The sequence below is a fragment of the Halichoeres trimaculatus genome, unplaced genomic scaffold (genome assembly GCF_033239565.1).
Source record: "Halichoeres trimaculatus isolate MK-OKI-2021-1 unplaced genomic scaffold, fHalTri1.1 fHalTri1_scaffold_8, whole genome shotgun sequence".
Classification (NCBI taxonomy): domain Eukaryota; kingdom Metazoa; phylum Chordata; class Actinopteri; order Labriformes; family Labridae; genus Halichoeres; species Halichoeres trimaculatus.
In genome coordinates, this window is record NW_027437186.1 from 10,486,109 (window position 1) to 10,704,963 (window position 218,855).

Below are 218,855 nucleotides of genomic sequence, written 5' to 3' on the forward strand. Positions count from 1 at the left end.
GGATTACTTCCCCTTTCAATGACGTAGCACTAATCGGACGTCTAAGGAGATAGATGCATACTTAGGGTTTATCTGAGGAGCAGCAATCTGGAAGCTCAAAAACACAGAGGAGACTATTGGGGGGTCAGAAATAGGTGAGGGGTGCAAGAAAGGGTGACAGTCTCTGTTTCATAAAGACTGGTATGGACACAGTGAAAGAGACAAACATGGCTAACTAGAAGAATAAAGATTTAGAGAAGCTGATGGAGTCAGACAGGATGCAAGAAAAATCACAAACCAAAGAAAGAAAAGTTTAGATAAAAAAACACAGGAAATAATGTGAGGAAGACAGAACACTTTTCAGAAAGCTTAAAAAACACAAAGACTGAAGCTAAACACTTAGCAAAGCTAAAGCTGATGCACAGGCTAGAGCAACAGGGAGAAGCATTAAGTCTCACAGGACAGAAATAATGAACATACCCATTGTACTCTATGATTGGCAGATCGCCTTTCTTCACTATGTTGTCTTCTTGGTTTTTCATGCATTTTTTTATTGTATTATATTAGAGCTGATACATATTGTTGATCATACAGCATCTAGTAGGGTTGGGTTTTGGTTTTCACGCTAACATGACGTGAAAATGAGACGCATGAAAATTAGGAGGAGAAAACACTGTGACTTTTATATACAAGTTTACACTCCGTGCAGCGTCTGACTGCATCTGTTCCAAGCAGCAACCTCAAGTCTGAAAATATGAGGCAATGTCGAAGTGTTAAAATCTGCAGTTTCTTGAGTGTCCGCTTGAGGCGGGCTCTGGAAATACCAGGAGGGGAGTCACATACTCACCAAGCCAAAAAAGCAGTTTTTAAAGTAGAAATCAACCTATTTACAGCCTGGTTCAGAAAACGTCTCCTGTCTGAGTCGCTAACTTAACTATCAGCACCCACTGTACAGGGGGTGATTTTTTTCTAACTCTGCAGTTCAGAGGATATTTAGATAGAGAGCTTGCCCAATCAGAGGCACAGCTCAGGGTCACATGACTGACAGGCGCCCTATAGCTGTACGCAAAGCACTTGCCACTACCAATATGGATGGGATAGCCAATGGGCTTCATTTTCCGTTTCAGAAACAGACGAGTGGTGTCAGGGGAGACTACATCCATGTTTTATACAGTCTACGGGTGGAGACTTAAAGCCAGCCTCATTTCCAAAATGGCCGCACCAGCCCATTAGCTTCAAAACTCTGTTTCATAATCAGATTGGTGATGTCACAGAAACTACATCCATGAACTACATTGTCTATGGCAGGGCTCTCAAACTTGTGCTATGGAGGGCCAAGAGGCTGCAGGTTTTCTTTCCAACCAAAAACTCTACCAACTGATTTCACTGATTAGTCCCTGCTTTTTGCTTGAAGGTGATGTAATCAGAGAAATCAGCTGGTGGAGTTTTTAGTTGGAAAGAAAACATGCAGCCTCTTGGCCCTCCATGGCACGAGTATAAGATACCTGGTCTATGGTCTGTTCCCAAACTGCAATCACTGCAAAAACTGAAATCTTATCAAGTGTTTTTGTCTTATTTAAGTAAAAATTGTCTTGTTATACTTGACAAGAGCCACATTCAACCAGTCAGTCTAGAAAATGTCCTGTTCAAGTTATTTAAAGACTAAAATGAGGTCTGAATTGCTCAGAACAAGTAAAAAAAAAAAAAAAAGCAAATGAAACAAGAAAAATTTGCTTGAAAATTTGATTGAAACTAGAATAATTTCTTAATACAAGAAACTTTTTTTCTAGTTCCAATTGCAGACATTTTAACTGATTACAATCCATTCAGTCCCCATTTTTAATTAAATATCTCGAAATGATACATTTTTCAGGACCGGTCTGGTGAATGTGGCTCATATTAAGGCTTAAAAGATATTTTCTACTGAAAAAAAGATTATTTTCAATGCTGTTGACACGTTTTATTTTTTGTTTGTTTGTTTGTTTGTTTTTGGCCAGTTCTTCTTCTCTGCTGAGCTTGGCAGCAATTTTATACCAGGAATTGTTCATCACATAGTAATCAAAGGTAATCTCTTTTTTTTTTTTTCTTCCAAAGGTGATCTCTGTGTGATGAGTCACATAAACGCCAGTTTTTCTTTTAACTTCAGACACTTAAAGCTCATTTTGTCCATGTGTCTCTGTCCAGCAGTTCAAGATTTTCAGATGTGCATGATACAGAAACTTTCTGCTTGAAAAAGATGGTGTGAAAGGGGCAAGGCTGCTTAAATGACGTCACTCATTTGCACGTAGCTGTGTGGACCTTGGACACCTCAAGCATAATCCAAGGGGAAAGAGAGAAGAAGGTGAAATGTACATCAGAGGCACGGCTGATGGAGAGCGACCAAATCTGAGGCAAGGGTCGAGATTTTGAGTGCTGGAAATAATCTGGTTTCAATTTGATTCCAAATCTTTTATTTGATAACAACTTAGCTTCACATTTGCATTTATACTTCAGGATAGACTTTTTTTTTTTTTTTTAAGTAGACTTTGTTCCATTCTTGCACCCCAAGTTGAAGTGTGACAACAAGGAATGACCAGCAGGAAATAGAAAATCTTGGCCTGGCAGACTAAATAATTAAAATATCTGCAGACTATAGGAAGCCTGTGAAAGTATGATGTTGAAAATTGTTGCAAACCAAGGCAGCACTTATGTTAACCAAACTAACAGTTGTAACAAATGATTCAGAATACTCCAAAAATGAGCTGGGAGCTGAATTCAAGCAACTGATGCAGACAAAATTCCCTTCACTTCCATCGGCCTGATCACACCATCAGATGTAATGTCATGGTTTCCGTCTGTAAGAATACTGACACAGCTCTGTGGCTTCAGAGCAGTCCCCCTGCAGAAACTAACAGTGCATATAGTGTGACTGCAGAGAGAGACCGGCTGCCACACAGACAGATAACAGAGGCTCCCAGGGAGTGGAGGTGTGGTACATCGGCTGATGCCAGCGCCTGGCAGGACGTCTAGATCCTTTCAGCCCTGATGGGATGTCTAACCGCACGTCCCTACAACCTGAACCAAGGAGAGACTGTGATAACAGCATTCACAGGGTTCCAGATAACAAGTTTGCCCAAACTCACAACGGGAAAGGGTGTAATCAGAGATAATCCTTCCAGCAGACATGGCTCACACTGTATTCACAGGTAAATCTGAGCAAAGTAGATTGATAATAAGATGGGCAGAGCTTACAGTCTTGTTGGGACACACACAGTGTTAGTTACGAGAAGGGAAGCTCCCTGTGAGGTCTCAACACTCCATTAGTTATTGGTCTGTGTCATTAACAAACGACTACATGGACCAACAGTTAATCATGAAAAAGTTATCTGACTGGACAGGAGTTCATTGGATACTAATGTAGAGTCAAACACCAGAAGAACTTTCTCCTGTGACTAACTCAGCACGGTGCAGTCAACCTTTCAGCTGACTGTCTGAATCAAACTGAATCACACAGCAAAGGTAACCATCAGACACATGTCACAGTTTGATGATATATGAAAACACACAAATACAGGTCACAGCTTTTTGAAGCAGTCATACACTGAGTAGCCAGTTTACTTACAAATATTTTGTTTACTTGGTAAAACTTAAACTGTTTCTGTAGTTGAGGGATTAAATGAAGAAAAACTGCTAATCTGTTCAAGATTATTCTTTATCAACAGGCCCTTTTTTTTTTTTTCAAAGATGCTATGAAGAGGATCTGTTTTGATTGCACTCCCTCGCCACCTTGTGGCCCAGAGTCTCAGCACACTGTCGTAAATTATTTCTAGTGAGGGGTGTGTTTGTTTTGGAATTAAATGGAGATTGGATGGAAACAAATGTTCTTTGTTCAAGACAACTTTTTACTGGATACAACGCGCTGAGGTAAGGGGCTTATCAGTGCAGTTATGTAGTACCACGGTTTTAAACGTGACATCAAGCAAATGTTGTAATAGCCAGCTATATGTAGCGACATCGCCTGCTCAGTGCTCGGTGATGTATCTGTAGGCTATGTGACAACAAGTAAATACTGACAGTTTGTATGAAGTTTAGAAGCTGTTTATATTTAGCGCAGGTGGCAGCAGAATAACTACTGACTGTGGGTTGGAATGAACATTATCACAAACAGATTAGCCCCTGTTTAGCTTTTTCCTGCTCTTCTGTCCTTTTTTCTGTCTGACAGTTAGGCTCCGGTGTCCACCATCACTACAAAATTAATCACAGAAACCGTTTTCAGCAGAGAAAAAAACAGATCTCTGTGTTTTATCTCTTCTCATTACTAACCTTTGTCAGCCGGTGTGGTGTTTTCACCTGAACTGGAGGCTAAGAAGTAACAATTTAAAATAACCCACAAACCAATAATATTGGCACTGATAATCTCATTTTAAAGTGTAGATTACAATCAGGCATATATCTAGAAGGGATACTTTTTCAAGATCACTTTCACACTCCTCACAGCCCCTTTAACACTGGTTGGTAAAATAACTAGTTTGGCGGCTTTAAAACTGTGAACTTTTAAAAGTTGTGATTAATTGAATGATTGTGTGTAGTTTCCTTAGGATTGGATGTAAATGAATCACACATTTTTTAATCTCTTCTCAGAGTTCATTTCAGTTCAAGGCGTACTTCTCATGTTTTTAATATGCTCAACATGGAATTGCACAAATAGGCTTATTTGAATATTTGCTTTAAAAAATCTTGGCATAAGTCTTTTTTTACATGACGCACATTAAAGTTTGTTTAAGGAAGTGGTGTAAATTGTAAATTTTTGTGAAATATCTACTTTATATTACTAGAAACACAGAATTCCTTTAAAAAAAATAAATCAATCAGTCAAATTCAAGTTTCTTGCCAAAATGTGAAATTTTTATTTTCTTGACATAACATTTAGAACAATCATGTTAATGTGTTTTATTTACCTTCCTCTAACAGTCATCTGTCCAACTTGGCCTTGACATTATCCAAATAAAACCCCATGTTACCTCATTGAGTCAGCATCTACCCCGCTGATTCTCGACTGTACAATACATGTAAGTAGTCTCAGTGACATCATCCATCTGAAACAGAGTTTTGAAGGAAATTGTCTGCAAGAGCCATATTGGAAAGGTGTGGGCTTTGAGCCTCCATATCAACAGCTACAGGAAGCCCACTAAGCTGTGCCTCTGATCGTGCAAACTTGTGTTCTTAATATCGTCTAAAATGCAAAGTTAGGAGAAAACTGACCCCCTTCCAGTGAGTCCCGATTGAGAAATTAGTGATTTAGGCTTTAAAAAAATTGTAGCAGGCTGTAAACACCTTTATTTCTGCTGTGAAAAAGGCTTTATTTTAACTTGGTGTGCATGTGGTTTCCGGTGCTTCTGGAGCCATTTCAAGTTGACACTTACAGAACTGCAGATTTAATGCCTCATTATTAGGAGGTTGCAGCTTGATTTTAACACAGACATAATACTGATAAAACAGACAATCTACAGATTAACTGTTCAAAGGTACCTCTGTGAAAGTAGACTTTGAGGAGTGTTGATTGAGCTGATCTGGTTTCTTCAGGTGGAGTTTCACAGCTCAGGGCTCTCACAGAAAACACGCTGTCACCTTAAGGGATGAGACAGGCTGCTGTTACGAAGGCAGCAGCTGGGCTTATAGGGAGTAAGTAAGTCTGAGAGGTAGTGTTGGGTAAGTCCAGCGAAGAGATGTGTGAATGGAGATAATACTGTCTTGTCTTGTCTGTTAATAGTCAAGCTGGCGAGTTTCAGATAAGCTGGAGGGGAGAAATAGATTTTTGACTTAGACAAGAAAACAGGGGGCTGCTTTTTCTGTGAATAGCTTGAGCGTCTGGAGTTAATCGAAAGGCCTGAACTCCTGGAGCCTTATTTACTTTGATGGAGCCAAAACGGCACACCCACACACACACACACATAATGCCAGACCTCGTCCAATCAGGATAAAGCTTCTTAAAAAGAGTGAGGGTGGTGGTGTGTGGTGGGGCAGGGCTGAGCTTGTTGTTTTGACTGAGCAAGGTTTACTGAGCTCCATGTGAATCTTTCTTTACCCTTCAGGACTGTGGGGCATGATAAAGGCTGGTTGAACAAAATCAGACGGGTGCTGCAGACAGAAATAGACCTGAGAGGGTGACCCCGCCCCCACCTCAGGTCACAGTTATGTCATGTGATCTTACGCTCTGCTTATGTAGATGCACCACTGTCATTCACCATGACCTAAGGGCCACAACATGACCTCTGACATACAAACATCAAGTTTCTACAACAAAATCTGTTAGCCCTGACAAACCACTCAGAATAAAATTAAAAAAACAATAGGAAATAAATGAAAAATGTACCGCATACATTTTAACTGGTTCAAACCTGATCTGTTTTGCATAAACTCAAAAATGTAGTAATAGGCAAGGCAAGGCAAGTTTATTTGTAGAGCACAATTCATACACAAGGCAATTCAAAATGCTTTACAGCTAACATAAAATAAAATCACAATAGGCAGAATAAAATCATTGCATAAAATCACATCATAAAACATTAAAAATGATTAATTAAATTAAAAGAGGAGAGTGCAGGTACAATACTTTCAGTTGTCGTATGCAATGCTAAACAGAACTGTTTTCAGCTGGGCTTTGAACGTTGTCAGAGATGAGGCCTGTCTCACATCTTCTGGCAGACTGTTCCAGATTTTGCTTAAGTAGTTTTGCAGCATGTCAATGTCTTGAATGGTACTTTTACCACCTTGTAAAACACTTTAACTGTTAACATTTGTATCCTAAATGCTTTATTTTACTGTCTCTTTTAAGCACTGTAAAGCACTCAAGAATCCCCCTCCACTGTTGCCAACGTCATTGTCACAAATTAACCATTGTTTTTCAATTCAAAATGACAAAATATTAAATATGGTTATATATTTTCAACCTCAAATTTGACATGGAAATATGAAAAGAGACGAAGTTAAATTTGTTTGACAGGAGTAATTTTCAGTCCTTTCCAGTACTCACTGTTCATGATCAAGTGCTGATCTTGTACTTGTTTTTTTATGTAAATATTAATATTTTTCTACTTTTCCATATTTCTTCAAATATCTAATTTCACATTTTTCTTATTATTATCATTCTATTTTTTATTGTTATTGCATTTATTGCACTTTTTCTGGGAGCTGCTCTGGCAAAAAAAATTCTATGGGAGCTCAATAAAAGAATATTATAAATAATACTAGGCTCAAAGACTGCCATAATAAATAATCTGAATAAGTAAAATAAAACTGCTGAAGAATACTAGTTTCCCTTAGTTTTCAATTGAATATGTGAAATTAATTTATAACTTTTGGATTGCTCTCAGTAGAACAGAAATGATGTTAAGTGTTTGAAATTCATTTTGACAGTGTGAAATTAGTGTTCACTGAACCTTTTTTTCTTTTTGTCTGAAGATTTAATAAAACTGAGGAACAAATCAGCGGTAAAGTTTGAATCATTTCTTTAAGCCTCTCTTTTCTATTTAACTGTTTTGGGCAAGAACACAGTATCTGTGTCTCTATCTCTAAGTTGATCCCTTCACTCACTTTTCCTCCAGTTTGCTTTTTGCTGCTTAACCCTTAGATCTTCTTAAGAGGCCAGACAAGAGGCGAGCACGAGGCAGCAGACCGTCTGGCTTAATGAAGATCACCACGTTTACCACCAACAGTCTGAGCTCTGTGTTTGTGTGAGTGGGCAGGTCACACACACACACACACACACACACACACACACACACACACACACACACACACACACACACACACACACACACACACACACACACGCGCGCACACACACACACACACACATACACACACACACACACACACACACACACACACACACACACACACACACATACAGAGAGTCTATTTAGGGGGAATAACAGGAACCAATCAATGACTTTATAAAGGGCATTCTCTGCAGCGCGATTGATTTGATTTCTGACTTCCTGCTGAACGCAAACACCGACTGATTTAGTAACAAAGAGCACGGCAGCCTCAAGAGCTCATTACGGTTCAGTTCCATCAAAAATAAAGTTACAGACTTAATTCTCTGAACTGGTGTTTGGTGTGCCCTTTTTGAAAAATAAAAAAGAGGCAGGTACACTGCAAAAAAAAGTGAAATCTAATAAAAGCATTTATTTCTTATTTTCAGTGAAAGATGACTTTTACAGTTAATTTGAGCCACATTCACCTGATCAGTCCAGCAAACTGTCTTAGTTTCAAGTTTTTTAAAGATTTAAATGAAGTCTCAATTGCTAGTAAAAAAGTAAAAAAGTAAAACTCTAACAATGGGGTAAGAGAAAAGTTTCTTATAATAAGAAATTATTCTACGTTCACAAAATTTGACTAGAATGTTTTTCTTACCTCATTGTCTGAATATTTTTCACTTGTTACAACCAATTTAGACCTAGTTCTAAGGTCTAAATCTTCAAATGAAACATGTTTCTGAACATATCAGTTGAATGTGGCTAATATCCATAATAAGACAATTTTTACTAAAAATGTGACCGACACTATTAGTTTTCAGTTTTTGCAGTGTATGTACCAAATTTGTTGCTTGTAGAAAAAAATTACAATTAGGGTTAGAGTTTGAGTCATTTTTTTTTTCTTTGAGTTTGTTTCTTAGTTAGTAAAAAAACTTCTACAAGTACTGACACTGTTGCAGTCTTCCACTAGAACCCATTAGTAAAGTGCTATCCTTGTTAAAGGGCGTAGAGCCTATGGAAGCAGATTAGGACCATCATTGGTTGAGAAAATAATTTTGGGCAGGCCGAGATTGAAGTCTAAATGTCAAGAATATGTACAAAATGTTGGGAATAAAGTCAAAATACAATTTCAAGATTAATGTCGAAATGACAAAAAAAGTGAAAATACTGATGTTTACCAGTAGATCAGTCAGTTCCTCAACAGCCACAGGCGCAACTGACAGTATTAGCAGCTCACAGGGGCCTTGATGACAGTCTTCAGGGTCTGTGTATGTTTTGCTTATTGGATTTTTCATTCAGAATAGGATATTAAAAAACAAAAACTGCATTAATTTCTGAATATATAAAACTGACTTAAGATGCTGTGTGGGTCAGGTATTTTTCATACAATACTTTTTTTTTTTTTTTTTTCAAAAACAAGAGTTTACGTTGTCTGTGTATGAGTAACACACCTGCTGTCAGCCGTGTCTCTTTGTCCTTGGTTTGGCGCAGCGGATGTTGGCAGTTGGGAAAAAGAGGGTCCTGGTGTGTGTGGATGTCCTGCACATGGTTTAACATAGAGGTCCATTTTGCCACTCTCTCTGACCCAGTTTCTGACATGGCAGCAGTCCAGAAGATATGGTTTCTGAAAAACCTTTTCCACTTCTTTAGTTTGACACCATATTTCTTTTGGGCAATCTTATCCATCTCTTTAGAAATGCCTACAAAGAGATAGCACTAAGTTCTTGAGCACACAAAGTGCATCTTTTTAACATGAAAGCCAAAGTTGGCATTATAGAATCCATAATCTTTTAACTTTCAATCCATCGCACTGGATTACGATTGTCACATGTAACAGCTGCTCTGTGTGTGTTGACCCATACTTTCAAAACAAGCAGCTGTGGATTTCTTATTGATTGAAAAGGGGGAAGAAAAGGAAGTGGAACTTTCTCCAGGAGTCTTGCGTTAAAGAAGTGTGAGATGTTGTTTTCACTCAGATATTTTTGTATTTGTGGACGTCGGTCAGTGGCGATGCAGTCCAGAGCCACACCACTTGCCTTCAACAAGTCCAGACTCTGGTTGAGCCCTTCTTCTTTCATACTGGAGCTGCCACTGACCTTATTGCTCTAAACCAAGTAGATATCAACAACAGAGTTGGTCTTGAGGTTCATCATAGTAGCTACCATACTTTATTGAATTTCCTGTGAAAACATTGTAGTAATTTCTAAATTAATTTGAAATATCATTACTTGCATTATCTTCTAATTTTATGTATTGTACTGTGTGGCTGGGCTGTTACAGATTCATTTGAATGTGGTTAACTCTTTCTAGAAGCACAGACTGCAGTAGTTTGCCTCATTTCAGTCCAACCCATTAGTAAACCTCACATGATTGTATAACAGCAGCAACCACTAAAACTTCAAGACCAATATTTGCAAGTTATCTTTTAAGTGTTGTGTTAATACTAAGGTGCCCCTGCACAGTCCTTCTCATATGTTTTGGTGGTGGTGTTATTTTCATGTACATTTTTTTTTGTAAAACTTGACTTCAAGAAAAAAATATGACAGTCTTAATCTTTGTGTTTAATTCCCCCTCTCCCCATTCCCTTCACTCACAAAAGAAACAATAAAATTGGGTACAAAAATTTAGGGTTGGAAAGTGTTGAAATTCAGTCATGTTTAGTTAAAAAAAAAAAAAAAAAACTATTCAATGACAAAATTAAAAATATTTACTGGTAGGGTTTTATTTCCAGTGTAATCATGAAAATTCCTCTGTCCACACATGTAACCTAAAACTCACAACTTATATCAAACTAAGTGAAACCAGATTTTCTCATCCAGAGGCTCGTTGGTCTGAGTCCCCTCCCTGCTCCATGCCGCCCGCCCCTTCCTCTCACATACTGGGCTTTGTGTCTTGCATCTTATGTTTTCATTAGGAAACTGGGCACTACCACGTCAGAGAGAGGGATTTAAGAACGACAGACAGCAAACACAGCACAGAGAAGAAAGGAGAAGGAGTTTAAAGAAGGAGTCGTTTTATTCTTTGAGGATTCTTCTTTGACTTTTGTTTCTGTCTTTGTGTCGGACTCCAGGTCTCATCATGACCCGCCCTTCCTCATCCTCGGTTGGACTGATCTTTCTCCTGATTGGCTACACAATTGCAGGTAAGGGAGACAGCTGGGGGGTGGTAGAGAGGTCAAAGGTCAGTCAGAAGGTTTAGACAGGAGATGATTTTGAATCCGCACAGTGAAAAAACATATTCATATGCAGATCTCCTCCATTTGTCATTTCTTTGTTTCATGCTCTTCTACACTTCACTATTGTGTGTGGATGAACACACACAGAAAGCTGACATCATCAGTCTGTGTGTGTTCAGGGACTACAGCACATCTGTTTCTAATTATGTAGCAGGCCAGGCTTCACTTCATCTAATACTCAGTCAGCAGAGTTTCAGACGATAACTCTTTCCTTCATCCTTTATAGCCGTCAGCCTGCATCAAAACAGAGCATTTGTCTTTGTTTGACAGAGAAACTAAAATCTAATGCAGCATTTATAAAAATGTGGAAGAATTCTCCAGAGACAAAAAGTCAGTGATGGTCTCAAGTGTGTATTACACTGACTTCACTCTGCAGGAATGACCAGCTGCATGAACACAAGCAGGCACACAGTGTCACTGACAAACATAGAAAGCTCATATTTCAGCTAAACTCAGAAGTAAATCAGGAGAAAAGACTTTGTACAAGTGTTGTTTTTATGGTTTCCAAGATAAAGAGACACTTTCTCTAAACATAAGTGTTTAAAAACAATTATCTGAGAGTGAAATCTACAGAGCCCCCAAAGGAACATAAGCAGAAAAAATATGTTTCTTGTGCGTATGAGAAAGGTATATTTATATATTTTTTTTCTGCATATGTCCCTTTAGGGGTCCTGTAGAAAACAGAATAAGTTGTTTTCATTGAAAAAAATCCAGGGGAAAAAATACTCATTTCAATTTGTTTTGTTTTTTCTTTAAAAGCCTTAATAACTGCTCCAGCAATCTCATTTATTTGTAATTGGTTATTTATCATGTCTCATAGACATCTTAACATTAAATTAACGGATTCATTCCTTTCCATGAACCAGTCAATTTAGTTTAAGTACTTCAGTCAGGAAAATTTATTGTAAGCACAGCATCCAAGGGGACTCTGTAAAAAAAAAAGTCATTGTGTCAATTTACAGATTTTCAGGTTGTTCAATTTTGGACTAAGATGAAAACATATCTCCTGCTACACTGTCAGTAAATCATCAGTGTAAGGTCCCAAATTCCCACTAATTAAAGGTACCAGAGAATAATGCTGATTTTACACGGTAGGGGAGACTAGGTATGGTTGTAACCATAGACTGTATATAGAGTGGACAGTGTGGCTCCGCCATTTACCATTGTACGGTTTTGAAGCCGAAATTCCCCCGTCACAGGTGAAGCTATTGGCAGCAGTTGTGCAGCCAGAGTCTACGCAGTAGACTGTGAGGGATTCTGGGAGAATCTTAGTGGAGCTGGGTGACAAAAAAATATATATATATTTTTCTTTCAAGAGTCTAATCACTTCCTGGCTTGACCTCCTTTTATTCTACAATCCCCCCCCCCAAACAAATACACAAGAACAGCAGCTGTCAATCATCGTTAAACATAACGTAAAGCTTTGTTTTTAACCTCTTATAAATAATGGAAATGAAACTTTTCAGGAAAAAGAGGACTTGAATACAAGAATAGAATAGAATAGAAATAGAATAGAAAATACTTTATTTATCCCCGAGGGGAAATTCAGGAGTCACCGCAGCATTTAAGAAAACAAAAGTAAGAAAGAGTATAGAAAGTGCAAAAATGTCCATAAGAAATTAGATGATGACATCCTGTCCACCACTCGTCCACCACTCTCCAGCCCAGCCAGTCTCCACCTCCACAGGGTCCAGGACTGAGCCTCCCCAGCAGTCTGTTCAGTCTCTGTCTCCTGGATCCTGTCTGCTCACAGCAGGCGAAGCTCCTCCGATGTGGGGCCAGCGTCCGATGTCAGCTCCGTCAGCCACGTCCTTGAACAGCATGATGCCGCTGGATTAGCACAGCTAGCTCATCCATCCCCCGGAGCGAGATCCCACGTTCCCAACAACGATGGATGGAAGGACAGGTCCACATCATCACCGCCCAGCTCACACCCGAGAACCAGCACGTCGTCCTCACCTCCTCCTCCTCAGCTCGAGGGAAATCATCAAGCCCTACGCTAGTTAGCATTGACATGCTACAGGCTGCTAACAGCTAATTTCGTATGTAAACAATGCAGCCATGGTTACATGTAGGATCTCCAGACAAACACAGGAGAAAAGTAGTAAAAAATACCGCCGAAGCCACAAAAAGTTTGGTGTCCGTGACCGACAATGAACCATACAAAGTGATGATCCACTCCAGATACAAAGATTATGAAAAAGAGACGAAGAAATTACAAGAAACGGACAAAGACGAGAGAGCTGCTGCAACAGGCAGCTACTTGGGTAGCGCCTAGCGCTACAAGACAGTCAAATAATATTTTCCAATCACCACAGTAATCGGACGTGAGAAAAATTTCCACAAGGTGTATCAATTTTTTAAAGTTTGACCACAGCCCAACTGGAATAGCTGGAGAACTGGATTTTTTGACCTATACTGCAGCCAGCCACCAGGGGGAGCAGTTTTTGTGGTGACCTCACATCAGATGACATCTATTGTTATTTGCAGTCTGTGGTTGTAACATGGGGAGAGTTGTAACACCACCAATTCCACCAATCAGGAATAAGATAGGAGTTAAATGTTCATTTCAATGTTTACCCACTTCCACCCTGATCACACATGGTGATTGTCAGGGCTGGAAACAGCTGCATGCAGATTCTATGGAGAAAAAAAAAGATTTTGAGGTAAGAAAGTATTTTTCTGACCAAGACTAATTTTTTCTTTGGTACTTATACTATTCCAGATAAAACCATTTGGCTTATATCAGAATAAATTGTAGTTTCTCAGGCAAAATGTGATGCAATTTTACCATGCTAATGTAAATCCACTATGCTAATACAGCTAGCTTAACACTGGCTGACAGGGGTGGGGATGGTTGTAACACATCTTTAAAACTATCCCCTTATGTACAACTAAGAACATTTTCTTGGTTTTAAAAGTGTTACAGAACGCCTAGGCAATAGAAAAGAAAGACTGACAGAGGTGTGCCTGAAAATGTTTTTAAAAAGCATCTGATGAGGACAAAGTGAGCAGTCACAGAAACACACAGGATCTCTGATGTTCCTACAAATCACTGCAGAAGCTGAGGGTCCAGTGATGTCCCAGTGTAGGTTACTGGAGCAGAGAGACATTGTTCTGGTTTGTTTTGTTTCAATAAACCTCTTTTTGAGGGGTGTGACCTCTGTTTTTTCATTTTTTGTCTCACTTTTACAACCTACCCTGGTAGCTAATTGAAAACCTATCTTTAGATAAGTGTTACATCTTGTTTGAGAAATGTTTTCTTCTAGCATTAGCAGTCTTTAATGCTCATCACAATGTCAGTGCCTGAAGTGCAGAGAAAGCTGGCAGCTCATACGCAGATACGTAGTCAAGTTTAAATTACTGATAATCCGGATTAGAAATCTTTAAATTTGTGCCTGAATCCGGATTATCCAATCATACGTTGCCTTGAACAACTGGCACAAAAGTAAAATGGATTAGCTGATGCGGGATGTCAAATGATGAGACTAACGAATCTGCATCTGAATGAGAAAACTTTTTAATGAATGGTTCATAGGAGAGAGATCAATAGGGTTGAGATGACATCCATAAATTCTGGTTAAAACCATCACTTCAAGTGATGCTATAGATGTTTCTGTAGATGAATTACAGACAATTGTCAGAGAATTGGAAGACAGATAAAGACAGAAGAACGCAATGCAACAAAAGATCAGTTCAACCGTATGGACATCTTCTATGTTCACACATGAGCAGACTTTATACAGAGTGGTTGACAGGCTTTAGTCTGTTTCAAGTCTGAGTCACTGACTCTGATGTTTCCACTCTGCAGATAATATCCAGTATGTTCAGGTGAGATGATGAGTGAAGGGGCCTTAATAAACACACACAGACCTGGGTGAACAGCTCTGCCATCGAGCAGGAGGGAAACGCCTTGATCTTAATTTAAAGAGAAGGAGATTAAAGCAGCTGAAATGAAAGCCAGATACATTTGATTAGATTAGATTAGATAAATTTAATTGCCTCAGTTGTCGTTCAGATGTTTCAGTTAAAAATAACTGATACCCACAGGTTTTCTGTGCTTAGTGGTTAAAGCAAAAGCACCAAATACGCGTTCAGTGGACACAGGCCCTAAACTCGCTTCCCTCACTCCCTCACACAGGCTCCTTAACCCGTAACAGAAGGTGACAGTTTCATGTGTGAGGGCTCTTTTATGATTTTATGCTTCAGTCTTAGCATTAAGTTAGCATGTTAGCACCAGCAGCTGAAATGTGTGTTTACTGTAGAAGCTGATAGAAGACACGAGTGAAGGGAAAACTTAGTTGCTGTGTCAGTTTGTTTAGAAAGTAGCTGAACTTTTAGTGAAGTGGTTAAAGAAACACGGGGCCTGAAACATAATATTTTTATTTTTATTTATTTATATATATATATATATATTTATTATATTTAAATGCCAATATAAATATTCACATTTCTTATATTTACTTTGAATCAGACTGTTTATCTGTGCCCACACACATTTCTACAGGAGTTTACTCTTTCTTTACTGTGCATGCAGAGTGTAGTAGTGTTTCAATGAGTGTGTTGAGCTGAGCTGTGTGTGTTTGACTCTGACCTGCGCTGACTTTTCAATCCTTCACTCCACTGAACTCTCTCCCTCTCCTGTAAGAGCACAAACACACACAGAGTGAGCAGAAACTACACACACTCACACACACACACACTCAAACACACATGGTCATTCACCTCTGTCCTCGGGTGGAGTCAGTGAGTTAGATCATCATCATCTTTACGTGTGTGTGTGTGTGTGTGTGTGTGTGTGTGTGTGTGTGTGTGTGTGTGTGTGTGTGTGTGTGTGTGTGTGTGTGTGTGTGTGCTGAAGTGTTTTGGAGTTTCTTTCTGTGGTTTCTCAACTCGTTGGAACATTTCTAGTGGAGAAGAAATGATTGAACAAAAGCAGGATCCAACACAAACAGGAACAAACAGCCTGTTCCACTGAAACAAAATAAAGAAGATGGGATGAATTCAAATTGAACTGAAATCAGGAGAGTGTATGTTTGGTTAAAATGTAAAGAAGTCAGAGAGTCACTTCTGTCTCTGAATTCGTCTCTGAATCTGACTTCCAGGTCAGGCTAGTTAAGTCAGGATTACTTATTTTAATCAGTTGCAATTTTCTATGTGGACAGTTAAGATTATAGCCATATTTTAAGAAAAATACTTTAAGGGAAAAGTTATGCAGTGTTTTCTGCGAACAAGAAGAAAAACTGAGGACTTGTGGAAAGTGAGCGGATGGTTATGGAAACTGAAATCCTCACAGGGTGAGCTCAATTCACCCACCTGTTCACTATACTGTATATTATCTGCTGATTGCTTGGCCGCCAATCACAGACATGAACAACTAAATGGATTTTTATTGTATTATTATTAGTAGTATTTTAATTTTATCTTTATTATTATTATTATTATTATTATTATTATTATTATTATTATTATTATTAAGCTAAAAGTCTTTCTGGTTCCACATTCGGTGATACCTCTGATACAAATAACCATTTTAATTCATGTTCCAGATACCCTGAAGCAGCTTAGGATCTTCTACAGTTCTGGGATTTCATTTAGCAGAAACTTTTTTGATGTTTTGATGTTTTTTTTATTTTTTATTTTTTGTTGTCTTAATTAATTAATTAATTAATTAATTAATTAATTAATCTATTTATTTATTTTACATCTAAAATAATGTAGCCACAGCTAACCACGATTAAAAATCAGCGTCAACAATATCGTTCAACCTTCAACACCATTCAGTAATTCATGCTGAAAATTCACTAAGAGCTGGGTCTGAGACCTTCTGACTCATTCTGCTTCTGAGGACAAAGAGGAGAAGAGTCAGATTAACCCCTAATTCACACATAAAGCGTGAGCACCCAGCTCTGTGGTTTTGGTGTGTGCACCATTTCACACTGGATGTGTCTGAAGCACAACACAGGGCCCAAAGCAGCTGGATACCCGGGATCTCAAGATCACAGGAGAACTGTGATCTAGCATGTTTAACTCACCTGGCCCTCTCAAAATTTCAGCACCTTCAGTCCAAGCCTTCACCTTCCGGGAGCCAGATCATGGAGCTTTATTTTGAAATGACCGGATACTCAGGTCGTTTTTGTGTCTGATTTTCTGTTTGGTACGATCTGTTCAGCAGAGATTGGCACATTTCTGCAGCGCACTTGGGCCAAAATAGACTCACAGCGAAACAGCCAAGCTCAGCAGTTGGTGCTGGTGGACCCCAGCACGTGCTGTGTGAATGCAATGATTGACTAGAGTGGTTTCTAAGTATGGCATAGTGCGTGGTGTGGCGCAGCGCTCACACTTTTATGTGAATTGGAGGTAAGGGCCTTAGTGTTCCCTGATCAGATGAGTCTTCAAACAAATATAGAAAGACACTCTGTGGATCATATAGAGTTGGGTAATTCATTCCACCATTTGGGCACAACAGAGGAGAAGAGTCTGGCTAGAGATTTACAGCTGCGCTGTGCTGGAAGTACCAGGCGTCTTTCATAAGCAGAGCGTAGTAGGCGAGAAGGAGTGTAGACCTGGATGAGGGACCCCAGGTAGGAAGGAGCTGTTCTTGTCACAGGATCTTTCTCCACTTTTCTCTATCAGAGATGGTTGGGGTTCAGTGGCCCCTCGGCATGCTCTCACATCCGCTGTTGTGTCACACCAAGGGGGTTCCTGGTTCAGTTCCCTGACTGTGCAGGTGTCTTCATTCCCTGTGCATGCGTGGGTTCACTCCAACTTCCCACATTTCAAAAACATGCTCACCAAGTTGATCAGTCACTCTGAATTTGCCCATATTGTAGGTGTGTGAATGGTTGTCTGTCCCGTGATGGGCTGGCGACCAGTTCAGGATGTTCCCCACATTTTTCTGATGACAACTAAGATAGGCTCCAAAGACCTGAAAAAGTAAAGGGTTAAAGATAATGGATGGCTGGATTTGTGTGGTCCAGTTTCCTGTGGGGTCCTGACTCATCAAAATCTATCGAGTTTGTTGTCCAGATGAGAAAGCTGGGTAATCAGCTTAAACAGTTTGCATCACTTTCTCAATTTGAGCTGAACTGGAACTCACTTAAATTCCTAAAGTGAACAAGGCAGCCACTCAGGCCAGAAGGTTCAGGGTTTTACTTTGAAACTGAAAAACTGAAAAACCTGTGAAGCCACGGGCAGCTGGTGATGATGAGGAGGAAAGGTTAGCTGCATGGTTGAGGTTTGCTTCCACTGGGTTCACTATATGTATGTTTTCATCACAGAGCTCTGAGAGTGAAGCTCAGGTGTGACTTTAAAGTGGTGTGTATCCTGACCCGACTAAGCTGTAGTCGATCTGACCTGTTTCTGAATTTAGGACCACACGTGAAGGTAACCCAAATTTGACTGAACAATATCACATTTCACTCACTTGTGCTGTAAAAACTGTCATAAAAATACATCTGAGTCACATGTGAGCAAGAAGACATCAGATTTGGGTCACCTCTGCCTGCAGTGTAAACACAGTCTCAGAGTAGCTGCACTAGTTTCAGAGAGTCTGCGGCTTCTTTGTCACTACGCTTTCTCGTCGCTTGGTTTAAAAATGTAAGAGGTGGCATGTCCTTGTTCCTGAGGCAGAGAAAGTGCTTATTTATTTTTTTGAGAGCTGACTTTTGCAGTGTAGAACACAGGCTAATGATAAGAAAACTTCCCAGCTGTGCTGCGTCAGCATGTTGATGTGTCTGTAGTTTGTGCAAACAGCGTAGTCACGTATTCCTTTTCATGCAGCGTTCATGATGAAGAGCAGGCTGTGATGCGTTCACAGTTACCATATAAACAACACTGATGATGGGAACACAGCTGTGTATCTGTAACAGCTGTCGACTTCTTTTCTTTTCTTTTCCTTTTTATGAAAACTGAAGTCATGGTCCAGTCAGAAACCTTGAACAGGCTTCTGGTAACTCATGTAAAGATAGTGTTTCTGATCAGTGGTGGCTCCTGATGAACTCACTCTGCCTGTCTCCATTGCTCTGTCTCTCTGTCAGCTTGTTTCACGTTTGTTCTGAACTTGGCGTCCCTCGCTCCTCGCTGGCTGTAATGGAGCTTGTAAAATGTTTCCATGAGATATCTGCAATATCAGCTCAGTCTGATGCTGAGGCACGGCTGAACATGAGACAGCGCACAGAATAAGAGAGAAGAATCATTTCTGATCAGCTCTGCTGGAAAAAACTCAAAACTGAAGAAAGAAAGGGTTTAGAGAGATCTATCTATCTATCTATCTATCTATCTATCTATCTATCTATCTATCTATCTATCTATCTATCTATCTATCTATCTATCTATCTATCTATCTATCTATCTAAACGTGTCACCTAATCAGAATTAGATACTTTATTGATCCCCAAGGAAAAATTTCATTTCAGTTACATCCCTTTCAAGACGTATAAGAAAACAAACATGGGGAAACACAGAAATTAGATGAACCTAGGAGCTGCCAGCTACCCAGCGCCCCTTTTTCAATAGATATGAAAAAACAAGAGAGGGAAAAAAAAGTCGATTCCAGACTATTCCCAACAGGGGCGTAGTTTGAGATCGAGAAAAAAAAAAACCTCAGCATATAAGCACATGATAACAACAAACAGAAACTCGAAGACTTGCACAAATGTCACTGCTCAGCCACGGAGGGGCGCGCACGCAGCCTTACTCAGGCACGAGCACATCAACTCTCTGCCCCTCTCTAAGATCCATTCTCAGATTTCTGATTCTTTTTTATGCCTTTTTTCAATATTTATACAATTCTGTTTCAAGATTTTTTAATTTTTTGCAATGAGTCATAATTTTTACACTGACATTTTATGAGGTTTTCTTTTTTTTCAGAAATCTTTTAGTATAAAATTTCTGAATTTTTGTTCTGCAATGAATCTCAGGTTGTTGTTTTTTCTCTTTAAAAATAATCATTAGAATTCTTTTTTTTTCTGTCTTTCTTTCTTTCTTTCTTTCTTGAAAAAAAATTAGAATCTGTCTCCTTTTGTGAAGTCCTCAAATAATGTCAACTTCACTGACAGGGGGCGCCAGATCTTTGATTTGATTTTTTATTTTTTTTTTTGGTCATGTCAGCACACTTATACAGTATCACACATTGTCAATAGATGATCACATTGTACATGTCCGAAAGGAAGAGGGGAGAAGCAGAGCTTATCTAGTCCAGTCCCCATTTCCTCAATATTTAGTCTCCTCTTTTTCACATTTCATCAGATTATTATGAATTTTGATTCCATTTACAGATGTATGACATAATTCTTGATTGTCTTTTAGTGTCCATATTTGATCGTTACTGTCCATCACTTGTCAAGCAACATCACTTCATTCACTATCATTGTTTTGGAACATTTTGTCCTTCCTGCTGTCTTACAGACCAAACAAACCCACATATTTACGTTTCAGCATTCTTCAGGTCTTGACAATTTTTAGATGATACACACTTAGCTATTATCATTTTCATATCCGTTAAAGGTCATTTTGACAATTTTTTTTTCCTTATATATGTTCATGGAACCGCTGCATGGATCAAACACAAACTGAAAGGTCTCCAGAGCAGATTAAAGAAACAAAAACAATTTTGAATTAAATATCATATAATAGTTGAAAATATTTCTTTCTTTTTTTTTTTTCATTTGCTTCATCAAAGTAAAAATTCTTGGTTGAAGCCTAACACTAATTGATTCAACATGTGGCCCTGATCCTCCCCTGTACCGTCCAGATGTGAAGATGTGAAATCAACAACTGGTGCTGGACGAAAAAGATGGAAAACTAAACAGAAAGTTGGTCTGTGTTTGTCTGTGTGGAAGATATTTAGAAACTGAATGTCTTTGTTCTTGAGCATGATTTTTCCTAAAGTTTGCACATGTGGACCTCTGCTCTTCCAATGAAGAGAGGTAAACATTGCACTGAGGACAAAATGAGTAATAAGAGTTTAAATGTTTGCAAATAAAAGTTTTAAAGATAAACAGTCTTACTCAGAGTGCTCCAACAGCCAACATCCAGGATGACTCACACCAGACGACTCCAGAGAGAAGCAGTTTTAAAGCTCAGACTTAAAGTTTGTGCTGTTGGAGAGTTTGAGGTTTGGCTCACTGGAGGAAACTTTATGTTGGACCTAAAGTGTTATTTCTGGGACCTCATTTTTCCTGGAGAAAAGGAGAAACACGGCCTTGTTTGGTCGCTGGCAGGCAGCCACAGAATGAGAGGAATGATATTGACTAAACCTGGCCTGCGGAGGCTGAACCAACACTATCATTAATGTTGGATAACAACACAATCTGTCAGGCTGTAGCTGTCTGCAGACAGACTTAATGTTTCACCTGAGTAACAGTGACTGCTGCTCCGCCAGCGTTCAGAGAATGACTGAGAAGTTCTCCGCTCTGAGCTTCTATCAGCGTAACTCGGCCTACAGGCAGTCAGACGCTGTTAGAAGAAAGGAGCCGAGTCCTGTGAGAGGATGCAGCTTCTCCTCAAATATGTTCTCTTCAAAGACAAGCTGATAATTGGAAACATCACTGAGAGGAGAGATGTCTGGAACAATGCATGTGACCCCCCCATCGTTCCCACATCCTGCTCATGAACTCACACCCTGAGTTTAGAGAGCTCAGAGAGCTGACTGCTGCAAAAACCATCTTCTCCACCTTCTTCTATTCTTTGCTGGTATCTGGTCATCAGACAGTTATTAAACATTAATCTAATGTTTCTTGGTTTCTAAATTACCTGAAACTTTCCTCCATGCTGTCTACTGATCCTCACAGAAAGCAACGTTTCTTTCACATCATCACAAGATCAAGTCAATACCAGGATGAATACTGTTCACCTGTTTTTTTTTTTTTTTTTTTTTTTTTTTTTTTTTTTTTTTTTTAATTTTATCTAGCCTTTTTATTAACCAGGAAGAGGTTTCCTGGAATTCAATTTTTTTTCTTTTTTCTTCGTCCTAGCCAAAACAGGCAGCAACATAGCTACATGATTACAGATATCATGTAGCTGTTACAAAGTATCACACTCAAAACAAGTTTAAAGAACTAGAAATGCACCAATCGATCGGTCCTTAATTATGGGGGATCACTGATCGGTGACCAGGGATCAGTGATCAGTGATTGGTGATCAGCCCGTCCTTACATATGAAACTGATCTTATATACCTCTGGGAAGGCCTGACAGCCAGCCTTTGTTGCTTTTTGCTCTGAGAACTAAAACTCAGGACACTTTAGTGGTTGTTAAAGTAAAAACTTAAAGATTTTATAGTTTCACAGGTATTGTGATTAAGCACAGTTCACAAAGTGTGAAGACTCCTGCAGAGAGCACCAAACTTTAAAGTTTTATATCCAAGTCCAGACTCAAGCCTCCAAACAAGCAGTAGAATAAGATGAACAAATATAATGAGTAAGATACACTTATAAATGAAGAGATACCAGTATTTTTAGTTTGCGTGATGACAGGGAGTACCACCACAGAAGAGAACAAGAAGTGATACTTATTTACAATACTGTATTTACAATACTTTATCCTTGGTTTTGTGTTGAAAAATAACTACTTTAGAACATACAATTGTTACCCATGAAGTTGGGATAATTATTTTTACCTCTTCTCGTGAAATGATTGTGACAATATGATATTATACGTCTTCTCAAAACTTCAACATTTAATAAATCAAACCTCTTCCAAATGTATTATTTAGGAAGTTAAACTACAATTAACCTTTGGGGATCACAATCATTCCATGAGAGTAAAAGTTTTTCCAACTTTAGGGGTATGGCCTGGCTTTTAATGCCTTTATTTTGAAAGGACAGAAAAGTGGATGTGGATGGAACAGGAAACAGGGTGAGTGTGAGGAGTGACTGCAGGAAAGGTGATGCAGACTGGATTCAAACCTTGACCACATGGGACTGTGATCTAGACCTCTAGACTGGACACATCCACTTTTTATACAGGGTTTAGTTCAGATAGAGACTTTCTTCTTATACTTGTTCCAGTGAAGCTGCTCTAAACTGGCTTCTCGCTGTAAAGTGGTCTCAGTCTTCTCAACCAACAGCAATGAAAAGAGGAGATATAATTATTTAATGTACGCATTAGAGTCAATGTAGTTTCTATTGTTGTGAGCTGTTCAGTTTTAGTTTCTTCTTTTTTACTATTTCACACTGCCCAAAAGACTTACTGTGCTTCATTTTTGTTGGTTAACCTCTTCTAAACCCGTGTGTCTTGTAAGATCAGTGCACACTGATCTCATTGACAGCTTTTGTAAACTTTATCAGCATCACAATAATCTTTCCTATCGGTAAAGCTCACACCACATTGTGTAAATCCTCTCAGATTTGCATCTTTTCTGTTTTTCAAGGACCTGAACCAGATCTGCAGCCTCGAGCGGTGCGTTCTAGTACCTGTCAGGAGCATACAAGCCTTCACAGCCGCCTGGATGTTGTGGAGAAGGTGATGTAACCAACCTCACTTTCAGGCCTGAGGGTTTTAAAACCAGGAGCTGAGACGTTTTCAGCCCCAGTGTTGTTTATTATTAAACATCAGCTGAGAAAAATCCTCAGCTTTTCTTTATTTAAATTCATTTAATGTTTATTTTGTTTTATTCATGACTCTGTTATTCACCCTACAACTTATTAATGTTTCATTTCTGTGTCAACCACACAAACATGTCTGCAGCAGAAGGTGGAGGACACCGTGGACAAATTAGAAGTTGAGCTGGCTGCGCTGCTGGATGCCATTGAAGCTCCAAAGTGGCGCCCCCTGCTGGACAATGCAGGACAGACAGCTGTGGATATCCTTGAGGATCCAGCTGAGAGGGGGTCCTGAAAACAGCACATCCAATGAGGAGGGACTGAGACTGAAATGTGATGAATAAAATTTCACACAAAATTATGGGGATGGATTTTATAAAAAACAAGATTTACTCTTTTGAGCAGAGCGTGGAGGAGCAATTTCATAAATATTGCTCTGATTAATATCTGATTTAAAATTCTTAAAAATTTGCTAAAAATGTCTTATCTTGTCAGAAGTTTGATAAATCAGACAGCCCAGGGCTTAAATTTGATAGAGTCAACATACACATGATTGGTCTGAGACCTTGTTTGCACAGGATCAGATTTTCCTCCTTTCTTCAGGACTTTTCTTACAGCACTGACAGTCAGCTGTGATCAAAACCCACATGGGAATCTGTTTGATTCAACAAATATTATTCACAAAACACAGATGTATCATTTCAATCCATTGTTAATAAGCATCCTGGTGACTTTCATTGTTTTCATTTCCGAGTTATTTCCACAGTGCATCTTCTGTTCTCTCTTTTCTCCAGACTTAATTGAGCAGCTCAGAGTCACACTCACAGAAGGAGCTTAACTCCACCAGAAGGAGGAAAACTTCAAATTAAAAAGGATGGACTGCATGTGGCAGTTTGTGCTGAAGAACAAACTTATTTCTCAAAAGTTTAGGCAGAAATCCAGTTGTAGCTTCAGAGAGTGAGTGTTACCCATCAGCCCTCACATCTGCTGGGAGATTTCATGAGTAGTTTTCATTCAAATACAAACTGTCAAGCTCCTGTGAGGAACTTTCAGTGCGTGTTGATTCTGGCGCCCTGAGTGGACTAAGCTGTCCATTTCATTTCTTCAAACAGTGAAAACTGACGGAGAATCTGGAAACTGTAAAAAGGATGTTTTTGCAACCCTGTGCCAGTGGTTTCAGGCCAAAATGATAAGAATACAGAACTGGTCCAGCTCTACACAGGAGCTTTACTCTGTCCCAATGTGCAGAGCAACGGTTTGCTATCACATTACAATTCAGGTTTGATTAACTTCAGTGTAACATGACAAGATACAGGGATCAACTAAAGACACTGTGAGGGACTTTAACTGCACTGCAAAAAACTGAACTCTTATCAAGTGTTTTTTTCTTATTTTAAGTAAAATTTGTCTGGTTATTCATAACATGAGCCACATTCAACTGGTCAGTCCTGAAAAAGTATTGTTATAAGTTAATTTAAGACAAAAAATAAGGTCTGAATTTCTTGGAACAAATAAAAAAAAAAATCTGCCAATGGAACAAGAAAATCTTCTTGAATATTTTCTTGAAACTAGAATAATGATTTGATACAAGTAACTTTATCCTGGTCCTGTTGATTCCTTTTTTGTAGTACCAGGTCTCAGATGAATAACACTAAACCAGTACACCACCTTTTGACCTTTTGTAACTCTGCTAAAATAAAATGAAATAAAATAAAATAAAATAAAAAATGGTTTTCAACTTCTTTTGCTGTCTTTAGACTTTAAGAAGCTACAAATCAACACACAACCTCATCGCTAAAGAGTTTTCATGAAATTTAAAAAAAAGAAGGTGTGTAATCTGTCTGCTTCCACAACAAATGCATGCTTTGGTAAGGGGCACAGTTTAATGGGTAAATATTCTCATGGGAACCATTTATAAAATGTGTGAGACTTTTGTTGAACTTATTGTGTTCTGAAAATCTTAACAAAAGACCTTATTTGATTGAATAAGAATACTTTTGATAGCAAAACCCATCCTTGCATGAGGATCAATACATCTATTACGGGCATCATTTTATGTTTTTTTTGTTTTGTTTTGTTTTTTTTCTACAGAGGTAGTTTGTTATGTGACACCTGTTATCTTGACACAACTTTTCACCAACTCAAGGACAAAGCGTGGAACTGTTGCCAAAAGGCTGAATCTTCAGATATTAATGTGGTCTGGTCCTTTTGCTGGTGGTTGGAAGAAATAAAGTTTTATCAGTTAAACCCTAAAGTGTTGAACAGTTTCATGGCAAAAATATGTTGTACTTTAATCATCCTTCAGAGGTTGATGCGTGATTTCACGCATACTGTTGATATATATACATATATATATACACTAACCGGCCACTTTATTAGGCACACCTGTCCAACTGCTCATCAATGTAAATTTCTAATCAGCCGATCTCATGGCAGCAACTCAGTGCATTGAGGCATGTAGACATGGTCAAGACGATCTGCTGCAGTTCAAACCAAGCATCAGAACGGAGAAGAAAGGTGATTTAAGTGACTTTGAACGTGGCGTGGTTGTTGGTGCCAGACGGGCTGGTCTGAGTATTTCACAAACTGCTGATCTACTGGGATTTCAACCCACAACCATCTCTGGGGTTTACAGAGAATGGTCCCAAAAAGAGAAAATATCCAGTGAGCAGCAGTTCTGTGGGACAAAATGTCTTGTTGATGCCAGAGGTCAGAGGAGAATGGACAGACTGGTTGGAGCTGATAGAAAGACAACAGTAACTCAAATAACCACTGGTTACAACCGAGGTCTGCAGAAGAGCATCTCTGAACACACAACACGTCCAACCTTGAGGCAGATGGGCTACAGCAGCAGAAGACCACACCGGGTGACCCTGCTGTCAGCTAAGAACAGGAAACTGAGGCTTCAATTCACACAGCAACACCAAAACTGGACAATAGAAGATTGGAAAAACGTTGCCTGGTCTGATGAGTCTGGATTTCTGCTCCACATTCAGATGGTAGGGTCAGAATTTGGCGTGAACAACATGAAAGCATGGATCCATCCTGCCTTGTATCAACGGTTCAGGCTGCTGCTGGTGGTGTAATGGTGGGGGGGATATTTTCTTGGCTCACTTTGGGCCCCTTAGTACCAACTGAGCATGGTTTTAAGTCCACAGCCTACCTGAGTATTGTTGCTGACCATGTCCATCCCTTTATGAGCACAGTGTACCCATCTTCTGATGGCTACTTCCAGCAGGATAACGCTCCATGTCATAAAGCTGGAATCATCTCAGACTGGTTTCTTCAACATGACAATGAGTTCCCTGTACTCAAATGTCCTCCACAGTCCCCAGATCTCAATCCGCCTGCTCTCTGCAGCCTTCAGAGTGTGTTTTTGTGGAAAATGAAAGAGACTGACACTAAGTTACTGTAAGGAGATTTATTTCTTTATCAAAGCAGTTAAAGCAGCATGTTTTTGATCACACGGAGCAATTTCAGTTGGTACAGTAACAAGGCTTCACCGACTCCCCGTAAAAATATCCTGCAGCACGAGTACATTATGCAAAATAGGATCACAAGGAGGAAAAGAGTGGCATCATAAATCACATTTTTCTCCTGCTTGATCTGTTTTCTCACCAGGGCACTGAGATTCAGACTGTAATCCACGAGTTAAGACATCTACTGTAATGTGACGCCTCGAGAGCATCCAGCGGAGAATAGGAGACATGCTGCTGCTGATCAAACACGAGCACAATGCCGTTATTTTGAAACACCTAATGGCATCCAGAACAATAACACAGAAAGAAACATGACGGGGAGGTTTGCAAGCATGGTCTGGTCAAGAAAATGCAGATAAGTGATGTAACCTCCTGTGACTGTCAAAATCAGTGTTTTACAAATGGTTAGTATAAAGCAGACTGGTTTGATGAGTGTTAGAAATATCTGAGCTTTCTTTTCCACTATTGGAGACATTCAGCTTTTTAATACTGCAGCAAATTCTGTTTCAGGGTGAAGCTAAAAACCTGTCCCAGTTTAAGATATTCTTTCTTTGCTGCAGAGACAACAGAGAGACACTTAACTCACAACAGAGCATCACACACACCTCATTCCACTCCCCCAGCACGGGTACGAGCCTGAAGAATACGTAACCAAAGCGTTAAGACACTCACAGGATGCCAAAGGTTCTGCATATCATCTAAAAATATCATGCCATCCATAGAACACTGGATTTATACGGTTTTTGTACAGATTAAAGTTCACAAAACTCACTGTCCAGAAACATGAATGCAGGCCAGGTACAGTCTGAGTCTATAGTCAGGTGAGCACTGAGGTGTGCTGTCACCCGAAGCTTGTACATGCACAGATCAGCCAATCAGGCTCAAGCTCCAGGCTTTAGCAAAAACAAGCTTATACTGTAAAGGTTCATGCAGAAAAAGCACAGGGCTTCAGACTTCAGTCGTCATATAGGTTTAAATTTAGTGGACTTCACGATGCCGCTTTGTTTCCCTTTAAAGAAGCTTTTTACTCTAATTGTTCTGTTTAGACACATTTTGGGAAATACACCTTTTTCTTTTCTTACGTAGAGGGGTTGATAAGAGTGAAACCAGTTCCTAAGTCTCTGCGTTAGCTATCTGTGCAGCAGGTGGGAGGCAGTTAGCCTAGCTTAGCATGGAATGGAAATATCTACAAAGAAGTGACACTGGATCAGCTCATCTGGAAAAAGTGTGTCTGCTTTTGGGCACAAAGTCCAATCATTAATGTTATGGGGAAGAGTTCTAGCCTTGGACAAAATAATGTGTTAGTGTGTAGCAATCCTGAGTGTCAAAGTCAAGGGCTTATTTTTGGCAATTTCCCAAAAATGTTAAATCCTTTTGAATCTCATGGTTAACGTTCGAGGAGGGCTAAAATTTACATGAACGATCCAGGCTCAACACACCTGCACACAAACACGTGCCTAAAACCAAAGAGCCCTCTTCAAATTACAAGTTTCATTTACTCGTTGATGTATCGCTCATATTTTGTTGAACATAAAGAACCCATACGTGGTCAGCAAAGTCTTCATCCAGGAAGCATTAGTGTTGACACTGTGAGTATTCATTGAGGGCTGTGTTCCTGGCAGCATGTCAAACTCATAGACCACAGATCTCAAACTTGCGCCATGGAGGGCCACGAGGCTTCAGGTTTTCTTTCCAACAAAAAACTCCATCAGCTGATTTCACTGATTACCTCACCTTAAAGCAGAGAGCAGGGGCTAATCAGTGAAATCAGCTGGTGGAGTTTTTGATTGGAAAGAAAACCTGCAGCCTCTTGGCCATCCATGGCACAAGTTTGAGATCCCCGTCATGGACTGTATAAAACATGGACGTAGCCTCTCCGTCACCCGTCTGTTACTAAGATCGTAAAATGATGCCAATCCACGGACGCAGCCTTGTTCACTATGACGCCAGCTGTGAGTTTTTCTCCGAGCAGCTACAGGACGCCCATCAGTCATGTGACCTGAGCAGTGCCTCTGATTGGAAAATCAAATGATCCTAATAACTTCTAAACCTCCAAGTAAGAAAAAAATTCACTCGCCGTACAGTGTGTGCGAATTGTGAAATCAGTGTTTTAGACCCAAGCTGTTTTTTGAACCAGGCTGTAAATAGTTTTTTTTAATGCCGTAGAGGTCCATTTTTATAGCTGGATGTGTACGTGACTTCTGGTCTTTCTGCAGCCAGCCTCAAGCGGATTCTCAGCAAACAGCGACTTTTAGCACTTCCGCATAGGCTTTATTTTTACAAACCGGATGTTGCCCTTTGGTCAAACTTTGATGAAACAGGAAATTGTTTTAACTCCTGGATTGTTCATACACATGATCACAATCCACCTCTATATGCAGATTTTTCTTCTACTGCCATAGCGCCACCTCGTGGAAATAAATAGTACTTACTTTTACATACAATGTTCGATCTGCTACAAATTTCACAGGTTAGATGATGATTAAAGCCAAAACTCAAGTATGTTTTTAAAAAAACAGTGCTACATTTTTCTATGCTTCAGATTATACATGTATGCTTACAGTCTGGGCCTGATTAGATCCATACTAAGGTAAAATTAATAGTGAAGGCACCAACAATGGCATATAAATTTAACAAATGAATGTGTTCAGGGGTAAACTGTGATCATGTGTATGACATTTCAAATAGATCAATATTGTGTGAAGAAGGAACATGAAGGATTATAAGCTTCCCTGACCACGTATGAAGTCGAATTATGTTAGAAGAAGAGAGATACATCAGATTACAATATGCGCAAAGGTGTGAGGGTCATTTTAGGTGAATTTGAACCTACGTACAGACAAACTGCTTTTAGACTTTGTGTAAATTTTGACAAGTTGTCTCTCAGCTCTGACTTGACTGCTTCTCTTTAGTTCTTGTTAAGAAAGAAACAGAATGAATTTCCCAAAATGTGTAACTTTAACCTTAACACCACCCCCACCTGAAATAGATACTTTATACATAATCACAATATGATCATATAAATGATTTCACTTGCAGAAGGAACACTGACTTTATGTTATACTGGGAAAAAGACGTACATTCACACACTCAAAGTTCCTTAGAAATGGTTATGCAAATGGTAGAAAAGCTTTGGCATATTCTGCCCACAAGTTGTGCCTGCACACTTGGAAAGAAGAGCAGAACGAAGCAGCCCGAGCTTCACACCGCTCTTCTTTAACTTTGTATGTCGCAGTCCCACATAAAACTGTGGAGAGTTTAAGTACCTACACTGTTTGCTATTTACATGGTTTTAAATTGTATTAGGCCTTAGGGTTTAAAGGTGGACTTCTGCTACATGTTCCCAAGTGTTCACACTGGGATTAATGGTGCCACCTTAAATGTAGCACTATCACTATAACAGGAAGAGACTAGCTCATAAAGTACCAACAGCTACACGTGTAATACAGCCCCAAAACAAGCTTGGCAGGGAGATGATGAGTCTCAGCTACTAACGGAGCACTTAAAGAGAGGAGGAGTGAAGTTAAAGAGATTTCTAATGGATCCTTATCACATGTGACTGTCAGTGGTCAGAGGTACAGCAGAGTGTCTGAATCAAGCAGAGCATGGGGCTGAAATACTAATAATGAGGAAACAATAACAGACAACACAAAAGCTTTTCCCATTTCTGAACTATTCCCCTAAAAGTAAGATATCATCCTAAAAGAGGCAGATTGAAAAAAATTGGTTAGGCAACGTTTCTGAAAATGCATCCATGGCTACAGTGTGGCTGTAGAGAGGGATTGAGTCAGGGTCCCAGGGTTGTATGAGGGACCATTAAAACTTATCAGTTCTTGTGTTTCATGCAGGAGGAAACAGCTAACATGGCCCCCGTTTAGAGAAGCTAAGCTAAAGCGAAACTGCTGGAGTGCTGACCCTGAGGGAGGGCTCCAAACCATGGTGTTTTAAGCATTTGTGTTTTAACCATAGACTGTATAAAGAGTGGATAGCGTGGCTCTGCCTTTTACCATTGTACAGTTTTGAAGCCAAAATACCCCCATCACAGGCGCCACCATTGTGCAGCCAGAGTCTGCGCAGTAAAGGCTAAAAGGGACTCAAAGAGAATCTGAGTGAAACTGGGTGACAAAAACATCTGATTTTTTTTCTTTTAAGAGTCTAATCTCTTCTTGACTCTCCCTTTGGACAGAGAGCTTTGTTTTTACCTCTTAGAGCTAATAAAAAAGAACTTTTTAGGCAAAAGAGGACTTGAACACAAGGCAGCCAAATAATTTATTCAAATCACCACAACAGTTGGATGTGGGAAACATTTCTGTGAGGTGTTTTATTCTTTTTAAAGTTTGACCACAGCGCATCTGGAATGACTGGGGAGATGTTTTTTTTTTTTTAACCTATACTGCAGTCAGCCACCAGGGGGAGCAGTTTTGGGGCAACCTGATTTCAGGGGTCGGAGCAAGATGGTGTCCATCTTTTTTTTTTTTTTTTTTACAGTCCAAGGTCTGATGCTGCGTTCCATTTGTACTCGAAAGTTGGAATTTCCTAGTTCCTAGTGGGAACGCCCAGCTGGAACACCCCCTGAGGGCAGAATTTCCAACTTTTAAGTTGGAGCACCCACACCACCCCCAAATGGGATAAGGAAGAAGTGATTAAATTTTGGAGGTGATTTGGATCACCATCTGGATCCAGGATTTTTTAAAGGATTCTTTATCATTGTGAGATAGGGACATTTTCACCATATGTGTATATAACTCCACGATAAATGGTCAGATTGCTTTGCAAAACAATACAAGACAAGGTCACCATACATTCTGACACACGTAAAAGTACGAACCAGATTCTGGCAATATTCTGGATACTAAGATCTGGAATATGAAATATGTACTGGGTCATCATAATTTTCAACACTGTCAGGAAACAAACTATTGTACAAACCTGCAACTAACACCAAATTGTAGCAGACAGTCTGCTGAAAGGGAGTATAACATTAAAGTAGGACTAAAGTGTTGGTGATCATCACAATATGCTTGGTGGAGGTCTGTGCTCTCTGAGTGCTTTCCTAGTTCTGTTTAAACAATCTCACAAAACACTTAAAGGATGTTTAGATTTTAGGGATGTAATGTTTCTATACCCAGATTTTTTTTAAACTATGTTTTGTCAATATTCATATAATCAGACAAAAGTTTCATTCACACTGTGTGCGTAGTTTCCTTTTTCAGGGTCGCATAATTACTTATGTCAGTGTGACCCATGATTTCTTAGAGGTTATATATATTTGGCCATTTGCCCTTATTACTAAGACAGCTAAAGAAAGACAGGACCCCACTGAGAGGGAAAGGGGGTCGGGGAAGTCAAACCTCCAGTTTCCAGCTGATGTGTGAGGACTCTGCCCTGAGGCTCAGACTCTACCAGCTGAGCTAAACCAGCTCCACAGTATAAAACTTCTCCTCTGTGTTGTTGCTTAGGCCTGACTCTCCAAACAGGGGTCATGTTGATCACCATCTACTGCCAGTAACAGACTTGCGATTACTAAGACATCATACAACCCCACATAAAAGGAACCCTGAACAATCCCTCCAACTAACACTGATTATTATGAACAGATAACATGAAAGCAGCATCTGACGGTGTGTCTCCAAGCTGCAGGAACAGGAGGAGAAAACGAGGAACGACTGTGACATGAAAGAGTCTGAGAGGGGGAGTGAAGACACAAACACAGACTGAGTGCCTGCCTGCTCTGAATTATTCAGTCGTCCCCATCAGATTCAGAACAGGAAGGCTGAGAGGGTGTCCTCACAAAAACCAACAACCCCCCATCCCCTAAAGAAAAAGCTGCTATTGCTGAGGATGTCGTCATGCTTGTGGAGCATTCTGCTCGGGATCAACACCTCCTGTACCTTATTTCTCATGCTATATTCTGTAACATTGCATAGAAGTTAGAGCTTAGTCGATGGTGGACAGAAAAGAAGGCGGGGTGCTCTGCTTTATTCATGCCTTACTGGAAGGATGCTACTGAAAAATAAACAAAAACAAACGAAGGTTGCTAAATGATGGGGGCCATGTTGGGTCCTGCTGTGCGTTAAGTTTCCTCCTCCGGGCTACGACAGAGGAGAGAGGAGAAATCGGATCTGTTGGCGTGGCACAGAGAGGCCTGAGAGCGTCACTGTGAGGCGATGTGACGCTAGCTAGCAGCTGCCGGGGGAGGAGCAAACGGAGCCGCACATGCTCAGCTTAGACGAGGACTCTGGCTCTGGATCAGGTTCTGGTTCAGGAGCGTCATCATCTGTTGCTCCGGCTTCAGCCTCTCCGTCGCCATCTCCGCTGGCATCATCGCCCCCTGCCTCGGACTGACCTTCCTCCAGACGCCTTTTCAACCTGACACAGATGACAAACACACGTCTGTTCAGATTTCTCTCCGTTTCATCACATTTGGTTCTCAGAAGATTTGCAAAATGAAACACATAAGAAGCAGATTTAATCAGATTAAATGAGAGTGAAGTGTCCATCTCTGCTGTGCATAATTCTACACATTATGTCCTCCGTTATGAATAGAAGCATGAATTAGAGCAATAAGAATCATAAGGCATTTGCCAAACAGAAAGATCTCAGTCAATAATGAATGAGGCAATAATTTAGAGCAGCACTGATCTCACATTCCTCCTTTTGTACACCACAGATAACCACAGACATGTCTGTAGACCTCACAGTCAGTGATCATGCTGTAAATGTGTTACCCATATATGCAAAAGCTTCTTCTTCCTTGAATGGGATTTTCTTTCTGTTAAAGTACAAAATTGTGTCTGGCAGCATTTCAAGAAGGATAGACCTCGTCCAATCGTAAATGATTCATCACCATGAATTTTTTCACAGCCAAAAAAACGACTGTGACATCGTTCTCTTTAATACAAGGAGACAACATAAAGTCATTTATGTGCAAACTGCCTCAGTTAGTTTCAATATGTATCACAAAATATTGTGTTGTCTCTAAATCATGCAATTACGAAAAAAATAAATCTACTGAGGCAGAGTCAGACCAGCAACACTCATGTTTGGTATGGGGGTTGTTAACTAATCATTACATGTTTAACCTCTACCAGGCCAAGCAGGCGCCCCACTGGGATGCTTCTTATTTGGTTATTTTTTTGGTAAGGAGTGCTGTGTTTGTTGCGCAATTTAAAACAGGACACATATTTAAAGAGGAGGTATTGTGCTTTTTTAGGCTTTAATCTGCCCTTCTGGTACTCCTGTAGTTTTTTTTTAAATGAGCTCAACATTAAGCCTGTTTCAGAAAACCCATATTTCAGCCTCACTATTATCTACTCTCTCTTTAAAGGGGCTGTGAGGAGTTTCTAAGTAATCCTGAAAAGTCTCTCTTCTAGATATATACCTGATTGTAATCGACACTTTAAAATGAGATCGTCAGCGATAATATTGCTGGTTACAGGTTATTTTAAATAGCTACTTCTTAGCTTCCAGTTTGGGTCAACCAGGACCGGACTGATTTACAGCACCTCTTGGTCTCTGTGACAAAATCACGCTGGCTGATGAAGTTGAGAAGTGAGAAGAGATGCTGTGTTTTTCTCTGCTAAAAACGATTTCTATAACTAACTTTGTAGTGATGGTGGACACAGGAGCGTAACTGTCAGCCAGAAAAAGGACAGAAGAGCAGAAGAAAGATAAACAGAAGAGTGCTACAGCCCCAGCTAAATGCTAATTAGCCTTTAGCTCGGGCTGTAGCACTTTACAACACAGGGGCTAATCTGTTTGTGATAATGTTTATTCCAACCCACAGTCAGCAGTTATTCTGCAGTGGTCTGTTCAAACTTGAGAGTCTATCAATAAAATGAAGAGTGAGGTTACATTAGCTCTGATTGGTAGATGACATAGCTAACCAGAATTCACTAACGTAACACATTACAGATATGTCTTAGAGCACCACACTGCCAGCTGCGCTAAATATAAACAGCTACTAAACTCCTTACAAACCGACAGTGTTTACTCGTCGTCCCGTTAGCCTACAAATACGTTGGAGCACTGGGCTGCTGATGTCGCTAACATATAGCCGGCTTGATGTCACATTTCAAACCGTAGGGCTATGTACATGTACTGATTAATACCTTACCTCGGCGCGTTGTATCCAGTAAAAAGATTTCTTGCACAAAGAAAATTTGTTTAGATCTGATCTCCATTTATTTCCCAAACAAACACTGTCTCGCTAAAAGTAATTTACGTCAGTGTGCGGAGACTAAGGATCAGAAGGTGAAGAGGGCTCCCTGCTCCACAAGCCCCCCTTACCTCTGATTGGCCAGCCCGCTGGAGGCTAAGCAGACCTTGATGTTTGAGGTCACTGTGTCACAAAACAGTTAGGGAATCCTTTTGTGGTGATTTCATCATTTCAGCATGAAGGCCAGTTTTAGCTTTTAGTTTGTTTTTTAGCCTTAGATCAGTTCACAGACAGATTCTGGAAATTATAACACATGTGAATGTGTTGCGGTTTGGAAAGCTGCAAAAGTTTAGTATGAACGGTCAACTTTGCCACTTCATGTCTATGTTTTTGATGGGTAAGCGTGTCTGCGAGGTCCACCTGGCTTTGTGCGGATGAATGACGTCATTTTAGCAGCCTCATCCCCTAGCATGGTCCTTTTCACATGGAAAATCTCCAAAACTTTCTAACTTTCACATGTGAACACATTAGAGCCCCTGGTGTCCCAAGAGCAAAAGATACTGGCATTTATGGGATTCATCACACAAAGATAACTGTGTGATGAACGATTCCTGAAGTCAAACACAGCAGAGAAGAGGAATAGGCAAAAACATGTTGTAAGCAGTGTAAACAACTTCTCTATTTAGTACTGAGGTAGATGTGCAGTTGGGATACACTGCCCTCTGCAGTTTGGTAACACACGCCATGTGGAGTGTTTAAAAGTAAAAAAGCTGCACGTTTTCTCGCCTTAATACCCCCTCTTTGAGACTAAATATATTTAAAAGGTAATTTGTTTTAGTGACATGTTAAATAAAATGTTAGAAAAGCGAGTACATTTCAGAGGCAATTTGACAGTCAACAATTTTGTTGTTGGAAAAGCTGATGTGAAATATCAGTCAAAAAGGCTGCGCACCCATGGACAGTGCTTGGCTGTTAAATAGCTCAAACTCAATTTGACTGTTCTCTAAGCATTTTATTATCGCCCCACTAGTCAGTAAGTCAAAATCTAATTTCCAATTTATAAACTTGAAAATGAGGCAAAATATATTTTGTGTCAACAGTGTCTGGTGGCTTTGAGGAGAGCTATGTGACAGCTGCTTCTGGTTCAAAGATCATCCGAACAAAAAAAAATCCGTCTCTGTAGAGATCCTGTCTGTCGTGTTGATGTTTACTGAAACAGTCACTACACTGCAAAAAACTGAAATCTTATCAAGTGTTTTTGTCTTTTTTTTTTTTTTTAAAGTAAAAATGGTCTTATTATACTCGATATGAGCCACTTTCAACTTATCAATCCAGAAAGATGTCTTGTTTCAAGTTATCAGAGTACAAGAATGAGGTTTGATTGGCTTGTAACCAGTAAAAAAATCTGCCAATGGAACAAGAAAAAATTGCTTAAACATTTCCTTGAGACTAGAACAATGTCTTAATACAAGTAACTTTTCTCTTGTTCCATTGGCAGATTTTTTTTACTGGTTACGAGCAATTCAGACCTCATTTTTGTCCTTAAATAACTTAAAACAAGACATTTTTCTGGATTGGTCATGTGAATTTGGTTCATATTGAGTCTAAAAAGGAATTTTCTACTGAAAATAAGACAAAAACACTTGATAAGATTTCAGTTTTTGCAGTGTACTGCTGCAGTCATTACAGCCTGTTTCACTTCTGCAGCTGACACAGGTTCTTTGCATTTGTTACACTAGATCCAGTTAAAAAAGATCAGGCAAAATTTTCTGTAGATGAAATAAGCATTTATCAAAAAAAGGTTATATCATGAGTCTGATAAAATAGCATGGCCGCGTCAGTTATCTGTGACGCTGTGTGAGTATTAATCCTGTTATTTAACATTTGGACAAGCAGGATGTGGACTTTCCCCCTGCGTCACTATCAGACATAACAGAATCTTTGCTTTTAGTCGAGTTATCTCCGGTCTGCTGCTCCTGCGCTCTCTTACTTCTCTCGGTTGAAGATCATGAACTCCTGCTGCACCACTTCAAGGCACTCCTGTAGGTAGTCGTTCTCCTGCAGGCAGAGAACAGACAGACCATCATCAGCCCCGTTAGCATGATTAAGACCTTCACATATTTCTTTACATCAGCATGAATCTGTCAGCTGATCGACCTCTGAGGGAAAATGTCTTCTCCCTCATTTCCCCTTTTCCCTCCTTCGCTCTTTTTGAACTCATCATGAATTGTTTGTGAGTCTCCTCAAATTGGATGTTTGGCCTGAGACAAAAATAGAAGCTCATATTTCCGAAAGCACTCGAGGCCATGACAACAGCAGTGAAGGCTTCATAATTTAATAATCTTTGTAATAACGCAGTGTGAGCGCACGCACACACACACACACAGACACACACACACACACACACACACACACACACACAGACACACACACACACACACACAGACACACACACACACACACACACACACACACACACACACACACACACACACACACACACACACACACACACACACACACACACACACACACACACACAGTTACAGAGCTGGTGTTAATAACAGTGTCTGAAGTCATGATGACTGTCTGATGGGAACAGGCTGTTTCTCATAAATACAGAGAGGATTTCTTCTGTCTGCTGTAAGTAATGTCTCAATATAACATAACGAGGCAGAGGAGACAGACTCCAGCTCTGTGTGCACAGCATCATAATGGTTTGAAGGCAGGTTCTGGCTTTTAAATGGACACGCTGTGATCATACACTGTAAACCTGGATAAGTTGAGTTTACTTGAAAAATGCTTGTAAACTGGTTTCCGTAAAAAACTAAGTAATGAAATAAGTTCTTTTAACTCAACATCTTAAGTAGTTATGATTATTATGGAAAATCATTCTACTGAATGTCTTTAATCAAATAAACCTGATGCTAATTTGTTACAAATTGAAATATTCAGTAATGTTAAGAAATGTTTTATATCACTGTAAAACAAAATAAGTTGACCATACTCAAAAAAATACGGAAACTCATTGCCTCAAAAAAATTAAGTAATGGTGACCTAAAAATCACTAAAAATTGAAGCAGATCTGAACAACTAAATTAAATAACATTTTGAAGTACAGTGTTCCCTCCTCACTCATGGTTACAAACGCCGTCACAACAAAAATCCACCCTAGTTTCATAACTTTAGTAACCGTGAGTGAGGAGGGAAGGCAGTAGATATTAGACCCTGCTGTACATTGAAATATTGCTCTTGAGGGGGCACAAGTTGTCTATGCTCCACGGCACTGACTGGCGGTCTGTGCTCCATGGCACGGGGTCTTGTACCTGTTGATTTTGGAGTTTGCGCCTAATGGTTAATATATTAATAAATAACAGTTTTGACTGGACTCATTTTATTTAGGCCAATTTTGAAATTAAGTGTAAAAAGATATATTTTTTATGACTCAGACAGCCAGTCCACACCACGTAGAGCATAGACAGCTGATCGATGCTACAAGGAGCACAGACAGCTGGTCCACGCTGTGATGCACAAACAGTCCGTGTCATGTGGAGCACAGATAACCTGTGCCACTGCTGCACGTCTAGAAGTACAGCAGGGTTTCATATCGACTGTCTCCTCCTCATTCACGGTTACAAACACAGTCACAGAATCTAATGATTTTTAGTTGTGCTCACTTAAACAGTAACAAAAGTTAAATCTGCCCTGAAATCATCAGTTTCAACACTGAAAACTCAGACATTTGAGTAAATTGAACTTTCTAACAAATTTTAAGTTTTCATAGCTTAATCCATAGAGTAATTTGAACTTTAGGGTTTACAGTGTACAACAGATACTGTACGCACGAACACATAGACAGGTAGGTGGACAGATACCTAGATAATACACTCTTATTCTAAGTATTTCCCCACATTAACCAGAAATCAGGAGTGCATAACGCATACAGCAGGGGTAGGACATCATGAAGGCTACTGTGATGTCGTTCAGAGCGTTGACTCTGAACAAATACATCCAGAGTATCAAGTCCTTCTACCTGTGATTAGTTCAGTGCTGAAAACTTTAACCGTGGTTTCTTGTGATCTCTTATGGGTCAATGGGCATTTAGTTCATCGCCCTGCTATAAAGTCTTGATCCCTATGACCCGGTTCAGTAGGTTACCTGATGTCTGGTGTAATAAACAGTGTGTGAAAGTTTGTGTGCAAGCCCAGCCACACAGTGCTCATCATTCATTCACCAGGTTTACACAGTTTCCTTTCATCTTCAGACCACTCAAAGCACCTTTCCATTACAAGTAACAGTTTCCCATTCACACCACATTCATCCACTGATGGCAGTCCACTCTTGAAAACAAAGAGCCAATTTTGTTACATGTATTAAATGTTGTGCTTTTGGATCTTTCTTGCAGATCCTTGTCATACAGCTGACAACAGATCAGCTAGAAAAAGACTCTACAGCTTCACCAAGAACGTATATGTCATGCACAGTTATCTATTAATGACACGTCTGTTTTAGCATGGATGTTTACTCACTTTGTGGTGGGTAGATCTCTAATATGATCCTTTCCCATTTTGTTTCTGATCAAACTTTTAATATCAACTTTTTATTTTTTTATGTATTTTATTAATTTTTTATTTTGTTTTATTTCTTAATTTTTTTATTCAAAACGTTATAAAAATTAAATCTGAGCTGGCCAAGGAACTTTTGATTCTCCACTTAAGACCAAAATTTCTTAGCTCGTAATAAAGGAGAAAAAAGTTTACGTGTTATTTTCATTTCCTTCACCATGATGAATAAGCTTAAGGCACGTGGACTCTTCTCTTTCCTCATGTCATCTAACTCTCTGAGTTAAAAATAGCAGCACCCAGTGTGTAAGGTATTCCTTACATTTCAAATCCCCTTTCATTGTTGCGTAACATTCTGACATATTGGAATAGCATCCTGGGGGATTGAGTTTATTTCTCTCTCCTCTTTCTGTTTGGATCAGGAGCAGAAACCAGAGGATGACAGTGAAGGAAATACCTGTTTGATGTCTATAGAAACTACTGTAATCACTGTACGCTCTGGATGCCTGCAGCGACGAGAGTCGAGCACTAAGCCTCTCTTTATGTTCGTTGTGTCATTCATGTTGTCAGGTGAGATATTTCACAGCACAGCAGAATTCAAAGATGCTGGATTTGGCTCACCTCCAATCTAAATATACACACTTTTGACGGGGAGTGACAGAGCGAAGAGGAGGGTGAACCTGAGCTGCATTGTTATCTGCTGGTCCTGTCTCTTCATGTGTACACTATCTATGTGCTGCACTTCACTGTACGCAGCAGGTTATTATCTACAGGACGTGTGTGTGTGTGTGTGTGTGTGTGTGTGTGTGTGTGTGTGTGTGTGTGTGTGTGTGTGTGTGTGTGTGTGTCTGTGTGTGTCTGTGTGTGTCTGTGTGTCTGTGTGTCTGTGTGTGTGTGTGTGTGTGTGTGTGTGTGTGTGTGTGCTGGTGGAAATAACACTAATCTAGTGCATGCAGGGCTACTAGGATCACATTAACGGTGAAGCAGCAAATCATGGCCTTGCGTAATGGTAAACAAGCCTTTTAAATGGGACTAAAAATAACCCTCTCTACCATCAAAGAGAATAAAAGCCTTTTAACAGATGCAGTGACATCTTGAATTCCACCTTCATCGTCAGAGCTCCACAGAGTCTTCCTCCCTCTCCTCATCAGAGCACACAGCTTTTGACACTGGGGGTTATCTACGTTTCACAGTTTAATCTCATATCTGAAGAGAAAAAATGAAAGATGATGCAGATTACAAACTCATCTGAGTTTGCAGAGTGCAACAAACTCCCGTAGTGCTGGTCTGGAGGGTTCAGCTTTTGTGTTTCTGGGAAGTTTGTTTTTGATTTGTTTAGGGTTTTTATTCAAAGTTTGAACTCTGTATGTAATACTTATCAGGTCTGGAAGTGTAAGTTTTTTTTTTTTTTTTAAAGTTTTAACCTTCTTCACACCTTTGAGTTTTATCCTACTTTATAAAAAGTGTTATTTTTATTCTTTTTTTTTCTCATTATTCAATAACTCTTGGTCTCGGGACAGATTGTGGTGTTTTGTTAACTAAATCTTACTCACTTATGGAAATTAGCCAGAACTTTGTCTTTCTGTTGCTGAAGCTGTTTTTGAGATCCAACTGTGGAGTCCACCATTGAGCAACAGTTGTCATAAGTTTTTAAGCCCTAACCTGGTTTTTGTGTTTTGTGTCCAGCAGAGGTTGACTCCAAAAGAGAGGTGGCTACATCAAAGTCAAAGGCTTTTTTCCAAACTGCCTACTTCACTAGCAGTACCTACTTATTTGGTTAAAATGTAAAGAGCGAAATCTGCAGTATGCCAAAAGTTCCTAGATGTCCTACTGGAACAGAAAAATTTCTCAGTATGCAACGTGCCAGTATATCTTGCATACAGATTTCCCCAATCTACAGTGCTAATGCTGTTCCTCATCTTGTTTGTTGCTGTTGATCCTCAGGTTCAGCCAAGGAGCAACATCTGGTTTGGAAAAATGAAGCCTATACATAAGTGCTACAAATTGTTCATCGAGAATCCACTTGAGGCTGGCTGCAGAAAAGACCAGACACCACAAACACACCAAGCCAAAAAAATCCGACTTTTACAGCATTAAAAAGACAAATTTACAGCATGGGTCTGAAACGCTAATTTCGTTTTTGGCACACACTATGAGGGGGGTGATTTTTTTCTACAAGTTTAGAAGTTATTAGGATCATCTGATTGTCCAATCAGAGACACAGCTCAGCTCATGTGACTGAAAGGCACCCTATAGCTGTTAGAAAAGAAGATCAAAGCTTGCGTCATACGTCCGACGACTGGCTTCTTTTCACTTTATTAGAAACAGATGGGTGACGTCACGGAGACTATGTCCATATTTCAAATTGTCTGCGGCAGGGGTTCCCAAACTTTATTACGGCAAGGCCCCCCCAACAGTCTTTGCTTCTGGCTGGGGACCCCCTTTGGATCTTTCTTGCAGATCAGTGTCATACAGCTGACAACAGATTAGAGGGAGAAAGATTCCACGGCTACACCAAGAACGTATATGTCATGCACGGTTATCTATTAATGACACATCTGCTTACTAATTTTGTGGTGAGTATCATTTTCTTTTTGTTCAAACTTTTGATAACAACAACTTTTTTTTTTTTTTAATTTCTATTTTTTTCATTTTACATTTTTATTTTTATTTTTATTTTTTATTCAAAATGTTATAAAAATTAAATCTGAGCTGGCCAATGAACTTTTGATTCTCCACTTAAGACAAAAATTTCTTAGCTCGTAATAAAGGAGAAAAAAAGTTAACATGTTATTTTCATTTCCTTCATCGTGATGACTCGGCTTATGGCACGTGGACTCTTCTCTTTCCTCATGTCATCTAACTCTAGGAGTTAAAAATAGCAGCACCCAGTGTGTAACGTGTTCCTTACATTTCAAATCCCCTTTCATTGTTGCGTAACATTCTGACATATTGGAATAGCATCCTGGGGGATTGAGTTTATTCTCTAGAAGTGAAGTGATGTGAAAGAAATGCTGGTGGATCTTGTCACTTTCAGTCAGAAAAGAGGTAATACTATATCAAAACTGTTCATCTTTTCAAAATTCAAGTTCATGTTGAATACACTTGTTCAAACTTTAAGCTGATGCTTTAGAAAAGTCCTTTTTTTTCTATCAACTTTACTTCCACTTTCTAAAACTGAAAACCAGCAAAGCTAGAAACAGACCAAACAGAACAGTCATACCACAATCCCTACATCAGTGTTCATATATAGTGTGTAGACAATTTGGAAAACAGCCAATGGGCCTTCTCAGTTTCCTAATGAGTTCATAGTCTCAGTCTCAATTTCTTGTCAAGTCAAACAGATTGTCGATCAGGGGTTGATTTTCGGCAAAGCTACAAATGATTTAGGAAGTTGTATGTATTTTTGGAAGCTCACTATTTACCAACACTTCCTCAAACTCAACAAAACGGCAATGGTCAAAACTCCAACTAAGATGTTTACTTCATCATCTCTAAGTTTGTGTGACTAAAGGTTGATTATTACGGTTGTCATTAACACAAGCTCAGAGGTAAAACCAGCTGCCTCTATTTTCCAGAACATTTGGTAAAACCAGCTCCGTGCAGAGGATGGCGTCACTCACAGACTGTGAATCCTTGCTGTTGTCTCGAGACCTGTTCTTAGCCAGCCTCTTCTTCTTCTTGTGAAGGGGGCGTGACTCCAGGATCATCTCCTCCAGCTCAAAGGTGGGGTCGCAGTGAAGTCGACCTTTCTGTGGGAGGCAGGAGCGCACGAGATAATGAGAAACACTAGCGCTGAGATACAGAATCATAAATCAGCTGTGGTACACACAGAACCACAGAGTGTGCGACTGCAAAGTGCAGCACATGGATGTAGTCACACAGCTCTGGAGGCTAGTTAAGTTAATGTGCCCACACACACCATGAGGAGGCTGCATCCAGTCTCCTTTGCATTATTTAGTTGCTACACATGCTCATTACGATGAGCAAACACAAGGAGGGCCTGCATGTGCTTTTAAGTGTTTATAATGTGTGCGTGTGTGTGTGAGTGTGTGAGCTGAAGTTGTCACACTAACATTAGGAACAAATCCGGCCTCCATCTTCTTCTCGTACACGGCGTCCCAGTTGACGTCAGCGAGGTAGGGAGAAGCCTGCATGTCAGACAGGCTGGAGTAACGATGCTCAGGGTTCACTGTCAGGAGCTGGAGGGATGGGACACACACACACACACACACACACACAGAAACAGAAGTGTCACCAACGTCGCGGCACCTTTACCACTTCTCTCCTCACTTTCAGCCGGGCTCCTCTCTCTGGGAGGTGAAACAGACCCAATAAATTGAGGGTAAAAAATAGAAATCAATTTAATGGCTTCCCTTTTTTTTGTGCAGTTGGAGACAGCAGAAGTGCAGCCTGACTGTGTGTTGCCGTGTTAGGTGAAGCAAACATAACAAGGAGCCAAAAATACTCTCTTAAATTTGTAATTCTCCCCGGCTTCCCTGAAAGTATCTCCCTATAAAAACTTCCACATTTAATATTTAAGATTCCCATCTTGGCTATACACACCAGATAAATCCAGACTTCTTGCTGTTACTGCCGCGCTGTTTCTTTTTCATCTTGAATTGAAGACTTCTCTCATTAATTTATCATCATTTAAAGCTAAAGTTTTGTTTGTGAGGTGGGCACATGATAGTGCTTCATATTAAATACACAATGACATAATCCCATAAATAAGTAATCAAAGTTTTATAACATATCTGCCCTTCTCTTATAAAGCTAGCTGAGCAGCTGCTGCAATATTTAACCACTTAGCTCACATTAGCTAAACATGTACTACAGGGCAGCTGTTGTTAATAATCACATGAATAACGCCTCATGTTCAAATATTATTAAAATTTGTGATTAAGCAGTCAAGCTAAGCAGTAAATTGGGTTTGTAAACCATGAAAAAGCTAATTGTTTTTAGCTACAGAGCAAAGCAGCTGTATGCAAATATTCACAATGTAAAAGAAACTGTACACATTTCAACAACAGAGATATGAACTATAACTATGCCAGCTAAACTGTGATAGATTATATGTGTAATGAAAGGTAGAGACTTGGTTTTCAATGTGGAGTCCAGCCACATTACAGGTAAACACTGGATGAAGCCTTTGTGTACTAAAGTAAACCTCATATCCATAAAAACAGATTATTCAGCTTCCTCAAAACATGATTTTGTTTTGTGTTGAGTTACGATCTTCGTATGATTGTACATGAAAAGTTTTAAAAAACAATAACAACAAAAAAGTTTGAAGGACTAAAACACTGTGAGCATTTTCTGCTGTGGTACTCATTTACTTGCTGTTTACCACTCTGTGCTGGCTCATATTCACCAAAACCACACACTAGCAACCTTTGCACTCGTGCTTTTGATCTTTTCTTTTTCTTTTTACAGAAACATCTTCAGCATAAATCTCCTTGCCAAGATAATCAGTTTTCAACACTATCCCCACTTTAATGTTAAGTAATTAGAATGGTTCACATCTCTGCACAGCTAATTAAAGGCTAGGTCTTTAGCACATGAACCTTTGTCAAGCTAAAACAAGAGTGTAACCATCATTATCGTGGTTGTGTTTTTTCCTGCTCATTAACAGAAGCAGTGTTGTTAACTCAAAGTTACCTGAAAATATGTTATCTTGTCAGTGAGCAGGGATAAATAAAAGCCGCTTGTATATTAAAGGCAACTAAAACTTAACAAAGAAGCCAAACAAGGTCACAACTAAAACCAGCTAAGTGCCTTTCGCATGTGTTGTTCGTTCTGTATGACCAAGTAGTTAGCTGTCAGGTCATTTTTATATATTACTGTAAAAATATTTTGATGTAACAAGATCATTGAACTACGTTTGTTTTACTATTTTTCTTTCTGTAATTTCAGTAAAAACTTATTTTCTAGGCTGTTGACTGGTACAATGGATGTTTGTTTAGCTTTTTAAGGACCTGACTGAAAATACACCATGTAAGTCAATATATTAGTATCCAGACTTATTTCAATGGCAACATTCAGTTTTATTCATAATGTGTTTAGCAATGTATTTTGGTAACCGGGGCCACGTTCACCAGCTTGGCAAAAACTTCCATAAGTTGGTCATATCTTAAAGGATAAGTTCAGTTTATTCAGCTTTTACATTGTTTATAGAATGATGTAGAACAAAATACTCACCCAGAAGGCTTTCCTGATCCAAGCAGTGTTTCTGGAGATATTTAGATCCAAAATCGTGCAGCGGACGTCCATATAATGGGATCCATCGGGGCATAGACAGCACCGCTCCTAAAACTGCATTAATCGTCCAAAAACTCGTGATTTTCACCAATATTCCATCATGGTCCGCTCCGGGTTAGTCCTCTGCTGCAGTCTGTGTCACTCCAGACAGCGCTGTGTGGCTGTAATGACCTCTGAACTGACGAAGACTTTGTTTACGCTTGCCCCTCTGCGCATGGGCAGTATTCTCTGGAGAGCTGACTCCTTTCTTTGAGGGGCAAAAGTAAACAAAGTCTTCGTCAGTTCAGAGGTCATTACAGCCACACAGCGCTGTCTGGAGTGACACAGACTGCAGCAGAGGACTAACGTGGACGATTTTTTGGACGATTAATGCAGTTTTAGGAGCGGCGCTGTCTATGCCCCGATGGATCCCATTATACGGACGTCCGCTGCACGATTTTGGATGTAAATATCTCCCGAAGGACTGCTTGGATCAGGAAAGCCTTCTGGGTGAGTATTTTGTTCTACTTCATTCTATAAACAATGTAAAAAGCTGTATAAACCAAACTTATCCTTTAAGTCAGACTTTGCTATGACGGTCGTATCATGCACACAAGAAAATTTTGGAATCAGCAAATGTTGCTACTCATCACACTTCTTTCTACTCTCCTCGCCTATCAAAATGTTTTCAGATGGTTTGGTAACACAAACCAAAAGAAATAAAAATACAGGTAGCAAAGAACTGAGCCAAGACTCTTTGGATAGGTTCTTACAACAAGACTAAGCACCCAATCCAACATCAGAAACTTGCAATAGGGACACTTGAGGGCTCTGTAACAAAAACCATCATTAGCTTGGAGATAATTTCTCAGGTTTCACAGGACTGGATGGTATTGACAACCCAGAGCCGACAGCCTCATTTAGCCTCCATAAGTCAGGTGCCGGGTTACACTTAAGCCCAAGGTGCTGAAACTGCTAGCTTGGTCTGGCATACTTGATATAAAAAGAAACTTTATGGAAAGTCATGTTGATAATAATATGAAGTTATAAACAGATTTTTTTTTTTAAGTAATCAAATGAAAGGGGAAAAAAACTCCTATGAAACATATTTTAAGGTAGAGTCTGAAGGATTTTCTTAAAAAGAAGAACGTCAACTTTTACAGGCATAATCCTGCTCAATCATCACTTCTGGGCCTCTATACATGAGTGTCCGTGTCTGTGTCTGCCTCAACCCCCTCCTCAGCCTGTATGTTGATGTTTTGGTTTTACTGAGACATTTCTGGGTAGAGAGTAAGCATGTTTACATCAACCAATCACAGAGTGCCCAGGGAGCAAGTGACTTTGTGTGCTGGCTAGTGAGTGGAGAAGCTACCCTGAGCTATGCTCTGTGCTATGATAGTGGACGCCGCACAGAGCATAATAAAACAATCCAAAGTGAAATGAAATGCCAAACAGATAAAGCTCTTTAGTGAATGAGGATGAAGCCTGGCTCGACTTTCACTGACGTTCAGGCACTTGGAGGGCAGCACGGGACGAGGAGCGCTGCAAGTTGGCTTTTTGCTAACCAGGTATGTGTCAAATGCCCAGGATTAGCTTGTGCTAACATGCCAAGTCTGGTGCACAGCTCTCAAGTCTCTCCCACTTATTAACGTAATGCTACAGGCGATTGCTAGTGAATGTGTTCATGTAGTGACAGTTGGAGGTTGTTGGTGTGTGCTGCCGCTGGCACTGAGCAAAGGAGGAACAGCCCCGTTAGAATATGTGTTTACTAACATGTAATAAAAACTCCTGTAGACACCACGTTTAATGTGGGATGAGAGGAACAAAAAGCATTTTATATCATTTGTATTACAAAATATTCAGTCCCTCATTTATTAGCATTTATTAGCATTTCTCCACTGTTGCTTGTTTTTCTTTAGTAATATAATGCCTCCACACCTGAACAGAAACACCAGTTAAATTAAACCAACAGGGGGCAGTGTTGAGCAAATCAGACACTTTGTTAAAAAATGTTGCACCAATCAAGAGGGATGAGTACCATACATGAAAAAAGCTACTTATTTCTTGATGCCATTACAGCTAAACCTGGTTCAGTCGAGTTTTAATGGATCCCCTCTATTCTGCCCACTCCCCTCAGGATAAACATGGAGAACGATAATGGGATCTGGCTTTGTTGTCATGTTAACTCTCTTCCGGTGCTTTATTTCCTTCTTAGGGTCACCGGTTGATTCAGTTTTCTCCTGCAAGGCCGGCACAGTCCAGACATGATAATCGATCAGCAGTGGAGCGGAAGAGACCGAAGCACCGTCCAGAACTCTCAGACGCTCTGCACATGCACGCACTCATGCTCGCTCTGACTCCCTGCCAGAAAATATTCTGCTTAACCAGCCAGGACTCCTCACGCTCATGCTCAAATCTTAAACAGCGAAAAAAAATGTCAAGGGAGACAAGATAATCTCTCCAGAACATTTTCTCTTGCTCAGATGACAACACAGGTCGACTTTTAGTGCAGTCATAATTATAGTCTGACTAAACGAGTGCTGATGGAAAAGGAGCAGGAAGATTTTCACTCATTAGAGAGGAAATTTTGATGTTAAACTGCTTGTTTGATGAATATTATCTGCAGAAATACTCTCTTCCTCTCTCATCCACTAGCTACTGTGTTTCTATCTCTCAGAATCCTTTCTGTCATTTCCCTTATCCTTTGCCCTGAGGGTCTCGGCTCTTCCTCCCCCTCCAGCGTCAGTCTCCAAAGAGTACCTGCATCTTCAGAGCCTTTTTTCCCCAGATAAGAATCCCAGTATCTCCCCTTTCCCTCCTGTTCAGATTCCCTCAGAGAAGACCATTTGTGTCCACTTGGGAAGTCAGAGGTCGGTTTCTTTAGATTGTAAAGACCCATTCATGCTCAACATTACGTACAGAAACGGATAAGGATATGGACGAGGCCTTATTGCATTCATTTTGTCTGTATTTCAGCATGTTTCCATGAAGCCTAAGGATATGGACTACATGGAGCAGTACCACTGAAAACCATGGGGGACAGTGTTGCTTTCACTACCCGATACAAAGCTTAAGTGAGACCAGAAGAAGAAATAACAATGGCGGAACTTTCATGATGTATTAAACTACCACACCGACCACCGCCTACTACAACGCTTCCTCTGCTTTTGTCTTTTTACGCAAGGGGTACATTATTAGGACCTCCTCCATAGTCTCCATGCTTGTTTTTGAGTTTTGTTGTCATAATCATCCTGAATTTCCCTTTGGGATAAATAAAGTATTTTTCATTTAATTTCATTTTTTATTTCATAAACTTTTGACTCTGGGCTGCCTGCCCCCTGGTGGATGTATTGGTTAACTGCAGTGCCAACATAAAGGAGGTATGGAAGTGTGTGAGCAGTAACGGTAACAACGTTTGAAATGGACGCACACGTTTTCGTACATACAGGGAGCATAAATGGGCCTTAACTTCTTTTCTGAACACACACCTTACAAACATATGATGATATGGAACTCCACTGTATTCTCATAACAGGCCATAAATGGTTTAGGTTGTAGTCCAGCTTACCTTCCTCATGAGGGAGACCAGATCCTTGGGCCAGGCCGGGCTGTACTGCACACTGACCGTGCTGAAGAGCTGGATCAGAGACTCCACTGAGTTGCTAGCATGGATGTCGTAAGGCCTCTGATCAGGATACAAAACAACACAGAGAGGGACAATAAAAACATGAGGGGGCGAGGCTGAGGAGCCAAGTCCAGTTTTAAAACTCACATCCAATCACTTCTTACCCAGCTACGCAGCACCTCGAAGACCGTCACCCCTAATGACCACCAGTCCACTTCAAAGGCGTATCCTGTCCCTCCGCTAACAAATGACTGGAAGATCTCTGGGGCTGAAAACCAAAAAGAGAAAACACTCAAGCTGACCCCTGTATGTGTAATGAAAGACAGAAGAGTTGTACAGAAATCAGAAGTAGTAGTACAAGAAACTAATTCTCTTCACTTCCTACAGGTGCAGTCCAGGGTGATAACACTCAAGGTCTGACCCCTTTATATGATGGTTTCCTTTTTAATGTTCTGGACTGAGATTAGATTGAGTTTTCGATGTGGGTCTTTCTAACTGTAGAATGATGGAAAACATTTGAAGAAAAGAACAAAAGATGACGTGCAAAAAACACCAGGGGCAGAGGTAGATTTGATACATGGCTGCAGGTTAGACATGTAGGAATGATGACATGTTGCTGCAATCAAAAGTTATGTCTATGAGCTAGGATTTGTTTTCATGTTCTGAATGATTCACCTGCATCGTCCTCTTGGTCTGAGGGCGTTTTGTCTGGAGGATGTCAGATCCAGTTTGTGAAAAAGAACAAAACACTTCCCCCTTAAAGCAGCCTGTCTGTAGGAAATCTGCTCTTGACTTGTTTGGTGGTAGGACTGAGGGTGATGTGTTACTGAAGCAAAGTGCAGCTGTATCTGTCACTTTAAAGCTCAGTAAAACTTTTTACCATGTAGAAAGCAGCTGCAGTTATAGATCAGTGTGTCTGTGTAGTCACTTCTGAATATCTGTGAGTGTCGTAAAGGGACTGACAGCACACTGCAGTCTATCAGTCCGTTTCTCTTTAAGACACTTCATTTAAAATGTCACACAACTGCATTTTTTAATACTAAAGACACAGAGGTTTTGTATTTTCAGAAGTCGTCTTTCGATCTTACATATTAATTTCCACAAGGATTCAGATGAAGAGATGAGATTGTCATTACCCATGTAGGGCTTTGTGCCTGCTAAAGCTGTGGCTCTCTCTCCGTCCTTTATTATCGTTGCGATGTTGAAGTCTGTCAGGTGAGCATGACCTGGGAAGGAGGATCACAGAAGTCATCAAATACACAACATCAATTATTTTATTTAATACATGTATCTGCTGATCGAAAAATGAATCAATGACAATAAAATCTGACTTCATTAATCTGAACGAGTGAGATATGACTCTTCTACTGTGTTCGCATTAGGACCATTGATTCTATGTGGAGGGACAGAATAACAGCTCTTCCCTGTGAAGCCATTATGTTTAGAGCTCCCCCTGGTGGCTGGCTGAAGTATAGGCCATGAAGCTTGTTGCCTCAACTATTAGAGATGGAACATTGGGCCAAGTAGAAGATTAGATATGTAGGAATGGGAATTGAAAACAGGTTCCTGTTGAGAATCGATAAGAAATGTTTCAATCCATGGATATCATTAGTCTTTGTGCTTGACGATTCCCTTATCAATTCTTTACATTGTGCTGGAGCCACCGAGCCTTAGGTCGACTAGTCTTCTGCAACTATCTTAGCCTAGCAGTTAGATAACGTTTCCCAAGAAAACTCTAATTCAGGATTTTCAGCTTGAAGTTTTACTGAAGAACTGACTTCATAAAGAAATGTACTCTCTCTAAGGAGATTCATATTCAATACATTCGAAATGGTATAAATCACCTTATTTACCAAAATAACAAAATAGCGCAAGCTTGATGCTAACGTATATGAGAAACTGCATTGATATGCGAGCAGTTAGCATACGTCAGTATAGCTTCAGCTTCAGAATAGAATTTCAACTTTCATCACAGAAACATATCACATCGACTCTTGATCAACAACTGAAAGGCTCATGGCTGACTTCATAACTATGGAAAGCTTCCAAACAGCTTAAACCATTGCTATGACCACTTTGAGACACTAGATGGCCTCCTTGAATTATTAATATATTACAACACAGTACATCAATGTCACATTGTGTGCAATTTTTACCTGTTTCTGTACAACTATACCCAGAAATATCCAGACTCAGGGTCCAATTACATTTTATTACATTTTATTCACTTACAGTATAAACTCAATTAAATGTTGACACAGAAAACTTGTAGAAACTACTACCAAGAAAATTTACAACAGGAATTGATAAGAGAATCGATAAAGAATCTGATCGATAAGCAGAATCAATAAGGGCATCGGTATTGCCAAAATCTTATCAATTCACATCCCTACAGATATGTCAAATATTTTTCCAAAGACTCTTTCTACTAATTCAATTGCCTTGATATCACGCTGAATACAGATGGGACTAAAACTAGATATCCCTGAAAACCAAACGTTGTTATTTCCATGTTCATAACAGTATCTTGCAATAAAGCTTGGTTTATTTCCTCACCATCTCCAGGAACAGTCTGTATTAACTCTACAGCTGCTTCAGCTCTTAACAGCCTGTTCAAAAAAATTGTCTAATACTTAAATTAGTTAAATTTCCTAACAAGTTTCTTTGGTCATAACCATTTGTTTAAAAAAAACTGTGTTTGCTGTGGGGTTTTGCAGTAATGTTTGAATAAATGCAAAGAAATGTATCATCTGCATAAAATGTGATGCTAGAAGTCTGTGTTGGAGAAATAATGCTGTTTATGTAGGCTGTAAAGATAATGACAGAGTAAGAGGCCACTGTCACAACCTTACACTGGTTTGCAAGGGGAGAACAAACAGACAATGAATATTTGTACAGCCAATGCAGAAAACTCGTTTGGAATTATCTTTTCATCTCATCCCCAAAAATATTGGGTGAAAAGAAAAGCTGGAAAACATTTCTATTCATACAAAAAGCAAACAGTCCACACTCTTACCTTGCTCATCCAGCAGGATGTTGTCTGGCTTGACGTCTCTAATAGGGACAAAAAGAGAAATGTGCATCAGTATTTTTAAAAGTGACTAATGCTGAATTTAGTCACAAGTATTGGAAACATTTAAGTGGTTTCTATATTTAAGTTCAATAAATGACAACAAAAGGTGTTTCTATTCCTTTCTGCTTCCAAAGTTGAACACTGAGGTCTGAGGTCATGTGTTATTATGCTGCTGAGACTGAGATTGAAGCAGGTCACATGATTGACAAAATACAGTTTTAAAAAAGTATAACTTTTTGGAGACGTCCAGACTTCTTGTTTTTTAATTTTTCACTTCATGATTTCTGAAGCTTGTTTTTTTTTCATTTTACATGTATGTAAAAAATGCTGGTACACATTCAGTCATTAATTATTAGAGTTCAGAGTGTTATTGATTATTATTTTTGTCACTAGTTTCTGTTTGTTCATTGTAAAGTTTAGAGGTTTGCATTACGTGTGGGTGTGACTGTCCATCGAAGAGGTTTGTAGACTGATGCATGTATGAATAACTTGAAGGTGCACGTGCTTGCATGCATATTTGTGTGTGTGTGTGTGTGTGTGTGTGTGTATGCGTGTGTGTGAAAATTGTCTTCTTCCATTTCAGACGTTGCCTGACAACTCGAGCATCAGAAATCTCCTCGGAGACTCCTGAAGGTTTGCCCGCACATGTACACTATTCCAGTTATGTGTGCAACACATACACACACACACACACACACACACACACACACACACACACACACACACACACACACACACACACACACACACAACTCAATTCACATCTCAGCAATTTCTCCAGGCAATTAACAGAGCCCACACAGCTGATTGAATTTTTGCCTCACATCAGGCTGGTGTGGAGAACACATGCAGTCCACAGAGAGCACCGTCTCTTCCCACAGGACGCGTTTGTTCACTGCAGCTATGCTATGCTCAGCTGATGCCGACGCTGTGTGTGCTACAGCTCTTGTAGTTGAACGCTGGGGTCAAAATGAAGCATCAGTATGACGCTGGAGGGAAATATATTCATACATGTTCTCACAGAAGGGACATGATTGCTTCTTGTGTTTTAAAATCAGTTCATTTCACTCTGCAGCAGAGACAAAGCAGAATACAAAGTTCAGCCTCTATCTTCACAGGTGTCCTGAGGTTTGTCAGCAGGTACCAGGTTTAACATATGAAGTGTATGAGGAATGAAGCAGCCCGGGTGCCCGTGCAAATACATAATACAAAAAGAGAAAGAAAAGGACTTTTTCTTCCCTCCTTCTCACAAGACTGTGCAGTTTTACCTCCTTGGGCATGGTGGCAGCTGACTGTTGCTAGGAGACCAGAGACCCTGTTTCCCTCCGTTGGTGCAACAAAATAATTGTATAGTATTCTGCTGTCAAAAACTTACAGGCTGGAACTAAATTGCAGAGCCGGGGACGGCCGTGGATCCCCGGGGGAGGAGCAACGCAGATACAACTGTGTCAACGGCAGAAAAGCTGATGTCAAGGACGGAGAGCGATGAAAAGAAAACGTCACTTTTTTTCTCACAGCAGGTCTGACGTTTACGACAGATGTCTTTGCTCAAAGACACTCACTACTTGACTTTGCATTCCAAGAACAATTCAGTGTGGATTAATCGCTATATTGTGAATAAAGGACGAGGTTTATGAGGTTACTGGAACATTACATCACAGGTTTGTTTCAGCTTTGACTTAGCGTAAGACATGTGTCTCCCTAACTTAGATCAGATTCCTGCTCAGTCTGTTCACACGGTGGTAAAGAAAAATAAAAAAGGATTGTTTCTGTCTCAGGAAGTTGCTGACATTATCCAGCTTTTTCAGACCTCTGCTGTATTGATTTATTACTCATTTTTGAGGCAACTTATGCCAAAAACAACACAATAGAGCCATCACTGTAAGAACAAGTTGGCTGCTATCGACATCAAGAGATCTGGTTCAAGGTAAAAAGTAGACATAAACCATCTTTATTTTTATTTTTCAATTTGTTCATTAGCACACTTACATTTAAGGTTTCATGTGCACACTAACCTGACTCATTTAAGTACAAAATTAGTGATGTTTGTTTCAGGACACTAAAACTTCATTGCTGTTGAAGAGAAGTGAGACTTAAAAAGTGTAGAAATGGAGCTTTGAAAGATTTGGAATGAGAATCAAAATTTACAAGCCAGTACATAATTCTTTTATGTGATTAAGCTGAGCTTACATTATGTTTTAGGTGTGAAATTTGATCTTAAAAGTTGTATAAAAGAAGAGCAAAATACTCCTCAATGCTTCATGGAAAAAAAATCTGACATAAAACTGAGCGTTTTGGACATTTTGTATAAAATCGATTCCCAGAGCTTTCTAAAAAAAAAAAAAGGGTTTTATAACTTGTAACAACGTGGTGACCTTGAAGCAATGTATTGTTCTTGAAGCTTGCTGTATCTGTGTGGTACAACGACTGGGAACCCTCAGGTTAGATTTACTTTACAGAAACTAAATCCTGAACTAAGATGACTTTTGTATTTAACGTATCAAGAATCAAATCTGTTGTAAGTTCTTCAGATTCTTCTGAAGCACAAAACTTTCTCTGTCACTAAATTCCTCCAATCAAGCTTTTTTTCTTCAGTCACATAAACGTTCAGAGGAAGCATTTAATAATGTTGGTTTACCCATATGGTATGTGCAAAGAAAAGAAAAGGGTATCTCTTGTGAATCCCTGAGGGAAAATGTAATGATTCCACTTAGTTTGTTAACATACAACAAACACAAAAGGCAGAAAGTCACAAATGCACAGACGTTATCTGAACAAGCTTATAAACAAGAACCTTTAGCAGTTAGGTGGTTTGCTCAGGGGCATCTTAAGCTCTGTTTCCACCAAGCAGTCCTGTTTGGATCAGTACTGTTTGGTACAGGTTGAATTGGTGAAGCCTGATCCTGTTTGCATTTCCACAGCCAACCATGCCCCCTCTTGGTAGGCGTGTAAGCTGGGTGCCGATAGTCACATCAGTTAGGTAACAGCATGACGCCATAGCAATGTGACACAGCGTACCCGTTAAAAAATCCAACAAAGAAGAAAAACGTGACTAAGTTAAAAAAGGGCAACAATGGAAGACATTCAGTAATTCGCCTTCTTTTTGATTGTCATATGGCTCTTTGTTAAAAAGCGCAATCAAGCTTTGTGACAATTCTTTCAACCAATCAAAGGACTGCAAAGTTCTAGCTCCACCTTCTGGGGTTGGATCGGTATGTCTGGCACTCCATCAGAAGGGTACCAAAAACTGGGACGGCTCGTCCTAAGCCGTGTTTCCACCAAGCAGTCCGGTTAGGTTCAATATGGTTTGGCACGGTTTGGTACAGTTAAGCCTGATCCCGTTTGCATTTCCACAGCAAACTGTGCCCTCCTGTGGTAGGCAGCGTGTAAGCCAGATGCTGAAAGCCACAGCTATTAAACAATAGTGTGACGCCGTAGTAGCGTGACACAGTTTACCCTGCTAATGAATCCAACAAAGAAGAAAAACAACAAACAGTCAACAAAGAGCACAGATGGAAGACATCCAGCATTTCGTCCTCTCTGTGATTGGCATGTAGCTCTTTGATACAAAGTGCAATCAAGCTTTGTTTCAGAGAAGTCTGTGTGCCGCCAGGAGAAATGCAGCCGCTGTCGTGGGGTGAGTGACGATTCTTTCAACCAATCAACTCTCTGCAGTGTGTAGCTCCACCTTCCGAGATCTGATCAGTTCAGTCTGGCACCCATACGGAAGGGTCCCAAAAAAGTAGGCCGGCTTGTCTCGGTTTTTAGGGATCCGTCCCGGGATAAGTCAGTGGAAACACCACAAAATGCACGCCGTACCGAGACGAACCGAACCGGTCTGCTTGGTGGAAACGCGGCTTTAGTTATTTGGTGATTAATCAGTGAGTACGCCACAGAAGGCTTGCCGCACCAAGACGAACTGAACGGGGCTTTATCAGTACCTCAGAGGTAAACTTTTCAGGCACAATTGCCCCCTTCAGGACCCCCTCCCCACCCCCAGCCAGCTATATATGCCTACAAAATATACCCATGTGCTAGATTTTCAACATACTGTTTATGAATCTTACATTTTTCAAAGTAATTCAACAAAGGTTTGTCCCTGGCATGGTAAAACACTATTTATCCACCTGCCATCAGGCTTGTACTTTACTTCCCATAATGTAAGGTATTTGGCCTCTGACTAAGCTGCAGTATTTCAGGCGTAAGGAGTAAAAATCTGCTTCTTCTGCAACACGTCTTCATTTATTTGAATCACCCAAGGTTTTTTTTATAGAGTAAAAACATTTTGATTTAATCGTTATAGAGAACATTTTCCTCCTGTTACTCTGCTTAATGTGCAGGTAAATCAGACACAGGTTTGCTTAACTGTCTACAGTCTACACACACACACACACACACACACTGTAACACACAGACACTCTAACACACACTCTGACACACACACACACCGTCTGTTGTTTGAAGAAGAAATGAAGCCCCTCTGAGGTTTTAAACAAGGTTCAAACAGTTTTTCAGCCATCTGTGGTTCTAAATCTGCAGTCTGCAGGGATCCAGCTCTTCCACTTACTGGACTGCACACACACACACACACACACACACACACACACACACACACACACACACACACACACACACACACGCACGCACGCACGCACGCACGCACGCACGCACGCACGCACACACACACACACACACACACACACACACACACACACACACACACACACACACACACACATCCTGCTGTGCTCAGCAGATCTGAACAAAAGGCTGTGGACAGCGGGTCCACCCCGGTTGAAGATGATGGATGGTCACAATTACAACAACACACATGAGACTACTTTTACATTTTATGTTGTAAAGTAACGTAAACAATGGCAGGGACTCTGGAAAAGCGAGGTAAGGAAACACCTTCAGCTTACACAACTTTGAACTTAAGCCGTGGGTTAAACTGGTGCATCATGGGGCAAATGCAGAGGGCAGACTCTCCAAAACAAAGCATGAAAACTCCTCAGCCTGTTTTATAGGGAGCTGTGCAGGAGCTACTGCTAACAGTGTATCTTCTAAAAGTTTGCTCTTTTTCCCACTGAGGTCCAACAGGAAGTGGGTTAGATAAGTCAACAGAATGTGATAAAGGTAGGCTTAAAATAAATACAGTACGATACAGTGACATTCGAGTCCTGCACATGAATCCTGTTAGAAAGACACTTTGACTTTGTGGCTCAGGTGCTGACACTAAGCTTTGTTCTCTCAATGACAGGAAGTAGACACTACACTTTCAATGTAGGAGCCACGATGTGCATCAAGCGTGTGGTGAATATTCTATTCTAGTTGAAGACGAGCAGATGTTCATTCATTAATTGAATAGTTCACACCCTGCTATAAATGTCCCTAGTCAGCATCATTTCCCCATCCTGAATTACAACATATCAAAATCAAAATCAAAACTGTAACCAGCAAGTGTTTAGTACAAATTCAGCTATGATGTATGTATGCTGCTAATTTTGCCGTGATAAATGCCAGTCAGTTAAGTCATGTATGGTTTCTTAAACATAATGAGTTCACTGTACTCAAATGGTGTCCACAGTCCCCAGATCTCAATCCAATAGAGCACCTTTGGGATGTGGAGGAACGGGAGATTCTCATCATGGATGTTCAGCCGACAAATCTGCAGCAACTGTGTGATGTTATCATGTCAATATGGACCAAACTCTCTGAGGAATGTTTCCAACACCAAGACAGAGCCACAGTGGTCCAACCTGGTACCAAGACGATATGCCTAATGAAGTGGTCCATGAGTGCATGGAGCGTAGTTTTCTATATCATCAGCTCATCAAAAATACATCAGAGCAAAAACAACAGTCAACAAAGAAAACATTTAACGATATTCAATCACTAACTGGGACCAAGCCTGGGTTTTAAACGGGACAACTCGGTTTGCAGGGGGTTGCTGGTTCAAGTCCCGGCATGGACCAAGAATTGAAAATTGGGTTGATAGCTGGAGAGGTGCCAGCATAGTTTCAATAGTTTATCAAGGTGCCTTTGAGCAAGGCATCATGCTCAATTTTTCAGGGTGTGCATTGATGGTGCAGCTCCTTTACTGCATGTTTCTGTGTACAAACAAGTTCTGTTTGTGTGTGTGTGTGTGTGTGTGTGTGCGTGCGTGCGTGCGTGCGTGCGTGCGTGCGTGTGTGTGTGTGTGTGTAAACACAGCATGATTTATTTAGAGTGGAAAACTGAATTTACCCCAAGAGGATTAATAAAGACTATCTTCTTCATCTTCTTCTGTTATCTTTGGGCTTTAGAACGCCTCTTCAGAAATAAATAGTTGATGTGACAGAATCTACGTCAGTAGATGAGTTTCCTGTTTTTATAGCTTTACATTGAGATGCTTTTAATACTGAAGATAAAAAAAACTAAAACTACTTTAAACAAGAATATCCTTTTGTGTCCTTGTATGATATATGAAGCCATATGTTGCTCATATTTTTACCTTTAATGATCTACATGATGGTTTATTCACTAAACATGATGAAACAACCAACACATCCTTTAAACATATTGCAGTGTAGTGTTGTTGAAGGATTTCACTGGCAGAGTCCTGAGAGATAGAGCAATAAAAAGGCTTTGCTTTAACATCAATTCTTTTTTTTCTGTTTGAGTTCCAGTCTACAGAATTAATCACTACACACATACATCAGCGATAATAACAAAGCTGTGAGTCACAGAAGAAGAAGAGAAAGAATAAAAAACACCTGAATACTGAGAGTCATGGACGTCACCTTCAGCTGATCTTCATTCTGAGTTTTCTCTCTCTGCAGAAGCTTTGAACTGAATCTGAGCTTTGGTATATTTGATAAAACAACATATATAATAAAGACATGAGCTGGCACTGGAGATTTGAGTCTTTTCTGATTGTGAGATTTTTATTAATAAAAATGTGGACGGTCGGGAATTGAATGTCTGTGTTTTGGTTTCATTTATCTACTTCTGAATTTTCTATGGAGATTGATTTAAAACCCAGAAAAAAAGGATGTCTGCTCCCTCAGAAAGTTTTCGTTTATTTAATGCAGTTTAATCTGTGCAAAACTTTAACGTTAAGGTCCTGAAGAAACCAGTGCACCATGACTTTTGTTTGGAAAAGGATCAATAAATCATGATTACAGAGGCGAGAGAAATAAAGAAGCATAATGGTCTGTGTCCACCAATAGCTCCATGTCTGTGACCTACATGTCAGCACACTTTACATCAGGCCGTACTGTTGCAGGTCATCTGAAGACCTAAACTTTGGACATAAAAGATGAGTGAGTACCTGTGAATGATGTGCTGACTCTGCAAGTAGTCGAGCGCCAGCGTCATCTCACAGACGTAGAGTTTGACGGCGTCCTCACTGAACTGGACGCTCTGCTGCAGGTGGTAACGCAGGTCTCCCCCCAGCAGGAGGTCCACCACCATAAACATGTCCTCCTCATCCTGGAAGGAGTACCTGGGTACCAGGGACGGGAGGACACAGTGCTCACTCAAAGTCCAACATACAAATACGAACAAAGACGGAGCTCACTGACAACATGAACACAACACGTGCTTTTGTGTGCTGAAAGGCTTGCACTGTAAACATCTGCAGACACACATGCATGTTTACAGAAACAACACAAGCTCAAACATGGTGGATATTAGAGCAACGACAGACAAGCATGCTCTACCTCGCCATGCCGGTGTCTTGTCCTAAAGTCCTGTACAAGACGACTTCTACACTTCTATGTCAGTCACTTGAGCTGAGCTGCGCCTCTGATTGGACAATCAGATGACAAAGCCTGGGTTATAAACGGGATGATCCCAATCTCTCTATACCCCAGAGTTAAAAAAAATAAAATAAAAAAACAGTCCCGTACAGCGTGTGCCGTTGGCAGAATTAGACATTTTTTGAACCAGGCTATAAATGATTATAATAACAGTAATTAATGTAATAAAATTCAGTTTTTTTTGGCTTGATTTGTGTGTGGTTTCTAGTCTTCCTGCAGCCAGCCTCATGTGGATTCTTGATGAACAACTTTTAGCACTTCTGCATAAACTTCATTTTTCTGAACCGGGTTAAAAACATTACCATTAGAACACTAACAATAACACACTCAAAAGTGACTGAATCACTGAATCCACAATGTTTGGTAAGTTAAGATTCAAAGCAACAGCGGCTGGGTTTTATGATAGACTCCAGAGGTCTTTCTGTATGAGAAGTTATACCAGGGATTCTTTGAATAATGCTGTTTTAGCAGAGAGTACAAAGATGCACCTCACATTATCGTGAACATGTTGACAAAGTGATGTAACCCAGCTGTTATAATTGACTTTGAGTGCATGAAAACAACAGGCAAGATGTGACTGGGAGCGGATCCCAGTATACAGCATTGTCATACATACTTGAGGACTGTTGTATTTTTGGCTTATTATTCATTTTTTACAAGTGAGTCTAAATACAACCGCACATATCAAATTACACCCAGGCTTCAGTCTGTCAGTAGTATGTGATGTTTGCTCACAGATCAGAGGTCAGATAAGTCATCTTTGGTGCATTTCAGGACTCTGGGAAATCTAAACAATGACAGACTTTTTCAAGAGGTTTTCAGGTCAAAGTTTTGATCTGAAATAGTTTGTTAGCAGCAGCCTCATGCAGAATCCTGTTTACAGAGATAAATGAGCCATCATCAGATTCTCACCAATACAATCACTGCAGGTTGTGTCACACCTGCTTTTGCTCTCCATAAAAGTTGTGTCTTCTGCATACTAAAAAGCCTGCTGACGTGCTGATATGTGATTGGTCAGAACTATGAAAGTACTACAGAGCACATCCCATGCTAAAATCCACCCCAGTACAAATTCTACAATTTATGTAACATCTGTAAATAAACCTTTGTGTTATAGTAACTGAGTAGAAAAACACTCTGGTATCCATTATCGCAGATTAAAGGGGCTGTGAGGAGTTTGAAGTGATCTTGAAAAAGTCTCCCTTCTAGATATATGCCTGATCGTAATCCACACTTTAAAATGAGAGTACTAGCACCAATATTTGTTATTTTGAAATGCTTCGTCGCTTATACTTTGTAGCCCCCTGATCAGGTTGAGCAGGACCACATTGATGTACATGTCGAGAGCTCTACGTCAACACCACGCCGGCTGACGAAGTATTGAAGTGAGAAGAGATATCTGTGTTTTTCTCTGCTTGACAATGATTTCTGGGATTAATTTTGTAGTGATGGTGGACACTGGAGCCTAACTGTCAGACAGAAAAAGGACAGAAGAGCAGAAGAAAGATAAACAGGAGAATAATATAGCCTGAGCTAAAGGCTAAAAGAGCTAATCTGTGTTAATGTTGATTCCAACCCACAGTCAGCAGTTATTCTGCAGTGGTCTGTTCAAACTTGAGAGTCTATCAATAAAATGAAGAGTGAGGTTACGTTAGCTCTGCTTGGTAGATGACTGGCAGGACATAACCAGGATTCACTAACGTTACACATTATAGACTCGTCTTAGAGCAATGGAATGTCAGTAGTGTTACATTGGGTCGGCTACTGAACTACTGTATGAACTGACAGTTAGCATGTTGACATGTTAGCCTATGGACACATTGTAGCACAGGGCCGTTTGTAGTGCTATAGCCGACTTATTGTCATGTTTCAAACAACAGCACTACATAACTGTTCTGATAAATTCTTGTCACATAGTATCCGGTAAAAAGTTGTTTCAAAAAAATAAATTTTGTTCAAAAATCAAACACACACCTGGTTAAAAGTCACATCTTTATGACAGTGCATGCCACTCCGGGCCAGAAGGTGGCGAGGTAGTCCATTTAAAACGGATCCTCCTCACAGCATCTTTAACGGTGTCTAACCCCCTCAATTATCTGTTACAACTCAGAGAAAGTGACAGAAAAACTGTTTCATGTTGGTTCCCATTCAATTCAGCAGTTTTTATGTTTATTTAATATCTACGCATGCGCGTTGTTTCTGGGTGAATGTGTATTTCCTGGCAGAATCTGCGCACACACAAAAGTTGCTTTTGACAAAAGTGATTCACATTCATCCCATTAAGATGCCATTAATGCAAAAGAATCCACATAAAGAGTCATTATCGGTGGAAATTGCTGTTTGAAGCAGCCCATTTTGTTGATGAGATTTTACTGAACGCTCCTCGTGGTCCTCTAAACATTTTCAGGCTCTTTAATCATGCACATCAAATTAAAATACAGCCTCTTGGTGATCTGGGAGGGGATTTGTAACACTCCACTCCACAATTTTGGCCCCAAACACAGCACAAAACATTAATTCACACGGGTGAGCAAACTGTTTTGGTGCAACAGAAGCTAATTTCTCATCTGAAGAGGGGGAAAAATGGAGGAATAATATCTTAATAGGCCCTGTACGTCGGCATGCTGCAAAGAGAGGAAACAAACAGAGCCACGGTGGTTTCCTCTTTCACACTTGGTTTAATGCTGTTTCTTCTGAGCCAAATCTTTATTTTTCCATTAAAGCTCTGACACTGTGCTGATATTACTTCTCTTCATAGCTGCAGGTTTCTCTGTATCTGGAGGCTCAGCTCTGAACACTCTGATTGGTTCCATTCAGGTGCAATTTCCTGCCTCTCAATATGAGAGAAGCAGGGCGAGTGTTTCTGCAGAGCAAAAATCATTCCATCTCATCCACAGATGAGAGGTCCTGAGGAAAATGAATACATCTGCAGGACTGTTGGGTCCCTCTCCCCTCCCATGAAGCAGCTTGGATTAATTTAAGAATAAGGTGGTCCTTCATGTGTTAGAATAGATGGAAGGCAAAGGGAGGCAGATACAAACAACAGTACAGTATTCCCTCCTCACACATTACAGATGGAGCGATAAAAGCAAGAAACATCGAGTCAAACTGAAGAAATGGGGAACATAAAATTCAAAGAAGACAGAATTCCAAAAACTGAACCATACCTATCAACTCTGCAATTTTCATCCCCTCATTCTGGTTAAACATTCATCATTTCAATTTTGGCATCAGTATTTAAAAAGTCTTTGTAGGGCTGATTCTACTTCTAGCACTTTAAAGCCTTTTGCACACCAGACACATATTTTTTGCGTAAATATTCCACACGTTATTCCTTTTTTTTTTTTCGAGCCTACTGTTTTTCAATGCAAGCATTCACACCAGCAACGTTCTTAATTTTTTGGGCTGAGATTGATTTTCCCAAAGTTTTTCTTATGAGTACACATCCAACCAATCAAAACGCTCGTTGACAAGCCACATACCAAAACGTACAACATTGATTGTATTTGTGTCTCAGCATCTGGTTCTTTACGTCAAAAGACACAAAAACTAAAAGACAGCGATTAGAAAGACACTGTTTGGAGAAGAATACCTGCAGAGATTGAATATGACGCCTCCAAAGTTTTTCACATTTTCGTTTATTTGCGTTGCCGTTGGTGTGCAGAGGCCTCAATACTTCAGGCTGCACAGTGGTGCAGTGGTCAGAGATGTTGCCTCACATCAAGAAGGTGGCTCATTCAGATTCCTGCAGAGGGGCAGAGCTGCATGTTCTCAAACCTGCCTACGATTTTTCTGTAGACCTCGAGCCCAGTGAAATGCACGTCAAACAATTGGTCTGGTCAAGACTGGCAGAGAAAATGGATGGAAAATTTGAACTTTGTGAAGTTGTACTTTATCCATACTTTATCGACTTAAGCTGCTTTATTACTGGCAGTCTGACTTTGTTCCAAAAATTTGGACTCCTTTCAGACATTTGGTCTTTCTCTTAACATTTAAGCTTGGTATTTATTCCAAACACCCTCTTTTTAATAAATACCAGATATCTGGACTGAAAGACCTCATTCTGAGCAAATGAACACAACTTCTGGTATTTGGACATATTCCTAGAATCTGGACCATATCCCTTGAGTGGCATTTTGGCATCATTCCCAAAAGTCTGCATTTGCTTCATATGCTAAGTCTTGAGAGTTGACTAACAGAAAACTCAGCAAATCATTTATGCTGCAATAACCAATCAGGGTGGAGATCCTCCAGTGACCCATGCCTGAATGGACTGCAGAGGTTCGTTCACCCAGAAAATATAGGACAAACTGTTTGTATCTGTGTGTGGCTTTCCCTGAACTCTGTGACACTAGCTGCTTTTTATGTGCTCAGGAATAAAAAGGAGGTCATTTTGATGAAAAGGAGCGAGAAGGTCAGATAATCTGGTGCGAGGTTTCCTGTGAGTTGATCAAAAAGTACTCTGGGATTTGAACATGCACACATTGAAGACACAATGAGGTCTGTCAGGAAACGCTTGAGCTTTTATGGGATAGAGTCTGTTTCCCATAAGCGTTAGCACCCACTGTCATGAGGGCGTGACCATTAACAAGGCGTACATTTGTTTGAAGCAATTCAATAGAGAACAGATCTTTTTAACACTGTTTTTCTTTGTTCAAGACAACTTCTACCAGGATACAAAACAACAAGGTTGACACAGCCATACTTTTGGCGCTTTCCACCTGTTCTTTGGACGATGAGGTCAACATACAGACCTTTACATCCATGTAGATTGGGATTTGGGGTTTTAAATGTACTTGAAATAATTAAAAGTTCTACTAGAAACTAAAACTAAACTAAACTAAAACTGAAACCTATTTTGTGTGTAGCTGTTTAATTATCCGACTAAAATTTTTATCCTGACTCTGAAACACAGACCAGCCTCACATATGTCCACAGACTGGTGTCAGTGGGCAGCCTTAGCAGATGGTCATCCCCAGGATGTTGTTTGCTGTTGGCAGGGATTCCTCACTGTCACCTTTTTATCACCTCATTGTCACAGTTTGATTTCCAGTATCCAGTTGACTGATGAGCATCCTCTGAGACTGTGCTCTCTATCTCACTGATCCACTAAACAGCCTCCCCAGTCCTCGACTCAAATATCTGGGACCCTGAGAGTGAGGGAGACAGAGGGATGCACCCTTGGTCTGGCTGTCACTTCCTCCCTCCCTCAGTCTCTCTGAGGTGACAGCAAGATGTCAGATATGGGCAGAGGACTGGAGCAGTAAAAGCTCTGACAGGCCTGTCACCTGTGAGGCTCTGCCAAGGATGGGACATGAAGTATTTGATTCCCCCATCCATAGACTTCTCTAAAAATCAACTCAAGAAATGAAATCTACAAATATAGTAGTCATTTTTCTGCTATCTGGACGCCAAAACAAAGACTGGTAAACACTAAAGGAAAGCTAACAATCAGAAGTAGGACAAGTCCAGTGAATATATGGCCTCCGGTTTTGTAGAAATACAAGGGTTGCTGTGTTTGGCATCTGCTCAAATCTCTGTCAGTTCCTTGGCTCTCATCCATGTCTTTATCATGACTCATCACATCAAACTTTTTGTGACTTCTTAAAGTGAAATTAAGAGAAGCTGACTTCCTGTAATTGCCAGGATATATGGAGATTCAAGCACTACTTCACCGTTCATCACATTGAAACACCATGAATGGATTAGATTTAAACTGACTTGCTTGTGGACACAGTTGAATAAAATTTTGTACTGAAACCACCCCCTACCTACACACCCTCATCCCGCCTTTAGCGTATTCCTCAGGGATCTGAAGGTTTTCTCAGCATGGTAACATATACAACCCTTCCAGCATGCTCCTGGACGACCCTTCATGTGTCCTCTCAGGGAGACATGGAATGGAAAACTAAGGTGAGGTCAAGAAGAATCCTGAGCTATGGGCTAACAGTGAGTTTACTTTGGACTACTGGTTGTTTAATGCGTGAAATGCAACAAAGGGTAAACAAGAGGCAGCTTGCCATAATTTCTCATCCTTTCTATTCAAACTGCAAGCAAATAGATGGAATTGTGACTTTTTCCAGCCCTTTTCAAGTTTTGGTCATGTGTGATCTGTGTAAAAAGACATGCTGTAATAACAGGATCAACAGCTTGGGTTGAGATTGGGTTCATTTTTTACTGACTTGGACACAGGTGAAGTTTTGTACTGAAATATGTGGCACCAGCCTTGCTCTTGTGAGACATGATATTGGATCAGCGTTTGTGTTTTTGTCTGTGTTGCTGCTGTTAAACACTGGCTATGCCTGATAGTGATATATGAGTGGATTCTGGAGGTTAGTCTGCTACGAGAGTCTTGCATGAACTCTGGACCTAATTTCACCTCCTTTACATTACTTTTTAAAAATATATTTGACATGGGTAAAACCCTTAATCTGTGAAATATATATGAAGTCTTAGCCCTCTAATTGCAGTACTCTTGTGACTCTGTAACATTTTTATAACAAACATCTCTGCCGCTATCACAGCCAGCAGGTGGCAGTAGCCGCTGCTGTTCCACTGCAGTAATGGCGGCCGCCCAAGATGGCGGTGCCCACAATTTAGCCATAGGATTGGTCTATAATCCCCGTTGCTTTCCTAGTTGTATTTGGCATGTTTGGAATAAGTTTTAATATCCAGTTATTTTTACTTTTTGAGTAGTCTGTGTGGAACACAAGAAAAAAAAAAACACAAAATACAAACGTCTTGCAACTGCACCTTGGCTTGTATTGTTTGAGTTAGAGAGTCAGTCAATAGTTTTGGTTCCTTCTTCAATGTCACAACCTTGTCATTTCTGCATTTGCAGATTTTTTCTCCAGACAATGATTCTTCAGGGCATTGCAGATCATCTGCCCTTGCTGGCTACTGTAATATTCACGTTCATATTCAACCAGTCTAGACTCGTGACCTTCTAAATGACAGCTGGGACCCCATCTTTTACAATTTATTGTCAAACATCAGATGACAGCTGGCATTAGGAGAGTTACTGCCTTAAGTGCATCATGTCCTTCAAAATAAAGGTGCAGCAAGGACTTTTTAACAACTTGTTTTTTTTTTTCAGGCATAAATCTGCAACTCTATGGAAAATATTTCACAACAAACTAAAAGCTGTGTCCCATCAGCTGAAAAGCGGCTTCAACCAAAAGCAGACACAAGAAGACGTCTACAAATCTCAATTCTGCCAACAGCTCCTGCATTAATGTACAGATGTTCATGAAATAAACATTGTTTGTAGTAATGACTGTTTCTCTACAGTATGATGTCTGCTACACCTTTGTTTTTAGATTATTGAAATATGAATTTTATCAACACAAGGTACAGAGTGCACTGTTAGATAATGATTGTAAATGATTGATATAAACAGAGTTAGCTGTCCTCTAGAAGCCTGCATTTTATTGACTCAGCAAAGATCTTTCTGAGAGTCCTCATTTCTTGTTTTGCAAGTTCCTCTGGGTCACAGTTTTTAGAAGATTTCAGTTAGAAGCACAGACTGTTTATAGAGTGGACAGTGTGGCTCCGACATTTACCATTGTACGGTTTTGAAGCCAAAATTCCCCCGTCACAGGCGCAGCCATAGTAGCAGTTGTGCAGCCAGAGTTTGCGCAGTAGAAACTGTGAGGGATTCTGGAAGAATCTGAGTGGAGCCGGGTGACAAAAACCTCGGACATGAGAAACATTTCTACGAGGTGTATTAATTTTTTAAAGTTTGACCAGGGCTCATCTGGAATGACTGGAGAGATGCATTTTTTAATCTATACTGCAGCCAGCCACCAGGGGGAGCAGTTTTTGTGGTGACCTCACTTTAAGCCGAGCAAGTCGACGGCTGAACGCATGATAACAAAACTCAGACTGAACACAAGAGGTAATCCAAAAAAAGCTTTCATCATGGGTACATCTGATGTGATCAGCAGAGTCCAGTGACATTTATGAGCAACATCTTCCACATTAACCTCATTTCCTTCACTGTCAGTCTAACTCTTCGTGCTGTTCTCTCTTCTGTAAAACGCTGCTTTGAAATAAGTGTGCATGAGCAGTAAGTGTGAGTAAGAGCCTGGAGGTAATCTGAGATCTGGAGTGAGCTGTTTCTGTCCAAAATCAGGAGGAGGCCATGTGGACGGGCCAGAACAGGACGAGGCTGCAACAGTCACAGTATCTGAGAGAGGAGGGTTGGCCCGCTGGAAGGAGCACAAGGAACTGGCTGAAATAATCAGGCCATGATGACAAACGAGCCCGGGGAGGCAGGGAGGAGAGGGAAATACAGGGACAGTGAAGAGGAGAGCAGTCTGAGGGAGAAACAAGAGCCCGTGATGCTGGAGTCGGTCTGAAAAGTTTCTCTGGCCTACATAAAGTTGATGATAGAGGTGTGCTGCCTGGATTGAACGCATGACTCAATCACGAGACATTCGCACGCTCCTCAGAGAAATCCTGGAACAGCAAAGAGAGTCAGAGCTTCAACTGGTCGCTTCAGGACACAACAACCTCCTCTGGCCTGCTTTCACAAGGTGTACTCTTCATGTCCTACAAAAAGTTCTGTGAAAGAAGCGACGGGGGGAAGTTTCAAGGCCGTAGGTCCACAACAAATACTCTGTGGTGGGTAGGGGCTGATGCTTACTGAAATATTCAACTAGTCCTCAACTTAAAAGAAGATAAATCAAAAAATTTACACAACTAACATCCTGAAAGTATATTATTTCTGTTGTTCTTAAATGTTTAAATGTGATACTATTATCAGACAGCGCAGGTAAAACTTTCATGTGATAAGGCTGTATTTCTCAAATAGCCGGGCACACCCAAAGAGGCATAAGCATAGACTGTAAAAGAAAATGGATGTCATCTTGCTTGGCTCCAAGTGAGGTTGCCACAAAAACTGCTCCCCCTGGTGGCTGGCTGCAATATAGGTCAAAAAATTCATCTCCCCAGTCATTCCAGATGGGCTGTGGTCAATCTTTAAAAAATGAATACACCTCATTGAAATGTTTCGTACGTCCGATTGTTGTGGTGATTTGAAGATATCATTTGGCTGCCTTGTATTCAAGTCTACTTTTTTAATTAGTTATACAAGGTTAAAAACAAGGTTTTACGTCACATACCTTTAATAATGATTGACAGCTGCCACTCTTATATATTTTTTCAGGGATTGTAAAATATGTCAGGAGGTAGAGTCAAGAAGTGATTAGACTCTCGAAAGATATATATATATATAAAGTTAAGCTAGATATGATATGGTTTTGACAGAAAATAATTAAGAACTGCCAATAGTTTATCTACAATGGTTGCAAACCTAGACCTTTTTGATTTGAGTGGCCAAACTGTGGCACTTACTTATGTGTCAAACATTAAATGCTTACTCCAAACCTGGGAGGTTCATCTCTTAGGAAAAGTTTCTCTGGCCTATTTTATAGAGTGGCAGAAAAAGAGTGAAATTTTAAAAACACCTTTTTTGTGTTACATCTAATTTAACAATCTTAATAATCTAAGAACATCAGTTTTTCTGTCTGAAAATGTTTTGTGCTCATCTTCTCCACAGACGGATTTCCTTTGCTGCTCTGCGCTGCCCACTGACATGAAACTTGCGTATGTGAACTCAGACCTGGCGTGGGATTTGAGCATACCCAACGCCCACGTTCAGCTTGATAAATGCCGATCTGTGGAAATAAGCGTACACCCATTTTTTGGTGGTACGCATGTTTGATTGATGAGGGCCAATGTGAAAATGTGCTCCATAAACATCCAGAGTTCAATAATAATAATAATAAAAAAAACATACCAGAGTATACATGTTGAGATTGAAGTTATGAAATGGTGCAGAAAAACAAACAAATATCAATAAAAAGGTGCAAGAGAATTATTCAGAATGCAGGACAAGAAAAAGTTGGGGCTTAAAATGTTTGCAGGTGAAAATAATCTAAATATGAAAAATAATCCTGAAAAAAAACAGATCCTGATCCTGCCATAAAAAATCCTGACATATTTTACCCATAGCGCCCCCGTATGGAGAACATTTTCCTTGAGATGAAGCAGAGTTTGCTGATGTTTATGCTGCATGTCAGCATTTTCAATAACTCAAATGTGACCCCTCTTAGAAAACCTTTTGACACAACTAATTTAGGGCTTAAAGTTGATTTAATAAATTTACATCAAATTTACACCTTTTACATCAGATTAAGGGTGTAGAGCAGGGATCTCAAACTCATGCCATGGAGGGCCAAGAGGCTGCAAGTTTTCTTTCCAACCACCTCCACCAGCTGATTTCACTGCTTACCTCACCTTGAAGCAGAGAGCAGGGACTAGTCAGTGAAATCAGCTGGTGGAGTTTTTGGTTGGAAAGAAAACCTGTGGCCTCTTGGCCCTCCATGGCACGAGTTTGAGATCTCTGGTGGAGAGGCAACACTGATTCATGTTTTTTTTAGTTAATGACTTTCACTGAAATCCCTTAAAAGAGTCTCTTTTCAAATTCATTAGGTTATTTTGGTCATGTTTGACAACACAACATGGTTTTGAATCTCTAATGCCGTGGCCACACCGGTCACGAATTCGCAAATTTAAACGCCTGTCATGCCTGTGACGTGCTGCATGAATGCCCGGGTCTGGAGGCTGGACTATTTTAGCAAGCTGAGGAGCGAACGCGCACTGCTCATGCGGAGTAGAGAGCCCGCTCATTTCAAGACGGAAAGCCCAAAAGAGCATCTGAAAAACAACGAGCTGTGGTTTAAAAAGGATGAAAGGAGAGTGTGTGAAGCTTTGGAGATCACAACCAAGGCCTGCTGCCACTCCCTGGTAATCCGCAGCACAGTATCACGCACATTTGTGTCGAAAGATCAATATTTTCAACTCAAGCGTTCAGGCGTCTGACACCCCAAAAGCGCTACGCCAAAAACGTCCAACGCACCATCCGGGGCGAATCAGCGTCCATACGCATCTTTGCATTGACTTTGTATGTAATCTCGACGCAAATTTACATCCGGTGTGGCTGTACCGTAACAAAGCTTTGATGTTGAGGTCAGAGGTTTGCAGGTCTTGCATGAACATTTTATGATACTTTAATGATTTTAAAATTTGAAAGAGGTGTTTTTTGCTTGAGACTTTCTGTAACTCAAACATGTGGCGAACCGTGAGTACTACAGCTGGGCCTTCACCTCAGCCCTCACAGCCCAGAAAAGAAATCATTGCGGAAAAAAGTAGTTAACAAATAACATTTTCATTGAATAAATAAAATAAAAATAAAAAAGAGGCTTTACATAACACAATGACTAACATTATTAAGTGAGTTTACAAAACTTACTGAAATAACCTAAAATGATGAAGAAAATGTCTTTAGTTTTTATCTTTGTCAATCTGTGTCATACATAAACTCGTTACTTTTACCCATGCAGAGTACTGGCAGGCTGTCTACACTCCTGAATATGGAGGGAGTCTCTCATTTTTAAACCCTTTTTCTGGCTGTTCTCCTGGCTTGTGATTTCTCCTGATTGCCCATTCACTTTAAGTATGCTCCTGTGAGCGCTAATATTTTTTGAAAGTGAATCAAGTCCCGTACTTGGGCGTTATATCGAAAACTCAAAAAACCATCCACCCCCTCTCTCTATGTTGGTTTGATCCAAAGACGCTGCAGGAGACCTCAGAGACGGAGACAGATAACTGTGCAGCACTTGATGAAGAGTTTATCAGAGTCTTAGTTGTTTTCTATCTTTCTTTTTTGGTGTTGACATGTCGTGAGTTAAACTAACGTAGCTCTGCTCTAACGCAGCATCCTCTTCAATCAGGAGAGTTTAGAGCAGCGTGAATCATATAGTAAGAAGGCTGACTCTGAAATAGTGAAACGTGTGTCGTTGTGAAGTTCTGTCTGTCTTCGGTGTGTGACGCGCATACGCGCTGCGTGTATACGCGACAGCGCTCTCTCTTTACAACAGGGTAGAGTTCAGGTGGAGGAAACTGACTGAGCCAGTGAAAGAGAGGGAGAATTCAGTCCACAATGTCTTACACAGTGCCTGTGATAGATGGAGTATTAAGACATATCCACTCGCACGAGCACGACCAGATGAAATTTTTACTCGCACACGCTGAAAAAATGCTAAGACGTTAGCCACAACTTCGCTCTCGTCTTCTTCCATTCCTCTCACCACTCTCACCACTCTGCCCACTGTTCGGACTCCACGAAGGCCTATGCTCTTCTGTTTTTGTCCCGCCCCCCAAAAAATCAAATCGTGATTGGTCAATTTTCCTGTCTCTCCAAACCAAAACAGCCTGGCCTTCGTGAAGTCCTAACCACTTAACGAGCCAGCAAACCGGGCTCAGATAGAGATAACATGTTTCAAGACAGTAACCCTTTCATTGCTGAAGTGAACTTTGCAGTAAACTTAATTTTAAAACTTACATGATGTATCAAATTTATTTTATTCAACTAAATGAGAAATTATATATATAGAGATATACGTATATTTTTTGGTCCAGATTTTTTTAAGGCCTTCTCTGAAGGCCTAGAAGTCCCTGAAGGTTCCCCACTGTGTTTTAGACACTATCCATCGGATAACGCGGTCGTATCAGTGGAGTTTGAGCTTAGCTTTCTGTACCTTCTCTTTGTGCTGAACACAGGCAGGCAGGCTGTGATGAAGGTCTTTGAAATGATTTGTGATTTTTATGAGGTTGATTTAAGGCTGAGCCCCCTCACAGAGCTCTATTTAACTGCTGACTGGGGGTGTACAGGCTAATTTGTTCCACAGTCTCCAAAGGCCTTATTCCATCCAGGCCTGAAATCAATATTCCTAATGGAGGTTGAACATGGCACATCCATCCTCGGCACTCCTCCGCCCGCCTGATCGCTAGCTCTCTGCCTCTGATGAAGGGATGGACAGAGAGCGCTGCGCTATGCACCCCCAGATGACTCACCCCATTTGGGTTAAGAAACCACTAAAATCCTTTAAGACCATCCCGAGGGACTGTGCTTAAAACTTTTAGACGACAGATGACCCGAGCTCCCCTCTGAGCCTGTTTGGTCATGATTCATTCCAGCGTCTCCAGGCCTTGAAAAGAAACCAATGCTGCTGTTTGAGAGTGATCTGTTGTGATGTAACGCTTCAGGCCAAACCTTGGTTTCATAATGAAGCCTCACACTCCACAGAGCAGGAGATCTCAGTCATTCCTGCTGGTTCTCCTCCGCTTGGAGGCTGGGTGGACAACCTCTGCACTCTGAGGTCTCGAACACATACGAGGGAAAGAAAAAGTCAGCGTCTTCTCATGTGTCATAAATCCTAACAAGACTTAGTGTGGATTTGCTGTGTGCAGCAGATGATGGTTAATTTTTCCTCCTCCAGGGTAATCCATTCAGCGCACCCTTGACTCCTACACAGCATTTCCGTGCAGCAGCGGGGGAATGGTCGCTGCAATTACTGTGGGCTGTAAAACTTGACATCCACCCAGCTTAAGGCAGCCTTCAGTGGGCTGATGGGATTCAGTGTGGGCTTTCACAGGGTTGCCTCCTAATGAATTTCCTCTGAAGCTCATGTACGATGCCGCTCAAATGCAGGATTCAGGATGTCTCAATGAAAGCAGCTTCCAGACTGTGTGTGCGTGCGTGGAGGTACGAGCTGCAGGAAAATCGTACAAATCCTCTTAGTCTGCACTGTTCTTTCTTGACAAAACAAATCAATGCTGCTTACTTCCTCTGCACTGTCTCACCCCTCTCTCCTCTCTGTGTGATGCAGGAATCATTACTTCCTCTGAACTCTGTTTGCTGTGTTTTCCGGGATCCTTTCTTCTCTTCTGGATGTCTCTTTGACTTGCTGCTGGCACCGCATCAAGAAAAAAAATCTCATGTGAAGCTCTATCAGAGGCAGCATTTCCCTGACTTGGATCTTCTTCTGTTTTTTGTTTGTTTAAGACAATAGGAAGTTTCCCAGAGCCCCAGCAGGTCCATCCCTGGCATTAATAGCGTCATGCACCAGAATGCCTAACGCTCTGATTGAGAGGCCCATGATCTACAGGGACACGGTGAAACAGCAAACCCCCGCAGTGAACCAATTAGGTTCCTCGTTGTTTTACAGAAAGGGAGTCGAGGGGGAGCTGAAGCAGTGTTCTCATCAGTCCTGTCTCATTACCTGCCCGGCTGAGGCTCCGTCTCACGCTGCAGCTAAATGAAGACTCTTTGTGAGATGCAAACAGGTGCAACACATCGATGCTGTCACGCTCAGACGCTCTAAAGGAAACTGGGGCAGAAACAACAAACTTACCATCGACTCCAGCTTTGAAATGACTTCCTTTAAGTCGTGCTATGTTCTTTTTCTCCACAACCCGAGTCCAGGCAGAAAACTTCCTCTGTCAATCAGTCTGTTTATCTGATAGGGATGAATTCGGTCAGTTTCAGACACACTGAGGACATCAGACTGGGTATTCTGGAGCAAAGTTATTCACGCTCTCAGGAGGCTGGAGATGGACAGTCTGCTGATTCTAACATTAGAAACATTAACCCAGCTGCCCAGATTTAAAGTCTGAACACACTTTAGAAACACACTCCTGAAAAAAAACAGCATTCAGCCTCTGAATCACTCAGCTGACATGCAGGAAACACTAGAACTCTCTCTTTTGCAACATTTAAACAAATTTTATCATCTCTCTATGCTCACACTAAACTAGGGCTGCACAGCGAATTGATAAAATCGATAAAAATCGATTAGTAAAAGCGTCAACGTTTTTCCATAATCGATGCACTGTGCTGCGTCATTTCTATATTAGTTTGTCTTCAGTTTATTTGTCCTCTTCCTTTTTGTCAGATTATTTAGTGGTTGGTAACTAGCTAAAGGTGCATTACCGCCACCTACTGGACTGGAGTGTAGATTACCTGGGCTGTGGGGCTGTATGCTTCACATGTAAACAGATCAGTGTGGCGGAGGAGAAGCCGAGCCGGCAGGTGAGGGAAACAAGTAAACATGCTAATAATGGCAGACCTGGAAAAGCTGTTCATCCAGAAAAATTCCCAGAGTTTGGGAGAATTTCACTTTGAGTAAAAGCACACAGCATGTTAATTGACAAAAATGATCCAGCACTTAAAACACAAACATGTTTGGCTCATCGATGATGAGACAGGGAGCTCAACAGTGAGGTGAGGAGCTACAAAATCCCACATACACTCCTTTCATATGTTGTGACATGCATGGTTTGTCTTTTAGGACTCGTTTAGTCTTTTTATTAAATCATCACCCTGTTTGAAAACCATGAGGAGTTCATCAAACTAACGTTAGCATTAGCGTTAGCTGCCACAGATAGTGGTAGGGCAGAGGGAGGTGAACTGTTTGACCTGCAGGTGAAAAGATTGAGGACACATTTTTATTTATTTTCCTTTTTGACCTAATAAGTTCTTAATCTGATGACATAACGATATACTTTCTGTTATTTTGCCCATACTGTTGATTCTTTAAGTGACAATACATTCATATCACTTTTTATACTTTATGAATGTAGCATCTGGTCAGTTTAAACTATGTTCAAATTTGTTGTTTCTTTGTAAAAATCTCTAAGCAAACAATATTCATCAACTAAAATAACAACGCATGTTTGATTTTGTGAATTTTGCTTTTATGCATTCTCATCTTTTTTTCGATTCAGCGATTAATCGTTAATATAATCCTCAGAGTAATCGATTACTAAATAATTGTTGGTTGCAGCCCTACACTAAATCTGGGGACCAACTTCAAGACTTTCAGTATCAAGCTTCCCTTGCCATCAGGTGGCAGCACACATTTAACAGAAATAAATAAATGAATAAGTAAATAAATAAGGTTGTATTTGGATTGATTTTGTTCGTTTTCGGTCTATGCGCGTTTGTAACTGAAGAGTGCTGCTGATGTAATTTACGTCCAGGAAGCGCTCCCATCCTCACTCTTCAAAACCATTAACCAGCTGTGCGTGCCATCACTCTCCTCTCAACCAACCTGACAGCAATAACAGCAGCCTGCCGAGGAGGAGCCTCTTCTTATGGCTGCGATGCAGAATTGACAGTTTCCATCTGCTGTTCAAGACGACTGAATACAAGCAATGAGCTGAAGATGAGGGAAGCAAACGCTTGTATTTTTATTTTTTGCGAGTCCTGTGACCTGGACTTGGGCTCTAACAACTTGAACTTGGATGCAAATGATGACTTTTTTCAGATGCTGAAGATCGAGAGGCTCAAGCCTACATACTGGTTCTCTGTTTAATTCTTTATGTACGTGATTTCTTTGTATAAGGCCTAAATATTTTATCTAGTTTCAAGTAAAAGCTGACATGAGAGTTCAACTAAATGCACTTTCGTGTGACTTCTTTTTTTGTAAAAGTTTGTTTGTTCAGTACCATTTCCTCCCAGGATCCTTTGCTACAAATTGTAAGTTTTCCTTTCATAGAGTTTACAGCGATCGAAAACAAGGAGCAGTACAATGTGTTCAGTGTGTAAGAAAAGGAAGGAGAGAACAGAGACTCTCTCAGACTTTAAACTGAAATCCCAGAACAGAAAGAGACATTTTTACATTATTTAGACTGTTTTTAACGAAGCTGAATTTGGGATAAACTTATAACAATATCACTATCAGGCATCTTAACTCCTCTCACCACAACTACGAAACGTAAATATTAAACATTTGATCACTGCTGTTTTACACTAAGAGAGTAACAGATACACTCAATATTGATGGTTTGATACCTCACAGCAACAATGTTTTTATTCCAGCACATTTCACATCTTTGGAAAAAAAAAAGTCCTATTTATTTTTTCATTCTACTTATGAGTGAAATTGTATGATTTCTAACATCAGGCTAACATTATGACTTTTTTAGTTGTAACTAGGAAATATTCAGTATCATATATATATAATATATGTCTTTAACAACCTGCTCACTATACATTATTTCCTACTTATCAGGCAGTTTAATCCACAACACTGTCCTCTGGATACTCACATAGAGCAAAGAGATCTATTTTACATAACAAGGAAAATAAAGATTTTAAGTGCAAGTCTCAAGGTCTGCAGCTGTATGAAAGTTAAAGTCACAGCAGTATGAGAAAAAAAAAACACTTAAAGGTTTGAGGTTGAAGGCTTGGAGAGAGTGATTATCAATCTAGTTTTTTACCAATGGACAAAGAGGAAAATGTTTGAATGGAGTTTGGTGCCCCAGAGCTTTAAAAGTATCTATCTGAACTGCAGTAGCTCCTGGAAGCAAAGAACAGCTGTTGTTGGACCTATCGACAGTGTGTCCTTCAGATTATCAAGAGTACTTTGTCACTTTTTTCAGTGAAAATCTCTAAAGCTTTTATCACCAGTGGCAAAGTTCACTTTCATTCCTTTGTGCTGGAGCTGAGATAGAAATCTCAAACACTTGGTAGATAAAACATACACTCTCTCAGGTATAGGTTTCACAGGAAGTCTTTAAACATGCTACGTGTTATAGCTGTAAATTCAAACTTTGATGTCAACCAAACTAACTTATAAAATGAAAGCTTCCCTGCAGAAGTGTTTGAACATTTCCGTATTGCTTCATGTAAAGAATGCTCATTAAACTGTGTTTAAAAAGGGATGTTTTTGATCAAGAAAAAGAAGCAGGGGGGTTATTCTGAATTATTTACATTGAAAAACTGTAAGAAGCTTCAGCAGCCCTGTTGTTACGTACCTCACGTATAAGGGATAGCCCTCAGGTTGACTCTAACAGATGTCTGCTTTTAGGACTGATCCTCCTCAGTCTGTTTGAATTCAAGGCTGTTAAGAGCATCAAATGTGGAAAAATCCAAGACATTTTGAAGAGCCGCTCAGAAGAAATCGCTGAGTGTGAGACTGTTACAACTCTGTGCCTGATATGATGTCTATCAGCTCCCAGCGAGACAGACAGACCCGCTCTGAAGCGTTTCTGTGAAGCAGACATAAAAGCAGAGGGAGGAGGTGTGAAGTGTGAAACTTCTCATTTCCACATTGCTGCGAGGGTTCAGTTTTTTTCACTAATGGGCATTTGATTGGATGCAAAGTATGAGAGAGCGTGAGGAAGAGAAGCACATGGAAAACTAGAACACAGAAGGCTTTGGCAGCCGTACACTCCTGCAGGGAATTAAACTAAAAAAAATACACAGGCCGACGACTGTACGCTCATTAAAAGGGCCTCAGTTTGTTCTAGTCGAGCGGCTTCTCCTGCAGGCAAAAATATCCTGCAGATTAAATCATTCACAACTTGGTGACAGGATGAGTCCAGGACACAACACGCTATCCGCACACCATCAGCCCATCATGAGATGCATAAAAAACAGAGTATTCTGTTCGCACGTGCAGCATCTTTTCTCGCACTTTCAGAGGAGGAAAGTGCTGTGTGTAATACGCCATGAATGCCGTGCCAGGTCCCCCAATTACATCTAGAAAAGGCGTCCCGCTCGGAGATGAGCGTTGAATAATGAAAGCAGCCTTAGTTCACCCACATATATCATACTCAGGGGAAGAGCGAGGTCATTTCAAACCGCAGTAATTATCAAATGTGTGCTACAGAGAATCACAGTCAAAATTAATATCCCAAAATATCTCTCCAGTGTTTCAGTCTTTTTTAACTTATTGCAGTTGGTTTCTGGAGGAAGATTTGTTTCAAGCATTAATGGAACTTTTCTTGCACTTAGCTCCAAATGCATAAAAAGTTAAGTGCATGCAACACAATACTCACAAAGAGGACATCTATTTTAGGGCAGCAAGCTTCAGAGTGAGCATGCTCTCTTTGGTAAATACACAAACTGCACAGACAGACAGACAGACAAACAGACAGCCGACAAACAGCAGGCAGGCGACACACGCAGCGCAGACCACATTGAAAGTGTAAAAACAGGATAGTCACCAGAGATTTACTAAAAAAACATGTTCAATTTCCTGAAGGATCTCAAGCTCTCTAAAGACGTTTCGGACCTCATCTCTCTCTATGCACTGCTGTTTGTTCATGTACTTCATGGCGTACATCTTCTCCGTGTCCCGCTTTTGCACGATGCATACCTGCAGCAGAGAAACACAACAGGGAGAAAAGAGAGGGAAAGAAAATAAGTATTTTAGTCCAAGATAAACACAGTAAGGACAGTCTGCATACAGAATGTGCACACAAATCTATACAATAACACCAGAGCATCCTTTAATGAACACACAGATCGAGCTGCAGACTTGTGGTGGCAGGGAAAGATTTTACAGCACTCTTGCCAAGTTTCAGCTCTTCAAACTCAGCCCTGCTGCCATGTACATCAAATAAGTGTTCAAACAGCCCACAGAGTCTCTGAGCTGTTGATTAATGCCATCGTAAGGACAGACAGTCTCTGCTGACACGCTGGGAAGCTCTAATGAACTTCATTTCCAAACGCAGAAGTTTGTGGCACAAACCACTTCCAAACAAATCAGCTCATCATTTATTGATCAGTTTGGAGGTTTTGTCAGGAAGTGGCTGTGAAAGGTCAGCAGCAGGACGGTGCTCAGGAACGGTCGGCGTCATTACAGTGACATTAAAGTCAGACTCTAGTCATCCTGTGTCTGCTGAAGATCCTACCAGCAAACACACAAGGCCTCAGAGTTTAAAGGGACTTTTTTCCCACTCGGTTTAAGTGCTTGTAAATGGGGAAATACTTAACATTCTCTGTGGGTGTCTTGTGTTTTAAGATATTCTGAAACAAAAAATATCCTAGTTGTTCAAGACAAATTTCAAGTTTGACTAACTGATCAGAAACAGTCAGATAAAAAATGTCTTACATGGCAGAATCGCAGTCTGTAAGTAAACCATGGGAAACATGATATTTGCTGACTAGCATTAGCAGAGCTAGCACCACCAGTCTCCAGCCTCGTTGTATGCTAACATCCTTAGAGGTTATGTGTCAGTTTAATCAGACATGTTAAACTGACAAACAACCTTATCTGTATTTACCATATCAAAATACTGACAGACCACCACATACTACAAGATACAATCTTTCACCTGTGTTGGTTTACATCCAGGTAGTAGAGTGTTAGAATTAAGGTGTTCCCTGTCAACAGAAGTTACAGCCCGAACAAATGACGGCGCTACAGCTTAGACCCCCACACAATATTTAAGGCTGACAATAGAGAGATAAAAAAGGTTAATTTAGGGAACAAGTAATCTTGATTTCAACTATCAAAAGTGACAACAAGTAGTTGTTTCACTGACTAAACACAGACACGCAAACATCCCAAGTTACGTGTAAGGATGCATCTGGTATCAGGCATTGGTCCAATTCAGACTCAAAAATATGTATCAGATATTTGCAGCAAAGGACCCAATGCATAGGACTGATCTGTTCATCTCGAAACTGACTATTACTGGTATCGACTCGGACCAGTATCAGTATCAGTATTGAGACTTTCCAAGTTATGTATGTTATTTGCGATAATGATTTAGAGCAACATTGCCATAATATTATACAAACAACTGGAGATGGGTTCCTTTCGCATTTAAAATGATACGGTACCAATGCCTATTACCTGGCAATCCGTATCAGTACTTAATGGTACCAATTTTTGGAACTTTTTTGTTTTTATGTGGTAAAAAATATCACTTTGTTCAATAATAAAAATCTCATTTTTTCTGTTTAACATATTTATTCTTCAATATAAAGCCTTGCAATGCTGTGTTCATACTGTTATATTTTTGTAATAACTGACATAATTTAGCATTTAAATCTAGTCACATGCTATGTTCAGGGTTGATGTATGATTATCTGGCAGATAGAAGGTTAGCTTCTGTCTCCAGCTTGCGTCTGTGAGGTCTCTTTGACCTTGTGTAAACACTGTGACAGCACATCTCTCTGAAAACTGACACCAGCTGTGGATTGAGACAATGGTGTCAGTCATGTTTTTTGTCCAATTACTCGCAGGTGTTAAGTTCAACTCAACCTCTGTATTGGCGTAACAATGATTGTTATAAAACTGTATTGCTCCCTGGGGCTCATTCTCTTGGGACCAGCGCTGTAAACCTGACCTGTGACCAGAATAAATGCTGAACAGAAAAATGGATCCTCTTCTTGTGGTCTTTGGGAGTTGTTTTATTACAATGTCCAGTGTGGAAAATCGCCTACTGTTCCGCTCCCTCACTGTCACAAGGATGTGTTTAGGTACCTGGTACTTTTGACAGAATACGTTCGGTACCTATAAAAGTACCTAATTTGGTACCCATCCCTACTAGGGCTGGACAATTAATCGCATTTTAATCGTGATTTCAATTTTGCCATCTGACAATCATAAAAACAATATAATTGAAGAAAAACAATTAATATGCCACACAGTGTTGATGTATGCAAGTTCCTGTGCTTCATAGCTCTTCTGTGTTCCATGTGCAGCCACAGCGAGTGTGTGTGACTTATGTGTATCAATAATACTGTATGTGCCACTTGCTGGTTCTTTAAAGTCGTGTTTAAATCAGTACTGAAGTTTTTGAATAAATGAATAATTGTGTATATTAATTGTGATTTCAATATCACTTAAAATAATCAGGATTCTTATTTTTACCATAATCGCCCAGCCCTAATCCCTACAACAAACTACAAAGGTATCAAAGGTGCTCACACTGAAGAAACATCTCTTTTGTAAAAAAAAAAAAAAAAAAAAAAATTCCCCTTCCATCGGTTTCCTTCATTTTCAGACTTAAAGAAGGATAGTGGCTGCAGCACCAAGAATTGTGCATCCTTTCCCCCACTATCAGCTTCACTTGTAGGTTGAATTAATAAAAATGGTCACAAAGTCTTGCAACTCTTAACAGTTTGCTTCAGTTTTGCACCTGATTGTGGCTGAGCCAGACTCTCAGAGTATCAATCTGTGCTTGTTAGAGGCTGAAACACAACTTTAAGAGGACTCTCTTTCAGTGAACAAGGATTACACTCCATGAATTACAGCTTTTTTCCACCGACCAAGGGAGATATTTTCTGAAGCAATTCAAAAACTTTCCACTTTTTTGTCATTTAAATTCATAAACATGCAGAGGAAAGCTCTTGAAGACCAGAAAACTTTACGTTATAAAGGTAATTATTTCTTATGTCTCTCTCGTAACAAAATGTATCTGGAGAAAGAAACATCACCTGAGTCTGCATTTAGCTAGCATGTGGTATGGGTGTATTGTGCTAAAGAGACAATCCTTAAACGTGGCCTTGCAGCAGACTCCAAAGGGTGCTGAGACTACATTTGCATAAGCAGGGATGCCACCAACGCTCAACAGTCTGTAAAATGCTGACTTGCGCTCGAGGGAAAACATTTACAGTCGCGGTAAATCCTGAATGACTAAAAAGGTGCATAAAATAATGTGAGGGCAATTGTTCCCTGAACCAGGGATGAAGAGACGTGTGGGCTTTAAAAAGATAGCTACAGAGAGACTGTGAAAAATGTGTGGCAGTGTAATAACTGTGGGACAATGGCCTGTGCTATATTCTCCAACAAATAAGCTAGAAATACAGTTGAACTTAAAAAAAATGAACAAAAGAGTTCTGTTCATGCTTATTCCAAATCAAATACGCTGGGGATCAAGAGATTTATTTTCCTTTTTTGTAGTGTATGGGGGGATCTGTTGTCTCAGTTGTTTTGCCGTTGCAACATCATCTTGCATGAGTTTCCCCGTACAATGAGACACTGTCACAATAAGGTTTATCTCAAAATGAGAGTTCAATAAAAGACAGGAGTCAGCTAAATTTATGAACAGGAAAATCAGTTATAAATATCACATAAAAAATACACTCCTGGTCTCTTTGTGCAGGGGATTGAGGAGTATATCTTCTGAGTTGGATTAGTCACATTACCAGTCTTCTTTCTTTAGTTTGGGTTGAAGTGGATTTTTTAAAACCTTCTGCATGAGCGTGACAACAACTGGAGACATAAAAAAGTGCTGCAGTGACAGCAGGGCAGCAGAAAACATCATTACTCATCCTTGTAATACACTTAAAATGCACCAGCCTTGGCTCAGAGCGATGGTAAGCGTTTGGCGTGGAATCTGATTACCGAGCACCTGCGTGTAAAAAGCACTCTCTGATTTTCCCCTTAAACGTTACTCCTCCTCACTGTCTGGCTTTCAGCTGCAGGTAAACAAAGTGGATGTGAAACACTCACTCAGGACGGAAAATTCACATCATCATTCACTGTCAAAACACGTCAGGAACAGAGTCTGAAGCTGCTGAAGAAGAGTCTCAGGGTGAAGTGCCTGACCATTCTGTGAAGCATCAAAACTAAACGAGACGGAAGGTCATATCTGGATTCAACTCTTAATACAGGAACAGGTAACGATACTTGAACCAGACACTTTCACAGACATTCTGAGAAGACTAATACTGAGTGGTGAAAACTGAAATTTAAAGCCTGAAGAGGGAAGATTCTTAGAAAACTGTCAAAGTTGAGCATCATTTATTCAATAATAGAATATCTCAGAGTTTGGTGTCAAGGTGGTTTGTGAAGTGTGGCACCAGCCTTCAGTCTTTAGTTATCATGCCTGAGTTATGCATCATGCAGCCTACACTAACTGATCTCCATTTATCTAGACCCAAATAGTGCCAAACCACACCAGGCCATGATGTACCATCTGTCAACGGCGCTCGTCATCTGTTTTGGACAATTCACTTAAAAGAAAAGCAACGCCTACAAGCTCAATTAGACGGTTAACTTAAGCTCCTCCACTTTCACATTTACCTTGCTTCAGTTGCACAATCATCTGACAAAGCATCGTCCCAATTAGGAGCTCCATTTAACCTGCAGGATTTCCAATCCCTGCTTCTGCTGCCCAAAACTTTCACCCCCAGCCCCCACCTGCAGGCTCCACAAGGGGTTTAAGATACTATGTCATCACTCCTTGATTTAGGCAAGGAAAGTTAACCTGCAAGGAGTAATGATGTTCAACTTTGATTATAGTTGTTTCTCCTTCCACTTAGGGCAGGGGTGGTAAAAGAAGTCAAGAAGACAAAGTCAGCGCTTCTGCAAAGCCATGCATGGATAAAATAAACATATGGTTTGCTAGCTTGTTTGGGCTAGAATAAATCTGGCTAAATCAAAATTTAACACTTCTCTACCCTGGGATTTTATCTTAGTGTAACAACACAACCCTTCTCGAATCGGTGTTAAAACACTCAAGGGAGAAACTTACAGGAAACTTAGAAACCCTGTTGACAAAGCAAATTTTAGTAGACAAAAATAATATTCAATGAATGATACCAATAGACTCATGGTAGACAGTTTTGAAATCACGAAAAGTTTACCATTTAATCAAAATAAATACAATGGTCTCCTGCGCCTTGGTGCGTGATGACAGTTTAAAATCTGCCCTAATAATGCCCCCAAACACAGTTTTTTCTAATCCTTAAAAATATAAAAATCCAAGCCTAACGAAAATGACCCTGCTTGTCCCTCTTCAGCCAGTTTAGATTGTCTTTGGCACAGTTTTTTGTCCACATTTCCCACAACAGAAAATGCCAAAATCCTCATAATAATGAAAGTTAATCCACACAAAAAAAAACAAAAAAAAAACCAACACCCAAAATTTAATGATTGATCAACAACATAACACTGGTATACCAGGAAAAATGCCAATGTCAATCCACACAGGTCATTCCGCTCTTGGTGCACACTCCTGGTCCCCAGGAGAGACAATCAACTATGCTGGGATTTTGGATTGGCACCTTCAAGTAACCACCCTCCGTTTCGTTATTTATAAGTTTATTGCCCATTTTTCCGTACAGTTTGTTACTTTTTCTTGTCTTTCTCTGTCTTTTCAGGCCCTTACTCCAAGAACGCCTTTTCCATTGCCTCTTTTCCCTCGCGATCCTCCTCTCCACCTCTTTCCTGATGCCACATTCTCCGTTTATAATTTCATCCTTATTTTAATTATTTAATCATACACAAACTCGGACACAATAACAATAGGTAACCCTACATATCTTTACATTTATCTTACAGGGATTCAACCAACCCTTCATTTCATTGATTGCACTTTCATTAATTTTATGTAACTGTAATATTTCTCTCATTAAATTAAATTTTCTTTTTTGCTGTCACTGTCACATCAGGAATGCTTGGTAAAAGTTTTTTTTTTTCCTCAGAAATTCAGAAACCTCTGTCTGATGGGAAAACACTTAAAAACACTGATGAGCAAACTCGGATAACATAAAAACAGGTTCAGTGGTTCCCTTTAGCCCCGTTTCCACCAGTTCGGTTCGTCTCTGTACAACGCATATTTTACGGCGTTTCCACTGACTGATCCTGGGACAGATCCCCAAATAACCAAGACGAGCCGTCCCACTCGTGGGAACCCTCCATTTGGGGTGCCCGAGTAAACCAACACAATTTCAGAAGGTCTACAACAGTGTAGACCGTTGATTGGTTGAAAGATTTATCACTTACCGCGCAATAGTGGCTGCATTTCTCCTATCAGCACACAGTCTTCTCTGGAACAAAGCTTGATTACACTTTTTATCAAAGATCTACATGCCAATCACAGAGAGGATGAATTGCTGGATGTCTTCCATCTATGCTCTTTGTTTACCGTATCAAGTTTTATTCTTCGTTGGATTCATCAGCGAGGTACACCGTGTGGCGCTGCTATGGTGTCACACTATTACGTTACCATTGCGGCTGTTGACATCCAGCTTACACGCCACCTACCACGAGGGGCACGGTTGGCTGTGGAAACGCAAACAGGACCAGGCTTAACCGAACCAACCTGTACCAAACCATACTGATCTGAACTGAACGGTGGAAATGGGGCTAAAGTGTGGGTGTGGGACCCACAAGGGGGCTAAAAAACACTCATAGATTGTGTAAAGCCTTCAAAAATCAACTCAAAACTTTTAACATTTGAATATTTCATCCATCATTGTCAAAATATAAACAAAATTACAGCAATGTGTGCACACAGGGAGTCTGATTTTTTTTTTTTTTACCAAACAGCTAAATTAGGTGTCCTAAGCAAATTTTTGTCTGTTTTTACCAGTTGTTTTCTTTTTTCTTTGTTTTTTATTGTAGTATATTCCCATGGAGGGGCCTCCAGTCTCCAGCATTGCTATATTAGAGGCTGAAAAGCTTTGGAAGCACAAGGTTTCTTTACAAACAGGAAGCTTGATGGTGTGTCAGACGGGGTCAGCCTCTATCATCTCCCTCACTAGGTTTTGTGTTTAACAGCCATAAAATGGTTCAGTGTTATTTTTTATCCAGAGCTGTTAAATTGTCAATGACCCTTCAGTCAATAAACCATCTTAAGCTGCTTTACAGGCCACAGCGACCTGATGCACTGCAGAGAAAACTCACGCTCACACCTCAGCTTGACTTTTTCCTCATGTGATCAGTCTTTAGGACCAGCAGAAGATAATCTTGGAAGCTTGAAGTTATTTACAACCAAATTGTTGAGATTAAGGAAATCTCCTTTGGCACAGATTCCCTCTGCAGAGGTGGATTCTCCTTACTTGATTGAAAAGAGTTGAACCAAAAATTTAAGAGTGAACTGAGAGTATCTGAGGTGTAAAAATAGACGTTCAGTGGGTGGTGACAGGAGGAAATCTGTCACTGTGTAAAACACCATCTCTTTAATTGTGCTCATGGTTTTTCCCTCCAGCACACACAGCTCAGTGAGTGTACCGCTGATTCTCCTGGTTTCTCTGGATCTCCTCCAAACACAGACTCGCTCTTCTTCTGTCACTTTCATTAACTGAAATACAACATGTCTCTGCTCCTCTGCTCCTTCATAAAGTGTCAGATTAAACCAAGGAGGAGAGTTTCTTTCAGGGAAGCCCCAATCCCCATCTGAGTCATTTAAGGCTGAGTCTCTGCTGACACATCTTCTCTTTTCTTCTTAAAACAGCTGCACATACAGTTCATTAACATTATTCAAATCCATGTCATTATATAAAAACTGTCTAACATATATGCTTAACTGAAAAACTCTGCAATAACACTAATATCTTTTCAAAATAAGCCCCCTCTACTTTTACACACATTGTTAGCTGTTTTAATTAAACTGAAATACAAACATGATCTGCAGTAGCTGCCCTGTCACTTTTAGAAATGGAAGTGTTTTTGTATCCTGCTGTTTTCTCCTTCACTGCAAACAGGCTGCAGGTGGAGCTATGACAGGAAACAAGAAAAACACTTACTAGGGATGGGTACTGCAGTAATTCCTGGACTCAAGTACTCTAAAGATCTAATGAATGAGTACTCGAGTACTTGCAGATTATTATTATTTTTTTAATTGTAAACAAAAATTAGGGTCCCTTAGATACATGCCTTCTAGACCATAATTTAAGACTTCAAATACATCTTTCCCACTCGCGTAGATGTTGTTCCCTATGGCGGTGGCTTGAACTCTGGCTCAACATATGGGAACATATCTCCAGTAAGCATTTTGGTTATTAGCAGGCTAATCTTCATTGCTCTGGTTTCGTCACAACAGTATGTGAAAATAAGGCTAGCAAATGAAGTGATGCGTGACTGCCTGTCTGCTATTTTCTCTTGTGCTTTGAGCTCATGTTGATAGGCATCAAACTCGTCATTCTATGGCATGAAAGTTTAACACCACATATCTGTCACTGCATGTAAACTTCATGGTTTTTGTCTAAGAGATTACTGTTCTTGATTGCCCTCACAAAAAAGAAGCATACTTCAAGTTCATTTTATTAAGTATACTGAAGTAAAGGTAAAGTGTATTTTTCAAGTACACTTTTTACAGCAAGTGTACTAATATTAATATACTAGTAGCTTACTTACCAGTGTACTTTTTCAATACTGATTGGGACTAAATTGGCCCATTATAGTTTTAAAAAAGTATACTATAAGTATTTTTTAGGTTAAAAGAAGTAAACTTTGAGTACACTTCTAGTTTGTATTTAAGTTTTATTATGTACTGCAAGTATACTACAAAGAAACTTACACGTATACTTTAAATTTACTAGTTATATAATTTTAGCACACTTTTCAGTTTATGAAAGTATACTGTGAAGTGTACTGCTGGTATACTTTAAGTCCACTAATTATATGATAGTAGTCTACTTTTAGTTCATAAAAGTAGACTAAGAGAATACTAAAAGTATGTTGTCAAGTTAAGAGTAGTAAACTTTGAGTACACAGCTAGGTCATATTAAATTTTTATTTGGTACTGCAACAATACTACAAGTATTCTGCAAGTATACAACATATAAACTTCCAAACCACTTTGTAGTCTATGAAAGTGCACTCTTATGTATACTTCAAGTCTCAATATAGTAAAAAAAATTCAATACGCTGCTAGTTTAATAGTTTTTAAACTGTAAGTATACTCTGAAGTTCTTCTTAAGTGAACATAACATCATACTTATGTTTGAGTTTTTATTTATTGCTTCTTTTCCTTTGTATGTCTTGATTAAAAGGTTAAGTATATGCCAAATACACAGACTTTTCCTTATACTTCTCAGTTAAAGCCAAGTAGCTATACTTAGACTTTCTTTATACTTTTAACTATAGGCTAAGTATACTTAGACTTTTAAATATACTTTTAAGTATAATCTAAGTATGCTTATGCATTACTTTGTTAAGTATACCTGGGATAAGTACATTGAAAGTAAACTGAAAGTGTACTGTCTTGAAAATAAGTATACTAATAGCATACTTTAATTAACTTCTTTTTTGTAAGGGTGACACATTGCAGGTGTAGCAGACAAGTTCTGTCTTTGTTACGCTTTTGCTTTTGGTGTAATATGTTACTTGAGAGTTGCTGTAGCTGCTGTAAAACAGCTGTTTATGCTGAAATCTGTTTTGGTGTGCTGAATAGAGATGTCCCGATCCGATACACTGACCAGTATTAGAGCCAGATATGTCTATTTTTGGAGGATCGGATAGTATCGGATTTTGATACATGATCAGGACCAATCCGGTTTTCTCGTGTTTTCAGCATCGTCACTCTTTACGGCTGCTGTAATTCAAACCACAAACATGTCCGCTGTGTGGGACTACTTCTCTTTGGAAAGCAATGATAGTAAAACAGCGTCTACAACATTTGTAAAGTGAGCGGCTCTAAAGTCAAAAAGTCTGTATCAGGACATCCCTCATGCCGAAGACATGGCTGGAGAAGTCATACGTTTGTGTCCCATTAGTTATTTTCCATCAGAGTGTCTTCAGTTAGGTGAAGACAAAAAAGTTGGTTCACACGTGTAACGTTGTATGTGTTTATGTTATGTCGCCAAAAGCAGCCCTTGCACAGGTGCACAAATAAAAACAATGTTACTTGAATAATAGGGTCAATGGCGAGTACTGACTGTATGTTTGTCCACAGCACCAATCAGAGGACATACATTCCCCTAAAGTCAAACACCTAACAGAGCTACAGTGAGTGGCAGTGTGTTCTTCATGTTTACAGTCCTGCAGACTATGTACATCGAGCAGTCTGATCTCTGCGGTTCAGTAAAGAGCGGACAGAATTTTCTCTGAGTGAAGAAACTTAAAACATAGAGGTGAGTTTTCTCTGCAGCAGTGTACACACATTCACGGACACACTCACACCTACGAGCAATGTGGAGTGACCAGTCGTCCTGATGAGAATTTGGGCTGTGGGAGGAAGCAGGAGTATCTGGAGAGAACTCACACATGCAGAGTCCTCACAGAAAATCAGCCGTTCTTTGTGATCATTTTATACCAAGACCTTCTTTTCTATGTTGTGCCAATGTTTACAACCTGACTGGAATTAGAGTGTGAAGAATGAAGTGGGAGTTGAGAGTTGACATTGAGGATTGGATTTTAGCCGGGCTTGTGTAAAGATTTCTGTAAACAGGGAATAAGAGAGAGCTCAATGATTGTTAGATGGCTGCTGAGGGACTCTGGCTTATTGGCCTTAGAAGTAAAACTCATTTAAGACTTTAAGTGGGCAGAACAAGAAACATGCAGACCTGAAAAAAAAAAACAACACAAACCAGGCTAAGAAAAAAGTGGATAATGACAGAAAATGATCTGTATTTCTGGTTGAATCCTACATTTTCTAAAGTCTCCCTATCTAACCAACCATGCCTCCTTTTAGCCTCATTTTCAGCCCTCAGCGTGATAACAGCTCCAGGCCCTCCCTCTCCCTCCCTCCCTCATGGAGATCAACACAGACCCAGTTTCTCTTTGCTGTTAGCCAGGCCAGTCTGCACCATCTGCACTGTGCTGGAAACCTGGAACAAAAAACTCCTGCAAACAATAGTCCAAAAGGTCAGCTACACATTTCCATTCATTTCTCTGCTGGGAGAAAAATACACCACATGAGCTCTTAAACCTTTTCTGATGTTCACTGTGAGCATCATGTGGGAGAAGAGTCGGTTTTTAGTGACTTCACAGGCTTCTTTACAGCTCAGCTGGGAGTAAAAGCAGTGAAAATCTGTAAAAAGTTAGCCCCTTACAACGACAAGAAACCTCCACTGTGCACTAAAACACAATCCAGATACTATGCAAGGGAGCAGCAGTAATGATGTGTGGGAAATAACCTGAGAGCATATAGTTTCTGTATGTGGAAAACCTGAACCTTATCAGGATGGAAACTGGCTGCACCCAGTGGACCTCTCATTTATTTTCTGTTACCGGAGCAGGGCCCTGTTTCTGAAGAGATGTGATCTGTTAAGTTGATGCAGTGCTGAGGAAGGTGGTTTAAAAAAAAAGAAAGAAAAAAAAGGTCCCTGTATACAAATCCATCTCTAAGTGAGCATAACTTTTAAAAATGCTTCTCTGTGATGGATTATGGTTTGAAAGTCTCTGGATGTTTGGTTTGAAATATCAAAATATGTTTGTGAGGAAAAGTTTAGTCTCATGAAGCCACACAGACATCAAAGTTGGGAGCAAATGAAAAACAATGTCTTTTCCGAATCTTTGGTGTTAAATCAGCTGATTTTCATTCAGACCTGATGGAGTGGGTGTTGCCTATCATGTTTTAATCCACTGACAATTACAGACCCTCACGTTATCGTACAGGTGTGTACGCATTTTGGCAACGGAAGAAATGTTTCGTTCATTCAATTCAGGTTTTTAAACACTAAACTAACATTGTAAGCCACATAAAAGATTTCTGTTGGTCATATGTCAGAAACTTAAGTCTCGGGGCGCAGATGGCCGTGTGGTCTAGGTCACGCCCCATGAGGTTCGCCGTCAAGCGGGTGGTCCGGGTTTGAGTCAGGCCTGTGTTCCGCATGTCATTCCCCACTCTCACCCTGTTTCTGTCTCTATCCTCTCCAATTAAAAGCATGAAAAGCCCCCAAAAACCAAACGAAAAGAAACTTAATTCTCCACAATGGGTTTGTTAGAGCCTGATTTGTAACAATGACCGAAAAATGTAACAACCCAAAATGTAATTAAAAATATGTAAATAAACTTTAAATGTATTAATCACCCAAAATATGATTCATTTTTTAAAATAAATTTTGGGTCGTTATTGCTTATCGGGCTCTAACAGAACTCAAGCCCTTGACAGAGCAACAAGTGTTTTGGAGTAAGGAAAGCTGGATTGGAGCCGAGGTTGGGACTTAATACTGAGAGTAATGCTGCTGTTACATTTGTAGTCAGAAGTCAGAATTTCTGAGTTCCAAGTAGGAATGTTCAGCTGGACTGGAAGGTCATTATTTCTGACTTGGAAGTCGGAGTACCCACACCACCTCCAAGTTCATCAGGAAATTCCAACTTCAGGGGTAAACAGTAATTAAGCTCGTGTTATATTATTTTTATTTTAGAATTTCAGACTTGTGTTTGTCACAATAAATCAGCCGTATACATAGTATTATTCAATGTTTAAATATAGAAATACTGCTGTTAAGGCAAGTTTTTCAGACTTGGCAACTGGAACACTGAACTCAGGGATGACGTCACTCCCATCCCGATTTCCCAGTTCCGAGTACAAATGGAATGCAGCATTAATAACAACTGAACATTTGATTACAAATATCAAAAACAGATTTCATGTTCAAAGTGAAACTAAGGTTTATTAACAAACCACTAACTTTGTTAAATAGCAACCCTAAAATACCACTGATTATTTTTGTGATATTTGGTGTAGTTCTCTGTCTGGATGTAGTTTTCTGTCTCTTTTTAAACCAAACCAGGTCTCAGACTCAGCGACCTGTATTCTTACCTGCATGTTTGGGAAGTTTTCTAGTTTAATAACACAAGTTCATGTCTACACTGCAAAAAAAAACAAAAAAAAAAACAAAGAACTGAAATCTCATCAAGTTGTTTTGTCTTATTTTCAGTAGAAGATGTATTTTTAGAGTTAATGTGAGCCACATTCACCTGACTAGTTCAGAAAAATGTCTTGTTTCACGTTATTTAAAGATAAAAATGAGGTTTGAAAAGCTTGAAACAACTGTCAGAAATTGTGGTGACCTTGTCTTGCATTGTTTTGCAAAGAAATCTGACCATTTGTGGTGGAGTTATATACACATATGGTGAAAACAGCCCTTTCTCACAATAATAAAGAATCCTTTAAAAAATCCTTGATCCAGATCACCTCCAAAATTTGATCACTTCTTCCTTATCCCATTTTGAACATTTCCTGAAAATTTCATCAAGATCTGTTGAAGTTAAACAGACAAACTCTCCAAAAAACACAACTTCCTCAGCGGATGTAAAAAGAAAAGACACCTAAGGATTCAGAGCTGTTCTTTGTTTTTTGTGTGTTAAAATAATGGTTTCACTTTAAATACAAAATACTAATTTACATGCAATGGGAGTCACTGCAAATTATCCTTCTTAACCTCAGGGTCTATATAAATTATACAGGTTTTTATATTTATAAATCATGCTGAGGGGAAGATAGAAAACAGGACGAACATATAATGGTTTCAATGCAAACATAGCGGATCATCAGTATTTATCAGGTGTTTTCATTCAGCGTCCCCCTCTCCTTCTGATCCTTTAATTTTTCATGTGGCTTCATTTTCATGCAGGATGAGCACTTACAGCGACTCTTAACGTTCAGCTGTCGCCCCCTTTGCCCTTTAGTGGCTAATGTGTCCCTGTGGACCAAATAAAAAAGAAATATCATTATCTCTGACTGCTGTTTCTGCTGCTGCTACTCTTATAATCACTGTTGTGAGAGAGGCTGCCAAGACGGAGTTCAACACATCGCTGTTTTTACTGTCAGCATTATTTTCTTTTGAAGATTCAGCTGTGAAGAAACATGCTTCTGTTTTACTGAGGAGTGTAAGTTTTTGATCTTAACGGTGAGGTGCTCAGCTGTCCTGGTGGTTTGGGTGTTTTTCTGGCACTAAGTATTAATGAACGGTTGTTGAGTCACACTAAAGACCTTTCAAAGAATTTTACTGTCACTGGGAATTTTTAGACACTAAAATAAAATCTTTCCTCTTTACTCTCAGTTTTTGTTACGGTCAGTAACTTTACTTTGCTCAGTGACCTAAACACCATCAACAGATAATAGGAGTGCATACCTGCCATCATTTCCCATTTGGGCAGGGGTGTCTCTCCTTTCTACTCTTTCTCAACTTGCAATTTCCCCTGATCTTCTTCTTGTTTTTAAGTATGATCCTGTAATCTGTGATGCTTTTTTAAAGTCAGATCAAGTCCTCTACTTGTGCCTTTTACCTAAACTTCAATAAAAACATCCACCTTCTTCCCTGTAGTCAATTTGATCCAAAGAAGCTGCATGACACTTGTTGCTGAGAAGATAAGAGTATTAGCCCTTTTAAATCAAAAATAAAATTGAATGAAATGAAATAAAATTAATTTAACATGATGTTTGATGAGTTAAACTTCTAGACTGGTCCCTGTGATTTAGCCCTGATCTCTCTTGGAAATATAAGTTCTGAAATGCTTTACTGTAGCATCCGCTTAATACTCATAAGGATATTCAGGAGGCTTAAAGTTACTTTCACAATATCACAGGTAAAAGTTAGATGATAAACTCTACCTGATAATTTCAGGTGGAGAGGCAGAGAAAAATCTCTACTTTTTTAAAATGAGGAGCAGAAAATGCCACTGGCTGATAACATGAGAGGGAGGTTTACTAACTTGTAGTGAGATAATGTTAATAAAAGATATTTATGTGATGAAGAAAGGACCCAGATAAATTACATTGAAGAGCTAAAAGCAAAGGGATATGACACAAATTAAAAAATGTATATACGGTACTAATGCTACTAGAAGGTACTGTTCTCTTTGAGTTATAAGAGGAGGAGAGATGAGATGGTCATCAGATGCTGAAAAAATAGATAAACATGTAAATTCTGATGATAATGATTACAGGATGGGTCTCTTTAAGATGTGGTGACAAGAAGCCGTAATTTTACTCAACATTTCAGGGTGCTAAATTTTTGGTATTGCATTCGATTTTATCAGTTATCAGCTAAATGTTTTCATCATTCTTCATATTATGTATTAATGAAGAAGGAAATGTTCCTCCTGAAAAGTTGCTCTCTTATTCTTAAAGCTATGGTCTACGATCAGAAACCCAGTTTGGTTCATGAGACACATTTGAAAAACGCAGCCTCACTCACTCATCACCAGCTCAGATTATAATGCTAAAGATGTGTGGCTAACTTATGCTCAAATCTACTGACAGAGCCGACCCATTCCGATCAGCAGCGTTCAGTCGTTAGCCAGTACAGGCACAGACTAACTAGAATTATTCAGCTGACATCTCCCACTGTAGTTAACAAAGTAATTACCTGTTCAACAGAAATCAGGCTGTCTCAGCGTCAGTCTTCAGTCCCAAACCCCTCTGCAGCTTTTCCCACCGGTCATACATTTCTCAAATATTCAGTCTCTGTTGGCACCTGTATCGCTCATTATTCTTCCTTACTTCAGCCTTTTCCTTGAAACTTTTTCGTTTTCTTCCCTTCCCAGTGGAGGGTAACAGTAGCAGCCTCCTGGTTTTTGGTCTTCTCTGGCTACATGACGCCTCAGTAGCTGAGCAGCTAGCTGACGTGAGAGGGGTAGTGGGGAAGGACGAGGTGGGACCATGGGTAGTACGGTGCGGTGCAGGGGAGACAGGGGATTGGATGGACTCGCGCACAAATCCGAAATGAGGGAAACGGCAGTTCAGATTGGTCAATTATTAAGCCATTTTGCAGCTGCTGTAGTGAATTTTTTTTTTTTTGCGTTCTTTTTTTGTTTTTATATTGCGTAGTTCGGACCATCGGACCATAATGGCCTTACAAGGGTGTTAATAATAATTACCTAGCTTCAAATTGTGGACCATAGCTTTAAATGTCAGGTCTCTTAAAGTTTTGATGACTTAGATGTCTCAGATGGCATCTTTGTTCAGTTGTTGGTGTGTTTCCTAATGGGGTTAAACAAACAGCAGCTAAAATTTGGTAATGAATGGACATAGTTTTCACCTGTTCATTTAGCTTTGGGGTGAAAAACGCTTGGATCTGTAAAAAAAAAAGGAAAGACTGATTTCTTTCCAAAGCACAGAAACATTTAAGCTAGCACTACTTTATTTTATGAGGGTGAAGGTAAAAAGTATTGATTAATCAATGCATCACAATATTTCCCTGCCCAGTCCAATACTGATTTGGCAAATCCATTGAATTGATTATCCTCCTGACCAGTGGGGGGCGCTGTGCATGTTATTCCAGTTGTGTTGACACAGGCTGCACTGGACCAAACAAGAACAATATTTATTTCCAATAAATTGAAATACAAGACAACACAAATGTCCTGATCCTGATGAGGTGATTTGGCTAAAAAGAACAAAAAGAAAAGAAAAGAAAGACAAAATGAAAATAGGAATAATAATAAAAGAATAAAAAAATAAAAGTATGTTTGTTTTTAATTCATTGTGGAAATCGGGCCCTTACTGTCTTGTTTTTCAAACCACACCTTGGCAACAAAATTAGTTTTTACACAATCACACAATGTGACTATTCTTGAAAGCTTGGTTAAACTCTGCTAAGTTGAGTGGCAATTTCATATTTGAATGGAGAACAAAGGATTGCTGAGTCTTTGTTCAACTACATGAACAATTTAAAAGTCACTTGAATGGATTCACAGTGTTTTTTTCTGTGTTCTCGTGCTGTTCTTTGTTACTACAGAACATTGGATTGTATATTTCTATTTTTAGCTCTCCTAATAATCCCAGTATGTGGAGAGTAAAAACCAATCAGACATCACCCCGTCAGTCATATCCCAGCAGCCTGGTCTTATCTGAAACCCCCAGGAGCTGGTCAGTCCAGTGAAATGATGACTTTTAAAAGGATTTATTCATATATTCATCGAGCGTATTAGAAATTCATCACGTTACACACATTTAGTTTGGAGCAGAAAGAAGTCTTAGCTTGGTGGCGAGAGGTGTGAGGCCGAATGTTTGGCGAGTTATTTGCATATGAATGGAGACATTCACCAGATTGAATCGGAGTGGGAGACCCCGGCTATCCTTCTCCACCACGGCAGCGACAGAGTGATGGCTTCAGTGAGCAGATCTCTGCCGGCCATAATGAACACTAAACTCTCCCTAATTAATTCTGTAGCATTATCACCAAAATGCTAATGGTCAGCACGAGCCAGCCACCCATCACAGAGCCAGGAGGGTTTTATTGTTCAGGTGTAATTAAGGAACACCTGTTATTCAGATTGCCTCTGAATATCTGTCACAGATAAAGGTCATTTTGTTTTCCAACAGGCAGGTTGGAGGCTCGGGCAGGTCCAGGATGGAGCCAGGTTTCTCAGAGGGCGGACTGGCTGAGCATCTGGGGTAAAAGCCAGCTATTATAATGGTCCAACTATCTGCATTTTTTATTTATTTGCATTTTTACATGATCTAGTTGCATTTTTATCAAGCAAAAGAAATCAGCAAAATGCTCCCTGCAAAATTTTCATCAGTAACTTGCACTTGAGTTCCTACAAAAACATGGAAACACACACCATTAAGAAAACAGTACAAATGGACAATTTCACAGTTTGAGATTTCCCCTCAGTCAGTGCAAATATAACAACATTTCATTGCCAGTGAGTTACATTTCAGACACTCAACACGTGGAACTCCATGTATTAATGTTTCCGTGTCATAATCAAGATGACTGATGGTTGTGCTCTATATGGAACAAGGATTTTAAATTAAACCATTATAAAAGCACAAAGTCTGACCTTTACCTACAGCAAACTGTTGGAGATAGACTGTGTAAGATTTCTTTACTGTATTTCATCTTTAAAAGCAACATTAGGTAGTATAGAGTAATGTATGATGGCTGTGGGGCGAATATTAACACTTAGTGTGTGTAAAGCCAAGCTTCAGGTGATTGGATTATGGTGTGTAAATTGAAACTGTCTATTTCTACCAGCACATCTGTGTGCGCAAATGTTAAACTGAGTTTGATAAGCATCAGAGCTTTACACTAATATAAGACTGTGTAAGATTTTATTATAAAGAGAAATGACAAGGGTAATTCAGAAGTGAAGTTCTTAAACAAACGGCCCTACACTTTCTAAAGACAAAAGACTATAATCAGAACAGTCAAGACTGTAGACTGAGCATATCAATCAAATAATAGATATCGTCAAAAACTCAAGTTTATAAAACAAAAAGGAAAAAGGAAAGGAACAAAATTTTAAGATAACATTTTACAACTTACACGATGAGCTTTTAACAATGAGCATCTCTGCATTCCATATTTGCACACCACAATATGAGCGAAAATTGATCATGAATTTTTTTTTTAATTTATGGAACCTGATGACATGAATAAGCAAATTCCCTTTAACACCTCTATTTTTTTTGTCTAATGCACACCAAGTGGCAGCCTGCAGTACAAAAATATGAGGCAGGAAGTGCTATACTAGACTGAATAGCTAATTTCTCTAAGGGCATGCACTGCAGAGGGGGTGATTTTTTTTTCTTCTAATTTGACGGTTTAGAAAATTTTTAGATGACGAGTTAACCCAATCAGGGGCAGAGCTCAGCTGATTCACAGGTGGGCATCCTGTAGCTGTTAGTGTGGAGACTCAAAGCTCTCCCCATTCCAATATGGCCCCCACTGATGAATTTGTTTGAAAACACTGGCTGTTTTCCAAACCACCTCCTACATACTATGTGTGAATTTAGTATGCAGTAGGTACTGCATACTACCTACTGCTTCTGCTTGTAGTATGTAGTATGACTCTTTTGTTGGGTCTGATTTATAGTATACTACTCTGGTCTTAAGTTTCGGAAGGTGGAGCTACAGCTGATGATTTTTTTTTTTCAACCTTTATTAACGATGTACAAAACAAACTATAGGTATATTGTGACATTTTGGTTATTTTGTTCATCATACCACAGCAGAAACATCATGTTTGATTTTTAATCTTAAACCAAAAGTTACAGTTTTTATTTGAAAAATGTGGAAAGGATTGACTTTTAACTATTATTTTATATGAACTTTAATGAATTTTTAGCAGTAAACACCAGTTTTACAACTAGAAGTGACAAGCTTTACTGGTGTTTCTTTCGCATCACTTCACCGTTGTTGTACAGTTGTTGTATTGTAGTTGTAATGCTGACTCATTCCAGTAGATGGCAGTAATTCACCGAAACCTGCCACCCACATTGACAAACAGCGTTAGCACTGTGCATTGTGGGAAACAGTACGCCAGGTAGACTGGTCTGTTGCATACTGAGAAATTTTCCCGGATCAGTGGAACATTCGGGGATTTTTAGTATACTGCATTCTGAATTTTGGCCCAAATAGTAGGCACTGCTAGAGTAGTAACCGGTTTAGAAAACAGACCTGTGACATCATGGAGACTGCTTCCATTTATTATACAGTTTATGATGCAAACACATGTTCTGTGGTTATGACTTTTTACCTGTCCCATAGTTTCAGGAATGGAATTAAAATTGCCCTCAAACATCTTGGTTTAGGTTTAGACAAAAGAGAAATTGGTTGAATACAATTAATTAAAAAAACAAAAAATAAAAAACTTCAAGAACAGAAGACATGTCATAAAATGTGAGTCTTGTCTCTTTTCCAGCTAAAATGTTAAAATAAAAAAAACATTTTGTAGGGCACTCAAATTCTCACCTTTTCTGTCAGGGTTCTGATGTCGTGTTACCTTTTAAATGTGAGCAGACTTCAACCAAAGCAGACCCTGTCTCTAGATGCTGGAACAAAATGTTTAAGGCTCAAATATTAAAAAAAGGTTTTAAACTTTAAGGCAAAGGCTGCATAAACTGAGCTGGCAAACAGACTAGAATCCATCACCAGCCCTCTGTCCCCTGTTTCATCTCTTGTCACATACCATCTTTTTAATGAAGGCATAAGTGAAAGCCTCCAAAATAAAATCCAAAATAGTCGAACCCTCGCTGGCTGAATCATGGGCTTGGTGTGGGGCTGAAGAGAGAATAAGGAAGGAACAGTCCTCAAACTGTGCTTGTGCTCATGTTAATGAAGGGCCATGTCCGCTGGTGCGCCCATGTTGCTCACTGATGTGATTTTAATAGTTTTTGGACAACAATGAAGCTCCGAGGCACAGAGGGGGAATTAGTAATACACACAATACTTGCTTGGAGATGAATTTATAATTGGTTTTGGCCTTTTCATGGGATTTGTTGCAGGAACAAAAACACTGAACATCATCAGCCTTATGCTTCATTGTGTCTCTTTAGTTGTAGTCCCTTGTTTGTGCAGGAATAAATGCACACCAGCGTTTCGAGCAGCTGTGTTTACAAACACTGTGTGAGTACAACTCTCCGTTACGGTCCAGGTAACACTGAATTCAGCGCCGCAGCTGTCAGCCAGCTTTACTCCCATTCAGCGGGGGACTTAAATGGTTTAACGGCTAATGAGCAAACAGAAAGAGAAGGAAAAAATAACATTCATACGGTCGAGCAGAGTTTAGACCTGGCTCCTGATTCTCTGAGACGACAGCTCTGCGAGGCTGAGGTGAGACACCAACACAATGCTGGCTGTAATCTCTGACCACCAGCTGTACCTGTTTATCTCTGCCAAAGCGAGCATTTCAGACGTGGTGGGAGTAAATGTAACAGCAGGGATGATCGATGTCTCTGAAGAAAGAGACGGAGTGAGGGAATTCAAAGTGAAGGTGAAGGAGTGCTACAGATGGAAGCACCTGTTCGTCTACGCCTTTGCATCAACTGCTCACTTTTAATGCTTGTGAGCTCTGGAGCATGAAACTAACTTTGTTTTTCTGCTGCACAATCATTATTGAATAAGTGCTTGGAAAGGAGAATGGTACTAATAATAACGAGGAGCTTTGGCGGCTGTTTCCTGGAGTTAATCTGCAGAGGGTCAGCCAGGGGCGCCTGGCAGCCACTGAAACACGTTCCCGCAATTGAACAACACATTTAAACATCCAGCACTCTAAAAAAAGCCAGCACAGTTATTCACCCATATGTTCTGAAAACTTTTGAGGATCACTAATGAGGCAATGTGAGCAGCAATTATAGAATAACAACAGTGGGTCTTGTGACGGGAGCAGCTCCTTGTGAAATCTGGTTTGAAAGTAACAATACGTCATTAATAATTCATCATTTCATATTCAATGCTCCATTAGACACTGCAGAACTTCACACATCTGACTAAAGGAGAAAAGATGGTCCAACAGTCTGTTCAAAAAAGGAGCAATATTGAAGCTTTTCATTTTTAAAATGCTTTGATAACAATAACAGCTAAAATGCACCAGATGTGTCTCTGGTCCAGCTCCCCTCTGTCACAGCACCAGATCAGGTTACTTTTTAAAGGGACCAAGAGAAATTTCTAAGTGATCTTGAAAAATTCTCACCTCTAGATACACTGCCTGATCTTAATCCACAATTTATAATGAGATTATCAGCACCAATAGAAGTTATTTCTAAATGTCATTTCTCAGTTTCCCTCCCCGACTCGGATTGATTTACAGCAAGTCGAAGCCTCTATGACAACACCACGCCGGCTGATGAAGTTAAGCAGAGAGAAGAGCAATCTGTGTCCAACCCACAGTCAGCAGTTATTCTGCAGTGGTCTGTTCAAACTTGAGAGTCTATCAATAAAATGAAGAGTGAGGTTATGTTAGCTCTGCTTGGTGAGGTTGTAGTTGGTAGATGAGCTCTGGAGGACATAACCAGGATTCACTAACGTTACATGTCACGCATATGTCTTAGAGCACCAGGCTGAAAGAAGCAGTAAATATAGATGGCTACTAAACTTTGCTACGAACTAAATTCGCTAAGTTTGCTGGTTGTCACATTTTCAAACAATAGCTCTATGCAAATGTTTATGAATACATTATCTTGTTCCGCTGTATCGCCTAAAAAAATGTCTCAAACAAAGAGAAGTAGTGTTAAAAAGAAGATCCAATCTCCATTCATTTTTCAAAACAATCTACGCTTTTTTAGGAGTCATGTCCTCAGGACTCCGCCTACAGGAAGTCAGAGCTGTGACACATCCATTTACAAAAAGCAGAGACAGGAAATTGAGTGTGGGAACCACTTAAAGATGCCCAGTGACTTTCAAAATAAAACAAACCATGTCAAACCAGATGGCATGTAACTTGACAATATGATGATATAAAGAGCAAAGCAAGGCCAGGAGTCAAAAGGTTTGAGGTTTTACAGCCAACATGAACGAGGAGAGGCTTATCAAGGGGGTAGGAGGTGCAGAAACTCCTCCGTCTTGTGACTCCAGCTGCCTGCTGGTCTTTCTTGGTCTTCTTCCATAGAGGAATGTTGACCATCAAGCGCAACAAATTCAGAAACTTTGAATTTGTCATATGTTGTAATCTTCTACAGTTTTAAAAAGCCCATCTTTTGGCAAAACAGCACTCAATTTTTGGTTATTGCTAGAGCTAGCAGCTGTGGCTACTGCTGCTCTGTATTTCTTAAAAATATCATCATACTGCCACTTACCATGCGGGGAAGAATACGCTTGTTACAAAAGTGCTGATGTTAAAATTTGACTAATGGAAAATTTAAGGTGCAGTGAAATAGTTGTTTCCTGATTTCCTATTAGCACCATCGTCTAGTGTCGTGGAGACATGACCCTTGCATAGGTGTGCTTTTAAGTTGCAGGTAAAGGAAAATCAAATCTTTTTAACCCTACCTTTCTTTGTTCAAGACAACTTTTTGTAAGATGCAAAGCAATGAGGTGGATCCCTTATCCATAGTAAGACTTATTTTTTCAGGAGTGCTGTTTTTGTATGAAGAACCAGCAGTGATGTAACTCGATTCATTAGATCCAAGATAAATGGAGAGCACAGGAGGGCCTGTTCTTCCACTGCCTGGACTGCTTAATTTCTTTGTTTTATTGCCTTATCTGTAGGATAAAACAGAGCCTTTAGTTAACTTAAATAAAATAAAGCAATAAAGTTTAATTTCAGTCTGCTGCAGGCATGAAGCTGGTTTCACATCCAGGTGAGATGCTCTCTTTAGGTCTAACTATTTTACACAGCAGCTGGATTATTTTAATTTGGGAGGTCATTAAATAGTACCTCAGCAGGGCAGAGGAAGATTCACAATGCAAAGAATTTTTCATTATCTTGACTTGAAATAATTCAGTTCATCTGAGGTAAAAGAGACCGTTTCCCAAAGTGACCAGTGCGACACGCATACCAGTTCTCAGGTAACTTTAAATAAACCCAGAATCTGCTTTCTCCCTCTGTGTGTTAAACTACACACCAAAAAGTTCAGCGTTAGAAAAAGCACTTTGAATAGCCTTAGATTGACAGTCATACCCAACCTTTGTGTGCTCTACTTCCAGATTTATTAAAGTAGATGTATAATGGATATCATAAGAGCGGAGTGAGACTGACGAGTCTGAAGGCGAGCGCCTCAAACTACACTGGAAATAGAGAAGCAGGAATGATTACCATCCTTTAATCATGCCTTTCATCCATCACTGAGGAGATATATTAAATCCAGCACTTTTAGTCATAACTTTACAATTTATATTTGATATATAGTGAAGCTATTCATCAAACAGTTTGGGGAAGAACTTTTGAGAAGACTATAACTGGTTGAAGAGTAATATGAATGTGTATACTTTTCTCCAAGAGGAAGTCCTGCTTTCAAAATTGTGCTAATTAAAAATTTGTCATGATTTAAATGGGTAAAGTAAGTACGTGGACATGGGAGATTTATGTGCTTAGATTTGGTCAGTTGATTTTTTTGAGATGTTAGGTGATGTGATGAGATGTAAAGTCAACTAAAGCACATTTTTAACTCAGAAATAGACTGGCATTAACCGGTCATGCTGATATGGTCAACAGCAGGGCTGATTCTTGTGCTAATTCAAAGTGAACCTTTATGTTTATGTACAGTTAAATGGCATTTGCGATAGTGTTTATGCTATTTTTCTCCTCATTTTAACACTAACTATGGAAACAAAACTAAACTTCTCAGAAAAATAGATACTTTTTTTAAAAATCTGCATGATAAAAACTAAGTAATAAGACAGAAAGTCAACTAGAGAAAAAAAGATACATATTTTAATTGTGGGACCCATGTTTGATCTATTCACATGGAGGTCGCAGGCTTTATGACCTGTACTCCTACCTGTCAGCTAGGGAATACCGCTAAATATCGCTGTTATGGCCGATAATCGATATTTAGCAAAATCAATACTGGTAAAATTGAAGAAAAAAAAAAATCTGAGATGATGTGTCGAGGGAGTTCAGAGAGAAAGAGTGGTGTGATTGTGAGATCGACCATGGAGAAGATCGAAAGATGGAGCCGAGATGAAAGTGATCAAATAAAGTATTTTTTGTCTGTTTTTGGATCAAAAACAGGAAGAGAGACATAAAAGAAGAGAGTCCACTCTTCTTAGGTAGTTATGGTGTTTACATAGTCATAGAAAACAATATTATTTGGGTCTTGAAAGATCGTTCAAGATGCTCTGAAAATGGCTGGCAGCTAATGAGTAAACATCGGCCCAGTCTTACACCAGCTGCATCGGCCGATACTGATATTAATACCAATATATCAATATATTGTGCATCCCTACTGTCAGCAGGGGGAGGGCTTGAGGTTTTTGTTTAACCTGAGCCCCATTTCCAGGAAGCAGTGTGGTTTGGATCAGTACAGTTTGGTACAGGTTGGATCTGTTACGCCTGATCCTGTTAACGTTGCTACAGCCAACCGTACCCCCTTGTGGAAGATGGCATGTAAGCTGTATGCAGATAGCTGCATCTGTTACATAATAGCGTGACACCATAGCACTGCGACACAGTGTACCCCACTAATAAAACCCAACAAATAAGAAAAACACAGTAAATAAAGAGAAACGATGGCAGGCATCCAGCAATTTGTCTTCTTTGTGATTTCCATGTGGCTCTTTGTTACAAAGCGCAGTCGAGTTTTGTTTCAGAGAAGTCTGTGTGCCGTGAGGAGAGGTACAGCTGCCGTTGCACAGTAAGCTTATATGCTCCAAACACACAGACTACTACACTTCCCATAGATATATTTCATGACAGTTATGACCATCATCCAGTCATTCTCTGATTATAACGTCAATCAGTGAACAAAAAGGAGGTAGCTTCTGCTTTGAGAAGGGAAGCTCATTTATTTTGACAATAGTTTATTGTTTTGTAAAGTTTTCCAGTGATTGAGTTGAAATAAAAGAAATAGAGGATGACGAGAACACAACATGATGTAGCTTTATGAGAAGTCTGACCTTGTGCTTTGTCAGATCTGTTGACAGGATGAAACAAGAATGACTTTTGAAGTTTCTGTTAAATAATTGAGTCTGGATCGTCTATTTCTGATGCAATCTCTGAAGATTTAAAGAATCCTAATGCTGATCGGATTTTACCACATGTGCAGTCAAGGAATTTCCTTGCAGGAGTTAAACTCAACCACCTTTCACTCCTTTTCTTTGACTTGAAAATTTTGCTCTGGTTTGTGATTGGAGCACGCTCCCAGACAATGGTTGTGACATCAAGAAAAAAAATCCCTGGCAGCCTGTTAGCCACCTGCGCGGTGTATCAGGTGATTTGTGGATCTCATATCTCTGTGAATACAGTGACCTGTAGTGACTCTGTCCTCATGTGCCCAGTCTCAGCAGGTGGATCTCTACAAATACAAACGCTAATCCGTTCTCTGCTGCTCTGAATCTGTCATATCTGCACCTCAGACCTCCTCAGTGTACCTAGACCTCCCTCTATTTAATCTTCATGTTAAGTCACCCTGTGCGCCTTGAACACATTTTTTTTATTAGCTTAAGATATCTCTTGTTTACAAAGACACAGCCCTTTCGTGTAGCTCTTCAAAGCAAAGTGTCACCATTAAATCCCTGCACGATGGCTGCACGTTGTTTACCTTTACAATCCTCACTTCCTCTTTTCTCCTCATCCCCTGCCGCTCTGCTATAGTTAGCGGTCCTATCAATTGTTGTCAGTGGGTCTAAAGCTCCCGGGAAACACGGCATGCAGAGAGAGGAGAGAGGAGAAAAAAGGTTGGGTGTTAAATTTAGTGGACTCAGAGAGGAGGCAGCAGACTCTGTTTTCTAGGTCAGGTCGGAGTCGAGTCGGACAGATGCCTCTGAATGTGAGGCACAGGAGGGATGAGTAGGAGAGGACCACCACCTGAGGGGCAGGGAGGGGAGGGCTGCTTGAGTCTGAACAATCAGGACATTTACTGCACGTCTACATCCATCAATCCCTCAGATTAGCTCTGTTTGTTGTGAGTGTGATGGTTTGACACTCAGCATCAGACTTGTGGAGCTGTGATGGAGCATAACCTGGAAATACACATACACATGCACACACACACACACTCTTTCCGAAGCTGTATTCAGACTGCAGAGTGCTCTGAGAGAGGCATGCGAGGGAAATATACTTTCAGGGTCTGATGAACATGTCATCGGGGGAGAAGAAGAAATAATTTGCTCTTTCATTTGGCTCATTCTGCCGGATGTGTCCTGCTCCTCAGCGGCTGCTGTCAGCCTACAGGAAGTCAGAGTCTACTGAGCCTGGACGTCCATTTGCAAAGCTCCAGGATGGCTATAACAGCAGGCATGAACATTAATAAACAGTCATGGATCTCAGAGAGTGAGAGACAATGAGCTTTGTAGTGCATTCAAAGAGACGCACTGGTGTTGCTGGGTGCAGGTCCTGCATCCCTGATACATTATAACCTCAGAGGACACATAAGCTCTGCACTGTCCATGGGTTTCAGGATGCACTTCAGCTTTCTCTTAAGTCAGAACAACAGAAAGAAAACTTATGTGTTATCCTGACCAAGTCCGTACACTGCTGCATTAAACTCTTTAACTGCTAAAGCTAGCATACTCTGGTTACTGCTACAACAATGGGACAAGCTAACGCTGCTATATTAGCACATTGTGCAACACAGTTAAACATTTCTTATGCACGATGCTTAAAACTCTGCTTTGGGTTTTAAGCAGGAGGTGTCAGAAAAGTTAACAAAAGGTCTCAATTTATGTTTCCAAACAAGAACATCATTTATTACAGTTCTAGGTTAATTTAATGTGACACCTGCAGTTCACAAGGCATCTTTCAGAAGCCCGTCAGAGCTTCTCTGAGACGCTGCTAAGATAAGCCTGACCGTAAGCCTTGTCGCACTGGCTAATTTACCATGGTTACCAAGCCACGCTAGCCCTAAGCCCTATTTGTGGGACCCAACTCTCACTAAAGTTAGCGAGGCTAAACGAATTAAGCCAGGCTTTGAGCTAAACCAGCTTCGTGGAATACCACCCCGAGCAAAATCTAATGACAACTTGAAAAATTGCTAGAATTTACCTTTTGCACATTTGGACCTTAATGAAGTTTTAAGTAGAGCTACAATATGCAAAAGCAAGGAGACAGAGTGTGACAAAAAAACAAAAAAACATTTGGAACTTGCAATTAAAAAAAAAAAAACTGAAATAGGTTGTTTATCACCTGAACAAATCCAGATCTACTACTGCAGTAATCTGGTGCTATATTGAAAATATTATTAACTTGAGAGGTGGCAGTTGCTACTGTTGGGGGAGTGGGCTGCCCCCCCTTTATAATGATTAGGGAAACATTGTATATTGATTGACCTTACGCCATCTGCAAAGATTTTTTACTTGTTTTTATTTCTTACATCCAGAGAAAACCAGATCCAGTGACCAAGTTTAGATTTTTTTTCAAATCCTCTAAATACATGTCCCTGATGACTGAATTTTTAGACTGTATTAAGAGTTTGCCTGATTAAAGGATGATTTGGCTAACCGTAGGGCACACTGTAGCTTCTTGCTGCTAGTCAAAAGTCAAGAGATCCACCTTTTTGCCTCATGCTGGGTTCTCCAAGAGTTAGGTTGAACCATCATTTCCAATATGAGACTTAAAAACTTCACCCAAGAAACCAGGTGACTGTGACGTCACTAAGACCCCTTCATGGTTTATACAGGCTGTGGTCATGGCAGGAACCAAATTTCATCTCAGTCCATTTTGCCCAGTCGCACAGACTCAGTATTACAGATTGATGCATCCATTACAAACCCTCCATCACTCTAAATTCACAAGTATTTGCTTTTCTGGAAATGAGAGGGGTAAAAGGAAAAAGAGCAAAAGACTTAATATTGTAGAGCGTGTCTACACCAGAGAAACACCACACATTTCTGTAATAATACCAAGTTACAAAATGGCCCCTGGGAAAACACACAAATGGAGGAAAATTGTTCTTAAAGCTCACATCTTTAAGCAGTCTTTCCTGGAGTACATGTGCTCGCATCAGTTTATATAAAACACATAGAAAGTCTTTGAAGTCACTCATGTATGAAGGTGGGGAGATATAAGGGCTGCATAATGAGGATTACATGCATCGCAGAATGTGAAGACACAAAAAGTGCCTGAAGGCTTATCTCATGTATATTCTCTTTAGGCTTTCTGAGGGTGTTAGAGGTGTCACTGCATGTTTCATTAAAGAGGGAATATCATACATATTCATGCATTTGGAGGCTGTATTTGATAACTTGTGCCTTATAATCTTATGGAAATTCATGCAGTTAATAACTAAAGGTGCTGCTGCTGCCCGAATGGTGTTTTTAACACAGCCCATCCTCTAAACTTAGCATGAAGCAGAGGCAGAAAATGACCGTTACAAAGACTGACACCCCCTCTTACTTTGGTCCCTGTCTTGTTACGTGAAGACATTTGACATTAATGTGTTTTAGTTGGACATGCCTGACAGCTTGCGTCTGTTGTGAGTGAAGGCTTTATTCCCCGGGCTCTGTGTTAAAGGGAATGTTGCTCACTTTACGATCCACAGACCTGTGGGACCAACTGCAACACTGAAACAGCAGACATGCAGCTCTGCTTTTGCTTAATGCATGCTAGAAATGGAAGATTCAGAGCTTTAAAATTTAAATCACCAATCAAATAAACCTAAATGAAAAGAAAGTTCCAGTTCATCTAACTGTTATTTGTTGAAATATATCAATGTATAGTGAAGGAAACTGTAGTTGGGATACATTATTAAGATTTATGGAGATGCTTTTTGATTTGCAGCGCTGTTAAAATATATAGTTATATTATAGCTAGTCTAGGAGTGGGACTGTTAAAGTAAAAATATCTTTCAATTTTTTATTGGTGGTCCAAGGCATTGCACGTTGATAGATCGAGCTGTGACCTCAGTCGGACCGCTGTGTGCAAGTAAATGTACTGAGTGTGGCTCTAGACTGAATTGGATCAGGTGCACACATTCCTGCCCCCTTGAACAGCTGAGACTGATTGTCTAATTAGAGTGTAAAGCCCCATTTCCAACAAGTGATTCAGTACCCCAAATAACCAAGACGAGACGTCCCAGTTTTTGGGACCCTTTTTGGGGTGCCAGACTAAACCAATCTGATCCCACAAGTTGTAGCTACAATAATGCAATCTGTTGATTGGTCAAAAGAATCATTAATTACCATACAACAGCAGCTGTATTTCTCCTGTCCTCGGCAAAAAAAAAAAAAAAAAAAAAAAAAAAAAACTTAATTGCATTTTGTAACAAAGAGCCACATGGAAATCACAAAGAAGACAAATTGCTGGATGTCTTCCATCATTACTCTTTGTTTACTGTGTCATGTTTCTCTTCTTTGCTGGATTTATCAGCCGGGTACACTATCGCACTATTACATAATTAACCTGGCTATTGGCCTTACACACTGCTTACCAAGAAGGGCACAGTCGGCTGTGGAAACACAAACAGGATCAGGCTTGACCAATCCAACCAGTACCAGACTGTACTGGTCCAAACTGCTTGGTAGAAACAGGGCTTAAGGGATGCTCACATTGACATCCTAAGCTGAACCTATTGGCCTATTAGATACACAGCAACCTCAGAAGTTGTAAATACTTAATACTGTTAAAAGTGACTTTTTATTACACTACACAACCAAGTGTGTTGTTGGTCACTTCTACACAGTCGATTGAGCCAGAGAAACTAGTTAAACTGAAGCTATCTGAGTCTCCTGAGTTTTCTTCTCCAAGTGGTCGAGCTTCTTCAAATTTCTTCAACAGTACTGATTAAGTAATGCGCTATTCAGACGCAAGCTTTTTTTTTTTTTTTTGTAAAAACCATCTGGTGGTTTCTGGTGTTTCTGCAGACTCCTGACCACAGGTTCCTTCATTTATGTTGATTAAATTTATAAAAAATCAGTGCTAAGTTAAAACAATTGCACAGTGAGATTAGATAATCTGAGATAATTGTTCAATAGAAACACGAGTGTCCATATTTAAAATCTGTTGTGATTAATTTTGTGTATATGAAGCTTAAAAACTAAAGGCCTGTTTACCAAGTTCACAGTAAACCTTACACTGGGAAAAACACTGAAATCTCATTAACTGTTTTTATTTTATTTTAGAAGAAAATTGCTTTTTAGACTTAATAAGAGCCACATTCACCTGACCAGTCCTGCTCCACAGCACACAGCATTTAAAATACTCACATTTCCAGGGTCCGAGGTTTGTTGGCTGATGGTTGGTAATGCGCCTGGATTCAGGACCAGTCTATTTGCTAGCCCTCTGTTGTTCTGTCCAAAGTTGGAAAAGCAGTCGACCGTGAAGTGACTAGCACACACATGCGCAGTTTTACTGAGTGTAGCTGGATGATTTCCTGATAAATGAACTCTAGCCGCTTAGACTTGTCTTCTTTTGAGATGGGAAGCTTGTGCATGGAACTATGTCGCTGTTTACAGCCAAAAACAGAGCAGTGATGGCAGTTATGGCTGCTGGAGTGGCAGTGGGGAGGGGGTTTGGGGGTATCTGCTCCTGTGGACTAATCAGGTGAGACTTGCTCCTGATTGGTCAAAAAAGGGAATCCCTGACATCGGCAAATCCCCAAAATCCAAACAGCTTGTTTTAGGTCAGGATTTTACATTCACAAGCACTACTAAAGACAGGTTTTATCATTACATATCACATTCTGTGGGCACGGAGGAAAGCCAATGACCCTCAAATTTCACTAAAAGACTTGATAAAGTGATTTTTGTAAAATACGGGACCTTCAAAATAAGACAAAAACACTTGATAAGTTTTCAGTGTTTTGCAATGTATTTGAAGTATCCTCTAGTTAACAACAGTTTGATAGGATCCAATAGTCCATTTCAGCAAAGGTGATATATACAGTTGTGAGCATCTGGTTAGAGATCTCTAGATAAAAAGACAAGAACATATTACGCCTCTGTGCCAGAGTAAACACATCAGAAGATAGCGATGAATACTGAGGCTCTATCGCAATGATACATGGGGAACCTATGTTAGATAATGTAAGCAGTGATCTCATTAATGTAAATGTTACATGCAGTAACACTTCAGAAATTGAGAGATGTTGGAGATGATTGGTGGAAGTTATCCACCCAAGCTGCTCAGAGGAAGGTGCTACACATAGACAGACATTAAGGTTTGGAGTTTGATGGACTTCTTATCTGACTTATTAAAACAAACAAAGCGTCTACTTCATCTTTCATCTTGTATCAGATCCTAATAAGAAAATGCAACCATATGAAAAAGACGTCAGATACTGTGTCACTCCTACAATCCCTTCTCCATGGAGCGGCACAGATAACAGAAATGTGGAGGTGGGGCAGAAATCCATCTTCCATTTCTGGCTAACACCGGCAGTCAAATTAAAAACGATACAGAACATGTGAAGCTGAAAATCTGTGGTATCCTCAGGGGAAGGATGGTTCGGCTTGTAATGAGCACAGGCCAGAATTTAACTGTATTATTGGTGTAAAAGCTTCATGAAGCTCCTCATTTCTGCCTGTGGTTGTGTGTGTGTGCTGAAGGACGTGCTCGGCATGGTTGGACGATGATGAAAATGAGATGTGAAAGATTTCGAGGTCACGACAGTATAGCTGCCAATCACATTTTCCGCTATGTACATTATATTCTGTTGGCAGGATTGTTAATATTAACTCCTCAAAAGGCTCCATGTTGTCTGGATTTTACATTTTAACGTGGAAAAAAAAGAGACAGATGGGTAAAATTAAACCAAAACAAACGGAAATGGGGCATTTCAGGATCTCTGAGCTCTCTGGAGGGTGTGTTCAAGCTGCTTTCTGGGTCCTGGAGCTATTTTATCCATATGGCCCTGTGTTTCTATGAGTGGCTCTGCAGTGGAGCTTTGTGCTGAGAAACCTATAGAGGTGTAGTTTAATGGAAGAGCGCACATTTCTAGGCTAATAGGTTGCCAAGGGCTACACTGCGGCTGGGCCGTGCTGCAAAGCTGCACTCTGCAAAACCAACTCCTCTCACATGAGCTCTTCACACCTGCAGCTGGAGGCAGATTTGAAGGGAGGACTAGGTTTTAGAAGCACAAGGATGCTGCCGGGGAGCCCTGCAGGACTATCGGAGAGAGGAAACGCTAACAAAGGCTTCATCATTCCCTGACCTTTCCTCTGACGCTGCGCTCTTCCTCGATATGATGAGGGTGTCACAGCCACTCTGGCTCTATCATCTCCTTCCCCACTTATTTCCAGCACCTGTCTCTGCCTCTCTGCTGCCATCACACTCCCCCTAATGAGGGTTCACTCCTACCCGAGTCTGTGTGTGTGTGTGAAGATGTGAAAGCCACCAGCTGAGCTCCTGTTGCACCTCTGACCTCCCCTCACACCGTCCTCTGTCTGTTTGGATGTTTACCTGTCCGTGTGACCACCACTGGCATTAAGGAGCTGTCACTAACCTGCTGTCAGTCACACCTCCCCCTGCTACGTTCAGGCCTTAATGAGCCTGCAGCGGAAACGGCAGTCTCCTACACGGCCCGAGCAGAGGAGATCGAGCGACAATGGGGGGCAAAGAGGTGATGCTCATGGGGAAAAGAGAGAAGGAGCAACAGGAGAGCAGGCAATTATTCGACTGCGGTGCTGTGTGTGGACGTCCAGCTCGATAGCAGGCGTGTTACAAATGAGCTGTATGCTCTGAAGCTGTGAAAATAATCACACCTGGATACCATCACTCCTCACACGCACACAGGAAGAGGATGGATGCTCCACAACATCAGAGGAAGAGTAAAGACAGAGGGATTTCCAATGATATTAGTGTCATATATGTTACTCTGAACAACGCCTTCATTTATAGGCACAGGTTTCTGGCTGTCGAGCTCACAACAACAGCTTTGAATTAAATTGCGAAACGAACAGATGGAGCCTGATGTATTGAAATGGAGAAAGGGAGGGAGTCAGACACCGGCTCGCTTACATCAAACGGAGAAACGGGGGGAGTGACTCGCTCAGAGAAAAGAGAGAATAAAGAGAGATTTATTTGAATAAAACCTGCAGCAAACGGCAAAACTTTTTTCTGTGATTCGTCTTTTCCTCGGACAGTTTTCATTTCTGAAACGTAAACCTTTGCGAGCTGTAATGAAATCTATGCCTGTGCCTGTCTAACAAAGACAGAGAGCTCCTTGGAGATAAGCCTGATACAGGGGAGGACCAGAATTTAATCAGAGCATAAACTCCGGAGGGAAAAGTAGATTTTATCTTTTAATTTAATTAAGGACAATGTTTAAAAATGATGGCTAACTTTCCTTTTCACTTGGGTAATAACAGCAGCCACCATTTCTCCTAACTGCTGTAGTAAATAGGCATTTGTGAGTTATTCAAGCAAGCAAAACACTCTGCTGTGAAGTTTGCGACACCTGACAAACAAACGCAGAATATCTGGTACATGAGCGATATAAAAAAAAACAGCAGTCTAAAGGAACATGCTGACGAGCAGGTTACACCTGAAGTTATTTGATATAAAATGAATTATCTCATGCTCTGTACAATCTGTTTTACATTTAACGTGTTTCACACCAAGTCAGTCTCATCAACTGCAGCCTGTTATTTACAAAGATTTCTGGCTCTTACGTTTGTCAACAAAATAAAATACATATATGTAAAAGTAAAAAAATAAAATCTCTGTCAGGGTCTGTCCATAAATGAGCATGAGACAATTGTCAAATCAATCAATCAATTGCTGTTGAAACGCGACAGGATTCAGATTGTTGGCTACGTGTGTATGAAGATATTTGATCATACACTGTAAACCCGGATAAGTTAAGTTTACTTGATAAATACTTATAAACCGGTTACCTTAAAAAAAAATGAAGAAATGAAATAAGTTAATTTTACTCAACATCTTAAGTAGTTACGATTATTATGGAAAATCATTCTACTGGATGTCTTTTATTAAATGAACCTGATGCTGATTTATTACAAATCCAATTATTAAGGAATGTTAAAAAAATGTTGCAAATCACCATAAACATAATAAATTGACCTTACTCAAAACTGAAAGATGTGATATCAATAAATTTGCCTTGTGAATTAAGTAAATGTAATGATAATAATAAAAAATTGAAGCAGATCTGAACAACTGAATTAAATAACGTTTTAAAGTACAGCTGGGTCTCATATCCACAGCGTTCCCTCCTCACTCATGGTTACAAACGCCGTCACATCAAAAATCAGCTCTGATTTCATAACTTCAGTAACCGTGAGTGAGGAGGGAAGGCAGTAGATGTGAGACCCTGCTGTAGATTGAAATATTGTTCTTCAGGGGGCACAGGTTGTCTGAGCCCCACGGCACTGACTGGTGGTCTGTGCTCCATGGCACAGGGTCTTGTACCTGTTGATTTTGTAGTGTGTGCCTAATGGTTAATATATTAATATTTATACTAAGGAAATTTTTGACTAGACTATCATGCTCTTTAGGCCAATTTTGAAAATCAAAACAAATTAAAAATGATATAATTATTTATTTTTGATGCAGGCAGCCAATCCACACCACAGCTGGTCAATGCCACAAGGAGCACAGACAGCTGGTCCATGCTGTGACACACAGATAAACAGTCCATGTCATGTGGAGCACAGACAACCTGTGCCACTGCTGCACGTCTAGAAGTACAGCAGGGTCTCACATCGACTGCACCCCCTCCTCACTCACGGTTACAAAACACAGTCACAAAGACTAATGTTTTTAAGTTGTTTTTACTGAAACAGTAACAAAAGTTAAATCTACTGAAAACTCAAACATTTGAGTGAATTGAACTTACTGACACGTTATAGTCAGATGATGTCATCACAGCAGTCAGCCTGCGTCAACCCCTTTAACTACTAGACACATAACACTTCCTATGTTTACACAGTGAACCCGTAAACACCAGATCCTCCCATCAATTATCTTTCATCGCTTTCAGAGGGGGGAATATATCTCAGCTGTTACTGGGTGACAGGCAACCATTCACATACTGTAACACCTGATTAAGGGTAACCAATCAACCTGATGTTTTTGGACTGTGGGAGGAAGCTGGAAGAGAACCTGGGGAAAAAATTACACTTGCATGGGGAAAACACACAAAGTAATAATGTTTATTTATATAGCACCTTTCACAGAGAAAACTCACAAAGTGCTTCACAGAATTCAAACATCAGTCGTTTCCACAAACAACAAATAGAAAACCACAGAGAAAAACACAGATTCATAAAAGATCATGATCAGCAAATTATTTAACATGGTCAAGGAACGCTTGCCTGAACAGGTGGGTTTTAAGTTGCTTTTTGAAATTGGCAATGGATGTAGCATCCCTCAGGGTCTGGGGGAGAGCGTTCCACCATCTAGGTGCAACAGACTCAAAGGCTCGGTCTCCCCGGGTCTTAAAACTAGTATGGGGAACAATTAAAAGTTTGTGACCTGCAGACCTGAGTGACCTGCCAGGAACATACACCTGAAGCAGCTCACACAAATACTCAGGAGCCTGACCCCGTAGAGCTCTAAAAGTTAAAACCAGCACCTTAAACTGGATCCTGAATCTTACTGGAAGCCAGTGTAGGGATGCCAGTACAGGGGTAATGTGACAATATTTTGATTTTTTTGTCAGAAGCCTTGCAGCAGCATTCTGAATAATCTGGAGACGATCAATAGAAGATTTGTTCAGGCACAGAAAGAGAGAGTTACAATAGTCCAGGCGCGATGACACAAAGGCATGAATTATCATTTCAAGTTCTCTATGAGAAACAATGGATCTCAGTTTTGAGATATTCCTCAGATGGAAAAAACATGTGCGGGTCAAGGCCAGAATGTGTTTATCAAAGAGCATGGCCTGGTCAAAAATAACACCAAGATTTTTCAGGTTAGAGCAGACATTAGATTCCAAAGAACCAATACGCTTAGCAATCTTACCGGCAGTACCTTCAAGAGCGACAATCAAGACCTCAGTTTTGGAAGCGTTAAGTTGAAGGAAATTATTGCTTAACCAGTCATTGATTGCTAACAGACAGTCATGCAGTATGTTAAGGTTGTCATTACTGTCTGGATTAAAAGAATAATACAACTGAACATCGTCTGCATACATGTGATAAGAAATGCTATTAAACCTATTGATAATAGTGCTGAGAGGGAGCATATACAAAGAAAACAGAATTGGGCCCAATACTGATCCTTGAGGCACACCACATGACAAAGGGACTGAATCAGAGGTATAAGGACCAGCAGCAACAGAGAAATTTCTACCACTGAGGTAGGAGACAAACCAGTTAAGAGCGCTGCCGGAAATACCTACATGGTCACGGAGCCTATTTAGCAAGATTTGATGGTCAACAGTATCAAACGCTGCACTAAGGTCAAGCAGAATTACAATAGTGGACTTGCCAGTGTCGGAGGCCATCATGATGTCATTGGACACTCTAAGAAGTGCAGTTTCTGTGGAGTGCATCTGCCGATAACCTGATTGAAATTTGTCAAGGATGTTATGTCCATGTAGTATATGCAGAGAGGAAGCAGCCCAGCCAGGGAATCAAACCAGGAACCATCTTGTGTGAGGCAACAGCGCTAACCACAGCCCCACTGTGAATATGTTATAGGTGCTACATTTTTAATAATATCTGTAAACAGAGATCAGTCCAAAGTAGGTGCTAAATCTGAATGTGCATCAGCCAACACATCATGAAAACCTCACATATGACTGGGTTTTACTTTTTAAATCAAAGGGAAAACAAACCTGTGACCCAGTGTGGCCTAAGCCAACCAGAGATGACATTTCCTGATGTTCTGAGTTTGCATCATGTTTGAGTCGAAAGAAAACCAACATTTAAGAGTTGTTTGCTTGTTGACATGTAGAAAAACTTTAAAAAATAATGAACTGATATTTTAGGTTTTTCTTTAAACTAGAGTTTGGTGTTTTTTAAAGATAATTATCTGAGCCTTTTGGCTTTATTTAGTGAAAAAGCTTGAGGGGTGGGGGAGATGTCAGGGTTTAAAACCTGATTATTCTGTGTTAACAGTGATGTCGTAAGCCTGATATCAGCCAACCTGTGACGTGCTTCATACAGTAAATCTGCCACTTAGCTGACAGATGGGACAATAGAGCGTCAGTAGATGGTATCCATCAGAGAAACACTGGCTGTGATCCCAGCAAACAGATCGACAAACTGGAAACTGGTCAGGCTCAAGTATCTGGAAGCAGCAGGAAATTTAATCTAGACACAGGTCTCGAGGGATCAGGTGGATTAACTGAGCTGTGTCAACATCCAGGACAATGTTCTGTCTTAAACAAATCTAAAAAGGACAAAAAAAATGCAAATTGAGCTGAACCAGTTTAAATGACCACCAAGTTTAACCGATGAAGAACAGTCAGTGCAAACACACCCTCTGTCCTCAGATCTGATAAATGTTTAGTTATGTATGCATTCGGTACGTAAAGGTCAGAGGATAGGCAGAGGATGATCTAAAGACTGCCAGCGTGTGTACATGAAAGTTCAGCGTTAGAGACGGAGGGAGAAAAAAACAGAGGGAAACCAGCGTCTGCCATGTTTGTTTTTAGAGGAGGAGGTTTCCTGTTTCTCCTCTCAGCTCCATCCTCCCGCATGAGCCCCTGCTGTGCATGAAGGAGTCCTACAACATTCACACTCTCCCCCTCGCTAATGCACACACACATGCACACTGGACACACACACACACACACACACACACGCACGGCACTGCATTATGAAAGCCATTTTGGTGGAGCACCTACAGGCTGTGATACACAGATCATGTTTCATAGAGCTACAGTGTGAGAAAAACACCTCCCTGTGTTTCACTGTTTTTCACTCTACCTCAGAGAAAAACACCATGCCTCTGAACACTGTGGTCTTTGATCAGGCTGTATGCATCATTTTAACGTTAGAAAAGTCATTTACTCCAAAAGAATTTCTAAATTCGTTCACGGACTTGTAGGGATGGAGCGGTTCACAAAATCCACGGTTCGGTTCTTACCGTGGTTTTGTGGTCACAGTTTCCTATTCGATGTACATTGTTGTTACTTCTAACGCCTTTATTTTTACCATATCCCCTATAAACCACTATTATCAGATTATTCTTAATAAATTTTGTCATGTATCATGAAAGTTGAGTGAAACATTGCTAGTTTCAAAATGCCAACTCCTCCGTAAAAAATGTCTATTGACTGTCCCAGAAGTCACTAAAAGCCAATAAATGACGCTGCTGTCTAATTTGCATAATAATCTATTTGCATGTAACTGTCATAAACTCTGTAGGAGAGATAAATAACGTGGGAGAGACAGAAAGCAGTTGAAACACAGCATCATAAATACGTTAAGAACTACAAATTAACTTTCTTCTGTCCATTCTTGTTTTTTTTTATGTCTAAATATTAACCCTCCTCCTTTATCTGGGCTGGGGACCAGCAGAAGTGACCATAGTGAGACACACACTTGTGTCATTTCATCTGCTGAGAGTGAGGACTGTCTCTGTGTTTTGGATCGGGGAGGGACTCATGATACCACAGGCTGCCCATTGAGGACATCAAAACATGCTTTAACGTCAGACTCCAAACTCCAGAAAAGTCACAGGAATTGTCATCTTTAAGAAAAAAAACTCTCCAGAGGGGTCTGAAAAGTCATTAAATGTAGCGACAGTCTCTAAGTTAGCAACACTCAGTCACGGTTTTATCCTCCACTTTCTTACTGCCGTCATCAGAGCTCACACAGAATCTAAAGAGCTGACAGATAGCAAAACGATTCCTCTACCTTCTCTGCTTGTTATGTAAACAACACACACGCTGTACTCCATCGCTTCGAGTTGCACATGTGTAATGATCAGAGCTACAAACTTGCTTCAAACTGAGTAATAAGACAATAAAAAAAAAGAACTGAACGAAGCACACAAGCCCTGAACCGAGTGAGCAAAACCGAACAGTTCAGATTTTTCATAAACCGTTCTAGCCCTATGGACTTGCTGTATGCTACCCTTTTAATTTTCTGAACTTAACAGGAGATTTCAGTTTTTGCAGTGTAGACACTCAGAGAAAGCAGACTGACACTGAAGCAGCTGCTTTGTGGACGGCTGACAGTTTCAATCAGCTTGTTACCTCCGCTACACCTAGAGATGTCATAAACCGTTACTTCCTCTTGGATTTCTTGAATCTAATACTGGCCAGTACCAAAACACGACCTCAAAACTGGTGTGATGTAATAAAATAAATAATAGGGTTAGTCAAAAAAACATCTTCAGGCTGTTCTATTAATCCCTTGAGTGAGTTGCATCATCATTGTCGTGTGGCCTCGAGGATTGAACGCAAAAGGTCGTAACCTTGAACCAAGCTCTGTACGTGTGGGCAAGCAGAGCCAAGGTTAGCCACTGTTTGACTCCTACCTTCATTCTACTGTTGAAGAAGGAAAAAAAACATGTTTTATAATCTGAAAATGCTTTGTTTTGTTTTGTTTTAGTGAGATTCACTTTCAATTAAAAATTAACAGCCCTAAAATGTGTGACACTCTGGTTCACAGCTCTGAAACAGTAACTGCTAGTGGCAGTGTTGATATAACTGTAACACAGACTCCTATTCAGGATGAGCAGACATTTGATATGTTCACATGTTGATAGTGTCCTAACTGCCCTCTTTTTCTTATTTTCTTATTTTATTGTGTGCAAAAAAACTCAAGTATTACTGTGGGAGTTTATCTCAGTTCCAGTCAAATTAACTCCTAACACTTAAATCAAGCTTCAGTAACCACACAGGTTCAAATAAAAACCTTGTTTCATAATATCTTAAAACAAAATTTTCTTTAGAAGTTCCATGATGTAGATTTTGCATGAATTAAGTCTTTATTTTAGGCAAATAACAACACGCCTCTACAATGTGGGGTGCTGACAAAAGAAGCTGTAAAAACATTTATTTACTTTCCTGTGGATGGGCGTATTGTTTAAATAACTTCACACATTAGTGCTGCTGGTTATATCATTGCAGTTTGGGTAAATATGCTTTCGCACACTTTAAGGTGCATATAAGACTCCCTCCACTCCCACCACCATATGTTCAAAGAAGGAACTCAGTACTTTGAGTACTTTCCAGGTAAAGTTCTTCAGAGGAGCTAAGAAAGAAAATGGGGAAGGAGCTCATCCCTGACTCAGAAAACAGTGTGAGTTTGAGGTGATATTTGGATGGAAGATACATGCAGAGTCAGAAAACCAAGACAAAAAAATTGGATGCAGTCTCTGTTGAAAAGTTAAAATGTATCTTAATGACATCCTCATCTTGAGCCAAAAACACACTTCCCTGCATTTTGGCATCAAGCAAAACAAGTATAAATGCGTTCTTAGGGTCAAAATCCTTCACTTTCATGTCAACAAATACACCTTAAGAAGTCATTACTCTAATGATTACAGCCAGTCCTAACTGATAGATAAGTAAGAGCAGTAAACGATACAAACACGTCTCCTGGTGAGGCATTGACAGCTGTTACTTTTTAAGAGGGTTTCTGTTTCCAGACTGGACTGAAGAAAGAGTCGCTGAGTGGGAGGAGGTCTGGTGAAAGACTTGTTCTGCTGAGAATCAGGGAAAGACTGATTATTCACCAGGCAGATTATCAGGGCCAATATTTGGCATTTTCAGGCATATTGGCATCGGCTTTTTAATTAATCTGACAGCCGATAAGAAATCAATTTAAACTGTGTTATTTTGGCTCGCCTTTCTGTCCACAGTCACTTTTCTGTCTGTAGCCTTGTCTTACCCAGAGTACCAACTGATTGGTTACACAAGGAGCCTTTTTTATTTTGATTTTTTTAATGACTCAGTGACGAAAACTTTAGGGAGCTTAATTTATTTACTCTACGTTTTCATTTAAATTTGCAAAAGCCCATAAGCTGTTTGACAAACATATACTGAAAGGCGTTTGAACAAAGTTAAGTGTTAGAGTTTGTATTTTTCAATATTATGATGCCAGTAGTTTCACTTTTACCATAAGTTATTATTGGCTCCAAATATCAGTTATTGGCTCTGTGACTATTGGTATTGATATCGGCCCTGATAAAATGACATCAGTCTATCTCTACTGAGAACTGTTTGAACTTTTGGTCATATCTGTATCATGGTGTAACATGATGTAACATATAGTATTTTGAAACACAACAGATGTTCAATTCAGAGTGAGAAAAATCATGAACTCATGGACTTCCAAACACGTTTCAGTCAAGTTTGCAGGGTCACTAAGAGCATGTCAGATAAAGGCATCTTGACCGTTCAAAAGAGAGAGCCTTGGCTTTTCTTTTCCTGGTTTTCTTAATTTTATTTGAATTTTAACAAACTGCAGTTTTACTTATACTCCAGTCAAAGTAAATCATGAGAGCAAGTTTACTTTTACCAGAGTAGAATGATTTAGTACTCTAATGCCCCAGCTGACAAACCACCTGAGCAAACCTTACTTTTGCAAAAAAAAAAAAAAAAAAAAAGGAAATCCAAGCATTTGGATACTGAAGCTACTGAGAAAAGTTTGCAGAAAGAAAAAAAAAAACTTGCCATTGCCAGAACTTCGTCAGCAGGATCATTGCTGTAAAATAGGCTATTGGCTAAGGTTGATAATTAATTTGGATCCCCATACACCTCATGGACATTACAGAATAGAGCATCTGCTCTTCACAAAACTAAGTCTACGGCATGATAACGGCTGGATTTCAAATACATGTTTGATTTTTATGGTTGTGGCGATTCTATCAAAAATCTCAAGACAGATTCTGGAGCTGGGATCGATGGATGTTTGGTTGACTTGACATCTTTATTCCCAGCCACGTCTCCAAACACATCACCAGAGCATGTGTGTGTGTGTGTGTGTGTGTGTGTGTGTGTGTGTGTGTGTGTGTGTGTGTGTTTGTGTGTGTGTGTGTGTGTGTGTGTGTGTGTGTGTGTGTGTGTGTGTGTGTGTGTGTGTGTGTGTGTGTGTGTCTAAAGAATCATGGTGTTAATAAGTATTCAGAAACAGCAGGAACTCAGAGTGAGGCCACAGTGGGCAGAAAAACACCGACAGGACGACTTTCACCAAGGACAGACTTTATCTGAGCGTCTCTGCAAGCATCTGTGTGACTGCTTGAGTGTTTGTGTGTGTGTTTTTGTGTTGTCTTCATAAAAGTGTGTGCAGACATGACTGTGTTACAAACATTGCAGAACTGCAGAGCGTCTGTTTCGACCTCTTGGTTGAAATGTTTGCTTTTCTTTTCTGATGCAGAAAAAAGAGAAACGTGGAAAAGAAGCAGCCAATTTAAAGTTTTTATGTATGAATTAAAGAAAAACATGAATGAAGATTAATTTTCAGGCATGTTAATTCATTAATCCTGGAGTGAGTGTTACTGCTTATTCACTTAGTTTGCCCTGCCTCAGTCTTAGACTCGACCCGCATACAGCATGTTTGCCGCCTCACTGCAGCTTCTCCCACTATCATCAGGGAAGTGACAGCAGCTTGAGGGAACAAAGCAATAAGTAAAAATTAACATAAATTCACATGGTAATGTATTCAGCATTTGGGATATGACTTTCCATGAAACAGGGGGGCTGTGTTTTGTAGAGACAGATTTGAGAAGCAGAGCATAGAAAATTTGCAAACTTGTGCACCGACACGAGTTTAATGAACAAATATTAGCTGTGATATTTGGGATTCAAAATGAAGATAAACTATTCAAATCTCTGGAGCCCAATTCTGTGTCTAAAAGCTCACAAAAACACACCCACCGTGCCCTGAATTCATTACTGAAGCCTCAAACAGACATTCAATACCAACACAAAGAGCTTCTTCTTCTAACAAGTTTATCCAAAATGTCTGTTTTATCAACAATGGTCACCAAAGCTATTGGCACCTGAGAGCAGGTTGAAAAGAGCAGCGGTAATTTGGTTTCCACAATGTGCCTCCGTCAGACACACGCAGACACACAAAACCACAATCAGAGACATGCCAAGTTTCCATCCGTGCTGCTTTCAGCTCGACCGCCGACCGCCGAGCGCAGCGACAAAATTCAGCCTGAGATTTGTGCTGCTCTGTAATTAAATGGAGGCGTGGGTCAAAACTCCCAACAGGTCGCCTGTCAGGAGATGAAAAGTAAATTGGCTGTCCTCTAAGTGACTTTATGGGAAGAAATTCACGAGCTGTATTTATACCTATTATAAAAACAAAAAGGCTGCAGGCTAATTGAAAGAACACAACACACACACACACACACATACACACACACATTACAGTGAAATATAGAGGTTACATCACCTTTCCAAAGCTCCCTTTCCCGATGGCCCGCAATATCTGGAAGTGGTCAAAGTTTACTGTGGAGAGAAGAAGAGAAACAGAATTCATCAGTAATCATAAAGTAAGAGTAAAAAGACGTCTCTGCTGTCTGATGTGTCTGCCCTTCAGGTGCGTTATAATAAAACTGTGAGGTTAAAGCTTCAACTGTAAGCAGTCGTTTAATGGTGTTAATATCGTTATTAAAGGTGGGAAGAGGTGCTGTAAACCCTCCCATAAAACCTCCTCCACTTTCATGTCACGAAAACATCTTAACAAGTCATTACTTTTAACGGTTATAGCCAGTCCTTACTGATCAATAAGTGACAGCAGTAAACGACTCAAACACATCAGCAGACGTCTCTCTGTCAGGCTCTGACAGGCTCTCAGCTCTGACTCTCTGTAAAGGGAATGACTTCTTCAGCTTTATTTCTATAATGATGTAACCGCTTGTAATTAAAACAGAACAAATGTGAGATTCGGTGTGTAAAAATCTTAAACTGAGATGATGACCAAGATCTTCAACTTTTTCCATGATTCAGCTAATCTAATATCAGCAGGGGAAATGAAAAAAAAAAGTCTTACTTCAGAGAAAGTTTCAGCTCAGAGCACTGCCGTCATTCATCTTCCATTATTTATGATATCAATATGTGTAATGGCACAGTTAGCTGTTTAGGCTCATTGCCTTTTTCAGTGGATGTGTGTTTTGATGATTAATAGATTTGTCCTCTCTGGAGGAGGAGGGCGGTCACATGGAAGGAGTTTAAAGCTTGTTTTAAAAAAGGAAACACTATCAGAAAGCAAAATACACACCCCTGTGACTTTTAGGAAGGAAGGAACTTTTAAAAAGTTTTGTGATACAAGCAGCAGTTAGTAAGCTAAATCCGCAAAGGCACTTGACAACAGGGATAGACCAATAATCAACTGGTCTGAATATCGGCGCCAGTTCTCATCATTTTGAGGCAATCCTAATGCAGGCTATAATTCACCAGCCAATAAAAAAAAAAAATTAAAACTGGGTTAGTTTGGCTCTGATGCTGTACTATTTGATTGGTTATAAACAGAGTCATGGCTCAGATATCAGCCAATCAGCAGTGAAAGCTGTGCATGCACAGTGCGCACACACACAGGTTTCAAAGGCAAGGTTAGGCCGCTGACTCTCCCGAAATCATAATAAACATCCCAGTTCCATTTTGTTTAAACTTTTTATTTAACACTATAAGACATGCTACTGAGGCTGGGAGCTGTTTCAAAAAAACGTAAGCTCATAGACATTTAAACAAAGTTAGGTGATGAAGTTTGTATTCAAAAAAGTTTTTATTTGCATTCAAAATTTTGACGCCAGTATTTTCACTTTTACTGCAAATGAATATCAGCACCAAATACGGTTATCAGCCTCCTTGACTACTAACAATTGAAATAGGTACCAGTCCTGGAAAAACCTTATTGGTCTTTCTCTATTTGACAACACTTGGTGCTCTAGCTAAGCAGCTCTAGATTACAGCCCATGATCTAAAAAAGTTGGAAAACTTGCTAAGTTAAAAAATAAAAAACAGAAGCTGATGCTTTACAATCACTTAACTGAAAATAGTCCAGACACAACAGGTGTTGAAGCTGAAAAATTTGATCAAATAGGAAAAAAATATACATGCTCTCATTTTTCATTTGATACCAGCAACAAATTTCTAAAAGGTAGGGCAGGGACTGCAAAACATTGAAAAAAGTAATGCTTTTTCAGCAGGTTAGTAAGATGAGTGGGTATAAAAAGAGCATAACGGAGAGGTTTGGTCTTGCAGAAGTCGGGAAGAGGTACATTGCATAAGTGTAAAATGCTTAACATTTTCAGAGATGTTCATGAGCACAAAAATCCAAAGGATTTAACTTTTTTAATCATCGACTGTACAAAATTTAATTGAAAGATTCAGAGAACCCGAATTTTTTTTGTCCAAAAGTGAAAAGCTGACACATAATGATGTAACCTGGAGGGGCTGCATTAAATGCAAACATGACTCTGTAGTGGAAATCACTGCATGGGCTCAAAATCACTATCAAACATGTCTCTAAACATGAAGTTAGCAGCTATAAACACTGTCTCTGCACTTAACAAGGTACACCCTTACTTATTGAAAACTTCCTCGGACAGAGCCTATCGGTATGCTAACAGTTCATGGCTGTGCCTCTAATTCTAGATATCAAGGAGCTTTGCTTCTTCTTTTGTAAAAGGTCCAAGAAATAAACAATTACTGTCGCCATGGGGCTAAAAGTTTAAACTAACAGCTGATATAATGTGTGTTCAATCTACAGCTATTGACTAAAATGTTAAATTGATACTTTTTAATGATTCACTTCTGATAATGCTAGTTCAAATTAAAACTTTTTTTTTTTTCAACTCATGGCTTTGGGTAAAAACTTCACAATTCACTGTTACCCTCACTGTTCAGACTTTATTCCTCAAATTTCAAGAAATTTTCTGAGCAGTCTTTCAAAAGATGACTAGTGCTATTCACACTTTTACATTATCTTGAATACAGTCATATTAAATCTGCCTCTTTTGTTTTCTGTTTTTCAAAAGTTACATTTAGCTGTAAAAATCTGTTACCCTGACACTACGAGCTGCATTGACTCTAGCGTGGGAGTTTGGGCGGATGAGCTGACAGACTTCGGCTGACCTCCTCCTGATCATCCATAATACTGATCGCCTGTGTTCACTCTGTGTTCTGTGTATGTGTGTGTGGTTGTGGTTGTTTGTGTGTGCAGCGGGCAGATGTGATCACAGCAGGCTGAATCTAACTCCTGCAGCTTCTCCTTAAAAGTCGTTCAGCTGCTGGAGTCTCATCCTGATCTGATCCACCCCCTGGCCATCAGACAAGCAGTGATCATGAGACAAGAAACACATCCTGCTGAGCTCCTTCGGGCACACACACTGCTAGCTGAACTTTGACCCCCCACCGGACTGGATCACGACAAACACCGCATCAGGATTTCTGCTCCCAGACAAAAGACATGAAGTGTAGTCTGTGCGTTTTGTCCTAAAGACACAATAATCCTGTGTGGATCCTCTTCTCTCAGCCTTTCGTACACGACTAATCCGCTTGTTCTCACTGACACACACAAACACACGGCAAATACCATAAAAGACAAGCAACACACAGCACCATTAAAACACTGTGACAAATCTGTAGATAATTAAGAAGGCTTTGGAAAGTAAAAAATAGTTTTTTAACTTTTAGAACAATCTAATATTGAAGCCTGCTTTAAAAGTTTGAGTGGTGAGTCATTTCAACAACCTGCAGCAGCCCTGATTATTAAAAAAGTCTTCTTGTGTAGTTAACTCAACTCAATAAAAGTCCTTAAAAGCTTATTCCACTTTGCACAAATAAAAATAAATATTCTGACATCACCAACCTCTCCAATTGGCACCAGAAATAACAAGCCAGCTTGATTTCTTCTATTTATACTTTGTTATAGTTGTCCCAAAATGTCAGTGATATACACAAACAAAATACATAAGTTTCTCTCCTGTCCAGGTTTCTATTCAAGACAACGTGTCAACTCACGCTGGATCTGCTTCATTACAGTCCTGCTGCATCCCTGCTCCGGCAGCTCGCAGCAGATACGCACGCCTTCTAAATTTGTTGGAGCAATGACAGGTTAATTTGAAAGAAGGCTGATCACGAGAAGTAGTGCACGGGAATCACCCAAAGCCCCGTTTACACAAGGTTGTTTTTACCCCGAAAACAAAAAAGGAAAAAAGTTTAAAAAATCTGTTCACACAGAAACCCTTAGGGACTGAAGGCGCTGTAATATGCATGCCAGGCCTGTAGTTGGCAATATATCTGTAGAGACACGCCCTCCACAGACCAGAAGAAGTCTAGACAGCTGCTAATAAAACAAAACAAACAAAAAAACAAACAGTGCAGAAAAGGTGTGTGGTGCAACACATCCACATTTTGTCAAAAGGCAGTCATCAGATTCAGCAGCACAAGCACAGCATGGTAGTCTGCTATTTAGGGCTAAATGATTTTGGAAAATAATCTTTTTGCGTTTTATTTTTTTACCAATATTACGATTGCAATTTAGCATGCGTTCATTTAAGGGGGGTGTTTATCTTCTGCATTATTCACTTAGGAAAAGCAATAAATCATTCTATAGTGTGACCAGCACGAGCATGGATGCTATTAACATAAAAAAAAACAAGTCTTTCCTGCACTTTCTAATTGAAAATGAAAAAGGAACACTGTAAAGTTTTACTGACCACTAGTTGTCAGTAAGAGCAACAAAGCAGCTCTGCCAGCTACGATCATTCTACTGTATGGATCTCTGTAGCTCACAAGGTTTTTAACAGAAAACCTGTGTATTGACTTTTGCTGGTTTTGAGGAAGAACCAGTACAAGTTACTATATTCCCTCCAGGTCAGTGTACATAAAACCTGTTTTTTTTTTAATTGCAGCAATTTGAAAATTTCATTTTATGACATTGGTTTCAGATAAATTAATTGTTCAGCCTTACTGCTATTGTTTCAGTCGTTGATGTCCAGTTTGCACGTGGCAAGTCAAGTTGCCACAATGAAAGTATAATGCCCAAAGGGGAGTGTGACGTCAGGGTTTCCACTGAAGACTCGGCGACGGCAACAACGGCGGCAATGTTTCAGGAAAAAATCCACTCTGGAGGCTGTTTTCAAAAGTTTCCTGTTCTGGGTCGGCTGAAATGCAAACAAGGCCAAAGCCAACAATACTTTTGGGTTCCATTAGGGGTGCACAGATATGAAAGTTTTGGCCGATACTGATATCCGATGTTGATATTGTTGTTATGGCCATTATTTACCAATATCACTGGTTAAAAAAAAGAAAAAAAAATCTAAGGTGATGTGTCAAGGTAATTCAGAGAGAAAGAACGGCGTGATCGTGAGAGAAGACAACCATGGAGAGAATCAAAGGATGGAGCTCCCGGGATTCAATAAAGTACGTTTTGTCTGTTTTTTTGATCAAAAACAGGAAGAGGGCCATAAAAGAAGAGAATCCACTCTTCTTAGGTAGTTTTAGTGTTTACATAGTAAAAGAAAACAATATCATTTGGGTCTTGAAAGATCGTTAAAGATACTCTGAAAATGCGGGCAGCTAATGAGTAAATATCGGCCGATACAGATATTGGTACAGATATATTAAGTATACCTACATTCCATCATAAAACTAGATCGTATTTCAGCTTTACTACAACAACAAACTGACCTAATGAGTTCAGCCAAGAGGAGTCAACAGGTTTGAGGTTTTACATCCCAACATGAACAAGGAGAGGCTCATCAATGTGGTGGGAAATGCGGGAACTTCTCAGTCTCACGACACAAGCTGTCTGGTGTTCTGCAAGGTGGCCGATTGATCATCAGCAGCTGTTGTGAGTTGACATACGGTGTCAACACGCAACAGAGTTGAGCCAGACCAGAAACACAGCGGGTGTATTCCTGCTGTAGCACAGCCATCGGCCACTATCAACGGCTACAGCGCCTTAGCGAACCAATTGAAGTTGTTTACCAACAGACTCAATGATCTGGTGTTTTGCCATGTTAGCTGAGTTGTTCTTAATTTGGTAAATTTCAGAGTGTTTTCTCTGATCAGTGAGTCAGAATTAAAACTTCTGTTTGACCTCGGACTCGAGCTGCAGCAGAACATCAAGTTATCCAAGTTATCTGACTTGTTTTCGGCAGCAGTGACTAATTTATTAAACTGCAGAAAACAAAACTGTAATGCAGTCTTGTTTCAAACTTCTTGTGTTCAGTTTAATCTGTTTTCTGCGTCCACTAATCTGTTTTCAATCAGTGAATCAAAAATGAAGCTGCATGCATACATACGGATACAAACCAACTACCAAAGCAGACACTGAAGTAAGCGAGCACGGTTTGTAGCATTCAGGGAGTGATGTACTTCACAGCCTCACTTATGTGTTGACTGATGCAATATTCTGAATGCATCTGTAAAGAGGGAGCAATGTGAATATAGAGGGTTTTGTTTATTAAAACTGTAGATCAACTCTTTCATGAAAGGTTGTGCTGGCAGATTCAACAACACCGCTGTGTGCAGAGTCATTGTTAACCATTCTGAAAGGGTGAAAAAGTAATGAAAATAACACTACTACAAATGTCATGAATCCGTAAATAGTAAAAGACTTTATCTGTAGATTCCACTTTACCCCCCTGGACATCCATCAGGCTCCCGACAAACTCATTTTATCTGCAGCGCCTGAGAGAAGTCTGAGAAAACACTGCATCCATCATCCTGGAAATAAGAAAATATGTTCGCTCTGGTGTCTTGCTACATGACGAGACGCATTCAACCAACACTGTGTGAGCCGGATATCAAACCTAGGTTAAATTATTTTTAAGATTGTGTCTGATTCATCTCACAAAGGAAGCACAAAGCTCTGACATCTTTCAGCAAAGCGTTAAAATGAAAGCAGCGCCAACAAACGAGATGTAAAAATGAAATCTGTCTGTGAGCTCAGCCTGCTGGACTCAGTTGTATAACACCAAACATCAAGGGAATAGTTTGATCTACATGTATCCTCATGTACTTTATGATACAGAGGCGTGACTTCTGTTGCTGCAGCTCAATTATTCAACTTCTCTGAATTTTTCTCTTCAATCAACCAGAGGCAGTCTACACTTTCATCCCTCTGCAGTTTCTCAGCAAGCAGCCCAAAACTTCAACAGTGAGTTGACTCAACCCTGTGTAGGATGGGTACCATAAACCGATGAAAAATATGTCAATCTATCAATATCATTAGCCTTTATGCTTATCCCCTTATCAATTCTTTACACCATACAGGAACTGCGGGACCATACGCCAACTAGTCTGCTGCAGCTATCTTAGCAAAATAATTACAGTTTCCAAAAATAAACTCTTGTTCAGGATTGTGTGCTTAAAGTTTCACAGAGAACTGAACGCACAAAAAAATGTACATTACTGCCTCACACAATATTCCTATTCAATACATTCAACATGGTACACATCTTCTTGATTACCAAAAAAGATATAAACAAAAATAGTGCTAGCTTGATGCTAACTTATACAGCAAATTGCATTGATATAGTAGCGGTTAGTATGCATTGGTACAACTTCGATTTTACAGCAAAATTTCAATTTTCATCACAGTTAGTCTCTTTAAAACACATACAGAAAACTCCAAGTATCAAAATATTTGAAGGCAAATAAAAGAGACGTAATGTTCAGGCTCATGGCTGGTGTCATAATTACAGCAAGGTTCCAAACTGCTCAGAATATTGCTATAACCACTTTGAGACACTATTGGCCAACTTCAGTCAATAACATCAAACAAAACAATACTCTTTCACACACACACACACACACACACACACACAGACATATATATATGTATATATATATATATATATATATATATATATATATATATATATATATATATATATATATATATATATATATATATATATATATATATATATATATTTATTTATTTATTTATTTTTATTTTTTTTTTTAAATCAACTCAAGTGTGATTTTTACTTATTTTTATTCACTTATGTCCAGAGATACCCAGATCCAGTGACCAACTTCAGATTAACTCACTCATAAACTCAATTAAATGTTGTTAACCCATGAAACCTGTTAAAGTACTTTTTTTTTACACAAAATATAAACAGGAGGAATTGATAAAGGAATAAAAAAAGAAACGGATCCATACGCAGAATCAATAAGGGCAATGGTATCAATAAAATCTTATCAATACCCATCCCTGATCCTGAAACTCACTTCCACATAATTCAAGAAAAGTGTGTATATTGGACTTTTTTTTTTACAGTCAGACTTAATGAAAATCAATGTTTTGTAAGTGGATGAAAGATGCTGTGAGAAGGATCTGTTTTAATTGGGCTGCAACACCAACCTTTTGGTCAAGAGTCTCACGCACAATGTTGTGGAGATGTCGTGTGTTTGTTTTGGAATCAAATGGAGATCAGATCGGGAATAATTTACTTTGTTCAATACAACTTTTTACCAGATATAACCTAATGAGGTAAGGTATTTATCAACAGTTGTGTAGCCCTGTGTGTGAAACGTGACAACAAGCAAACTTTGTAAGATTGTACCACATTGTACCAAGGCTTAATAGCTGTTTATATTTAGTGCAGCTGACAGTCCGGTGCTCTAAGACATGTCTGTAATGTGTAAAGTCAGTAAATCCTGGTTAGCTATGTCCTGCCAGTCATCTACTAAGCAGAGCTAACATAACCTCACTCTTCATTTTATTGATAGACTCTCAAGTTTGAACAGACCACTGCAGAATAACTGCAGACTGTGGGTTGGAATGGACATTATCACTAACAGTATAGACCAGGGTTGGGCAAACTTTTTGATTTGTGGGCCACAATGGGTTCTAACATTTGACAAAGGGGCCGGACCAGGAGCAGATAGATGGAGTGCTTTGGTAACTATCAGGGTATCATTCGTTCATTCCATATCCGTTTAAGAATCCAAAATCAGAAAAGGGATAACGACGTTATTCAATTTTTTGTTTTCAAATCAAAAATCAGAAAACAAGTAACCAGAAGTCTATTTTTTGCTGTCTTGATTTTGTTTTGAAATTAAAATTAGAATATGAGAGAATGGAATTATAATGGGATTTTTAATCCGTGTATGGTTCGCTCTTTCGTTAGTCTGTTTCAAAACAAAATCAAAAAAATGAAAAAAAAATAAATAAAAAAATCGCAAAATAAAAAATAATAAAAGATTGTGTCAAAATTGTTTGTGTGATATTTTGATATTAAATGTGAACCCTCTATACAGAAAACATCAGAATTGTTATTCATTTAATTTTTTCAAGTTCGGCGGGCCGGATTCAAACGTTTAACGGGCCGCATGTGGCCCCCGGGCAGTAGTTTGCCCATGCCTGGTATAGAGGCTCTTTTTGGTAGATACGCATGAAATGTTCAAGGTGTTACAGACAGTGCTGAGCAGATTGCAAACCATGATGAGGGCGTCTTCTGTTTGAAAAAAACTATGCAATTGGATCACCCTGAACCCACCCTGAGCACTGTTATCTGTTTTACGTGTTTCTTAACCCTCCTGTTATGTTCGTTTGTCAGGAACAGCCATGATGTCAATTGGCTCGGTGGCTCCAATTTCTAAGCATTTCATATACACACACTCTCTGATACTGCCTGTGAAAGGTCCTGACTGCCTAACGATCAGGTATAAATACATTTTCACATAACACGTGCACATGGCTGTAATAATCCACAGCTACTTCTGTGTCAGCGAATAAAAAATAAAGAAATGTCTCAATCAAAGAAGCTACTGTTAATACCCAGTAATTAAGGACATTTTCCATCCAAAGGAACCAGTGAAACGAAATGAAAGTTTTGTTAGAGGCAGAACAAGTCTTTCACATCTTATAAGTTTTCCTCACAGCACTGGAGCTCTGGCTGACCAGAGAATCAAACAGAGGCGAGAGGCTCACAGCTCAGCAGTAGAAACATTTTAGTATTCAGCAGCAGCCTTGACATAAACCGTCATCTTCTTCACCTGTGTGACAAACCATTCAGCAGCTCCCAATGCATGTTTTTCTACTGCTGTTAATGTCCTCACTGACAGTCAGTGCAGTGTTTTTCTCCCCCAGCACCCAGCAGCTAGTGTTGATTGATTCAAAATGATTAAAAGACAAAGGTCATCCATTCATTAAACTTCACTACTGACGGTTCCAGTGATCTGCAGCATTTCACGGTCAAGTGGCGCTTCAAAGGAACCATCACACTGATGATAGGAGGAGCTGAACGGAGTCGCTGTGTTTACTCTGTCTTAGGTTTCTGTGGTTTCTGTACACAAAACAACATTTAAACCCTATAGAGAGACATAGAGATGAAGATGACATCCCCCCTCATCCTCCTCGTCCTCCTCCTCTGTGGGGCTGGAAGCTGCTGACACACCAGGATTGAGATGCTGAGTGGGCTCCACGGGGGCTCTCGGCGGGTGATCGGCTCCTGTGGAGGAGTTGATGTTGGCATGAAGCCCGTGTCAAGGGGCAGGAAGAGAGGGAGACTGAAGGGCCTGACACCCTCTGCGTGTGTGTGTGTGTTTGTGTGTGTGTGTAACTGAGATTATGTGTCAGTTTACTTAGCACAGAAAGACACTCCTCTGTTTTCTCGGCAAACATGAGAGTCGGGGAAAAGGGGACAAAGATTTGTTAATATCTAGTTCTAATCAATTCTTTCCATTTGTTTTACCCAACCCAGTTTTACATCCTTAAAAATGAAATAACAGTAGGCAGAACATTGTTTCTTAACATTAGAGAGCCACAAGCCATATCATGGTAAATAATTATTGATGAAACACTCTGATGTATAACTTTTTAAGTAAAAAGTGGTGAACACGTTAGAAGCAAGGTTATATATATTTTAAATCTTTCTTTGAGCTTTTCTTTTTATTTTGCTTTGAATTTTTGTTTTCAACTTCAGTTTAGTTTTATTAGTTTTTGAAGCATGTTCAATGTAGTTTTACTAGTGTCAGTATTTAAGTTTTTTTTTTTTTTTTCGTAACATGGGGTAGATGCCAGGGGCAAGATTTAAAAATGTTAATAAAATGTGTCAGTTACTGTTAATCTCCCTGGTCACTGGGTGGATGGTTAAACCAACAGAAAAAAAGTGAGTCTATGTGTGAGATAGCTTTACAAAAACAAAGACTATAGACTTTTTCTCCATACAGTGAGTTTTTTTTTTATTTTAGTAAACATACCATAATGTTTAAGTTGGTTATCTTTCTTTTGATGAGGTCTTTATTTTATTTTTTAATTTAGTCACCGGAATGTTTCTTCCCCTCCTATTTCTGTTATTTCGTCAGTTAACATTTACTGGAATAACCTGAAAAAGAAGCCAAAGGCGGCTATGCTAAGGACATTATCATTTTGTTTCTACAATTCAAGTGCGCTCCTTAAAAAAATATCAAAATGATGATAGGTTACCATAGGATACAATCTGATGGGATAAAATAAGATCTGATGCAATATGATTGTATTACTAATAAGGATGGGTACCGAATCAGGTACTTTTATAGGTACTGACTGAAACCCGTCTGTAGTACCGAGTACCGATTCACGGAAAGTCAAAAGGTACCATGTTTAGGTACCTTTTGACTTTGAAGAAGTGGAGGAGTAGGTGATTTTCTATGCTGGACATGAACACAGCATTTTAAGGTTATATATTAAAGAATAAATATGTTAAATTGAAGAAATTTGAGATTTTATTATTGTACAAATTAATATTTATTACCACATAAACACGCACAAAAGTACCAAAAATTGGTACCGTTGAGTACCGATATCGATTGCCAGGTATCGGGCACTGGTACCATATCATTTCAAATGTGAAAGGTACACATCCCTAAGTACCATGCAGTATGATAAGATACAATACCATCTGATCATTTACATCATGTCAAGTGCAAACCTAAGGAAAAAGCACCGAGATCTTAAAACAATATCCAAATGAAAAGTGAGAAGATCTCTGAAGGTGGAGCAAGCTGTTGTTGGTGCTGTTCTCTCTATATTCCATCGTTACGTGAAAGTCTCGTGTCATCTTGTGGAGATCTCATGTGATTTCACAATTAAACGAGAACTGCTGCTTTGTGCTTCAGATTGTTGCGCTACATGTTAACTGTTAAATCCAAGAGCGTGTTTTCAATCTGGTCCTGCTTTCTTTGAGCACTGAGATGTATCACTCATTGTGAATACTTGCAGAAGAAAAAGTAATCATAGGTTATTTCTTCAGGGAGCTGTACAAAGTCTGACATTTATCCCTTCACATTGTTCAAAGGCAAAAATAAATTACTTTACAAAGGCTTTGATGGTCTCTGTTTGCTTTGTTGGTCATCAGGAAGCATCACTGGTAATTTCAGTCTGTTTCATAAACACATTAAAACTCCTCACTGGAGCTGAAAACGAAGACATCAAACATTCCCCGCTCAGCTTTTAAAATGTGAGCATTTCATACTCTCTATTGTTCTTTATGAAAGGAAATGAAGAGCTTCAACTTATAACTTTGAGCTCCAGTAGAATTCAAAAATCATTTCTTTATTCGCTCTTTTGAAATTGGACTTTGAAATGATGACCTGATAGAGAATAAACATCAATTGCTGACTGATTTTATGAAACCTGATCAAAAAGCTGAGCTCACTTGTGTGACGACTGCTCTCAGTTCATTATGTTAATTGTGATACAGTGGATGATAAAAGAGAGGGGAGGAGAGACTCGACAAGGTGAACCCAGTGGAGGACACCTTGAAGACCATGAGAAATACATTATGCAAAGACTTCATTAACCTTGTTAATGATACCCGGGGAAATACTGAAGTGCAGAGGAGAGACAACCTTTCAAAGTAAATCTTTTAACATTAAAAACTTTTAGAAAAAAAAAAAAAAAAGAAAAAAGAAAAAGCCAAGTGAGGCTCGACAGTCAGAGGGCGGGATGTAATCAGTGTTTCAGAGATTAAAAGGAAGTTTTACACGCCGGATTCATTATCGAGATAAAGTTCAAGAGAACAGGTTGATAAATACAAAAATAAAAATCTAATTATAGCGTAGGACATTTAGAAAACAGTGTGTTAAAGAGTCATATTTTGGTATTAATTATGAATCCTGGGATGATGTAATTTTCATGAGACGTTCTTTATTAATCACCATCACAGCCGCTGCTCCTGGCAAAATGTGTGAGTGTGTGTGTGTGTGCATGTGTGTGAGGAGGGGGAGGAGGGGGGGAGACAATTTTTCAAGAGTGCAGATGCTGATGAATTATGAGTTTGACTCATGTACAAGTTCCTGCAGTTCAGAGCAGCGTAAACAGCAGCTCTCCGCTTCAAGGCTGTGAGTTTATGTTATTTATGCAACGTCACACGCAAGAGGAAACTTGGATGCACAGAGGATTTATGAGTACCGAGACTTTATGCAACACAGAGGCTGTGATTTGCAGTCAGAGAGAGATACAAATTTACTGTACTCATGTTGATTTAAAGTAGAGGATGTAAAGAACATTTTTTCCATCTGTTGTTGTTGTTGTTATGTAACACTCATTTCTATACCTAAAACTTCTAAAACTTTCAACCCCCAAAACTTGTCCTGAGCAAACAGCCCACACTGTAAACGCAGATAAGTTGAGTTTACTTAAAAAATGCTTGCAAACAGGTTACCTTAAAAAAAAAATGAAGTAATGAAATAAGTTAATTTAACTCAACATCTGAAGTAGTTATGATTATTATGGAAAACCATTCCACTGAATGTCTTCAATCAAATAAACCTGATGCTTATTTGTTACAAATTAAAAAATTAAGTAATGTAAAAAAAAATGTTGCATACCACTGTAAAGCATAATAGGTTGACCTTACTCAAAACTGAAATCATATATCAATAAATTTACCTTATGAATTAAGTAAATGTAATTTTTAAAAAAAAAAGCAGATCTGAAAAAAACTCAATTAAATAACGTTTTAAAGTACAGCTGGGTCTCATATCCACAGCGTTCCCTCCTCACTCATGGTTACAAACTCTGTCACAACAAAAATCAGCTCTGATTTTATAACTTTAGTAACCGTGAGTGAGGAGGGAAGGCAGTAGATTTGAGACCCTGCTGTACATTGAAATATTGTTCTTCAGGGGGCACAGGTTGTCTGAGCCCCACGGCACTGACTGGTGGTCTGTGCTCCATGGCACGGGGTCTTGTACCTATTGATTTTGCAGTGTGAGCCTAATGGTTAATATATTTATGAATTAAATTTTTTGACTGGACTGTCATGATATTTAGGCCAATTTTGAAATTAAGTGTAAAAAGGTATTTTATTTATTTTTGACAGAGACAGCCAGCCCACACCACGCAGAGCATAGACAGCTGATTGCTGCCACAAGGAGCACAGATAGCTGGTCCATGCTGTGACACACAGACAAACAGTCTGTGTCATGTGGAGCACAGAGAACCTGTGCCACTGCTGCATGTCTAGAAGTTCAGCAGGGTCTCATATCCACTGCGTCCCCTCCTCACTCACGGTTACAAAACACAGTCACAGTCACATTTGAGTCAATTGAACTTACTAACAAATTTTAAGTTTTCATAGCTTAAGCCAGTTGAGTAATTTGAACATTGGGGTTTACAGTGCATGTTTAAAACCTGCAACATTTTCCCTTTCCGTCACAAAACCAACAAGTCGTCCTTCAGGACCACATCAAACTTGTCAGTTGAAGTTCCTTTAATCTAAAATCACTCAGGAAGCTGGAGATTAAGTATTGATGCATTCCTTAGAAAATCAAAACACCGCCCCTAACATCTCACTCCCCACCCTATGGACTCCAGTTTTACTCCGTTTCCTCGATCAGGCAGCGAGACAATCACAATCCGATCAATAACCTGGACCAATGATACTCTTCCTCGACACCCAACACAGCTGCTGCAGGCCGGGCTGGGATGAGAAGGAGGTGAAGCTCTTTTCTAAGGAGGGACAACCTAATACATCTGGTGTAAGTAGAGCCGAAGCATATTGATCTGTGAGATACGACCTAATACTATGGAGCCACACTTTAATCTACTCACATCTCAAAGTGTTGTGCTCAGAGGGCTGAAGTAAAAAACAGGCAGTGACTGAAGCTCTGCAAATGTACATTAAAAATACTCAGATTACGACACCTGAGAGACTATGAGCCAGAGAGACTATGAGCCTGAGCTACGTCTTCCTTCAGCTCAGCTTATTTCTCTGGTATCTGGACATCCAAAAGCTAAAAGACTCAAATGCTTCAGCTTCTTCGCTGAAACAGTCTCTGTGACTTAAGAAAAGAACAAAAACTGGCCTTTCTAACGTGTTTCAACAATTTTCAAAGTCAGGATGAAATCATGTCAGTGTAAGATGGTCTTCAAACTTTGGAGTGCTTCAAGAAAGTGTTTTTCTCCTCTTAGCATTACTACAGAGCCAAACATGTCAACTAATGTTGCAGCTAGTTTGCTTGGAATGATCACCAAAAAGGCTTGAGACTCATAGAGACTGATACAGTACTGATTCAGATTTCAACTGATAGAAGCTAAAAAATATTTAACAGCCAAATCAGAATCAACAACAAAAGGAATCACTGTAATTTTAAAGTTACACTTAAATATTTGGAAAATCATTCATTTTCTACCGCTTATCCTGTTCAGGCATGGCTGGAGGCTATCCCAGCTGTCTTCGGGTTAGAGATGGTGTACACCCTGGACTGCTCACCAGTCAGTCAGTCACAGGGCTGACACACAGAGAAGGACGACTTCTCACGTGGATGCACAAACCTATCGATGTTTGGAATCACCAATTAACCAGATGAGCGTGTTTTGCTGGAGTATCAGGATTTAACCCACACATGCACCAGGACAACTTGCAAACTCCACACTAAAATGTGGAATTGCCTGGTTTGGGCAACTCCCACCTTGCCCAAACTGGAAATAAGGGATGAACGATTTTGGGAAATAACCTAATTGCGACCAATGTTGCGATTGTGATTTAGCATGCGATTCTTGGGGGGACGTTTTTCTTCCGCATTATTCACCTAAAACTTGCAATAAATCATTCTACAATATGACCAACACGGCAAACGATATTGTCAACAGATAAACAATTATTTCCTGTAGGCCAGGCCTACATGTCATGATGAAATGAGATGAATTGATGCATGAATTGATAATAATAGCATGTCTTTATTACAACCACATTAGAACATTGACTGACTGATTTAACTTAAAGCCTTGTAAACATGTAATATAAATATCATTAATTACCTTAAATACAATCAGAGAACGAAATAAAGCACCTCAGAACAACAGGCCTGGTATGAACAATAATGTGAAAGTAAATGAATCCCACGCTAAATAAAAAGCACAAATGTAGGCTCAACCACTGATATATATCAACATGTGGAATACACTTATTTAAAAAAATGAAAAAGAAACACCGTGGGAACATAGATATTAAATGTCTAAAAATCTCACAGATCTCTCATCAGTAACAAAATAAGAACTTAAGTGCAGAACTATAAAAAAAAATAGTTTTGGCTCAACCACTGAAGTATGGCTCTTTGAAACTTTTTTTTAATTGCAGCCTTTGCGATTTAAAAGTTGCATTCTATTACATTTTGATATTGGTTTAAATTCAATCAGTTATTCAGCCCTACAAGAAAATTAAATTGGTGACTTTCTTGCAGTGAGACAGCAGCGCTAACAAGTGTGCCACTGTATGTTTAGAATATCATACACTGCCTGGCCAAAAAAAAAAAAAAAAAAAAAAAACAGTCGCCAACAACAACAACAAATAAAAAAAGTCACCCACTCCAATATTTTGTTGACCGCCTTTAGCTTTGATGGCAGCACATATTTGCTGTTGCATGGGCATGTAAAAATTCATGCAACACTGGATGGAAATAAATCTTGTGACATTGCAGAAGCTTATGGAAACAATGCCACAGCGAATGTGTGCAGAAATCAAAGCTAAAGGCGGTCCAACAAAATATTAGCATGTGTTACATACATTATTTTGGTTGCAACTTTTTTTTGGCCGGGGAGTGCATGTCTAAAAAAAGTAAATGCCAAGTCAAAGATTTAGTAGAACTGTCGACCTACTTACAGTCAGTAGTTTTGTTCAGCTTTCACCTTCTTGTTTTGTCTTAACATCAAATGACTGAGTTTTAAGAGTTGTGACATGGCATGATTACTGGACACTCCCTCTGATGTAGACATCCACCGATACATTGACTGGCCGAGGGGTGGCCAACCTGTGGCTTGCAAGCTGCATGTGGCTCTTTGCCTTTCAATGTGTGGCTCTTTGTTCCATTTGTAAAATAAATAAACTAATAAATAAAAATATTGATATATTGATGCTAAAGTTGGGATCAGTATTGATCCCGCATGGCAAGCTGTACACTACAGGCACTAGGACCGCTCAGTTGACAGGTAGGCAGCCACAGGTTCAGCCTACGGCTGCAGCGGTTACGTGTTTACGTGTGTCATTTTTGTGGCGCTTGGTCTCTGACTGGTTGGCCACTCCTGGACTAGCCGATCAATCGGTGCCGATTTCTTTGATTTTGGGGGATGAGGGATCGGCCCTTCCTGACATATGAAACTGCTCTTATATACCTCTGGGAAGCCAGCCTTTGTTGCTTTTTGCTTTGAGACCTAAAACTCAGGACACTTAATTTAAGTTTAAACATGAAGATTTTATTGTTTCACGGGTATTGTTCAATTATTTTCAATAAAATAAGATTGGAACATTAAAGGTATGTGCTGTCAGTTATAAAAAGTAAAAAATACAAATCGGTATCAGCCCAAATCAGTATTGGCAGGTCAGGCTTTTTAAAGATCGGTGATTGGCCAGAAAACTGTGATCAGTGCACCCCTACTCAGATGTTTCTCATAAGGTGATGCAACAATGGTGCGTGTCTAATCTAACACGATCAGTTAAATCACAGTTTGCCCATGACTGGAAATGATCTGATTATTGAAATATGATGAGTGAAGCTCAAACTGAATCCTTTAAACATGTAGACACAGCACACAGAGTGAAACGTTAATGCAGATACATTTAGAGCATCAGATCACATTGAGTGCATGCTCCCTGTGTAGACCAGCTACTGGACCCAGATCAAAAAACCTCCCAGCATCGATCTCTTCCTGCTCTGTCTTTGGAGAATACTCCTCTGCTTCTAATCCCATCCTCTCCTGTCTGCCTGTGTCGTGTTATCACCGCCGTGCGCGCTCTGCCTCACATTCTGCTGACAGCTTTCCATCTGCAGACACAGAGCACAACACCGCTCTGCAGCCCACTCTGCTGTACTTTTACACGCTGTTAGTTTTCTCTGGCAGGAGGATCAGAGTCTGGGAGCATGTGACACCGCATGCTGCCACTCGCATCATCGAAAGAGAAAAAAAAAAAAAAAACAGTTTGCTCTACAGCCGCTTCTTCTCCCACGTGACTTCTGAATATTTTATCGCAGTAGTAAGCCATATTTCATGCTCTGTAGTAGTTGAGCTGCTGCTGGGACTCACTGGGGTCTTTCATATCAACATCCAATCAAATCCATCGGGCAGCAGAGGGGAGGAAGCTTTTCTGATTTAGACTAGTATCTCCATTTCCCAAACTATCCCAGAGGCTGAAGGCTGGAGGCTGTACAGTTTGAAGACACTGTGATCTCGACCTTTGATCGATCTGCTTTGATCTTTATCGACAGCGCTCTTATTACAGCATAGCGGCAACAGACTTGCGCATTCACTGGATCGGGAGGCTGCTTGAGAGGCAGGATGAGGAGAAGATGTTGGATTCAACCATCACCCCTGCAGTAAGGGTAGTTTTCAGACCAGGATCTTGATACTGTACAATGTGTATTTTCAGAGGATTGTCAGAATCAGGCCTGAATACTACAGACACATGTTATCAAGCTGTTTTAAATACGTAACCCTGTTTTTTAATGAACAGCAACATCACAAGTCAGCTTTCATTTCTCTGTTGCTGTGAAGAGCAGATCATTTCTGGGGTTGTGGTTCTGTTTCCAGACTAATTGTAATCAAATCAATGTGCAGAGGTCTGGTAAATTTCATGACTGCTTATAGTGGAAAACCAAGAGACAAGATGAAATCAGAAATAAAAGTGGCGCCAGTTAAGCTCTCTTTGAAGAGCAGACGCCCTCATTAGGAGGCACTAGTCTTTAGCCGCGTTTCCACCAAGTGGCAACCTCCTGTCTAAGGATATTAGACAATGCGGAAGTGCTAAAATCTGCTATTTCTTGAGTGTTCGCTTGAGGCTAGCTCCGGATGTACCAGAAGTCACATACACACCAAGCCAAAAAAGCCATTTTCAAAGCAGAAATTAACCTATTTGCAGCCTGGTTCAAATAGATCTCCTGTCTGAGTCACTCATTTTACTACCGGCACCCACTGTACGGGGGGTGAATTTTTTTTCTAACTCGGCCGTTCAGAGGATATTAAGATCGCAAGCTCCCCCAATAAGAGACACAGCTGAGGTTCACGGGACTGACAGGCACCCTATAGCTGTAGGCGAAGCCCTTGTCACTACCAATATGGCCGCTACAGCCAATGTGCTTCATTTTCCATTTCAGAAACAGATGAGTGACGTTGGCGAAACTATGTCCATGTTTTATACAGTCTATGGTTTCCACCAAGTAGTCCAGTTTAGATCAAAACAGTTTGGTATGGGTTGGCTCGGTTAAGCCTGGTCCTGTTTGCATTTCCACAGCCAACCGTGCCCCCTCGTGGTAGGCGGTGTGTAAGCTGGATGCTGACAGCGGCATCAGTAACATAACGCCATAACAAGCAATGCCATAGCAGTGAAACTATGGACTGTGTAAAACAAAGATGTAGTGACATCGCCCGACGGTTCCCGATATCATGGAATAAAGCCAATCCGTAGACGCAGCCACATTAGATATGACACCGGCTGTTTCCTTTCGAGCAGCAGGGTGCCCGCCAGTCAGGTGACCTGAGCTGTGCCTCTGATCTCTGATTGGAAAATCAAACAAACCTAACAACTTCTAAACCGCAGAGATAGAAAACAATACACTCACTGTACAGTGTGTGCCAATAGTGAAATCAGCGTTTTAGACCCGAGCCGTTTTTTTTAACCAGGCAGTAAATGTGTTTTTTTTTAATGCTGTAAAAGTCTGTTTTAGACTTTTGGTCTTTCTGCAGCCACATAGGCTTCATTTTTACTAACCAGATGTTGCCCCCCTGAGCTGGACACAGTTTACTCCACTAATAAATGCAGAAAAGAAAAACATGACACAGTAAATAAAGAGCAACATGGAAGACATCCAGCATTTCATCCGCTTCCATGTGGCTCTTTGATACAAAGTGCATTCAAGCCTTGTTTCAGAAAAGAGAGTGTTTGGCCAGGAGAAATGCAGTAGCCGCTGTTTCACAGTAAGTGTCGATTCTTTCGACCAATCAATAGACTGCAGTGTTGTAGCTCCACCTTACTTTCACTTTTTGGCACCCCTGCAAAAGGGTGCCAAAAAGTGGGACAGCTTGTTTTGGTTATTTGGGGATCTGTCACAGGATAAGTCAGTGGAAGTGCCATAAAATGGGTGCCATGCCGAGACAAACTGAACTTAACAGAAACGGGGCTTTTGTCGCGCTGGTGGTAGGGTTGAGTCAGGGAATAATGAAGTACATGTCACCTCCTTCTCTCTTCCCTTGTGTCTGTTTCACTACCAAGTTTTCTAATCAAATGGCAGCCTCAACCCCCATGAATAGTCTTCAAAAAGAAGATGGATTCAGAAAACATCAGATAAAAGGTTTCACATCAGAGTCTTGCTCACCCTGTCGGGACTGCTATCCCCTAACTTCCCACTCACTGTACATTATCCTGCCCATATCTCATTGTTCAGTGTCTCATTGTTCAGTAATGCTTTCATTGGCCTCCTTTGAGGAAGAATTCACATCAAACTGATCGCTTGCATCAGAGTAAAGATACAACACTAGCCGTCTTATTTGATGCTGCAAGCTTTAGACCTGGTGTGTTGGATGCCTATGTGATGTCAGAGATAAATGTGTTACTAAACATGTTAATATGTAATGCTGGTGTTAATTTGCTCTTCAGAGAGATTTGCTCACACAGGAGAAGTGCGAAATACTTAATTAGCTCCTCAGATGAATTAGATTTTTCTTTTTTTTTTGGCAGTTAAAATGACAGTGAGGCTTCACGATTCACAAATGGTGCTTATAGCTTTTCAGCACTTTTTCCTGCACACTCCACACAGTGCAGTTCTCAGCAATAAAGAATGGTGTAATATACATTACCCATGGTGCACATAAGCCCTGTTTCCACCAAGCAGTCTGGATTGGACCAGTCAGATTTGGAACATGTTGAATCGGTAAAGCTTGGTCCTGTTTTCATTTCCACAGCCAACTGTGCCCTTCTTGGTAGGGGGCATATGTACGCCGATAACCGTGTCAGTTACGTAATAGCGCGATGCAATAGCAGTGCGACACAGTGTACCCCGCTAATGAATCTATTTAAGAAGAAAAATGCAACAAAGTAAACAACAAGCAACATCTAGCAACTAGTCCTCTTTGTGACTGGAATCCAGCTTTGTTTCAGAGAAGACTGTGTGCCACCAGGACAAATACAGCCGCTGTTGCACGATAAGTAACGATCCTTTCGCCTGACCAGCGAACTGCAGTGCAGTCCACCTTCTGGGGTCTGATTGGTGGAAATAAAGTTTTAGTGACCCTAACATCATATCACATGATGCTGAATCTTTTTTTTTTTTTTATCGAGGATAAAAACATCTCTACAGGCTAATGTAAAACCAAAATGGAACTCAGTTATACAGAGGTTCTTTGTGGGTTCGTCTTTTTTTTTTTTTTTGTGCATGTGTTTTTGTAATTTAATACATGTACACATGTTGTGAAAATCAGAATCAAACTGTATAAATTTACAGATTTACCGTTACTGGTAGTGCTGCAAGATTTGGGGAAAAGGTGCGATTTGCGATTAGGTGAACAATATTGCGATTGTGATTGCGATTTAATAAAAAAAGTTGTGTCGTGATGAGTCTACAGACTTGCTTGGTTATCATGGAGAAAAATCAGAATTGCATGTGCTGACATTTCGATTGCGATTGCGATATCCTCTTCTGCGATTATGTAATTGCATGTGCTGACATTAATATGTGTGTGATCAGGACATCTGTGGCATCACTTTTGATGGTGGTCTTGCATTTTGACTGGTCAGACTCAAGTATTTGGATGATAAAAATGTGATAAGTTTATATATCACAGCAAACCAGATGGTTATGAACCAGAATGGAGGTCTAGTATAGGAAATGTTCAGATGCTTTAAAGGGGCTGTGAGGAGTTTTTTAGTGATTTTGAAAAAGCCTCCCTTCTAGATATACACCTGATTGTAATCCACACTTTAAAATGAGTTTATCAGCACCGATAGAGGTTATTTCAAAATGCTATTTCTTAGCTTCCCCATCGGGTCGAGCAAGACTGGATTGGTTTACTGCACGTGTAAGTCTCTATGACAACGTCACGCCAGCTGACGAAGTTTAGCAGTGAGAAGAGAGATCTGTGTTTTTCACTGCTGAAAACGGTTTCTGTGATTAATTTTGTGGTGATGGTGGACACAGGAGCCTAACTGTCAGACAGAAAAGAACAGAAGCGCAGAAGAAAGCTAAACGGGAGAGTGATACAGCATGAGCCAAAAGCTAACACAGGGGCTAAGCTGTTTGTGATAATGTTCATTCCAACTCACAGTCAGCAGTTATTCTGCAGTGGTCTGTTCAAACTTGAGAGTCTATCAATAAAATGAAGAGTGAGGTTACGTTAGCTCTGATTGGTAGATGACTGGCAGGACATAACCAGGATTTACGAACATTACACATTACAGACATGTCTTACAGCACCGGCTGCCAGGTGCACTGAATATAGCTGGCTACTAAACTACGGCACAAGCTTACGTCTGCTTGTTGTCACATTTCAAACAACAGCACTATGTTGCTGTACTGATAAATACCTCACCTCTGCGGAAAATTTGTTTCGAGCCAACCTCCATTAACTCCAAAAAACCACACACCTTGTAAAAAGTGACATCTTCACAACAGTGTGCATGAGACCGGGCCAAAATGTGGCGATGCAGTCCAATTAACAGATCCTCCTCACAGTGTCTTGAAGTAGTCAGATAATTAAATTTCTCCTGACACATAATTCACTACACAACTAGAGTAAACATCCAAACAGATTTCTGATTTATAAAAACCAGAGCTTTCAAATGTTTGGCTGCACCAGCTATGGCTACAAAAAAGGTGAAAGACACCATCCTCTCCTCACAAAAGGAAAAACAAACGTTATGCGTAGGTGGACTCCAGCTGTTTTGTGGGAAGAAGCACATCAGATTTTGACCCTTTGAGCACCGTTGAGTACGCTGTGTTTTAATATCTTTTAAATATCTTTTTGAGGCTTTTGTGCTTTAACTAAGAGACAGAACAGACAGAGTACAAAACTTAATAATAAGAGGGGGGTTATGATGTAGTGAGGGGTATTTTTGCCATAGTGTCAACAGGCCCAAATAAAATGTGCTGGATTCCTTCCTACCGATTGACATGATGTAAGTGATCCAGTTCTCTACATCTTTTTTTTTTCACTGCTGGGAGTTAATCACAAATTTTATGGTGCTTTGACCCATCAGAATCAAATATTAACCCATTTATGACCAGGTCTTTTTCAGAGATGTAAGGCATGTAGTTTTATTAGTGGAGTCCCTCTGAATCATGTTAGGTATTTTTTCCATTTTGTTCTTTGTTTTGAGGAAAATAGGAGTTTTCTGACTGGCAACAATTGTTGCCTGTGGTCACACAGCTTGTCACTAGGTCACCTAATAATTATATAGAAATCATGATAAAGTTATAAAAAAAAAATAGCCATTATATATATATATATATATATATATATATATATATATATATATATATATATATATATATATATATATATATATATACCGTAAAATACCAAATAAACGCCGGGTTCCAAATAAATGCCGGGTGTAGCAGCAGGTTTAGCAAAATAGACGCCCGTTCCAAATAAACGCCGGGGGTATGGTAAGTTACTCGCCGCAGCCTACGAGCCGCAGGTCGTAGTTACAGAACACACATGCAAACGCTGAGCTCATAACTGACAGTTGACTCTTGAAAACTGAGTTTTCAAGAGTCAAAGAAACATAATCAGACTGTACTTTATTAGTAGTGGTGCAACGGATCATGATTGATCCGTGATCCATTAGGATCGACGTAATCAGTTCGGCACACACATGACCCTACAGCAGTGTTTTTGTGCAGCAGTGTTTTTGTGCAGCAGAAGCCCGGAGCGCTCGCACCAAACACCCCCTCCCTGCTCGTCTGCTCGTCTGCCGTCTGCTCATATGCCCCGTCTGAGTGCAGACTCAGATGAGCCCATATTTTACTTGACCCAAAACACAAAAAAACGGACTCTCACCGAAAAAATCTGATATCGGTCTGCATTCACGCTTTATTTAGGGAATTTTCAGCGCGTTTTCACACAAAAACACCGCTAAATAAGGCTCTGGTTCTCATCGTGTCGTAAAACGGCGCTACCTCCGCTGCAGAGCCACAGCTGGGTACAAGGCACTCGCCGCTTAGTGTATCAGTCCACGCGCGGCGTGCCAGATATAAACAAACGCAGGTAGTCTGCCAGGACGAATTATGCAATAACAACGTAAAGATGAGGAGGCTTTGAAGAGTCAAAGAAGAAGACGTTACCACTTCTGCTGAATGTTATTTCCTGGGAAAGAAATAAACGCCTGTTCCAAATAAACGCCCGGCAGTGATTGAAACAAATAAACCCCCCGGCTACTATTTGGTATTTTACGGTATATATATATATATATATATATATATATATATATATATATATATATATATATATATATATATATATATATATATATATATATATATATATATATATATATATATATATATATATATATATTTAAAGGTGGTGTGTGGTGGGGTGGGGAGTGGTAGGTGTGGGCATTGGCTATGGTAAGTACTTTTATTTACCTATCTTTTATATATTTTATATACTTTTACGTATTCCTATTCTCTTTTATTACTGTGAAGCACTTTGTGATGTTTTTTTGAAAAGCGCTCTTTAAATAAAGTTTACTTACTTACTTCTGTGTCAAGTAAATTGCACCTAATAAGTGGATTGTGAGCAATGGTGCAGGCAGTGTTTTCCTTTAGTTTTTGACTAGATATGTACCCATCAGCAACTTTTGTTGCCACTCCCAGAAATAAGCCCATGAACAAAAAAATATGTATCCCAGGTACAATTTTTGGTGGAGGGTTACTCTTGAATCATTAAATAATTATAAAGATGTTTTCGGGGAAAATCACAAGAAATGTATGAAAAATGTCTCTGGAGAACAATTTGCATCCACCATGTCTTCCATGCACAGTGGCGCAATGGTTATTACTGCAGCCTCACAGTAAGATGGTCACCGGTTCAGTTCAAGTCAGTTTTTCAGTGAGTAGACAATGACAGTGATACACTTCGGCAACAATTATTGCAGGTGGGGAAAAACACCCAGGTAACAAATTCCACAATAAGCACTGGAACAAATGAAGGCTTGTCTCTTAAAGTTAGAGCTAGTTTTTGACGTGGAGAAGACTTGTCTTTACATTCTAAACAACACAGGGTGTTTCCTCTGAAAACATGTTTTATGGATCAGCTGACTAAATCGCCGCTATCACTGAATTGGCATTAAATCACGCTCTCCTTTGTTTCTGTACACTCTGAACAAAGCATCTCATAAATATTCAGCAGCGGTACAGAGCTCATCGTCTGTACAGACGTGACAATCCCAGCGATGGATCTCACATGATAATTGGACGAGGACAGAGATCTGCACAGGGAGTGTGCTGCTGCAACTTTATATCCAATTCCAGCAGAGTGGACGCTCCCCACGGGCCCACTGTCATGCGGTCTCACCGTCTTTGAGTCTCCTCATATGTGCATTAATTACCCAGTGACAGCATTTTTTTTTTTTTGTCTGCGTCAGCTGGTCGGCTTTCATGATGGCACAAAGGAGTCACACTGCTGGAAAATTAAAGCCTGATGTGGCTGTTTGTGTAACTCGCTAATGTGATGAAGCTCTATTCAAAAACAACCAGCGGAGCATGTGATTCATGCTCTGACCCATCCTGGTTGCTAAGGTTACTCACCAAATGAGAATGGACCTGATCAGCAGGAGGCTGGTGGAGGATCAATGGAGGGCACAGAGCAGGGATGTGCTCATCAGCTGACAAACTTTTATTGGGTGTTTATCTCCAGCTGATAGAAAGGTACAGGTGTTCTCCCTGAGCGGTCATTACTGTTTATTTCTATCCATCATTCGGACAGGAAAACTCCCCAGACAGGTGAAAGCTCGGCCATGTTTATCCCTCTTAGTTATCCATGTCTCTCTTTATTATTGATTGCTGTTGCAACTCTGCTCCCCTGTGCCCATCTCACATCTCACACGAAAAGACTTTAAAAGACTTCTTTAAGCCAGATGCTCAACCTGAAAACTGACCTAACAAGCGCTCCTTCCAAAATCAAAGCTTTTACAAACACAAGGCACCTTTTACAGACTACACTTAGATTTGCTTTATGATTGAATGCCTTTATGCTCCAGTGCGTATGGGGGGTGATTATTAAAATCAAATCAGAGAGCAGGTACAGAAGCAGCTGTCCTTCCCATTACGTTTTGTGAAATCTAAAGCAGCAGAAGTTATTTGCTGGGTTAGCAAAACACGTAGTGGGAAACTAGTCAGACAGTTCCTTCCTAACTTACATTTACCAGAGCTCAACACGTCTGCACAGATGCTGCATTCCTGTTGTGTTAGACACTTCTGAAAAAATGAATTGGAAAATGCATTTGAACTTTAGCTCAAGTCAGCATAATAACTTAGAAACTTGAGCCAGAATAAGGTGCCCAACTCAGCAACTATGATGTTACCAACTTAGTGACCTTTCAGACCCCTCAAGGGTACTTTTTCAAAAATGTGATTAGTAAAAAATCTAGTAACCTATCTGGGGACTCTGACCTGACCTGAAAGCACATATGGATCTTCATCTTCTCAATGAGCAGTGGACGCTGCCATAGGCACCTCCCCTATCCAAAACACTCAAAGGCAGTCAAGTCCTCCTCGCTTGTAGCAGTCCCTCCCAGTGGCAGCTAGAGGTGACTGCATGCAAATAAACCAATATTTGCTGGTCTCTTTTGAGTCACTTTTGCCTGTCCCTTGCCAGAATAAAGGAGAAGGGTTGGTAATCTCAAATAAAATTAAAAAGAGGGGCATGGATGGTCTAGTGGTTTAGGTTGTGCCCCATGAGGTTTGCCCTCAGGCGGGTGGCGCTAGTTTGAATCCAGCCTTTGACCTTTTTCCAACTGTGTTCACTGTCCATTGTGAAAAAGCCCCCCCCCCAAAAAAAAAAAAAACGCAAGAACATTACTCCTCTCTCCTGCAGCATACATGGCAATTACATGCAAATGGCGTATTATGAAGATTAGGCGATGGTGTCACTTCGTGACTTTTAGCGACTTCTGGGAGTAGGGATGGATGCCGAGTTAGTTACTTTAATGGGTACCAACCGAATTTTGTCTGTAGTACCGAGTACCGATTAACATATAATCAAAAGGTACAATGTTTAGGTACCTAAACACATCCTTGTGACTGAGAGGGAGCGGAAGAGTATGTGATTTCCATGCTGGACATGAACACAGCATTGCAAGTTTATATACTGAAGAATAAATATGTTAAATTGAAAAACCTTAAAATGTTATTTCTAATCAAAGTAATATTTATACCACAGAAACACACAGAAAAGTACAGAAAATTGGTACTGTTGAGTACCGATACCGATTGCCAAGAACCATGTCATGTCTTTGGGTTAAAAGATTTGTATATTTCAGAAGATGAATAAGTTAGTTAAAAAGTTAGAAATGTGTTTATTTCATTATGCAATGTGTTAAAATGTTTTGAGTAGAATCGTCAGAGTGACACCTCTTCACCTGTGAGGATCGTTCGGTTTCCAGGCAGAGTGAGTGCTCTGCGCGTACATTGAGGATCTTTGACGCATCTCCATTAAAAGTTAATCTAGGAGAATGGTAAATGTTAGGTCTAAGAATGACTGATAAGCACGCTGAATGTGTCCTAAACGTTTGAACCTTGGGAAACTTTCGTATTTGTAAGTATCTATGTTCAGAGACAGTTTGAGGTCAGAATTATATCTTATTTGAAGCTCAATGTAAACAGGTGATTGTTGATGCAGCTATTTATGTTGTGGTTAGCATAAATAAGCTAGATAGTATGAAGAAAAATGGCGCATAGTGCACAGTGTAATGCATATTTTTTCTGTATCTTTCAGTTACATTAATTAATTTACTACAAGAGACCTCCATAAAAGCAAGGAAAGAACGCCTTGTGTACGCAGTTTCTTTATTAGTTTGCTGGCTGTCTAGCTTCACATAGTCACATGTCGTGAGGACAGCACAACCAGGTATCGGTACCATATCGTTTCAAGGTACCCATCCCTATTATTCCTGTAAGAAACTTTTACTATTTTATTTATATTTACTAATTTCAGATGTTACACAATATTTTTGCTCCAATCTTATTTGCAAAATGGCACCATCATTGTTTTTTTTCCACACAGAGTGACCTAGACTACTCTGGTTAGGGGCTGCCGCTCTGCTCCGAAGAGTCAGAGCTGAACACGTAGTAGACTGGATTTTAATCAATGTTGCTGCTGGTCACACATCACTCACAAGCTTTTTCACCATCACCATTACTGCATCTGAATCAGGGGGAGCAAATTTCTGTTGTGTGTGCACTAAAGCCAAAATGTGTAGCAACAAAAGCTATGAGGCATGTTTAGACCAGGGATCAAGGTACAGCAAAATTCACATCATGGCACCAGTTACCAAAGTGAAACTAGTCCACCCACCTCTAGTGTTCAGCACGCCAATGTCCAGCTCTGGCACCAGAACCAGGGGACAAAACAACAACAGCCTCCCATGTTCATGGTACAAAGTTACTTTATTTTTACCATACTGAGTAGTTAGGTTTGCTTCACAGGAAGTGAGTCAGCCTTCTTTTACACAAACAAACAACAGAGGACAAGACACAGCTTGCTGCCTCAAGCTGCTCGAGGGCTGACCAGAGCTTGGTTTGATGACTTGTTAGCTTGGATCAGGACCAGGATTTCTCTGGATAGCACAAATTAAAAGCGTTCTGTTTCAGCATCTGTTCATCTCCCTGCTCTAAATAGCAGTTTTACTAAAACTAAAACAAGTCACACATCACACACCTTGAATCCACTCTGTTGACCCCAGGTATACAGAAATAAATTTTTGTTTTTGTTTTGGTAAAAGCAGATTGGTTTTGACAAAGTCTCATTTGAACTTTGAACTACGAGAAAATCTATCCCTAAATGACTTTCACATTTATTTATTTAAGACTTTCCTGCCGTTATTCAGTGTGGACCAACTCTCCAACAGACTTATAAATGATCAGCCACAAGTGTCACATTACAAAGCACCTGCTCCTACCACGGTCTGAAGGATTTTAATTGTTTCACAATTGCGTAGCTGTGACCGTAAAAAGGAGCACAGATGTCAGTAAATCTGCACCAACAGCGAGCTAGCTCTCTGAGATGAGAGAGGAGATGTGAAACTGGACCTCTACACTGGGAGGAATCACTCAGGGAGGCTGGATTGCACATCTAAAGGCTGTCAAGACAAAGAGGAGGCAGAGAGACGAAGAACACTTCAGAGGATAATTCTGCTCTGCAGAGGGAGACTCCAGCCTGCACCGCACTGTCACAACCAAACATCATGTGGACCGTGTGAAAACTTCTGAGGTTACCATAGCAATGTGTGCCTTTGTGTGTGTGTGTTTGTGTGTGTGTTACAGTGGAGCCACATCATCCTCAGCTCTGCATCAGGATAATGAATTTTCTGTGATTCACGCTCCTGAGCTGGTGTCTGCACATCATGTGTTCATCATTAATAAAACTCAGAGAAGGCTTCACACTGCACCATCAATGGAGTTATTATAGTTTCCTGTGTTTAAGACTTCTATTATTACATGTCTTTATATATACACAGTATACACACTTGAAGTCACAGGATACGTATTGATCATTGACTCTACAGGTCAGCGTAATGTGCCCTGGAAGCAGTTTCTCCAAAGATGTATTTAGTGAACTCTTGACCCCAAAGTTTCAAAGCATACCATTTTAGATTTCAGTTTCACCTCTGCTGCTTAAGCATGCACATCTGTGAATTTCAACCAGCAAAAAGCAGGTCTTTAACTAATGTTTTAAAAGGTGGTATATGAATACAATTCTTACTATTATTTTTTATCAAATTTGTGGAATAAATGTCAAAAAATATTTCCAGATGTTTTGTCTTCATGATAAAATCTAAAGGGATACTTGTAAACAAATGGGCTGTTAAACTGCATGGTAATGTACTGCATCAAGTGTTATAAAGAAATATATATATACATCAATTTTTCCATCTATTTTTTTTTTCCTTTTGCGGCTTTAGATATTATTAGCTCCACTAAGGGCGTTGTGTTTTGGGGAGATTTGGTTGTCTCTTAACAACATAACTCAAAAACTAACCAATGGCTTTGATGAAATTTTCAGGAAATGTTCAAAATAGGATAAGGAAGAAGTGGTTAAAATTTGGAGGTGATCCAGATCACCGTCTGGATCCAGGACTTTTTTTGAAGGATTCTTTATCATTGTGAGATAGGGCTGTTTTCACCATATGTGTATATAACGCCACCATTAATGGTTGGATTGCTTAGCAAAACAAGACAAGACAAGGTCACCATGATTTCTGACAGATGTAAAAGTACGATCCAGATCCTGGCAATATTCTGGGTACTAAGATCTGGAATATGACATATGTACTGGGTCATCATAATTTTTAACACTGTCAGGAAACAAATTATGGTACAAACCTGCAACTAACACCAAATTGTAGCAGACAGTCTGCTGAAAGGGAGTATAACATTAAAGTAGGACTGAAGTGTTGGTGACAATCACAATATGCTTGGTGGAGGTCTGTGCTCTCTGACTGCTTTTCTAGTATTGAATGGGTTAATATGCATTCAGAGGCTTATTACCTCAAAACAAGAACATTTAAAACATTTTGTGGCTGTGACTGTTGTTGCTGTTTCAGAGCAGATGTCAGTGTTAGGTGATTTTAACTGACACTATCCCAAAATGGGATGTTTCCCCTGAAATTGACTAAATGGTTCAACATCCTCACTCGTCAATGCCCAAATTATAAGTCAGTTAATTTTTAATATTTTCATAACTCATTATTTATTAATAGTTGGTAAACGCTGGTCGTATGTGTTTCACCCTCCACTAGCAGGGGCATCATGACAGAAGACTTCTGACTTCTGTCTTCTTCTATCTGTGCTATTTATTCAGATGTTAAAAAAAACACAGATGGCGAATAGTTTCTCATAGTGAGGTGCAGTTTGGCAGCATTTTGATCAAAAAGGAGATACAGTTAAATGTAGACTGTGTCAGATGAAACTAGCTCATCAAATTGTGACCTTCACAACAGGTAACCAGCTCAGACATGTGGACGTGAACCTTCAAGGAGGACCAAAACCTGGTGGTGCTAGCTCTGCTAATGTTACGGATGCAACGTCACTCACTAGCAGACCTTTTATTTAATCATGTTGAATAAATTTTGATACAAATCATATCATGGCCTGTGTGTTCGGATATGTCTGTCCTTACTCAGCCAAACTTCGAATACAAACTGGTGTAAAATTGGTGAAGATCTTGTGCAGCAAATGCTGAGTCATTGTACAATGGTGAGAAGGTAAATATGTAAATGTAAAATTTATGTTGTGACTCGTCAAAGGAAAGTTGTGCAGTTCTTGTCCTTTATTTTTTATGTAAGTTTTTTATGTTCCTGGTTTCAGCTAGAATCAGACAAAGACTTACTGTATGTTTGAAACCATAATAATACACTAAGCAACAACTCTGCAACTTTTTACAAACTTACACAGTATCTTTTAAATCTGCCCTTCTTCTCAGAGCACGCTGGCCTTTTCCCATCATCCCTCCACATCTTCATCTGGACCTGGTTTCACAAACCGCTGATGTGACCCCTTGCAGTAAAGATATAGACCAAAATGCCACGCTAACCTTTCAACTGATCACAGAGGGATACATTAAGGATCTATTCAGAGCCTGTGGGAGGAGGATAGAAGATGGACAGAGAGGAGGAGAAAGAGCAAACACAAAGAAAAAGGCTCACAGGAAAGAGAAGGAAGATAGCGCACCATACAGTTTAGATCTACATAGGTCAGATAAAAAAAATAAATAAAAGCCTGCTTTATTTCAGCCCTTCAAAGGTGAAAAGTACACACGGGGCTGAATAATGCATCCTGACTCCCAGCACCAGCTGTCCTTATGTGAACACAAAACAGAAAAGTGCAGAGTGAGCTTGAGAGGGACGGTGCAAATTATTTACGATAACGCGTCCCATCTAAATTTAAAGGAGCTATTTTTAAACCTGGAATACATTTCTCACATATTTTGGTGCCTTAATGACGTACAGGTTCGAAAATCTCTGGATTACCTCTGTTTGGTTGCTCAAGAAAGACTCCGATTTTTATTTTGAGCAACAAACAACAGGACAGAAAAGATCTATCTATAGAGATAGACATCTGGTTAGAGAGGAAGGCAAGTCTGGAAAGGATATTTGGGTTGTTTTTAAATTGGACAGTATGAGTTACATGTCATTAGTCAGCGTACAATGGATGCCTGGCAGCTCAATCCTTTTTAATGAGAAACTGCCAGGAGAAACAGTATACAAACCAGGTTACAGTTTTTTGCCGACAGGGTCGATTCAGCTCTGTAATTCAGCTAATTTTAAGGGAGTCTGACCAAAGCTCTCATCCTGATAGAGGTGTACACTCTCCTGAGAATTCTGCCAGCTCTCTACTTTGCCATCAGCCTGTTTGTTTTGCACTTTTTGTGGAGATGTGCTCTTCCGCCTGCAGCACACGATAAAAGGTGGGTCATCAAGTGCTGTAATTTCAGTGATTTGTCTTCATGTTGTGGCTTCTCATTGTCTCTGGTAAACTTTCTGTGACTGCAACAGCATATCAGACAACTGAAAAGGCTGTTTGTGTTAAAACTTGAAAACTTAAATCCTATTTTTGTTTTACAAGTTATGCTGTATTATCTTTTATGTTTCAGCAATGGTTAATCCACCAGGATGTGTGAATTCTTTGATCAAAATGATATCTTTACCAAACCTAAAACATGATTTTTGCTGTTATCCATGCTTTTTCAAATGTACTGTTTTTTTTAAAAAAAGGCAGAAAAAATAGTGAAGCATTTTTATTGCAAATTACAGTTATTTACTTGCATTCCTGAACATTCATTTCAGTGGTTGCTTTTTGTTCCTAACTTATTTCTGACTTCACTGAGAATTCCAGTTTTCTTGCTCAAATTTGGGAACAAAAACATGAATTTGGCGTGAAATTCCTCACTCTGGCTCAATATGGCGAAGTGAAGGGATCTTAATGTGACAGAAAGAGTTCAAATTGAAGTAATTCATGATGCTGGATGGTTATCTTATTTCTATCCTAAAGGAGTGGTCTAATGAATATGATAGGCACCAGAAATCCATAAATTTCACCTCACAGAACGCCAGAACTGCCCTATTGTGTAGTTTTGATTTTTCCAGAAAAAACTTGGAACATAACACTTATGAAAGTCAAAATAACACAATCCTTCATTTCAAAATCTGCTTGTGAAATAAAACTGAGTGATGTTACAGCTGTTTCAGATTTTAAAAACCCTCTCCTGTGGTCTCTCAGAGATTATTTCAGTGATGTTTTCAAAAACTTTACACAGAAACTGAGCACGTTGGGGGGAGAGAAATATTTAGAGAGCCTACTTTGATTTGGTGAAACTGACATAGCAGGTTGTTGAAGCTAGTTGAAGCAATCTAATGGAGCTGTTCCCAAAGTTACTGGACCTATCAGTCACAAAAAAATGACGTTCAGAGATGGTGCGACCCTGTTATTTGTTTCCTCTTCACAAAATGCTGAAAGGTGGAGTCAACAGGGTTTTCCTAAAAAATAATAATCAACTGTAGCAGGAATAATCCTGCTCAACCGTCACTTCTAGGTCTCTATACATGTGTGTCAGCGTCAGTGTCTGCCTCAATCCCTCTCCTCCACCTGTGTGTTGATGTTTTGGTTGTAAAAGGAAATTGCTGGGCAGAGAGTGAGCGTGGTTCCTTCGGCCAATCACAGCATGCTTAGTACACAAGTGACTTTGTGTGTTGATAGTTGTGAGTGGAAGAAGCTATCCTGAGGGTCTATGACGGTGGACTTGGCACCGAGGAAGAAAAACACAACCACAGTGAAACTAAATGCCAAAAAGCTAAATCTTTTTACGAAACAAGGGTGACGCTCTGCTCGACTTTCACTCAAGAGCAGCACAGGGCGAAGAGCAACGCGAGTAAGCTTTCTGCTAAACAGGTGATTAGCTTGTGCTAACATGCCAAGTCAGGTGCACGAATCTCAAGTCTCTCCCATGTAGAAACATAATGCCGCAGGTAGTTGCCAGGCTAGTGAATGTGTTTACGTAGCTTTTGTGGGAGGCTGTGGGTGTGTGCTGCTGCTGGCACTGATCCAAGGAGGAGGAGCCAAGTTTGAATGTTGTGTTTACTAACAAGTAACAAAAATTTCCTGCAGACCCTACCTTAAACTTTGTGTAGCAAATTGTTTTATAGATTATAAGCAAAAGAGGCTATCACACTTTACGGTTAAAAAAAAAAGAATTAGAGTTGAAGACAGGAAAAAAGCTTCCTTTTAGAATAAAGATGAGAAACAACCGTAGCACTTCTTACTGATGTGTCTGTCTTTCAGAGTGTTTTAGGGGAGGGGATGTGAACACTGTGGCCTACTTGTTTCCCCTCAGCAGCTCTGATCCGAACCGCAGGCAGGACATTCTGTGTTCTGGCCCAGATACACCTGACTTCTATTAGTCCTCACAGGTATTTAGGACGGGCAGCAGAGCTGTGTATTTAGCTCAGTGGTCAGGTGTTTGCCCACATGATGCTTCAACCTAAACCCAGTTTAAAAACCAGATTACACCTTTTCGTATCAGAAATCGACTCTGTTCCCACCTGTAAGTGTGGGTGTGTTTGTGTGAGTGTATGTGTGTGGACCACTGATCTGTGAAGTGAAGCTGGTTTGTTTGCACACACACACACACTCCTCTCTCCTGGGGGTGTAACGGGCAGCTGGAGAGGAGGAGCCTCTGTCAGATTTAATAGTGTCACATTTCAGGCCCATTCATTCACTGAGGAGAGGTTCAACAACGAAAACATGGAGGGGTGTGTGTGTGTGTGTGTGTGTGTGTGTGTGTGTGTGTGTGTGTGTGTGTGCGTGTGTGTGTGTGTGTTTGTGTTGTGACTGCATGCTGCTGGATTTCTGCAACAACTGCACCTTCCTTCATCTCAAGGATTAAGAGACATTTCTGCAGGGGAAACCGTATTTTCAGCCACGTGAACACTTAACAGTCACTGAGTTTTTTAAAAGAGTGTGTGCATGTCAAGGCTTCAGGCAGAGGAGGTATTCCTTTATTCAGCTGGATGAAAGAGAAGATTATAACTTGCAGTGGTGTGTCCTGGTGTCCAGAATAATTAAATCCAAAGCCTGTGGTTGTAGAATATGTTTGGTGAGAGGAGAGAAATCGGATTAGTGGCGTCCTGCATGTTAACGGGGGTTTCACAGTCTAAGGGATGTAAACACGCTCTCTGGTTTCCTGCCTTAACCTGATTTCTCTCAATAACCTTGTTTCTTGTACAGAACACATGATGAGCCAGACAAACGCCTCCGGGTGAGCTTACATAAAAACGCACAGCTGTGAGGGCGGTGTGCGATCTGATGCCCTGTCATGTTGTTGTAGTGTAAAGATGAGAGTCACCTTCCTCTGACCTCATTTGCTCATTGAAAAACCAGAAAACCTCAAATGTGTGTGATTGTGAACGCATCCCAATGGAACTCTGCTGCATGCAATAAAGAGTGCAGAGAAGAGCCGTGAACATACGACCGTGAAGAGACAGAAATTACATCCTGTCGTGTAAAAAGATAAATAATATTAGGCTACTTAGTTACATATAAGACCCAAGTAAATACCGGGGCCCTGTTCTACGAAGCAGGATTACTGCCTAGCGAGGTAGCTTTGAGGATAGGTTCCGGATTCCCTGTTCTACGACACGGGATCACTCCTCAGCGAGGCGAGTCTCCATGGCAACCTACACTGAACGGCTAACCTGCTCCAGGGCAGGTTAGGTTCCAGATTGAACTCGCGGACTATTAAAACCCCGCCCACTGACCAATGAGCCCTCACGAAAAAATGGCTTGTCCGTTCTTAGAGGATCCCGTGGACATCAGAGCCAGATCCACTCTCTTTTTCAGATGACCACCTTTATGAAAGTTACCAGTTTTCCAGGTAGGGGCTGGTAGTACATGACACTTTCTACAGGTAGTTAAAGGGAATGAAGAACTCTCATTGCCGTAATAAGATCTTCAATGCCAACACTTGTGTTCCATGACAATATTTTATTGCCCGTATTAAAATTGTGACAGGAATTCATGTAGGGCTCATGTGGGCTACATATCACACAAAAAATGTAAACACGATAGGAATGAACAAATGAATAAATTAATGTAAGAACTAAATTAGATATGTTGCATGTTACAGTAAAAGTGCATGGTGAACAGTGCTATTTCAGGATGATAATGGCACAAAATATTTTATTTGCACTACACCACTACACTTACGTATTTAGACTTTTAGACATTTAGACAATTTTCTGCCAGCACTCCTTCCGTGCTTTAGCAGCAGCGACGGTGCTGCTTTTAACGTTAATTACATGTTTCCGCTCGTCATACTTCCTCATGATCACCTCCTGCTCCTCCTGAGTGAAGTATGCGCTCCTTCTCTCTCCGGTCTGCTCTGACGCTCCAGACTGCTCCATGTTCGTGATTGGTCAGATGCAGCGGGCTCCGCCTTATATGTGTGCACGCGCTCATTGCCTAGCTGGATCCACTTATGAGGTTGATAACCAGCGTCGTAAAACCGTGTAGCGAGATTGCCGGCTACCGCGCTCAGTCCAGCGTGGTAGCTCCAAGGCTATCTCGCTACACTGAACTTGCTTCGTAGAACAGGGCCCTGATCTATAAGAGAGGAAACCCCATGGTTGAAAAAAATTATAAAATGCCAACAACAGGGTGGAGTTATATATCCATACTGTCAGTTGCCCAATCGGTTTATAGGTAAGCAATTAGTATTATAATGTGACAATTTTCTTTTGAACTCAACTTGTGCCAACAAAAATTCAGATTCAGACAGTTTTTGACTTGGTTTTACAAATAACTATGAGTAGCTGTGTTTCCATTACACCTAGAATTGCGCAAAACTTAAAGATCGCAATTAAAAAAATGGGAATTAGAATACCACATTTCGAAACCTCTCAAATTTCGATAAAAGTTTTTACGCTTTCATGAGGTGGTTTATCAGAAGTTTCATTATTGAAGTTTCTCGCAAAAGTGCAAACACCTTTTTCGCGAAAACGTCATGTTGTCATAACAACGCACCTCCCTCACCTCCTTGTACGTGTCCACTGCCACACAAACAGACTATGGCAGGACGGCTGTCCAAGAATAGGCATCATCATGAGTGCAGCGTCCGAACAGACATTATGTTTCACTTTACTCAAGCTGAGCGCAATTCTGGTCGTAATGGAAACACCGGCAAGGCAAAATTGTTCTTTATCGAAACTTCAGAAATATCGCTTTTATTTTGTGAAAAGGTGTAATGGAAACCCAGCTAGTAATGTAAGATGGATGGTTTGGTTTTAATCTGTTAGGTTGTGGCTACATTATAATATCATGACTAGAGTTTGCTCCACTGTATTGTGGTAGGAGAGGAGGAAGAACAGCAGAGGAGGAAGAGAGAAAAAGTGTGCCTGGGTAGAGGTCGTGAGGTGAGATACTGAAAATGTCACATTCTCTTCAAACACCTGTACGTGGAGTGGAGTCAGGTTTACTGTATATTAGTGAAGACAATCCTTATCTTTGCAGTTTGGAGGGTAAAATCCTCTCAGAGTTTAGGTGATGGTGCTGCTTTATCTGTGCATTATTATCACTTTGCCTTTGATTACATTTCACTACTTGATAACCATTTTGCACACTTGACTCTCAGCTGATAAATTACACCTGAGTCACATCAGATCCATACAGATAAATGAGGGTTTGATTTGGTTTTGACAGGGTATTTTATTTTGAAAGTAAACCAGATTTTTGTCATTTTTTCAGTGCCTGACTTCCTTTTCCAGTCAATCTGCTCAGTGCAGATTGCTGCATCATTGCTCCAGCGTCCATGAGAAACAAAAGTATTCCGATCCTGATCTTATGATTTGACGATAAGGATGCAGGAAGGCCGACCACTCGGCAACTAAGACCTGGACCATGAATTCCAAAGAAAGCAAGATTAGCATGTACACTCATGGTACCAACTTATAATCAGTGTTGGGTGGTGACATGTTACTGTAATAGTTTTACTTTTACTGTTCATAAGTAATGTAACAAATAAAATCTTAAAATCTCAGAAATAATATTGAAGTTATGCACGTCAGCTGAACAACAAGGTAGATCACTTCATGGTTGCCAGGTATGCATTTTTCCTGCAGATTTGTGTGTCTTTTTATGCGCAGATAGTTTGGCCAGTGGGCTTGTCTTTTCATATATTGTCATACATACCTAGCAACTCTGGCTAGCTTGAAAAATGGAGCAGTACATGTTTACGTTCAGCAGCTGTACATACACTTATCACTTTAGTTTCCTCCAGATGAAAGACAGTTATGGTGAGATGAAAATTGTGTTCAGGTACTGGGTCTCTTTGAACTTAGATCAACTTGGACTGGATTTCAAACATGCTGCCTCTCACCTTCAGTTGAACCAGATGTGTATTTCATATAGCCTGTTACTTTGATGCGTTTGAAGGCTGCATTTAAAAAAAACACCTGCTGGCAGTTTCACAGATGACATTTATGCAGAGGCCATGTGCAAACTAAGAATCACGAGGAGAAAGGACACGCTTATCAACTTTGTGGGGTGTAAAGAATAGTAACATAACCAGTAGTGTAACACATCACTTTTGGCAGGGAGAAATAAGTTAAGTTATATTACTTTTGAAAAGAGTAATGACTGTTTTATGACTTTTTTTCCAGTAACGGGCCCAACACTGCCTATAATCAACAATTAACTTCCCAGGTAAATGCCTGTCATTGCCGGTACTGACTAGGGCTGCAACAAATCAATTCAATCAGTTAGTTAAAGCGTCGACAACATTTTTCCATAATCAATGCTCTGTGCTTCGTCATTACTGTATTAGTCTTCAGTTTATTTGTCTTCTTCCCTTTTGTCGGATTATTTAGCAGATGGAAAATAGCTGAAGGTGCATTACCACCACCTACTGGACTAGAGTGTAGATTACCTGCTGTATGCTTCACATGTAAACAGATCAGCGTGGCGGAGGAGAAGCCAAGCCGGCAGGAGAGGGAAACAAGTAAATACATGACTAACGACTGAGCTGGAGAAAGCCGTTTGTCCAAAAAATTTCCTAAGTTTGGGAGTATTTTATGTTGGGTAAAAGCACACAGCGTGTTAACTGATAAAAATGACTGCAGATGGCACAGCAGTATGACTGCAATGATCCAGCACTTAAAACACAAACATGTTGGGCTCATCGATGACGAACCGGGGAGCTACAAAATCCCACAAACACTCCTTTCATATGATGTGAAATGCATGGTATGACTTTTAGGACTCATTCAGTCTTTTTATTAAATCATCACCTCATTTGAAAACCACAAGGAGTTCATTAAGCTAACGTTAGCATTAGCGTTAGCTGCTACAGATAGCAGTAGAGCAGAGGGAGGTGAACTGTTTGACCTGCAGGTGAAAAGATTGAGGACACCTTTTTATTTATTTGCCTTTTTGACCCACTAAGTTCTCAATCTGATGATATAACAATATATTTTCTGTTATTTTGTCCATACTGTTGATTCTTTGGGTGACAATACATTCATGTCATTTGTTATACTTGATAAATGAAGCATCTGGTCAGCTTAATTATGTTAAAATACGTTGTTTCTTTGTAAATATCCTTAGGCAAATAATAGTCATCTACTAAAATAACAACGCATGTTTGTTTTTGCGAATTTTACTATCATTCATTCTCATCCTTTTCTTTTACGATTCATTGATTAATCATAAATATAACCGTCAGAGTAATCAATCACTGAAATAATTGTTAGTTGCAGCCCTAGTGCTGACTAATCATTACATCTATCAGTAACATCAGTTGTGCCATGTGAGTGGTTGGAAATTATGTAAATAACAGCAAAGTGGGAACTAAACAAAAGCACTCAGCCTATTACTCTGAACAGCTTGAGTAAGAAACACACGGTGAACCAGTGAGGGTATTCTATTTTTACCGTTTAAATAAAAACCTTTTCAGGGACGCACAGTTAAACTGAAAGTGTTTTTAATTGGTTTCAATGGGGGATAACTTTTGTACCTGCTGCTGAATTAAATGCAGAGTGTGTCTCACAATGCCTTCAAACACACACACACTGACACACACACACTCCACTTCATCTATTGGCCTGTCAATTAACTCGTGTTGGCTTTGAGTTTTATGATCTCAGTCATCATCGTCTCGATCTTCCTCGTTGTCTGTGATGGTTCTATGAAGATGTAGTTACTGTTTATTCAGTTTCCTGCAGGAGCAGGCTCTGTGTCTCCTTCCTCTGTCATGAATCTAGTTCAGCAGCAGCAGCAGGAATGAAGAGAACTGAACCCAGGCTGAAAGCAGTTATATATATTTCTACTTAAGAACTGTGAGACCACAGAGCCAAATATTGAACTAACCTCAGAGCTTCTGCTGCTGTGAAGAGGCTCAAGGTAACACTTGTGTTTGATCTCTTAGAAGCTCCTCTTCTCACTTCCACTCTTTAATTTCCCAAGACAAAGACGATCAGATCTATGGTCAACAATATGTTTTTCAACCTCTCCACGGAGTCTTTTGAAGAGGGTTTGAAGGGAAGGCAAAGCAAGAGCGAGCGCAGCACAAAGGAACAACAAAACAATGCACTCAAACAGAGACCTCTCTGACCTTACCGTGTGCTCAGACTAAAAGCTAAAGTGACTGTTTCTCAGCCATGGCTTCCTATAGAGTAAACAGTGCAGTGAATTCAGGATGCACAGAAGCTGACAAAACCACAGCACGATGCAGAGTTTTGAGGTCTGGATTCATGCTTTGCCATGTGGAGATGAGACAATTAACTTTTAAAATGTTTGGTTTCAGAATAAAGTTGGGACCAACAAATGATGCAACCTCAGGACATGAAGAGGTAGGAGATAGAGCATGTTTGGTACATTTTGTTCAACCTTTTATTATTTTCTTTCTAAAGGATAAAGTAATGACGACACCAGATCCCATGTTTGGACTTTTCATTGTATAATCCTCGTGATTTGCTCTGTTTGACTGCATCCACCCTCTTTAACCAGTGACACAAATTTAATTGTGGGCCTGTGATTGGTGTTTACATCAGTGGCTTTAAGTGGAAAAACATTTCTTCCTCTTTCTGAAACACGGGCAAAGCCAAACAAAAACTTGAACTAAAACCAAGCAAGGAATGAGGCTTTTCCTGAGATTCAAAGTTCTGCCAGCTGATTGTTATGTCACGAGCCAAATACATGTCCACTATCCAAACATTTCCAGGAGTTCTTGTAGATATCCACTACCTCAACTATCAGAACAACAATGCCATTACCAAGTTGCTTTCAATGAAGTTCATGCCTGAGCTCTACTCCAAGACATTTATCTTTAGAATACAGAGACTGACTTTTTATTCTGATGCTGGTTTGCTAAATTGTTAAACAAGAACGCAATTATTAACTTTTGACAGGCACAACAAATCTTTAATCATATTCCCTCATCCAGCTCGTTCAGGCCAACTTTGCAAATTCATGAAGGTATCCCTCACCAGCACAACCTGAATTACAACTCTGTTAAATTGATCAATATTTCTATTACTATAAGCCAAGACTGACAGTCATATGTTGTTTCTAGGTTGTAATGTTTCCACTCCCCACTAGCTGGGGCTGAAACAATGGTTAATGGCTTCTGCAATAATGCTCCACTACACAGGTATAAACAAGCACAGATGACCTTTTCACTGTGCAGCGTTTGACAGTGTTTTGAGATAGAAAATGACAAAATAGTTGAATGCAAGCAGGATCTGGTTAAAACAGCATGTAACCACTCATTTGGAGCAACGCACAACCAGCACAGTCATGAGGTTAGTAACCTTCAAGATAGACTAAAGGCTGTTGATGCTAGCTGTACTTGGGGATGGGTACTGAGTTAGGTACTCTTATGGGTACCAACCGAATTCTGTCAAAAGTACCGGGTCCCGATTCACATAAACTCAAATGGTACCATTTTTAGGTACCCAAATGCATCCTCGTGACTGTAGGGGGTGGAAAAGTAGCATTTTCCATGCTGGACATGAACACAGCATTGCAAGGTTATATACTGAAGAATAAATATGTTCAATTGAAAAAAAATCACATTTTATTATAAAACAAATTGATATTTTTTACCACATAAACATATAAAATAACCAAAAATTGGTACCGTTGAGTACCAGTTGCCAGTTGCCATCGCTACCATAATGTTTCAAATGTGAAAGGTGCCCATCCCTAGCTGTACTAGTGTTAGCCCATTCCAGCAAACTACCATTGTTTAACTGCAGACTCTTGTAAACCTGTGTTCAGCTTTGTCAGATAAACTGTGCTTAAAGTTCACTGTTTTCTTAGCATTTCCTTCTCGGTCAGTTTTCTGATTTAAAGACTTGGAAATAAGTCACTATGCCACACCCCAAGGTTTCTGTATAAAGACCAATCAGACTCAAGTATTGAAACCAGCTGATTGACATCTGAACCACAGTAAGACTCAAATGTGCATCTTTGCATTAACTTTGTTTACAATGAAGTTGTAAAACAAATTAACATCATCATCTGACCTAACACATCATAACATGTCTACATCACATTTTCTTCTTTCTTCCTGCACAGAAATCGACAGAATCTGAAACACTCGACCACTTTCTACTTCTCCTCTCACCACCTCTGCTGAACTCACTCTCTGAAGACTCGCTCTGTAGCCAAATCTGTTACATCTGTCATCACCTGCAGCTAACCAGGTTATGTAACACTGGAGAGGAGGGATAAAGCACACATGAGATCCCATTAACTGCTTTATGAGTGGAAAGATCTGTCCCAAAATGCTGCAGCAGCAAAAAAAAAAAAAAAAAAACTCAGATGTGAATCATTAAAGTAATGATGTATCAATTCAATTTTTCTTCACTTTCAGGGTCCTGCTTCTGCAGATGTCACTGTCACACTGTCATGCCTCATTGGGACTCTTAAATAGAACAGAGCCATCTTTAATGTGATTAGTAACACCTGAGCTTTCCTCCAATCATAGGTCAGAATGTGCGCTGGGGAAAAAGGCAGAATCAGAGCTGTCAGCAGCAGCAGGAGGTGATGCTGTAAAAACACAGTCACAACTATCTAGCCAGCATTTGTTGTATTAACACACACACACACACACACACACACACACACACACACACACACACACACGTGTCCAACTAGTATCAGGGGATCTGTGTGCACAACACATCCTGGATGAAAATATTTACACAAACCAGGTACACATCAGCTATGGGAAATTTAACACTAAAAGATGGTCAGGTTTCTCTTTGTCCCTCTGAGACGTCTTGAATTAAAAAAAAAAAAAAAAAACACTTATATTCTAAAAACACACGTTTTAAAAACAAAGTGTTAAGTTGTGTTCCTTCTAAAATCACATGGCTATGAGGCTGTAAATGCTGTTACAATCAAGTGTTTGCTAGTATACAAGGCAATGCATCAATGAGCAGCTTTCAGGCAAATTCTTCAGTGTTAAAACAAGTAAAGTACAGAGTGTGAGGTGACAAACTCCTGCTGTTTTTGTTTCAATACACTGAATGAGACAATACTCAAGAATGAAATCAGGATCTTAATAAGAAAATGTCCAATATTTCCTGTCACCAATAAAAGAACTGATGTCTGTTACTCATTGTGTCAACAAGCAGAGGTAAAATGTGCTAAACTAATTTTCTGTTATTTTACTTCACATGGTGTTCATGATCTGGTAGTTCCCTGCATCTCTCTTAAATTAGTCACCATTGTTTTGGAGTTTACCAGTCAGAATAAAGTATTTATTAAAGCTGGGTGCTTGGTGAGAACACCTGGTGACAATGCAATTACTTCATTTCAAAATAAGAATTTAACCAACAATAAACGCAATTATTGTGTTGCAGCCCAATCATAGTACCTTCACAAACCACAGGAGTCACTTTTTGTAATCAGTGTTCAGGGCTAGGAAAGGATGGTGTTTTTTGTATCGCTGCATTTCATAGGTAAGAGCATAATTTCTCCTGGGCAACAGGAACTGGGTGATTTTCTTTCACCAATCCCACAAAGCAGAAAGTACTACAGCTGAAATGCTAAGTGAAGAAATACCTGATATTTGACAATGATACACTCCCCAAAAAATTTTAAGGCTGTGAAAAAATACAAGAAACTGCATTTCACATCGGTGAATTGCAGGAAGGTTGTCAGAAGAGCTTTAAAATGTAAAAAAAAATAAAATAAAAGAGAAAAGAGAAAAAAAGAAAAGAAATAGGAGCAAGAGACAAAATGTGTTAAAACTCAAACAGGTTTTTCATCAGTTGTTTAAAGTTTAAGATCATAGCCTTAAGAATCTGCCTCTCCTGTCATTTTCATTCAGTTATTCACACTGTCATGACCTCCTGAAAGCAAATGCAAAAAGACTTTCTGTCTTTCAAAGCGCCATCCCAGTTGAGGTTTGATGCAGCAGGACAGTTGTTTTGCATTTCTTAAAAGATACTGAGACTTGTGGGGCAAAAAGTAAAGCTGTACACCTGAAAAACTTCCACCTGCACTGAGACAGAGGAGCTGACCGGGTCCCTCATGAGGACATCGCTCAGTCCTCAGCCCAGATAAAGGCAGTTACTGCTGCTGGTTGCAGCCCACTAAACATAAGACCTCATGTGCAAAAGAAGGGCTTCAAGAATAATCAATGTCTTCAGAGGCCACAGCTATGAAAGTTCTAAAAGTGGTAGCTGCTGAACAATCAGAAGATAACTTCTTATTTTGCTGTTTCACTGATTTTTTTTTTTTTTTTTCAGTAGGCCTGCTCGCGCTCTTTGCTTTCTCTCAATCAGTCACCACTGCTCTTGTTTTTTTTATCAGCTGAAAATACTTGTCTTCTTCTGGCTTACAAAAACATTGACATGAACGGCTCCTGCCTACCTGGGGTCCTTCATCCAGGTCTACACTCCTTCTCGTCCACTACGCTCTGCTTGTGAAAGACGCCTGCTGCTCCCAGCCCAGTGCGGCTCCAAATCTCTAGCCAGACTCTTCTCCTTTGTTGTTCCCAAATGGTGGAATGAATTACCTAACTCTATATGATCCACAGAGTCCCTTTCTACTTTAAGAGATGTCTGAAAACTCATCTGCTCAGGGAACACTTAGGCCCTTAATCTGACCCTTCTCCTCTTTGTCTTCAGGGGTAGAATGAGTCAGAAGGTGTCCGACCCAGCTCTTAGTGAATTTTAAGCACTGATTACTGAATGTTGTTGAAGGTTGAAGTATATTGTTGCAGTAACTGATTGAGGTTGGCTGGCTAGATTATTCTAGATTATCAAAAATAAAAAAATAAAAAAAAAACATGCAATGACTGGAAGCCAAATAACTTGTAGCACTTCGTCGCACTAACTAGGTTTTTCCTTCTGTCTGAATTCCTGCTTGTGTTGTACATCGCTTTGGACAAAAGCGTCTGCTATATGTAATGAAACTGTACTCTTCAAGGTCATGAGAAATCCAGATTGTATCATTGAAAATGTTTTTATGGTATCAAACACACTAAAAACTTTAATTTGAGAAGTATTTTTCAATTTGTGAGTGAAATACTCAGCCTAATCCTCAACCATGCACTGCAATCTATGAAACCAGGGCAGTGTACCCGCTCGTTGTGATACTACTGAGCCCAATTATGTTGTCTCTTGTACTGAAGCATGAGGCCGGAGTATCTGCAGGCAGAAGCTGGGCTGAATAAAGAGAGTAAGTGAGAGTCTGCAACGGAGATGAAAGAAAAAGAGAGCCTCAGTATTCAGCGCGAGTAATCAGCCATCTCTCTCTGCATCTATCTTTATCCTCAACCAAATCTGCTCGCAGAGCCTCACACACGCTTCTCTTGACGGGGAACAGTCACGCACACTCTTAGATATTCACTCACACACAGAGAGCACAAGTTTAGAGTCCAAAGAAGAAGAAACTTGCCTTTGGCCTTACCAGTGCATACAACAAACACACAGAACATACATCTCAGTAAACAGTACAACACATTTTCTGCTCATAGTCTGAGCACTTTTGGAGGAAAAATGACAAGAACACAAAGTCTGAGCTCAATTAAAGCGGGCGTCTGTCACTTCTGCTCACTCTCATGAATGCTGTCACACATTCACAACAAGTGCCGCTTTGACGAGGAGACAAAAAGAGCCATTCCAAGTTCACATGAGGACTGGACAGCATGAAGCACTGCTTTGTTTTCAGTCTGGCTAATGGTTAAACCAAAGTGTCCAGACTCAGTCAGCCAGCCAGCTTCTCGTGTACAGAGTGAAACTCATTTATATTCTTAAAGAATTGAAATTTTCTTAATGAGTTGATTTAATGAATCATAAAAAAAGTCTGACAAAATCTTACCAATCATTCAAAACAAAGATATTAAATAGATCTGAAGGCTTAATGAAGAAATAAGTTAAGATTTGTTTCATATTCTAAATATCTGTGTGATGGCATTAGAGGCATTTTGAAAAACACTGGTGATCTTTCCTTGTTATTAGTAAATTTAAGTCTTCTCTGATTGACAGTATTAGATTGTTGGTATGATCTACACTGTTCTAATGTCTGTGGGGAACCTAGAGCCATCACAAACTGACAGTTAGCTTAGCTTGTTACACACTAGGGGTGGGAGAAAAAAATCGAAAATCGATTTAATGGGACTAGGGATGGGCATTGATAAGATTTTATCGATATCAATGCCCTTATCGGTTCTGCTTATTGATTCAATTCTTTATCGATTCCCTTTTCAATGCCTTCTTTTTCAAGAAAAAATTGCATGTCATGTAATGCTGATGTACAGTTTTGTAATATGTTATTGACTCAAGCAAGCCATCTAGTATCTCGAAGTGGTTATAGCATTATTTTAAGTTGTCTGGAACCTTGCCGTAGTTACGAAACCAACCATGAGCCTAACTTTTCTTTCATTTTCTTGAAAGTATTTTGACATTTGGAGTTCTCAGTATTGTTTAAAAGAGTAATTGTGATATGCCTCTGTGATGAAAGTTGAAATTCTACTCTGAAGTCAAAGTTATACCAATGTATGCTAACCACTAGCGTATCAATGCAGTTTCCCGTATACATTAGCATCAAGCTCTGACAGGAAAACAGTCAGTCATTTTTGTTTCTCCTTGTGGAAAATATCAGAACACACAAAGCCGCCAAGACTTCTTTTCAGAGTCGATCAAACTACTGTTTCAAAAATACTTTTGTATTTCAAAGCATTGAATTTTTTGTTATTTTTTCAAGTGCCAGAAATCAGGCTTCAGAGGGCAGACACATTTCTTCAACTCAATTCTTGCTGACAACAACTTGTCAATCATGAGTAGCAACTCCCTGAGACCTTACCTGCTTTATAATCTATTTGACTCTAAATGGGACCATAACAGAATCTGAACACTGTCTTGTACTGAAGAGAATTAAAACATTTGAGGTGAAGACCATAAACCAGGGCTGCAAAACTTATAATGAAGGGGATGTCTTTTCTGCGATATGATATTAAGTCAGTAATCTATACTAGATCATTCATGTGCAAAAATTAAAAAATAATTCATACAATTGCACTTCTTTTTTACCTTGAGGTATATTTTCTGTGTCAGGTGAGAGTACAGGTGGGTGACTTTTTAAAATTGTAAATAAACACAGCTGACTTACATACATGTCCTCAGTGAATCCTGATTATAGTGATGAGATAGCCTATGACACTATCTTAACCAAAAAGCATGGTATTCTTCTGCAAGTAACACAACACTTAACTGTACCTGAGCAGGTGTAGACACTTCAAGTAACCTCTTAATGATCCTATTAATGTTAACAAGCACCTGCACTATTAGGAGTGCACTGGATTAAAACCCCTCTCCCTGTGTGTGTGTGTGTGTGTGTGTGTGTGTGTGTGTGTGTGTGTGTGTGTGTGTGTGTGTGTGTGTGTGTGTGTGTGTGTGTGTGTGTGTGTGTGTGTGTGTGTGTGTGTGTGTGTGTAAACTTGTTCTTATTGTCAAACAATATGTGTTTTAGTCTTACCATAAACTCATTAGGAAAATGTGCACTGTGGTAATAAATCAAATGAAGACTATGCTTATTAACCTCAAAAAATGCTTTTTTGCACAAGCAATCTTTACCTCTGAAAGTTTGTCTGTTTGCCTGAGAAATACATAACTCAAAAAGTAACCAACGGATCTTAATAAAATTTTCCAGAAATGTTCAAAATGGGATAAAGAAGAAGTGATTTAATTTTGGAGGTGATCTGGATCACTGTCTGGATCCAGGATTTTTTTAAAGGATTCTTTATCATTGTGAGATAGGGCTGTTTTCACCATATGTGTATATAACTGTATTATAAATGGTCGGATTGCTTTGTAAAACAAAACGATACAAGGTCACCATAATTTCTGACGGATGTAAAAGTTTGATCCAGATCCTTGAAATATTCTGGATACTAAGATCTGGAATATGTAATAAGTACTGGGTCATCATAGTTTTCGTACAAACCAACAACTAACACCAAATTGTAGCAGACAGTCTGCTGAAAGGGAGTATAACATTAAAGTAGGACTAAAGAGTTGGTGACAATCACAATATACTTGGTGGAGGTCTGTGCTCTCTGAATGCTTTTCTAGTTTTATAATTGTCTATCACTGTTTACCTCTTTTTTTGTTATGAACTCCGCTTTAAAATCCTAAGGACTCTGACATGCTGGTCAATATGCACTACCCCTTTGAATAAAAAAATTATTAAATAATAACTGTTGCAGTCGCCCCTTTCATGACGTCAAGATATCATCAAGATATATAAATATGTGTCAGCATTGGCTTCCATTTGGGAACCTTTTGTCTGTGTCCCGTATAAAGTCAGGTATAAAGAGTATTTGCATGAAACATTATGTTGATAAGTCTGTTCCATCTTTTAAAAAAGTGTCTTCCTAATAGTTATACAAGTATTCTTTGAGACTGATCTTGGAAATTTTAACAAAAGCAATGTTGATTACAAGTTAACTGAATTTTTCTGACAACAAATATGATATCAACTGGACAGAAGACGAGAACAGCCATGGATTTTCTTTTTTTATGTACAGTCATTTTGTGATAATTATCTCAATATCACAAAGATTGTTTTCTTGTGATTTTTTTTCTCGTTTTCTCAACATAACAAAGATTGTTTTCTCATAATAAACGGTTTATTTCGCTATCTCGCTTTTGCGCCCTGGTTGATGTGATAATCCTGATTTTAGTCTACAAAGAGCTGCCACTGAGTTTGTCAGCCTCTCATCCACCAACCAGTAGCCCCTGAACAAACCTAGTCAAGTGAACAGACTAACGTAAAGTGTGACTTAGCGGATGGCTACAGCTACAGCCAGTGTTTGGAAGCTGTTAATGGCAGCTCTTATTGGTTGAGGTCAAGATGAACATATTATTGAATAATTCATTGTTGTGTTAAATCGAGACAATACATCCTTATCACGAGATAACTATATATAAAAACATGAAATATCTACAGCTGTTTTCATCTTCCATACAAATGCCTCTTTTCCCTAAATCATACTCCTCTATCCTGACATGATGTATACAGCTGATGGTTGCAAAGCTAAGGATTATATAGAGACTAAAACCGTTCAACATGCTGAATATCAGTCTCTGTGGATATGAAGTCATATAGAGTGAGGCGCAAACTGCTCAATATGGATCTGCCTTCACAAGAGAAATGAACAGACTCCAACTTTCACACAGTCCAGCTTTTCTGCTTAGCTGTTCTCATTGAGTAAAATCAGCATGTCCACATGGCTGGGTGTCAGTCTGGTCACAATCAGTCTGGCGGTCGAGGACACGCTGCTCAGGAGGGACTGATGTTGCTGGCCTGCAGAGATACAGGCATGCCAGCTTTGCCAGGCAGAGATATCTCTCTGCAGTCTGTCGGTTTTTTATCCGACGATCAGCTAATGTCCTGTAAAAAATTCTCCACCACTGTGTCCGCAGCGGTGGCTGTTGGGTATCAGTCACTTCATAAAAGAGCTGGGTGAAACCTGGCTCAGCTGCTGTGTGAAATGCCTTTAGCCTTTAGCTGGCTGGTAATGAAACATGCTTTAATCTTACAACACAATACTGATTGCTGAATCTAATATAAGGTTGATTACTGGATACTCAGTTTATTATTAACAGGCCCACTTCTCAAATAATCTGTGTTTTCATCTACGGTCTAATCCATGTGAATGCTGTGGTGTAGATAAGCCTCACTATCATGACTGAGCAGAGGAGTTAAATGATTGTAATACTTATAACAGCTATTTTAACTCTTATTTTTACAGTACTGATTAATTTAATTCATACTGAGCTAAACTTTTATTAAAAAATGGGCCAATAGAGGGGTAATTAACTTTGTCAAAGCTGGTTTCAGACTTCTGCGTGGTCACAGCTAGTTGTCTGGCAACTTTATCGTGACAACAAGCCTCCAGAAAGTTCCTCCTCCCTGCCTGGAGAGTGAGCAGTACATCTGAAATTTTAAAGAGCTCCGCTCACTGATTTAGCAGCTAAAGAGAGAAAGAAGAGACGTCTCCAAAGTGATGACAAAAGACTAAAAGTGTCCAACAGACCAGAACGGCTTGGCCATCATTTCTCTTTCTTCTCATTTCTCACGCTCACACGTGTCGTCAAAGAGTTTCAGTGTGAAAATCTGTGCAGAAACTATCAGGATGTGCACCTCAATCAATTCCACAGCCTTCCCCTGGTAATCAAACTATCTGCCAGAAAACCCTCCTGGCAGCTACGCTTGGACATCAACCTGACCGCTTGATTATGTTTGCAGCCTTTTGAGCCAAACCCTGCTCTAATATTACTGCCTAATGTCAGCCATATGCTGTTCTCCAAGAGGCCAACGGATTCTGTTTCTCAGAGACCCGACGGGCAACAAGAGACAGTCTGAGTCAAAGTCAGCCTCCACAGTGTGCTCACACTGATGTCAGAGCCACACAGCTCAGTGAAAGATGGACAGAGAAAGAGAAGCATCTGCTTTTCAAACATGAGTTGCTGTGCAGAGCGAGCGCTTAACAAGAGCTCAAGGTGAGCAGAGCGGAGTGACAGGAGAATTCTGCTTATTCCTTTTTAAACCAGAAGCTCCTTTTGAGATATTTCAGGGTCTAAATGCTGAACAGTTGCAAAATGTTGTTAAATTACTAAAGTCCAATATTACACTGGAATGTTACACTGAAGGCAACATCTAATAAGCACATGGATAAACATAGAGCTTTAAGTCCAGTCTGTGCTCAGTTTATTTGTAATTTTGTACTTTTTTATCGACAAAAAAAAAAAAACAAGAAACCTGATTTAGCTAAAAAAAATGGACTACCATTGTTTGGTTTCAAAAATTAATCTGCTGCCATCCATACTGTTGGGGGTCTTGTGACAGCAGAAAAATGTTGAAAACAGATCCAAGATTTTCTGTTTCTTTTGTTTTGTATAATTTTTAACCGCTATGTTGGTTTATATTGTAAAGGTGATGGGGAAAGTATGCAATTTAAATAGTTTTGATTTGGGGAGGTATTTTGTGACTCCTTTTACAATATTTCCCTTTGTCCCAACCTACACCTTGGTAACCACTGATATAGAGCACAGACTGTATATAGAGTGGACAGCGTGGCTCCACCATATACCATTGTACAGTTTTGAAGCCATAATTCCCCTGTCACAGGCATTGTAGCAGTTGTGCAGCCAGAGTCTGCGCAGTACAAACTGTGAGGGATTCTGGGGGAATCTGAGTGGAGCCGGGTGACAAAAATAATAATTATTTTTCTTTCGAGAGTCTAATCACTTCTTGACTCTGCCTACCGACATATTTTACAATCCCTGAAAAAAAAATACACAAGAATGGCAGCTGTCAGTCATCATTAAGCGCGGCGTAAAACCTTGTTTTTAACCTCTTATAACTACTGAAAATGAAAATCTTTAGAAAAAAAGAGGATTTGAATACAAGGCAGCGAAATAGTATCTTCAAATCACCACAATAATCGGACATGAGAAACATTTCTACGAGGTGTATTCATTTTTTAAAGTTTGACCACAGCCCATCTGGAATGACTGGAGAGATGGATTTGTGGACCCATACTGCAGCCAGTCACCAGGGGGAGCAGTTTGTGTGGTGACCTCACATCAAGCCGAGCAAGATGGCGTCCATGTTATTTTTACAGTCTTTGATCTAGAGTAACAAGTGTTGCATAATACCACTGGAATTCATGGGGGCAGCACTAAGCAGGGAAGTGAACAGTTAACTCCAGACCAGTAAAACATAGTGAAGAAAAACACTTTGAAACATTAGTGTCTTTGATCGTTAGTGTTAGGGTATTGTATTTCTGGATGTTTCCATCTGGATGTTTTTTGGTATACTGCAAATTTTGCCCCTTATATACAACATACTATGCTTTTGGAAAATCAGTAGGTACAGGTGTGGTTGGCAGTTTCGAGAATAGCCACAGTGTAGAGAGGTTACAAATAAAAAACAGAGGACATCAGAAGTATCAGAGGTATCTCTTATCTGCATCGATGACCTCATAGGCCACTGCAACTGCCTCTTACTTTGCCTCTTTCTTGATTGAACACATAAGCTGTGTCCCAGTTCAGGATCTGTAGCCCATGAAAGCTGCAGGACCTAGCCTTCGTAGCCTGTGTAGACCGCAAAGGCCAAACTGAAATGAGACGGTCTGGTTTATGGAGCATTTCCTGTTTATCACTCTTGACATTACGCAGCACCGCCCTCACTTGTCAGCCTTACATTACTTTTTAAACACGCAAACAAAAACCTTAGAAATTCAAAACAGGATGTTTTACTATCTGTTTTTGTAAATATTTTACTTAATTATTATTATTTTCTTTTTGATTGAGTGTAGAACCACAATGTACATGTAAGAGTTAAGCAAAAATGTACATTTTCAATAACGAAAAAGCGTAAAATAAATGCAATCTGTTATAGTTTTACTTGCTTTTTTAGAAAACTGAGTTTATTGAATGTGTTCCTTGAATTCCTTGTTAAAAAAAATAAAAATACATCAAGTAAGTCATGAACATAGAATTTTTCCATAATGAGAAGATTTATAAAGACGAACTGTTTTTGCACAGTATATTACTTAAAAAGAGCCCAAACACATTTTTCCACAGTAAAACAAAATCTACCATCATATTCAGCATTCACGAGCAATGAATCTTGGGATATGTGAGGCTAAGAAGGATTTATCGAATCTGTCCTTTGTGGCACCCGAAAAGGAGGCCGGATTGGACGCATTTTGGGGGCCTTTGAAAAGGGACAGCCTTCGACACACTGCTCTGTCTTTAAATTCAGCCTTCGAAGGCTGTAGTCCCTGAATTGGGACACAACTACAATCAACACCTCCTTTACTGCTGCCCTCCTTTGCTATCAGAAACTTTGACTCCAAGTGGCGCCCTCTTGTGGATCCATTGTTTGATGTCCGTCCAAATGTAAAGGACGTGACGGTTGTATCATCTATAATGTATGTATCTTGAAGCCTGGAGTGTCGACAAACATCACAGAGAGGATCCCTACAGACAGACCCTGTGGTTCAGGAGTATGCTGCATTTTTTGAAAAGTCATTAACAGTCATTACACAGCTCTCTTCAAAGCCACCAAACGCCGCTGAGAAAACCACTAATTTTACCTGAAAGTAACAAAGATTCACTCAACGACCACAGCACAGACAGCTTAGCTTTCCTGTTACTTTTCCTTCTTTGTTGTGAGAATGTGTGCCTGTGTATATAAAATAAAAGCAAAGAGTGTTACTAAAATATTTAATTGCACCCAAAAATGGCTGTAAAATTACACAAACAAAATGAGTGTTGAAAAAGCAACAGCAGATGCTTTCATTTGGCTGTGTGGCGTCATAACTGGAGAATCTAAAAAATCATCTTCCTTTTTAGCAAAAGGTTTGTTGTGCTGTCAGAAACCCACCACCACAATTTTAACATGTTGGTGAAAAGAAAATTAGAAACAAACAACATTTGGTGAATTTTCAACAAAATCATCAGTTATATTATATAAAGTTACATTTCTCCTCTTGGATTATTCTGTAGCCATGACAGCCTTTTTCATTGCTACTGGCTGAAACCATCTACTAAACTGCAACTCCATTTTTTTTTTCCAAGTCTTGTAAAAAATAAGGCCCAGACACACAACCACCAAACTCTTCTTTAATCGCTGCCTTTTTTCAATGCATATGCGTCCTCCTTTACTGTGTGCGCTCAGATCCATTCAGCAGAAAAGTGTTTCATGGCTGCATGAAAGGACTCTCCATTACTAAATCCTTTCAGCAGAAACACTGAATAATAAAATCAAAGGCCCCCTTTGCCCTGCACATGATAGAGGTAATCATCATCACGGTGGTGCTGTTGATGCATCCACACTGACTCCTGACACAGCAAGCGGAAATGGACTCACAGCAGGCATTAGTGTTTAGTGGGTCATATGTAAGTGGCACCTGCCTCATATCGATGATGAAGGGTATGGACACTGACTTCTGTCCGATAACAACAAGGGCAGAGCCTCTCTCCTCCTCCCTCTCCAGAAACGACATCTCAGCCTTGAGAGGTGCAGTCCTGAGCTCAAGGCTTCTCCTTTAATCACACAGAACAGCTACAGAGACTGAACTGTGAACAGCCTGCTCACGGAAACATCTCTCTAAACCTTAATACATTAACCATCATGATCATCTGCTGCAGGAGTGGGAGCACAGAATCACTTAAGGGGTGTGTAGGGCACTCCTGAGCACTTCAATAACCACTCCCCTTGATGGCAATTTTGAATTACAGCTGCTCACTTTTCTTGGAGGTTACAGACAATAAATCAAACTGCTTAAAGCCCAACCTCTGAATCTGTAAAATTTGCTACTGCATCCTTTTTTTCTTTGCTTTCTTTCCTTTTTTTTTTGCAGATGACATAAACAGATTGGTATTTGAAGTGTTATACCAGAAGGAGCCCTTCAGAGATTTCTCGTACCAGGGGTGGGTACCGCATTAGGTACTTTTAGGTACCGAACAAATTCTGTCAAAAGTAACGGGTACTGATTCATGTAAAATCGAAAGGTACCATGTTTAGGTACCTGAACACATCCTTGTGACAGTGAGAGAGTAGAAGAGTAGGCGATTTTCCACACTGGACATAAACACAGCAGTGCAAGGTTATACATTGAGGAATAAATATGTTAAACCGAAAAAAATGATATTATATTATCTAAAATATAGATAGTTTACCACAAAAACACAAAAAAGTACCAAAAATTTGTACCATTGAGTACTCATACCGATTGCCGGGTACCAGGCATTGGTACCATATAATGTCAAATATGAAAGGTATTCATCCCCATCTCGTACTGGTTAAAAAGTGCATTGTTTCCAATAGACAGACAACATATTTTTTTCTGTTCTTTCTGCACTTACTGGGTCACTGCTGCTTTGACCACTCCAGTTGTGTTTTTCTAATTACTTCTTTTTTAAATTGCTTCCTAAGACCCTATATATCTAATCAACAAAAGAAAAAAAAGAAAAGAAAACTCACTGTATTTGGGGAGCAGTAGCACTCAACTACCAAGTTCTGCAGGCTACAATGATGCTTTTAAATACATCAGGTCTAATGGCTTTGAGAAAAGCAATTAAATATGTTTTCTCTAAAAAAAAAAAAAAAAGAGTTCCAGCTCTTCAGTAAAAAGTCTGTCTCTCCAGGACTCCTTCCTCTTATACAGTCATACACTTAAAACAACAGTCTGAGCCTGTCAGTGATAAAAACTGAAATGTTCAAGATAAAAATCAGCAGAATTACCCTTTATTGATTCAACCAGTATGCAGCAGCATGCACTGAACACACATGCACAGAGGAGTCATATGACCACTTCCCTGCAGTGAAATGACCTCGTTTAGAATCAACTTTAGCTTTAACTTGGCCAGCTCTGCAAAGATAGCTCTGTAGTCTATCATAACGCTTAATGAGCGCACTTCCAAGAGGCTTATATCTCATACACTGACAAGATATTATGAATTAACATTACTTCCATGCATGACACTAATCTTGTTCTAATTATGCAATTAAATATCTGCCTTCAAATGGTTTCACATTTCAGAGGGTTCATGCAGACATTGAGATATTTGTTCTCACAGTAGGAGCACGTTGATGTTCAGTGAGTGGTAATTCTGCACTTGATGAGTTGGGGAAATTTTCTCATCAAAGGGGTTAATTTACAAACAAAAAATGCTTCTAACTTATTACATTGTATCTCAGAATTATGTTTCTTATCATGGCTTTTACATTTTAGAAAGGACCATCAGTTAAGCAACACTAACATGCACAAAAACAAACAGCAAGAGTGGTTTCATCCCACAAAATTTACAACTTGTCGGCAGAAACTTTGAGAACTCCGCTCAAAGTAACATCAGTATTGGAGCACAACAGTCCAGTTTGACCCGATATTAGTAATTCCAGATAACATCGACGCACAACACAGAACTCCCATCTCCAACTTCTAAAGTAGTGTGATTTTCGCAGGGACTTACCATCCTCCTTCTCGTCAAACACGGGTCTCTTTGAAGAACTATTGGCTCCCATCCTCTTCTTCCACTTGCCCCAGTGAAACATTGATGCTCAGATTGCATTCCTCGCCTCTTGGAGAGAAACTACAGCTCTGTGTTGGGCACCCTCCTCAAAAGACTGAAATCATAACCATACATTTCACCCGAAACGTGCCCGTTATTTCGCTCTTTTTCATCCGCTTTCTACAGTGCTAGAAATGTGAGACTCTTTCTACGCCATCGAAAAGCAGAAACTGTGAGAATAAAGTTAAATACTGTTCGGTTTGTTGCAGTTGGGGGTAAATATATCACTCGGTGCAGCTGGTGTTCAGTTGTCTTCCGTAGCCTGCCAGCCAAACACAGAGACTTGTATTTGCAGAGCTGAGAGTCAGAGCTGTGGTAAGTTACACGCAGTCAGGTGTGGGGGAAACAGGAAAATAGGAAAGTGTAGCTTGAAAATAAAAGCTCAAGAGCTGCTGCCGAGGAGCTGCAATCACCTTAAATAAGCAGCATCTGTTGGCGTCATACACGACTCCAAACAATTAAAGGGACACACTTTTTAAAGTGACACACCTGTTTTACTTTCTTTAAAATTCCCATGTAGATTATGGCTCTACTATGAAAAAGTGGCAAATATCTACCTCTGTGTCTACTGTTACCATAATGAAAGTGTAGCCTGTGTAAATTAAAGTAGATGAAACTTCTCATTCTATTAAAATTACATTTATTTATTTTTTTTACAGAGAATGGGTTAATGCAACAACAAAAAAAAAAAGAAAAGAAAGAAATCTTAGTTTAGCAAAGACCATTTAAAAAAAGACAGAAAAGACATTCAGAACAAAAACGCAACTTACTGCAGAAGAAATTATATCAGTTACCTTGCAGGTGAAATCAGTTGATTGCATATTGATATGGTTTCATGCAGTTTGTGTTCAATAGTTATTCCGCCCGTTAACCTTTATTAGCCGCAAAAGCCTCACTGAGATTAGAAAGAGTTTTTTTATTTATTTTACTTTTAAATATCTCTTACAACAGTACATTTTCCAGTGTCCATAAAGAAGCAAAAGAAGAAAAATTAACCTCGTCCCAAAAAACATCATGTTTATATATACCAGAGGTGGTCATTCAATTATCTCCAAGTGGGAAAACGCATAATAAACAAGTGTCAACAAAAGTGGTTGGAGTAGGGGGTGCTGTTGAATGGAGTAGTACAGTTTGCATTTGCATTAGTAAATATTAGTTAATTCTACTTTTTTCCCCTTCACTTTGACCAAAAAAATAAAATAAAAAATAGTCCTAGTCAAGGAAGCTAATATTATATTATATTATATTATATTATATTATATTATATTATATTATATTATATTATATTATATTATATTATAATTCAGTTTGTGAACTCAATCTGACTTTAACTTCAACGCTATAAAGAGACTTTTATATTGAAAGTAACAACCGGAAGCCATCCCATGTTGAGCCTCTTATCTTGACACTTGTAAGAGTAGTGTGACAGTTGCTGGCCAGTGACTGTAGCCGACGTAGCTTTGTTTCGCAGATTGTCATGCATATCAACACACGAGGAGCTGGCAGCTCTTCTGAAGCTGTAGCCGGTATAAAGTGGTGAAAACTGGGGGTCTTCCGTCTGCCGTTAACGGATGAAATCCGTTGCTGGTGCTGTGCTCCCGCCTGTATGAACTCACTGATGCGGTCTACCGTCTCATTAGAAGATGGGTGGGCGGTGCCGGCGGATCACAGAGGGGAAAACATGGATTTAACACTTTCATTCGTGAGCAGCTGTACAAAACACTGTTGCTGCTGTAATAAACATTAAAAAGGGTTCATTCTTTTAACAATTGGGTGTGTAACTCTCTCACGTGTAAATATAAACGGTAAACGTTGCACATACACAACATACGCAGTTCAACACTTTTGAGCATGCCATGTTGCCGTACTTTGTGTTGCCCTCGTTTCTATAGTTACAACGTCAAACCCATGAGGCGGCTTTCAGGAGTTAGCGGGTAGCATTTTTTTCCACTCTTTGTAAAGAGTTTCGTTTGAGTTTAGTTAATTTCATAGATTGGAATTATGTTCACAAAGACTACCGGTGAGCACACAAGGAAGTTGTAACTGTATTTGCTGATGCTTGCCAATGTTACGAAGTTGAAATAATGTCAACGCCAGCTAATACATGCTAAATTTTTGTGTAGTATCTGTGATGAGGATAAGGGTGCCAGCAAAAATACTTATTTTAATATATATATATTATTTATGTTACACATATTCCTTCAAATATAAATCCTTGAGAATCATATTAGAAATGGATTTTGAAGTATATGTTTGCTGTATTACAATAGGTGTATTTATTTCCTTTTGTTACAAAATTTATGTCAATTAAGAATGTTCACCTGTAAAACAGCAACTTCCAAGTTTGGTATCATTGTATTTACCAAACCCTGCACCTTGAATACTTCCATTAACATGTTTTGTTTTGTTTTTATGTTTTAACAGATCAAAGGAGAAAACTGACAATGCAAACTGATATAGTAAAACCCTCAACAATGCTCTTTGTGCGTTAAAAATCTCAGCATCATGTCTACAATGGCCTCCCCAGTGAAGGAGATGGTGGAAAAGCAGGCCTCTGATCTGCACCAGAGCTTTGTCTTTGGAAACAGCTTTGTCAAACCAGAGACCCCTGACACTCAGGTTGAGGACACACAGTCCCAGGGACTCCCTGAACATTATTCAACAGAGATGTTGTGTCTGAGCAGAACAAATCTGAAACATGTCACTGATAGTATTTTGAAAAACAACATTGTAAAGGTCAGTTTGGACTTCAATCTGCATTTATCAGCCTCTGCAGAGAAATCTATGCTGCAATGTTTCTCAAACTGTAACGTTACGCAAAGCTTTTAAATGTCAAAATAATTTGTTCTCATGCATTATCTATTTATCCTAGCTGCTGACTCTGTCATTCTCAGTGTTTATACCTTGAAGGGAACCAGATAACAAGCGTCCCAGAATCACTGTTCATCAGCCTTCCCAACCTGCAGTGGCTAGATCTCAGAAATAACCAAATTGAAACACTCCCTGCTGAAATTGGCTTGCACAGGTAGGCTTCTTATGCAACTATGCTATGAAATTTATGCTGATTGATTCTAAGCCCCTCGGCCACCACAGGAGTACAGTATGTTCATTCTTCAAAATGTCAAATTTCAGAACAGTGCTAGATACAAACTTTGGTATCCAAGAGTTATTTTTAGTTTAAAAATAGAGACATGATTCCCAAGAAAGTCAGAGCGATGTTCTTTTTGAATAGGACACATTTTGTACAATTTAGTCATGTAAAATTTTAGCCTCAAACCTTGTCGTGCTCAACACTGGAAAATCACTTGATAATCCGTGATTTTATTCCTGTAGATGTCTGAGGACTTTACTTTTAGAAGGGAACCCCATCTCAGAGCTGCCAGCAGAGCTGGGTGAGTTGAGTTCATCTCTACCTGCTATCTGTGTCTTTGTGATAACATGCTGCCTGTTTGTGTCATCATGTTGGCTCATCCTCTCTTCCTGCAAATGTAGATTGCTTTCAAATGCAGAGGCTAGTAAATTAATTAGAAGTTTATGAATCATTTTAAATTGTTTGATTTTAATCTCAAATGTAATTGCAAAAACAGTTTTTTGCAAGTGAAACAACTTCAACAAATTGTAGTATTTTAAAGCCGGGTACTGTTAAAGGTATCATATAGCCCATTTTGAATTGAACCCCAATATGTTTCAGCTGGAGTCAGGTAAACTGGCATATCTCATATGGAAATACGCCTTCCATCAGAAGTTTTTGTTTTTATGACAGACAGGCTTAGATTGTTTGGTAAGAATCTGATACAGCACTATTGAAAAAGCAGACTTTTTTTGTTACATATATCCATATTTGAGCAGAAACAGCTGTTACATCTCTCTATTTAAAGCCACCAGACCCCATCAACTCTAACTTGTGCGCGATGGGAGTTGCTCGTCTACCGCTGCGTCCATTGATTGGATTTTGTTTTTCTCTTTTACAATAATGAGTGGGAAGTGAACAAAGCACCTTAAACACTCAGGTCAGGTTGTTAGTTTTACCTTTAGGGATCATAAGAGTTAATAGATTCAGTTTGTAGCAGACAGACTACGATCTCCCACCTTCTGAGAGTGTGAAGTAGTGTTTTTTTTTTTCTTTTGATGGTGTCTGGTGTGAGCAGTGAAACAAACATTGGTGTTTTTTATTCAAAAAAGAGTCTAGACCTATAGAGATCCTTCTCTGTCAATATATTGAGTCTTTAATGACATTTTTCAGAGGATTGGGCTGTGGAGTGTGCAGAAAAAATAGGAAACTAGGAAGAGTGAGCAGACGGCGTAAAGTGCTGGGGACCAATTTTGAGCCTAGCCCCCTGCTGGACTACAGCTTGGGTCGTGTGATTAAAGGGACGCTGAGAGCTTTTTTGAAGTGATTTCAGAACAACCTGCATCATGCTTTAAAATGGGTGCATTCAAAGGCAGGATTTTATTGCAGAGATGATGGCACATTTCAGTACTCTTAAGACACCTCTAAACATGCACCTGTTGCAAATTACTATGAATGAAACTGTCTTCCAATCTCCAAACTGTGACCTGGAATCACATCGATAATGCATTCTGTGTTTGTAATGTCATCTCAGGTAATGTGCTCACTCTGAATGGTCTAAACCTGAGGAATTGCCCCATCACATACCCCCCACAGGAGATTGTGGCCCAGGGTGTCCAGGGCATTCTGCGTTACCTCAGGTTTGCTCTGGCGAAGCGTCCAGTCAGTGCGATCAGGACCTCTCCAGGTGAGTCAAAGGCACCTTAACTTTGAACAATGCAGCAGCGAGGTGTTCAGTATGCACGTGCATTCCAGCCATCTGCTCTCTTTGTCAACGCGAGGACATGCTGGTCACAAAAATAGCTCCTTGCCCTGGTACCACTTCGCTGGTGTGACTTCTGTTGCCTTGGAGACGGCGCGTGACACTCAGTGGCCCCCCCCTCCTCCTTCCTGAACATATTTTTAGCCGGATGAAAATGATCGATAACCTGTGGGCTCTGAGCAGGAGCTCTGTGTCTCTGAGCTCTGTCTGGAGGTAATAACTGTGAGAAGCCCGAGACGGCCCCCCTCAGGAGAGGCTGCTGCTGCACAACGAGCTGATCAAACCCCTCAATCACACCGTTTATCTCCCCACACACAAGGTTATTAAGAAAGACAAGGCTCTGGTCTCCATGGAGAGAAATCTACTTTCATCTAATCGGCTCAAAGTATAAGTTCTTAAATATTCACCAGACATTAACAGGCCGCATTTTCATATGCTTCTTTAAGCTGAGATAAGAGGAAGTTTTAGTGTTTTTATCAATGATGTCAGGAGAAAGTTACATGAAAACTCCATGGCTGCTTAATACCCAACAATTTAATCTACTCTGAAAAGCATTTAGTATGTTTTATGAAAGTGATGAATTTGTTGGTTAGATGCTTTGAGATGTTGAAGGACTATTTTGTCCTTCCTGATACCCATCCTGACGGCTTAATTTCACAATCAGCCTACACTCTCTTGAATACTGATCTGATATTGGCGCATATGTCTCCTGCTCTTCCTGTATGCACATTAAGTCCCATTTTTGTTGAAATTTTGTGGGGGCGGGGCTGCACAATGGCACAACGGTTAGCGCTGCAGCCTCACAGCAAGAAGGTCACCAGGTTCTCTCCATATACTCCGGCTTCCTCCCACTGCCCAGAAACATGCTCACCAGGTTAATTGGTCACTCTAAATTGTCCCTAGGTGTGAGTGTTTGCGTGAGTGGTTGTCTGTCTCTATAGCTGTGTCCCAATTCAGGGTCTGCAGCCTACGGAGGCTGGATTTGAAGACCGATTACGTCACAGCGGTGCGTCGGAGGCTGTCCCAATACGGAGGCTCCTCCAAATGCAGCTGACGAATCCGTCCTCCGTTTCGGGGGCCGCGAAGGACGGGTTCAGTGAATCCTTCATAGCCTCACTTCATTCAGATTCATTGCGCATGAACGCTGAACATGATGGACATGGCCGAACTCCAAAAGTGGTCCTGTTTTATCCAGATATGAAGTATTTCTGGCAACAACTATGTGATTGTGTTTCTAAAGCATCAAAGAATATTTTGTTTTTTTTCTGTGTGAAAATGTGTTGTTTGGGCTCTTTTCAAGCAATATACTGAGGGAAAACAGTTCTTTATAAATCTTCTCATTATTAGGCTGTATAAAAATATGTTCATAAATGTAAATTCTCTTGGGAAAAAAACTTACTGGGTGTTTTTTTAATTAGTATTTTTTTACAGGGAATTCAAAAAACACATTAAATCATTTCAGCCGCTTGTATTGTATACTTTTTTTATTTATCATCCTCCCAGCACCTGATCAAATGTTGAAAATGTACGTTGTTGCCTTACTCTCATGTAAATGGTGGTTCTATAGGCTACTCTATCAATAAAGATAAAGATAATGATAATAATAATAATGATAATAATAATAATAATAATAATAATAATAATGATAACAATAATAAAGCAAAGTAACAGAAAGATAGTACAAATCATCCTATTTTAAATGTGAGGTTTTGATTTACGTGTGTTTAAAAGTAATGTAAGCCTGGCAGGTGAGGGCGGCGCTGTGTGACGTCGAGGGTGGCAAACAGGAAATGCCTCGTAGATCAGACTGTCCCAATTCAGTTCGGCCTTTGCTGTCTACACAGGCTACAAAGGCCGGGTCCTACGAAGGCTACAGCCTACGGAGGCTGCAGCCCCTGAATTGAGACACAGCTATTATGTCAGCCCTGCGATTGGCTGACGACCAGTTCAGGGTGTACCCCGCCTGTCACCCAATGACAGCTGGGATAGGCTCCAGCCACCTGCGACCCTGAACAGGATAAGCGGTTTAGAAAATGGATGGATGGATGGATGGATGGATTTTTTGGGGGCTCTAATTCAACTCTTTGTAAAATATTGACAAACACATACAGAGAGTCGATGCCACAAAACTCTAATTACCTCGTTTGACAGTCAGTTGGAACTAAAAATGAACATTAATGAGTAAAACTAGGAACAGAAAGCTTTCCATAGGGACAAGGTCTTTTAACATCTCTTTTTCTCTCCTGTGTGTCTGCCAGATAACGTCAGAAAAACACAGATCCAAACAGAAAACTGTTTTAATGAGTTTTTTAATGGTTTCTCCTACAGGACCCTATGTTTTGGAAGGGAGGAGCAAAACACATGGTTCATAATAGAAACTTTGTGGATTCTGTATCTGTAACTCCTTTAACAAACAGTGCAAAAATTCAAGCAGATCACTTTGAAATATGCTAAGCTAATATTAGCAAAAGTCCTGTCTGCAGTCGTATCTCTCAAATTTGGCTTAGCTACAGCAGACTGTATGACCTGATCTCACAATGAGTCACCAAGCTAAGATCAGTCTTGTCTTATCATGCCCATTCATGTGAACATGATCACACATTTTTTAATTGAGCATTTTCAATTATAATTTTTAGATTAAACAAAAAAGGCAGCCAGACAATGAACAAGGCGACACATAACAGTTGAGACAAAATTTTAAAAAACACCACCTCTCTCTGGCGAGATTAAACCTTCAGAGCAGAATAGTGCTTTTATAACGGAAACTGCAGTATCGACTGCATTCAAGGTATTTCTGCTGCTATTGTCTGTCAGAGTGACATGAAATTGCTGCAGTTTCTTCACCGCTCTTTAAAAAGAAACTTAAAAATCAACCACTTTTCATCACATCAGCTGAACACGGTAGTGATTGTTTCAAAGATTGTTTTAATGACTCTCAGTTGACTTGTTGCTGCTGTGGTTGTGTTATTGGTAGAGCTTCCAGTGGTGGAGAAGCTCCAGCTGTCTGAGCTGACAGGGTCCAGTGTGGAGGAGCAGGAGGAGTCTGTGCACGAGGACGAGCTGCAGAGATTCAGGGAACTGAAAAACCAAATGATCCTGCTTGACAAAGCTGAGCTGGGATCTATGGCGCAGGGCGACAAGAAGCCACGCCCTCCTCCCGTTATCAAAAGGTATGTCAGTATTTTTAGAGTGAGGATGTACCTGACGCTCACACTTTAAAAGCAAAGAAAATAGACTGTGTGTGATTGACATTAACTTTGCCTTAATGTGTAAATCAGTTGGACGAGGAGTCTCTGGCGGCTCTGAATCTGCTGCTGGTTGTCGGCCATGTTGGCTGCTTCACTTTCATACATGTGGCTCCAAGTTCTCACAGACATCAATTTCACCAAATGTCTCTTCTCTGTCAACCCTCCAGTTCCTCTGTCTGTCTGTCTGTCTGTGTATCTGTCTGTCTTCACTGTACATCCTCATGTTACATTCATAGTTACAGTTTTTCTCAGTTGCTTTCATCCATTTCTCAGATCAGAATTGAGATTCTCAAAACTACTTGTCCAGTTGTCACTTCTGCACATCAAAAAAGCAGTTTCGTATTTCTTTGAACAAGTTGCAAATGCTTTGATGTTTTGCTATTTGTACGAACTGTTTTGAAAAATGCACTTTCTGTTTTACATGGCAAGGATGATTCGATAAATATAACAAAGTGACTGAGAAAAACTGTAAAACTTCTTATGGTCTTTCAAGAGGGGGTATTGTGATTTTATTTATGTATGTAAAAAAAACAATTCTGGATGTTAGTACTAAATGTACATTTTAAATCCACTACATCTTCCTAGAATCCCCAAATCTGAACTGCTCAGAGTGGTCTGCTCTTGAAGAGATAGCATGAGATTTTCACAAGACCAGGGTGGAGGGGGCCCTTTAACACCAAGTCTGCCAATAGCTCTGCCCTTGACCAGGGTTTGCCACCGAAGCCATGTTTAAACGACAACGTTTCACCCGAAAACGGTAAAATACAGAAAACGCAGTGAAAAAAAATGCTGTAGTAAGCATGCCAGGCCTGTAGATGGTGCTATAGATGCCCCCCTCAGAGGGACAGTAGTTTGAGGTGCAGGGGGCTTTAAAAGCCGCATTTCCACCAAGCAGTACGGTTCAGTTCGTCTCGGTACAGCACACTTTTTGAGGCGTTTCCACTGACTTATCCCGGGACGGAACCCCAAGTAACAGAGAATAGCCATCCCACTTTTGGGGACCCTTTCATATGCCAGACTGAACCGATCCGCTCTCGGAAGGTGGAGCTACAACACTGCAGACCGTCAATTGGTTGAAAGAATCGTCACTTGCCCCATGACAGCGGCTGCATTTCTCCTGGCGGCACACAGACTTCTCTGAAACAAAGCTTGATTGCGCTGTGTAACATTGAGCTACATGCCAATCACAGAGAGAATGAATTGCTGCATGTCTTCCATCTATGCTCTTTGTTTAGGTTACGCTTTGCGTTTTTCTTCTTGGATTTATTAGCGGGGTACACTGTGTCGCGCTGCTATGGCGCCACACTATTGTTTAACAGATGCAGCTTTTGGCATCCGGCTTACACACCACCTACCACAAGAGGGCACAGTTTTGCTGTGGAAATGCAAACGGGATCAGGCTGTACTGAACGAAACCGGACTGCTCGGTGGAAACGCTGCTTAAGAGTCCTTTTTCCCTCTTGCACAGCTATGATATGCTAACTAAGGAGTAGTTTGTACAACAACGGTTTTAGGGTGAAACACAAAAGTTTTGTTGCATTTCAGCCTCGCGTTAACACGGAAACAGCGTTTTAGCCGACCTAAAACGCAAACTTTTGAAAATGGCCTCCAGAGTGGATTTTTTCTGAAACGCTGCCAACACCGTTTCAGTATTAACAGTAAAACAGCGTTTTCTGTAGAACTGGTGATGTCACACTCCACTTCGCGCTAGCGCATACATCAGTACCGTTGTTACAATCGTCGTGGACTACCATGCTGTGCTTGTGCTGCTTGATATGCTGAATCTGCTGACTGTCTTTCAACAAAATGAGCATCTGTTGCTCCACGTCTGTATTCACCTGTACCTCAACTCTATTTCGGTAGAGATTTCAAAAGCGGCTTCTTGACAAAACAGTTATAGCGCCAACTACAGGCCTGGCATGCTTACTACAGCGTTTTCAGACTCTCAGCGTTTCAGTCTTAACGCAGGTTTTTTTTGCTGCATTAAAGCGTTTTCAGATGAAAAGTTGTCGTATAAACAGGGCCTTAGCTTAACATAAGGACTGGGGCCAGTTTACCTAAGTGTTAACACAATTTGCCAAACCACACCTCAAAAGCTCCCAACTGTATTAGTTTTATCCCCTTTTATACAGTTCAAACTAAAACCATTATAATTAGTGTTATGTGCCAAACTGTTTCTTGGCTGGGACCAGTAACTTCCTGGGATCTGTGCTGGTTACCTGGCAACTGGTGTTGGATGAAAAACAGTCATTGTCTTTTTATATGCTCCTATTTTTTGGAGCTTGACGAAGAGTAGGAAGTGAATTTGTTGAGTGAGCTTTAGAGGAGCTGCTGGGTGAATTTTGTCACTCTTGGATGTTGTGTTAGCAGTTTCTTGTCTTTATGCTAAAATAAGCAATCCAGCTGCTGCCTAATTTTAATATTTCACATCTGACTTCAGATTTGACTGCAAGAGTAGTCCTATAACCTTCCAGAAGTTAAATAATTGTGTTGCCCACACACTATTCCTGAAGAACAAAGTTTCAGCCTAGTACATTCAGTTTTTATGGGGCTCAGATCTAAGAGATCATCATTTTATTTATACTAGCTTTGCTTTTGAATACTGTGTCCTGGCAACTAATATCCGCTGGCCACAAATCCTTTTCCAACAGATTCTGCACTCTATGTAATAAAGTTTGAAAGTGTTATTGGCTTTGCAACAGTGGTGTTCAGTAGATAACTTCAGTGCTGGGGTTAGGAGTCGTGACATGGTGCCCATGGAAAAGGACAGCAAAACACTTTTTAATGACATTCTCTGCAGAGGAGACACAGTGATAAAAATCTCCCCCCCACTGTCTCCACTGGGACTCAGAGCTCTGGGAGCAATAAAAATAAAGCATTTTGTTTCAATTTATTCTCCAGGAGAAAGGCGACTGGCAAGGCCGGCATAATTCCCGAGCTACTGCTGTTTGACACTCAGCACTGGAAGAGACCAGAGGAGAGGAGACAGGCTGCAGCAAAGGAGCTGACGGAGAAACAAGCTATCCTCGAGCAGAGGAGAAAGTGAGTTCTTTTCCATTTCAGAAGCTTGAACTCAATATGGTGCGAACCCTTTTTATTAGTCTATTGCCGTACTTGGTGTCAACAAGTTCCACAAAAAAACAGTCAAAGTAACCCCCCTGCTCAGTGGAAGTAATGTTTATTTGTCAATGGGGGGGGGTTGGTGACTTTCAAGAGAGTGATGTAACATCAGTATCTGGTTCAAAGATTTATTTATTGTTTTTTGTTTTTGTTTTTTTTTATTTTTTTAGAAAAAAAGTTTATCCTCATGGATCCCTTCTCTTATGTTTTCAGACACCAAGAATAACAGTTTGAGCTCACAAATGAAAATCAGAAACAATTATAGGTCTTATTTTGATCGGTTATGGGTACTGTTGTAGCTGTTACAGCCTGTATCATGGCTGTTGGCTGAAAAAAGAAACCTTGAACAATTCCAAAACTTTTGTGGAAAATACTACAGTAACTCCTTTAACAGCAGTTGATACATTGCATGGTAATATAAAACACAAAAAGAAAATGGGTCAGTGTTTTCAACAAATTTGTTGTTTCATGGTGCAGGTTTAAGTCATCAACCAGGGACTCAATATTTTGCTCATAGTGTCAAGACAAAAATAATCTCTGAGGGAAAAGTCCCTTTTTAAACCATGTAGAAACAATAGCCCGGGAACATTTCCCTTAAAACAGATCTAGTACCATGTTTTGTTGTCTTGCCCCACTGTAGAGGCCAGGAGGCTCTGCGGACATGGCGTTCACAGTCCAAGCCAGGCAAGCCAAAGAAACAGGGAAAACAGAGAAATCAAGAGGTATGTGCAGAATTCATCAACAAGTGCACCTGTCAACCTACCCGCCACACGGGGGCAGTAGAGCATTGCCAGTTCCATACTGGTTTCATGTCCATTACAGTAAAATTACTTCAAGGTGAAATGTTTTTTTTAATGTTTTGTTTGAAAAGACTTCTCAGGTGCACACAGATGGTGTGTGCTGCATCAGTGACTGCAGAATTAAAACATATTACAGTCAAAGCTGGTGAATGCATGAGGATCATGTAGACTGTTTGGATCTTCATCACCTCATGACATCATCAGTTCACAAAGTGAAATATGATTAAAAGCATTTGTGTATTTTTTCAGGATTGAGCATCAGCTGTAGGATGTGTTCCAAACAGCTATTACATGCTGAATTCATGTGGTTCATCTTCCACCATCTCTGATTTCTGTTTCAGGAAGCAGACACACATCTAAAACCAGCTGTGGAGGATAGAAGTGGCTCTTCTTATACTCAGACTCCCACCCTTACTATCAGTAGGCATGAGGAGTTCAGGTAAATGGGAGCAGGCAAAGTAGTGATTAAAATAATTATTGTCTTGAATTGTTGTGGCCTGTCTGACCCTCATCCATTGACAGCATGAAACATTTCCAGTCTCTCCTGAATAGGAGGATGGATTGCGATCATAGATGGATTATTAGTGTTATTATTTTCTTTTTATAGAACTTTCATATAAAGTGTATTTACCAAATACTCTTGTGACTATAAACAAATACAGCAACATAAAAAGACACAAATCTTTAAAAAAGGGTAAAAAGGTATAACTTTTAGTGAGACAATTGGAAAAAACATATAACACAAACATACTTAACATGTGTTGGCACAAATGTTGAAAACATAAGTGTATATGGTAATATAAGAAAGACACTATAGGTCTAAAAAAAAACCTCACCCTGCTTCATGGGTGTTTGGTGTGGCTCTCTCTAACCACTGCACATACTGTATTTGAATTATTGTGGACATGTCATAGATTTTAGTGGACCACAAAACAGAGAGAAAAGTACTTTTTATAAATTTGAGTGATTTACTCCCAAGATTAAATAGAAGAGTTATAACCCTTTCTAGCTCCTGGTCCCACATTTTTAAGTGTTTCTTTTTTAAAAACCTCAAATGAGATCCTTCAGATAACAAAGTATGCTTGCAAAATGATTGTAGATCTTTGATTCAAGCACATTCAATTGCATTAAAAGTCTTTTGTGGTCTTCTGAGCAAAACAACACAATAAAAACCAAATGAAAACTTGACAATGAAGCTTCAACCCAAAACAAAGTCCTTTCTGAACCAGCTACGTTACAGGTACAGAGACACCTTGTGGACAAAGGGGTACATTACACCCAGCAAGGGGCAGCAACAGCCTATTGTTCTTTTTGAGCAACACAAAGCTCAAAATCAAATCAACCTGGTCACATAAAACACCTGAATCTTTTTTTTTTTCAGTCATACAAATTAAAGTTGGTAACAGACTTCCATTTTTGTATCACCTACCAGCCATGCATTGAGTGTGATACTGCCAGACATATGTGTAAATATTCAGTATTTCTCCTTTCTCACATTGTGACCCTTGACCTGTGTGTTCTTCCAGATCTGCCCGTGAGCTGGAACGTCAGATCCGTGCCCATGTGGAGACAGTGCAGGAGCGACGCAGAAATCCCAGGGGCACCAGCAGCGAGCAGATGGCAGCAGTAGAGCAAGATATAAGGGAGGTAAGGACCTACTCTTCATCATTCTCTCGGCCAATCTATACTCAGCTCATTGGTTATTGACCTGAACTCTTTCTTCTTTTTTTTGTACGACAATAGATGAGAACGCTGCAGACACAGCTTCTGGAGAGGAAGAAAAATCTAGAGAGAAACCTTGACAAGACTTTTACCATCTTCGCTGGAGACAACTGGCCAAGTTTCCATGACAACTAAAAACTTGTTGAGACATATTGAGAACTTCAAGAATAACTCTTGAAATTCTTGTATCTACAAATAAAGACCTCATAAATGTTGCTGGGACGCAAGTTCAAATTTTCCATTTCATGGCTCTTTTTTTCCTTAGTGGTAACCTATTGTTATTTTCTCAACAAACAGAATATGCATTTTTGTGTCTTATCCTTGCAAACTAGAGCATACCTAGATCAAATTCTCAGAGTCTTGCTTTTGCACTACAAACCAAAAAAATGTGAGGATTAAACTACAGATTCTTGGAAATTGCCACTTGTGACTTTTAGATGTAATTTTCATTTATTTGCAACATCAGATGCTTTTTGAGGATATATCATTATGCATTGATTTAAACTGCAGGAATCAATGTGCAAACATAAAGAATATGTATAAGACAGACCAAAATGAAAAGACATCTAAATTTGACTTCAAATGAGATTAAGTCAAACATAAAACAATGTCAACAGACCTCAGGAGATTTTGAATAAAATCCCCATAATTTCAAAAAAGGTATGATTGCTAGACCCACTGTTGTAGTCTGATATCAATGGAGCAATTTACAGACATTTGTTCTGGCTGGATTTGGCTCAAAGGTGCCAAACTGAAGAATTTATGAGTGTTTTGCTCTTGGGCAGAGTGTAGGCATGACACGTCAAATAAAAGTACACATAAAATGAGATATCAAGCAAACAAAATGAAGATATACACTTACAGAATATTAGATATAGCACAAGTATTAAAAAAATAAAATGCATTTGTTGTGTTACTGTGAGAAATAGGCAATTAAATTTCTTAAGACATATTTCATTACATCTTCATATCTACTTATTGTTATCATTGATGACACAGTATGAGAACATGTTGGGAAAAGACAATACTTTATCAGTTTTCAGATGCAGTTGTATAAATGTAATGGGATCCGCCATTATTTTTCTTTTTGAGCTTCTACGAGTTATCCCGGAGGTGAAGGCGATGCTGAATAATGGCATCAAACAGTCAGAGTGAGGCAGAGGAAGGGTAGGCCTCGTCTGCTCCTCCAGCACACACAGAGCGTGATGTCAGCGCTAACAGTCTTGTTGTAATTGACTTGGTGGGGGTGATGGCGTCATTTCATGCCCTGCTGTAGCCTCCTGCTCCAATAGCGAAGGGGAGACGGATCTCTGGCCGACGCGACCGTGGCTCCCTTGGCCGGGATCGAACACCACCGAGCCGGACAGTTGACGCCGGGAAACATGGAGGCTGAGGCCGAGCAGCTGCGGGCCGGCTCTCGGGTACCTGTCACTATCGATCAAATAGTTAACGATACACTGGTGGTGACGCTGACCTACCGGGAGAGGAGCTACACGGGGATATTGCTCGACAGCAACAAAAAGTGAGTTTTATTTCGTCTTTTGTTTTTGTACATTTTGATTAATTTGCCAAACGCAGCTAACGGCTAATTCACCTTTGATGCTAACAAGTCGAGGCTAGCTGTTAGCTTCGTGGGCCTCCATACAAAAGACTCAGGTTATCCTAGCTGACAGGGAGCTAACTGTTAGCCTATCTGCTAATGGTATGTTATTGTAGAATAAACTGGGAAACATATACCACATTGATATGTGATATATATGAAGGGCCCTTGCTTTATATTAAGGTTAAGACTGTCCACACAGATGAATAATGACCACTTCTGAACAATAAGGGATGTCAATGGGTTCATCTATAGCTTATTGTGTTAGCCTAATCCCTTACACAGCAGCAGAAACGTATTCAGTTAAAAAGGCCTTGCTTGAACAGTATTATGTATTTTGATCACGTTTTGACGTTTTTACACACATATGTGACACTGAAGTGTGTGTTTGTTCTGTGGAAGGATGGTGCAGCCAAAATTGACTGTAATACAATGAGAAAAGCCCCTGTCTGCTTATGAGCTGTTGAAACAATAAAATAAGGCAGTAAAAACCCAAATGTGAAATCCCAGCTGTCCTGCTTTATTTTGCTTTCTGTTTGAACCAGGTTCTGATGAGATCCATTTATAGGCCTAGGCTCTGTGTCTGACAAGAAAAGACCATCTTCTGCTAGAAAACACAGTGCTGCTCAAGTGATATAACCTAATCTATGCATATGTGTAATTTAACATAAATGTTTCGGAGGTCATGCCTTATCTGCCAGTGCTGTTCTGTGTCACATGTATAAGCCTTGTGTGCACCTTAGAAGCTGCTGGCTTTAGACTATTTATAGATCAGCAGAATCAGAATCTGACCAGCTTTGCCCCTTAGTATGCTTAGATAGTTTTTCATGTGAGAGCTCGAGTTGACCTGAAAATAACCCACCCAGATGGGAAAAGGCAGGGCCCAGAATAACCTAAAATAGGCCTTTATTTCAGGCCCTGTCACTGACAAAATTTGACTTCTTCTTCCTTTCCAGCTCATGGTAAAACACTTCCTGTCATTGTCTCCCACAGGTCCTTTTTTAATGTCATCATCTCGGCCTATCCTCAGGCATATCTCTGCATCTAGTTACACTGTACACAACGTGAAATGGCACCAGTGCAGTGAACGGTTGCCGCGTCCTTGTGCTGTTCTTAACTAGCACTGCTTGTTCCCTGTCACACACAGACCTGTTTGTGCCGTGTCAGTCACAGAGATGGTTGATATTCGGCTGCTTTAAGGGGATGTTTTAAAAGGTGAGAGGCACAGGCTGCACCAGGAGACTATTATTCGGAGGTGCTTGCCAGTTACTCCTCCTGGGGAGGAAATCAGTCTACCCAAATGTGCGCTAATTAATAATCTCTCCACACATAAGCCCAGAGCAGACACGGATGCAAAAACAAACTGAAATCTCCTGGCTCCTTCCCTACATCTCTGAATCCCGAGTGATTCATGGGATTGTTTTTGTTCAGTCAGATGTTAGGGAGGGGGGGTTCCTGGGCATCCTGTAGTCTCTTTGTCTGCTGTCTCCTGACTAAAGCTATACAGCCATGTTACTGTTGCCTGCCAGCCACCTCTCAAAGACTCCTTGGCAGTTTGGGCCTTCTTTGGACATGTTTGCAGATCCCAGAGAAAGGAAAATAACACAAAACCACCCAAAGAGAGTCTATGATGCTACAGCTCAATATATGTGGCCCCGAGCTGAACAGAAAACTTGCTGGTTGCTCTGAGACCCCAACTCCCACAAATGAAGAATTTTCAGCATACAGGTGATAGGGAGTGGTGTCCTGGCAAAGTAGCAAACCAAGAGATTTAGAACTCAAAGCTTCATGAGTTTTTTCCTCTGTTCCCTGTTGTCTGACATGATGAAAGCAGAGCCTGACATTACAGTATGGCTATCTTTAGGAAATTACCTAACTAAAACATTTAATGCTAGTCATGTGGTTGTTTGTGCTTTTAATGAAACTCAATAAGACACAGTTTTTCATTTGTTGTTGCTTTTCCTTTCCTCAGGACTGGGCTGTTCTGTCTACCTGAGTTTACAGCCAAACATGAGGACTGTCTGAAATCTGAACCAACATGTGAAATCCCGGAAGTCCTGAGTGAGGATCCAGTTCCGAAATCTCCCAGCCAGGCTTCACACAGACCAAAGGATGAAAACACACTTCCTGAAAGCAGCATACCCACCGATCCTCCTCCCTGCCCTGTCCCTACACCAGTGCCGGCTGGACAGACTCCTTACCCTCCTTATTTTGAAGGAGCCCCTTTCCCTCAGCCTTTATGGGTGCGACACAGCTATAGTCAATGGGTACCTCAGCCCCCGCCACGTCCAATCAAAAGAAAGAAAAGGCGGACACGAGAGCCTGGCCGCATGACCATGAGCACAATCCGTCTGCGGCCAAGGCAGGTACTGTGTGAAAAGTGTAAAAACACTCTGAACAGTGATGAGGACAGCAAAGACAGTATAAGTAACAACACTAAGACTTCTAGGAAAGAAAATTCACTACAGAGTGACGATGAAGGAGATGATAAAGACACTCCCGCTAAGCTGTCTAGAAAAGAAGATGTAGTTGCAACAAAAGATGCCAAGAGACGAGAAAACAGCCTGGACAGCAAGCGACTTAAGAGGGACAAACGGGGGGAGGCCGAGGGGGAGAAGTTCCCTGGAGGCGACGTTATCCCTCACAGTCCGGTCATAAAGATTTCCTACAGTACTCCGCAGGGCAAGGGAGAGGTGATGAAGATCCCCTCCAGAGTCCACGGCTCGGTTAAACCGTTCTGCCCCAAACAGCTGGTGCCGAACGGTGTAGGAGAAAACGGCAAAACTCCATCAGATCCCATTAAGGAACAAAGGCACATTCTGGACGCAACAAGGTCCGGCCTCACCGTGTCCATTCCCAAACTCAAACTCACCCGGCCTTTCACTACAGTGGGTCAGGACTTACCTTCCCCAAAGATCCGCTTGAGACCTTCATCAAGGGAGGGGGAGGAGAGTGTGGTGGAGTACGAGGCAGAACTTGTTGGGGGCACCAGGAGACGGAGCCCCAGGGTGCCTGGTCCCTGTCTCCCCCACTCCGAGGACTCAGGGGAGGGAAAGAACTCTTTGGAGTTGTGGTCGGGAAGTTCAGGAGAGGAGGCAGAGCGAGGACACAGCGACCTCACACTTCTCATAAATTTCCGTAAGCGTAAAGCGGATTCTTCTAGTCTGTCGGTCTGCAGCAGCGACAGTTTGGACGAGTCCAAGTCCTTCAGCTCTGACGGCACCTCCCCTGAACTGTGTGACCTCGCCCCAGGTGAGGACCTGTCTGTTACATCATCATCTGTTCCTTCACGGGACGACTGCAAGACAGTGCCGCCACTCACAGTGCGCCTCCACACCCGGAGCATGACAAAGTGTGTAACAGAGGATGGTCACGCTGTGGCAGTGGGTGACATCGTGTGGGGGAAGATTCACGGATTCCCCTGGTGGCCGGCCCGTGTCCTCAGCATCAGTGGCACCCGAAAAGAGGAGACGGTGAACTGTGAGGCCCAGTGGCCTCAGGCAAAGGTGGCGTGGTTTGGTTCGCCAACCACCTCTCAGCTCTCTGTCGCCAAACTGTCGCCCTTTAGAGAGCTCTTCAGGTCCCGCTTCAACAGGAAGAAGAAAGGGATGTACCGGAGAGCCATCCTGGAGGCCGCCAAGGCTGTGGGTCACATGAGCCCTGAGATCACATCGCTGCTTTCACACTGCGACACGTAGGTCAGTTCACGATACCGGAAATATCACATCTGTTTTAATAAGCTTTGAGTCTAAAAAAAGAGCTGAGTGTAAACTTTTAACAATCTCTCAAACCAACTTCTCCAACATGACAAGTTTCAATCTTAATCACATTTTTAAGAATTAACTCTACCTTTACTGTGCATTCAAGACTTATTAACCCATCCCCATCAGTAGAACAAAAGATTGCTGTCAGTTTATTCAGACAGAGGCGATCCAACTGGTAGTTATTACATTATGTGATTAACTGAGGTCACCTCAGAACAACTTAATCTGTAAGAAAATAAGGACAGGCGTGGTGATCAGAGGGCGGGAAGAGGAAGTAGATGACAGGTTTGTGTACCTACAGTTAAAGAGTTTAAAAAGTAAACACAGTTTTCTTTTTAAGCCTGAAGACTGTTGTGTTAGAAGGTTAAAAACAAATATAGAATATGTCAGACCCCAAAGTTAAAAAGTAGCAGTAGATGCACCAAAGAGGCATTTTCCTTATCTAAGCACTTTGTTACTAGCAGAAGCTTAAATAAATCAGATGTTCCCCTCTGAGGCAGGTGATTCCTGTAAACACCCTCTCAGTGCTGAGAAATGATCGCTAAAAATAGTGACGCTCAGATCACACCGCCCAGCTGTACCCTGAGACTTTGCTGATCTGATGATCATGATAAACTTGAGAGAATTTGTCTGAAAGTTATTGTGTACCAACCTGCACATTTAAACAAACTCCTGAAGTTGTGCCAAACGAACAACCCCACCAGCTACAAGTGTAAAGGAGCTACTGTGCTCAAACCTGTAACACAAACACTAAAACCAGCTTTAATACAGTGAACAGCCATTGCAGAAGATACACAGGAAAAGTCTCGAAAACAGCTTAGAAATTCACTAGCGTTCATCCTGCTAAAAGTGCATGATACAGATTTTTCATCAAGAGGAACTTTTTTTTTTTAGCCTGTGCCAAGATCAAGATTTTTTATCTTTGGGTAAAGAGTCATGCACAGAGTGTGCCTGATAAGTACTGTTGTTACATCAGGAACTCTCAGGTTTTCATTCTTACCGTCTGAAAACATAAAAAGAAACTCAGAGATTTGACAAATCCTCTTTTGTGTGTGAAATGAAACCAGGCTCCATTTACAAAATGACTCATTTATCAGAGCACAAGACATGCTGTTCCACTGCCTCCCCAGTCATTTAATTTGTTTGTGCTGCCGCATGACTTTGTTTCATTAAAGGTACAGTTGGTGGTATTTAGCTGTGTTTAAACACGATTGCTATCCGCCTGCTGTCTCCTGGGGTTGAAATGACCCTGTCTAGTTTGACTGTAATTTAAAGCATATACATTTTTTTTCAATCAGTATAATCACCGCGAGCGCATCTCTCGACAATCATTTTAAACAAAGCGGGGGTGTTAGAGGGCTGTGTCGACTTAATATAAGTCTAAAAGTCTCTAAGTTGTAGCAGTGCTCTCTGTGTCTCATTGTGCTGACTCTGATGAGATCGCGCTTCATGTAAACAGATGCTTCACGATGACGAAGGCGGGCTGTGCGCATGTGTGATACCCGCTAAAGTCTGGTTCATATTGGGGTAGTGTGACCGCCGGCCGTACTCTACAGCTGGGGAACAGCGCTGCAGGGGGGCAATCGTGCTTAGGCAGGGTATGTTTTGGATGGTCAGTGTGACCGCGCTCTTACTGCCAATAAACCTTGTTTATAAAAAAATATATACCCTGTTTTTTAACAGCAAAAGATTCCATTTGGGCTCAAAATGACCACAGAGGACAGGGCAAGGGTTTTAACAGTGAAGATTTGGCAGAGATGAGTATGAAATTCATTATAGTAGCCCCCCTGTATCTGGTAGTGGGTCCACTCCCACAGAGGCTTCCATCTTGCTCCTCTTGTCCCTACCATAGCAGGTCAGTTGACCAAAAAGCAGAAGGTGGCTTTTGTAGAGTGCAAAAGAATTAGGGCTGCAGCTATCGAATATTTTAGTATTCGAGTATTCTACTGAAAATCCCATTGATTAATCGAGTAATCGGATAAAACACATATTTGTTTAGTTAAAGAGCAGTTATTTTTCAAATGAAAATTTTTCTCTTTCTCTCTCTCTTAAGAAATAGAATTTTCTGATACAGCGTGTCAATAAGAGCACTTGCTTTGGTAGCTCCAAAATCTGTAAACACACTTTGACACATTTCTTGTGCCTTGTACATCTCATCAAATGTTGCGGCCCCAAATGGCAACCGTTTCGTAGAATGACCCATTAGTCTCTAAACTCCAGAAAAGAAGATAGATTTGTTTCTAGTTGCTATTTTGTATAAGAGGTAGCTTGAGGGGTTTGAAAACTCTCTTAATATGGCCTCAGCTCTATTTGAAATACCACTCTTTGATCTTTTTTAAAATCAAACGATTCCTCGAGGCGGAGAAAATTACTCAAGTAATTTTTGTAATCGAGTACCTCGAATCATTCAAGGAATCGTTTCAGCTCTGAAAAGAATTGCTTGAGAGAAGTTATGAACAACAAAAACTTGATGAACACATCACAGCAGCTTCTTGTACTTTAAAGGCCCCAATGGATTCACCAACACAAGGGAGCATTTCAACCAAGAATCTGACCTCCACACATCACCTCATTTTCTCATTTCCACACGCCGCACCTTAAATTTGTTACACAGCACCAAAAACAAACTGGGCGGTAGTTAAACAACAACCCTGGTGTTATATGAGGTTAAGTCACTGATTTTTCACTCGCTTTGGTTGGTGCTTTCTACAGAACTGTAAAGAAGCCTTTTTAACACGGCCACTAAATCCAGGGAAATTTCAAAATTTCCAGGCAAGCTGCTTTTGTGACTGCATATGGTCACTTTTTTTTACAGTTTTCCTGCCAACCCCAGAGTAAAATTTCTGCAAAAGGCTGATTAAGCTGATGTGTCGAAAGTCAGGAAAGTTTCCAGCAAGTGTGTGATGTCATCACGTGGCCTATTCAAAACCTGTGTGAAAACCACGCACATAAAGCTGCTGCTTTAGCCTTTACTTGTAGCTAGCCTGTTCCTCACCCAACATTTGAAGAGGCTTTGATTTGTATGAAGCATTTATATACAAGAAAATCATGTCACACACTGTCACACAGTCTTCTGGAGCAGTCTGGTTTATTTCTCTCTTTGTTATATGCTGAAATATGTAACAATAGGGAGCATGTTAAAAAGTTGTCAAAGTAACTTCTTTTCAGTGCTCCCCTGGTTTCAGAAAGCATTTTGTCTGTAGCCAAGCAGCAGGTCTTCAGCTCTCTCTTAGAGGTTAAATATTGTCTTTGAGTAATATGTAAGACAGACAGGCTGCTCCCAGCTCTCTGTTTACTCTGTAATGGGGTCAGGCGCCAAGGAGAGGTTGCTCGTAGTTGAGAATATACACAGTGAGGACGAGTGAGCCTATATTTGGTCTCTTTTTCCCACAGCTTTATAAAGGTAGCCAGTTTCCTGCTTTGTCAGCTTCACAGAGGTTTTTAGCTGCCTGGAAAGTAGCTGAGGTTCACGTCACGCTGTCCATAATCTCCAGATGACTAACATGACACGCTGAGCCTCACAGAGTCCCTCAGCTGATGTATGACCTGCTCTGTTTGTTCATTGTTCTCACTCTTTGCTCTTTTTTCTCCTTCTCTTGCTCAGAAGCTGAGGACCGACTGGAGGACTGCTTTTTTTTTCCTGAATTCTCAGACCCTGTCATCAAGACCCAGGAGAGAGTACGTGAGGTTGCCACGGCTACTGTTTGTACGCCGTTTCTGTCTTTTCCTTCCACAAGGCTGGTTGAAAAATGGCCGCCACAGTGGAGTGTTGCTGAGACTGTATAAGGGAGCAAAAAAAAAAGGCCAGGCATCTGATGGTCTGCTAAACTATTCCTCTTTTATATTTTTTAGATTCATGTTTCAATAGAGCCGACACTACTAGGACCCAAATGTATTTATTATCTGTTATGATTTATTATGAACCATTGGTCTGCTACAATCTCTTCAAACCTCCCAGCCTGCTGCTGTCTTCATTGACGTCCTCGCTGCAAGGTTGTCCAGCTACAGGAAGCCGATGGCATCTTCCCTCTGGACACAAGACCTTCCTCAGAGGTTTAGAAAGTCTTACCCTGAACCCTCTTACATCTGAAACTGTTCCAGCTCCTTTAGTGATCGGTGTTTCCATCCTCCTTCTGTTTGGATCTGTGGATGTATTTATACTGAACTCTGTTCCTCTCCAGACTCATCTCGTGTCTCTTCCTTTTCATTTTAACCTTTTGGGAGTGTCTTTATGTCAGCCAACCCTACCCCACTTTTTCCCTGAGATCCATTTTCACATCACTTTACTTATTTAAAACGTCACGTTTGAGAAAAAGCACTTTATCTGTACCTTGGTGGCCTGCTGTAAGCTCCCCGTCTGAAACACTATTGTGAGATTACAGCCCTTACAGGCAGCAGGGGAGTTCAGAAGTCTTTGTGGTTGACTATCTATGGCCTTGGAGATACAAAAAAAATCATTTATTTTCTTTGTTTTCAATTATTGTACGATTTTGGGGACACCAGACGTGGATGGTTGTGTACACTGAATACTTGTGTTTGACTTAATGTGTTTCTCTCCCACTCTCACTTCAAAAATCCAGGTTTAAAGGAGAATTCTAGTATTACAAACGTGGACCCTTTTGTTTTGCAGTCAGAAGCATGAATTATGTCCAGGGTTGATGTTCTTCATTTACTCCTAAAGATGGCTTAAGGTGGCAACAGTGAAACAGGTGCAGCAGTGTAGAGTCTTACATACATTTACATTCTCTCCTTGTTCTAAGAGTTATCTCAGAATCTCTCACACTAACGGCTAAAGCTGTAAAATTGAAATCAGGTCTGTCCCTGAAGGGGTCATTTGTGTAATGCTGTCCAATATTTGCAATCACTCATCAGTGAGTTACTCTGAAGTATTATCCTGCTGTCATCGCAGCCTGTTTCACTGCTGCTACACTGATTTCAAACCATTCCTGTAGCCATTTATCATTTAGACCCCAAAACATTTCATATTAGGGCCCAGGTTTGAAAAATGCTGGAATTCCCCTTTAAAATGTCCACCAGAGAGCTGGGTGAACAAATGTGTCAAAACCTCTTATGCATTTTCAGTCAAAGCTTTATGGGTGACATTGGGAGAAAATGAAACTTTTCAACATGCTGTACGAATACTGTGAATTCAGTGGCTGAGTGTGCCCAACAGAAGCTGGCTGCTAGATATTGAGTCATCGATCTGAAGCGGACCGTAACGCTGACCTTTAGTGATCTTTGTGTTGAAAGCGGCTCTGTTGGAGTAGAGGAAGGAGGGGGTGGGCGAGGTAAGAGACCACATGGAGGTCTGTATGAAAGTCAGTGAAGATTGCACACAACCAGCCAGCCAGCCGTCTCCTCTCCTGGTGTCTGAGAACAGAGATCAGTCCGCTCCATGAGAGGAGTGTGTTCAATAAGGAGGCAGGTAACACTCCTGTTGTGATAATCTTTGGTTTGACTGTTTGTTGTCAAGCTCGGCTTGTTTCCACGCAGCCTTACACACCGAGTCATGGGAGAGTCTAAATGTACGTATGCCTGCGAGGGGAAATGGTCGTCAGGATTTTCCTGTGTGTGAGCAACATGGCGATCTACTGTTGCCCACGTTGGTCAATGTTATTGGCTACTTTTTTTGTTTTCTTTTTTTACATGTACTGTACATAAAATAAAATATAAAGCAATAATGTGCTGTTGTTAATGAGTCAATTTGTTAGATCCCTGTGACAGTTTGTAAACTGTTTCTACTGAAGAGAGGGGAACATTTTGGTAACTTCACACAAATCTTTAAAATCTCCACAGACAAAACGTTTCATTTCCTTTTATTGCGCACTACTTTGTAGATTAGTCACTAATAATCATGTTTAGGAAGAGACATGTCCAATAATCCTGACTTAAAGGTTAGCATACAAAAATCTGAGCTGACATTCCCACTGGTTAGGAACATGCACATTTCCATGACTTTAGCCACTAAAAGGCTGGATGCTTACATGAGCTGTGTTCTTGTTTTATTACAAACCATCAGTGTATCCACAAACACAAAAACCTTAATTATGTTGTTGTTTTTTTTCCGTAACACAAACAAGATATATTTACCACCTCTTCATGCTGACTTGGGGAAAAAAAACGCAATTATTCATTAGCCAGAGTAAAAACAACTGTTTTATTTGTCGTTTCTGCTCCAAGATTTTACACTTCTTTCTTTGATGTTGTTGCACAAGATGTAGTTCAACTAAAATTGTCTGAACAATGATTGGTTAATATGTTAAAGGTTAATATAAACAGAATAGTACAAAGAGAAACAGGGTTGAGTCGACATACCATCCTGTAAGACTTTGAGAAATCTAGGATCTAGTGATTTAGGATTCTGTCTCTTATCCCCATAGACTATATAAAGTCATCCAATAGGAATCCTGAGTGAAGTCGAAACTTCAAGAGCTCCCCCTGTTGGAGTTTTTAAGATTTGTTGTTCTTTACTTGATTAGCGAACTAGCAGAGGAAACACAAGAGTCACTGATTTTTTTTATGTCTGCTTTGAAACAACACAAGAGTTTATTCTTCAGTGGGCTTCAGCCTGAAGAAACATTTAATCAAATGTGTTTTTCTGAAGGAATGTCATGCCAATCCCTTGGGTCCACCAGGACAAGTCAATATACATAGTGGCAGTATTTTGGCTTTTCTATTAACGTTTGGTGTTAAATTGGAATTACCAAGTTCCGTGGGAAGTGAGGGGGAACGCCCAACTGGAACAGGACCGACTTGGAAGAAGAATTTCCGACTTGGAGTCGGGGCACCCACAACACCCCTGAATTGCCAGTAGTAAAATTCTGAGTTCAAGGGTAAACAGTAGTTAAGCTCCTATTAGATTATTTTTATTTAAGAATTTCTGACTAGTGTTAGTCGCAATAAATCAGCCGTGTTTATAGTATTATTCGATATTTATATACAGAAAACCTGCTGTTAAGGCAATTTTTTTTGACTTGGCAACTGGAACGCTTCCAAGTACTAATGGAACGCAGCATAAGGCGGAGGCAAGCCATCCATGTTAAGACATTCAGTGCTTACCATGCGTGGTGAGTCAGGACACTCTTTTTTTTGGTTTTGTTTATATCCATTGATAGTAGTTTGAGGGTAAGTTCAGACTGAAGACGGATTTTCTGTAACAGACCTTGGTGTTTGAGGCCAACAACTCCAACATGACCTGAATCAATTAAGAGATACTTTGCAGTGACCTCATCATTTCAGCAAGCATGAAGATCTTGTGTCTTGAGCCGTTCACAGACAGATTTTTACAACACATGAGTTTGTAGCTGTTCAAAAATCCGCACATGCTCAGTATGAATATCCAGCACTGTTACTTTGTGCAAAACATGAGAAAGGATGATACATCCTCTTTAATATGTTTGGATGAATAGCTTGAATTAGTATTTCCTGGATGCCAAAATATAGGTAAAAATCAATACCACTTTTTAGATATGCATCATGAGTCTAGTGCAAGTACGAACCATAGACTGTATAAAATATGGGCGTAGTCTCCGCAACGTCACCTATCTATTCCTGAAACAGTGAAATGAAGCCACTTGTTAGACGGAGCCATAGAGCAAATGATGCAGGCTTTGAGCTTCCTTACAAACAGCCATAGGGTGCCCGTCAGTCATGTGAGCTGAGCTGCACCTCTGATTGGACAAACTTGTGATCCTTATGTGGTTTCTGGTCTTTCTGCGCCCAGCCTCAAGCGGATGAACAGCACTTTTATCAGGGCGAGTTTTAGGCTTTATTCCTCTAAACAAGATGTTTCTTCCTGGTATTAATACATGATAAAGTATAGATAAACAAATTCAAAAACATGCATAACAAGACTGATACATGAATCATGGGGCTGTTCTCTTACTGTCTGTTTGAACTCAAAGTTCTGTAAGGTGTTCAGTGAGCTAAAAGAAGCCAGTAAAAAAACGAAAATACAGTTTCAGTCAATGTGAAGATTCTAGTCAGCTGATGCCTTTATGCTAAACAAAGCTAAGCTAAGCATGACCTAGCTTTGCCTTCTTGTTAATAGCACAGGTGTCAGAGTAGTATCAATCTTTCAATCGTTACATACTGAACTATTGCTCTAACCTCTGCTCTCTTTCAGGTTGTGACTCAACCAACGTTCCTCTGATTTCTCTGAGGTCACATGTTTGCCTTCGCCGTGTTGCACACAATCAGGTTTTGCAACCGCTTGAGACTTTGAGTTTCCTCACAGCTAATAAGGGAGTACTGCTTGTATTTAAAGGAACCGTTTCAGTCAGTTGTAACCTTGACTTTAAAGAAATTTGTATCTCACATACCCTTCAAGTTTGTGAATGCAACCTTGAGTTTAAACACAGCTAACAGAGTCATTGGTGTTAAACCCAGGGTTTTGCTCAAACTCTACTTCAGTCTCTCCTCGTGTCCTCCTTCCACTGCCTCATCCATCATGCAGACCCCACCTCATCCGAGGCTGTGCTGTGCCATGCGTGTTGATTTGTAACCTCTGTGTCATAAATAGGAGCGGTCAGGTATGTCTGTTGCATAATGACTCGTGTGGACAGCTCGGAGGACGTGCGGCCTGTGAAGGTGAGGTGACCCTTGTCAGCCTGTCTCCTGTTCTGATCTGTTTTACTGTCGAGGCTCAGCTGTGGATGTCCCCCTCCCCCCACGCCTGCTCTCATTTCATAACCCTGCATTCATGTTTCATGTGAACAAAGCTGCCACACCACAGATTCAGATTGAGAAAAATGAGCCATGAAAAGAGGGTTTAACATCAAACATACTCTCTGATGATAGACTTATTTAGACAATAAAAGCAAGTAGACTCGCTGCAATGCGACTGCTATTGAAAATGTCAAGATTTTTGGGGACTAGCTTATTTTTTTCTAGCATAGTTTAATAGGAAACATATCTCTGGCTATTTGATTCTTTTTTCATTTAAACCTTTTATTTTCCAACCATCAAATTCCAACGGTCTAACCAGCTGATTTGAGCATCCAACCCTGACGTTAAAAGCCATAAACCGAGGGACTTGGGGTGTGCTCATTTTCCTGCATGTACAACATTTCCAGCACTGCCACCTATTTATGTGGCATCCATGTCCTCTGACATTTCCCACTTCCTTATTCAGTAATTGTGGGTTGATTGCCTGCTGCTGACCATAAAGAAATGCCATCAAAATAATCATTCCTATCCTGCCTTTTCCCCTTAAAGGAACAGTTCATTCAAATCAGAAAACAAAAGGACTGGGTGTGTAAAAGGGCATTAAAGCCCTTTATGTGGACATGGTCTGTTGTAACGCTGTTTTTAAAAATGCTTGTTTTTGTATTTTGCTAAATAACAACAAAAGATGTGAGACTCCTACAAATGTGACATTGTTAAAACAGCTGAGTTCAAACCTTACTGTGGTTTTAGTTCAAAGACACGCCACAGTGTGAGAGAAAACCACCTTCTTGTGTAAAGGTCAGTGTCAGCCCTGTGGATATGGAGCAGATTCACAGTTTAGATAAACCCGTCTGTTTCTCTCTGTGTCTATTACAGCTGCAGCTTCTGTTGTTTCTTCTTGTTTGTATTAAATCTCTTTCTGCCTGCAGGCGAGTTGTTGCCATCTGAGGCTGCTTGGCTCAGTAAATGTCGCTTCATTTTGATGTGTCGCCGACGTGTGCAGGTGAGGCTGAGGAGGAGGAGGGAGAGCCTTTCTGAAAAGACACAGAGAAATAGAAAGTGTGAGACAAAGAGTGTGTTTTTACAGGGAGAGCTGCAGGCACAGCAGTGACCACTGAGCGGAGATCTGTCCTGCTGAGGGCAGTTTTTGTGAAGTGAAGCCAGCGTGCCCTCTTACTGCAGATCCTTTGGGTGTAAAGGAGATGATGTCTGCCCCACTTAGCAGTTTACAGCTACTGTTAAAGCTGAGTAGACTGAAACCAATTTGGTTCTTTAAAATCCTTAAAATAGAAACAAAGAAGTGGAAAAAATGTTGTTAACAAACAACACATAAAGAACAGGGGCTGTGACTTGCACTGAAATAATAATTTAGAAGCAGTGCCTATAATTTTTTAAGAAACTGCTTAACAGAACATGCACATTGACAGTGTGGTCACGTTGCATGTTGTCTGTGATTAATACTCTGCTAAGTCCTGTATTTTAATGTGTTGTTAGTGATCAGATCTGGACTTTTTTATGCTATTTTTTTCTGGAATTCTTGGAACTTAGAATATCTGGGAGTTATTTCCAGTTTACTGCATGTTAAATGAAAGTAAAACAGTTAAAAGTGAAGAACACAAAAACTGAAATAGATTTTCCAAAAAAAGAAAAATGGGTCAGCACTAAAACATCTGGAGCTAAAGAGTTAAAAAAAAAAAAAAATGAAGCGTATCTGGTAGTGCTAAAAGCCGCAGTTCATTCAGTGTCCACTTGAGGCTGGCTGCAGAAAGATTGTAAACCCCATACACACCAAGCCAAAAAAAAAAAAAAAAAAACCTCAGATTTTTGCGCTATAAAAAAACTTGGTTACTGTCTAGTTCGAAAAACAGCTTGGGACTAAACTGTGTATTTCTCTATCTGTACACACTGTATAGCATGGATTTCAAACTCATGCCATGGAGGGCCAAGATGCTGCAGGTTTTCTTTCCAACCAAAAACTCCACCAGCTGATTTCACTGATTACCTCACCTTCAAGCAGAGCAGGGACAAATCAGTGAAATCAACTGGTGGAGTTTTTGGTTGGAAAGAAAACCTGCAGCCTCATGGCCCTCCATGGCATGAGTTTGAAATCCCTGCTGTAAAGGGTATGTCATTAAAGGAGCAGCTTACCACATCCACATATTATACAGTCTATGGCATAATCACATCCAGGCTGCAGAGGTCTGATCACTCAGTCCACATAAGGAGGCGATCTGGAAATCCACATTAGTTTTGCATTATGGGATGTACTTATTCAGCAAGGTGAGAGTTTTTTTTTATTACCATTGGGTCAACCTTTAGAAAAATGACATGAGGGGTGAGTGAGGTGAGTATTGAGAAGATTGGATCTGGATTGTTAGATTTGAGTTACAAAAGTAAAAAAGTAGCACTGTGAAGATGAGAAGAACATCAGGCCTCATGATCAAAGTCATCTCTTAAGCTTCTGTAATCTATTAGAATAGAATAGAATAGAATAGAATAGAATAGAATAGAATAGAATAGAATAGAATAGAAAATACTTTATTTATCCCCGAGGGGAAATTCAGGAGTCACCGCAGCATTAAAGAAAACAAAAGTAAGAAAGAGTATAGAAAGTGCAAAAATGTCCATAAGAAATTAGATGACGAAATCCCGTCCACCACTCGTCCACCACTCTCCAGCCCAACCAGTCTCCACCTCCACAGGGTCCAGGACTGAGCCTCCCCAGCAGTCTGTTCAGTCTCTGTCTCCAGGATCCTGTCTGCTCACAGCAGGCGAAGCTCCTCCGATGTGTCACGGCGTCCGATGTCAGCTCCGTCAGCCACGTCCATGAACAGCACGATGGCAGCACAGCTAGCTCATCCATCCCCCGGAGCGAGATCCCACGTTCCCAACAACGATGGATGGAAGGACAGGTCCACGTCGTCACCTCCCAGCTCACATCCAAGAACCAGCACGTCGTCCTCACCTCCTCCTCCTCAGCTCGAGGGAAATCATCAAGCCCTACACTAGTTAGCATTGACATGCTACAGGCTGCAAACAGCTAATTTCGCATGTAAACAATGCAGCCATGGTTACATGTAGGATCTCCAGACAAACACAGGAGAAAAGTAGTAAAAAATATCACTGAAGCCACAAATAGTTTGGTGTCCGTGACCGACAATGAACCATACAAAGTGATGATCCACTCCAAATACAAAGATGACGAATAAGAGACGAAAAAATTACAAGAAACGGACAAAGACGAGAGAGCTGCAGCAACAGGCAGCTACTTGGGTAGCGCCTAGCAACCGAAAGTATAGTAATATAATAATATAATAATAATGTTGAAGCCACTAATATAGAATGCAATATAAGTTCTTAACTTTTGAATATGCTTTCACGTTTGATATTGATATAGTATTTGAGTGGCATTTCTCCGTTCGTGTGTACGTGTGTGCGTGTGTACGTGTGTTGCTCTTTAAGCCACGGCCTCCGTAAAGTGTCTACCAATGTCATGATGGTCTGTTGTGTCGGAGGAGGAGTTAAGTTACAGTAGAGATACATTCAAGCAGGACGAGGAGCAACGTTTTTCTGACACTGTGAGGATGTAATTTTTTGTTTCAGAAGGATTGGAGACAAATCATTTTTTGTAACCTTCAGCTTTATGTCCGTTTTGGAAAAATAAAAAGTGTTCACCATATTTTTGGAAACCTTGAACCGGTGTCACTTTCGTCTTTGGATCAGGAACATCCGAGTCAGAATCAATACGTCCTGCTATGAAGTGGCAAGAGAGTTTTTTATTTGGATTAAATTGGCCACTACAAATAATAATAATGATAATGTTAATAATAATGATAATAATAATAATAATAATTAAAAAAAAACACAGCTCAGTCAATCACAAAAGCAAAGAATCATTTGAAATAGTTACAGTCAGAGGAACAGAGGCCAGAAATCAAAGTCTTGAACTCTGGGGGACAAGGAAAGGCTGTTATCTTTAGAGTTTATTGGTGGATATTCCTTGAGTGAGCGGCATCAAAGGAAAATGCTGGTTTGTTGAGTTCAGTGTCAACTCGCGGGACTGTATGGTAGACTGTACAGTATCTGCAACACAATAAACAATAGCATCATCAGCGTAAAGAAGTGTAGAACAGTTTTGTAGAGTACAGACAATGTCATTGATGTACACAGTGAAAACCATAGGGCCCAGAACTGACCCTTGTGGCACACCTCTGTCAATCAACATAAAATCTGATTTGGTCTGATATCTTAACACACTGAGATCTCTCAGACTAATAGATCTGATTCCACATTGACATTCATCCAGACCAGTATCTGATAGTTTTGAAAGTGATCAACAGTATCAAAAGCTTTTGAGGGATCTGTAAAAAGATGCATGAAGCTCGGAGCAACAGAACAGAGACCGAGCATCTGTTATGTAACCACAGAGCTGCAGCTGCACTGTAAGAGGAGTGTCCTGGTTCTGATCTTTCCTCAGAAATCTTCCTGCAGATGAAACAGAGTGATAATACAGAAAACTCTGCAGTTTTCAGTTCAACATGTACAAACCAGTTCTACTATCAAAACAGAAAGAGAAGATGCCCCACTGTTGATATGAAAACACACACATACACACACATACACAGCATGCTTACACAACAAACAGTTTCTCAGTAATCCCTGTCTTTCCTGGAGTTAACATAGAACTGATCCATCCCCTCGTTCTTCTCATACTCTGTTCCTTCACGGCTCAGCGCAGCCTAAATCTGGGACAAAAAAACAGGGAGGCACATGGCGTTTGGATGCTGTGTGCAATTACTGCTAATGATATGCCTCCATGCAAGCTGTGGTCATAATTACCTCAGGCCGGCCTGTGTGAGCTCTGTGTGAGGGGACACTCGTAGGAACAGGCTCAGTGCTGAGAGACAAAGCTGAGAAAGTAAACCTGAGCAGACATTATTCAGACAACATGTCTGCCTCCTCAGATCAGACCTGCTGGGTGGTCCTGTGTGAGGAGTAACATGAGGCGGATGCTAATGGACTTGTCCTCCGGAACTTCAGCTTAAACTGGGTTTACTCAGGAGGGTGTGGAGGAGCAGAGTGGTTTAACTGGAGGTCAGGGTGGCTGCAGGACAGGAAGCTCAATTCTGCAGGAAAAGGAGTTTAACAAAATTTAGTCATGATAAAAAAACACTGAATACTTCAATTACTCTTTTCCTTTAGCCTATTTTTGTTCTGTAACCTATGGAAGTGCATTGCTGCCATTAAAGAGAAAAACCCAAACATATCAGTATCATTTTACAACATGATAAGTTTCAAGTTATAACATGGTACTGAGTTATGATTTAATTACATGATACTTTTCTGGTGGTGGTAGACTGGTGCAGCTTTTATCTAGAGCCTTCAGTGCAGAGCTCTGCCAAGCATTTTGTGATCGTCACCAACACTTTAGTCCTACTTTTGTATTTGTATTTATTTTGATCTCCATTAGCTATAGCAAGTACAGCTACTCTTCCTGGAGTCCTACTTTAATGTTATACTCCCTTTCAGCAGACTGTCTGCTACAATTTGGTGTTAGTTGCAGGTTTTTACCATAATTTGTTTCCTGACAGTCTTGAAAATTATGATGACTCAGTATATATTTCATATTATAGATGTTAGTGTTCAGAATACTCCTGGGTCTGGATCGTACTTTCACATCTGTCAGAAATTATTTTGACCTTGTCTTGTATTGTTTTGCTAAGCAACCCGACCATTTATCATGGAGTTATATACACATATGGTGAAAACAGCCCTATCTCACAATGATAAAGAATCCTTTAAAAAATTGTGGATCCAGATGGTGATCCAGATCACCTCCAAAATTAAATCTCTTCTTTCTTATCCTATTTGTAACATTTCCTGAAAATTTCATCAAGATCTGTTTGTTACTTTTTGAGTTATGTTGTTCACAGACAAAAAGACAAACTCTCCCAAAGACATAACCCCCTTAGCGTAGGAAAAAAAATATTTTTATTGCCACATAAATACACAAAAGTACTGAAAACTGGTATTGTCGAGTACCATTACTGTTTGCCAGGCACCACGCATCCGTGCCGTATTGTTTCAAATGTACTGTGTTTGGCTGATTTTCTCTGTTAAAAAATTGTCTGATTTAGAGTCATAAAAAGAATGAGGCCTATTAGAGTGTCAGGTGGAAGTTGCTAGTTGTCTGATTTTTGTTATATCACAGTTAAACTGTTATCTTACTTCATTGTTTTGCATGCAGTAGCAGATATTCTACCATGGTAACCATGAGGGCTTTAGTGAAGAGAATTCAGATTATTTAAAGTCACCTGGTTTGAGGTGTTGACCCACCACTGTCCCCATAGATACATTTAACTGCTCTGGTCAGTGAACCATGAAAAGAATCTCACTCTGTGGACAACTGGTCAGTTCACTCATTCAGCGGCTAATGAATTACCCTTAGTGGTTCACTTTTCTGAAATAATCAGGCATTTTCTTACCCACTGTTCTTTTTAAGGTCCAGCCTTTTGTCCAAATAAGGCCCCTGGGGCTCCAGGAAACCAGCTCTGGCTGAATGTGGGTAGTTGACGGGAACATGATGTTCCATTCAGTCTTTAACTGTTCTGCAACTGACTCACTCAAATCCATCTAAGGGGAGCAGAAACAATGGAAACAACAGATTTTGCTTCTTGTGTTAGCTTGTGTCAAATTCAAGTCAGAGTTAGATTATATTGTGGAGATAAAAGTCAAAATGCATAAATGATGAAATAGTTAAATATCTTCTCAGTTATTAGCTCTTTTGTGTGAATCGCTCGAAGTTTCACTTTTCCTCATATTTAAGGATATGGCTGGTATTAAATTTTTATTGTAGATTTTTTAGATATTGACTATAGGGCTGTAGAAACAGCAGCGTGGACACTAAACACTTGCTCTTAAATCCTGAGACTTAAAGAAAACCTGAGTCAAACACTTTCATGTCTTGAGAGGTTTTAAGTTTTAGCTCCCTGTACCCTCTGAGTGAGAAAATATTCCCCTCAGCCTCAGAGTCATGAAGAAAATCCAGCCTGACGTGTTTGTGTGTATGTGACGTGTTCGACCTGTCCCTGAAGCTGCTGCATGGTGAAAACATAGCGGCTTCAGAAACAGGCCTTGGCTTGTCTTCGGAACCGTGTGTGTGTGTGTGTGTGTGTGTGTGTGTGTGTGTGTGTGTGTGTGTGTGTGTGTGTGTGTGTGTGTGTGTGTGTGTGTGTGTGTGTGTGTGTGTGTGTGTGTGTGTGAGTGAGTGAGGGGGTTATTATTCAGGCAGTGTGTCCTCCTTTGTCCTTGATGCCTCAGAGTCATTCCTCACTCCTGTCATCTGTATTGACAGTCTAAGTTTGCTGGCCTGGCTTTTCAAAGTGGGTCGTTTTATTGATCTGTGGTAATCATTCAGGGTTTGATTACTTCAGTCCCACATTTATATTCAGCAGCAGAGGCCTTACCCTTCTTTTCCTTACCTTAAAGATGATAAGCACTTTTTAAAAGTTCTTTTCTTCATATTTCTTACATATTCCTGTTTAAAAGGGGAAAACAAGCATTCAAACTTTTGATTAAAGTCGTCACAGCTTGAAGACGTCCTGTAATTCTTCATACTCTTCTTCCTCATGGTTGCCAAATTTCCAGCCTTTCCCAAACCAAACCCACCCAGTTCCAGGAAGACAGTGGACATATTTCTCAAGGACCAGGGCGCGGCTCATTTCGACAACTTACACAACAGCCTGAAGGTCAAACCATGTGACCTGCTGTCATCACAGTCTGGGTCCCAACAGGAAGCAGCCGTCACTGATGATGATGGACTTAAAAATCTTCAGTGTTTACACACACAGAAATAACTGACCCCTTCAACTCTGCAGAGGAATGTCATGAGCGGTGCATACATTGGTATTCTTGTTTATGATGAGTTACCGTGAAAGTATCTTTTATTGCTGCACATTCATTACATTTTACAGCTAGGTTATGTAAAGCTGCTTTCACACAGAGAGACGGGTCGTTTCTCTCCTTCGAACAGGTCGTTGTGACTCATGTCAACGTGACTGAACACCACATTAAAAACACAAGAGCTGAGCTTAGAGCAGATAGCTGTTTGACTCCTCACAGTCCAGAAGGATTGAGGTGGAGCAGCAGCAGCAGATGGGTTAACAACCCTTTTATCCCAAATGAGAGACAGAAGATATAGTTTTGGGGCTTGTTTATGTGAATGTAGAAAGAAAAACCAGAAAAGCACCCAGAGAGCGCAGACCTCCAAGCATTAGAGTCCTACAACACTTTAGTCCTACTTTAATGTTATACTCCCTTTCAACAGTCTGTCTGCTATAATTTGGTCCCTCAAATTGAGATTTTCTGGCATCACCCTTGGGAGTAAGGGCTACCCAGAATGCATTGCATATTTTCACCAGCTTCACCGCAACCAACATGGCGTCCAAAGCGGTAAAAAGAAAGAGCTACAAATTAAGTATTTACGTCAATATGAAATAGAAATATATTACAAAAACCATTGTATCATCTCATTTAAGCCCTCTTCACGGATTATTGACCTCATTGTTGCATAACATTCATTTTATTTGACGATGTTTGCCAGCCGGACTGGGGGTCCCGATTTCAGTGCACAGCTTCATTCATAACCTAAAGTTACGGTGGCGGCTTCTTCTTCTTCTTCATTATTTTTTTAAATTGGCAGACTGAATGCAACTTGGGCAGAATGCTGCCCCCACAATCTGAAGACATAACTGCATTTAAGGGGTGTTCCATTTGTAAGACACGAAATAGCCCTAAACACTTGGTTCTGAGTGTCACTGAGATTGAGGGTTGAGAATGAGGGTGAAGGGAGGAATTGGAATTCACCCTTAGTATCCAGAATATTGCCGGGATCTGGATCGTAATTTTACATCTGTCAGAAATTATGATTACCTTGTCTTGAATTGTTTTGCAAAGTAATCTGACCATTTATCATGGAGTAATACATATGGTGAAAATGTCCCTATCTCACAATGATAAATAATCCTTTAAAAAAGGAGGAAGGAAAAGTTATGTTGTGCACAGTCAAACAGACAAACTCCCAATATCATAACCTCCTTGGCGGAGGTAAAAATGTCTTTGGTCTTTGGTCTGATTTGGTCTTAGGTGTATGACCTAACCCAGTATGATGCTACAGGTGTATCTGATACACTTCAGAGGGGCTGTGATTGGATGACAAGTGTCAATGGATGGATGAGCTACTGTCCGTATCAGGGCTGATCTTAGGTCGGTGAAGTGTTGACTGGTGATAACAGAGAAGTTTCATGAACAAATGGGGCAGATGGCATACTGGGACAAATCAATTAAATTTGAAGAACAGGATGTTTCTGTTAACACCAGATGTTTGGTAACTCTAAGTAGCAGCCATATACTCAGGGTTATAGATTTTTTAATACAGCAAAGGAGGCAGGTTGGCTTTGTGGTTGGATCATGCGCCCCATGTACAGAAGCTACAGTCCTGAAGCTGGTGTCCTCTTTTCCGCCACTCCTCACTTTCTCTGCTCCCTGCACTATCTGCTGTCTTTTGCCCCATTAGGAGGACTGTAAAGACCAAACTATAACTTTAACAAGAAGATTTTAAAAGTTGCCCCTCTCACTGATACCAATTCATCAGCAGCAGAAATGCTCTGGTGCCAGCAGAGAAATATCACAGGACTCAGGGCTGGTTCAAACAGAACATCCTATTCTGTTTATCAAACTCTCTGTGTTTCTCTTTCTCATCACCAGAACTTCCACTTTTTACAAGTTGGTATCAAAACAACAGCTTGGCAAAACAGTGAAAGCCCCTCTCAATAACTGTTCTGTATTTCTGTCAGGGGTGTTCAGGACCACCAGTCTAAATATGAATGAGTTGGTGACCTCCTCACTGTTCCATAGCAACTCAGGGCTCATTTTGTTGTTTGGTTGATGGACCATCGTTAGCGACAACTTCCCACAATGCAAAGTGCGACCGGATCTCAAGCCATTTGTTTGTCTGGGCCATAGGGAAATGAGGCTGTGGTGTAATGAGTCAAGGACCGCCCTGTGATGGTGTCTGCCTTCGCCTGCTTTTAATGAAGCAGCAAGAAGACTCTAGGGAAAGAAGCAACAAGCTATCATGTAGCTTGTGGGCTAATGAGCTACAGGTGTGAACGCACCTTTCAACAGCAAACTGAACCTATTGATACGACTGTGCTAGTAATGAGATATGTTATTATATAAAGATATTTTATTGAAATTTACCTAAATGAGCACAAACTTTAAAAATACTTATCTAGAAATGTCTTAATTAAAAAATATTACCAAAATGTGTTAATAATACAGAAATGACTGAATTTAAAATGTAACATTATCATTTGCTTTTCACATTTTCCTATTATTTCTTTATTGATCTCTTTGCTTATTGTATAATCCTTTAAATCAAACTGAACCAAAAGGTTTTATTCATAATTTATGCTCACGCTATTGAAGCTTCAAACAGCAATGAGCTAATAATACTCTACACATCTATCCATATTACTACACACCCAGCTTGTCTGCCCATTGCAGCTGGTGTGTTGTTCTTTAAATTCCATATTTAACACAACATAATAATCAATTATTGCATAATTTCATGACCCATGATACATGAGAGTCAAGGCTTTTTTATTTATATATTTTCTCATCTTTTGATAAAGAATAATTTAAAAAAGCTCCTCCCACACTCAGTTCAGTTCAATTCAGAGCTCTAGCTTTGGATTTATATTTTCAGGTTGATGGAAATAGACCATGTGAGAAAGAGGGACCCCTGTTTCCAGAATGTTAACACGAGAGGACAGATTGAGTAAACACGCAGTAGTCTCTGTCACAGCCCTCTCTGAGCTTCAGATTTTTTCTCCATGAGCATGCATCAGCTCTGAATCCTGCAGGATGTGGTCGTGGCT

At 40.1% G+C, this 218,855-nt stretch overlaps 4 protein-coding genes across 5 annotated transcripts; 3 read left to right on the forward strand and 1 right to left on the reverse strand.

Annotated features, from left to right (window-relative positions):
* The first annotated feature begins 10,613 nt into the window (after positions 1 to 10,613).
* On the forward strand, positions 10,614 to 25,536 carry LOC141795410 (placenta-specific protein 9-like). 2 transcript variants are annotated; one of them, XM_074676265.1, is made up of 3 exons: positions 10,614 to 10,860; positions 23,326 to 23,417; positions 23,643 to 25,536. In XM_074676265.1, exons 1-3 carry the CDS (start codon positions 10,797 to 10,799, stop codon positions 23,790 to 23,792), a joined length of 306 nt encoding a protein of 101 aa, XP_074532366.1. In that variant the 5' UTR covers positions 10,614 to 10,796; the 3' UTR covers positions 23,793 to 25,536. The 2 variants fall into 2 exon arrangements, with proteins under 2 accessions (XP_074532366.1, XP_074532367.1); XM_074676266.1 differs by having other exon boundaries at positions 23,646 to 25,536.
* Positions 25,537 to 26,917: 1,381 nt separating this feature from the next.
* stk32c (serine/threonine kinase 32C) lies at positions 26,918 to 180,559 on the reverse strand. Its single transcript, XM_074675879.1, has 12 exons — positions 180,064 to 180,559; positions 123,303 to 123,358; positions 79,298 to 79,449; positions 59,947 to 60,120; positions 52,578 to 52,615; positions 50,698 to 50,787; positions 49,726 to 49,829; positions 49,505 to 49,621; positions 43,773 to 43,898; positions 43,320 to 43,448; positions 37,125 to 37,192; positions 26,918 to 33,345 (listed from the first exon to the last, which is right to left on the reverse strand). Exons 1-12 carry the CDS (start codon positions 180,143 to 180,145, stop codon positions 33,156 to 33,158), a joined length of 1,326 nt encoding a protein of 441 aa, XP_074531980.1. The 5' UTR covers positions 180,146 to 180,559; the 3' UTR covers positions 26,918 to 33,155.
* Positions 180,560 to 182,049: 1,490 nt separating this feature from the next.
* On the forward strand, positions 182,050 to 194,101 carry LOC141795346 (leucine-rich repeat-containing protein 27-like). Its single transcript, XM_074676189.1, has 11 exons — positions 182,050 to 182,182; positions 182,587 to 182,898; positions 183,057 to 183,187; positions 183,496 to 183,554; positions 184,767 to 184,919; positions 187,969 to 188,164; positions 191,144 to 191,284; positions 192,003 to 192,084; positions 192,504 to 192,601; positions 193,689 to 193,809; positions 193,906 to 194,101. Exons 2-11 carry the CDS (start codon positions 182,668 to 182,670, stop codon positions 194,017 to 194,019), a joined length of 1,326 nt encoding a protein of 441 aa, XP_074532290.1. The 5' UTR covers positions 182,050 to 182,182; positions 182,587 to 182,667; the 3' UTR covers positions 194,020 to 194,101.
* An 884-nt stretch (positions 194,102 to 194,985) lies between these two features.
* pwwp2b (PWWP domain containing 2B) lies at positions 194,986 to 204,931 on the forward strand. Its single transcript, XM_074676366.1, has 3 exons — positions 194,986 to 195,406; positions 197,457 to 199,182; positions 202,853 to 204,931. The coding sequence occupies exons 1-2, from the start codon at positions 195,267 to 195,269 to the stop codon at positions 199,180 to 199,182; spliced, it is 1,866 nt and encodes a 621-aa protein (XP_074532467.1). The 5' UTR covers positions 194,986 to 195,266; the 3' UTR covers positions 202,853 to 204,931.
* Positions 204,932 to 218,855: the final 13,924 nt, after the last annotated feature.

Coding starts and splice junctions, on each gene's coding strand:
- LOC141795410 (XM_074676265.1), top strand. CDS start 10,797: ATGACCCGCCCTTCCTCATCCTCGGTTGGACTGATCTTTCTCCTGATT. Junction 10,861..23,325: donor GATTGGCTACACAATTGCAG/GTAAGGGAGACA, acceptor CTGTTTTTCAAG/GACCTGAACCAGATCTGCAG. Junction 23,418..23,642: donor GCCTGGATGTTGTGGAGAAG/GTGATGTAACCA, acceptor ACATGTCTGCAG/CAGAAGGTGGAGGACACCGT.
- stk32c (XM_074675879.1), bottom strand. CDS start 180,145: ATGTTTCACTGGGGCAAGTGGAAGAAGAGGATGGGAGCCAATAGTTCT. Junction 52,616..59,946: donor AGTCAGCACATCATTCACAG/GTACTCACTCAT, acceptor TGTCCCTATTAG/AGACGTCAAGCCAGACAACA. Junction 43,899..49,504: donor TGGTCTCCCTCATGAGGAAG/GTAAGCTGGACT, acceptor CCATCCCTCCAG/CTCCTGACAGTGAACCCTGA.
- LOC141795346 (XM_074676189.1), top strand. CDS start 182,668: ATGTCTACAATGGCCTCCCCAGTGAAGGAGATGGTGGAAAAGCAGGCC. Junction 191,285..192,002: donor ATCCTCGAGCAGAGGAGAAA/GTGAGTTCTTTT, acceptor GCCCCACTGTAG/AGGCCAGGAGGCTCTGCGGA. Junction 192,602..193,688: donor AGTAGGCATGAGGAGTTCAG/GTAAATGGGAGC, acceptor GTGTTCTTCCAG/ATCTGCCCGTGAGCTGGAAC.
- pwwp2b (XM_074676366.1), top strand. CDS start 195,267: ATGGAGGCTGAGGCCGAGCAGCTGCGGGCCGGCTCTCGGGTACCTGTC. Junction 195,407..197,456: donor TTGCTCGACAGCAACAAAAA/GTGAGTTTTATT, acceptor TCCTTTCCTCAG/GACTGGGCTGTTCTGTCTAC.